Source organism: Monodelphis domestica, chromosome 4, assembly GCF_027887165.1.
Source record: "Monodelphis domestica isolate mMonDom1 chromosome 4, mMonDom1.pri, whole genome shotgun sequence".
Classification (NCBI taxonomy): domain Eukaryota; kingdom Metazoa; phylum Chordata; class Mammalia; order Didelphimorphia; family Didelphidae; genus Monodelphis; species Monodelphis domestica.
This window is the reverse complement of record NC_077230.1, coordinates 46,680,477-46,968,834: the sequence shown is the minus strand read 5'-3', so window position 1 is coordinate 46,968,834 and position 288,358 is coordinate 46,680,477. Positions and strand designations below refer to the sequence as shown.

The 288,358-nt window shown below is 37.0% G+C and overlaps 2 protein-coding genes across 7 annotated transcripts in view; one reads left to right on the top strand and one right to left on the bottom strand.

Moving 5' to 3' along the window:
* PCYT1B (phosphate cytidylyltransferase 1B, choline) overlaps positions 1-50,839 on the top strand; it is a 130,941-nt gene extending 80,102 nt beyond the window's left edge. For all 4 annotated transcript variants that reach the window (XM_007493401.3, XM_001362246.5, XM_007493405.3 and 1 more), the window contains 5 exons: positions 9,246-9,397; positions 13,502-13,580; positions 25,321-25,463; positions 32,549-32,737; positions 46,228-50,839. In XM_007493401.3, the coding sequence (XP_007493463.1) occupies positions 9,246-9,397; positions 13,502-13,580; positions 25,321-25,463; positions 32,549-32,737; positions 46,228-46,440 (776 nt within the window). In that variant the 3' untranslated portion in view covers positions 46,441-50,839. The remainder of the gene's footprint in view (positions 1-9,245; positions 9,398-13,501; positions 13,581-25,320; positions 25,464-32,548; positions 32,738-46,227) is intronic.
* Positions 50,840-76,226: 25,387 nt separating this feature from the next.
* On the bottom strand, positions 76,227-226,748 carry PDK3 (pyruvate dehydrogenase kinase 3). Of its 3 annotated transcripts, none has more exons than XM_007493406.3 (12): positions 226,602-226,748; positions 176,834-176,975; positions 136,392-136,463; positions 124,696-124,880; positions 121,688-121,777; positions 116,016-116,093; positions 91,898-91,974; positions 88,251-88,352; positions 86,977-87,087; positions 80,742-80,855; positions 78,681-78,820; positions 76,227-76,981 (listed from the first exon to the last, which is right to left on the bottom strand). In XM_007493406.3, exons 1-12 carry the CDS (start codon positions 226,675-226,677, stop codon positions 76,951-76,953), a joined length of 1,218 nt encoding a protein of 405 aa, XP_007493468.2. In that variant the 5' UTR covers positions 226,678-226,748; the 3' UTR covers positions 76,227-76,950. The 3 variants fall into 3 exon arrangements, with proteins under 3 accessions (XP_007493468.2, XP_001362369.2, XP_007493469.2); XM_001362332.5 differs by having other exon boundaries at positions 226,035-226,608; XM_007493407.3 differs by lacking the exon at positions 226,602-226,748 and adding an exon at positions 225,640-226,522.
* Between the last annotated feature and the right edge of the window lie 61,610 nt (positions 226,749-288,358).

Here is a 288,358-nt window from a genome sequence, read left to right as displayed (position 1 = left end):
AGAAAGAAAGAAAGAAAGAAAGAAGAAAGAAAGGAAGGAAGGAAGGAAGGAAGGAAGGAAGGAAGGAAGGAAGGAAGGAAGGAAGGAAGGAAGGAAGGAAGGAAGGAAGGAAGAAAAGGGAGGAAGGAAGGAAGGAAGGAAGGAAGGGAAAGAGAAAAGAAAGAAAAAGGAAGGAAGGAAGGAAGGAAGGAAAGGGGGGAAGGAACGAAGGGAGAGAGAAAGAAGGAGAAAGATAGCTCATAAAATACAAATGTGCATGTACATACACATACGTTCTTTTTTCTTTTTTGAAAATTTTATTTAATTAGTCAATTTAGAACATTTCCCCTTGGTTATTAGAATCATATTCTTTCCCTCCCCTACCCCTTCCTGTAACCGACGCACAATCCCACTGGGTTTTACATGCCTGCACATATTTTCTTACGCAGATCTGTAGTTCTGAGGCAGGGTGGATTCGCCCTGTCCACTTACATCTTAATCTCCCTCTCCCCTCAGGCTTTAGGAAAGAGTTTCAAGAGTCCCTGGGGTTTAAGGGGTGAGTCTCTCTTTTCTAATCATCAAAGGGAAAGCAAAGGGTGAAAGGGAAAGTTCTGATAAGAACGAAATGGGGAACAATGGGGAGTAGAGGGATCTCCTCCTCCAGGGATGAAAGTGTACAATAAGGAGGCTAAAGGAGCCTCGCGCCTCTTGAACTTCTCTTTGAACTGATACGGAATGGCAGGAGAACAATTTATACTCTAACAACAACTTTGTGAAAATGGACAATTTGGGAAGACTCGAGAACTGGGAGCCACAGTGAATAAGCACATTCTGCTTCACGTCCTGCTGCCCAGGCTGCCTCCCTGTCTCTACAGCAGGTCCAGCCGCTGACTGCCGGGGTATCTCCTGAGCGTGGTTACACCGAAAAGGCCTCGGAGGTCCCTTCCAGCTTTAGAGCCAAGATGCTCCCGGTGCCAGGCTGGGCTCTGGGAGGATCCAAAGGCAGAAGCGAAACTGTCCCTGCCTTACATTCTGCCAGGCTCATCCTTCTTCCTCTCAGCAAGGGATGAAATGTAATCTTCAGGAAGGAAACGGGCTTCCGCTAAGATAATGATCTGAAGGAAGGGGGCCTCTGGTGGGGGCTCGAGCAGTCCTTTCTGGGGCTTCTCCTCTGTCCTTGGTGCCCCCGATCTCCCAGCCCTCTCACCTGTGGCTCAAGGAAGCAAGGGCAATGGATGCACCCCAATAGAAGCTTCTCAGCAGGCAGGCTCAACCCGGTAAGGGATGAGCCTCAAACCCACTGCCGGCATGCGAAGACTTCCACGTGTGCCACGTGTCCGGGAGAACAAGCGTCCAAGGCCAGGAAGCTGCTGGCGCTCTGGAGGTGGAAGATGCCAACGTCATCCACAGCATCCTTGTTCTGACTCTGGTCTTGCACTGACAGGGCTTGGATGACTCTGCAAGAGAGAGTGAGCCTGATGACTTCCTGCAACTCTGCCTCCCTGCAAGCCAGTTAAATTAAATCCAATTCAAGTGCAAGCCACGATGTCCCCAGCAATGGCGCTGGGCCCCTTAAAAAATGAAGGATAAACAACACACAGGCACATATATGCGGTTTGGGTAGCCTTTTCTAGCATTTGTGTCACATGTATGTACCTATACTTATGGAGAGAAAAGGGCACACAGAGTAAGAAAGACAAAAAGAGAGATAAAAACAAAGACAGAACAATCATGGCCAACTGGATAGTTTCTGAGGTCCCTTCCAACTCTTAAAGTATAATCTTGATACAGCTTGTATCAAGGTTTTTCGATGGATAAGATTCAAAGGGCCCCCCTTCCTCTTCCCAGATCCTGTATAGGCATTCAAGGTAATGATGAATATATTATGGTCAGTCAATAAAATTTTATTAACAAGGCACTCTGCTAAGTACTGGGGATACACAGAAAGGCAAAAGATAGTCCTTGCCCCCAAGAAGTTACAAATTAGTGGAGGAAGACAACCTACTAAAGGAAGAAGAAAAGGGGTGGTGGTGAAGAAGGTGCTTACTGGCAAGGGATGATGGAGAAGTCCAGAGGAATACATGCAGCAAGTTGAGAAATGAAAAATGATCTTTATTTTACTTTGTCGATTATGCAGAAGAAGCAAACACCGTTCACAGAAGCCCGTAAACAATGCTGGGAAAACAAAATAAAACAAAAAAGCAAACCAACATCATATACCTCATTTTTATTGAAGAAAATATTCACTATATAAAGGAATGCTTTCTTTCATTTCTTGGTCCTTAACTATATTTTAAGCAACATTTTGGCCATTTTAACCAGTATCTATTTTTTCACTCAAGCCATCAAATGTCAAATTATCTAGCACAATACATATTGACTTCGTTTAGGGACTCCTATCAAATTCTTAATAAAAGTTCTCTACTCCTTCAGCACTGCGCAGAAGAAAAGGTGGTCTGCCAGATTTGGAGTCAGCAAAGACTGAGAAGGCTAGCAATTTCTTTCCAGACAGTCTGACTGTAGACAAGACACTTGTTTTTTCTGAACCCCAGTTTCCTGATCTGTAAAATGGGAATAGCCCATCTCCCAGCGCTTTGGTGAAGGTCATATGAGATAATGCATGTAAATTGTTTTGCAAACACTTGCTGTGTGTCATCTGCTATTATCTTCTGAAACAGATGTTGTTAGGCAAGTTGTAATTATCTTCATGACTATCTCCACTTCTGCTCATTATGAGTGCTGCAAAGTTGATGACTAACTATGCCAGAAAATTATATTTCTCATTCCCTTTGGGACTATGATGAAACCAATTCTCCCAACTCCACTGGTGACCTCTCTGAGAAGAGCCTCAGACTTCTTTCTCCATTTGGCTGTGCATCCTTTACTTGGGCCAGTGACCTGATCAAGATTGTAGGTCATTCGGCAGTTAGCAACAACAACAAAAGTTTACCTGGTCACAATTTAGAAAGGACAGTCACCAAAGGCATCCTGGTGGTCAGCTTGGGCAGATCTACCCTTTTGTTATTCTCAATGAGAATTTCTATGTGAGCAGAGCTCTAAAAGACTTTATCAACAACATGAAGGACAAAGTCAAGGTGAACTAGAAGAGGAGATGGCCTGGCCATGCCACAATAACTAATATTTAAGTAGTGCCTTTTAAAAAATAAAATAGGTATGTATACATATAGTAGTAGTAGTCTCTCAATAACTGAGGATGACGATTGTCTTTGTGCGTTTTCATCTATGGAGGATAGATGAGTGTACACACAGACACTTGTGCGTGAAGGAGATTTAAGTGGAAAAGTCGATGCACAGACAGTCCCACTCTCTCGGCATTGGAAGCCTGGGTCCATTGGCACGAAAACTCGTTATACCTGGAGACTTCCTCAGCTGCATTGGATGGCTGTGTTGTCTTTTGTGCTCCAACACGCCCTAAGCACTCCACAGTGCCTTGCTGCGTCGCCATCTCAGCCGTTGAACCTTCTTATTGGCTTCTTCCACCTGTTCCGCCGAAGCAGTCTTCACATGCTGGGTGAGCAAAGCCCTGGTTCATATACATATAAGTGTGTGCACAAATGCACATGCACTGCACATATCTAGATAAACGGACACACAGATTTTCCCAACCAAGACTTTGGGGATTTTGAAGACCTGAATATGTAAGTGGCTCTTCAACAAAACTAAATGACAGAGACATTGAAATAGAAATGGGAAAGTCTTCAAATAGCAAACAGGTATTTCCTTCACCAGAGAAAGAATGGAAGGATTGAAGAGCTCAGTGGCTCTTATATAAAGGAGACAATGGACTTGCCTTCCCACTTTGGTCCTTACTCGCTCATCTGGGGTTTGGACAAGACTGAATTGAGACAAATCATCTTAGATGAAGGGTTCTTAACTTGCGTTCCTGGACCCCATGGATATATCTTAAGGGATCTGGGACCATTGAAGGGAAAAAATTACATCTTGATTTGACTATGAAAATATGTATTTAATTTTTAATCATTTAAAAAATAGTATTTGGGGTCCATGACCCCCCTCCCTGCCATGTTAAGAACCAATGCCCCAAGGCAAGGTAAAGTGATTTATGGAGGGAAAGGGTTTTTGAACCAGGAAAGGTTTAGCAAAGTACCTCAGTTTCCTCATCTGTAAAATAAATGAAGTATACTGGGTGACCTTTGAAATCCTTTCCAACTCTAAGTCTATGGTCCTTTAAATGTTCACTTGCACTTTCTAGTCCCTCTTTAGAATGACACACTTTAGACATAGATGCCTTTTGGCTTCTATATACATTTCCACTCTATTTTGTCCATCCTTCAAATAAAAGACTAGCCTAATAACTTCTGCCTCAACTTATCAGGTAACCCTTAAATAGTTTCTTCTGTTGATTCAGTTTTGTCCGTAGTGTTTTGTGATGTAGGGTCATTTTCTATTGTCTAAGTACACTATAAAATCCATTTTTGTTATTCAGACCATAGAGGTGATTCCACCATTTTGAATTTCTGCTTTTAAAAAATCCATATTGCAATTAGTAGGATCATATGACACTCTATTACTGCCACCTAGTGGTCTCATTACCCCAATTGTAAATAACAACATTTTTACCAACATTTGGTCTTATCCACATTCAAACTGTGCTTCATTTGAAGACTACACACCTTCTGCCCTGTGAGTATGTCTATTCCCTTTTAGGTCTCTACTAGAGCTGAATTTTTGTTCTGCCTGTGCAGAATGCTTTCAAGGCTTGAGTATCTGAGGACATTCCATCCTGTTCCCTAACCCTTTTATTTTTTAATATAATTTTTATTTTATTAAAAAAAATTTCCTTGGTTGCATGATTCATATTCTCTCCCTCCCTTCTTCCCTTCCTCCTCCCAGAGCTAACAAGCAATTCCACTGGATTATACATATATTATCACTCAAAACCTATTTCCATATTATTCATTTTTATAATAGAGTAATCTTTTAAAAATCCAAACCCCAAATCCTTTACCTATTAAACAAGTGATAAATTGATATATTCTGTTCCCCATACCTTTTAGCTATATTCTACTAGCTCAAAATCTTTTATTTTGAAGTTGAACATCAGCATGTATGGCTTAGGCTAGACCACAGAATGTAATATGTTTAAAATCAAAAGGAATTCTAGAGAATTGTTATATGATCAGAATGTGAGCGCCATATTGATCATCAGTATTTGTGTTACTTTTATGCTTTTAGAATGCACCATGGAATCTTTGGAGAAGTAAATGACAAATTATTCCAGTATCTTTGCCAAGAAAATCCCAAATTAGGTCACAAAGAGTTGGACATGACTAATCAATTAAACAAAAACCAGTGACATTTTTAGAAACTATAATTGTTAAGGGCATTTACCTGTGCAACTGTTCCATAAAGCAACCTCTAGTGTGTTGCAAAACTGCCAACTCTTTGCTTAGCCTTGTCTCAGGAGTGGCCAAAATCAAAAGCATAGTGTTTCACTCATCACATCCCAATGAGTGCTGAGGCAAAAATGATTTGTCCAAGAAAACAGGCAAAAGCTATCTAATTTTACCACATTTAAGACTTCTACACCATTTACTTCCAAAAAGGATTTGAGATTCCTTTGAAAAATAAATATAATTGCCCCCCAAAACCAAAACAGAAAAAAAATCAAGCAAAAGGAGCAGAGAAATTGATGTTAAGAGACTCATGGATGAGATAGCTAAACTAGATAAATGACAGCAAAACAGTATGAAAAGAAATATCAAATTAGAATCAAAACATCTTGATTTGAATCCTGGTTCCAATGTTACCCTAGGCTCACTTAACTTCTCTTGAGTCTTACTTTTCTAGTCAGTAAAATGGGAATGGTAAAATTTGTACTTATTACTTCATGGGGCTGTCAGGAAAACACTCTGAACAACAAATTCCATATTATGTGGATTATTGTAACTATCATTTTCTTAAAACCATACAGGGTACAACCATTTCTGGATATACTTTGCAGTTCAGTCCTAAACACACCTTGAGATTTTTACTATCATTAAGATCCATGTGTCAATATTCATCTCTATAGAGCATTAAGGTTTGCAAAAACGCTTTATAGACATTATCTTGATTAGGGCTCAGAATAACTCTGTTGGATCAGTGCCATTATTATCTCCATTTTACATAGGCTCAAGGCCCAAAGACTTCAAGCAATTTTTCCACTGTTAAGAAGAGACCCAATGCTAGCAACACCCTGTTAGTACAGGTACAATTTGGAGATGAAATGAGTCACTTGGAAGCCATAAAAGTTACCAAAAGTTTACTTTTTGCTAATATAGCAAGGATATGCAAGAATAAAATGGAGGGGCAGCTAGGAAGCACAATGGATAAAGCACCAGGCCTGGAGTCAGGAGGACCTGGGTTCAAATCTGGCCTCAGACATTTCCCTACTGTGGGACCCTTAGGCAAGTTATTTAACCCCAACTGCTTAGCTCTTATCACTCATGTCTTATAATTGATACTAAGACAGAATGTAAGGGTTTAAAAAAGAAGAAAATGGAACTTAATTTCTTTTTTAAAAATTTGTTATTTTAAAAATATTTTCCATGTTTCCATGATACATTTTCTTTCCCTTCCTTGATTCTTACCCCCTTCTATAGCCAACAAGGAATTCCAACGGGTTATACAAATTTTATCACTTGATACTTATTTCCATATTATTAATTTTTGCAAGAGAGCAATCTTTTAAAATCAAACCCCCAAATCATATACCCACATAAACAAGTGATGTCATATGTTTTTCTTTTTCATTTCTACTCCCACAGTTCTTTCTCTCATGAGGATAGCATTCTTTCTCATAAGTCCCTTGGGATTTTCCTTGATCATTGTGTTGCTACTAGTAGTAAAGTCCATTACATTGGATCATTCCACAATGTTTCACTTTCTGTGTACAAAGTTCTCTTGGTTCTGCTCATTTCACTCTGCATCATTTCATGGAGGTTCTTCCAGTTCATGTAGAAATCCTCCAGTTCATCATTCCTTTTGGAACAATAGTATTCCATCACCATCACATACCACAATTTGTTCAGTCATTCCCCAATCGAGAGACATCCTCTCATTTTCCAAAAAGCATGTCTATGAATATTTTTGTATGACCTTTTTTGTTATCTCTTTGGGGTCAAACCTAGTAGTGCTATTGCTGGATCAAAGGGCATACATTCTTTTAAAGCCTTTTGGACATAATTCCAAATTGCCCACCAGAATGGTTGGATCAGTTTACAACTCTACCAGCAATGTATTAATGTCCCAATTTTGCCATATCGCTTCCAACATTTATTATTTCCCTTTACTGTTATATTGGCTGATCTGCTGGGTATGGGGTGATACCTCAGAGTTGTTTTGGTTTGCTTTCTCTAATCAAGAGAGACTTAGAACACTTTTTCAAGTGATTATTGAGAGTTTTGATTTCTTCATCTGAAGACACTCTATTCATGTTCTTTGACCATTTGTCAATTGGGGAATGGCTAGATTTCTTGTGCATTTGACTTGGTTTCTTATAAATTTGAGAAATTGGGCCTTTGTCAGAGATTTTTGTTGGAACTTAATTTCTTTCTTTCTTTTTTTTTTTAAAAACCCTTACCTTCCGTCTTGGAGTCAATACTGGGTATTGGCTCCAAGGCAGAAGAGTGGTAAGGGCTAGGCAATGGGGGTCAAGTGACTTGCCCAGGGTCACACAGCTGGGAAGTGGCTGAGGCCAGATTTGAGGAACTTAATTTCTAAGAAGAGTCTGACTCTAATTGGAAACTTGCCAGGACAGCAGAAGGACAGGATATAATGACTAGCATTGTGTTCAGACACCCTCAAGTACAAGGGGTCCATGTGGGTGGAGGTTTTTATTTCCTTAAGTGACCAGAAAGCTGGATCGAGGGAGGTAGGGCTCTGGGGACAACTAGGTTTGGGGGACAGCTTTGTCACCTTCTAGGAAAAGATTTGTGGGAGGATTAAGAACCCTGATTGGCACTGGGTCCTGTCACAGCCATTATCATACAACTAATACAATGCCTGGTGCAGGATATTTACAGGCATGGCCTAGAATCAGCTCTTAACTACTCTTTTACAATTTTCAGTGTGAGTATTTGCAGCTCAGAAATGGGCAAATTTCTACATATCAGGGCTTGATTTAGTGTTCTTTTGATTATCTAGACCTAAGAAACAGATGTAGAAGGTGTTAATAATGCAGATTAAATTTAAAAATTAGTCTTATAGTTCCCCCACTCCCCACCCAGATAGCAGGTTAAAAATTTACCAATACACTGCTGAGTGCCTGCACAATCTCTTTGACTTTTTGACAATCTAGTGCTTTCTATTACCACCTCTAAACTATTTGTTCACATTGATCCTTTCCCCCAATATTTTAGAAAAGTTTTCATTCTTGAATAGAAGTTGGCTTTTGGATAATGTGAATGTATATATAGCATTTTGATAATTTCTTTATTTTTAAGATTAATTCAGCTATATCTTCCCAGTATCTTCTTGAAGATTGTTAGGAGAACAGCATTCTCATTCCCATTCAGAAAACTGAAACCCAGAGACCTAAGAGTCTTGTATCAGAACTATGGTGTGGCATAGGTGTCTTTGTTTCTGCTCTGAAATCTTGTATGAAGTCTTCTTCATTCATTCTGGTGTTCTGGGCCAGCTGCCCAATTTGGACATTTCAAGATCACTCTTTCATACAATCCAGTGAAAAGGATGAAAAAAAGAGATCATGTATGTGATTTCAAGTATATGTATAAAGTATGTGATTTAATACATATGTGTGTATATGTGAACATGAATCACACCTCAGGAGTTAAGTAGCAGGCTTTATTATCCAAGTCATGCATCAGTCAGGTCTCTTCTTTCCTCTCTAGAGATTTCCCTTTGGTTATCTCTCTCTTTTTTTCTTTTTTCTTTTCTGATTAGCAATTTTCCCAGATAGTAGAAAGGGGAAAGAGAAGACTATGAAACTCCAGATTGGGCAGTTTAGATAACAGCTCAGGTAAAAGGTTTGATGTGAAATGAAGTTGAAACTAATAGCTAAAATGAGATGTCTGGTTCATCAGTAGATTGCAGCTGTCTGGGACATTGCTGTAAGTGACTGTTGACTAGCTGCAGCTGATCACTCTAATTTCTCCAGTTCTGGGGTGCTCCCCTTTTTGGGGGGCTAAATTAATGGGACTCCATTCAAGGACATCTAATTAAGTATGGCAATAGCCTGGATATTAATGGATATCTTCAATGATTTTGCTTGTTTGTTTCAGTTTGCAGTGATGATCTCACTCATAAATTCAAAGGCTTCACCGTAATGAATGAAACAGAAAGATATGAGGCTCTCAGACATTGTCGTTACGTAGATGAAGTCATCAGAGATGCTCCATGGACACTCACACCAGAATTCCTAGAAAAACACAAGGTATTTCTCATTCATCTCTATCCTCTACCTAGGAGGTTATGGAATAGCCAGTACTTGGCAGGTGACGTTAAAGCTGAAAGACCTTGGGTCACTGGAAGCTGCTTATACATACATAAGATTTCTTTCCCAAGGAGAAAAAAGGGGGGACATTTGTTTGGTCTTCAGAAAATTATATGGTTTACATCCTCCTACTGGCCCTGTGTGAGGAACTGTGCTCTGCCTTTGTGTATATTAAAAAAAAAAAAAGGTTAAGTTCCATTTGAGTGATTTTTCTATTTTTAAACTCGCCACACCGAAAAGAATGGGAAGCAAGCACTGATGTGTATGTGTGTAATAGCAGGAAAGTCAAACAATTTTCTAGTGAGAAGGGAATAAAAGAGAAAACTACAAAATGATTCATTCCAATCAATCCCAAGTTTTTATTTAGCACAATTATAGGTTCAACCTATGCTTGGCATGATGGGGATATAGAAGAAGTAAAAGATATGGTCCTTGTCCTTGAGTTTACTATATCCTTAGCAAGACAAGATCGACACCCACAAAATAAGAGTGAGAAGGAGAAGGCAGTGTGTGAGCAACTGGAGAGCACAGTTGTGCTGGATCAGTTTAGAGAAAAGGATAATCATTGCTCAAGGAAGAGGGCATGAAGAGACTGGACTGGATCTGGCTACTGACAATGAGCAACAATCTAATAGGGAGGCGGGAGAAAGTGGGGCATGGGAAACAATACCAGCAAAGGCAAGGGAGGCAGGTACAGTCATGACATTCAATTCAAGGGATTAAAGCCTTAATATGGGGTGGTGGTGGGAGGACCCACTCGCTGCACTGGGCTACAAGATAGGCATTGAGATGAGCCCTGGGAGTGCAATTGCTTCAAGTGACTCCCCGCCTCCACCAGTGTGGGTCAGTACATCCTGTATAACTTATAGTCTTAGAGAGTTACCCAGAACATCGAAAGGGAAGTGATCTGCACAGGGTCACCCAGCCAGTGTGAGCTAGAAGTAGGATGTGAGCCCAGCTCTTCCTGGCTTCAAATCTAGCCCTTATCCACTAAGTTGTGCTGCTTCTAAATATACAGATAACTATAATGTAATAATAATATAATATAACATAATGTAGTATAATATAATTAATATAACATACTATATAACATAACATAATATAACATGGCATAATATGACATGATATGATATAATATGATATGATATGATATAATATAACATAACATAATGCAATGTAATGTAATGTAATGCAATGTAATGTAATGTAATATAATAATTAATATAACAAAGCAACATAACATGATATGACATGACATGACACGACACGATATAATATAATATAACTTATATTATATTATATAATATGATATGATACAATATAATAAATATAACATAACATAACATAATAATATAATATAATGTAATGTAATGTAATATATAATATAATTAATATAATTAATATTATAATATAATATAATATAATATAATATAATATAATATAATATAATATAATATAATATAATATAATATAATATAATATAATATAATATAATATAATATAATATAATATAATATAATATAATCAATATAATTAATACAATGTAATGTAATGTAATGTAATGTAATATAATATTATAATATAATATAATATAATATAATATAATATAATATAATATAATATAATATAATATAATATAATATAATATAATATAATATAATATGATATGATATGATATGATATGATATGATATGATATAATATAATATAATATAATATAATATAATATAATATAATATAATATAATATAATATAATATAATATAATATAATATAATATAATATAATATAATATAATATAATATAATATAATATAATATAATATAATATAATATAATATAATATAATATAATATAATATAATATAATATAATATAATATAATATAATATAAGGATGAACTATAGTAAAGATGCAAAATACTGTGGAGTTTTGGAGGAACAAGAGAAAACATTTTCTTGTGTTGATACATTTGGTGGGAGTTGGGTAGGTGGGTGGGGATGGAGAACTTAGCCTTCATGAAGGAGAGAGCACTTGAGATAGACCTCAAAGAATGAATAGGATTTTGGCAGATCACAAAAGTAAAACAAGTCCCAAAATCTTGAGTGTGAGTGTGATGTTGTGGGTAGAAAACTTAGAAGCCCTGGGTTCAGATTCTGTGCTGTGACTTATTCACTGAGTGACCATGAACATGTCATATAACTTCTATGAGCCTCAGTTTCCTCATCTGTAAGTTGGAGATGATGCCTCTCGTACACACCTCACAGGGCTGTTGTGAAGTCTGAGTGTGACTGTGTCTGTAAAGCACTTGACAAAATGTAAAACCCTATGCAAGCATTCACTATTATTAGTCTGGGAAAGAATGGGAAAACCTGAATAAGGAAATTGGAACCAGACTATGGAGGGCCTTGAAATCCAGGTATAAAGTCATCAATGGTTTTTGTTTGTTTCTTTTAACAAACAGTGATTTAAGGAATATTCCTATTCTGCATCAGCTTACAGGATAGATAATAGGGAGTGTAAGAACTTAAGAGAGGCCAATTTGGAGGTCACTGCAGCCATCCAGGAACAAAGAGAAAGGAGTCTGGACTGGGATGGCAGTGATCAGAAAGGAAACAGACAAGAAAAATATTTTGAGGTAAAAAAAGCAGGATTCAGTGATGGACTAAATGAAGCAGATGAAAGAGCGAGATGAGTTGAATACGACCTCAAGATTTTGAGCCTGAATATCTGGAAAAATAGTTGTGTCATTGGCAAGAGGATAAGGGGAGGAGATACAGAGAGATGAGTTCTATTTTTAACACATCGAATGGGAAGGGATAGTGAAGCGGTGCACAACAGAAAAAGAAATCCTAAGACCAAATTCTGGTCTTTGCCCTCACCTCTGCCTGCACCAAAGAGATGTGTAACAAGGTGCAAGTCACCTAATCTCTCTGAGCCTTGGCTTCCTCATTTCCAAATAGGTATGATAAAATCTGTGGACCAAGGTGGTCATGAGGGTCAAATGAGAAAAAGTTATATGAAAGTGATTTTCAAAGCATGATGCATATGAAACATGACTATTATTAGTTATGAGGCTAGAAAGGAGACAGAGCCAGAGATGGAGATTTGGGAGCAACCAGCATAATCAGCCAATAATCAACAAACATTTATTAAGCACGGAGCAGTTGGGTGGCTCAGTGGATCGAGAGCCAGGTCTAGAGATGGGAGATTCTGGGTTTGAATTTGACCTCAGACACTTCCTTCAAGTCCCAGCTAAAGTCTAAATTTCTGCTTACCTGATCTACTTTATTACTAATGCCTTCTTTCTCTTCGTTATTTCTTATTTAATCTTGTAGATATAGCTTATTTGTATTTTGTTGCATATTGTCTCCCCCATTAGACTGGGAATTCTTTGAGAACAAAGACCATTATTTATCTTTTTCATATCTCCAGCACTTAGTGCTTGGCACATAGTAGGTGCTTAATAAGTGTTTATTTTTATAAACCCTTGCCTCCTTTTTTTTTTTAGAATCAATATGGTGTACTGGTTCCAAGGCAGAACAGTGATAATGGCTAGGCAATGGGAATTAAGTGACTTGCCTAGGATCATACAATAGGGATTAGTAATAAAGTAGATCAGGAAAGCAGAAATTTAGATTTTTAGCTGGGACTTGAAGGAAGTCAAGGGAAGCTAGGAAGTGAAGAAGATGGAGAGCCTTCCAGGCCAGGGGACAGAGGTTATAATATCCAGGAAACTGGATGGATTCTTTGAGGGAGAGAAGAATAGAGGCCCAAGAACTGACCTCTTGGCCATGCCCAGAGTTACAATGTGGAAGAAGAAAGAAGAACCAGTAGAAAAAAATAAACTCAAATTTTTGAGTCTAGATCCCACTGATTTTGATGGACTTTGAAATACAACTGACTTTGACAAGAAGATTCTGACCAGAAATAGGATTTTCAAATTCAGGTGCTAAGAACCAGCTTCTCTCTCCCCCCAAGCCTTTGGGTACCACTTTCGGTACCCTCCAACTCAGCAGAAATATTTGCCTTTCTCTTTCCTGGACAGATTGACTTTGTGGCCCATGATGACATTCCTTATTCCTCTGCTGGCTCTGATGATGTTTACAAGCACATAAAGGAAGCAGGTGAGGATTCTTCTCTGTACAGCAGTTTCAGCCTTGTTCCCTCCAAGGTGCCAGTCATATTTGTACACATAAAGGCCACACATGAAAACAGGACATTCATGGGCAGGTTGGTTTGTCTGAAGATGACCAGATAAAAATCATTTAGAGCAGTGGTCACCCCAGGCAAAGGCTGCTCGTGACATAAAAAGAGTCAATCGCATCCCACTCCCTCCTGAAATAGTCCTGTCTTGAGCTTGTCTCCAACACAACCATTCCACCCCCTTCTCCCATTATGGTTCAACACTTCTTCAGTCTCTCCCTCCCCCAAATCCCCTACTTCTGGCCTCCTGTGTCTGCACCTGAGAATTGGTCCATGAGGGCAGTTATAACAGTGCCACCCCGCCAGGAACCTGAAGTAGCTGTGCCAGTCTAATCCCCTGCCCCTAGCCCCTGGCAAACCCATATCCTGTTCCTCAGATCAATTTGTGTCTTTATTTTTTAGTTGAAAATCTTTATTTAATTAATTAATTTAGAATATTTTTCCATGGTTCCATGATTCATGTTCTTTCCCTCCCTTCCTCCCCCCTCCCCATAGCCGACGCACAATTCCATTGGGTTTTACAAGATCCATTTCCATATCATTGATAATTGCACTAGGGTGATCGTTCAACTTGTGTCTTTAGCAGATGCTGGACTCTGGGCTCTAATTTAGAGGCTGGTGAAAAAGATTGGCCTCTCCCCATCTCAATACACATAGGCATGAATAAGATGTGATCTGCATTACTGATCTCACTATAGTATCTCCCCCTACCCTAATCCACTCTTCTCCCAAATCTCCCTGTTCCTGTTGAGGATACCACCATCTTCAGAGTCACTCATGTTCATCACTTCAGTGTCAACTTGATTCCTCAATCAGTCGCCAAATCTGGGCCCTTTACCCAATCAAATGATCAAATGAGATCCTCTCTGTCAAGTGGCTGGCACCCAGGAAGGGATCTACAAATGCTTATCTCCTCCTCCTCCCCTCTTCTTCCTTCCCTTCCCTCCACAATATCCCTCGCATCTCTCCCTTCTCTCTACTCACACACTCTCAGCAACTCTGGATTGGCCATTGCAGTCTGGACCACATTGGTGTCCCTTCCTCAAAGGAAAGTCATTCTGACAGCTGTGTAGTGGAAGGATGGGAGAGGAGAGAGACTTAAAGTGGAGGAACCAATGAAGAGGCTATTTCAATAATCTAGCTAAGAGGTGATGAGTCTGCACTAGGGTAGCGCCACACACGCACACACACACACATATGTAAGAAATATTGTGGGAGTATAAAGGGCCAGATATGGCAACTGATTAGATATGGGGGTGGGGGGAGGGAGAATGAGAAATAATGAATGACATGAAAAGGATGGGAGGAAATAAGAAGATAGTCTTATTGGGGCATGATAGAGGAAGTCTAGATAGTTGGGATTGGAACCTGGAGAGGAATTTATTAAGATATTCCTGGCACGGCCATTTCCTTAAAATGGAAGTTCTAGGGAGAGGGGACAATCAGAGAGGACAGTCCCATGGGCAGAGTATTATTCCAGTGTGAGAAATTTAGGGAGAGAATGAACTTCCAGGTGAAAAATTCCTCATAGCATGGCAAAAAAAGTCCAAAGAGTCAACAATGGTCACTAGAGAGGAATGGAATGACCAGAGATCAGAGTGAGGATGAAAATTGTGTTTAGGAGGAGTGCAGCAGGAAGAAAGATGGAAGTCAGAGTCTGAGAAAGGCATTTCTGAATCTTGAAGGATGACTGGTAAAGGGCGATGGTGAGGTCAAATGGATGGGGAAGTCAAAGGTAAGGTCATTCCCAGGAGTGTCTGAGGTGAAATCATGGAGCACAGGAGTGGAAGAGGATAACGAATTGGAAGGTCCAAGTGTTTGCTGTTGGGATCCACAGATTCTCTTCTGATCTGAATTTGCCTTTTGCTTCAGTCTCCTTGGTTCTATTCCATGATCACTGGTAATACTGGCTGGCCATAGTGACCACATAGCTTCTGGTCTCCATCATTTTGGAACCTTTTCTTTTCTTTTTTTTTTAACCCTTACTTTCTGTCTTGGAATCAATACTATGTATGGGTTCCAAGGCAGAAGAGCGGTAAGGACTAGGCAATGGGGGTCAAGTGAAATTTTTACTAAAACATTGCAAAAAAAAAAAATAAAGTATTGTGCAAAGATATGTAAGTTTTTTTTGAAACTTGAAATGCATTAATAAATAGACTTGATGAAATAAAAAAAAAACTCTAGTTGCTTCTAGGGTAAAAGCGCTCATGGGAGGTCAAGCCCAGGGTCACACAGCTGGGAAGTGTCTGAGGCCAGATTTGAACCCAGGACCTCCCATCTCTAGGCCTGGCTCTCAATCCACTGAGCAACCCAGAAGCCCCCTTCTTTTTTTAATTTTATTTTTATTGTCATACAAAACATACTTTCATATTGGTCATTATGGTAAGGACACACTCATACATAACAAAATTCCCAACATAAAACCATAAATATACTAATGTGAAAGACAACTCCAACAGTTCTTTCTCTGGAGGTGGATAGCATTCCCCATCATAAGTCTTTCAGAATTGTCTCAGATCAGTGCATTGTTAGGAGTAGCCAAGTTTCACAGATAATCATTGTCCAGTATTGCTGTTATTGTGTACAATGTTCTGCCAGTTCTGCTTATTTTGCTCTGAATCAGTTTCTGAAGATCGTTCCAGCTTTTTCTGAATCATCTTCCTTCTCATTTCTTATAGCAAATACTATTCCATCACCAACATATGCCACGGTTTGTTCAGTCATTCCCCAACTGATGGACATCCCCTCAATATTTTCAAACCCTTTCAAATGAGAGAATATTTGTAAAAAGTGCTTAGCATGGTACCCGACACAAAATAGGGGCTCTATAAATATTTATTCCCCTCCTTTCTCTGTTTTGGATTATGCCTTCCTGGGTTCTCTGTCAATAGAAACCAACAGTCTGTGCCATGGTAAATCCTCAGTCCCTCCTGAGGGCAAGTCTCCTCTGGACCCACTTTGGAAGGGACAATTCTTCCCTGTGGCTCTTTTGTCTTCCCAGAGATCTAGAATCTGAAGAAATCACTTTGTGGCTTCATGAAAAGGTTCAATTCTTACCCAGAAATGGTAAAAGCCATACATACTAATTACTCAGGAAAGATCCATCTTATTATAGCTGCATCTTCCTATCCTGTGATGCTAAGTTCCTCAAGATGTGCAACTGGAAGCAATAAATGTCTGCCTAATGGGGAAGTACTGGTGCTATCAGATACAATATTCTCTTCCTGAAGCTAAGTGATGACCTGGAAGAACAGAAATGATCAGAAAAACCATTGATTTAAAGCCAGAAGAAACCTTAGTCTCTAAAAGGTCATATGAGTTTGAGGAAAACCAGTTCATAGACCCAGAGCTGGAAGGCACCACATTTTATAGACAAGAAACCTGAGCCCAAAATGACTTGCCAAAGGTCACACAGGTAATAGGTGGCAGAAGCTCTTCTTCAGAAAAGTAGCCCTGTGGTCAAACAACTCTCTCGTCAGAGTACAAAGTAAGCACTGACCAGCTCAGAGATTGTGGGATCTGAGATCACAAGATACCAGATTCAGAGCTGGAAAGGACCTCAGAAACCTCCAGTTTTTTCATTTTATAGATTAGCAAACTGAGGCACAGGGAGGTTAAATGACTTGCCCAAGGCCATGTGGGTAGCAAGTACCAAAGATGGGGCTTACTCTTTCCACTAGATCATCCTGCCTGCATGAAAGAGACAGAATGATTCCATTCAGTGCAACAATCCCTCTGAACGGTCTCCAGGGTCTTTCATGGCTGATGGTATTAATATGTTTTGCTTCTATGGAGATCACATTTTCTTTTAATGTTATTGATTTTTGCTTCTCTTCTTCCAGATTGTTCTTCACTTTTGTGTATTTACATTCCTATTCATTTCTCCTCTCTTTTGTTTCTTGGGTGTAACTTGCCTCCATGGATTCACATCCTTCTCTTCTGCCAATTATTTCAGAGTACAGACCATACATTCTTCTTTCCCAATTTAGGCAAAGCACCTGCTTCTTCCTGGTTTTGCATATTATTTACATAAATTGCATATAGGTGAAAGTGAGTTCTTTTGGCCAGAATTATGTGGGTAATTACAGCAAGTGCTTTCATTTTTTTTCCAATATGTCCCTTGATACCTTTTAACCTCTTTTTACTGCAATCAGACCAAATGATACATTGAAATTAATGTAAACTTTTCCAATTCTTATAGCAAAAGGACCAGGGAGTAAGTTAAGAGTCAATAGTTGACCTCTTTTGGAGCTGTTTTTTTTTAGGGGGGGAAACCCTCTACCTGATATCTATCCAGTTGGGTTTTTACTTAGTCTTCCCTCAAGCAACCAAGAGAATAAAAATAACCAACAATAGCATCTCTTTTTGTGAATCTTATGAAAAGCAGCCTCTACTACATATCCCTCTCCAACATTGTTCTTTTAACTATATCGATTTCTGCCATATAATGGGTCTAGCCAATCAACTATGTATTATAATAATTACTGCTAGAATAGTTTTCCAAACTCCAGGTTGCATTAACTTTAATTTGCCTTAAAAGAGTTACTGGGAAGATAATTGAAATGACAATATTGTTACTTGATTCTGTGCTGGAACATTGACTCGTGAGACTATTAAATTTCCAGTGTGCACATGTATATCTCAGAAATCAGAAAATGCTATTAGTTGGGGCAAATTTATTATTTTGTTGATTATCCTGACTTAAGGAAGTGATAGAGAAAATGTTAGTAATGCATAATAAATTAAAATATGTGCTCTCTATAAATTTTTATTTTTAGAGAGCTGGTTGTTAAACATTTACAAGCATACCTCTCCCCAAATCCAATTGAGAATAATCTTCCTATAACCAGATCTTTAAAACACAGACTTTAGATTAGATGATAGTCTAAATTTCATTTCAGGTCTAAGACTCTAAATAGGATTATTTATAAGGCCATCTGACCATTCTGTCCCTGAGCAAAAGGCTTTCAGGCAGTGACTCATTTGCTTTCTCTACTTTTCCATCTATTCTCTGTTCTCTATTTCCTGTAAGTTGAGAGTCTTGAATTACTGGGAAGCTTATCTGGAAAAGCTTTGGGGAAGTGGTTGGAGCTAAAGCTTTAAAAGAACAAGAGTCAGAGAAAGGGAATTATTAGTGGTTGATGGTTTGGGATTTTTAATTTTAATATATCTTTAAAATTAACTCAGGCTTTTATATGTGCATGGTAGAAATTGTACTAGACTCAGAGTTAAGAGAGTCTTGGATTCAAATCCTCACTTTCATTCTATTATATGAACTCAGGCAAATCACTTAATTTCTTTGAGCCTCTTTCCTCACTTGCACAGGGATCACACTTACAATCTCATGGGTTTGTTCTGTGGAAACATTGCATAAATGTGAATTACCATTAATATCAATAGTAGTAGTCATACAAATCAATCAACAAGGATTTATTAAGTAGCTACTATATACCTGGCACTGGGGATACAGAGACAAAAATAAAATAGTACCTACCCTCAAGGAGCTTATTTACTTTTGGGAGAGACACGATAGGCACAGATAAATAGAAGGATAGGGACAGGAGCTAATCTATAGTTTTGTTAACATAGGAAATCTCCACTTGAGGAATAATGTAGGTCAGTACCTTTTCTGAAACATATAATAATCATAGAGAATTGCTTGGTCACTGAGAAGTTAAGTGACTTGTCTAAGGTCAATATATGTCAGAGGCAGGATTTGAATATAGGTCTTTCTGGGTCCAAAGTCATCCCATTATCCTCTATGTTTGCTGCATTTAGGAGGTAGGATTTAGATGAAGATTCAGCAAAGGATATTGAGGAGTAGTCAGATTGGTTAAAGATAAACTAAGAGAGAGAAATGTTGTGAAAAAGGAAGAGAGCATCAAAAGAGGATGGTTAACAATATCACAATCTACAGGAAGATCAAGAAGGCTGAAGACTGAAAATAAAAGCACTAGTAATAGTATATATATATATATGTAAATAAATCCTTCTCTGTGCAAGACACACCCATAAAACATGCATATCTTGCATAAAAGTTATAAAATAAGTTTCTGTGGATATTCAGTTCATCTGTTGAACAGAAAGTTACCACATATCAATGTGCTAATAACAAATATCACTGATTTTATTTTCCAAACAAAAATTGATTATTAATTTTCTTTTTAAAAATAATATGTTGAACATCTGAGGGAAGAGAGGCTAAAGGAGGGGTTACCAGAAGCTTCAGAAAGGCACTCCTGGGCTGAAGGAGACCCAAAGCTCCAGGAAGATTCTGCTGGGGCAGAGCAAAGAGAAGGAAACCTTTCCAGAGGGAAATGTGGAGGGAGAAAAGCAGCTGCTACCAGACAGAGTCAGGAAGGGCAAAGACTGGTAGAGCAGGAATCTGTGACACGGAGCAAACAATCAGAACCCATCTCTAGGCTATAAATCAGGCTTACTGGGCAGAACTGGAGGTTAAATAGGACTCACCAGAAAGAAAAATGGCCTGTTTTACTCCCTAGAAATTCTGAATTCTTTTCTCCATGAGGACAGTCCCACATAAGGCTTCACTGGTTCCTCCTGCAGAAGTGGAAGCCCATATGAAGAAGAAAGGACATTTTAAACAATCATTTATGGGGTCAGGTATACGATCTCTGTGTTTCTTGTTGTATTAAGTAAACCCTATTCTAGAGTCAATATTTGATTGGTGAGAGTATTTGCATGGTTATTGAAGACACTCTTAGGCATGAGTCATTTGCATTGTTCTGGGGGGAACGTTGGAGGGGAGCCTACACCATTGAATTATTATTGTGAAGCCTTCATGATTTAACCACAACTTTTGGTGACTACCATTTTAAACCTTGCTTAAATGAGATCTAGTGCATTCTGCATGCCAAATAATGAGCATTGGGTCATAACTCCCTTGTGCACTGGGGTAAAATACAATTAGCACTAAAGCCATTCTCTGACTCATCTTTGTAGATCAGCTCTTGTTACCTTCTCATTGACAGATGATGTCCTTCGCATGCATTGCAGATTCTCTCTTTTACACTCTCTAATGACACAATCCTTTTGTGCCTTCTTATCTTTGTCATTCTTATCTGCATCTTCCTATAAATTGTTCCTAAGAGGTCCACTTAGATTCCTCTTAATCTCTTTGCATTGCATGGACATCAGTGGAACATCTATCAGTCCTCCCCTCCTCTCACCATAGGTAGGCATAGATGAAGAGCCTAGTGTGCCTAGGTGTGCCAGCATACCCTGGGGCGAGTGTTGCTATTGGCCTTCCTCTAAGTGGAAAGAGTACAGGTTTGTTGTTGAGGGGTCAAGCAATTATCTCTCTAAGGTTAGTTTCACCTTCCTATTGTGATGGATGATGCTGGTCCAGGATGTGCCTGTTGGATCATCCTCTAATTCTCACCCCTTAACTGTGAATTTTACTAAGGATCTGTACTGGATCATATTCTCTTCCTCTTCTTCAGGGTTCAAATATCTCTTTGCAAATAATTTTTTTTTTTGCCTTTGTGAGAGGAAATTTTATTGTCATTCACCTCAATGGAGTTCAGAAAGAACAGGTTAGCTCAGACCAATGAGATTGGCAGCTGGAATAATCCAATGAGGCAAGTTTTTATCCCTGGATTCTCTCCTGAATTCTAGTCCTATATCACCAACTAGGTATCCTATAGGCACTTCAAACTCAACATGTCCAAAATGGAACCCAAAATGGACCCCCCATCTAACACCTCCTTTTTCCTAATTTCCCTATTTTTGTCATTTGTCACACCACCATTCTTCTAGTTAGATTAAATTGCATATGGCTCTAATATAATTCCTCCCAAGGGGAAGGGGAAGGGGAAGGACTCTTGGCAACTCTTGCACCAGGGTGTATCCTGGGTCATCTGGACACTCTAGACACACTCTATGCATACCTATATTCCTCATTATATGATTGCCTTTTTTTCCTGCTCTTACATCCTTCAGACAGTATCCTTTATGATGCTTCTGCATAGTTCTTCTTTGGGAATACATTGCAACCTAATTAGCCCCATCATGAATCTCTTATGCTTTGGGTAATTCAATTCTTCAGAGACAATATATTCCATGATTTAATGATTTATGCCATCATGTGCATACTGGAGTTTAAAAAAAAGATTGGCTTTTTTTTGTGTAAGGCAGAAGATTAGAATCACTAGAATGAAATTATTGGTTTGCAAAGGCACTCCAGCCCACTATCCTCCTTCTGTTCAATACTAGGTCCTGTTGCATATCCATAGTGTCTTTCCCAAATAGACCTATATTCCAGAAGTCTTAGTGGACTTTTAATATTCAATAAAAAACTTTAATAGTTCAAAACTGCTCAAAACAAGACATTTGGAACACCTTACGTATATTCCACGGACAAGCTTTATTGACTGCCTATTCAACAACATGTCATAATATAGACAATAGACATTCTTCATTTGTTTTTTTTTCTTTTCCTGAATAAAGATCTTTTGAAAGACTCTGAGTCTTATTTAGGAAGTTCTGTAATATTCCAGGAATTGACACAATCAATATAATACAATCCACAAACAGGAGTAACTGGAATACCTCAATGTTTATAATCCATATCCCTTCCATTAGAGAATCCAAACACCTTTGGAGAGCATACTTTTTGCTCTTTTATGCCTTGTTTGATGATAATGATAACTAAATTGCTATTGTACAAAGGTATTTTCATCGTTATATCTTTTGAAGAATCTTTTATGATTTTGTTATTTGCAAGAGTGAAACCTTGTTGGTTGAAGAACCTTTAAGGTTTTCCTCCACCAAATCAAGTATCTTTTTTTATTGTCAACAAATAAACAAAATGGGATCTTTAGTTTCTGTACCATTACATAAAGACTGTCTGTCTCACTTATGTATTATTCCCTCCCCACAACATGATAAACCTGGTAATTTACTTAAATTCAGAATTCTCTATTAACCAATACTTCCATCAAACCCACTATTTTATGGTAGCATTTCCATTGCTGGACAAAAATGTTATTTTCTCACTTTGGGGGAATATACTTAAGGTTCCAGTTGGCTTGGGCTGGGCCTCCTCTTTCATTAACATTACTATTTAATAATAGAAATGATAGCTATTGCCTAATTTGTAGCAAGCATTGTGCTGTATGCAAATACAATGTCATTTGATCCTCACAGCAGCCCTGAAAAGGAAGTGCTATTAATACCCCCATTTTACAGTTGAGGAAACTGAGGCAGACAGTGGTTATGTGCCTTGCCCAAGATCACACAACTAGTAAGTGTCTAAGGTGAGATTTTAGCTTTATTTTCCTGACTCCAGGTCTAGCTCCCTATCCACTGAACCAGAACTCTGCCATTTCCATTTTAAAAAGGCAAGAAATATATTGCTTATCAATATGCATAATATGATCATATTTAAGTCTTCATAAACATAGGTATTTCTATTAGATAAAAACCAACTGCAGAGATTTTCTGTTCTGCTCTGTTGATGACTACCAAAGAGTCTCTGCTGAAATCAGTGAGGGGAGAAGCTGCTGGAGAACACAATAGAACCCGTGAGAGGAAAGTCAGGAACTTTTCAGCCAATCACACTTGTTTTTTGTTGTTTTTTTCCCCCACTGATAATGGCTTAATTTAAGAGCCTGAAATCACTCCAAATGGAGCAAAAGATACTGAAATGTGGATTAAACCTAAGCATACTTGGCTCTGCTTGTCACAATGACATGTCAGAATCTCTTTGCAAAGCATGCTAAAAAAAGAGGTAACTTAAATTAAATAGACTGTAAGGTCCAGGTTCCTTATCATCCTTCTATTATCCCCTACTACCATTGAAAGTTTCCCTTCATTAACATGTGCTCTGCTACTTCCCAAAATAGCTACCTAGCCAAAGAGTGCAATCCTGAAAAGCATGATAAGAAAGGTTCTGGGATCGGGCTCATTACAGAATATTTTTAGCAGAGCAATAATTAGGATTTGCAAAAAAGATGGGTGCTTCATTATTTCACCAGAGCATTCTCTGCCTCTCTCACAGTCCCGCCTCTCACCCAGCCAAAGCAAATCTTTTCCCCTGCCCAAATCTGCAGCAGCAGCAGCAGCAGTGCACTCAGTTTTTCTACGATTTGGACCTTGACCTCCCAACTTCATAGGAAGGGAGGAAAAAAGCTCAAGTCTTTAGGATCTGAGAGACTTCCTGAGATCTCTTGCCAGCTATAGAAAAGAGCTAGACACGTCTCTGTCCTGTTGCACTAAGAAAGGGGGCTGGGGGCAGTTTGGATCATGGGCCTCCGACAGAAGTTGTTCCCATCAGTGTGTTGCTACAACACTTTTTCATGCAAAAATGCGATGTAAGACGTCTAATTCTGTCATCTTTGACCGGCTTCTTTCACGGGCTCCCATTCTTACTCTACTCGCCACTTCACAACAGTGTCAAATTAAGGGACTTAATTTCAGGTCTTTGATTGGGCACTTTATCTTTTTATTTCAGATGACTCTTTGTGCCACGTGTCTTCCCACAAGCTCAGTCCCACTACTAAGAGTATACAGAAGCTTTGCCCGGTTGTGTGCCAGTTCCCCCTCCTTCCTAGTGGTCCTCTGCTCCTGTGGGCTCACCATATTGGTATTGGACTTAGGACATCTGATTGGCTTAGCCCACTGACACTCAAACCTTTGAGCTCCAGAGATCCACCATCACCAAGACATCTCACCACCTCCTCTCTAGTAGCAGAGATTACAGACATGCACCACCACACCCAACCCATCAATGTCTTATTCATTAATTTGATAATATGCATTTCTCCTGTTGATAGCTGTGTGTAAATACAAATATAGACAGTATAATTTTTTTTTTAAGTTTTGGAATTTTTATTTAATTAATTAATTTAGAATATTTTCTATGGTTACAAGATTCATGTTCTTTTCCTCCCCTCCCTCAGCCCCCTCCCATAGCCGATGTGCAATTCCACTGGGTTTTACATGTGTCATTGATCAAGATCTATTTCCATATTATTGATAATTGCACTAGGGGGATCATTTAGAGTCTACATTCCCAGTCATATCCCCATCAACCCTTGTGATCTTCTGTGTTTCTATTCCCACAGTTCTTCCTCTGAATGTTCTTTCTCATAAGTCCCTCAGAATTAGTTTAATTTTTGATAATTTTATCTTTCTCATAAGTCCCTCAGAATTAGTTTAATTTTTGATAATTTTATCTTTCTCATAAGTCCCTCAGAATTAGTTTAATTTTTGATAATTTTATCTTTCTCATAAGTCCCTCAGAATTAGTTTAATTTTTGATAATTTTATCTTTCTCATAAGTCCCTCAGAATTAGTTTAATTTTTGATAATTTTATAGAACGTCTATTAGAATTTGTTACTTTCTGTTCTTGTCTGGTTTTATTCAGTCCCAAGGGCAATTGAATCAAAAGGCACCAGTGGGAGGTATAACTGCAGCATTAAAAAACCTCTTTATATGGAGGGGGAGTAATCTAGCACCCCACTGTTACATCCTCTTATTTCAGACTCTGAGTGAAAAGCACTAGATTCCTTCTCCCCATTTGGTAAAATGTGATGCCCAGTTCTGTGAGGAAGAAATAACAAAACCAACAAATAAATAGATCTAAGTGGTAAAACCTAGGCGACTCTGATTTCTTTTTTCTTTTCCACCTTGACTAGGAATGTTTGTCCCAACTCAGAGAACAGAAGGCATCTCAACATCAGACATCATCACCAGAATTGTCCGTGACTATGATGTTTATGCCAGACGTAACCTCCAAAGAGGGTACACAGCTAAAGAGCTGAATGTTAGTTTTATAAATGTAAGTACATTTACCTTTTCCCTCTTTGAACAAAATTTGATGACAAATATCACTTCCTAGGAGAGCCATTTTCTATTTCCTGCCTCTCTTCTATTTATAGTCCCCATATTGACTGCTTAAAACAAAAGATTTCTTTTAGATATCCTATTGCTGCTGGGAAAGGATTGACTTTTTTTAATGGCAGGTATTTCTGACTTTAATGAAGTTAGAATATTCTTCCTTGATTTTATTTTTCAAGGTCAGTAATTTTCATTAGACGTCTCAGATGCCTCTTCCGTACTAAAGTGAAACAAAAACAACTGGTTCAATAGAATATAAAACCCTAGACTTCTTCCATATTTCTGCTCTGTTGCTCCCATCCCACAGAACTGCTTCTGTTAGCTTAAAATAACATAGCAGCTATTCAAACAAGCTATAAAATGAGAAAAATAAGGGGCAAGAAGCAAAGATTGCCATCCTACAATCTTAGAATCCTACCAGAGGCTGAAGAGCTATATTTGCCTAGGAATAGAGGAACATTAAAACAAGAAATCCACACCCAGTTTCAATCCTTTTTTTTTTTAGTTTTTAAAACATTATTTTATTTGGTCATTTTCATACATTATTCATTGGAAACAAATCATTTCAATTTCAATCTTTTAAAAGAAAAAATCTAGAGATCAATATTTTTAGGAGTGGGAAGGAAATTTTTGTCTAAAAAATCTACAATTATTTGCAGTCATAATTACAACATACGTAATTGGTCACTGGTCCCTTCAAAACTTGAGTGATGGTTAATGGGAGTGATGGTGATTACTGCTTGCCTTCATGATCTGGGAAAGAAAGCTGACTACTGTGGAAGTGGAGGCCTCCTCATGGTGTTGGCCTTGATCATGCCACTGAGGTGTGTGTTTCAGCCAAGAAATTAACTGAAAATCATTTTTTTTTAGTGTCAGGCTGATAAAAAAATCCACATTTTTATGAAAAAACATAATTTATTAAAAAAATCATAGTTATGGGTAGAGATAGTCTCATTTCCAAAGTCTGCTGTCTTCAGTGATAACAAGCCTCAAAAGAGGCAGATGAAAATATAGCCCAAGCCTAGTATTTATAGGGTTATACAATATAAAATGAACCAGGATAAGCAAGATTCCTCTATCTCAAGCAATACCTGAGTGTTGTCTGAATATGAGATCCTTCATTCTGTTTCTATTATATCCCATTGTGCTTTCAGTGAAGCATGGGTAGAATAATACTTGGGAGTCAGGAAGACTTGGGTTGAAATCTTATTTCAAGACTCTCCCTATATGAGTACTTGGGAAAGACATTTGAGCTCTTTGTGCCTCAGTTTCATCAATTGTAAAATGAGGGAATTGGACTCAATCAATGAGCTCAGAAAAATACATCACCAGAAGGCGTATAGTATTTTTTGAATTTTTAAATAATTTTAGTAACAAATTTCCACATGAGTGGAATAATAGATAAATGTGTAACTAAATGAATACAACCAACAGTAACATACAACTTATCTGGATATGAGGTGGCTGTGGTTGGGGAAATTTCCTTAGTATATCTCTATTCATGACTCAGGGAATAAGTCAATGCTTTGGAGTTCTCCTCGATATAGACATACTTACAAAAAGAAAATAGAAATAAACTGTCTTCTCACATGTTTCACTAGACCAGGAATCTTCAGCGTTTTCCCCACACATACTATTTTACCAAAATCACCACGTGGTCATGTAGAGTCAAGTCAGTAAGCATTTATTAAGCCTCTACTATGTGCCAATCACTGTGCTAAGTATCAGGGATACAGAGAAATGCAAAAACACAAAACACAAAACAAGTTCTTGCTCTCAAGAAGATAAAAATCTAATGGGGAAAACATAAAACATAAAAAGAATTATGCACCAACAAATTATATATAGCATTAATTGGGTATTGTAGAGAGTGAAGTTATAAAGTGCAAGAAGATTGGCAGACCTCAAGACTCGGAATTCTCCAAGAGCTGGCAGAGGGAAAGTTCCAAGCTGTTGAAGGTAAACGATCTGTCTGGAGCTGATGGTGAAGCCTGAAGGGTTTGTGTACCTGGACCAGACAAGATCATCTCGGAAACTGACTGCCTCTGAATAAAACAACAAGGCTATCTGCCAAGGATTCTGTTTGTGAGATTTTTGGGTTCCTTGTTGGATTTACTCTTTAGTAATCTGCAGTTAAATTATTTAGACAGGTTAGCTTAGGAAAATAATTATAGTGGGTAAATATATGGGGCTTATAATCAGATGAAAACTTCTCCCTCATTTCTTTCTCATCCTTCCTTTCATTGTTAATAAATTCAATTTATTTATATGTGATTTTACCCTTTTAATATAACCTTCCTTCCTCCCTTCCAAAATTTATTATAACAGTTATGATGAACCAGGTAGGATAGAATTTAGAAAAATAGGATTTATATAGGGAAAACAGTTACGAGTCATTTACAGACTGGGAAGATTCCATTCTGCTCTCAGCAGGTAGAACATTTCACAGGTGGGGGAAACGGAATCCTGAGAGCACTGAGAAACATTTAATTCTTTAAATCCCCTGCTACATGGACTAGGTGGCTATATTGGAATTTTTTTGGAAAATATTTTGAATTTTTTTCTTTCTTTAATTGTATATATATATATACACATATATATATATACAATTAAAGAAAGAAATATATATATATATATAAGTTAATCAAAGTGGATTATAATACTACTAATTCAATTTTATATAATAGATTGTTAATGAATATAAACATGTCTGGAAACATGTTAATGGATTTTTTTTCTATGTAATGTGGGAGTGTGTTCTACATATCCCATACATTGTTTTTACCCTGTTCCCTAAACTGTGTTATATGTTATTGGACTATCAGTGGATGAAATCATGCATGGAAATAACTGTACAAACTGTCTTGTCCCATGTCCCCATATTGTGTATTTGTATCTGTATTGGGTATAAGTGTGGAGTCGTGTTATTTATTCTTGGAAATGGATTGAAGAAAACAATGGTATGGGTAACAAAGGATTCTGAACTTAAGCAAATGGTCATACTGATGAAGCTGCAACTGGAAATGTATATAAAAGACAAAAGGTATATAAATAATGAATATGGGTTTGAGGTAAAGGAAAAGGATGGTACATCTAAACATTTGAATAGACTGCAGAAGGAAGAGGCTGAAGGGATGGTTACCTTATTCCCACTAAGAGATCTTCCAGTAGTTTCTAGGGATGAGATATTCCAGGTGAAAACCCATAAGAGATTTACACCTGAAGACTTAGAATCCATAAAAAAGAGAACACCTGCCTTTGTAGATGAACCTAATAAAGTAATCAAAGAAATGAGGAGGGCCATTGATTTGTTTGATCCTGATGACAATGATTTTGCCCTACTAATAAAAGAACTTTTGACAAAAAGGGAAAGGAACAAATTCATAGATGAAACTAGGCAGGATTCCTTATTAACACCATAGCCAGAACATTATAATGACACAGACATGAATGACAAAGCCCAATATGACATGATGAAAGAATCCAGACAAGCAATATTAGAGGTTATAGGTAGATATACTAAGAGACCAAATGCATGGTTTAAGTTTGGAGGTATAAAGCTAAAAGCAACTGAAACACCAACTTCATTCCTTGATCACATCACTGAAGCAGCTGAGACATACCTGAACATGGATGTTCTGGAAGAGGGAACAATAGCACATATAAAAAGAATCTTTGTGGAAAATGCTATCCCTAAAATAAAACTATTTTTCAAAAATATTTACCCTGATTGGGAGGAGATGGAACTAGAGGATGTTAGAAGGAAGGCAACATACTTTATGCACAGATACTGAGGATAAATATGAGGAAAGGGATACAGTTATAGAAGATCATAAAAGAAAATTAAAGGAAGAAGAAGGAAAAGCTAGGGCAAGTGAGATTAAAGAGGTTAAGAGTGGCAGCATTAAGATCTATGAAACTTAATAACAACTATTACAAGCCTTAAGATAGAAGTCTCCAACAGTGTTTCCTTTGCAATAGGATTGGGCATTTTGTCAGGGAATGCGGATACAGAGGTCAGTTTTCCAGACAATTGAACAGTTATGGAGGATTTAGTAGGCAGAATAATTGGAATAACAACAATAATAACTGGAACAACAATAATAATAACAATAATATCTGGATTAACTACTCAAGAAGGAATAATGGAAATATATGCCAGAATGCCTGCTGTCAGGAAGCACAAGCACCATATCTGAGCAACATGCAGGACTAGGTTAAGTCTGGAATAAGGCCTAAATATAGTCAGGTTGTTAAGCGTGATCAAAGCAAAGGGGCTTGTTCCTTATGAAGGTTTACTCAGTGTTCTTCTGTACTTGAATCAAGGGGAAATGGATTGATATTAAATGAAAGTGAGTGTCATGGTAATAAGGTTAATGAAGATATAGATGATGTGATTAAACCAAAGGATAATGTAATTAGTGTTAATAATTGTAAGGAAAAAGAATATTATAATGTAAAAGTAGTAGAAATTTCCAATTATTTTAAAATAATGGAAAATAGTGGAGAATGTAAACTGGATAATGATAAAGTGATTATAAATGAGAACAATGATACCAAGGTAGAGAGTATAAGGATCAAAGGGAGGAGTGATAAAGCTGATGATGGTGTTAAAGATGCAAAATCCTGGGAATATTATGTAGTTCAAGGAGATGTAAACTTGGATGGACAGGAAATGACTGAGTTTTGTGCTTATGTTACTATGCTTGCACCAGTATTGGAAACATTTCAACCTCCAAAAAGTACAGAATCATATGTCTGTTACTATAGGAGACCAGATATATTATCTTTTGGTTGATTCTGGAGCCAGTAAATCAGTTTTGCAATCTTCCTAAGAATTGTAGAATGGTTGGTACAATGCAAGTTATATGGAGCATGCATTTCTTTGTATGCCAGACTGTCCCATGAATCTTTCAGGTAGGGATTTATTATGTAAATTATGGGCAAGAATCCAAGCTGTTGAAGGTAAATGGCCTGTCTGGAGCTGATGGTGAAGCCTGAAGGGTGTGTGTACCTGGACTCTACCTAGACATGATCATCTTGGAAGCTGACTGCCTCTGAATAAAACAAGGCTGAGAGGAAGATTTCCCATACATTCTGGTGGACAGAGTGTGTTAGAGGAGCCTTTTCTCTATTCCCTGGGACATCTGAGGACTCAACAGCTGGATTCCTGCTAACTACCTGCCAAGGGCTCTGTGAGATTTTGGGTTCCCTATTGGACTTACCCCTTAGTAATCTGTAGTTAAGTTATTTAGACAGGTTAGCTTAGGAAAATAATTATAGTGGGCAAATATCTTGGACCTCTCCCTTGTTCATTTCCCATCCTTTCTTTCATTGTTAATAAATTCAATTTATTTATATGTGATTTTACCTTTGTATATAACCTTCCTTCCCCCCTTCCAAAATTTATTATAACAGTATGATCTCAGAGGAATTAATTAAGGTTTTTTTTAATCCTTACCTTCTGAAATAGTTTCAATTCTAAGATAGAAGAGCAGCAAGGGCTAGGCTACTGAGTTAAGTGACTTGCCCAGGGTCACTCAGCTGGGAAGTGTCTGAAGTCAGATTTGAACTTAGTTCCTCCCAATACCATGCTTGGCACTTTATCCATATTGCTATCTAGCTGTAGACATTATGACTTTAGCTGAGACTTAAAGGTAGCTAGGGGAGCTAGGAAGTGAGGAAGAGGAGGGAGAAACTCTCAGGAGCAGGGCAAAGTCAATGAAAATGCTTGGAGTTGAGAAATGAACTGTTGTATGCAGGGAACAGCAAGGAGGTCAATTTTCCTTGATCACAGAGCAGGTGGAGAAGAATAAGGTATAAGAAGACAGGAAAGGGAGGGAGGAAGGGAGGGACCTGGTTATAAAGAGCTTTAAAAGTCAATAACTTTATAATAACTTTATAACTGATCTTGGAGGAAGTAGGAATCCACTAGATATTGTTGAATGAAATGAAATATGTGTGTGTGTGTGTGATGATCAACAGATCTGATCATATCATATCCTAAAACTAGCATGTTAGGAAGATCAATTTAACAAATGAATAAATCTTTTTAAGGCCAGGAATACATGAGAGCTAAAAAAATAATGCCTACACACATTATTTATCTTTCCCCTAAAGACCAGTTCGAAAACCTCATCTTAGCATGGAAGTATCTCTATCCTCCAGGTCCTTGAAAGTACTAAAAAGGCATGATTATGGTACTGGTGGTGTTTGTTTTCTGTTATCTCAAGATACAGAAAGTTCATCACCAGAAAACTGGCCAACAAAGGATGCATTTTTTCAGCCCCAGAAACTCTCCAAAGAGGGCCTTCTCAATGGGGATATGTTTGGGGATGTAGACTCTAAACGATCACTCTAGTGCAAATATCAATAATATATCTTGATCAATGACACACATAAAACCCAGTGGAATTGCTCATTGGCTATGGGAGATGGGGGGGGGAAGGGGAGAAAAAGAACATGAATCATGTAACCATGGAAAAAATTATAAATTAAATAAATAAACTTAAAAGAAAAAGAAGGCCTGCTAAGTTATAGAGATATTTCTTAATTTTTTTTTGTTTGTTTCATAGACTCCTTTGGCAGTCAGACAAACTCTATGGGCCCCTCCTCAGAATATTGTTTTTAAAGGCTTAAAAGAAAATGCCTAGCATTCTGAAAGAAACCAATTATATTGAGACAGTTATCAAAATGATTTTTTAAATTTTAAAAACAAGTTTGTGAACTCCAGGTTAAAGACTCCTTTTATAGAGCCAAGAAGAAGGATCCATACCTATGAAATCATTGTGATCCTTGAAACATAAGCAGCATATTTCTCATGACAACCCTATGGAGTAGATAGCACTAGCATTAATGTGTTTATTTTTCAGATGGGGAAACTGAAGCTTAATGAGTTTCAGTGACTTGTCCATCTTGTACAAGCCAATAAAAGTTAGAGCTATTATCTGTCTCTGTGAAATCCTACCACACCCAGGATCAGATGAACAGTGTATTAATTTGATAAATTTTTATACTTTTCACCAGGAGAAGAAATACCGTTTCCAGAACCAAGTGGACAAAATGAAAGAAAAAGTCAAGAATGTAGAAGAAAAATCAAAGGAGTTTGTTTATAAGGTGGAAGAAAAGAGCCATGATTTAATTCAGAAGTGGGAAGAGAAGTCTCGAGAGTTTATTGGCAACTTTCTAGAACTCTTTGGACCTGATGGAGCATGGGTATGTAATCTCTTCTCTGGAGACATGAGTGAGAACTATTTCTTTCTATTCAATCCTATATCTAATGTGTGGTAGGAGCCATATCTGCCATGTAGGCTAGGTAGGCTAGGTCAGTGGGATTTTTTTCCCCCCTTAAAAGGCAAGGAGACTGTCTCTGAGACTTGGTTGGCTTGGGAGGCTAACGCTATAGCCATTGAGACAGCTTTTCGGTTGTTTAAGGAATAAACATTCAGCCCACAAGGAGTTAGTGGCCTCCAGACTCAGTGACTATTCCATAGCCATGCAAGTCACCACCTCCAACCTGCCTCTCTGACCAGACACGTTTCTATAGGGAGACAAGGTGAGTGAGCAGGGTTAGGTACTCCTACCTGAAGCAGGGTAGCACACTTGCTGAGCATCCTTTCCACCCGGTGGTTTAGTAAGTCTTCTTTTGTTTACTGTTGTCCCAACAAGGACCTTATCTCATTCTAAATCTTGACCTGCTTAACCCAAGCCATGCCAAACCTACAACATGGCCTCTATGATGGAAATCAGGGTGGTTGACCTCATTTCTGTGTCATTCATGTCACCCAGAATGGTGCCCTGAGTTTCCCTTCTCCTCTAGGGGAGGAACTTGCAGGTACAGTTTTGCAGAAATAGCCTATGTGGAAACAAAGTGGTTTGTGGGTTTAAGATACTGTCTACAGTTTTCCTGCTTCATTCGCTAAAAAAATTTCTATTAAACATGGTCACTTTGGGTATGGATAACACTTCCTTCCAGGATAGGGAAATTTCCTTGACTATTGGGGTATTTCTTTTAAGAGGATGACTTTAGGAAATCTCTCAATCTATACTGAGGAGTTTGGGATTATTTTATTATTATATTACATTACATTATATCATATCATATCATATCATATCATATCATATCATATCATATCACATCACATTATATTACATTACATTATTGTATTGTATTATATTATATTATATTATATTATATTATATTATATTATATTATATTATATTATATTATATTATATTATATTATATTATATTATATTACATTACATTATATTACATTACATTACATTACATTACATTACATTACATTATATTATGTTATGTTATGTTATGTTATGTTATGTTATGTTATGTTATGTTATGTTATATTATATTATATTATATTATATTATATTATATTATATTATATTATATTATATTATATTATATTATAATGGTTTTCAAATCAGTAAGAAACCATTTGATTTAATTTCATTTTCTTTCTTTCTTTTTTTTTTAACCCATACCTTCTGTCTTAGAAGCAATACCAAGGATCAGTTCCAAGGCAAAAGATTGGTAAGGGTTAAGTGACTTGCCCAGGGTGACATAAATCGGAAGTGTCTGAGGTCATATTTGAACCCAGAACCTTTCATCTCCACACCTGGTTCTCTATCCCGTTGAGCCACCTAGCTGCCCCTGATTTCATTTTCAACTCACTAAGAAAAAGGAATCTAAATATATAAAAAGTCAATCCAGCAAGGGAAATTTGGCCTGATCATTCAGGTGGAGAGGCCATGGGATAGCTGATTTGATGCTTTATCAAAATAGTTGATTGGGGCTAAAATTCTGTCCTTCCACTATCCTCCTCTGATGCCTCATTTTGGCAGGGAAGTAAGCCTGAACTCAAGACTGAGCCAAAGGAACAAAATCTATGGCTGGTCCCAGGACAGGCTGACAACAGGTTGTATTATCTTTCATCTGAGTACAAGCCTAGTTAAGTAGAGAGATGGGCTCACTGTCACAGGGTTGCTCAACAATAAATGATGGATCTCTTCAGCCACACACTCCCAAGGATGATCAGGCATGGGAAAGCTGTTACTGTGAAGGGATCAAGCTCAGCAAAGAAATCAATGGCTCCTGAAGTATTGAGGCAACCTTAGGTCAGGCAGCAATTTAAGATGCTTTTTGATTTGTTTTTGAACAACAGAACAAAGCTCAGGATTCATTCTTGGAGAGAACATGAACCCTGTTGGCTGCAGGTACAATTGTGCCCTCCCTGAGGCTGCCATTTTGTTCATATCTGTGAGAAAGAGGCAGATACACAGGAAGCAGAGGAAGGGACCCCATGTTGTGTAGATATCTATTTATATGTGTATGTGTGGGGACCTATACTGCTAGAACAGGGATTCTTTTTTTTTAACTTAAAAAAATTTTTTAATTACATGGACAAACAGTTTTTAACAATTGCTTCCTGACATGTTGCAATTCATATTCTTCTCCTCCCTCCTTCTCCTTTCCCCTCCCCAAGATAGTAAATAGTCTGATATAGGGTTATCCAAATGCTTTCATGTAATATCTTTATGTTTTTCATGCTGTAACAGAAGATACATATCAAGGAAAATAAAGTGAAAAGGAAATATATGCTTTGATCTGCAATAGGGTCTCAAGAAGAAGGAACTCTTCTTTGGCTAAATACCATTTTTTATTCTGAGTTCCTTGGGGTTATCTTGAAACTTTACTGATAATAGTTTAGTCTTTCCCAAATGATCATCATATAAACACCCTTCTCTTGGTTCTATTCACTTCACTTTGTGTCAGTTCATATCAATCTTATAACAGAGATTTTTTAATTGAAAACCTTAATTTAATTTAATTTTTGTTTATTTAATTTAAAATTTTTATTTAATTAATTTAGAATATTTTTCCATGTGCTTTCCCCCCCTCCTCCCCATCTCCCCCCCCCCCAGCCAATGAACAATTCCACTGGGTTTTACATGTTTTAGAACAGAGATTTTTAACCTGGGGTTCATAAGCTTATTTGTTTGTTTTTAGACCCCTGCCTTCCAGCTTAGAATCAATCCTGTGCATTGGTTCCAAGACAGAAGAGTGGTAACGGTTGGGAAATGAATGTGAAGTGACATGCCCAGCATCACATAGCTAGGAAGTGTCTGAGGCCAGGACTTCCTGTCTCTAGCCCCAGCTCTCAATCCACTGAGCCACCTAGCTGCCCTTTGAACTCATTTTTAAAGTATTTTAAAAACTATTTCAATATAGTTTCCTTTATAGTCCTACTTATTTTATATATATAACATTATATATATATGTATATATATTACGTAAGAGGTCCATAGGCTTCACCAAACTGTCAAAGGTGTCCACGACACAGAAAAAACTAATAACGCTTGTGCTAACATGGCTTGAATACACACGTAGCTTCTGGATCTAGGCAGCCTGCCAAGCATAGGACAAGTGTAAACAGGTGCACCCTCTATGTGCTCCCTTGTGAAAGCTCCCTAAGGACCAAGGGCTCCTGTCTCCCTTTTGGTGGCAGCAGTAAAAGAAATGACTGTAGGAAGAAGTGGCTGGTGGAGAACAGAAAATGTTAAGGTTTAAAATTAAGGGTTTGACTAAAATATATGATTCAAAGTATTTTTGCTCAAGGTTGAAGTGACCTTTAATAGCTTTTATTTACAAAAAGAGGTGGAAAGAGTGAAAGTAGAGAAATACAAATGGGTAGAGAAGACATTAACATATTTAACTAAATATTGTTCCAGTGCTTGGCTCAGTCAGGACTTATTAACCTTCAACTGGAATTAAGCTCTTTCCAGAAGACCGGAAGGGAAAGCCAGCTATCCACTCATCCAAGTTCCCTCCAAGAGGCAGGTCAAGACAATGACTCGAGCTGAAGATGACTCCTGAGGCTGATTATTTCCCTTCAGTCAACCTTCCTTAATCTGCCTTCCTTCTTGAAGTCCAACTCATTCTTTTTTTTTTTTAACCCTTACCTTCCATCTTAGAATCAATACTGCGTCTTGGCTCCAAGGCAGAAGAGTGGTAAGGGCTAGGCAATGTGGGTCAAGTGACTTGCCCAGGATCACACAGCTGGGATGTGTCTGAGGTCAGATTTGAACCCAGGACCTCCCATCTCTAGGCCTGACTCTCAATTCACTGAGCCACCCAGCTGACCCCTCCAACTCATTCTTGAAGCCCACTTCCTTCTTGGAATCAACTTCCTTAGCCCCAGAAATTCAGGACCTTTTATAGTGGCTCCTTGTCTCCTCCCCTCTTCACAGGGGACAATCACAGCTTTCAAATTGTCTAGCATTGCTCAGGCAGCAATGTTTGTGGGAAGCAGTTCACACCTTCTGGAGGGATGAATACTCATCAAAAGGGTTCACAGTTTCTGCGGGTATGAACTCAAAAGAATTCCCAAGTTTCTGACTGTTTGAGTTAGTGTCTTACTGGCTTCTCACCTAGCACTAAGTAGGGTGTGAATTCACTAAGTGGTTTGTGAGTTCCTCCACCTAGTTCAAACTTGTGCTGATTCAATCAGAAGGTAGACAAAGGAGAATTAATCCTGTCTTCACCATCTAGTGAGGTACTTAAGTTAGTATTAACTCAGGATAGGCAATAGAGTAAAGAATTCTCTTTCACAGAAGGCTCTTGGGGTACTCATTTTAGAGCCCCCTCAGTCCTGGTATAACAAGTGGGATGGTTTTTTAGGCAAACTTTGGCCCATGCCCAACGCTTTGACCTGTTTTTATTGTCAGTCAGTCAGTCAGTCAACAATAGTTATTAGGTCCCTACAATGTATGAAGCATGGGGTAAGCATTTGGGAGTATAAATAAGGGTCATAATCAGCCCCTCCCTCTCAAAGAGCTCACAGTCTAAAAGGAGAAAGAAACAACATACAGAGAAGACATACACACAGGATAGGTTCAAGATAACGCCTGAGGGAAGGGTCTAAGATTGAAGAGGAATGAGAAAAGCTTCTTAAATAGGACTTTTGTTGAGACTTGAGGGAAGCCAGGGAAGTTAGGAGATGGAGAAAAGGAGGGAGACAGTTCCAGGCATGGGAGACCACCAGGAAAAATGGAAATAGGAAATCTAACTGCAAGGGGCCAGTTTCACTGGAGTACAGAGTACCTGAAGGGGAAAAATAAGAAGACAGGAAAGGTAGGCAGGGAACTGGGTTATGGTGGGCTTTAAAAGCTGAACAGAGGATTTTTTATTGGATCAGAGGTAATAGGGAGCCACTGGAGTTTTAGACCTATTCTTTTTTTCCTGTCTTTTTTTTTTAATTACATGTAGAAACAATTTTTTGAACAATTGTTTTCTGACCTTTTGCAATCCAAAATCTCTCTGTCCCCCCTATCCCTCCCTGCTCCTCAGACAGTAAACAATCTGGCATATTTGAGACCTATTATTAAGGATGGTCAATTCGACAGCTGAGTAGAGGATGGACTGGAGTGGTGAGACACTTGGGGCAGGGAGATGGGCCAAAGGCACAAAGGGATGAGGACTTGAACCCTGCTGGTGGCAGTGTCAGAGGAAAGAAGGGTACATATACCAAAGATGTTGCAAAGGGGGAAAAGACATACCTGACAACTGGTTGGATAGGAGAGGTGAAGGAAAGTTGAGGATAATATCTAGGTAAGAACCTGAGTGATTAGGGGAAGGGCCATACCCTCTACCGGAATGGGGAAGTTAGGAAAAAGAGGGGTTTAGGAGATTTCAGTTGTGCTAATGTTGAGTTTACAATATCTACAGGACAATCAGTTTGAGATATCCAGTGAACAAGTGGAGATGTGAGACTGGAGGTCAGGAGAAAAGTTAAGGCTAGACAAATAGATCTGAGAATCATCTGTATAATCCATGTATGGATCCATGGGAATCCATGATGAGTTTCTATAAATCTACTAGTACAATAGAAGAATGATGGAGAGATGGGATGCTGTCCTGGGTTTATAATACCTAGCCCCTGATTTTTCCAGCTTCACATTGGGCATCACAGAACAGAATTGGGCTCAAAAGCACTGAAAGTTTGAACCTGGTACCAAACCACAAGAAAAAAAAAAATTAAGCAGGAGATCCCTTACGTGAATCTTCCTTCCTAGCTACTTTGGATAATGACCAACAAAAAGAAAAAGGACATGATTAAACATCATTTTGCATTCCCCCTTTTGTCCTCACAGACCTAAAATAATACTTCCATCCCTGTAGAAGATAACAGATATTAGCAGCAGAATTGACGTGAACTCTTTGCAAAGGGACTTTTTGTGCAACATGAGTTTCCTTTTAAAAGAAAAGTGGAAATCTTGTTTGATTTCCAGCCTCTTAGTCATTTTACATTTACTAACTGTGACACATGATGCTTCTTAACAACATTTATTTGGGCTTCATTATTTTATTGATGGATTGTCACTGCTATCCCCTGGCTGATTTAGAGCTTTTGTTATGTGATTATTCAGTGTTGCTCTGTCCTCTTCAGACAAGAGTTTGCCTAGTTCCTAGAGGTCAAATGACTTACACGTTCAATCCAATTCCATTCCCTAAACATTTATTAAGTGCCTACTATGTGCCAGGCACTGTGCTAGGAGCTGTGGATACAAAAAGACACTCCCAGCCCTCCAGGAGTCTAATGGAGGAGACAACATTTAAGCAAATATATACCAAATATGCTATATCCAAGATAGGAAATAATTAGAAGAGAGAAAGCCCTGGAGGGAATTGGGACTAGAGTCTAGTTCCAGGTGGGATGTTCCATTAGTGTCAGAGGTGGAAGTGGAATCCCAGTCTTCCTCCCTTTGAAGCCTATTCTCTGTCCACTATGCCACAGCTATATCACAAAACAAGTCCTAAAATGTTTCTGTAATTGAATCAGGAAAAGCACCTGACTGAGTGGATTCAAACATCACTTCAACTGGAGGACTGGGAGCAAGTCATGGCTCTGAGCCTCAGTCTCCTCATCTGTAAAATGCGAGTAATACTATCCATTATTCAATTCAAATGGTTGTATTAAGGAAATCACTTTGTAAGCCTTAAAGTGATAGAAATGAGCAGCAGTTAAGTAGGGAGGACTCTAGAGGCTTCCTAAGGGACTGGTTCAGCCCCCAGTGGAGCCTGGCAGACCTGAACATCCCCCTTTATCCAAGAGTGCATAATATAAACGTGTGCTTTTCTACCTAATTTTAAAACACCGAAGAGACAGCAATTCATTTTTAGTTGTGTCATAGGCATTGGGCTGACTGTCAGGGGCACTGAAATGTATTTCTGGTGAGAAGCCTTCTCTGTGGAAACTTAAAGGGGGTGGATTCCTTCTTCCCACCTCCATCCCTCCATTCGCAGGCTGCAGACAAGAAAGGGAATGCAGGATTTCACCGACCACGCTCATATTATTCACCCTGGGAAGGATGAAATCATACCAAGCATTGTTCTAGGAAAACCTTCATTGACTGTGAGATGAGGGGATTTTAAAAAAAAGGAAGAAAGGAAGAAAGAAAGAAAGAAACCCAGCTTGGAGATAAGAGGCTTTTCTTTCTTTCTTTTTTTTTTTAAATAACGTGCTATTCATGTCAAAACTGTTATTAACATTAATTTGCCATATCAACCAGAGTTCGACATTGCCTTTTCTGTTGACATTAAAAGCACAGGAATAGTTACAAGGATGTTAAACTCCAAGATAAGTAATTTGCTTTTCATGAATATGCTATTATTATAATAATTCTTTATTTGTCGATTTGGGGGCTGGGACTCATTTCCTAAAATAGAGGGTCTGCATTCCCTGCAAATAAAGTACCAGCAAAAATGAGCTGCTCTCAGACAGGGTCAAAACACAATTTTAGAGACTGAGAAGAATCTCTGAGGGGTGGGTTGGTTGGTTAGTTTGTAGAATAGAGATAACTTCCAGGTTATCCTCTTCAGGTCAACACATCGTCACTGAGCACCCATCAGGTGTAGGACGCCCATCCTAAATCCACAAACAGTTATTGGATTCCATAACTGCACAGAAGAGAACCACAGATGGGCTCGACCTTCTGGGGGGCTTCCCAGGACCTTAACCTTTCTCGGAGGCACCTTCCGCACAAAGTTAGATAGAATTAGATCTGAACCCCAAGAACTCCGTCCACCTCTTGGTGCTTAGACAGTGACACAAGAAAAACTCACATTTATACGGCGTTTGTGGTTACAAAGGACTATCGTATATGCCAGATCATCTGACCTTTCTGAGGGAGGGAGGACCAATGTTATCATCCCCATCGATGGGGATGAGGATGAGGAAATGGAGGTGCAGAGAGGATAAGTCAGGAATTCTTAGCTCGGTGCCCTTATATTTCTAAAGAATGCATAATGATATTTCAAAGGAAGTGGTTGATTTCTTTTGTAATCCAATGTAGTTTGGTTTATGCATGTAAAAATATGATTCTGAGAATTGTGCCATAGGCTGCACTAGACAGCAAAGGGGTCCGTGATACAAAAAAGGTTAAGGTTCTTTTGGCTAGATGGATAGGGTGGGATAAGTGATTTCCCCTCCATGGTCACACAATTAATAGTAGGTATTAAAAATGGTATCTGGACTTGGATCTCCTGTCTTCCTATCCAGAACTTTTCCATTACCTTAAAAAACAAACAAACAAAAGAAAAAAAAAACTCTCAAGACTCTTTCCTGAAGCTTTTTCATGTCTACTATCTTATATTCAAGGAATATTCAAATAACTATAAAACAGGAAGGCGGAAGCAATGCATCTGTTTTACAGATGAAGAAATCAAGACATAAAAAATTACTTTTTAATATTTATTTATTGATTGCTTTTTTACCCGGGAAGCTCATTGAAAACCATTCAATTCGTCTGCTTTTCATGGGTCCCGTAGCACAAAAATAAATGAAGAGGAAATCAGTTACAAGAGCCTGAAAACCTATTTAGAGAAATATCTGGCACCAATACAACAGCAAATGCAAGCCCCATGCTGCTGTTTTCTTAATGATTCAAACTCTTTCATTCTCTTAAACAGAACAGCCTCACTGAGAGTCTTGAGTCAAACTGCCAGGAACAAGTTATATGTAGTTCTCTTTTTTAAAAAAAAAGAATGTTGCTAATGGAAATGCTGAGAAATCCATTCGCAGTGGAAGGCTAATGACTGACATGAAAAAATATACACAAAGATTATAGTAATAAAATACATATTTTAAGTGCCTTCCAAAAGTTCAAGGCTTCTGAAAGCTCATATTAATCACAGGCTACCCCGCCTTTCTGGCATTTGATTTTGTCTCCTAAATGGACTTAATATGAGGGAATATCATTGCGCTTTACTTTTTCTACTCTCACTGGTTTTTTTCCCATTTGGTTTTATTAGATGAGTTTGACATCTTTTAGCAGAAATGACCCGTCGTCTTGCTATGGGGTGGTCAGTTGTTATTTATTGTACCAGTTACTGAAAATTGGGTGCCATTTAAGTAGTAAGAGGCTAAGGCATAATCAAGAGGGTTGCTTATGTACCAAAGAACAGTTACTAATTCTGAAGCTGAGCTTTGGATAAAAAAAATAGTAGTTCTGTTCCATTAGAAAGAAGAATGATACACAGCGGTCTACTTGGCCATTTCAGGCTAATGACCGGACTGTCTTGCAGAACAACAGCAAAATTTACGTCTCCATAGAGATTTGCACTGTACAAAAAACCTTTCCTCTCAGCAACATACTACATTGCCCTAAAGAGGTAAATAATGCCTCTATTATTATCCCCAGAGGTAGATGAGGAAACTGAGGCTCAGAGGTGTAAAGAGACTTTCCCAAAGTCACCGAGGCTAACAATAGGGCTCCTGACGGAAAATTCTCTGCACATATTCCATATCACCATCCTGTCCTTCGATCTGAGGTGAGAGGATAAGAATAGGAGGAGGAAGAACTCTGAACAGATCCCAGGATGTGAAATGGGATCACTGGCTTCCCTTTTTGGTGGCATTTTCCCATTGAGGAAGAGTTCTGCTTTGTCACTGCGTGGCTTGGGCAAATCACACAAACTCTGTGGCTCTCAGTTTCTTGCCCTGACCTAAGTCTAGTTCTGACATTGTATGATTCGATAGAAACGTGGGAGCCCTTGAACATGGGGCATTTGGGGAGGAAAACAAAGCACCCCAATTGGGAAGGAGTTTTCAACTACTGCTTCAAAGGAGAACCCTTTATTGGGTTCTGTCAACTCAAAGTAGGCAGATTTTATATTTTTTTTTTCCCTTACCTTCTGTCTTAGACAATTCTAAAACAGAAGAGAGGTAAGGGCTAGGCAATGGGGGTTAAGTGACTTGCCCAGGGTCACACAGCTAGCAAGTATCTGGGGTCAGATTTGAACCCAGGAACTCCTGTCTCCAGGCCTGGCACTCTACCCACTGCACTCCCTAGCTGCCCCTCAGATGATATATATCTTTTTAAATATTGTAATGATAATTTTTGTTTTCTCTAGCATCATTGTGCCTTTCCAGGAACACTACCCACATCATAGGTACCCACTTCAGGTATTCACCCTCTTTTCCCTTTTGTGCTTGTCTACCCCCATTAGACTGTAAGTTCCTTGAGGGGAAGGACTTTTTTTTTTTTGGATATTTGTCTCTTCAGTTCTTAACATGGTGCCTGGGATAAAGGAGGTGCTTAATAAATAAATATTTATCGACTATCAACTTGTAGAACCCTTCTTAGGAAGAAAGGGAGAAAAATTAAGTTAAACTGACACGCCAACCATGGGTGACAATGTATGTGGCATTCTGTATTTGCAGTCTGCCTCCTTTTGGAGGAAGTATGTTTCATTCGAAATGACATTTTTTATTGGCATGTGTACATATAATTTTCTTTTGTATCACCTTCACTACTTCCTATTTTGGAATTTATCATAATTTTATTAATGTGAAATCCAATCTCAAATAAAATATAGATATTTGTAACTTAAAAATAGCCATAATAATAATATTTAGATGTTGAAAAGGCTAGAATTTTGATTTAAAATTTCTCAAGATATGGTATCTTTGATGATATGATTACTCATAAGTCTTTTTCACCTACTTGTGTTTTTTCCTTTTATTTCTCTGTCCCTCCCATTGTTCCCTTTCTCCCCCAAAATAAACCTGGATACAAACCAAAAGAGTCAACAAAACCAATTTAGCCATGTCTGAATATGTCTGTCTCCCTTTGCTTTAAGTTTAGCACTTCTCTAGCAAGAGGTGGGTGCCAGGTTTCACAAAGGTTTTATGTGTGTGTGTGTGTGTGTGTGTTTGTAATATATACACACTTAATTATTTATTTGAACCCAGTTCCACCTGACTCCAGGATTGACACTCTACCTAGCTGCCCTTCAGATGATATATATTTTTAATATATATTATTTTAATATAATACAATGTCATATAATATAATAAATCTAATATATTATTTTAATGTTTTATTTATTTATTAAATTAAATTTATTTATTTATTAAATGAAATTTATTTATTAAATTAAATTAAAAATAAATATTATATTTATTAAGTTTTATTTAATATATTTATATTATTATATGTATATATATTATGTATATGTATTATATGTATACATTTCAAATATATAGATACCTATTTCAGATGCTTACTTTCTGCCTTCATAAAAATTCTCAGGCCAGGGCTAGGCAAAAGGGGTTAAGCGATTTGCTCAGGGTCATCTAGCTAGGAAGTGTCTAAGGTCACATTTGAACCCAGGACCTCACAATTCTGGCCTGGCACTCTATCTGCTGTGCTACCTAGCTGCCCCCAAAGGTAATATTTTCAAGTTACATTTTTTTTTTGTTTTAGAACCATAACACATTACCCCAAATCAGCAAATTCCCATGCCCCATACATTGGAAGAGATGCACAGTCTGAACCCGTAACTTAGCCAGGGAGAATGAGAAATATTTGCTCATGTCTTATTTTTTCTCACATCATTGACGAAGAAAGGGAAGAAAATAAACATTTATGGAGCACCAACTATGTGCCAGGAACTGTGCACATTATCTCATTTGATCCTTATGACAACTCTGTGTTATCATTATTATTATTATATCTATTTTACAGTTGAGGAAACTGAGGCAAATGGGTTAAGTGACTTGTTCAGGATCATACAGTCAACAAGTGTCTTGGGCTTTGTTTAAACTTAGGTCTTCCTGTCTTTGGACTTAGCACTCTCTTCATCCACCAGCTACTCAGTTACCACGAGGGAGTGACTTAATTTCCTCATCTGAAAAATGAGAATAACAATATTTGTAGAATACCTCTTAAAGAACTAAATAGATGCTCTGGTGTTTGGCACCATGGCTATAGGATAAAGATATATTTAACAGAGTTTTGTGGCATTTTCAGGGAACAGAGTGTCCTGGTTAGTCAAACATCTGGCTAATAATATATTCATAAGATACCATTACTTTTCAAGAAATTAGAACATCATAAATTATAACCTCAGTGCAGTGAGGTGGAACATTGGAAAGTGTTGGGCCTGGAGTCAGGAAGAGTCATCTCCCTGAGTTCAGATTCAACCACAGACACTTACTAGATGTGTGACTCTGAGCAAGTCCCTTCATCCTGTTTGCCTCAGTTTCCTCATCTGGAAAATGAGCTGGAGAAGGAAACTGCCAACTGCTCCAGTATCTCTGCCAAGAAAGCCCCTGATGGGGTCACAAAGAACTGGACGAGACTGAAAAATGACTGAACAACAAGAAGGGATTCTATCAGGCAGCTTGGCAGGGAGGTGGGGGATGTTAAGTTGGTGGGGGCAGTTTGTGGAAAGGCACAGAAGGCAGAAGATAAACGTTACAAACAGGAAGTAGCAATCAAGTTTTGAGCCCCACTGTGGATCCTGGGTTTGAGATACTGGTACCCTGCGTGGTTTTATTTTTTATTTTTTGAATTGAAAATTTTTATTTAATTAATTTAGAATATTTTTCCATGGTTACATGATTCATGTTCTTTCCCTCCCCCTCCCCCCCCCCCCAGCCTACAAGCAATGCCATTGGGTTTAATTTTGTCATTGATCTAGACCTGTTTCCATATTATTGATATTTGCACCAGGGTGATCATTTAATCTACATCCCCAATCATATCCCCAACAACCCAGGTGATCAAGCAATTGTTTTTCTTCTGTGTTTCTGCTCCCACAGTTCTTCTGGATGTGAATGGTGTTCTTTCTCATAGATCCCTCAGAATTGTCCTGGATCATTGCATTGCTGCTAGTAGAGAAGTCAGTTACATTAGATTGTGCCACAGTGTATCAGTCTCTCTGTATAATGTTCTCCTGGTTCTGCTCCTTTCGCTCTGCATCAATTCCTGGAGGTCGGTCCAGTTCACATGGAATTCCTCCACTTTATTATTCCTTTGAGCACAATAGTATTCCGTCACCAACAGATAACTAATTTGTCAGCCATTCCCCAATCCAAAGGCATCCCTGGGTGACTTTTATCACATTGAATATCGCATCATCTTCCTGTAGATATCAATATTCCACTCCATCTAAGTCTGACTTTATCAATGGCCATAAATAAATTGATGGAATATCATTAACTTAATAATGCAAGAGTGCATAGATCTGCAAATGTGAGCACTCGCACACAAGCTCTTGGAATTCTCTCCACAAGGGAAGACATCCCTTCCGGGGTTCTCTAGGAGCCCTTGAAGCTCTATTTCCGTGTTACCTTCCATTATTCCATAATAAGCGCCTTCTCTCAAATTTCCTTTCAGAAACAGATGTTTCAAGAACGCAGCGGACGGATGCTCCAGGCATTATCTCCGAGGCAGAGCCCAACGAGCAGCCCGACGAGGGGCCGGTCTCCTTCCCGGTCCCCCTCTCCCACTTTCCCCTGGCTCCCAAACAAGACCTCTCCCCCTTCTTCCCCCAAAGCCGCCTCAGCCTCCATCAGCAGCATGAGCGAGGGGGACGAGGATGAGAAGTAAATCGGCGCTCGTTGGCAAAGCAGCTACGAGGTCCCGAGGGAGGGATGCCTGGACCTTACACACAGAAGGAGAGGGAGGGTGGGGGGGCAGAGCGACTGCTGGCAGGGTGTGCAGCGAGCACCTCTGAGGTGGACCGACCGAGGTGAGACCTGGAACTCTGCTGGGGGCAGTCTCTGCGGCGATGGGTCGCCCCCTCACGTTTCTACGCCATCCTCAGGCACGTGCTCAGCGTGGAATTTGCCAGTCGCAACTCAGGACTGATGGAACTGTACGAAGTCATCATCGCTATTTTAATGACTATTGTGGGAGAGAACCAGGAGAATTTGCACTCAATCGAGCTATTTTCTGCTTCTGGGTTTTTGTTTTTGTTGTTGTTGTGTATGTGTATGCGTGCTAACCCAAACTTAATGAGCAGCCTTTCTCCTCACCGCTTTAGAGGAAAGAGCTATCCCACCATGGCGGCAAGACATGGAAAAAGGCAAAGGCGGGATGGCTCAGCTCCACTCTCTGCTCTCTGCGTGGGAACCTGGCCTTGTACACGTGTCAGCTCTCCAGTTTCAAGAATATGGCCCATTGCAGAGTCCTCGCTCTCCAAGTCAAACAGCGAGGGTCATCTAGCACGAGCCATCTTTCTCTCTTCCCTCTACACCCCAAGCCACAGTTTTGTTAAGAAACGTTCCTAAAAGAATGGAAAGCCTCCTGTTGTGGATTTTTTTTCTTTCCATGGGCAGGCATGGAATACTCTTCCAGAGGTTGCTTTCCTTATAGATCTGATTTGGAAAATAAAAAAGGGAAGTAAAACTATTGAGAAAAAAAAACAACAACCCAAAATTGATTTTGATCTGATCCAGTCTGAGTTTCTCAGATATTGAAAATCTCCTGGAGCAACTCCTTAAAGAAAGTCATTAGCTTGTTCAGTGAGGCTGCCTTGCTCCCCTTATAAAGGATCAGGCATCCTGATCGACCTCAGGAGGAAGTATGCTCTCTTTGGGCACGGGAGCTTCCTATGGCTTGTATGCACCATGCACACCATCCAGGTGTATCCCAAATGCAACATGAATATCGTGCTCTACACAAGCTCTTCTCCTGCTTTCTACCTTCCTTTATTAGACCCAGCTTGAATCCTCGGGATAAAGTGCTACTTGGTTCCCTCCTGATTCCCGGTCTTCACAGGCAAAGCTGGAAGGTCCTCTGCAGTTTCAAGTCAGAGAAAATGGTTCTGTCTTTCAAAGAAGTGGGATGAATTGCTAATATTTCTGAATGGATCAAAGGAAGTGGTTTCCCATGACCCCTTTCTTGGGAGCTCCATTGCAATGTTAACTTTTTGGGTAATTCTGGTGCTGGGGGGTTCAAATAGGAAGGCCATCTTTGCACTCCTGCTTTTTCTTCTTCTTGGTGATGGGTACCTATGGACGGATACCCTCTGAAACAGTTCTCGGGGTTCTTTTTCATATATAGCATTAACATCAAGGAAATGATTACTTCCTAAAGACTATGGTTGGGAAAGCATTTTAGAGTCCCAGCTCTTGGGAAGAAATAGATTTACTCTACTGGTTGCCTGTAGAAAACCAGAAACTGATTTGGCACGCACAGAGCTATGGTCTACACCAGCAGTTTTGCAGAGGAAGTCCAGGAACTCTTGTGATGCAGCTCTTTGCCACAGCTCTCGAGTATCAGCCTTCAAGACAAGGGGGAGAGCTTGTCCCTGAAAGAATGACATGATGCCCTTCCTGCTACAATGGGGTTAAACCACCTCTCTGCCCATGCAATGATAAAGGAGATTAGAAAGCAAAATTATAAGCCCCCTAAGTGGGGTAGTTAAACCCCCAAAGGCCTGCCTGCTCAGCACAGTTCAGACCCTCCTCATCCCCAGTGCTGTGCCAGGTCAGTGGGTACCATGCACTCAGCACCCATGTGGGATGGCTGTTTCAAAGAGCCGAAGGAATGAGCTCAGTGTGAAATCACTTGTAGACCAGGGAAAGGAACGACTTGCCACACGCATAGAAAAAAATCAGAGCCACCAAGGACTCACAGGTACTCCTTCTCCATCCCATGACTTGGAGGCTTTCCTTCTGCCCTGCAACCATTGCAAACTGACCAGTCATGCCTGCTGGCTCAGCTGTTTAAAGTCTTGGTCAAAGCAAAGGAATAAGGAGGAAGGTTGGATCAATGGCAAAAATAAAGGGAAAATAAAAGCAGGGAAAGGAAGGAAAACAGGGAAAGGGAAGCAGAGAAGAAAAACTGAGCATGAGTATGGCTGAAAGCCTTGTTTATCTTGGCTTCTGGGTCTCTGGGGTGGCTACATTTTCTAGATATGCTGCCTTACAATGAGTTCTTTTTCCTACTTTAGTACTAAAATTTTGGCTTTAGTTACTAAAAAGTTTTAATATCTAACAACACCCTGGGAAGGGTTCAAGAGAGCCCAGCTTATTTCTTGGTTCTGTTTTGGAGAAAATAATATGATAACCAGATGGACATCCTAAGGGGCAGGGACCATGAGAATGTTTTGGCAGGTCTGGTGCCAAGATATGTTTTCCAGTTGTGGAAAATGGTAGTTCTGTGGCATATCCTGGGGATAGCTATGGGGTATTGGGGAGAAAAACTGAATTTGGAGTCAGAGGGTCTGGGATTAAATTCCAGCTCTGTTACTCCCCGAATGAGCTTGGGTAAATCATTTACCCTCTCTGGGCCTCAGTTTCCCCAGTGATAAAATGAGCAGATAATTTCTAATGACCCTTCCAAGCCTAAAACTACGATGCTCCTATGATTCCCTGCATGGCAACTTCCTTATTCCAACCCCACCAGGTGGAGGGGCACAAGTTCAGGAAGGAAGATCCTACAGATCTAATCCTTTGAACTTGGCTTAGCTGTCCCCCAACTAACTCAAACTCTCAGGGGTTGTTTGCACAGGACCACTGTTTCCCCAAATCAGTGTTTGCTGAGAGTGCCTGATATATTATCCTGCCTTAGCCAGAGAGAGAAGAAAGAACAAAGAATGGGTGGCATGGGAGGGGAGAAGAAATTTGCTAGAAAACAGGCTGGGAAAAGTCATAGGGCAGTGGGAGGTCAGAAAAACCAAGGAGAAGGAAGAGATGAAGTGCTTCTCGGGCAGGAAATGAGAGCATGCGGTCTGAGGGAGGCAGAGGAAGTGGAGGAGCACTATGGAACATCAGGGAGTCTAGCAGGGAGAGGCGCAGAGGGATGGGTGATGAAAACAAGAGATGGGGATGGGGAAAGGAAGTAGAAAACATTCTAAAAAGTTCAATGTGTCCTGGGGCAATGTGGAGGACTTGCTTGAGAAAAAAAATAAAGCAGGGAAGAATATAATGTTTCTTTTAAAATGTAGAGTATTTGGGAGTGTGTGTGCGCGTGCATGTTCGTGCCAGTCAACTGACCTCGAGGTTTTCCTCGTCAAAGAGCTGTTAGTTTAGTTGCTCTTTGGAAGAAGATACAGGAACCTGAAGGGCAATCATTACCATTAGGTCTTGACACAGAGCCAGCATTTGCTAGTCCACCAGCGAAGGAGCCTCATCCTTTTACTTAGCTTTTCGTGGTTCCAATGGCTGCCCCCTTCCTTGTCAGCTGGGGTAGCCCCGGGAGGGAGCCTCGCCTGCCGTCATCTTTCCCTCACTTAGAGCAGGACTATCAGAAGGACTCGGGCTTCAGAGGCAAGCTCATCTCTTCAGTGACAAGAATAAGAAAGCTGTGCTTGTGTGGCTGATGACTGCTGTCTAAAACAGAGGCGCAGTCATTACTGTTGCATCTTTCTCTATGCCTCAGGTGACTAGTTACGGTCGCTCCATCCTTTGGGGGAGGGATGGCACGAGCACCTGGACAACTCCTCGATGCTTCTAAGATTCTTTTCAGCTGAATGTCACGAGTCTGGAAATAGCCAGCCGGGCATGGCCACGTTTCCGTAGCATCGATTCAATATTGGTTTGGGTTCAAGAAACAATGACATTGGGTCCTTCAGAGAAAAAAACAACTCGGGTCATTTGCTACTCACGCCATTCTCTAGACTTGAGGTTTGCATCAAGTCACTGTGATCTATCCATGGACAAAGCCATAGGGAGTACAAACATACACACACATGCACACACATGCATACATACATGCACACACACAGGTATTTAAATAAAAAAACATGCCATACTTGAGATCTTGTCTGGGTTAACAAGTTATACTAAAGCCCAAGCATCTGTCCTGGTGCTGTATGCTCTACATCACTGGAATGGAATCCCCTCTGTACTCCTGCTCCCTAATAGAACACGAAATCTCCAGACAGTTTATAAACAAATGAATGCAGAATTGCACATTGGGGGCTGTCAAAGTGTGCTTCTGTGTGTTCAGGCTAAGGAGCCCCAGTTCAAAACAATAAACTAAATGAGTTTAAAAAGTGGGTGTAGCCTACTGTCTTTATTCTTCTGTGGCACCAAGGATGTACTCTCCTCTCTTGCTTCAAAGGGAATTTCTTTGGTTTTACTCTCACCAGAGGCAAAGTCTCTAAAAGCCTCCTGCAAGAGAAAAGGCTGGTGATCATCTTGAGGAGATTACCTCACCTTCTCCTAACTGTGATGTTTTTTTAAATCCTCACCTTCCATCTTGGAATCAATACTGTGTATTGGTTTCAAGGCAGAAGAGTGGTAAGAGCTAGGTAATGGGGGTGAAGTGACTTGCCCAGGGTCACACAGCTAGAAAGTATCTGAGTTCAAATTTGAACCCAGGACCTCCTGTCTCTAGGTCTGGCTCTCAATTCACTGAGACATCCAGCTTCCCCCCTCCACACACACACACTATGATTTTTTTAAAAATTTAGTCAATTTAGAACATTATTCCTTGCTTACAAAAATCATATTCTATCCCTCTCTCCCCTAACCCTACCCTTCCTGTAGCTGATGTGCAATTCCACTGGGTTTTACACGTATCCTTGTTCAGAACCTATTTCCATGCTGTTGATGCTTGCACTGGGATGTTCATTTAGGGTCCACATCCCCAACCATATCCTCTCGACCCATATAATCAAGCAGCTGTTTTTCTTCAGTGTTTCTACTCCCACACTATGATTTTTAAAAATCAATTTTATTCTTATTTTAAATTGCAAATTCTCTTCCTCTCTGACCCATTGAGGAGGCAAGAAATACAAGAGCCATTATACATATCATTTAAAATATTTTTCTGTGTTAGCCATGTTCTGGAAAAATAAAAGTAAAAATAGGAAAGAAAATAAAGAAAACGTATGCTTAAATCTGCACTTACATTCCATAATTTCTTTGGAGGCAAATTGTATGTTTACTCATGAGTCCTTTGGAACTATAGCGGGTTTTTTTAATTGATCAGATTCACTGAGTCTTTCACAGTTGATCATCTTTACAATATTGTTGCTTCTTTGTATATTGTTCTAGTTCTGCCCACTTTACTTTGCATCAGTTCATATGTCTTCGCATGCTTTTTCTGAAACCCTGCCCCTCACTTTTTTTTTTCCTTTTTAAAAATTTTTTACCTTCTCTATTGATTCCAAGGCAGGAGAGTGGTAAGGGCTAGGCAACTGGGGTTAAGTGACTTGCCAAAGTCATCCAGTTAGGAAGTGTCAGTGGAGAGATTTGAACCTGAGTCTAGTGCCAGGCCTGGTGCTCTATTCACATGCTCCCTCGCTGCACCCCCCCCTTCATCATTTCTCATAGTACAATAGCATTGCATTCCATACACACCATAACTTGTTTAGCCATTCATTCCCTAATTAATGGACATACTCTCAATTTCTCTTTTTTTGCCACCATAAAAAGAGGTGTTATAAATATATTTGTATACATGGATCCTGCTATGGTTTCTCCGAAGCTTGGGAAACCACCTTAGCAAGACTCTTGGGAGAAAATACTTGAAAATTCCCAAACTTGAGGGCAGAATGATGATTCAATGAGTAAATCACATCAAACTGCTGAACTATTGTCCGCTCTCTCATAGTGAACACCACCCATCCTCTACAACTTGGGATTTTGGGGGCCACTCGGGTACCATCGAGACAGGATCACTTGAACAAATTAGGTATGTTTGACCCAGAAAAGAAAAAAAACCCAGTTCCTTCAGTCAGTCCTTATGGGATATCAATTCACAGCCATTGACCATCCTGATTCCTCTATTGTGGACACATTCAAGCTCATCAGTGTAATGCCTCCCCTCATCCTGCCAGTGCAAAGCTGCTGTTTTGAATCCAAGTATAAAGCTTTACACTGATCTCTAGTCAATTCCATCTCATTAGATCCTGTCTGATGCTCATCTAGCTCATCAAAGTATTCAGACTATCATCCAATTTGTTATTTATTTTTTTCAGTTCTATGTCATACACAAATTTTATGGATTAAACAAGTCATTGATAAAAGACCAAATACAGATCCCTGAGGCATTCTATAGGGGTACCCCTGCCACACTGGTATCAATCCATTAATGACTATTCTTTGAGTCCAGGAATTAATATTTAATTATTATTTATATTTAATCATATATAATATATAATAAACTAATTAATTTCGAATCCATCTAATTATATGATCATGTAGTCTGTGTGTCTCTGTCTTCTCAAGGAGGGCTTGAGATACTTTATCGAATGCTTTGTTATAATCTAGGTAAGTGATATCCAAGGCATTCTCCTGACTTAGTAACCCTGGCCAAAAAGGAAATAGGGTGTTTAATATGTCTTATGGTATAGTGGATAAAAACATGACTTTCTTTTCTAGGGGTCCACTACTCATCTTTTTTATCATCCCTTGTAGAATGTTCACAGGAATCAAAATCAAGCTAACTGGTCAATAGTTTACAGATTCTATTCTCTTACTTTTTTTTTGAAAATAAAAACATTTGCCCTTCTTCAGCCCTAACGTACCCCATTCTATAATTCACAGCATTTTAAATATTGTTTAGAAATCATGACATCAATGGTATTTTGGTTTTTCTTCTTCAATACCTAAGGATGTAGTTCATTTAGGTCAGGTTTACCAAGGGCAACTAGGCATGCTATTACCATCTCCTTACATACTTTGGTTATTAATCACCCAACTTTTTTATTCTGTGCAAATGTTATTCTCCCTGGCAGAGGAAATAGAAGCAAAATAAAAACTGAATAATTCTGCCTTTTCTCTGTGATCTATTATCATCATCTGATTAATCCCAAGGAGAGGTCTTATCCCTCTTTAATATTTTTAACTTCTCTGATTTAAAAAAAAAAAAGCCCGTACCTTTCCCCCCTTATAGTTCTATGATAGTCTGAGGTCATTCTGGGATTTAGCCTTTGTAACTATTTTAATAGCACTCTAATTCATATATTTTTCTACTGTTATCTTCCTTTAGCTTTCATTTTTTGTACATATCTTTTTAAAATCTCAAAAAAAAAAAGGTTTGTTGGTGAGCTTTCTGTATAATTACTTTGCTCTTACCAGGAAACTCTCTTTTTAACTCTTCACTGGAAGAGTTTCTCTGTGCCTTCAGAATCATATTCTTGTGGATACAAATCCACCCCCCCCCAACACCAATATTTGATCTCTCAAAATCTAGGCTTTCCTCTCAACACAAATTCGAATCAGTCTCTTGGGCGCCTTTCCTCTCTACCAAAAAAGATCCCATTATTTCAGTTCTACCAATCAGTTTCTCCTTGTTAGTAAGAACCATATCAAACAGAGAATTTTCCATCGATTATTCTCTTTTTTAAAGGATACAATTATCATTAAACTAAGTCAAGAGAATTCCAACAAATATCTAAATAGCTGGAAGATACCATCACTGCTCAATTGTGCTTCTGTGCCAGGCTTATGATGCTTCCTGAACCATATGTGCATCTATTTCTTCTTTCTGTTCAAGTGGTCTGTATGTAGCCAATTACCAAGTCACTTCTGCTTCTCTCTCCATTAATCTTTTCCCAAATGCTCACCATCATACATACATTTCCTCTCTGGTTCCTGGATTTCTCACATGAATATACCCTTTTCAACACAATGCAATCTCCCTTTCCCCTCCCCTGGTATCTTTTAACCATCTTTCTTTTGAATAGACCTATGTATTTATTGAAAAGACAAGCACATACATTTTTGCTGGAGCTGTGAATTGGTCTGACCATTCTAGAAAGCAATTTGAAAATCTGTTTAAAAACAATTTTAAGGGATTAAAATAGACACACCTGTTGTTCCAAAGATCCCAAGATTAGAAGCATATCCCACTGGCAGAAATAAAGGTCTCAAATACACTTTAAATTGAATATTCCTAGCAATACTTTTCATAGCAGTCAAGCACTGGGCACAAAGTAGATAGCTCTCATTTGGGTAACTGAGAAATAAATTGTGGTATGTGACTGTAATAGAATACTATGTGTTGTAAAAAACTATAAATATGATGGGGATGGAGTATGAGAAGACTTACATGAATTGATGCAAAATAAAGCGAGCAGAACCAGGAAAAGAATATGCTTAATGACTAGAACAATGTCGTTTTGAAAGAAGGAAGAGGAGGAGGAGAACAATAACCACAAAAGCAACCTAAACACTGTGTAATAATAATGGTTGAGTTTAGCTGGAAAAAACAGAGATGAAAAAATATATCTCTTTTCCTTCTTTGGAGAGGTGGAAAACAGTGAGTGTAGAACTCTGAATTTATTGTTAGGCTCATCTGATGGAGTGATTAGTTTTGCTGACTTGATTTTTTTTCTCTTTCCTTTTTATAGTTTATTATAAAACGTATCTCTCTAGGAAGGGAGGGAGAAAAATATTAAAAAACGTATGTGATGTTATGACTTTTAAAACTTTGTTAGGTGAAGAAAGACATTTTCATTCACTTTAATATCACAGTTGTGAATTTCATCCCATCAACTCATGGTGGGCAAGAGTTCTGAGGTCAGATTCATCTCACTGAGAGGATCTCTAATTCCTCTTGTTTATTACTAAGCTCTAAGGTTTCTGGTGTGGACATTTAAAGTCAAGTATTACCTGGAATTTGCCTCCTGTGACTTTCTCTGTGTCGCAACTGCTATTATGGCATCTAGTTTGGTAGATAGAAAAGGATAGCTTTCTTCCTCCATCCTGCTCTCCCTCCCCCATTCTTTTTATTTCAAGGTTATTTCGTTAATTGAAAAAACCTGAGATGATAGACTTAAAAAAAATTATTTTTTAAAATTTTTAACTAAAAATTTTAAATTATATATATAATAAATTTTAATTAAAATTTTAAATTATTTATTTATAAACTATATTAAAACATGGAAATGTGTTGTTTCAGTCTCCTAAAAATTATGTCTAAATAAATGAGAGGCAGTGGAATAGAATAGAATAGAATAGAATAGAATAGAATAGAATAGAATAGAATAGAATAGAATAGAATAGAATAGAATAGAATAGAATAGAGCTAGACTCAGAGCCAGGAGGATCTGGGTTCAAGTCTCTTCTCTGATATATATTGGTTGTGTGACCCTTGGCAAGATTTTAGGAAACTCTAAGACCATAAATTTTGGAGAAGCATCTATTAGTATTGATAGAGAAAGCTTTCCAACCGAAGGATTTTCTATGCCAATGAAATCACAGGCCAAGTCCCAATCCCCTGAAGTATGGGAATGGCTGCTCTTAATCCATTAGACAGAATACAGAGACTCTATTCAAAACCTAGAAGGTGAGAATAAATAAATAAAATTATTATTTATAAAAATAATAAAATAAAATTGAATTTTCTTTTCTTTTCAGGCCCATGATTTATCTTTCTCCTCCTCCTATTGCCATAAAGAAAACAAGAAAAACACTGATCACTGTCAATATTAGGAATTGACATTTCCCCCTCAGTGTCCTAGGACTCATGCAGGCATTTGCAAAGTACTTAACTCTGCAAGTCCTTTCATGCCCATTATTAATCTACGACTGGACAATGTAGCAAGGCACGTTTCCATGTTCTAAATACATGGGACTAATTTAAAGTGCTCAATAAAAGTGAGACTTGTTTTCTGGATGATCTATTTTGTGTGTGTGTGTGTGTGTGTGTGGCACTGACAAATAAGCTTGAGTTCTGGACCAGGAGAAAATTGGAAGCAGTTTAAAATGCAAGTCCTTTTTTTTTTTTTAACACTATTAACACATTCTGAAAAAATATAAAATTTGTGTCAAATCATATATTTACAGTGAAATTTTCTCACTCTACTAGGTTTTATGTATGACACAATTTTATAAATCACACAAGTTTGGCTTGAAGTCCCAGAAATGTCCTTAGTAGATGAATAAAGTACCTGTACAGGGCAGAATTTTACATTAACATTTTGTTTAAGTGGTCGAAATACTTTGGAGTTTTTGCTAAGGAGACTAGACAGACAATTATGCCTACAGTTCCTTTAGGAAACAGAATAACGTTTAGTCCATTTCACAAAACCAATTTTATTTTTAGCTCAGTTTTCCTACGAATCCTCCTAAGATTTTAAAATATCTCTTTTGTCTGATCATCCGCAAGTTTCCTGATTTCATTTTTTAAAACAATGAATTGTTTCACAACTTGCTTTTAAACTCTAGTTCAGCAATTTCCAAGCTTCTTTTTTTTTCTTGGCAGCTTCTAATTTTTCCTTTGTTTTCACTTCAACGTGCAGCAAAGTCCATTTCATGCTTAGAGGTTCCTAACAGTAGCTGGCAAGATGTCAAGACATCTTCCATAATTGTTGTATCATTGCAGTTGGATTTTGAAATAACATTTTATCATAGAATTCTGATCCCCGCTTAGCTGTTGATCCTTAAGTCTTCAATTAAAGACATCATTTCCTCCTCTTTTCTAACATATGGCATTTATTTATTTGAGTTATACCTTCTGGTGGCCTGCTCTTCAATTCTCTCTCATCCACTGAGAATGTAAGAAATAGAATACCCATCTCTCTCTCTCTCTCTCTCTCTCTCTCTCTCTCTCTCTCTCTCTCTCTCTCTCTCTCTCTCTCTCCCTCCCTCCCTCCCTCCCTCTCTCTCTCTCTCTCTCTCTCTCTCTCTCTCTCTCTCTCTCTCTCTCTCTCTCTCTCTTCTCCTCTCTTTCTCTCTTGTCTTGCTTCCTTTTTCTCCCCCTCCATATATAGTCATAAAGAACTTATTTCTGTTTTAGATTCTTTTTTTAATACTAATCTTCTGTCTTAGAACCAATGTTGGTTCTAAGGCAGAAGAGCAGTAAGGACAAGGCATGAAAGTTAAAATAACTTGCCCAGGGTCACACAGCTAGGAAGTATCTGAGGTCACATTTGAACTCAGGACTTCCCATCTCTAGACCTATCTCTTGATCCACCGAGCCACCAATCTGCCCCCATGTATTAAGATCTTTCAATTAAACATTACCTATAAAGATGTGTTTAGAAAGTATTAAGTCAACATAAATAGCCATTAAAAAACCCAAACATCTAGAGATCTGAAAATCTATTGAACTGACTATTTCTTACTATTAGTTTAGCCTCAAATGAGGCTCCAGAACCCCGTAGTTCCTGCTAGCAGCCCCAAAGTCCCCTCTGCTATTTCCTCCCAAAGCAGAGGTGACAGCAGAAAGTAACAAGTCCTTATAAAAAGCTTCTCCTTTCTCCAGCTCTAGGCAGTATGGTAAAGGACAATCATTGTCCCTGGCACTCTTGACCAATGAAGCCAATTCTAACTGATTAGGAATCACTGGGCTGAAGCCCGTGGAAGCTCCCTGTTTCCACTGCCACAGCACTAGAGAAGTCATGCTTCATCTCCTCTGCGGTGTCCTCTGTTCCTCTCTCAGGTTCCTTTCCTCCTCTCTTGCCTTGATGGAGTTTATGGCTAGCACGAGAGTGCTGGAATCACCTTTTACTTAAAGCCTGGGACTCTGGGGTGTGCAGGGAAGACTACCTTGGGTATCTACTTGTCACCCAGCTCTCCCCTGTGGCTCCAAGAATCTGGAGCACGTGCAGAGGCCACTCTCCAGGAAAACTGTCCTGGAAGACAGGCTAAGTAAAGGGTGACCACCAATTAGACCACTATTTTCCCCACCTTTTCATCAACTTGCACCTTATGAAAAGGGACTAAAGAGATAGTGTACTATTGGTTACCAGGACAACCTGTAAAATTGTGGGATGTCTGATGTCTCAATGGCTCCCAGGACACATTCCAACCCTTTTCTACCTGAACCCATCAGGATGAGGTCAAGACAGTGAGTGGATAGCCAGCATCTGTCCAGTAGGCTGCCATGCCAATGACGCAAACTTACTTCTTTATTGGAACAGTCTTCCATCAAGACATTTCCCTTTTCCAGCTAGGTATCACCTCTTCCATTTTCCCTAATTTTTAAAAGTAGCTCCAATGATGTTTGAGCAATGTGGATTCTTTAGATGTCTTGAAACAGTTTTATCCAGTCAAATGATGACCTCAGTGAGGGTAACCAGAGGTTCTCCTATAATCTTTTTATTTCTTTTAGGTTTCAAATGCCAGTTACTATTCCATCCTTCCCAAGCTGAAGTCCGTCTTCCTGATTTGTTGCAAGCAAGTCCACAAGAGCAATTCCCCTCATTATATCCCTCTTTAAAGGAGATGTTACCATTAAGGCGAAATAAGAATTTATCAGCTACTTTTTACCATAGAGAACAAGAAAAGAAGTCCAATTAGCACAAGTCCCCTATTACCATAATGCCTCCATTTGAAGCTCATGACATTTCCCAAATTACAAAATGGAAAATGGGAGGAAGAGTTAATGATAAATAATGAAGGGAAAAGAACTCCCTTAGCTTTCAGAGAGGAATGGGTGAGGAGGCAAAGTAATTGATGGAAGTAATTTAAAAGAGGGGGAAAGAAATGGAGATTTCTCATTTCAGTAGGAAGAGGGATCCCCACTACAAAACCTTGGTGAATTCCCATGGGAGAAAGAGATATTCTCTAATGGGAAATGGAGCCCTTCAATGGGTATAACCTGTAGGGACTTGGTGCTCAGCTCTCCCATCATACCTCAGGAGAAGGGGAATCAGGTCTCCTCAGGGCAACTGGAACCCAGAAAAATGGGAGGGCATGTCCTCAGGAGATTTCATAGTAAATTGAAGGGGATGATTATGGGGAGGGCAAAAGGTAATAAAGAACTATACAATTAGGAAAACCAGATTTCTATCATGAGGCAGTAATTCTATTCTTCCTATCACCTAAAGAAACTATTTCTAAGGGTGAGGCATATTAGAAAATGAGGGTCAATGGACAAGATTTACGGGGTTGGAGATGCCCATTTTTATGCTCACTTCACCCACCCTCTGTTCATTTTCACCCCTTTTGCAGCTTTACTTATTTCCCTTTCCTCTTCTCATTTCAACCTCCCCTCTATGTGCTTTCTTTCTCCATTAGAATATGCACCTTTTAAAGGTAGTGTAATATAAGGCCAGGGAGAGAATGGAGTACAGTAGGAACTAGCTTGTTTGCTTATATTTCTATCCCCAGTGCCTAGCATAGTTCTTTGCACAAAGAGGGTATTTAATAAAAATTTCCGTCTATCCAACAATTTTCCTTCCTTCCTTTCTTTCTTTCTTTCTTTCTTTCTTTCTTTCTTTCTTTCTTTCTTTCTTTCTTTCTTTCTTTCTTTCTTTCTTCCTTCCTTCCTTCCTTCCTTCCTTCCTTCCTTCCTTCCTTCCTTCCTTCCTTCCTTCCTTCCTTCCTTCCTTCCTTCCTTCCTTCCTTCCTTCCTTCCTTCCTTCCTTCCTTCCTTCCTTCCTTCCTTCCCTCCCTCCCTCCCTCCCTCCCTCCTTCCTTCCTTCCTTCCTTCCATCAATCTAATCTCTTCTTGTTGGAGATGTTCATTTTTGGGATAGCCAGGTAGCAGAGTAGATAGTGTCTCAGGTTGGGTGTCAGGAAGACGTGAGTTCAAATCTGACCTCAGACACTTGCTAGCTGTGTGACCTGGGTAAGTCCCTTAACCCAGCTTGCCTCAGTTTCCTCATCTGTAAAATGAGAAATGGAAAACTACTCCAGTATCTTTGCTGAGAAAACTCTAATTAGTGTCATGAAGATTCAGACAAAACTGAAAAAGATTGCATAGTTATCTATTATGAAGTCTACTTGGTATCCTTCTACCTATAAAATTAGAGAAATCCATCAGATGTACTTGAATGAAATTCCAACTTTTCCTACAAAAACTTTGGTCCTATTCCACATCTTTGTGTTTCCCTGATGCATGAGAGGAATGAATGAAAGCCTCCCATAGCCTGGGTGTCAAGGTTGCCTCTCATAAATCTCTTTTCTCCTCCTAACAAGTTTAAAGATTATTGCACCAGAAATTTCTTGTCCTCTCCAGAGATCTGCCTAATATCTTTGTTTCTCCAGATGACAGCAATCCCAAGGTATGCTTGTCCTGTCTTTCCTGGTTTACCATCTTATGTTGTCTCTTAAATGAAACATCTTCCTTTTTATTAAGTTAAATGAAGCCCATTTAAAAAATAATAATACATTACAGGCTGGATCATTCCTTCTGTTCCCTCTGAATCTGCAAAAACTTGAAACATCCTTTTGGAATATCGTCTCCTGTGAATGATAAGGACTATGCCAATGTATTGAAACACTATAGTTATCTGGCAGGACAGCTTATGCACCCATTTTCTCTTTCATTTTTATTTTAAACCCTTACCTTCCATCTTGGAGTCAATACTGTGTATTGACACCAAGACAGAAGAGTGGTAAAGGCTAGGCAATGGGGGTTAAGTGACTTGCCCAGGGTCACACAGCTGGGAAGTGTCTGAGGCCAGATTTGAACCCAGGCTTCCCATCTCTAGGCCTGGCACTCAATCCACTGAGCCACCCAGCTGCTCCCTACTCCTTCATTTTTAGATTAAAGTCCTGTTGACCAGATTTTAATTCATTAGTCATCACTCTTTGGGGCTGGTCAGCCAGACAATCAAGTCAGAATCTACGTAACTATACTATCATCTGGCTCACATCTCTTCATCGTGTCCACAAGGAGATATAGAGGGATTCTTTATAATTCCCTGCCTTAACCAGACAAAGGACCCCAAATCTAGACAGTGTGACGCTTCCTCAAGGACCTGTACAAATAGACTAGCCATCCATGGACAGAGTTTAATCTACTCCTACAGTGTTAGAGCTGGAAGGCAGGGGGAGTCCCACCCTCTCATTCTGCAGATCCCTTGGGAGTGCCATTTGTAGGCAAGGGAATAGGTCAAATGACACCTCAAGGTGTCTTCTATCTCTTGATTCAATGATGATAACATGGCTAATTGGCCTCCATCACCCACTGAATACTAAAGCATTTATTTGCCCTTATAAGTCACTAATTCACCTTTACAAACTATTAGCTTTCAGGTCTAAGAAGACAAGAGTAGTTCTTATACAGTAAGTGCTGTTCAAATTATTTTGCTAAGGTGACAATAATTATCTCTAATATTAGGAATAATTACACTTTTACATTAAACCATAGACTTGGAAAAAACGATCTTAAGAGTCTGCCAAAAGCTTCTAGATCCATCCCTGTGGTGGAAAATACTAACACCTCTAACGGGGTCTGAGAGCTCAAAATTCTGTTTGGATGAGGGGGCCAGGGAATAATCAGCCTGGCACTATCTTAGCTAGATTTTTCTCACAAAGAAGAGAGCACACAAGGGCAGGATCATTGATTTTTCTAAGATCTACAAATTAATTTATCCCCCAAGGAGGTTCAAGTTATCTTTTAAATAAACTCTATGACGCTAGCCAAACTCTATTCTAGGACATGTGTTTGGTTGCCTTGTTGGCTCTCCCATTAATCCTGTAAGACCAAACTAGAACTTGAACACTAGAGGATTGGATTGTAAGCTCAAATCAATATATGCTTAGACATGCAAGGCATAGACATTAAAGGTGAGCTATCAGATCGCTCTGAGTAGTAATCATACCAGTAGTGCCGTGAATGGAACAAAGGGCTTAATGAAATGATTTTATGCCCTATTTATTGGAAAACTTTATCACAGAGTCAATTCAGTAGGCAAAAGGAATGAACATTAGAAATAAAATGGATTTGTAAATATATTAAATTAATATGTCATAATTTAATTATGACATAAATATGTCATAAATTAATAAAATGTCATAAATAAAACAATAATGTAATAAAGTACAAATCTGTTTATAAATATAGAGATAAGGGGAGAACCAACGAGATTAAAGCTTACATAGGTAAGAATTGAATAGAATTGAATAATATTTCTACCCTGATATATATTTTATAAAGTTTATTAGGAAGGGTAGACAATCATTCCTATAATAACCTGACCATGTGGTGCCTAGCCTGCCAGTCTCTTTCCTCCTTTACCCCCTCACCTGCTTGCTGTTCCCAACTTCTTCCTTCTCTTCTCGATTCTCTCCAAGAAGCTCAAAACCTTGACTTTTATTGACATACCACACGTATACAGACGCAAACATGGCGCAACTGTATTAACTCAGGAATGTTTGATGGACAGGCCAAGAGGGGGAGGGGATAATCTTCTTTGACACACATATAATGATCAAATATAGGATTAATCATTTAAGGAAAGCCTTCCTAGAATAACCCATTTTATGCTATAATTCATATGACTTGATGGAGAGGCAGTCATTGGAGAGTGAACAGAAAACCACTATCCGTTCACTGTACAAACATTTACTGAATGCCTGTTATATGTAAGGCAGGGCATTAGTGCTGGTGGAAACCATAAAGGCAAGTCAGTAGAGTTGGAGCTCACAAGGAGTTGACAATTAGCTAGTCTAGAATTCTACAATTCTAGAAGGAACCACCATTGGCCCACCCAACTCATGCGACTGACAGGTCATAAAGCTAGTGAGCAATTTTTCTCAGAACACATCTCCTGGCTCCCATTTCTAATGATCTAATGCCAAACAACCTGCCTAAAGCCATTATGTGACCTTTGTCACCAAAGATTCAAACATTGGTGACTTTAGATTCACTCTGCTTCCCAAACTACCCATACAAACATGGGTAAGGCTTCAGACGTTGGTCTTGGAATGACAGGTTTCTTTGGTGATGGCGGCAGGGAGAAGCATGAGGAGGGAAAGAAGCTGGTCAGGACTCGAGGATGTCGTGTATAGTCCCTCTTTCCCTTCCACCTCCCATAGAGGAGTGAGTCTATGGTGAAAGAATGCCATGAAGCACTGACTGGTAAATGGTGGTAAAAAGGGCTCCTTGTGAAAGTTTGCTTAGGTTTGACCCAGAACCAAGTCTACAGAGACAGTGCAAAAGAGCTCAGGTGAGTCATGATTTGGGCTCCCTGCCAGAATGTTTCACACTGACCTAGGGTTAAACTAAGGGGTTAAGTTGTCCAGCATTCCTGGGATAGGCTGATTGTGATACTGGCTAATTTCTGTGGAAACATCCTTATGCTGACATTGTGGTAAACCATTCTCACTTGTAATTATGGTGCAAATATGGAGAATGAAAAGGAAATGGAGTCATTGAAAATAAAGTTTTCTTGAAAGTTTGACCCACGAAAGTAGAGACACAGGACGTTAGCTACATGGAGTGAGAGTGTAAACAAGGCATTTTCAAGAGAAGTCTCCCTAAAGTTTATTAATAGATTTATGAATATGAATATTTTCCTTGCCAAAAGCAAGGAAAAGATGACAGTTGTATTTGAGGGGTGAGAGTGACCATGGCCCAAGTTATACACTAAAATTAATTTCATTTTCCTTCGTGATTCAGAAAGCACTTTGGAATTGTAAAATAACTCCGAAACATAGTTGTTCAGTCGTTTCAGTCAAGTCCAACTCTTTGGGGTTTTCTAGGTGAAGATACTAGAGTGGTTTGCCATTTCCTTCTTCAACTTATTTAATAGATGACTGTCTAGCTGCATGATATTATCATTGCAGTGCTGCAGTAACTACAGAGATTTCCAGCTGATGGAACCCTATTATTCTCGTCCAGAGTGGTGCACTCAAAGATGTGAAATGTAAATTGTGGAAAACAGGACCGTTTTATAAATATGTACCTCCCAAATGGCTGTAATCCTTCTTAACCCACCTTTCCCCTAAGGACCTAAAGAAATTGGAACTTGAATTATCCATGCTAAAGAAGATGAAGAATTAACTTCTTGACTCAATTCTGGGCTACAAGGACCCAGGGAACTCCATGATAACTTCCCATGATGTTTGAAAACGCATCCTAAAGAAAGGCAGAGACCTTTCCTACTGGTTAATCAGTGCAAGAACTTAAGATTCCATGAGAGAGCAACATGAAAAATCCTTTCCCTAGCCTGTCCAGGAGTCTTCCAATTAATTCAGTAGTCAATTTATGGCAAAACATGGGTTTCAATTTGCTGCAGTAATGAAATTGTTAGATTTAGGCTAAAACTTGATTGCATCGTGGCTTATAAGAAGTGTGCTTTATCATTTTGTTTAAGGTTTAGAATTCCGCCTAGACACACCAAAGCCAGTAGTTCAATTTAATGTTTCCTGGTTTGTTTAAATGGGACCATACCTGAAACACGCTAAAAGCACTCCATTCTAGTCATTCTTGAAACAGAAAGAAAACTGCTAACCTAATCATAAAAAAGGGGGGGGGGGGAATCTCAAGCGTCTTGATTTTCATAAAGTTTTCAGCAGCTTCCTATCATACTCTAAACATACTGATGTTTAGAAAAAAACAATAAATATAATCTAACGTTAATAATCACATGAAAATCAGTTAATTCTTGGGGTTTTTTTTGGACCTGATCCATGGTTTCAATTATGCTTACTGTGGAAATTCTCTCCCTTAGTAGAGAGAAGCAATTTGCCTATACTGTACAGTTTTTGAGTTGCTTGTACACTGAGAGAATCAGTCAGTCACTCATGGTCACTAATCCGTGTCAGAAGCATAACTTGAACCCAGTCCTACTCTGAGATCAGTCAGTTCTCTTTCAAATATATGCCATGACCACTTTTAGTTGTTTTTTTTCCCCTACCACCAAAAGCTTCCAGAACATAATTTTCTTATGATAGACATAGAGTGGCTGCAACATCTCGCCCTCTGACTTATTTTTAACGTGTATGGTTTACAAGGCAGCTAGATAGATATGACAGTAGATAGAGCACCAGGTGTGGAGTTAGGAGGACCTGGGTTCAAATTAGCCCTTGGCCACTTCCTAGCTGTGTGACCCTGGGTAAGTCACTTAACCCCAATTGCCCAGCCCTTGTTCTTCTATCTTAGAAATGAAAGTAAGACAAAAGTTAAGGGTTTAAAAAACAAATGAAAAACCATGTATGGTTTGCTCCAGGTAAAATGTGGAAAGGATGCTAAATAAAGGAGCAAATCATTATATGAAGATTGACAAGACATCAGTTTTTATAAGAAGTGAAAAGGAAAGAAATTAATGTTATTTCCAAAATTCTTTCAAGAAGCTTATTGAGATGCAAAACAGAATCAAAAGCCCAGCGTCCAGCCTCGTCTGCATGGAGTGATCGAGGGTTCTCACACCAACTACTCCAGCAAGGGAGAAGGGAAAGAGGGGCTGTTTGGGGAGGGGGAGACGGCAGAATAAGTCCCGAGGCTAAACAAACTCCCAAGGCGCTCACACCACTCTGCACAGTGAATCACAACTATCCCTTTATTATCGTAGTATGATCACACAGGTGTTGCCATTGGATCCAGAAGGCGTTGGGCTACAGTAGACATTACAGGCTATTCAGTAACTTGTGGCACGTCTTTGTTTAAATGAGGAATTTCAATAAACAAAACTTATTTTCCTATGAAGAATCAAAGCAACAAATTTACTCAACATATTCACTGTCCAATAATAAGGCAGGCTGCCAGCTGGCAACAATAACTTTTACAGAGACAGGGATTGGACACTTTGAACCAACAAATGCCGAGAACGAACACCAATTTGTACTGCTACGGGGTTGAAATGGCGTAAAGAAGTCTTCTTTCACGTACAGTTCCCGTTCCCGACCAGACCATCGGCACGCTCGGCTCGACCACTGTTCTTTTAGATCGGGGAATCAGCCGTCTAGAGGAAAATCTGCAAAATCTTAACTTCACATTTAACAAGCTGATCAGAACCCGCCCTGACAACTGCATATGTTACGCTGAACTGGCTTTTCTTATTTGGTTCAAGCATTTCCTAGGTATTTGTGATCCACATTAAAAAAAGAAATGATCGCACTCCGGCGCGAGAGCAGCCATTAGAACCTCAGTCACTTTAAGGCCAACCACGGAAAGATCAGGGCTGCTTCGGTCGTCTGGGCAGCGTGTTGCGTCGCTTCCCAAACTGTTGAATCTCAACACGTGTCAAGTTTCCCACCGAGCTGACCGGCATCCATACAAACCTGCCTCCTGCTGGCAGCGACGGGAACGCCGAGGTCACTTAGTCACGTGGTCTGTGCTACTCAGTAAGGCAACGTCTAGATGTGCACTTTAAAGGAACGAGGGTGCTGTTGTAAAGCTCGGGATGGCGGGCCTCCTGGAAAAAAGGCGTCTCTTCAAAGCGCCTCTCGGGCTCCGAGCTTTACGCCCGCTGAATCAAACCAAAGAAATACCGGCCGACTGAATTTAGAAATGACAAAGAGCGAGAACCCCAAACAATTCATCTCGACACGTCTAACAGGAGCTCGGAAAGGTCAGCGTGAGGGGTCAGCGCTCCCTCTAGAACCTTCTCTACCACGAAGGGCACCCAGTACCATTTGGGCCCAGCAGCTTTCCACCTTTGGCAGCCGCGGTCCCGTTTTCTGAAAAAGGCAATCCGGTCTTTCGCTAGGCAGGCCCAGTGTGGACAGCGCCTCCGGAACAGCCACCCGAGGCCTTTTCTCACGGACTGGATCACACGGGGGTTCCGTTACCTTGTGGTCGGTAGCCCGAGTGCTCGTGCCTTTAGTGTGCAAGTTTTCAAGCATCAAAGAACACAGTTCAATTTCATGAAGCTCTACACATGCGCGGACTACAGAGCGGCCACGTAAAAAGTTTAATAACAAATGACATTTACTAAAAGCGGCATCTTTGTCGCCAACGCCAGCAATGGCAGCCTGGACGCTCTGGGTATCCTTCCACATCAGGACGATCTGGAAAGTCCACCTGAGATTTTATGGCCTTCCGTTCGTCCCAGAGAAGCCTGAAGTTTTTCTTTTATGGGGTGCTTATGAAAAATTTGGCTGATGTAGGTCACAGGCTACGTAGTTTCTAAACCTTTTCTGCTGTCTGCTAGCTTTCAGGTGTCATCTGCAGCTTCCGCAAACTCCCCCTGAAATCCTACTTAATTTCTCAGGCAGACCTGCCACGTAAGGAAATGGCAATGGGGGACAAGCCATGATGGGAAGGGATCCCTGTATTTCCCTTCAGTCACAAATTATCTTGTTCAGCTTACAGAACAGAGGGCATCATGCCCTTTGCTCTTTACCGGATATAAGTTTCTGCTGAAGCTGCCTCTATGTACCCAACACCGATAAAACCCGAGACAAGTTGCCACAGACAGATTTTGCTAGAAAAGTAGAGCGAGATAAAATATTTTTAACTATTTAAAAAATTCTGCTGTTGAAATGAACTCCATTCTAGGTCTTCAAATCTCAATTGATTTGAAATAACTGTTTTTATTATTCAGCTAAGAATAGAAACCTGTGATAAACTTTAGCTTATCAATTCACTAGGGATGGAACAGATGTTTTGTAGACTGCAGTTTGTATCTGTAGGGTGTATTCACTTTTAAAATATATTGCTTTAGGAAATGTTGCTGGCATGAGCTCCTATCTTTGGGATCTGTGTGCTCCTCTTAATAAGAAGTTATTTGAACTGAAGGTCAGAAAAGGACCATCTTTTGGCCTCAGCGATAAGAATTAGTGCATAGAGTATTATTTTAAATGGTAGTATATTAGCCGTAATGGAGTTTATATAGCTCCAGGCCTCAATGGAAAACTGATGCCTCATTTCAAAAAAGAAACAAAATTAGAATGTGGTGCAAACATAATTAAATTTCATGCCTTTTTCCTATTAGAAAGGAGACAATTGACACAAATCAAACATCAAGCATTGATTGACTTATTTAGCCAATTGGACAAAGGTAACATGTCCCATTCATGGTTTTTAAAAATACCTAATGAATAGTGAATGAGTAGAGTGAGGAATATAAATCACATTTCCTAGGTTCCTGCGATTTACAAGCATTTCCAATGTAGGCATAAATCCAACTATCTACCAAATCTGAACATATTCTAAAGCACTTATCTTCTTTGTTGTAAAAATAAAAATGAGACTGTGAGAGAAAGTTAATGTGGAATGCATGTGGGGAAAACCTACATGGAGGAAAATGGATCAAAGCTTTCGTCTCCTCTTAGTGACTTAAAAAAAAAACTATAGGAAAAGAAATTATAATTCATCAAAAATCTAGTAATTTAGGGGAATACTAAAATGTTATTAAAATTATGCATTAGAATATTAAAGAATGAAACTGTTTATTCTATACTTTTTGAAAGTGTAGCAAGAAAAATCAATCCAAAATACTCTATGTAAATTAAAAACTTAAGCTAGTATTCAAAATTAAAATAATTTAGGCATGGAAGATAATCTACTATGCTTTGTAGGATTTTTTTAGTAATTAACCTTCCTGAGGTTGATTTTGTTCTCTGCAGTGTTGCTTAACTGAAGTGCTTAATAAAATTTCTGCAGAATATATTACCCTCTCCATAGATGAATATTATTTTGAACCACAGTATCTGACAAAAATTTAACTACACTTAATTATGCTTGATTAATCCAAATGTCACTGAAGGATTTATAGAACAGAGAAAATATTTTTAAATTTAAGTTTCACATTCATTTCACTGTTCTTTGATCTAGCATCTCAAACCTTCCAAATGTAAGAAACAAATCAAATCGGACTATTCCCAAGCCAAAGCTGGGTCATTTTAACACTTTCATCTCCAAGAACCCTTCTGTCACTCTACGGTTTCATGTAAAACGCAGATATTGCTAATCGCTTGCAACTGGACTGTCTGGCAGTTTTTGTAGTTCAGACATGGTGATTGGGCAGAGACTGGACTTGCCGTGTAACCAGTCGCCAGATTGGGTGACCTCTAGAATCCTTTCTAACTCTCAAGATTTGACACCACATTTGACAGGCAGGGACGGGCAAGAGAAAAAAAGGTGAAGGGAGATGGAGAGAAATGCTTAAAGAGGACACGTTCTCCAATTTGCTTTTCTATCCATAAAGAAGTGTGGGAAAGCAGGGAACCAATACAGAAAGAAACAAGAACAATGCTAATTCCACTCATTCAAATCTGCAACTATAAAAAAACACAAAACAAACCTAAGAACTACAGAGAAGAGTGCTTGCAAGGCAAATACACAGTAAAAAATTAAAATGTTCTCTATTGCGATTTTCAACAATTCTACATTCATTTAAATGCAAAAAAAAAAGTCCATTTAAAAATGTTTTAAAATTAGTCACGAAACAGGATTGGCGGAAATAATGAACAAATTCCAACTACACTGTCGCCCGAGACTGTTACGGCTAGTACCAGTCCACTGGGCTTCCCTGCAAACAAGGACTAGGGTTGAAGCGGGGGACAGAGGAGGTATATGGGCCTGATAATGCACCGCCATCACTGGGAGAAACCCGGCATTGGGAGGGAAAGAAAAGTTCCTGTCACACGAAGGCAAGAGGACCTTTCTATAACTCATTAAACGTGTTGATCCACTCTAGTTCAGGACACTGTTTGCAGATGGAGGACTCTCAATCCCAGGAGCAGGTTCGAGTTCTCCGTTAGGTAGAAAATTGTACTAGGTGAAGGACATTCTGAATTTTAAGATGCCCATAACTCAAGAATTCACATTCCTCAACTAACATAGTACCAAAATCTTACCACTGTGGGTACAAATGGAGAAGAGTGCCAGGCTCTGTGGCCAATCTGATCCCCTGACTTGTGGCATAGGTCAGGGCATCCTCGAACTCTATTCCGATATTCACTTATAGGTCATAAGTCAGCCTGATATACTATCCCTTGGTTGATAATTACTTTTAGAATTTAGAAAAACAGTTACTAGAGCATGTTTTTATAACCGAATTTCAACCCCTTTCAGTTAAGTATATATTTCCCTCCCGTCACTGTGAGCCTCGGTTCTCTTTACTTACAAGTACTGTGCCGCGCTGCATGCTCTTCAAATCCAAGCATCTTTACTTTGAATCCCTAGTGCCCAGCGTAGGAACTGACTACGTGCTAGTATAATGATCCGCCTACCTACAAGCTACCAGAGTGGGCACAACTGTGCTTCTTTACTATGCAAACTGTAACGAAACAAAAAATGTTACCGAGTGACAGTATCTTAGGAAATCTGAAAGCTTCCGACCCTGCCAGAATACTCTCTACTCTCCTTAGAAATGCTACAAAAGGATAATGCCATTCAGATGACCTAGATGAAGGCTTTATGATCCAGGGTGGATTTTAAAACAAAGGTACTAGTTGTGGGACACTGGGCAAGTCACTGACCCCAAATGCCTAGCCTTTACTGCTCATTTGTCTTCGAATCACTATTTAGTATCAATTCTACGACAGAAGAATTAAAAAAAAAAATAAAAATAAAAACTTATGTAGACCTCGGAAAATCAATTAGTCCCCTTGGGCCTCTGTGTTTTTAGTTGCAAAACGGGGATAACTTTCCATTCATGCCCTATCTTACATGTAAAAATGGAATGAGACAAAACATGGGAAAACACTTGGAACAGTAGCAGGTGCTAATGAAAAGGAAGGTGGTCATGGTTCCGCTCCTCCTCTAGCTGAAAGGGCCTCGATAGAATAATGCCCCGAAACAATCCTACACAGCAGTTCCTGTGAGGATGGCAATTGCTCAGTCTAGGGCCCCCATCACCAAGAGGTCATTTTTCCAAATGTTGGTAGTCATGAAAGAGTCCGAATGAAACCCGTAAGAATCCAAAGGCCCCGTTCCTTCATTCCTATCTCCGCAATGGAGCTCTATGTCTTCCAAGTCTAACTAGCACTGCTATAGTTCATCCAACTTATTTCCAAAATGGAAAAAAAAACCCAGAAATGGACATCTGAAGTGCCTGAAAAAGAATACACCCCCCAAAGGATGCTGGGAAGCATGTAATAAGAAAATCTGATCATTAGGAATACCTGGCAAGTAAATGATAAAACCCTGGCCAAGTTAGAAAAAAAACACATTGTTTCTCCCCTTTTTAAGTAATCAGTGATAAAATTCTCTGAGCTATCAAGTACTGCCTAATGGGTTTATTATCTACTGACTTAATGTGTCTTCTTCAAAGTACATTGCCATATGGCAGGTGTATCCAGGTCTATCTGCGCATGTGTGTATGTATGTATACATATATACCTTCCCATGTATGTCAAGTATTTTAGAAAGATTTAATCAGGACAGCACGGATTTCTTTTGAAGTACAAAAATAAAATAAGAAAATGCTAGTACTGGAGAGGTTCTGTAATTAGTATGATTGTTTGGGGCATTTTTACTTCACTGATATTTTACTTCTTACATTGAATTAATTGCTTGAGAAACTGAAAAGGAGTTTTATGTCTTACTTTTAAAGTATTTTAGTGGAATAGGAAGGATATAAACATCTAAGTAATTGACTAATGAACTATATTTCCATTTTCACATACTTAAAACATCCATGTACTATGTATACTTGAGCTATGAGTTAGATGAACCTACTGAGTTAATTTCATTGGATAAAATTATAAATATATAAACCATAATTTTTAACTTATGTAATGCATTTCCCCCTCCCCCCTCCTCTCCCACCCCATACTAAGGCATCATTTGACAAAGACTATATATGTAAAACCTTGTCACGCATACTTCTGTTTCTCAGTTCTTTCTCTGAAGGTGGATACTGGACATTCACAGTTACTCTTCAAACAATATTGCTGTTGCTGTATACAGTATTCTCTTGGTTCTGTTCATTTCACTCTTCTTTATTTCATGTGAAACTTTCTATGCTTTTCTAATCAACTTGCTCACCGTTTCTGATAGCAGGGTAGTAGACTATCACAATCACAAATCACATACCATAACTTATTCAGTCATTTCCCAATTGATGGTTATCCCTTCAATTTCTAGTTCTTTCCTGCCACAGAGAACGACTATAAATCTTTTAGAACACACATTATTTTCCTTTTCCCCTGATCACTTTGGGAAATAGATTTAATGGTGGTATTGCTTGATCAAAGGATATACAGTTGTATAACTTTCAGTACAATTTCAAATTGCTCTCCAAAATGATTGGATCAGTTCACAGTTCCACCAACAATATATTAGTGCCCTTCCAAAATCTGTCATCCCCCCCTTCTATCATTTTAGCCAATTTTACAGGCATGAGATATAGTAGTTGCTTTAATTTGCATTTCTCTAACAATGATTTAGAACATTTTATATGACTATAAAGCTTTAATTTCATCCCCAAACTACCTGTTCCTTTCCTTTAACCATTTATCAACTGAGGAATGATTCATATTCTTATTAATTTTATAAAGTTCTCCATATATTTGAGATGAAACCTTTATTCTGAGAAATAATCTCTAATACCCCCTCCACCACCAATTTTGTTTTCCTTCTAATCTTTGCTACATTGGTTCTATTTGTACAAAACTTTTTTAATTTAATATAATCAAAATTATCCATTTTATGTCTCACAATGTTCTCTATTTCTTGTTTATTCATCTATTATGTTTCATATTCTAATTTGCTTATATATCCCTTTATGTCTAAATCATATATTCATTTTGACTAAATCCTGGTAAATAGTATAAGGATCTATACCTAGTTTCTGCCAGATTGCTTCCCAGTTTTCCCAACAATTTTTACCAAAAAAAGTGAAATAAGTTTTAGAAAATGAATTGACAAATAAATCTAAGGATTATAAACATGCTAATTGATAAAACATTCTTAAGTGTGGTTAGTTTTCTAAAGCAAAGTCATTTCTAGGCTGAGGATTAAATTTCAAATTCTTTTGTTTGACTTTTAAAGAATACAATATTTGTAAGAATGGATAAGTTGGGTTTTTCCCCCTAAAATAACTTTATTTTTAAAGATAAAAAAAGCTAGAGTTTAAAAAACATTTGGTAAGCCTTTTCTTTTAAAAGCAAATTAGGGGGGCAGCTGGGTGGCTCAGTGGATTCAGAGCTGGGCCAGAGACAGGAGGTCCTGGGTTCAAATCTGCCCTCAGACACTTCCCAACTGTGAGACCCTGGGCAAGTCACTTAACCCCCATTGCCTAGCCCTTACCACTATTGTGCCTTAGAACCAATACACAGTATTGATTCTAAAATGGAAGGTAAGGTTTAAAAAAAAAAGGCAAATTAGATAACTGCTTATAAATATAAACAGATCTCACAGCTAGATTTTGTCAGATTCTAACTTTAAATTCCAGCCTTAAAGTCACATGAATTAAACAGTCACAAGTCCCAAAAGAAATCTGGCTGTATTTAAACTAAATGAGTTTTTAGCAAAGTAACAACGGTGAAGATGACAACCCAGTCAGTCAGATAAAGTCAACTCTTGACTATCTGGGAGAGGATATCAAGCAATCTTCTTTCCCACTCACCATCAACACCAAGAAAGTTCGGAACTAGGGCTGGAGAAGTGGGGTCAGATTTGATGGAGACTATATGTATGTGCAGTAACAGCAATATTGTAATGAGGAGCAACTAGTCTAATCAATATAATGATCCAAGCCAACTTCAAGATGAAAAATGCTACACACCTCCCACAAGAGACCCGATAAACCCTGACTATAGATGGAAGCATTTTTTATCACTTTCATGTTTCTTACTTTTTGTTGCCCCCCTCCCACACAGCACAGCCAACATGGAAATGTTTTGCATGACTTCACATGTATAATTGATGTATTGCTTGCCTTCTCCATAGGTGAGGGAGGGGGCAGGAAGAAGGGACAGAATGTGGAACTATAAATTAAAAAAATGAATGTTAAAAATAAAAATAAAAATAAAATTAATAGAGTATGTATATGTCTGATCATGAATGTAAGTTTACATGTATCTTTCTCCGTTTCAAAGGGATCAATCATTTGCATAGGAAATCAGAAGTTGGCTACAGAATATAATAATGTCTTTGGTCACTCACTGACTGGCATCAATAATAGTATGACATAAGTCAGAATGCAAAGCTAGTGAAAAACTCTCCTGGTTCTTACAAGGAGCAAAATTTTGGTGGTGCATGGGGTGGTCTGAATCTATATTTGTATATAACTTGATAGAAAAACAATTCTTACCTCAGAAAATGAGGAATAATCGAAGGGAGAAAGGGAGTTTTATTACTCAGTATCACATAAATAAGAACAATCCTAGGCCAAAATGATCAAAAGATAGCTAAACAAATAAAAAAATTAACTTTGGGGAAAAAAAAACTTATTGTAAAAGATTTCTGTTTTCCGTTGCATTCAGTCCCCCAACTATGCTTTTAAAAACTGATAGAGAACTGATAGAATAAAGGAGTTACTACCTGGGAGACCTACTTTCAATCTAGCAATGGAAATTAATATGCATATATTATTGAAGAAAATGAAAACCTTAAAGCCAAAAAATCTAATGAAGATATATACTTAATGTCCAATGTTCATAATATAGTCGGTCATTGAAAGTTCAAGGATCATCTCTGGTTTCCACCTCAACCTACTTTTCCATTATTGCCTCTTCCCCCTAAAACCATGGAATTGAAAACTAACACTGATGGCGTGACTTGGTGGTCATGTCTCTGGAGTTGTATTATTCCTTCTTTATAAGAAATGGCATGATCAAATCATTCCCAGTCTTATAAACACTAATTTCATCAATAATCATTCACTGTATGAAATGAAGGAACAAAGTGCAATATATATATATAGAACATGTGAACTCATATGGTACAGTGACATAAAAGAAAATAAGTTTCCATGGGAAGTAATAAAATGCAAAGAAATAATTAACAAATAGGCACATATTCTTGTGAAATATAGGCTCTTTGGAAGAAAAACACTAAAACTTTGTACAATACAACAGTAAAAGCAACTTCACTGACAATGTCCTGTATAAAAAGGACAAAGAGAAAATTAAATTGTGTTATATATTTTTAAAAGTTTTTAAAAACAAAAATCTACCTATATAAGGACATGATCCTTAAAAAAAAAAAAGGAACCAAATGACTAGAAAGAGTTAGGGAGATCTGGGAAAGGTAGCTTAGTGAAGGAGGAAATTAGTTCCATCATCTCAAACTAGTTCCCAATAAGTGGATTATCCAAATAGTGGATTATTGCAACAAACATCACAGCATTTTTGCCCTTAATCTTTACCAAAACCAAATATAAAATAAGGAACAGAGCCTAAACTGCCCCCTTGGCCTCTCTGAGGAGGCTAGGCACACAGTTGCCCAAACTATGCAAATGAATATATAGGATTTCAAGTCCAGCTGTGGATCCTAAGTAATTTCCATTTTAAAAACTGTCAGAGTAACAGATAAAGTTCCTCATGCTTCCTTTCTCTTCCATCTGTCTCCCCACCTGCCCCTCACAAAAAAATTTTTAAGGAGAAAAAAAGAAAAAGGAAATAAAGGCTATCAAAATAAGATGACTGAAATTGACACTACATTCTAAATTGGGATATAATAGTGGAGGTTAGGATTTCAAAGGCTGATTCTCTCTCAGTGTACCAACTTCTCAAAAATCTCCAGAAACAGCTGTACTATTTTGCAACTGGTTAAGTGCCTCAGAAGAGCCTTCCATGTAGGGGGGGTTAAAAACCCCTTTCCACAGTACACTAAATCTCCTTTTACAAAACTGACCAAGGGCATTACTTCATCAATGGTCTCTGAAACCCCCAAAAGGCTCAGTGAAAGTCCCAGGACAATTTTTGGAATACTTTTAATCAACAGAATGGCAGTGTACAAATTAAATAGAAAACCAACTGCATGTATGAGTGAGATTTCTTTCTAACATGAAAGTCCCAGAACCTGACCAGGTGATGGAGAACAGAGGGAGGGAGGGAGGGAGGAGTCTGAGCCACTTGGGGGGCAGGTGGCTGTGGAGGGAGAGAGGGATGGTCAGAGCTTTGGGACAGGAATTCCCCACTGATGAGGCCTCAGCAGATGACTTTGATCCTCAGAACCTTTGGGAACAAGTCAGAGGTTTGAGAAGAGCCTGGAATCGAGCTGCAAACACAAAACACCACAGCACTGTGGGATTTGGGCAGAAGCGGAAGCTCCCGCAGGTGGGAGTGTAGCCAGGGGTCTCTATAGTAATGAGAGCGGAGGGCAGAAAGACAGGGGAGCGAAGCATCAATCAGGCTCCCTTGTGCCAGGCTCTCATTGACTTTCTCATCCCCACAACAGCTAACCACACCAAGGTGTCGTAAAAAGCACTCGGGTTATTGTTTTAGTGGAAGAGCTGGAGTAGCTACAGGACAGGGTCCATGGAAAAGCTCCTGCTGGTTCAGGGAAAATACATGTTTAAACCCTGGAACAGCTAGAGTGTCACCCGCCCAAGACGTGCTGATAAGGAGCGCTCTTTGGCCAGCTTGCAGAAGACACAATCTTTCTTCACAGAACTAGGACAAATATGCAGTCATTTCTTTAGAAAGTTCTATTTGTCTTGATCTTGTCACTGCAAGGAAAGTAAATGATTCTAGGTTAGGCAGAGTATAAGTTTACATACTTAAAAAGGTTGTTGTTTGACAAAAAATTTTCCTATAACTAGGACTTTAAAATAGTTTGTTCAACAAATGTTTTTTTCTTTCAGTTATGATCCATAGCTATCAGAGAAGAATTATTACTTATTTGGATTTTTTTAGCTCCTTGCTTCTCAATATTAAAACTGGAGGTTCCAACTGGCTCCTCTTGTTTCCAAAACATGTTAGATGATATATAAAAATGTAATGCATATATAAGACATTAAGAGAATGTTGAAATCTACTATTTATAATACTTGTATAATTATTTCACAGTTGCAATTTAAAATAAATTGTGAGGCTTAATTTATCATCTTAAAACAATTTGTTAGTCTGCTAAAATGAAAAATTAGAACATATTTGTATTAGAAATGGTCAGATTTTAGAGACAGTAGTTACATGCTATAGTTCTCAGAGATATTTGTTTTAGTTTTTTGAACTTTGTCATTTAAAAAATTTTCAATGACAGAAAAGTACTTTCTTAATGAAAAAATGAAACTTAAATTTGATAGTTAGATAATTTTTGCATGAATAAAATTATCTAGGTATTCCAATACCCATTTTCACTATTTGGTCATGTATTTTATTTAATTGCTAGTTGAAAGTAAAATAATGAAAACTTACTGGATCTGAAAGGAAGGAAAAATCCAAATCTGATCATTTTGAATTCAAAGATGGAACAGTACACTTGAAGATATAAATCTATTTGAGGTGTAGAATTTACTTTTTGGAAATCAAGTAACTCACCTTCATTATTTCTGGGGGGCTAATGCCCCAAAATAGCAGTTAGGACCAAATTGAAATTAGATAGCACAAAGCCCTTATAATAAATACGCAGAATCACGCATAAAAATCTCCTCATTGGCTAGGCCATCAAATTGGTTTTATTCTGCATTATGTCTATCACCTCTTTGACAAGGAGGTAAGAAACATACATTTTAACTCTCTTCTCTAGACTTTATTGTTGTTCTCCATTCATGAAATTATTCAATTTTAAAATCTCCTATACTAATAAAAATGGAAAGTGAGTAGTTAAAATTTCTTTGGAAAGAAGACTGTCACATGACAATGACTTACTTGCCAGTCTTCAATCTATAGAGATAACTTCAATCTCTTGAGACAGGAATAAGACCTGTGATTTCATTTGTATAAAGAACTTCCAGATGAGAAAACTCCCTTGCCTGATGCAGGCCAGAACTTTTTCTACAACACAGAGCCTTACAGTTACCTCAAGCAAGGAACAGTAAGTGATTTGCTGAGGGTCACATGACCTATGTTAGAAGTGAAGACTTTGAACCAAGGTCTTCCTGACTGAAATTATCTGTACCATGTGCTGGGGTGCCTCTTAACCTTAATCTACATGCAAACTTTTATAGTTACGAGGGACTTTCATTTGTATACCTAAAAAGGAAACATCTCCCTTTTAGCCACACTATTGTTCCTTTTTCCACTTATGATTAAAAAAATTGTTCTCAGCTTCTTTTTTCCCTCTGAGGATCATTTCAGCCTTATTTCAGTGACCTAGCTACAAAGAAGATTGGGCTGATAAAGGAACTTTAGATTAAATCAAGCTGGGCAAATTCTATAAGTGATACACACAATTTATGGAGAGCTAGAGTTTATATAAAGACTTACAGTTTGGCCCTGTATTTTGAAGCATCCTTGGGTTCACTGCTAGGATTGCTCCAGTCATCAGCTTCAGGGGTAGTCTTGTAATGCCTCCATGCTGACTTATTAAACACTGGAAGCCTTTCAAATGATTCACTTGAAAGAGCCTATAGGGATATAAAAAGAGGTCTATGAAATATCCATAATTTGGAATATGAAACACTGAACCTGAAATGTAGCTAACATATTGAAATTACATTTCAATAATTCCATATAGTCAGAATGGACACATAAAACTACATTTTATGGAAATATTAGAAAGTACTCTTCTATAAAAAAATAATCTCACTCGGAAACAATTATGGTAAAAAACCAGGAAAGAATTATATGCCAATGAATTTCAGATAAAACTAAGAAGCCTAATGAACTACATAACATAAATCAATAGACAAAATGTTTATTCAACTGAGGGATGCTTAGCCAAACTATAATCATATGGTTTGGGAGGAAACAATCTTATGTATACCAATCATGCAAACAAAGATCTCTTAAGTGTTAACAATATTGTGATTTAAAGAATTAGGCCCTTGTATCATCAGACTGTAAAAGGGAATTCTTAATCACTTGCTCTAACTTAACTGGAGAAAACCAGGCCCAAAGAGAAGAGGTTCTGTTACCATGGAGACCAGCCCACAGTTAAAGGAAATAGAAACTACTCTCAGAGAGGAAGTGAGGTAAGAATGACAGTTGGACAGTGAGAGATAAAGGAAGCAGGAAGTGTGCAAGGGGCTTTTTACTCTAAGGTTTCCTGAGGGCATGGTGCTGCTGGAAATTCTGATTGAAGGAGAGTGTGTGGGTTGTCCATTGTTTAGTTAGAATATATATGTAAGGTTTGGTCTGGTTAGCTAGGCTAGAAGAGTTATTCATGAGATTCTCACAAATGATAGTTTTTAGGTAATGTATAGGTTGATATAAGAATATTTAGGTAGTTTTTAGGTAGTACTAGGATAGATAGTTAAATAGCTCTCTCTTTCCTATCTTTCCGTCTTTACTATTTTTTTCTCAACTAAAACAAAAATTCGTTAAACTGCTCTCCTATCTTTGTCAAACTCCTAATTTTAACCCCTACAAGATTTACCTTATTTGTTAAAATACCTCATATAATACCCAACTTAAGAAAATTTAAAAATAGTTGCAAAAGAGAATTAATATTTAAACTAAGTTGTGAAAAGTATTTTTAATTAAATTTAAAATTTTTAAATACTGTGAATATTTATTTTATCTCTAAGAGTTTCAAATCTATATGTACATCAATCAATAAACATTTATTAAGCACTCATTATTTACTAAATGCTGAGAATATAAAGAAAAAGCAAATTAGTCCCTTCTCCCAGGGAGCTTACATTCTAATGGGAGCTAATATGTACATATAGATATATACAGGACACATCAGAGTAGATACCAATTAATCTTAGTGGAAAAGCAGGAGCAGTTAGAGGAAACTGGAAAGGTCTCCCACGGAACATAGGTTTTGATCTGAATTAAAGGAAGCTAGGGACTTGAAAGGGAGGAGAGAATGGACAGCATTTGTGTAAATGCACAGAAACAGAAGATGCATGTCTGAACCAGAATGTGGGAAGAAAGTAATGTGCAAAACTAGAAATCTATGCAAGGTTAGGTTTGAAGAGCTTTAAATGCTTAATAAAAGCATTTTTATTTGAAACTGATAATATGGAGCCAGTGAGGTGAGAGGTGGGGATGGGACTAGAGAGATATGATGTGACATGTACTTTAGGACAGAAGCTGTGTATGGAGGTAACTTGAGGCAGGAAATCCATATAATATCGAAGAGTTTTCACATGAAGTGGAAATATACTCAAGTCAAAATGAGGAATACTGCCATGTTATTCCTGATACTAAGGTACAAATAAGCATTTTTGAGCACAGACCATGTGCCAGTGATCCAACCACTGTACTATCTAGCTATTAATATCAAAACTTTCATAGTTCAAAATAAATTACAATGTAAAAACATAAATGTCAAAACACTTAAATATTAAAATATTTCAAAAAATCTAAATGAAATACCTTCAAATAAATTACAGCATCAGTGCCCACTCCTTCCATTGAATAGAGTTTTAGGTCACCTTGAAAGTATCTAGCATAAAGGCGGGAAATGGGCAACCCATAGCCAAATCCAGCCTAGAAAAAGAAAGCCCAGCATAGTAAGAGGAAAAAAAACCACAGACAGTACAAAGAAAAGATGTACATTTTAAAAATGCATTTCAGATGAAAGTTAAGCATCATTTTAATAAACATTACATATAAAACATATTTATTTATTTACTATTTCCCACAAATTTTTCTTATGTTCAACTTTTATAATGTATTTCAGAAATATCTGTAAAATGGAAGTCAAAAATGGTCCCTCCCAGCATTGGCTGGTTCTTTCTTGATTATCTAACAAGGTTTGAAGTGGTAACAAAACCAAATCATATTGCTCAAGGTTTTATCCACAGATATCAGATCTCTTTGTTCTTCGTAGCTTTGGAAGCTATAGTTTAAGTAAAATATTTTCCATCTACTAGTAACAAGGTCTTAGTGATGAATAGAGAACAGTTTGTAAAAAAAGGTTACTTCCTTGGGTTTTGAGAGTGCTCCCACACCCAGATTTCTCAGTTGTAGTGTCCTTACAAAGTTTATTATCTGCACAACTGTCTCTTCACTTAAGAGATACAGGTAAGAAAATTCCATTTACCTCAAAAAGTTTTGCTCAATTGTAAGTTGATTGCCAACAAAACTGCCATCCAACAAATATTCATAAGTGCTTGGTATGTGCCCAGATATTGTACTATCAGGTTAAAATATTTCCTAACAGAGAGTTGCTAGACTCAAAGCGATATACATGAGATATACATTTTAAGACAAGACCAATGTGAGAATATTTTGCTTAACCAGGCACTTACATGTAACCAAGGTCTTCTTTCTGCCTCTATTATAACAGATGCATTAACAATCTTTTGACAAAACATAACATTCTTTTGTTTAAAAAACACATAAAGCCAAAGTATAAAATGAACCCTTTAACATAGTAAATATCAACTATCAAAAATTAAAGAGTACTTATAAAACACTAAGAAATAGAATAATCTCTGATAAGGAAATAAATATTATTTGGCATAATTCTAGAAAGGCTAGCTTTGCAGAGACATGCAAAAAGGTCAAAGAATAACCACAGGTAAAAACCAAAAAATAATTATAGTTTTTGGCAGATGATATTATGGTTTACATAGAGAATAATAAATTCAGGAAATAAAACAAACACACAAATCATTGGTATTCTGAACATTACCATAAAAACATGAAAGAAAAAATTATATTCAAAATTACTATAGACTATGTCTGGGAGCTTATTTACTAAGACACATGCAGGAATTATATGAATATAACTAAAACAATCTTTAAGAAATAAATGTAAAAATCAGAAAAGAGTTAATGGTTCACACTGAGGCCATGGTAATGTAACAGAAATGAAAAAGAACAAACACCTAATTAATTTCAAGATTCACTGCCATAATAATTCACACCAAAGACTATTTTTAGAACTAGACAAAATTAACTCAATATTCATCTCAAAAGAAATAAGTTGAGAAATAAGGGTGTCCAGCAGTACTAGATCTCTAATTCTCCTGCAAAACAGTAATTATTAAAAAAACAACAACTTGGTACTGGTTAAAAAATTGAAAGGTTGATCAATGTAATAGTTTTGGTAAACAAGATGTAGAAGTAAATGAACATAATACTGTAGTGTTAAATAAACCGAAGGACATGAACTATTAGAGTAAGGGCTTATTATCTGACAAAATCTTCTGGGAAAATTAGAATAAAGATTAAGAAAAATGATATGTAAGTCAGTAACTCACATCAAATACCAACTATAAACTCAAAAGAATATAAGATCTATATACAAAAGATCATGTAAACAAATGAGAGGACAATAAAAGGTGCTAGAACAAGTTCTTGACCAAACAAGAGACAGAAAGTAAATGAAATGGACATCTTTTATTCATAAAATGGAAGTTTTTACCTGAACAGAAACAATGTAATAGAATTTGAAGGGAAAAAGTTAAGTTGGGAAAAAAAAATCTTAACTGCAAATATGAAATATCTAAGAGGAAATTATTATATATGTGCACATGTCTGTGTGTGTGTGAGTGATATGACCAAAATGGTCAAAGAATATGGACAGGAAGTTATCAAAAGAAGAAATTGAAGTTATCAACAATTATATGAAGAATACTCCAAATCACTAATAAGAAAAATGCAAATTTTAAAAAATAGTGAAGATTTTTATCACTTTAAAGTTTGCAAAGCACTTTATATCTGCTTTCTCCTTGGATCCTCTTAACATATCCTGTGAAGTTAAGTACTATTATTATCCCCCTATTATAGATGAGAAAATAGAGGTACAGAATAGTTAAATGACTTGCCTAAGATCACACAGCTAGAAAGTGGTTGAGGCATAATCTGAACTCAGGTGTTCAACTCCAAATCCAGCACTTTTCCCAATGTGCCACCTAGCTGGATTACACTTCACACTATCAGGGTGGCAAAAATGACAAAAAAGAAAAAAATAATTGTTGGAGGGTCAGTGGGTTAATGGGCACATTAATATACATTAATGGTAAAGCTCTGAAATGTGCCAACTATTCTCAAAATTATTTTGGAATTATATTCCAAAAAGTCATTAAATTGTACATTCTCTTTGACTTGTTGATACCACTACTAATCATACACACCAAAGGAAGCAAAGACAGAGGGAAAGGACACTCATATATATAAAAATAGCACTTTTTTGTTGCAGCAAAGAACTGGAAACAAATAGGAAATGGATAAGCAAATGATGTATGTGAATATGATGGAATGTTATTATGCCAAAAGAAATGTCAAAGGGGATGGATTCAGAGAAATCTGGGAAAACTTGGGTAGAAATGATAGAGTAAAGTGAGCAGAACCAGCACTATTTGTAGATAATTCTCCAGGGGAAAAAACCTCTGAAAACTTTAAGAGCACTGAATATTTAGATGACTAAATAATGATGAAGCACACCTCTTAGATAAAAGGGGCAGATCAAGGCATACCTTTTTAGACATGGCCACTCAGTCATTTCACTTGAATATATATTAGAGGGTAGAAAGAGTGTGTGTGTGCTCGTATGTGTGTGTGTATGTGTCAGGTAGGTATCACAGTGGATAGAGTGCAGGCCTGTAAGTTGGGAGGACCTGGATTCAAATATGACCTCAGACACTTCCCAGCTGTGCGACCTGAGCAAGTCACTTAACTTTACCTACTCATTGCTGCTCGCTCTTCTGTCTTAGAAATGATACTAAGACAGAAGGGTTTTAAAAAAAAGTTATGAGATAAGAGAGGCAGGCATGGTAAAACAACAAAAAAAAGGAATGAAAGAACATCTAAAAATACAGAGGAGAAAAGAAAATTCAAAAGGGCACAAAGACAAGCCTAGCAATATTGACAATATCAACTTAAATTTATATTTATTAAAAACCACATGGTAGGTAATATATTTAATGTCATATACACAACCCTATTTTTCTGGCCTCCTTTGAATATGAAAATGTGTTTATTGACTTCAAATTCTTAAAACACTTTAAAAATTGAACATGTTCATAAAAGTGTCACTTTTCAGATGCCAATTTTGCTGTACATATAATTTAAATACAATTTCCTGCATTAGAAAATTTCTAAAATAATGCAATGACATCAGTACTGTTTCATTTTAAAAGGTGCATCATGCTTTTAAAAAATGGGTGGTATAAAATGAATGATTTCTCACCTGCCTCTTTCTTTACATAGTTGCTGGTAGCCATCAAGAGGTTCCCATGCTGGCAAAACAGCAATGCTAGGAACAGGGAGGGACAGGGGCTCTAAGACACCCATATAGACATCATGACCCAAGTTTGAGGATACTAAGTATTACTTCTGCTGCACTTACAAAACCCACAAGTAGTGCCCTTACTTCTACTGTTATTTGTGGCTAGTTATAATGCCCTAGATGATTCAAATAGGATTAAAAACAATGCCTTTCAATTTTAACATGTCTTATTTCCAACCTTTTGGGACTCAAATCTCTTTAATACACTAACATATCTCACTTTAATTATGGGATGCAGATAGTTGTCAGAACAATGAGCTACCTTCTACAAAATAAAAAAAGCCAATAATAATCTTTTATTTAATTACTTCTATTAAAATATTACTTTCTCCCCAAATTCTATCTACTGTTAAAAGAGTCACTGATATCCCTTGACAGTAGACATCTAAAGAAATGCACATCTACTTTTGTTTTGATATAGTATTGAAGGAAAGAAATCCTCACAATAGTCATGAGGAAGATATTTACCTGCTTGTATTGAACATATGTCACAACCACAATGTGGAAAAATAAGTTCTATATGTTGAAGAACTTTAAAACTCTATGGATAATTATCTTAAGGATAAAAAGAACCTTGAAATTTCATGTAGTTTAGCCTATCATATCTAAATCAACCCCCAGAATCAATTTATTGGGACTCCTTTGGAAGAAGGAATGTACTCCTAAACTTAGTATTTCAATACCTACCTCTCTAGGTCTCTGTATATGATAAAAATTTCTTGGGAATCACCAATGAAAAAAAGTGTCTTTCAATCAATTAATTAAAGCATTTAGTAAGTGCCTATTACATACCAGACACTGTGGTAAGCACTAGAGATACGAAGAAAAAGGAGAATGAAACTAATTCTATTCTCAAGAAGATTTACATTTTATTAGAGAAGACAACATGTATACATATGAAAAGTATAAACAAAATAAATGAGGCAGTTTAGGACAGTAAAGCATGTTGAAAACAAATGGGAGATGGAGTGCCAGTGAAGGACATCAATAAGGCCATCTCAGCTAGGCTGCAGAGTATTTTTAGGGGAGTAAATTCTAATGAATGGGAAAGGGTAAAGTGAGGCCAAGCTGGTAAAGGGATTTGAAAGACAAACAGTAGAGTTTATTTTATCCTACCTTCTCAGCAGAGGACCTTGCCTCACAGAAAAAAAGAAAAAAAATAAAAAAGTTTCATGGAAAAAATTGAGACCATTTGCTGAAAGCTTTCTTCATCTTGCAAAAACTCAGATGCCTTTTTCTATTCTCTTCTCCTTTACCTCATCTCATATGAAGAGGGGAAGCTTCTTGCCAAGGCAAATTCATTTACATGCAGAAGTGATTCCATTACATCCTATTTTCTGTTTTCCCCCACTCTAACAGATCTCTAGTCTTTCCCTATCTGTCTGTCTCCTGATACCTACAAACATGCCCATGTCTCCCCAGACTCTAACACTCTTACTTGATCCAACTATTCCATCCTAGCTGCTAGCTCTCATACTATAACCCATTCTTCCCTTCTTGGTGAAATCATCTATGTAACTAGCACTTCTACGTCCTCTTTACCCATTCAATTCTAAACTTTCTGCAATATGGTTTCTGACTTCGTTATTTAACTGAAACTGTCATTTCAAAAGTTATCAACAATCTTAATTGCCAGATTTAGTAATATTTTTTCAATCTTCATCCTTCTTGACCTTGCTACAGCTGCTGACACTACTGAGCACTATTTTTCTGCTTTCTAGGTTTTCATGACACTTCTCTCCGGGTTGTTTTCTCACCTAAATGCTCCTTCATGCTTGCTTTCAGGGTTTCTGCTACTCACTCAAAGGAGAGGTGGTGGCCTCTTTTCTTATTCCTACATAATTTCTTGCTTAGAGGGTCTCATTAGCTCCCACAGATTTATTTATCTCTAGGCAGACGATTATCAGGTCTCAGTGACCAGTAATCTTTCTCCTGAGCTCTACCTCTTAGACATTCTAAACTGGATGGCTTATAAACAATAAACTCAGTGAAATCTAAAACAAAATTTATTATGTTTTTCTTAAACTCTCCTTCATTCTTCTATTGCTGCCTAGAGGGCACCAGGATCCTTCCCAGGTATCTAAGCTCCCAACCTCAGTATCATCCTTCATTCTTTACTTGCACTCACCCTACACACCCAATCTTTTGTCAAATCTTGTCATTTATCCCTTCAAAATATCTTTTGTACATCCACTTCTTTCCAGTCACATAGTCATTTGGACTAATGACTAATGTCTTCTGATTGTCTCAAGGCAGACAGATTTTTTAAAGTGAAAACAAAAGTTTTTTTTGGTTTGTTTGTTTTAAAGACAGAATTAGGTCAATGATTTACATTAAGAATCTCATTTAGTTAAATTTGTGTATTCTTACCAAAGGTGCTGCTCTTGATGGTTCCAGGCTAGGTCTGGGAGCAGTTGAATACATATAGTTAAATAGACGATCTATTTTTCGCAGTGGAACACCACCACCATGGTCACTTATCTACAACACACAAAAATTACAATCTTCTAGAAAGTGGTATAAGATAAATATTAAGTTAACTATAGAAAATACATATCAGAAATATTCTAAAAGTATTCAAAGGTGTTGAGTACTATAAATTCACCAACAAAATGCTAATTTAATCAACATCGTAAAATTTCTACCTTAGAGTTACCACATGTGATTCTGTTATGAAGCTTAGAATAACATAAAAAAACTGGAGCTTAGTCTGGCAGAAATTGTATATGGACGAATATTTCATACTACACCTCAAAGTTAAGCTCCAAATGGACAAATATAAACGGTCACATCACAGGTAAATTAGAGGAACTGGGAAGATATAAGATTGAAATCGCTAAGTAATGAGAAAAATGCAAATTAAAGCAACGTGGAGGTTCTACCTCATACTCATCAAAAAAAGAAAATGACAAATAATAGAGAAGCTGTATAAAAATAGGTATATTGTTAAAACTACTGAAGAAATTATGAACGGGTCCAGCCATTCTGGAAAGTAATTAGGAATTTATAAATAGAATTTACTAAAATATGTACCTCAGTGATACTACTATTTATACCTCAAAAAGAACAAGAAAAAAGTCCCATATGTCTTAAGATTTGTGTATTTCTTTTTTGTGTTGAAGCAAAAAGAAACCTCTAGAAGCTGGGGGGGGGGGAGGGTGCCCATCAATTAGAAAATGGCTTAACAAATTATGATATGTGGGTGTAATGATGCTATAAGAAATGATGGAAACAGTTTCAGAAAAGCTTGAGAAGACTTACATTGAACTAATGCATAATGAAAGAAGATGCACCATGATCATGAGATAAACAATAACAACATTGTAAAAACAAATAATTTTGAAAGACAACTCTCATCAGTCATGACTAGAAAGGATCAATAGATCAATAATGAAGAATACTCTCTACCTCTTGTCAGACGACTTATTCCACATGACAAGAGGTCGTATATATAGAGTTGAGACATAGCCAAAAGGGGAATTTTTTTTTCTGCATGACTATTCATATCTATTACAAGGGTTTTCTTTGGGGGGGGGGGCAGAGGATGGAAGAGAGATAATGAATGCTTATTAATTTGAAAGTCACTAAAACAATTTTAAAAATTCTTAATGACATCAAAGTAAAAACATTAATAAAACAATTACCTTAATGGATAAATCTTCTTTGCCCAATGTTACTAGAGTTTTAATAGATGGGTAACCTTCTTTTCTGTTTTCATAAAGTTCTACTGTTGCTCTCATTGAGTTCTAAAGTTTAAGAAAAAGAGATTTTTGGTGCCTTTTTCCTCTCATACTTATAAATACTTAATATAAGTATTTATATACCTACCTCTCCTTCTTGAGATACAAACAACCAAATAGATTTTTGAAAAAGGAACTATAAGGAGTAAAATGTATTTTATTCCCTTGGATAACATATTTTGTACATATTTCCTAGATGAGTATTTGTTCTCTTCTCCTCTCCCTCTACATTAAACACACACAATTATATTTTCTAAAAGAAATAATTTGAATTTGTCTTAGTAACAAAGATTTTCATTCCGTTCAAATTAGCTTTTACTTTGTTCACCAGCCAAGCCTCCTTCCAGTAAGTCCTGCTATCCAGAAGGCTCAGGGTGGTATGAAAGTGCTACTAGATTTTCAAAGATTATTCTAATGGAATGCAAATTCTGGCAGGTCTTCCAACCTCATTTTGAATGTGGGTTTAGAGACAGGAGGCATTTCAGTGTCTTGGGACCTAGCTAATTTCCATGTTGGCCAGCAGATGATGAAAGACTTCAGCTATAGCAACTCATGCATTAGATAATCTCCTTTCTTTAATCCTATCTAGGCTCCTTCTCTTAGGCCTAAAAATATATCTATGTCTCTTAAATCATGAAAAAGAAATATAAAAAAACTCTTACTGGACCCTACTATTGCACAATTCTATCTTCCTATATTTCTCTTCTTTATAGTCAATCTCTAAGGAAAACATTTATTAGCTATCCTTACTCTTTGCCTCCATTTACCAAAATCCTGCCATTTGACTTCCAACTTCACCACTCAATTGAAACTTCTCTACAAAGCTAACATATTCTCCTCATTCCACAATGTTCCTTCCATTTCTGTATCTTTGCAATGGGAGTTCCTTTGTGACTGGAATAAATTCCCTTCTCACCTTTACCTTAGTATCCTTACTTTCTTCAAGGCTCAGCTGAAGCTCAACTTTCTACATTATATTTTTGCTGATCCCTCACCCAGCCTCCTAGGTGTTACTGCTTTCTTCCCCAGAGTATCTTTTTATATAACTCCCTCATTATATGGTCTTTGTGTTCCCATTACATAGGCTAGTCATCTACTAAAAGGCAAAAGGGGATATAGTTTCTACTATTGGAGATAAAATAGTTTCCAAACTTATAAAATCAGGTACTTCTCAGGTTCTGAAATATATTCCCAAGGCCCCATGGAAAAGCAGTGGATTTGTCTGAATGACTTTGAATAAGTCACTTTAACTTTTCTGAGTTTCTCTATATATAAAATGAGGGCTTGGACAAGAGCAGTTGTGTCAAACTCAAAAAGAAATCAGAGCAAACTAAATTGTGCCTTGTGGGCCAACACTGACTTAGATAAACACATATTTACATGTGTTTATTAGATTTTTATTTGTTAAATATTTCCCAATTACATTTTAATCTGATCTACCCACTAGGGAGCATTGTGGGACATGTCACTGATATTAAAAGATTGCCTTAAAATTCCTTCTGTATCAATATGATTTTATGATCATAGTTATTATTATTATTATTATTAGTTATTCGTGACACTTTTCTTAGTAAAATCAAGTAGGTTGTGGATTGGCCCTCAAACCTGTGTGATTGGCCAATGGGAGGATAAGAAGATAGGTCACCTCCCACTCCATGACATAGACTAGGACTTCACAACACTGCCATACCAATCTTCAACTTCCAACTCTACCTTGCATTCTTCTAACTTCCTCTTTTGAGCAAATTCCTAAACTCTCCCCTTCTAATCTTAGGGCAGGGACTTGAGGGGCTTTGAGGTACTCACAACTGCAGCTGAGCAAACGCCATTGGACATTCTGAATTCTGCCCCACACCCTATTTCCTGAGTAGGGCATGTGTCCTTGGAAAGTGGGTTCTATACCTAGGGACAGTGACCAATGAGAACTGCCTTCCCTCTCTTCATTATGGGTGGAACAAAGTCATGAAGGATGAAGAGGCAAAGAAAGATTATGGTCTTTCCCCCTAAACCACCCCTTTTCCAAACTTATCTCTTACTGCTGAAGGACTACCATCCATCTAGTCATCTACATTATCACAATCTTATGTCAACTGCCCCCTCGCTCCCTATATTCAATCAGTTCCTAAATCTTTTTATTCTCCTACCTCCACATCTCTCAAACCCATTCCCTTTCTCCATTCACAGTCATCACAAAATTTCAGGCCTTTCTCACCTTTTACCTGAACTATTGTTAATAGCCTTCTCTCAAGTTCCTCCCCTCTTCAATTTGCACAGTCTAGTGGCTCCCCATTGACTCAAGTATCAGATATTATTTAATATTTGCCTCATCTTTATAATTTCTGTGTAAGTTTTATAATGTAAATAATTTACAAATAATATTCAGATATTGGGGTGCATGCTTACAATTTGTTTTTCCTGATAGGAATACAAGATAAAAAGTGTTTGGGGATTGTTATACTAGAGGGATTTTTTATATGTTGAAATGGTCATGTGAACAGAGCCTACTGAAGCCAATTCTTTGATGTAAAATCACATTTATAGAACATCTTTTCTCTAGAGAATTCAATAGGGATGAAAAGATTTCTGTTTTCTGTAAAAATTAATTGTCCTGCTGTGAAAAGGTAGAAGAATTATAAGGTAAAAAAAGCAATCCTGAGAATGCCACAATTATTAATGAAAAAGTTCATAACTGAATGCCCCCATATCTACCTTAAAATATTGTATCAGCAGCATTTTTGGGAAGCTGATCAGTACAACTGTGATCTCTCAGGGCATAAAAAATTTCATAAAGGCAACAAACTATGAAAATTTGGATGTCTCTTTTTTAAACCCATACAATACTGTGTATTGGTTCTAAGGCAGAAGAATTGTAAGGGCTAGGCAATGGGGGTTAAGTGACTTGCCGAAGATCACACAGCTGGGAAGTGTCTGAGGCCAGATTTGAACCTAGAGCCTCCCATCTCTAGGCCTGGATCTCAAACCACTGAACCACATTGCTGTCCCCCAAAAATGTCTTTTTTAAATCCAATGAGAACATTTTTTCATTGAAAACTTACTCATGTTTATTACTAGAAGTAAAACCAAAAGAGACTGGTCATAACTTAAGTCAACAAGAATAGCAACTTAATGGAAGTACTAAAGATTCTTCTCCTTTCTTTTCTATCTCCAATATATTTTCTTCTTGTGTGACTGAAATACAAGATACTAACAAATTTCTTGTGGTCTGTATATCATCCCAGGGATTTTTATGTCTGAAGTACACATCATTTTGCATAGTTAACATCACTCAGAATGGACAAGACTTAAAATTCATCATTGTGAAATTGTTTCCAGGACAATATACACCAATATTCAAACACAAAAAAAATATACCATACAACACAACTCTGAATTGGGCAGTATAAAATGCATGACAGAGGACCTCAAATTAGGAATTTTCAAATGGTTGTGCAAAATCTTGTTCTTATGCTAATCTGATGAATATGATACAGACAATTCAAATCAAAGTGATTTAAAATGAAGATATTTCAATATTCTTAGATTTCACTTACCTTAAACAACTCAAACAGCATGTGAAACAGATGTGAGGGCACATAAACTACCTGAATTGGTTTGTCTGGAGCTTTCGCTGAAAACAAACAAAAACAAAACCTTTGTTGAAGAATAATGATTCAAATTATAAAAAGACACAAGAACCTTATATGTATGATATAAGATGTAAAGAGAAAGCAGAAAGTGGATAAAGAGCTGATTTCGGAGTTAAGAAGACTCCTAGTCAAAGTTCACATATTAAACAACTATATGAACCTGGCTAAGTCATTTAATCTCACAGTCAACTATCCTTGCTCAGGTCTTACTTTCTTTTGTTATCTTGACCAGTTCTACTTTTATATAGTCCTTTAACAACTTGAATTCCTTGGGCCCTTGTCCTATCAGCTCTTTAGCCTTGCCAAACCTTAAAACTGGGTCATCCCTACTATCTGACTTCTATAAGAATGCCACTGAAGAAAAATATGCAGCCCACTAATTAGGTACATGACAATTAATCTCAACTAGGTCTTCACTGCCACTACCATTCTTTTATTCTTATCCCTGTCTGGCTTTCTCTTGTATACCTCACAGTCTGTTCCAAACTTTTCCTTCTACCTTCAAGCCTCATAATTTCCCACAGGAATCTCATTTTAGACTATATAGAGGAAAGAACCCATTGGTTATGGACTATTTCTTTCTAATTTAACTTCTCAAATTGATTCAACATCATTCTCCCTTTTCCCTGCTTTGTCCTAGTCTAAAGATGGTGTTTTTCTCCTTAATAAGGCCACCATCTTTTCTTATTCCCTTGTTTCCATTTTTGCCAGAAGCCTGCCTCTTTAATCATCTCTTCTCTCTAATTTTCAATCTCTCAGCATCTATTTCCTCTTTCTCTGCTGTCTATAAACATGCTTAGGTTTTATGCATCCATGCAAAGAAAACCTCTTCCCAATGACCTTATTATCCTACTGTATCTCTAACCTCTCTTGGCAAAATCCTACAAAAAGTCATTTATACTCATTGCCTCAACTTTTCACTTCTTGATTTCTTAAAAATGGTATCTAACCATACCACTTCACTGAAACTTTCTCCAAATGATCCCTTAATCATATTTGCCTATAATACCTTAACTGTTTAATCCAATGGTGTTTCTTAAATACTCATACTTCTTGATCTCTCTATACCTTTTAATAATCCTGAATATATTGCCTCTTAAAAAAAGTAATGTTACAAATGTACATGTCATCATTGAACAGAGGCCATCTTTCTATCATTCCAATCTTTTTTTTTTAAACCCTTACCTTCCTTCTTGGAATCAATAGTGACTTGCCCAGAGTCACACAGCTGGGACATGTCTGAGGCCAGATCTGAACCCAGGGCCTCCTGTCTCTAGGCCTGGCTCTCCATCAACTGAGCTATCCAGCTGCCCCCATTCCAATTTTGCTATATTTGCTAACATTGAAGCAAATAATGAGCACTACTTTCTTTCTTCCCTTTATACAAACCACCACCATCCTTCTAGTCATTTCAGCTTACAGCCTCAGTCATCCTAGACCTTTGTTGGCAAACCTATGGCATGCGTGGCAGAGAGGCTGCTCTTCTCCCCCCTCTCCACCACACCTGAGAACATTTCTCACATGCCTCTTCCTCTGCTCAGCAGCCCAATGGGAGTGCTTTCTCCTTTCTCTCTCTGGGGTAAGGCAGGGGGCTAACATGTGGTATGAGAATTGCAGTTTGGGCACTGGGTCTCTAAAAGGTTCGCCATCACTGAGCAAGACTCTTTACACAAATTCTGTTGACTCTGCCTCCACATTATTTCTCATATCTATACCCTTATCTGACTTCACATAATCAGCCCTCTACTTCAAGCCCTTAATGCCTCTAACTTGGACTATTATAATAGCTTTTTAATTATCTGCCCTGTTTCTAGTCTCTCTTTTCACCAAACCATCCACACATCATAACAAAAACTAGTTAAGTATATATTTACTATGTGTAAGGCACAGCGTTAATGGAATATAATAGCGACACTGATCAGCAAATACAGAAGCAAAGTTAAGAGATGGAGAATACTAACAACTGGAGGGATCAGGAAAGGCCTCTTGTTGTAAATGGGCCTTTGAAGAGTGCAGAGATTCTTTAAAAAAATTTTTTTTTTGGATACCCTTTATTTTTGCATCACAATTATTTCTGGATAGTCTCATTCTGACTCCTGAAATGAATCCTCAAGATGTAGAGGTAAAGCAGGGTGGTAATGCAGACTTGGTAGATCATTTGTACAAAGGCAAAGAGACAAGAAATGGCAAACTTAGGAGGAGGTCAGAAAAGAAGAGGAAATGTATGAAGGTACAGAAGGAGATAATTGTAAATAAAACTGGAAAAGTAAATGGGAGCCAGAATGTGAAGGAGTATACATTTCAGATTGATGATTCTGCACACTGAATTACTCTACATTTTTGAGTAGGAAAGTAACTTAACCAAATCTGTCAAGGATAAGTTTAATATTCCCTCTCCCACTCAACAACACTAGAAGAAACCTAACCTCAACAGAAAAGAATTGAGGAAAATACGAATTTTATTTTAGAGATAATGAAATCGAGATGCTATCTGACAACGATCTCCTTAGGCATCTCACATTCAACTGAAGGTGTGGAGGTATCTAGCAAACAATTATTAATATGGGTTTGGAGTTCGGTAATAAAGTTTAAAGGTGGATATAACTGGAAGACAGCTATATAATTAAGCAACAAATAACACAACAAAAATGATTATATTTTAGTGGAAGAAAATAAAATTTTGTTAAAGGAGTCATTTGTCAATCAGCTAATTAGTTAGAACAAAGGTTAAAAAATACTTAACTAGAAGGAGGAATAAAAACAAGACATAATTGAAGCAACCTCAATATGAGTGATAACAAATTGCTGATAAAAAAATGAGAGGCAAAGGTGCAGATCAGTTGTCATAAAGAAGACGTCAAATAAGCCTAGGAACTGTCTCAGCTGGAAGACACTTGGTCTCCTTGTTGAGCAGGAAAACACACCAGTGGGCAAGAGTAGTTTAAGAAAAGTGGTCATCAAATTTTTTTGGTTGTTCATAAAACGTCTCAGCATGAATCCGGAATATGCATAGTAACACAATTTTTACAAAAAAACAAAACAAAACAAAACTATAGCATGATACAAAACAAAATATTATTTTAGGCTAGTATCATTAAGGAACTACTAGAGTTTATTGAGTGGGGCAGTAATATGGTCAGATCTGAGCTTTAAAAAAATTACTTTGGCCCCTCAATTGGGGAATGGCTGAACAAATTGTGGTATATGTTGGTGATGGAATACTATTGTGCTAAAAGGAATAATAAAGTGGAGGAATTCCATGTGAACTGGAACAACCTCCAGGAAGTGATGCAGAGCGAAAGGAGCAGAACGAGGAAAACATTATACACAGAGACTGATACATTGTGGTACAATCGAAGGTGATGGACTTCTCCATAAGTATCAATGCAATTTCCCTGAACAATCTGCAGGGATCTAAAAAAAAATACTACCCACAAGCAGAGGATAAACTGTGGGAGTAAAAACACCGCTGAAAAGCAACTGCTTGACCACAGGGTTGGAGGAGATAAGACTGAGGAGAGACTCTAAATGAACACTATAATGCAAACTCCAACAACAGGGAAATGGGTTCGAGTCAAGAACACATGTGATAACCAGTGGAATCATGCGTCGGCTATGGGAGAGGGAAAGGCGGGGGGGGGGGGGAGGGGAGGAAAAGAAAACGATCTTTGTTTCCATTGAATAATGTATGAAAACGACCAAATAAAATAATATTAAAATTAAAAAAAAAATTACTTTGGGAGCTCTGTGGTAGGTGGACTGGAAGAGAGAACTGAAGCATGGACCCCAATTAGAAGGAGATTGGAAATAGTGTAGGTGAGAGATGAAGAGGGCTTGAAACTGGGGCAGTGGTTGTGTGGGTAGAGAAAAGAGCCAGGGAAGCAAAAGAGGAGATAGAAATGACAAGACTAGGTAAGTGAGGATATACATTACAAAATGAAGAACTGTACAGGAGAAGCAGAAAAAACAGTTCATCAAATAAATATATAACCAGAAAAAAGATGGGGCAGATAATGGAGAAAAGGTGAGAGATGATATAATACACAATATAGAAATGTATATGTAAATAATACCAATATAATAGATAGTACCAATCTAAGGTTCCACTAGATCCTACAACACTGTCAGAGTTGTACAGAATAGGTTGTAAAGTGCACCATGGAAGAGAACATAGAATGATGAGATCATAAATTCATCAAAGTGTTTCAAAACTTTGGAGGTCTACTCTATTATATTTCATCATGGCCTGGAGGAAGAGGCTGATTTCTTAGAAACTATCAAATAGACCTCATACTCTGGCAAATCCACTGTTAAATTGGAAATTATTTAAGTACCCGTCTAGCAACAGATTGTATGTCTACAGTCTAAGAGTCAACAATGTTGGATTCAGATAGATTTAATACTTTGAAGGGTGACCACATGGTAATTATTTTACTTATTTATTTTTGCCAAAGCAAATCATGAATACTATTTATTTACTAAAGTAGGGAGAATTCCAATGTACATTAAATGGAGGGTATACACACACGCACCAGTGAATAAAAAAAATCCTTTTTTTTTTTATCAAATAGAGAAATAAATTCAGGATTTCTAGAGAGCTGTCATAAGGGAGACATGGCATATGCTTCACTAACACAGTCTCAAAGTTGCAAGAGACTTCAGAGGAGATCTAATTTAATCCATACCTGAACAAAACTCTCCTCTATAACAAAACTGATAAATGGTTGTCTTGGGTTAGGGCCTAGTCTATCAAGTGTGAACCTATTAAGTAATCAAGGTGGCCCATTGTACTTTTGAGTATCTCAACTGTTACAAAGTTTTTCCTTATATCCAACCTAAGACCTGACTCTACAATTTCTACTCATGGTGGCTACTTTTACATTCTGAGGCAAAACAGAGCAAGTTTAATTTCTCTTTTATGTTAGAGCCCTATAAATATTTGAAAACAGCTAACATGTTCTCCTTTAATCCTTACCAAATCTTCCTTTCTTGAAACTAAATATTTCTGGTTCCTTACATAGCCTGGAGATTCTTCACCCTCCTGGTGTGTGTGATGACATTCAGTATGTAATTTTCAGAGTAGTATTTTCCTTGTAACACCAATTTTCAAGACCCCTTTGGTCTATTCCTTAGAATAAAACTCCCCCCGTCCCCCAATAAAATTTTTAGCTTTCCTGACTTATTTTCAAAAAGCTTGAGAAGAGTTTATCTGTAGCCTAGGAAATATTCCAGCTCTAGGAAGAGGGACAAGATAAGCTAAAGGAAGAAGGAACAGGGAGTTTAGAATGTATCTTTACTGTCCCAGGTTGAAAATTGCATGATAGCAATAGGTTTTTTGATTAGGGGGATTTTTAGGGATATGTAGTGACGAAAATCATGCACTCAAGATTTGAAACATACCCTTTTTTTGAAACATTTGAAACATTCCCTACCCTGTGGGTTTGGAAAGAGGGGAGGAGAGGAATCTTGTATCAATATTATCAATAAAATCAATATTATATTATCAATATTATCAATAATATATCAATATCAATAATCAATATTATAAAAGTCTGTGCTTACACATAGAGAGAGGACATTTTTGTCCCAAATAAGCAGATTATGTGGGCAGAATCCCTTTTCCTTCCCACCCCTTCCCTGCTATTTTCTTTAAATAAAGCTACAGCCTCCAGCATTTTATCAAGTATTGTCTATCCATTAGAGACAGTGAGTGTGTCCATTTTTTATTTGGTGTAAGCTTCCCCAAAATCCCACTCCACACATTAGTGACCTTCTAGAAGCTCTCCAATTTTAAAAATGTCTTTTTTTAATTGACAAATTTTATTTAATTTAGGATTTTTCCAAGGTTACATGATTTATGTTCTTTCCCTCCCCTCCCCCCATAGCCAACAAACAATTCCACTGGGTTTTACTTGTGTCACTAATCTAGACCTATTTCCATATTATTGATAATTGCACTAGGGTGATCATTAAGAGTCTACATCCCCAGTCATATCCTCATCAACCCATGTGATCAAGCAGTTGTTTTTCTTCTGTGTTTCTGTTCCCACAATTCTTCCTCTGAATGCAGATAGCATTCTTTCTAGTAAGTCCCTCAGAATTGTCCTGGATCATTGCATACTTGCTAGTAGAGAAGTCTATTACACTTGATTGTACCACAGTGTATAAGTTTCTGTGTATAATGTTCTCCTGGTTCTGCTCCTTTCACTCTGTATTGGAGGTTGTTCCAGTTCACATGGAATTTCTCCAGTTCATTATTCCTTTTACCATCACCAACAGAAGAACAATTTGTTCAGCCATTCCCCAATTGAAGGGTATCCCCTCATTTTCCAATTTTTTTGCTACCACAAAGAGGACTGCGGCTAAAAATATTGTTGTACAAGTCTTTTTCCTTATGATCTCTTTGGGGTAGAAACCCAGTAGTGTTATGGCTGGATCAAAGGGCAGACAATCTTTTAGCATCCTTTGGGCATAGTTCCAAATTACCATCCAGAATGGTTGGATCAATTCACAACTCCACCAGCAATGCATTAATGTCCCAATTTTGTCACATCCCCTCCAACATTCATTACTTTCCTTTGCTGTCATGTTAGCCAATCTGCAAGGATGAGAGTAGTACCTCAGAGTTGTTCTGATGTGCATTTCTCTAATCATAAGAGATTTAGAACACTTTTTCATGTGCTTATCGATAGTTTTGGTTTCCTTATTTGAAAAATTGCCTATTCATGTCCTTTGCACATTTATCAATTAGGCAATGGCTTCATTTTTTTTTGTACAATTGATTTAGCTCCTTATATTTTTGAGATATTAGACCTTTGGCAGAGGTTTTTGTTATAAAAATTTTCCCCCAATTTGTTGCTTCCCTATTAATTTTGGTTGCATTGTTTTGTTTGTACAAAACCTTTTTAATTTAATGTAATCAAAATTATTTATTTTACATTTTATAATTTTTTCTAATTCTTGCTTAGTCTTAAAATCTTTCCTTTCCCCAAGATCTGACAAGTATATTATTCTGTGTTCACCTAATTTACTTATAGTTTCCTTCTTTATATTCAAGTAATTCACCTATTCTGAATTTATCTTGGTGTAGGGTGTGAGATGTTGATCCAAACCTAATCCCTCCCATACTGTTTTCCAATTTTCTCAGCAGTTGTTGTCAAATACTGGATTTTTGTTCCCAAAAGCTGGGAATGTTGGGTTTATTTCTTAGTCAGTACCATATTTTTTGACGATCACTGTTTTATAGCCTCCTTCCTTAACATTTTTTTTCATTATTTCCTACGATATCCTTGATCTTTTGTTCTTCCAAATGAACTTTGTTACATTTTTTTCTATTTCAGTAAAAGAGTTTCTTGGTATTTTGATAGATATGGCACTAAATAATTAATTTGGGTAGGATGGTCATTTTTATTAAGTTATCTCATTTTTCCAATTGTTTAGATCTAGTTTTGTATGGAAAGTGTTCTGTAGTTGTGTTCGTATAATTCCTGTGTTTGTCTTGATAAATAAGATTCCCAAGTATTTTATATTGCCTAGGGTGATTTTAAATGGAATTTCTCTTTTTAACTCCTGCTGCCTGGATATGTTGAAAATATACAGAAATGCTGATGATTTGTGTGGGTTTATTTTGTATCCTGCAACTTTGCTAAAGTTGTTGATTATTTCCACTAGCTTTTAAGTTGATTCTTAGATCATCATATCATACGTAAAGAGTGATAGCCTGGTCTCCTCATTACTTATTTTGATACCTTCAATTTCTTTTTCTTCTCTAATTGCTATTGCTAGTGTTTCTAGTACAGTGCATCCTTGTTTCACTCCTGATCTTATTGGGAAGGCTTCTAATTTATTCTCATTGCAGATGATGCTTGCTGATGGTTTTTGATATATACTATTTATTATTTTTAGGAAAAGCCCTTCTATTCCTATACTTTCCCATGTTTTCAATTGGAATGGGTATTGTATTTTGTCAAAGGCTTTTTCAGCATCTAGTGAGATAATTATGTGATTTTTGTTGGTTTCCTTGCTGATAGTCAATTATGTAAATGGTTTTCCTAATATTGAACCATCCTTACATTCCTGGTATAAATCCCACCTGATCATAATGAATAACTCTCATGATGACTTGCTGGAGTCTTTTTGCTAGTATTCAATCTAAGAGTGTTGTATCTATGGTCATAAAGGAGAGTGGTTTGTAGTTTTTTTTTCTCTGGACAAGGAATTTGGTATAACTCCTTTCCTTATTATGTCAAATACCTTCTATAGTACAGGACTAATTGTTCTTTGAATGTTTGATAGAATTCACTTGTGAATTCATCTAGTTCTGGTGATTTTTTCTTAGGGAGTTCTTTGATGGTTTGTTCAAATTCTTTTTCTGATATGGGATTATTTAAGTAATCTATTTCTTCTTCTGTTAACATAGGCAATTTATATTTTTGTAAATGTTCATCCATATCACTTAGATTGTCATATTTATTGACATATAATTGGGCAAAATAGTTTATAATGATTGACTTAATTTCCTCTTCATTACAGGTGAGGTCTCCCTTTTCATCTTTGATACTGTTAATTTGGTTTTCTTCTTTCTTTTTTTAGAAATTGGATTGACCCAGTATTTAGTCTATTTTTTTCAAAGTATTAGCATCTAATCTTATTTATTAATTCAATAGTCCTTTTACTTTCAATTTGAGTAATTTCTCCTTTAATTTTTAGGATCTCTCATTTAGGTTTCATCTAGGGATTTTTAATTTGTTCTCTTTCTAGTTTTTTAATTTGCATGTCCAATTCATTGATCTTTGCCCTCCCTGATTTGTTAATATATGCACTCAAGGATATAAAATTTCCCCTGAGTACTGCTTTAGTTGCCTCTCATAGATTTTGAAAGGATGTCTCATCACTGTCCTTTTCTTCAATGGAATTATTGTTTCTATAATTTGTTCTTTAACTAATTGATTTTGGAGAATTATATTATTTAACTTCCAATTAATTTCTGATTTGCCTCTCCATGTACCCTTACTAATTATTGTTTTTATTGCATTATGATCTAAAAAGGTTGCATTTATTATTTCTGCTCTTTTGCACTTGTTTGCCATGTTTCTATGCCCTAGTACATGGCCAATCTTTGTGAATGTACAATGTGCTGCTGAAAAGAAGGTGTATTCCTTTTTGTCCCTATTTATTTTTCTCCACATATCTACTAACTCCAATTTTTTAAGATTTCATTCATATCTCTTACCTCTTTATTATTTATTTTTTGGTTTGATTTATCTAGACCTGATAGAGGAAGGTTCAGGTCTCCCACTAGTATAGTTTTACTATTTATTTCCTCCTTCAACTCCACTAGTTTCTCCTTTAGAAATTTGGATGCTATACGATTTGGTGCATACATGTTGATTACTGATATTTCCTCATAGTCTTTACTGACTTTTATAAGGATGTAATCACCTTCCCTATATCTTTTAATCAGATCTATTTTTACTTTGTCTTTGGCAGATATCATGATTGCAACTCCTGTTTTCTTTTTCAGTTGAAGTCCAATAGATTTTGCTCCAGCCTTTCACCTTTACCCTGTGTGTGTCTACCTGCCTCATGTGTTTCTTGGAGACAACATATGGTAGAATTGGTGTCTAATCCACTCCACTATTTGCTTTCATTTTATAGTTCATCCTATTCACATCCAGAGTTATGATTACCACCTGTATATTCACCAACATTTTAATCCTCTCCTAGTTCTGTCTTTTCTTCTTTTGCTATTTCCTTTTAACACAGTGGTTTGCTTTTAATCAGTCCCCCTAAACTCCACATTTATTTTACTTCCCTTTCCAACCTCTTCCTTTTTGTTCTCTTATTATATATTTTTAGGGTCTATTAACCCTCCTCCCCCTTTTCCCTTCCTTTTTGTACACCCTGCCTCAATCCCCCCTTGGTTTTTCCCTTCTCACTTTCCCTGTTGGACAAGATAGAATTTGATACCCCAATGGATCTAGCTGCTCTTCCCTCTCAGAAATGATTCCACTGATTCCAATTACCCATTAACACTATCTTCCTCTCTCCTTCTTATAACAGTATTTCCCCCCCTTCCCTTTCCCATGTGCCTCTTTGTGTGGTACAGATTATTCTATTTATCTTATTCCTTCAAGTTTCTCTTGGTGCCATCTTCTATTAACCTCCCCCCACCCTTTTCTTTTTCTGTATATCCTCTTTTTTTTTGGGAGGGGGGTATATTGTCTTAGACCACTTACTACCTCAACCTCTACCTATGAAAAATGTCTTTTCTGAAACATGGCACACAGAATCTAACAGAAAATTTCAAGTGTGAGCTGACCAACTAGAGAGTCAAATGCAACATCACATCCCAGGTCTTGAACATTATGCTGCTCAATGTAGGCTAATACAATGTTGGCTTTTCTGGTTGCTACATCATACTGTGGACTTATCTTGGGTTTGCAATTCCCATCTCCATCACTCTTTCAACATTTTTAGATGAATTATTCTCTGGCCATGATCTCTCTATCTTATACTTACAAAATTTTAAACTAAAGCATACTTTAGCCCAAATTTCTAAACTGTCAAGTTCATAGTTCTGTCATCTAGCATGTTAGCTATTCCTCTCAGTTTTGTGCTTCCAAAAATTAGCTAAACATGCCATCTATGCCTTTAAGTAACTAATAAAAATGTTAGAGGACCAAGTACAGATACCTGGGCCCCTCTATCAAAGGTCTCTATCTAAGTAGAAAAAGGGATCTATTCTGGGGATATCTAGGTGGCTCAGGTAATAGAGTCAGGCCTGGAGATAGAAGGTCCTTCATTCAAATCTGACCTCAGACTCTCAGTTCTGTGATCTTGGGGGAAATCACTTAACCCCCATTGCCTAGCCCATACTGCTCTTCTGTCTTGGAATCAATACACAGTATTGATTCTAGGAGAGAGGGTAAGGACTTAAAAAAAAAGGGGGTCTATTCTAATAATGACTACTCTAGGGCTCTTGCTATAATTTACCTAATTATATTACTGTCTTTTGGCCATGTTTCTTTTTCTTGCCCACAAGAATAGCTCAAGAGACTGTAAAGAAAATCTACAGAATACTTTCTGACATTAATTTGATTACATTATAGATGTGAATCCATTTGGAATGGAAGCATTTAGATAGATAGAACTCTAAATGTGACTCTTCCCTTTAAGGTTTAATAAAGAGTAGTAGTAATAGGATATTAATTTATAAAAATGATAACATCAGTATTAAATATGAAAATTTTTAGGAGATATCCAGCACCGATTTCCTATTTCCATTATATAAGGAAAATTTTACTTGTCACAAAACTGAGGAATACGCTTAAAACATATTTCCACGGCAACACATGTCTATACTATATTAGACAAAAGCAAACTAATATTATCTTATGCTAATTTACTTAATTATAAGAAAAGACAGCTCTAAATGGCACAACTGAAGTACCACCAGAAATAATTTTTGAAAAAAAATCATTTTACATTGGTGCCCAATTTGCCCAGTATGACCATCTTGCCTAGTACTGAATGTGCTGACACAGCTGGTTGGCATCTTGGAATCAATATGAACAGACATGCTGCTGTGGATTTCAGAGGAAGTAATGTTGCCATTAACTCAGAAGAGCAATTTGCTACTACCTGGGAATTTAAGTTCCATTAGCTAAAAAAAAAAAATCTGGACAGTTAAATTAAATCACACCCAACCCATATGAAGAGACACAGAGGGACTACTAAAATGTTTCTAATCAGGGATATATAAGCCAAGTCCACTTAATTAGTGTAGCAAGTTTATGTAGAAATGGGATGCAACTCTAACCAAAGTATTTATTCCATTCCTGACAACACACTCTGAAAACAAAGAAATGCATTCACATCTTTGTTTCTCTAATATTAAGCTGCTTTACAAATTTAGCAGTGAATTAGCTGTTTCTTTACAATAATCCAGAGAGCTCAGGGGAGGAGCCAGCCTCTCAAGGACTGGAAATCTATTATATTGTAGAAAGACAGTATGGCATGCTAGGTAAAACAAAAACAAAAACAAAACAGACCCAGAATCAGGAAGACTTGGCTTCCATTCCCACTTCTGACACTCTAGTTGTGTTACTTTAGGCAAATAACTTAGACCTTTCATTGCCCCAAAGCAATTCTTTGAAGATGAGAAGTGGCAAAGCAGTGGTACATCTGTATTTGTGGAGATTTCCTTTATTAGGAGTTCTCTACTGTAGGAAAGGATTTCTAGCAGGGCATAGCAATGCAGGCTAGCAGCTTGCAAGATCAAGATTCCACAGACTTGGCTGGGTCAGGATTCTAAGGCAGTTGGAAACCTCTCTCTCTCTGAAGCTAGTCAGACTTGAAGGTGTGCCTAGTGGTCTCTCTGAAGAACCAATTGAGGAGCTGTTAAGGACTTTTGGATTATCAAATGGTTGAGTGAGTGTTCCCCTTCACAGTGGTGGGCATTGTGAATGGTGAGAACTTACTCCCTTTTTGGACCTTGTGAGGACACTACAAATTGATCCTGCTGTCTGACCCTACCGTCTGGAGTTTGTGAGAATCTGGCCCTGTGGGCACTGATAACCCCCCTCAGTAATTTGTAGTTTGGTTTAGTTTAGTTAAGTTGTTTATATTTATTACTCGGGTGGGTTATTATTAGTAGACTCTCCTAATTCCCTTTTAAATTAAATATACCCAGTTATATATGTATATATGTATATATATTTATTATTGTTATCATCTGTTACCCATTCTTAAAACCATTCCCCAAATCCCTTATTTTTAACATTCTGACTGAGCCAGGTAGGTTAGAGAGCAAAGGGGTAGTTAGGATGTCTGGAAGACTCCATTTTCACCCCTAGCAGTTGGTATTTTCCAGGGGGGTGGTCATGGAATTCTCTGACTCTGGCTGAAGTCTGAGGGGTCTTTAGACTTTAAAAGGCCCAAAGACACATGTGCTAGGTGGCCATTTTGATTTTTTTTTGTTGATTTTTTTAATTGAATTTTTCATTGTTCTGTTTTCGAGTTTCACTAAATATAATCAAGTGGATAATATTACATATTCTGGGATATATAGAAACATATATAATATTAACATAATGTATGCAGATATGGCTAATGCAGTTTTGCTATTTATATGGAAGGGTATACTGTGTATATCTTATACAATTTTTACTCTTTTTTTCCCCAATGTTGTTTTATGTTGCTGGAATATGAGTGGATGGCACCATTTATGAAAATTACTATACAATCTATTGTAGCTCATGTACCTTTGGTTTGTTTATGCTTATTTGTATTATATGAGTGTAAATTTAAGGTTTTTGGTGTTGGATATAAAGTAAAAGCTATTATACTGTGGTTTAAAAAGGATTCTGAAGTGAAATTAATGATGATGATTATGAAGGAAAAGACAGATCCTATGGAGATATGCATGAAAGAATGATTTTAAGAAGTGATTTCGAGAATGATGTAAAGGATAATGATAAAAATAAGAATTTATCTAGATTACAATGGGAAGAGGCAGAATGCAATAAAAATCAGGCTTCATTGTTCCCATTAAGGGATATACCGGTTATAACTGATGAGAACTAAGTTTATTGGGGAGGAGAAATGATACCTTATTGACTCCATGTCCAGAAAATTTTCATAATTTTGATATGAATAATGCAGATGATTATGAACATATGAAAGAGGCCAAAAAGTCAATCATGGATGTCATGAAGAGGCACACAAAAAGACTAAATCCTGGGTCTAAATATGAAAACATCAAACAAAAAAAAATTAATGAAACACCTATTAACTTTTTAGAACGAATCACGGATGTAGCTGATATCTTTTCAGGCCTAGATGTTTTAGAAGAAGGAGCTATTTATTAATCATATTAAGAGAATTTTTGTGAAAAAATGCAATTCCTAAGATCAAATTGTTTTGCAGAAATAACTGTCTTGATTGGGAGATGGAATTAGAGGAATTGGGAAAAAAAGCAACATATTTACATATTGATAATGATGACAAATATGATGAAAGAGATAATGTAATAGAGGATTTGAAAAGAAAATTGAGAGAAGTTGAATTAAAAGCAAAGGAAAGTGAGATTAAGGAGGTAAAAGCAGATCTGTGCAGTCTAGAAATAACAACAATAATTACAGACCTAGTGAAAGAAGATCAGGACCTAGGAGGTGTTTCCTTTGTGATAGGATTGGACATCTGTACAGGGATTGCAGGTTTAGAAACCAATTCAGAAGGTAATTAAATAGAAATGGAGACTACAGTAGACAATACAATAATAACAACTGGAACAATAACAGAGGTTATAACAATAATAACAACCAGAATAGAGGTTTTAATCAGTGTCAAAATGCCTGCTGCGAAGGCCAACAAGCACCAGATCTTGCAACCATGCAATCTTGGGTAAATTCAGGAGCTAGACCAAAATATAGCGAGGTAGTAAAAGGTAACCAGAGTAAGGGAGCTTGTAGCTTATGAAGGTTTATCTTAAGTTCATATAAAAATGAATCAGGAAATAATGAGTGTGGAATAAATGAAAATGAGTTGAGGATAAATGAAAATAAGTGTAATGAATATAGGTAGATGGTTATGCAAATGAATCAATTCAAAAGATAATATAATTAGTCTAAATAATTGTACAAAGAACTTTATAATATAAATTTAACAGAAAATCCTAATGAAGGTAAAATAATGGAAATTACTGAGGAATATAAACTGAATAATAATAATGAAACTATAAATGAGAACAATGATACCAAGGTAGAGAATATAAGGACCAATGAGAGTAATATAAAAGCTGATGATGCAAAATCCTGAGAAAGTAATGTAATTCAAGTAGATGTAAGCTTGGATGGACAGAAAACGACTGAGCTTTATACTGATGTTACTGTGTTTGCATCAGTTCTTGAAACCTTCCAACTTCCAAACAGTACTGAACCCTATGTTTTTGTAACTATAGGGGATCAGATATATGATCTTTTGGTAGATACTGGAGCCAGTAAATCAATTTTCAAAGTCTTCCTAAAGACTGCAAAGCTGTTGGTACTATGGAAGCAATTGGAGCTACTGGAAAACCAAAGAGTAGCAAAATTACAACCTAAAATGATAACTTTAGGTCCTTTATCTGTGGAGCATGCATTTCTTTGTATGCCAGACTTCCCCATGAATCTTCTTGGTAAATATTTACTGTGTAAATTGCAAGCAATGATTCAATGTACTGACACTGGGGATATATCATTACAATTCCCAGAAGAATCTCTGAAAGCTTTTCCATTTCTGTTCTTAGATTCAATCAGTACAGAGAATGAGTTGGATACCATCTATCTCTATTCCTGAGGATATCCCTGAAGATTTGTGGTCAAAGACTTCCACAGATGTAGGTCTATTGAAATCAGCTACTTCAGTAAGAGAGAGAACCAAGAAATGACCAGTTCCTTGTGTACCTCAATATCCCTTGAATAAAGAAGCAATAGACGGTATCAGACCTATCATTGAGTCCCTAATTACAACAAGGAATCATAATATTGTGCTTCTCGGAATATAATACACCCATACTTCTGATAAAAAAGCCAAAGCTAAATCAAAATGGCAAAATAGTCTACAGATTCATGGAAGATCTGAGAGCTGTAAACGATCATGTGATAAAAAGACTCATCCTATAGTACCAAGCCCAGCTGCTACTCCATTCCATGCCAAGCAAGATATTTCGCCATGGTAGATTTATGCTCAATGTTATTCTCGATACCAATCCACAAGGATTCTCAAAAGATCTTTGCTTTGGGACTTCCAGGTAATCATGGCTGCAATCTAGACGCCACACGCTTCCTCTCCCTGGCACCGAACGAAACAGACTACATCAAAGGAGCATAAAAATCACCTTTGGAGGAACAGAAGGACTCCCCAGTACTTCCCAGTATACCACAGAGGCGAAGGTACATGGGGTTTGAACATTTCCACACTATAATAAGGAGGAGGAAAAGCTTGCACAAAACCATGAACTGAGCTGCCCTTCCCCTCCCTCCCCCACCAAACCAGAGTGAGCTACCGGAGCGCTCACTGGGACAGTGAGTGGGTGGGGAACGTCTCTGGGGGGGCACTCCAGGGTCCTTGGGATCTGGGGATGCCAGGAAAAAACGTCTCAGGGCGGTTTCACGGGAGAATACTGCGCTGAGCACAGGGGGCCCAGGGAGCCATACTCTGGGCGGAGCTAAATACCAGGGGTGGACCACGTGCTGATTATCTGGGCGGAGCTGAACACCTGGGCAGTTTGGCTGTGATCAGGGACCCAGTGCTCTAAGAAACCTTGAAGGCTGGGAAGAACTAATCTGAGGCAACCTAAATTCACAGAAAACCCGCCCATATCACCCTGACCCCAGATCAAAAAGGAAAGGGGAATAAAACCACCAAAGGGATGGCTCACATGGCCCAAAAATCAAGCCTCCAGGAAGAAAGGGAAAAAGGTGACTATTGAAAACTTTTATGGTGGAAGTACCCAAGGAAAAGAAGAGAATGAGGAGGAAATCCAAAAAAAATCAGAACATGCCTCCCAAAATGGAAACTATCAACAAGCTCTAGAAGATCTCAAACTGGAACTTATCCAAAAGATGGAAATCTGGAAAGAAAAATGGGAGAAAGAGATCAGCAGTCTGACAGATAAGACTGCTCAATTGGAAAAAGAGCTCGAAGCATCCAATAGAAGGGCAGACAAAGCTGAAAAGCAAAACCAGTCCCCAACGACCAGAATTAAGCAACTCGAAGAAAGTGAGATCATAAAACAGCAAGAATCAATAAAGCAAACCCCAAAAATTAATGAATTAGAAGAAAACATAAAATATCTCACTGAAAAGGTCACAGACTTGGAAAACATAGGGAGAAGAGACAACCTCCGAATTAGCGGTCTCCCAGAGATAAACAATAAACTTGATATTATTCTACAGGAGATTATAAAAGAAAATTGCCCACACGTTCTGGAGCAAGGGGGCAAAATAGAAATGGTTCATAGAACAACCTCTATACTAAATCCCCAAAAGACAACCCCTAGGAATGTAATTGCCAAATTCAAGAGCTTCCAAGAAAAGGAGAAAATCCTACAAGAAACCAAGAAGAGGAGCTTCAGATATAAGGGGGCTCCCATAAGGATCACACAGGACTTAGTGGCTAACACACTAAGAGACCGCAAAGCATGGAACACGATATTTAGAAAGGCAAGAGAGTTGGGTCTCCAACCAAGAATCAACTACCCAGCAAAACTGACTATATACTTCCAGGGGAAAGTATGGGCATTCAACAAAATAGAAGATTTCCAAGCATTTGCTAAGAAAAGACCAGAACTTAGTGGAAAATTTGATATCCAAGCACAGAAAGCAAGAGAAACATAAAAAGGTAAATATGAAAGAAAGGGAAAAGGAGAAAATTCTTATCTTTTTCTTTAAGTCAAACTCTTTTCTATAAGGACTATGTTTACATAAAATTATATATATTACTATGTGGGGAAAATGTTATGTGTAACTCTCAAAAATTGTATGCATCATAAGAGTAGTTAGAAGAAACATGCATAGGGAAAGATTGGGGCATCAAGAAGATTTGGGGAAAGTGGAGGCAAAGAAAGGAAAAGGGAGGGGGGAACCGTCGATAACACTAAGATTTACTTCAAGAAATAGGGGGGGACTTAATAGAATAATCTTTCCCATATAAAGATACACATGGGAAGGGGAGGGGAAGAACTCTCATATGAGAAGGAGAGGAAGAGAGCGTGAAGTGGAATTACTTATACCTTACTCTTAGTGAAATCAAATCTGAGAGGGAAGAGGGAAGAGAGGGAAGAACATCTAGATCCAGTGGGATCCTGAATTCCATCTTATCCATTAGGGCAAGAAAGAAAGGAAAATTAAGGAGGGGGAGAGGGGAGGGAGTATAAAAAGGGAGGGAACGAGAGGGGGGAGGGGAAGGGAGCATAAAAAGGGAGGGGCTAGAAAGGGAAGCATATCAAGGGAGGGGACTAGGGGGAAAAATAGACCTGATCAAAAGGGATAGGGAAGGTAAATATATTCTGTTAAAAGGGAGTATAGACAATGAGGAAATATCATTAATCAACATGTATGCAACAAATGGTATAGCATCCAAATTTTTAATAGAGAAACTAGGAGAACTGAAGGAGGAAATAGACAGTAAAAGATCTTTGCTTTTACATGGGAGAAAACATGATGGACGTGGACTCATCTTCCACAAGGTTTCACCGATTCCCTGAGTCAGTTCTCACAAATTTTAAACAGAGACCTTAAAACAATAACATTCAAAGAGAGTAAAATAGTACATTTTGTTGATGATATCCTCCTAGCATCTCCATCTACTAAAGTATGTTTAAGGGATAGCAAGATTCTTTTGATTGAATTATACAAACCTGGGCATAAAATCTCTAAGGCAAAAGTACAGTGGGTATTGCCTTGTATTGAATATCTTGGCTTTGTGCTGTCAGAGGGTTCCAGATGTATCACTCAGAAAAGAATAGCTGATATCCAGAAATTAAGTGCACCTAAGACCAAGAAGCAACTCAGAGCTATTCTTGGAACAACTGTTTTCTGTAGACAATGGATACCTGGGTATAGTGAAATTACTAAATGGTTAACAGATCTAACCAGGAACACAGAATCAGAACCTCTGAAACTCAAACCTGTACATCTGTAAGCCTTAGACAAAGTTATTGTCTAATTGGATACTACAGTTGTCAACTAGAACCAATTGCTGCTCGTACAGTTTCTTGTCTAAGGGGTGTAGCAGCTGCAGCTGTGTTAGTCCAGAAGTCATCAGATTTAGTTTTGAGAAGTGCATTGACTATATATTGTTCACATCAAATAGAAGCACTAATGAGGAAATTTCGTACTCAAGCATATTCGGACCAGCAAATATCTAAGCATGAAATTATACTTCTAGGTAGTGAAAACATCATGTTGAAGAGGTGTAGTGTATTAAATTCAGATACACTTCTTCCTGATTTGCCAAAGAACGGTGAACCATTACATTAATGTATAGAAGTAGTAGTAGATCTAGTGGATATGCCTAGGATGGATTTAAAAGACACTAAAATCAAAAATCCAGACTTGGTTTTATTCACATATGGTTCTTCATATTTGTGTAATGGAATTTGATGTACAGGTGCTGCAGTTGTGACAGAATCTGAGACACTGTGGTATGGATCATTACCTAGTAATCTTAGTGTTCAAGGCACAGAATTGGTCGCTTTAAAGCAAGCAGGTCTTCTGGCTGATGGTAAAAGTGCAAATGTTTATATAGACTCTCAATATGCTTTTTCTGTGTATCATGCTACAGGAAAGATCTGGAAAGAACAATGTTTTATTACTGCATCGGGAAAAACCAATTGCTCATGCAGAAATAATATATGAGTTGTTGGATGCTATCCAGAAGCCAAAACAACTAGCAGTAATCCAATGTAGAAGTCATACTTATGGCAGGGATTCAGTCTCTAAAGGAAATCATAGAGCTGATGTAACTGAAATTTGCTGCTAAAAATACTCCGGTGTATATCATTAACTTATTAACTATAGCATCTGGTGATCTAGAAAAAGCTTAGACTCAGAAATACAAAAATGGAAGGAGAAGTTTGGAGCTAGGAGAGAACATGACATATGGGGTTGCAGATACTGGAAAGCTGCCATTACCTAAAGACCTGTATACCTATTTATGTCAAGCCACCCATACAAAAAGTCATTTTGGTATTCAAGCTGTTACACCATAAAGATGCAATGGGTAGTGCCTGGAATAACTACTGTAGTGAATAAGATCATCTCAAGCTGCTCTGTTTGCCAAAAATTCAATCAAGGGGCATTCAGACAGAAAGGTTTAGATGGCAGACCATTAGAATACTGTCCATTTGAGAGCCTTCAAATTGATTACATCAACATGCCAAAGAAGATACAAGTTTTGTCTGGTCATTTTTGACAGATTGTCCAATGGCCTGAAGCTTTTTCATCAAATACAAATACAGCTAGCTTTGTGGTGAAAGTGTTGATTAAGGAAATTATACCTAGATTTGGAGTACCACTAACCATGGACTCTGATAAGGGATCTCATGTCACCCAAGACATCCTGAAAAGAGTCTATGAGAATCTAGGAATAACACCAAAATATCATGTTCCTTATCACCCTCAAAGTTCAGGTCAGCTGGAGTGCATAAATAGGGAACTCAAGACTATGGTGGGGAATATCTGTGCTGAAACTCATCTCAAATGGCCAGAGATTCTTCCCATAGCTTTGTTTTACCTACATACAAGATCAAGAGAAGATTTACATATATCATCCTACGAAATGCTCTTTGGACATGCTCCACTACAGGCAAAAACTTGTAAGACAGTCTATATATCTCTCTTAGGCAGTTGGAAATCTCTCTCTCCCTCTCTGAAGCTAGTCAGACTTGAAGGTGTGCCTAGTGGTCTCTCTGAAGAACCAATTGAGGAGCTGTTAAGGACTTTTGGATTATTAAGTGGTTGAGTGAGTGTTCCCTTTCACAGTGGTGGACATTGTGAATGGTGAGAACTTTCTCCCTTTTTGGACCTTGTGAGGATACTACAACTTGATCCTGCTGTCTGACTCTACCATCTGGAGTTTATGAGAATCTGGCCCTGTGGCATAGCTAACCCTTTAGTAATTTGTAGTTTAGTCTGGACCTGGGTGGGTTATTATTAGTAGACTCTCCTAATCTCCTCCTAATTCCTGTTTAAATTAAATATACCCTGTTAGATATTTATTGTTGTTAGTTACCCTTCCCTAAAACCATTCCCCAAATCCCTTACTTTAAGACTACACAAATGAAATCACATTTCTTATTGGACAACAAAATAAAAACTAATTTTCACCGGAGAATAAGATGTTCCTCCAAACAATTAATAGTTCTTATAGAGTGACCCATAAAAGTCTAAAGCTAACTCCCAACTGAGCTTATCAACATTTTAGTTCAGCATGATGAAAAATTATTATAGAATGGAAATCAGGAGGACTCCAAAACATGCTTAACTCCAGGTAGGACTTCTTATTTCTAATGCTAAAGGATGTTTCAATTAAATGAATTCTTAATAAATGCCTATTTGTTCTTTCATCCCAAAACACATGCATTAAGGAGCTACTACTTGCAGAAGATTAAACTAGAGCTAAGGGAGATTTTTAAAAAATTAGTTAAGACAGACCACAAGCTCACACACATTTAGCACAAATAATATGAAAGTGGCTTCACCTCTAGGGGCCTCAGTTATCTCATGTGTAAGTGAGGAAGTTGCATTAGATGTAGATGTTCTCAAGGTCTCTTGGCTAGAAATCCCTCTTACTCTGTGTGCTTGATGCCATGAGGAATGCAAGCCCTCAAATAAGAGTTAAAAATTTTAAAACAGTTTATAACCAAGTCGCAGAGATAAAAATCACATACAGAGAAAATGCTTGTCAAAATAAAGAAGAGTTATAGGAACTCGGAAAAAAATAGAGAAATGTAGGCCTAGATACTATTAGGTCAAGCAGATATCATAGGAGAAGCGGAACCTAAGTTAGGCCTTGAAAGATGTGAAAAGAAGGAATAGTATGAGTAAGAATGAGCCATATATAAACATGCTGGGTTCATATAAGAGCCAGAGCAGGCAGCTTAAAGACCTCAGAGAGGAATGTTTTCGAGTTGTAGGAAATAGCATTTGTTTCCCTAGTGCCTGACAGACTACCTGGGCACACTGAAGGCACTTAACAAAGTCTGGTGGAATAGATGAATAAGTCAATTTCTGAGAGGTCTGAAAGTCAGGCAAAAGAATTCATACTTGATACAGTAGAGAAAAGGGAGCTATTTGATATATTTGAACTGGAGAGTGACATGATAAAATATTTAAGAAAGATTAGTCTTTTTTTTTTTTTAGACATGGCTGATGTGATAATTTGTTGTTTGATCATGTAGTTATGATAACTGTCCTGACTTTCTCCCCTCTTCTCCCCCCCCCCCCCCCCGTGAGGGCAGGCAGCAGGGAAAATAGGGCTACTAAGAGTTGCTATAAAAACAAAAAAGGGGATTTCTCAACTATTTTTTTTAATGAACAGAAAAAGAAAACTAGAAGGGAACACATAAGCAGGGTAGTGTAAACCTTAAAATTTCTTAGACTTATGAATGTTGGAAATTTCCCCATTGGGAGATCTCATACTGGAAAAAATTTCCTACTGATAGTAAGAACTCTATTGGAATGTGAAACCCCTTGGCATGGGAGGATCCTTCTCCTCCCTACCTAAGACTACTTTAGGACAGAAACCTTTTGCTAAACAATGGAAAGGGCTTTGACCTATGCTTAAGCATAGAACAGGAAGTTCTTTGAGTCATGATTGATTTTAGAATTGATACAATAGAGATACTTGGAATGACAGAACCAGGTCTTGAAACTACAATCTCCACCCTACTCAGAGTAAAAGGATTTAGGAAGGGCTGCAGCAAGGATCAAGATTTAATTATTTGAGAATATGACCTTCAACAGACATGTGCAAAGGGGCAGACCTCTGGGCGGACCTGGGTTAAGCTAGAGCCACCATTGGCACAGGGAAGACATGGACAGTGATTGGTAGATGTGAGAACTGAGGGGAGGGAACTTAAGATGGTTTCCCTAAAGATAGCGGGGTCTGAGGACTGGGGGTTTTTTCGAGAGGTTTTGCTCTGAGAGGTTGTGCTCTGAGAAGTTTTGCTCTGAAGGAGTCTGAGAGGAGAGAGGTCCTGGAGGGAGAGCTCCTGGAGAGGTCTGAGAGGAGGGCTTGCTCTCAAGGAGGCTGGAGGTGGAGGCCCCTGAGACTGTTTCCCCATTTTGGTCATGTGAGTGATAGGGACTGGTCTCTTTTCTTTGCCTCAGCTATCTAAGGGCTTGGGCCTTTAGGCCCAGCCTAAACAGAGGGGGTATTTAAGCCCTATTCCCTTCTCCCCCCCCCCCCCCCCCCGCTCTCTCTCTCTCTCTCTCTCTCTCTCTTTCTCTCTCTCTCTCTCATACCTTTCTTCCTCCTGTTTGTAATTAAAAACTCCATAAAAGGTTGACTGGTGACTTGAGTTTTCATTTAGGAATTACATAGCTGAATTCCTTGGCGACCTTAAATTAATATATATCAGTCTTTTAAAGTGATTTCCTTGTCATAGTAGCTTAGAAAGTTACATGTTGAATTTGTTACACTTAAAAGGAAAAATCAAGTAATCTCGATTAGAAGTTTATAGTTTCATATACGTACATATTGCATATATCCTTTGGGGGAGGGGTTATACTTTTATACAGAATAAACATTAAGTGTTTAGCTTCAGAATTTAAAAAATAAGTTTTTTTTTAAACTAGTCTGGCAGAAGCAAGAAAAGCACAAAGAAGGCTTTTAAAGTAATACAAGGAAAGGGTGATGATGATGATGATATTGATGATAAATCATAACAATACCTCATTGCTTTTGTTCAATCAAGATGTGCCATCTCCTGGCTAGGTATTTTCACTGGCAGTCCCCCATGTTTCCTGGTTTCCCTGAATTTCCTTCAAGTCCCCACTAAGATCTCACCTTCTACAAGAAGCTTTTCCTGATTTCCCTAAATTCTAGTGCCTTTTCCTCTCTTATTTCCAATCTGTCTGGCACACAGCATGTTTGTATGTAGTTGTTTACATGTTGTCTCCTACATTAGACTGTGTGGCCTCCTCTAGAGCAAGGACTGTCTTGTCTCTGTATCTCCAAAGCTTAGCAATGCCTGGTACATACATTAATGAATGTTTATTGACTAATAATAAAGGCCTAAATTGATATACCAGTGATTTTACATATATATATATATATATTCTTACTTGATTCATCACAATTAGTTATTGACATATTCCAACCAAAACTCAAGTACTAGTGTTCCTGTTATAAGGAAACAGAGGCTAAGAAATGTTCAAGGGACTTACCCAAAGTCACACAAGTAGTCATTTATATAGTATAGCTCATGCTAGCAGCAACTAAATAATTTGCATTAAATGAATTTTATTTTTACCATTGAATTCTTCAACTTCCAATTCTGGGGCTACCATATAATATTGTTCACAAAGCATCTTAGCTGTTTCATATGCATCTGCAAAAGGAATTAAAAAAAAACCCAGTTGTATTACTTTTCTGTAAGAACAGATGACAACGTGTAAATATTTTAATAATCCAATTTTTATGAATTCTTCCTTATATCCTAAAACAAAAAGGATAAAAAGGAGACTTTACATTTTAAGAACTACCTTACATTATTTATTCAACAAATACTCATATACACTGTATACAATTCCTCCAAAAGTAGGTATTCTTTTCAGATGATGGGAAATAGAGTTTAGTTGCAAAGAATTAGAAAACATGACTTTTAAGTCTAATTTGCATGACATCTCGTAATTACTCAGAACTATTCTGTGATACACTTTGTATTCTGTTGATAACAGCACTGTATCTGACCAGGGATCACAAGGAGATTCCTAACATCACTCTGCCAAGGGTTAAGAGATAAAGAAACATGAAACAAATGAAAAAGAACCCCGGGGGGGGGGGGAGGACACAATCCACCACAGGCAATCCTCTGAAAACTCCCCATGGCTTTATCAAGCTGGGAGTTTTCACATTCTGCTTCATGATACTAAAAAAATGATGAGATATTGTGACAACTGTAAGCCATCATTAACTGAACCATGAGCATAATTGTTCTTATAGCTTAAATTGCCTCTCTTCTGATACCCAGGGGTATATGGAACCTCTGAAACTCATATCCAATGTGTGATCTGGCTGTGTTATTGTGGATCTGCGTCTAATGCCAACACGGTATAAGCATAAGAGGTATTCACTTTCTTTAGCTTGCAGCAAGGGAACTTGGTATAGGCTTCAACAGCAGTGAAAGCTATGTCTAGGGTACTAGGAGTTATAGGCTTTTCCTGGGCTTTATAACAAGCCAGATTCTGCTGGGTGGGGATGGCGGTGACAGGGGAAAATGTACAGCCTAAATCTGGTACATTGCATTATATTTTAGTTTAACTTAGAACTCTAACAGTGCTCTAACAAAACCTTAAAATACTAAATGTTAAGTTTTTTTTTTAATTGACAACAGTTTAGCAAGAATATATAAAAAGTTGAAATGCAAAACCTCAAAGGAAAAACACAAATTCAAGATTCACTTACTTTTTATGTTAACAAAGAGCACCATGCTATGCTGCATCTCCATCTAGTGACAGATGCTAATACAAAGTAGGTCCAGACCCAAGGTGTTCAAAACGTAATCCCTTTTCTTCCAAATCAACAATTTTTAGTGTTAACAAGTATACTTCACTACCGATATACATTTTACAAAGTCAATTAACAATCACTGTGATTAATGACATAGATGTTATCATTAAAAAGTAGAATCCTATCCTATGGAAGACCCACTATATTATGAGCTATGCACTAAGAAATAACTAAAAACTATTCTGATAGCAATAACAGTACAATCTTCAACAGTGGACTTGATAAACCACGGAATTTGGAATATCATCTTTGCATTTTCCCCAGGATATAGCACAATATTTTTACCTAGAATTAATGGATGAATTTGGAAAATTTAGTCATAAGACTTGAAGCTCTTTTCAGTGACTGTGTAATCTATGTTTGCAGGCTAAAGAGTATCAAATGAAGTTTTGAGAAGCTTGAAAAGTAATTAGCATAATACACTGTTAAAAGGACTTCAAAGTGTGCTTTGAGATGTGGCTGATGGAAAACAAAAGTAAATTCAACAAGGGAACTTTCAGCTGTACTGAGGGGTCTTCAGTGTCTATTGCTGTTGAATATTTTCCTTTTATGGCAAAGTAAATCTTCTGTCAGATATTAAAAAATATTGTTAATGATACTGGTAACATTTGAGTCCTTCTTGGTTCTCTTTTGAAAAAGAATCTATAGCAGAGGGCTTTATATAATAAAGCCTTCTTTATTAAAAAGCAGTCCAACTAATACACCAAGTGTTTGTTTATAGATCATTGTATCTGACCTAACAGGGAAGCAGAGAAACTTAAAAGGTTAAATATTAGCTACTGTCACCAAAAGAACAAACAGGGGCTCCTAGATGCTTATAATAGGATAAATGCCAACACCTTTGTGGGACTTTCCCACCATTTTGGCTCCTTTCTACCCCCCCTTACCAGTCTTACTCTATGTTTTCTTACTCCAGGAACTCTAGACACTCTACTTCCCATCTCTGTGCCACTCCATCCTCATCTCCATCATATATAATCCTTGTCTTCCTTTAAATAACTACATGGCAAAGAAGCTTGGACTCAGGAAGTTCTGCATTCAAATCTGAACCCAGACATTAGCTGTATAACTCTAGACAAGTTACTTAACCTGTGTGGCTCAGTCCTTTCAGCTGTAAAATGGGATAATGATAGCATTTCCCTCCCAGGGTTGTCAAGATCAAGCTAGTTAGTAATTGCAAAGTGTTTAGCACAGGGCCTTGAATAAAGTAAGTGCTACTATAAATGCTATGATGAGGATGATGACAATGATTGAGCTTAGGCGCCATCTCCTCCAGGAAACCTTTCCTAATCTTTTTCTGCCCCCCTACCCCCACCCCCCGGCCATGCTTCCAGTTGTGCTTTCTTTCTTCTCAAATTACTTAGTGATATTTATATGTATGTATGTATTCACTAGTAGAATGTAAACTCTTCAAAGGCAAGGAATATTTTTGTATAGTTTGTGCCTAACACTGTACCTTGCATATAGCAGGTACTTAATATGTGTACTAACTGAATTAAGTTAAATCCATAGCTCCCAATCTGTAAACTGTGGCTTCTGGGACTGACCCCTCAAGATATTTGTGAGAACTTAAACTTTAATTTTCAGTCATAGAGTTGGAAGGGTCTGAAGCATAGATTCCCCTCTGATACCTCTGCCAAAGGCATTTTTCCCTACCAGAAGATCTTTGACAGATCATCTACTGTCCGGATTCTGCTTGAAGAACTCATGAGAGAGAGCCCTGAGATAACTCATTTAATTTTTGGATTGCTCCTAATTATTAGAAAGTTATTCTTTATGCTGAGACAAAAATCTGTCTCATAAGATCATCAGATTCATTGATTCTCCTCATATGGTAATGTTTCAAGTCCTCTTTCCATTCTGAGCAGCCTCTTCTGGATCTCTTCCAGTTTGTTCAACTAAAATGTTGCTCCAGATGTAGATTCACTAGGGTAGCTTTTGTGTCCTGATTAAAGTCAGAAACCTGGAGGACTTGTAATGAAAGGGCAGCTACTATTCATTCCACTCATTCCCACATATGATTTTCAGAATTATGCCCCTTTCAGCTTATTAGGTAAGGACCAGCACCCCCACTATTGCATATGATCTAAGATCTCCTATACTTATATTCCTTCTTCAAACTCTCAAGGATGGGATCTGGATATCTCAGTAAAAACCATATGATTATAAAAGGCACGAATTAGGGCACAGAAGATTCCTAGAGGGCCTTTATAAATATTGTAAGTACAAATGATCTAGCAAGATCTGGTCATCTGACCACACCAGAGGAATGTCTACTCTGCCAGTTCAACTGTTGTCAAACCTATTCTGATATGCTTGCTACCCAGAACTGTATAATGCTGGTCCCATATGACCAAGGGAATATCTACAAGGTGGTTATACAATGGACTCACATAAAATGCAGAAAGAATGCTCAAGTGCTGAGCATATTTTGTTGCTGCAGGCAATGGACTATTACTGTGACCAACACTGTAATTGTGAAATACTGAAAAACAGACACTGCTTTATTTCCTATTTAGTCCTCTCCACATTAATAAATCACCTGTGGGCAGTATGCAGTTTATTGCGAAGAACAATTCAATTCTTGTTTTTCTGGAAGACCTTATAAGTTTCTGCTTTAAACTGTGCTCCTATCCCCACCTGGCATAACTGTACTAAAACTGGCTTGGCTAATCAGATTATATTATTTAAAAATTACCTGGCCATTTTAACACAGTAAATGAAAATTTAGCTATAGTATTCCTGGGAGATATCCTTTTGGGATCACTTTCAGGAGGTGATCGCTAGGTTCTTTCTGTTTCTATTTGCCCCCTGGTTCTAGAATATCAGGGCGATTTTCCTTGATAATTTCGTGTAAACTATTTTTTTCATCATGGCTTTCAGTATTTCTTAGATTATTTCTCCAGGATTTATTTTCCAGGTTAGTCATTTTTCCCATGAGATATTTTGCATTTTCTTCTTTTGACTTTGATTGTTTCTTGAAGTCTCATGGAGTCATTAGCTTCCACTTGGCCAATTCTACTTTGTAATGAGATTTTTTTCCCTTAGTGAAATTTTGTATCTATTTTTCCCTAGGACCAAATTTTTGCCTTTCAAGAACTTCACCACAGTACATTTCTGTGCCTTTTACCAATTGTCCTAGTGCCTCCTTTACTAAAGTGTTGACTTTTTTTCATGATTTTCCTATACATTCCTTTATATAATATTCCTATATTATTCTCATTTCTTTTCCCAACTCTTCTTCTATCTTTCTTATTTTATTTGGACTTAAGAGCAATTCACATTTTTCTTGGAGGTTTTGAATGCAGCAGTATTGATTTTTTTAATTTTATAGTATTTTATTTGATCATTTCCAGAAAACAGAAAGAACCTATTCATTAAAGACAAAGATCATTTTCTTTTCCTCCCCCTCACCCCCGGAGCAGACGCGTGATTCCACTGGGTATCACATGTGTTCTTGATTCGAACCCATTGCCATGTTGTTAATATTTGCATTAGAGTGTTCATTTAGAGTCTCTCCTCTGTCATGTCACCTCAACCGCTGTAGTCAGGCAGTTTCGGTGTTTCTACTCCCATAGTTTGTCCTCTGCTTATGGATAGTGTTTTTTCTCCTAGATCCCTGCAGATTGTTCAGGGACATTACACTGCCACTAATGGAGAAATCCATTACGTTCCGTTATATCACAGTGTATTAGTCTCTGTGTACAATGTTCTCCTGGTTCTGCTCCTCTCGCTCTGCATCACTTCCTGGAGGTCGTTCCAGTCTCCATGGAATTCCTCCACTTTATTATTCCTTTGAGCACAATAGTATTCCATCACCAACATATACCACAGTTTGTTCAGCCATTCCCCAATTGAAGGGAATCCCCTCATTTTCCAATTTTTTGCCACCACAAAGAGTGCAGCTATGAAGATTCTTGTACATGTCTTTTCCCTTATTATCTCTTTGGGGTACAAACCCAGCAGTGCTATGGCTGGATCAAAGGACAGACAGTCTTTTATCGCCCTTTGGGAATAGTTCCAAATTGCCCTCCAGAATGGTTGGATCAATTCACAACTCCACCAGCAATGAATTAATGTCCTGACTTTGCCACATCCCCTCCAGCATTCATTACTTTCATTTGCTGACATGTTAGCCATAAATACATAATTATTGAGCACCTGTGTTGAGCATCTTTTTGTGGGATCACCAACCCCTATCCCCTCACCTTTACATAGCTAGACTAAGTTATAATCAATCTCATTTTCTAGAAGGGAAAATAATCAGGGATTAAATAGTGTGTTCCCTAGGAGTTGTGATAAGTAGGTGGAACTTGCATTCAACTATATCTGGAATGAAGGCCATGATATCTCAAATTAAAGAATAAACTCCATTCTACCTTTTAGACAAGAATATTTATTTGATTTCCTTACCTTTCACTACTTCAGCCACGTTACAGTTGGGATCAATACTTCCAATGTGTTTAGGATGACTAGGATTAGTGTCATCACCAAAAAGGAGTGCTTAAAGGTAAAGAAGAAAAAGATGAGTAAATATACCTTTAGTGAATAGCAAAACAGAGAAGCATGAGTGAATTTCTTAAAGGATTCTCCTTTTTGTAAAATAGAGTTAAAGAGTCTGCATATATGAGCAAAATAACAGCTACCAACAAATTCACATAAAGAGTTTAATAAAGTAGACCAAAGCTAAGAGAGAGTGTCACTACTGGCAAGGCACTTAAAATGAGAGAAATTTGCTTTAAACAAATGTTTTGTCTAAAAGAACAAATCAAGAACTTCTTTTCCACCAAAATGAATTAAAAAGGTGAACCTTAAAAATTTTTTTTCTTGTTTGCATACAGAATCCTACTCTAGAGCTTCAGTTAAATATTTATAATATGCTGGCTAGAATTTTCAAAACTCAATACATAGAATGGCAGATGCAGAGTACAGACTGAAATGTCTTTCTATCCTTTATTTTGGCATGGCCAATGTGGGAATTTGTTTTGCTTGATTAGACACCTTTGTAACAGGCATTTTCTCTTTCTCAATGTACTCCCCCCAACTGATTCTTGTTGTCTAAAAAAAGTGAAGTTAAGTTTTAAAAAAAATTATTTCACAGGGCTAAATAGTTTTCAGTATTAATGGATGCAACATTGACTGAAGTGTTTCATAAATAAGACACGAAAATCATATGCCAATACATGACAAAAAATCTCAAAACTAGTCATCTCATCTAGCCCATTAATTTCTCTTCAACCAATATTTTCTCAGAAAATACTTCACGTGAAGGAAAAAGCTATGAAAAAAGCCATCCAAGGGGGCAGCTGGGTGGCTCAGTAGATAGAAAGCCAGGCCTGGAGATGGAAGGTCCTAGGTTCAAATGTGGCCTCAGACACTTCCTAGCTGTGTGACCCTGGGCAAGTCACTTAACCCCCATTGCCTAGCCCTACCACTCTTCTGCCTTGGAGCCAATATACAGTAGTGACTCCAAGACAGAAGGTAAGAGTTTAAAAAAAAAAAGGAGAAAGAACCATACTTTCCTGTTTATGATAGATAAAAAGTAGTTACAATGAAGGATCAACAAATGAACTAACATATTATCAGCAAAGAATATTACAAAGCAAGTTAAAATGACTTAATTAGAATTAACAAATTTTATGACTAATTTTTTTAAACCTGTACCTTCCATTTTAGAATCAATACTGTGTATTGGTTTTAAGGCAGAAAAGCAGTAAGGGCTGGGCAATGAGGAATAAGTGACATGAGCAAGGTTATGCAGCTTTGGTCTGAGACCAGATTTGAACCCAGGACTTCCTCTTTCTAGGCCTGGTTTTCATTCCACTGAGCTAACTAGCTGCCCCTGATGATCAAGTTTTATGAAGATTCTGAGGAAGATGTCTTGGCCAAAGTCTACATTTTTTTAGAACCATATTAAACAAACAGGATGAACTAAAAGCTGTAAATATCCTCTCTGTTCCTTCTTCTAAAAAAGATATTTTTTCCCTAGAAATATAGTTGTTTTTCCTTTTGCCTATCTACAGTGTGAAAAACATTACCCTCAATTATACAATTCCCATTAACCATAAAGTAAAATAAATTAGGTATGCTCATAACCAAAATGTCCCAGTTATAACAAAGTATGCAAACACCATATAATCATAATGACCAAGTCTGGTACTGAAAAATATACGGAAATGCCTCTCTCTCTTCTTCTCGGAGATGGGGGGAGGAGCGGAACTATGCACAGAGATAGTATACAGTATATACTGTCTGATAAATTGTGTGTTGGTTAGTTTTGTTGAATTGCTTTTTTCCTCCCTTTTTTAAAAATTCTTTGTTACACAAGATAGTTCTCATGGTAGGAAATAGGAGAGGGATAAAATGAGAAATGAAGACTTGTGTTTGAAAGTTGTCTATGATAATTGCTAACTCTGTGTCCCTTGACTAGGGTCACACAATTTAGGCTCTGTAGGCCTCAGTTTTCTCATCTGCAAAATGTATGGTTGTACTAAATGGTCTCTGAAGTTCCTTTCACCTCTAAATCTATAATCTATATAAAATAAAAATACTTTTTTATTTTATATAAGATTATATAGCAACCTATATTATATATGACCTATATAACCTATATAGTGTGTGTGTGTGTGTGTATATATATACATATATATATGTATATATAGTAACCTAGCAGGAGTGAATTCTATCTCTGAATATGTACATAATGAAGTATATTTTGCATATTATCTTGAGATATAATAAACAGTAGTAGGCTTTCAGTTCTCTAACACATTGTACTGCAAGAGAATTATTTTTAACTGAGTAAATGTTAGACAATCTTGATTTTGTAATGCTAGAGGTGGCTAAAGCATTGAAAATGGCCAGTCTTATATTAGGAATGCTGTTTCTATCAACAAAAATTCAAGTTGGTAAAGGTAAAGTCAGAAAATGTTTAAACACACACACACAAAAGGCAAAACCAGAAAGGGAGACACATTTGTTCTGATAATAGGTTTTAAAAATTTCAAATCCTAAAACAAAAACCAAAGATTGGTAGGCAGAGATAATGTAATTGAGGGTTTATTAATGCCTTAAAATTTGTTTCTGATCCCATCTTTCATGTGTTAAAAAGGAAAAAATTACTTAGCCTTCGTCTTACAGTCTGAGGCACCAATAAGAGCTCCAATTTAGATTTTAACATTTTTAAATGGACAACTTCTATTTTCTGTCAAGTGGCTCAGATTAATAATTACTAGTCATATCAAATTTTATTCTATCTAGCTACAACCTGTCACAATATGCCATATGACTTCTTTTCATCCTGGAATGTTAGTCAGTCATCAGTGAGGAAAGGAAACTTCAAATCAATGCAGCATCCTGGCATTTAGGAACAACAATTCTAATTGTCTTTTCAAGGGTAGGAAAACAAAACCCCAACTTACTGTGCTGGTTAATAAGCATGCGAAAAGAGATGCGGTTGGTATAAAACCGATCCAGAAAATACTGGATGTTACTGCTAATGAAAGGATCAAAACCATACTTCTCCTTGTATTCAATCACCCCTTGTGCCATGGTAGGAACCACATCATTGTGTCTATTTCTGACTTTAATGAGGTCTTGTAAAAAGCTGTGGAGGAGGAAAAGAGACAGAGAAACTGATTAGTGTATGAAAATGCTTTAAGTCTTCATTTCTTAATAGGGCTGAAGTCTGGAGACTTCCCATTACTTAAAGTGGTACACATTTGCTTACCTATTCCAAAGTTAAAGGAATGACTAGTATTTAGTACAATATACAAGATAGTCTTGCTTGCTAAGATAAATTACAGTCCTCAATTGAAGCTCAGAGCTTTTTTTAGTCAAATATTTCTCCCATCAGACACACTTTCTCCAAATATATACAGAGAAAAGTGAAAAATTTAAGTATATCAGCATCTATTGTGTATTTATCATGCATGGTCTGATTTATAGAAGTGTTCTTCCAACCCCACCCCCCATTAGAATGTAAATATTTCGGGGACAGGGATTTTTTTTTCTTTTTCTCTGTATCCTTGACATTTAACACACTTGCTAGTACATAGTAAGTACTTAATATATGCTTGTTCATTAACTTAAAATAAATTTCAACAACTCATTGCTACTTTTTGGCATATATCATATCATATATTATGAAATTGTATGACTATTATGCTAAAATAAAGACTTATTAATAGGCTCTTAAAAGTAAAAAAATCTTTTAGGTATTTCTTTAATATTAATAAAACTAAAAATATCTTACTCTAAATCTTTAAATTCCTCAGAAACAACATATAAAGAGAAGGGAGGAGGTGAACCAAAATACACTAATAATTTAATAATTCTGTATTTTTATCCTTCTCCAGATAGTTGAAGATTTATCTTCTTATTCTCCCACCCCTTACAAATATAATTTAAAAATATACAACAACCAGGATAAGAATAAAGATAAAAAGTAAAATGATCATTGGTGATTGGCTAGGGATAAGACAGAATGTCCAAGAAGGAAGAGCTCTGAAAATGTTGTGAAGGACACAGATTGAGCATTGCTATTAATGTGAATTCAAATTATGTCTCAGATAAATAGTAGCTGTGTGTCCCCTGGGCAAGAAACTTAATCTGTTTGCTTCGGTTTCCTCATTGGTAAAAATGGGGAAATTAAAAGAACCTACTTCACAGAGTTATAAGGATCAAATAATACTTGTGTAATGCTTGGTGTTTTTGCTTGTTCCCCTATCTTTCTTTCAAGAGCAAACTGTTCTATAACAACAGTATAATGAGACAGAATTTAATAAATAAACAAAAGCAAAGAAGCAAGAGTTCTCCCAGTTTCTATATGCTAACTATAAGCAGCTTTGGAGTAGAAAAAAGCTTGGAACTTCCCTCAAAGCCAATGCCTTCCCAATTCTACATATACTTCACTGCTCTCATTTCCTCATTATGGTGAGTATAGTGTTACCCAACAAAAAAATTAACAAAATCTAACAGAACTTTTATTAGTAACACCCATGAATACATTAAGAAATAGAAGTCAATTATCAGTATAAATCAATGGGCTCTTTATAAATGGCCCAACATATTGTAAACTTTTCAAAATTTCCAAGTTAAATTGACAAATAATTATAATAAAGAGGTTTCTCATCTTATTGGGTCATGTCATTCCTCAGGACAGGAAATTTATTCCAAAATAGTCTTCCACTATTACCAATCCAGAATGCATTTGTGTTTCTATAAAGAAGACAGGGAACACAGCCCATTCCTTTTGCAAGGTATAAACCTACTTTTCAGCAGTATCTCAAATAACTCCTATTTTTTCAAATTTGCCTCCAAAGTACAAGGGAAAAAAAATCTACAAATGCCAAAGCTAGATGTAACAGTGGAAAACTTCTTGTAATCTCCATTTTTAAATGAAATTGATCTGGAACATTCATCTATCAGGTCCCATCTAACAAGCCAGTGGAATGAATACAGGACAGAGTTGTTTACACAACCAATAAAATATCAAATGCTGGTACTCCCATGACGTTTGTTTGTATTTACTTTTTCCTTTCATATTCAGGATGGTTTGTTCACTCTATCAAAATCATGTATATCTATTTCTTAAGATTAGTTTTATGCTGAAACATACATTTAAGAAGGTAGAATAACAATAATCTAAGCTCTATAGCTTACCAAAGCTATTTTCATATGCATATACCCTGTAATTCTTTAGGTTGCTTGAATTTCAGTCACATTACTTCAGTACTAACTTAACTTCTAAGAAAAGTCTCCCTAAAACTCTCTTTCACAGAGTCATGTCAACAGTCTTCTATATCATTACTTGTCAACCTCTTACTGTCCTTTGCCAAAAACATCAGGCTAATTGTCTATATTTTCCAGTCTGGCTGCTAAGTAAATTTTCTAATCTATCTACAACTTGGAATAGGATCATTGAAAAAGAAAAAAAAAGGCATTAAAATTTTCTAAATACTTTGTTCTGATAATAGAAACCCACATCCTAAAAATATGTAACTACTTAATTCATTTTTTTAAACATTATTTTATTTGGTCATTTTCATACATTATTCATTGGAAACATAGATCATTTTCTTTTCCTCCCCCCTTCCTCCTGCCACCCCTCCCCTAGTCAACATGCGATTCCACTGGATATCACATGTGTCCTTGCTAAGAATCCATTTCCTTGTTCTTGGTATTTGCATTAGGGTGCTCATTTAGAGTCTCTCCTCAATCATATCCCCTCCGCCCCTGTAGTCAAACAGTTGCTTTTCCTCAGTGTTTTTACTCCCACAGTTTGTCCTCTGTTTGAGGATAGTTTTTTTTTCTTTCTCATAGATCCCTGCAGATTGTTCAGGGACATTGTAAAGCTGTCCATTATGTTCGATTGAACCACAGTGTATCAGTCTCAGTGCATAATGTTCTCCTGGTTCTGCTCCTTTCACTCTGCATCACTTCCTGGAGGTTGTTCCAGTCTCCATGGAATTCCTCCACTTGATTATTCCTTTGAGCACAATAGTATTTAGATCACCAACATATACCATAGTTTGTTCAGCCATTCCCCAATTAAGGGGCATCCCCTCATTTTCCAATTTTTTGCCAACACAAAGAGAGCAGCTATGAATATTCTTGTACAAGTCTTTTTCCTTATTATTTCCTTGGGGTACAAACCCAGCAGTGCTATGGCTGGATCAAAGGGCAGACAGTCTTTTATTGCCCTTTGGGCATAGTTCAAAATTGCCCTCCAGAATGGTTGGATCAATTCACAACTCTACCAGCAACGAATTAGTGTTCCCACTTTGCCACATCCCCTCCAGCATTCATTACTTTTCTTTGCTGTCATGTTGGCCAATCTGCTAGGTGTGAGGTGATACCTCAGAGTTGTTTTGATTTGCATTTCTCTGATTATAAGAGATTTAGAACATTTTTTCATGTGCTTATTAATAGTTTTGATTTCTTTAACTGAAAACTGCCTATTCATGTCCCTTGCCCATTTTTCAAATGGAGAATGGCTTGATTTTTTGTACAACTGGTTTAACTCCTTATAAATTTGAGTAATTAGACCTTTGTCAGAGGTTTTTGTTTGAAGATTGTTTCCCAATTTGTTGCCTCCTTTCTAACTGTAGTTACATTGGTTTTATTTGTAGAGAAACTTTTTAATTTGATGTAGTCAAAATTATTTATTTTACATTTTGTGACTCTTTCTAAGTCTTGCTTGGTTTTAAAATCTTTCCCTTCCCAAAGGTCTGACATGTATACTATTCTGTGTTCACCTAATTTACTTATAGTTTCCTTCTTTATGTTCAGGTCATTCACCCATTCTGAGTTTATCTTGGTGTAGGGTGTGAGGTGTTGATCCAAACCTAATCTCTCCCACATTGTCTTCCAATTTTCCCAACAGTTTTTATCAAATAGTGGATTTTTGTCCCAAAAGCTGGGGTCTTTGGGTTTGTCACAGACTGTCTTGCTGAGATCATTTACCCCAAGTCTATTCCACTGATCCTCCCGTCTTTCTCTTAGCCAGTACCAAATTGTTTTGATTACCACTGCTTTGTAATATAGTTTGAGATCTGGGACTGCAAGGCCACCTTCCTTTGTATATTTTTCATTATTTCCCTGGATGTCCTTGATCCTTTGTTCTTCCAAATGAACTTTGTTATGGTTTTCTCTAATTCAGTAAAAAAGTTTTTTGGAAGTTCAATGGGTATGGCACTAAATAGATAGATAAGTTTGCAAACTTATGTTAGCTCATCCCACCCATAAGCAATTATTGTTTTTCCAACTGTTTAGATCTAGTTTCAATTGTGTGGAGAGTGTTTTGTAGTTGTGTTCATATAGTTCCTGTGTTTGTCTTGGCAGATTGATTCCTAAGTATTTATATTGTCTCGAGTGACTTTAATCTTTCTAATTCTTGTTGCTGAACTAGGTTGGAGATATATAGAAATACTGATGACTTATGCGGGTTTATTTTCATTCCTGAAACTTTGCTAAAGTTGTTGATTATTTCAACTAGCTTTTTGGTTGATTCTCTAGGATTCCTAAGGTAAATCATCATATCATCCACAAAGAGTGACAGCTTGGTCTCCTCATTGTCAATTTTAATACCTTCAATTTCTTTTTCTTCTCTAATTGCTACTGCTAGTGTTTCTAGTACAATGTTAAAAATAGAGGTGATAATGGGCTTCCTTGTTTCACTCCTGATCTTATTGGGAAGGCTTCTAGTTTATCCCCATTGCAGATGATGTTTGCTGATAGTTTTAGATATATACTGTTTATTATTTTTAGGAAAGGCCCTTCTATTCCTATATTTTCTAGTGTTTTCAATAGGAATGGGTGTTGTATTTTATCAAAGGCTTTTTCTACATCTATTGAGATAATCATGTGATTTTTGTCAGTTTGCTTGTTAATATGGTCAATTATGTAGATGGTTTTCCTAATATTGAACCATCCTTGCATTCCTGGTATGAACCCTAACTGATCATAATGGATAACTCTTGGGATGACTTGCTGGAGTCTTTTTGCTAGTATCCTATTTAAGATTTCTGCATCTATATTTATTAGGGATATTGGCCTATAGTTTTCTTTCTCTGTTTTTAATCTGCCTGGCTTTGGGATCAGTACCACATTTGTGTCATAAAAAGAATTTGGTAGAACCCCTTCTTGGCTTATTCTGTCAAATAGTTTGTATAATATTGGGATTAGTTGTTCTTTGAATGTTTGATAGAATTCATTTGTGAATCCATCTGGACCTGGGGATTTTTTTCTTAGGGAGTTCTTTGATGGCTTGTTTAATTTCTTTTTCTGATATGGAGTTGTTTAGGTAATTTATTTCTTCTTCTTTTAGTCTAGGCAATTTATATTTTTGTGTATTCATTGATATCACCTAGATTGCCATATTTGTTGCCATATAATTGGGCATAGTAGTTTTTAATGATTGCCTTAATTTTGACTTCATTAGAGGTGGGGTCTCCCTTTTCATCTTGGATACTGTCAATTTGGTTTTTTTCTTTCCTTTTTTAAATTAGACTACTAGTACTTTGGGTGCATGGGGTGCTCAGGGAGGAGTAATATCTCTGGTATGGAAAGCTTGTCGTGCCCTCCTAGGGCAGCTCTCCAGCCTCTGACCTCCACCTGACACCCAGCTCTCACTTGTGGCTCCTAGTAGCTGCATGTGGAAGTGGCCACACCCCGGGCAATGGCTTTGACAGGCCGGCTAAACCTTGTGAGGGTAGCCTTCGGGTTATAGACCCCTGGTGGACCAGGGCCTTGCTCACCCAGCATGTGAAGACTGCTTTGGCTGAACCGACGGAAGAAACCAATAAGAAGGTTCAATGGCTGAGATGGCGACGCAGCAAAGCACTGTGGAGTGCTTAGGACGTGTTGGAGCACAAAAGACAACACTGCCATCCAGTGCAGCTGAGGAAGTCTCCAGGTGTAACGACTTTTCGTGCCACTGGACCCAGGCTTCCAATGCCGAGAGAGTGGGGCTGTCTCTGTGCACCGCCTTTTCCACTTAAATCTCCTTCACACACAAGTGTTTTTGTGCACACTCATCTATCATAGATGAAAACGCACAAAGACAATCGTCATCCTCGGTTACTGAGAGACTACTACTATACTAGTACTTTGTCTATTTTATTTGTTTTTTCAAAGTACCAGCTTCTAGTCTTATTTATTAGTTCAATAGTTCTTTGACTTTCAATTTTGTTAATTTCTCCTTTGATTTTTATGATTTCCAATTTAGTTTTTATTTTGACATTTTAAATTTGTCCTCTTTCTAGTTTTTAAGTTGCATGCTCAATTCATTTACCTCTTCTCTCTCTGATTTGTTGATAAATACACTCAGGGGCATAAATCCCTCCCCCCCCCCCCCCCCGAGTACTGATTTGACTGCATCCAATATTTTTTTTATAAGTTGTTTCCTCATTAACATTCTCTTCAATGAAATCAGTAATTGTTTCTTTGATTTGTTCTTTGACCAACCAATTTTGAAGAATTAGATTAGTTTCCAATTACTTTTAAATCTGCCTTTTCACAAGCCCTTATTCATTATGATTTTTATTGCATTATGGTCTTTCCTACATTTGCTTGCAATGTTTTTATGACCTAGTACATGGTCAATGTTTGTGTATGTGCCATGTGCTGCTGAAAAGGAGATATACTCCTTTTTATCCCTATTTATTTTTCTCCAGATGATCTATTAGCTCTAATTTTTCTAACATTTCATTCACTTCCCTTACTTCTTTCTTATTTGTTTTTTGGTTTGATTTATCTAGTTCTAATAGAGGAAGGTTAAAATCCCACACTAGTATGGTTATACTATTTATTTCCTCCTTAAGTTCCTATAGTTTCTCCTTTAGAAATCTGAATGCTGTACCATTTATATGTTGAGTATTGATATCTTTGTTATTTATACTGTGTTTAATCAAGATGTAATTACCTTCCTTATCTCTCTTAATCAAATCTACTTTTGCTTTAGCTTTGTCTGAGATAATTGCTACTCCTGCCTTCTTTGTCTCAGTTACAGCCCAGTAAATTCTGTTCCACCCTCTTTCCTTTACCCTGTGTATGTCTACCTGCCTCAAGTGTGTTTCTTGTAGACAACATATGGTAGGATTCTGGTTTTTAATCCATTCTGGTATCTGCTTCCTTTTTATTGGTGAGTTCATCCTATTCACATTCATAGGTATGATTACTTCTGTCTATTTCCCTCCATTTTGATTTTCTCCTGTGAAGATGGGATTAACTCTCTCCTCTTCCACTTTTAGATTTATTCACCAGAAGCATATACAACCCCACTTATCCTTAAATATGGGGAGGTCTGTGACCCACATGTGCAAAAGGGGGTGATGAATCAAAACCCATTGACTGCCCCCTGGGAATTCCTAAGCAAAGCTAAAGCTGTAATTGGTTCATGTAAAGCAGAAGGAATGCACAGGAAGTGACTCAAAGAAGCATCTTTAAAAGCAACAGCAATTTCCTGTGGAGTCAGTTCTTCTGAGTTGGGAGTTGAAGGCTGGTGAAGGATCTGCTTCCTGGACCTGAGACTATGAAATTTGGTTTGACTGTTCTTGAAACTCTCCCTTTGAACTACCACATGGGTGAGTGAAAAGGTTGACTCCTTTTCCTGGCTTTTTTGGAGGTACTAGTCTCTGGAGAGGCCCCTCATCTTAGAGGAGGTCTTGTGGCTAGAACCCTTGTTTGATTTGCCTCTGGGTCCCTCTTTGATGGGGCCTCTGAAGCCCTGCCTGGTTTTGACCGGGCCAGAGTAATTATCTACTCTCTCTCAGATTTCCTTACTTTCACTTTCTCCTTTTGTAAATACACTACCATAAAGTCATCCTGACTTGAGCAATATATTTTTGGCAACTACAATTTTGATACATTTAGTACAACCTTTAATTTTTAACCCTTAACACTCTTAGATTCTGCCTTTTCTCTTATCCCTCTTATCCTCCCCCTCCAACATTTTGCTTTTAGTCAGTCTCCCTCTTTCCCTTCCCTAATGTTACTCCCCTTCCCAGCATCTCCTCTCTTATGATTCCCCCCTTACTACAGTGCCCTTTAAATGACCCTCCATCTTATCTCTCCCTTGTATTGCTCCCCCTCACCAGCTTATTTATTACCCTTCTACTTTTCTATAGGTCATGATACAGTTCTCTGCTCCAATAAATCTGATTGTTCTTCCCTCTCTGAGTCAATTTCAATTCACATAAGATTTAAGTATTACCTGTCTCCAACCTCTTTCACCCTTGATTGTATTGGTCTTCTCCCCTATTCCTTACCATGTGCTTCTTTAATATATTCACCCCATTTTATCTCTTTTCCCATTTCTCTTGGTATTATCCTCTTTTTTTACCTAGTTTTTTAAATATATTTTTTGACATATTCCATAGTTTGTCACTGAACCTTCTAAGTATACTTCTAGATACCCTAATGATAATAACAATTTTTAAGAGTTACCAATATCATCTTTTCTTATAGGAATACAAATCATTTGAACTTATTGGATCCCTAAAAAAAAGTCTTTTCCCCCTTTCTTAATGACCTTTTTGTGATTCTCTTGAGTTCTGTGTTTGGGCATCAAATTTTCTGTTTGTCAGGTCTTTTCTTTAGGAAAGCTTGGAAGTCTTCTATATTAAGTGACCACTGTTTCCCCTTCAAGAATATAATCAATTTTGCTGGATAGTTGATTCTTGGTTGTAGGCCCAATTCCCTTGCTTTTCAGAGTATCATATTCCCTGCCTTCTGGTCCTTAAGTGTGGATGCAGCCAGGTCCTGTGTTATCCTAACTGTGGCTCCATGATATCTGAATGGTTTCCTTTTAGTATCTTGTAGTATCTTTTCCTTTGTCTGATAGTTCTTGAACTTGGCTATAACATTCCTGGGCATTGTCAGTTGGAGATTTAATGCATGAAGTGATCTGTGGATTCTTTCAATCTCTACTTTACCCTCTTGTTCAAGAATGTCAGGGCAGTTTTCTTGGATAATTTACTATAGAATGTTGTCTAGGTTTTTTCTTTTGTCATGATTTTCCAGTAGTCCAATAATTCTTAAATTGTCTTTTCTGAATCTATTCTTTAGGTCTATTGTTTTATCAATGAGGTGTTTCATATTTTCCTCAAGTTTTTCATTCTTTTGATTTTGTTTTATAGACTCTTGATGTCTTGTGAAGTCATTTACTTCTAGTTGTTGGATTCTAATTTTTAAAGACTGAATTTCATCACTGGCATTTTGGTCATCCATTTCCTTTTTTTTTATCTTTCACTTTCATCACTGGCATTTTGGTCATCCATTTCCTTTTTTTTTAATCTTTCACTTTCTTTGTCTCCTTTTCAAGCTGGTCAATTCTGGCTTTCAAGACAGTATTTTCTTGTTTTAGTTCATGTGCCTCTTTTTCCAGATGACTTATTTTGCTTTTTAAGTTCTTCTCCCAATTGTCTTCAGCCTCTCTTAATTGTTTTTTGAATTATATTTTGAGTTCTTCCAAGGTCTGTATCCAATTTACTGGAGTTCTTGCATTTTGCTTGGTGTTCCTTGGTCCTCCTCTGTTCCATTCGTTCTTTGTTCATTACCTGGATAGGAGCTGTTGATTGCAATTTTTTTTCTTTTTTGTTGTTTACTCATATTTTTTCCTTCTTCCCCCCAGTTATTAGCTGTAATCTTGCTCCTTTGTTTATTTACTAGATATGTAGGTTTGGGTGATTTTGTCCTGAAGGGGATTCTTCTCTCCTCTGTTGACTGACTAGATTCAGTTGATGGAGTATTAATGAGCCCTGAAATCAGATCTTCCTCAGCTGTCAGCAGAAGCTGAAGGGTTTAGTGAAGGTGTAGTTACTCTCATGCTCTTCTCTTTTCCTTTCTGCCAGCTTCCAAGTCTGAGTCCCAAGCTTACAGGGGCTCTCAGTGCAATCGGTGCAGGAGGAGTGTTGGAGACTGAGCTTCCTTGCCCTCTGAAAGCTTCTTATCCTCCCTACTGATAGATGGGATTAAGATGGGAGGAGCTGATCTGCAGAGGTAGATGCGCAATGGAAGCAAAACCTCAAGGCGGGTAGGGGCCCAAGATGGAGAGGAGTGGCAGATGGCTGCTACCTGTTTGCTCTCCTTTCTGCACCTCTCCTCCAGCTACCTCCCTGCCAGCTAGGTCACAGCCCTGAGCTTTGCACAGCTGTGGCAAAAAGGAACTCCCTCTGGGCTGGAGCCCTCTCCCAGAGATCCTGGTGACTGCTAGAGACTCAGCACAGTAGGTGGGGAAGGGGTCCTGAGACTTTTCTTCTTTTTTTCCCCTTAAACCCGAGAATTCATCCTTTGCTTCATACCTTTTAAGTTGAATGGAGTAGAAGGGTTTCCTGGATCTGTCCTGTTGTTAAGATTTGGTTTTCTGTCCCCTCGAAGCACTTCGTTTTTGATTGGCGTGGAAGTGTTTTCAGAGAGGATTTGACTTTTCCTACTTCTAAGTGACCATCTTGACTCCACCACCGAAAAGGCAGTTCTATAGATGGTACTCTGGCCTAAGTCTTATCTTCAACTAAGCATAATTGTATTATACTATCATTAAAAACAAAACCAAAAAAAGCTTTTAGAATAGTTGTAATGAACCTCAACATAATGTTATACTATAATCTGTAATTGTGTCTAAGCAAGTTCCTTCCAAAGTCAACTGTATTTAACTCACAGAGTCAGAAAACCAAACAAACTCAGTAGGGGACTACAATCTGAGAATAAGCTAAAGATCAGGTTCAAGGTTACTTAAGAATTGTGAGGACATATATAAATATACTGTCCAATATTTTATGAGAGCATTATGTAAAAAGGTCCTTAAATTTGTTGCATTTGAATGAAGAGCAAGGTAAAAGGTCACAGCAAAAATTAATGTTAGAAAATAATTAACAATCAGTTCTCTAAAAAAATTTGATATTTTTTAAGCCACTGTTGTTACTGGAAAGAACAATACACTTGATCTGAATTTAGACCCAACATCTTTCATTAACTAACTCATTATAATGAAAAGAATCTGGAGTTTGAAGATCCCAGTTTTATGTCTTAACTCTGCCACTTAATATGTAATGTCAGGTGAGTCACTCAACTGCTCTGAGTTTCGATTTCTTTTATTTTTCTTTTTATTGTTTATAGTTCTTTTCATTGTCCCTAACCACAATAGAGGAAAGTACCAGAGGAAATAGGCATACCTTTTCCTTTAAAAAGTCCAACTTAAGGAACAAAGACCAGTACTGAGGAATTTCTGCTACTCACATGCAAACATACTAGTAGAAAACAGGCTTTCTAAAGGCATACATTTAAATTAAATTCTGTGAAATACTCCACTCAGGACGCTATTTTTACAGCCACCACTGGGTGGCACCATTTTTTTAAATTGACAAATATTTCAGGGAAATTTTTTAAATTACATATCAAATAATAACTATACTATGATGTATAAGATGCATTGCTATAATTCTTTTAGTACTAGCTTAAATTCAAGTGAAGAAATCTAAATGCTGAATATGAATGAAAAAAAATCTAGTCTCCCTTTCAGTTACATTTGACTTAAAATGTCCTAATGACAAATTCAATTCACCCATTCTTTTGCTTCCATATCATTGCTTTCAGGTAAATAAAATGCTATACTTACTCATCCAACACTTGTTGGTCTTCAGGACTCTTATTTTCATACTCTAAAAATTCAAGAAAGCTTTGCATGTACCTAGAAAATTAAATGGAAATGACAGTAAGAACTAAAATTATAGGCTGATTACAAAAAAACATTCTTACATATAAGGAAAATCTTCAATAAAGCATTTCATCTTTTACCAGGATGGTCCTTTCTTTCTATGGGGTAATGATCATTTGTTGGACATACTGTAAAGGGGAATTTTTGTTCAGGTACAGGTTGTCTAAGATGGCCTCTTGAGGTTCTTTTTTTCCCTTTTTTTTAAAATAATATTTTATTTGATCATTACCAAGCATTATTCATTAAAGACAAAGATCATTTTCTTTACCTCCCCCCCTCTAGCCGACGCGTGATTCCACTGGGTGTCACATGTGTTCTTGATTCAAACCCATTTCTATGTTGTCAATATTTGCATTAGAGTTTCGTTTAGAGTCTCTCCTGTGTCATGTCTCCTCAACCACTGTAGTCAGGCAGTTGCTTTTCCTCGGTGTTTCCACTCCCATAGTTTATCCTTTGCTTATGAATAGTGTTTTTTCTCCTAGATCCCTGCAGATTGTTCAGGGACATTACACTGCCACTAATGGAGAAGTCCATTACATTCGATTATACCACAGTGTATTAGTCTCTGTGTACAATGTTCTCCTGGTTCTGCTCCTCTCGCTCTGCATCACTTCCTGGAGGTTGTTCCAGTCTCCATGGAATTCCTCCACTTTATTATTCCTTTGAGCACAATAGTATTCCATCACCAACATATACCACAATTTGCTCAGCCATTCCCCAATTGATGGGCATCCCCCAGTTTTTGGCCATCACAAGAGCGCAGCTATGAATATTATTGTACAAGTCTTTTTGTCCATTATCTCTTTGGGGTACAGACCCAGCAGTGCTATGGCTGGATCAAAAGATAGGCATTCTTTTGTCGCCCTTTGGGCATATTTCCAAATTGCCTTCCAGAATGGTTGGATCAGTTCACAACTCCACCAGCAATGAATTAATGTCCCTACTTTGCCACATCCCCTCCAGCATTCATTACTTTCCTTTGCTGTCATGTTGAACAGTCTGCTAGGTGTGAGGTGATACCTCAGAGTTGTTTTGATTTGCATCTCTCTGATTATAAGAGATTTACAACACTTCTTATGTGCTTATTAATAGTTTTGATTTCTTTATCTGAGAACTGCCTATCCATGTCCCTTGCCCATTTATCAATTGGTTTGATTTTTTGTACAATTGATTTAGCTCTTTATAAATTTGAGTAATTAAACCTTTGTCAGAGGTTTCTATGAAGATTTTTTCCCAATTTGTTGTTTCCCTTCTGATTTTATTTACATTGGTTTTGTCTGTACAAAAGCTTTTTAATTTGATTTAGTCAAAATTATTTATGTTACATTTTGTGATTCTTTCTATGTCTTGCTTGGTTTTAAAGTCTTTCCCCTACCAAAGGTCTGACATGTATACTATTCTGTGTTTACCCAATTTACTTAGGGTTTCCTTCTTTATGTTTAAGTCATTCACCCATTTTGAATTTATCTTGGTGTAGGGTGTCAGGTGTTGATCTATTCCTAATCTCTCCCATACTGTCTTCCAATTTTCCCAGCAGTTTTTATCGAATAGTGGATTTTTGTCCCAAAACCTGGGATCTTTGGGTTTATCATATACTGTCTTGCTGAGGTCGCTTTCCCCCAGTCTATTCCACTGATCTTCCTTTCCGTTTCTTAGCCAGTACCAAATTGTTTTGATGACTGCTGCTTTGTAATATAGTTTAAGGTCAGGGACTGCAAGGACCCCATCATATGTGTTTTTTTTTTCATTATTTCCCTGGATATCCTTGATCTTTTGTTATTCCAAATGAATTTTGTTATGGATTTTTCTAAATCAGTAAAAAAATATTTTCGGAGTTCAATGGGTATGGCACTAAATAGATAAATAAGTTTGGGTAGGATGGTCATTTTTATTGTATTGGCTTGTCCTATCCATGAACAGTTAATGTTTTTCCAATTGTTCAAGTCTAGTTTTAGTTGTGTGGAGAGTGTTTTGTAGTTGTGTTCATATAGTTCCTGTGTTTGTCTCAGGAGATAGATTCCTAGGTATTTTATTTTGTCTAAGGTGATTTGGAATGGGATTTCTCTTTCTAGTTCTTGCTGCTGAGCTGTGTTGGAGATATATAGAAATGTTGATGACTTATGTGGGTTTATTTTGTATCCTGCAACTTTGCTAAAGTTGTTGATTATTTCAATTAGCTTTTTTGTTGAATCTCTAGGATTCTTTAAGTAGACCATCATGTCATCTGCAAAGAGTGATAACTTGGTCTCCTCCTTGCCTATTTTGATGCCTTCAATTTCTTTTTCTTCTCTAATTGCTACTGCTAGTGTTTCTAGTACAATGTCAAATAGTAGAGGTGATAATGGGCATCCTTGTTTCACTCCTGATCTTATTGGGAATGCATCTAGTTTATCCCCATTGCAGATGATATTAGCTGATGGTTTTAGATATATACTGTTTATTATTTTTAGGAACGACCCTTCTATTCCTATGCTTTCTAGTGTTTTTAATAGGAATGGGTGTTGTATTTTATCAAAGGCTTTTTCTGCGTCTATTGAGATAATCATGTGGTTCTTGTTGGTTTGCTTGTTGATGTGGTCAATTATGTGGATGGTTTTCCTAATATTGAACCAGCCCTGCATCCCTGGTATAAATCCTACTTGATCATGGTGGATGACCCTTCTGATCACTTGCTGGAGTCTTTTTGCTAGTATCCTATTTAAGATTTTTGCATCTATATTCATTAGGGAGATTGGTCTATAGTTTTCTTTCTCTGTTTTTGACCTGCCTGGTTTTGGAATCAGTACCATGTTTGTGTCATAAAAGGAGTTTGGTAGAACTCCCTCTTTGCTTATCATGTCAAATAGTTTGTATAGTATTGGGATTAACTGTTCTCTGAATGTTTGATAGAATTCACTGGTGAATCCATCAGGCCCTGGGGATTTTTTCTTAGGAAGTTCTTTGATGGCTTGTTGGATTTCATTTTCTGATATGGGATTATTTAAGAATTCTGTTTCCTCTTCTGTTAGTCTAGGTAGTTTATATTTTTGTATATATTCATCCATATCACCTTAATTGGTGTATTTATTGCCATATAATTGGGCAAAGTAATTTCTAATGATTGCCTTAATTTCCTCTTCATCGGAGGTGCTGTCCCCCTTTTCATCTTTGATGCTGTTAATTTGCTTTTCTTCCTTCCTTTTTTAAATAAGATTGACCAGTACTTTGTCTATTTTGTTTGTTTTTTCAAAGTATCAGCTTCTTGTCTTATTTATTAAATCAAGAGTTCTATCACTTTCGATTTTATTAATTTCTCCCTTAATTTTTAGGATTTCTAGTTTGGTTTTCTGCTGGGGGTTTTTTAATTTGATCGCTTTCGAGTTTTTTTATTTGCATTTCCAATTGATTGATCTCTGCTCTCCCTAGTTTGTTGATATATGCACTCAGGGATATGAATTTACCTCTGATTACCGCTTTGGCTGTATCCCAAATGGTTTGAAAGGATGTCTCGCCATTGTCATTTTCCTCGATAAAATTATTGATTGTTTCTATGATTTCTTCTCTAATTAAACGATTTTGGAGTATCATATTGTTTAATTTCCAATTAGTTTTTGATTTGGTTTTCCATTTACTGATCATTATTTTTATTGCCTTGTGATCTGAGAAGGCTGCATTTATTATTTCTGCTTTTCTGCATTTGTGTGCTATGTTTCTGTGACCTAATGTATGGTCAATTTTTGTGAATGTGCCATGTGGTGCTGAGAAGGTGTATTCCTTTTTATCCCTATTTTTCTCCATATGTCTATTAATTCTAATTTTTCTAAGATTTCATTCACTTCTTTCACCTCTTATTTATTTTTTGGTTTGATTTATCTAAATTTGATAATGGTTGGTTTAAGTCTCCCACTAATATAGTTTTACTGTCTATCTCTTCCTTCAATTCTCCTAGTTTCTCCATTAGAAATTTGGGTGCTATATTATTTGGTGCATACATGTTGATTAGTGATATTTCCTCATTACCTAAAGTCCCTTTTAACAAAATATAATTACCTTCCCTATCCCTTTTGATCAGGTCTATTTTTGCTTTGGCTTTATCAGATATCATGATTACAGCTCCTGCCTTCTTTCTGTCAGTTGAGGCCCAGAAGGTCTTACTCCATCCTTTAATTCTGACCTTGTGGGTGTCAACCCGCCTCATGTGTGTTTCTTTTTTTTTTTTTAAACCCTTACCTTCCGTCTTGGAGTCAATACTGTGTATTGGCTCCAAGGCAGAAGAGTGGTAAGGGCTAGGCAATGGGGGTCAAGTGACTTGCCCAGGGTCACACAGCTAGGAAGTGGCTAAGGCCAGATTTGAACCTAGGACCTCCCGTCTCTAGGCCTGGTTCTCAATCCACTGAGCTACCCAGCTGCCCCCCTCATGTGTGTTTCTTGAAGACAACATATGGTAAGGTTTTGGATTCTAATCCATTCTGCTATTCGTCTACATTTTATGGGTGAGTTCATCCCATTCACGTTCAAAGTTATGACTGTCATTTGTGGACTCCCTGGCATTTTGATATCCTCCCCTGGTTCTAACCTTTTCTTCTTTGGCTCTACCTTTTAGTCCAGTGATTTACTTTAAATTGGTCCCCCTTATCCCCTCCCTTTATATGTTTCCCTTTTTAGTCCCTCCCTTTTTTTCCCTCCCCTTCCCCCCTCTTTCCCTCCCCTTTTGTTTTCCCTCTCTCCCTCCCCCCCCTTGGTTTTCCCTTCTCCCTACCCTTGTTGGGGAAGATAGAATTCAAGATCCCAATGGATCTGGATGTTTTTCCCTCTCAGAGTTGATTTCCCTGAGCGTAAGGTTTAAGTAAAAACTCTCGTCCTCTCATGCTTATAGGAGTTTTCTTCCCCTCCCCTTCCCATGTGAATCTTTGTGTGAGAACGATTATTCTATTTGTTCTTTCTTTTCCCCCTGTTTACACATTACATTTTCCCCACATGTTAGTATACATAGATTGATATAAATGTAGTCCTTATAGAAGATAGTTTGAGTAAAAGAAGAAGATAACATTTTTCTCCTTTTCCCTTTCCTTCATATTTACCTTTTCAGGTATTCCTTGCTCTTTGATTTTCAATATCGAACTTTCCACAGAGCTCTGGTCTTTTCATTGCAAAAAGTTGGAAATCTTCTATTTTGTTGAATGCCCATACTTTCCCTTGGAAGTATATAGTCAGTTTTGCTGGATAGCTGATTTTTGGTTGAAGACCCAGCTCTCTTACCTTTCTGAAGATCATGTTCCATGCCTTACGATCATTCAGGGTAGAACTTGCAAGGTCTTGTGTGACCCTGATTGGCATTCCTTTATATCTAAATTGTCTTTTTCTGGCTTCTTGTAGGATTTTTTCTTTTGTTTGAGAGTTTTGGAATTTGGCAATTACATTCCTGGGAGTTGTCTTTTGGGGGTTTAGTGTAGAGGGTGTTCTGTGAGCTCTGTCAGTGGCTGTATTGCCCCCTTGTTCTAGAATCTCTGGGCAATTTTCTTTGATTATCTCTTGTATTACAATGTCGATTTTGCTGTTTATTTCTGGCTTTTCTGGAAGTCCAATTATTCTTAAATTATCTCTTCTCCCTCTATTTTCCAAATCTGTCCCTTTGTCAGTGAGATATTTTATGTTCTCTTCTAATTTCTTGGTCTTTTGGCTTTGCTTTATTAGTTCTTGGTTTAAAGCCTGGTTTTCTTTTACAGTTTGGTCAAACTGGTTTTGTAGATGCGTGAATTTCTTTTGCATTATTTCCCACTTTTCCTCCTGGAAGGTTTCCATCTTTTTGATCATTTCAGATTCAGATTCTTCATGGGTTTGTGGAGAGTTTCCATTTCCTTTGGAAGGTTTCAGAGCATTTGCTTGTGTTTCCTCTTCTATTTCCTCTGTGTTTTGTATTTTTGCTCCATAAAATGTGTCCAAAGTCGCCCCCTTCTTGTTTTTTTTTTTTGAATTTTTGGGCTTTTGTGCTTCTGTGGAGTTTGCCATCTCTATCTGAGTGGGGGGGGGGGGGACTAGCTTTTCTTATCTCTGTCTGGCGTTCAGAGGTTTTAGCCCTAGGCAGATTGTCCATTCTATGCAGTTGTTGTTCTGTCTTCCCGGGAAGCCAGGAGTTGTTGGTGTGTCCCTGTTACTGCCCTCCTCTCCTCGGCACCCTCCTGATGCTTCTCCGTTGCCTTACTTCCATGCTCTAAGCCTAGCTTGGCCCTTGTTCCTGTGTCTTAGCCGGCCCGATGAGCCTGCTCTCTGAGTGGGGAGGGGCTGCGGCTTCCCGGAGCTCTGTGGGCTCCTAATGAGATTAGCTTTCCCTGGGTTGAATTTAGTATGCCTTGAGGCAGGGACTTTTTTCATGAGACTCCAATGGAAGGATCCAGCCAGGGGGTTACGAGCTCCCCCGTCCCTCTCTGTTTCCCTGCTGTCCGGGTGCCCCCTCGACTGGGTCAGGTTGTTTTCAGGAAGCGGCCTTCAGAATAGCTGGCTCCCGAGGCCCTTTTGCCAGCCCTGAGGGTTGCTGTTGTTTCAGAAGACCCTGCTCTCTGAGGGGGAGGGGCCGCGGCTTCCCGGAGCTCTGAGGGCTCCTCCCAGGGGGTTACGAGCTCCCCCCGTCCCTCTGTTTCCCTGCTGTCTGGGTGCCCCATTGCCTGGGTCAGGTTGTTTTCAGAATGTGGCCTTCAGAGGTTGCCTCTGCCGCCTCGGACTAGGACTTGGTGCTCTAGGTTGGGGGGGATGGGTCCTAGGACCTTCCTTCTGCCTACTCCTTAGGTCCAAGTGGTCTCGGGTTCTGGCTTTTGGGGGGGGGGCGTACCTTTTGATCCAGGTCCAGGTCCAGGAAGAGGACTCCTGGGGTCTATGCCGTTGATTGTTTTGAATTTCGGTGCCCTAGGAGCATTCGGTTTGAGATCGGTAAGGAAGGGTTTCAGAAGATCTGAACTTTAGCTTTCTCTAAGCCGCCATCTTGACCGGAAGTGCACCTACTGATGTTCTTAAACTACGATATCCAGAACTGTACCGAGTATTCTAAATGAGCTCTTACCAGGCCAAAAGATATTTGTTCTGGACACACCTCTTCTGTTAGTATATAATCTATGACTTTTAATTCTTCTGGCAACAGTAGTGCACTATTATCATACACTGAACTTATAGTAAACTAATAACAAAAAACAAACAAACAAAAAACCTCTTCCTCTACAGTCTGTGTTGAATGCCTGGAGACTGGCCCCGGTTACTTTCAAGGTAAGCTCTTCGGAGTAACCCCTTTGCCAGCCCTGAGTTTTCTGTCCTTTCAGTAGCTCTGAGGGCTCCTGTTGGGATTGGGTTCAGCTGGTGCCCTAAAGCTGGGACCTCCCTTGAGACTCAGATGGAAGGACCCAGCCAGGGGGCTACAGGCTTCACCCTTCTCTCTATGTTTCCCTGCCGTCTGTGTTGGGTGCCCCGGAGACTGGCTCAGGTTGCTTTCCAGGTGAGTCCTCAGAGCCCTGCGGTTCCCGCTGCTGCCGTGGGCTCGGCGCTCTGGGTTGCGGGGGATGGGTCCTAGGACTTTCCTTCTGCCTACCCCTTAGGTCCGAGTGGTCTCAGGTTCTGGCTTTTGGGGGGAGCCGTATCTTTTGATCCAGGTCCAGGTCCAGGAGGAGGACTCCTGGGGTCTATGCTGTTGATCGTTTTGGATTTTGATGCCCTAGGAGCATTTGGTTTGAGATAGGTAAGGAAGGGTTTCAGGAGATCTGAACTTTAGCTGGTTCTTTTTAATGCAGAAATTCTGTGGGAGTCAAATTGACTTAAGAGCTCAACTTAATTTGCCATCTTTAATACCTGTAATTTTTCTGATCTCAAACCAGCAAGCTATATTGGTAATAAATGCAAATATTTTTGCATAAAAAGAGATAAAGACAACCCCCCGAAACACCTGGAGATATTCTATAATTTAGTCTGCTGTGCTGACCTTATTGAGTTTTTGTTTTAATTAATTCTAGTTTCCTCCATAAATGATGAATAAGGAAGTAAAGCAAAACAGGCTAGGGGAAAGACTAATCCCATCCCTTCAATGTAAGATCAAATTTTTAGAGGCAAATGTTTTAGTTGGTATTTTTGAAATCTCCATAATGTATAGTAAAAACTTTCTGAAGATTAAAATCAGGCCCTGGCTACTGAGTATGAATGTTGAGAATATTATTTACTTCCAATCTAAAGAAAGCATTAGTTGAAGAAGGAAAGAGGAGAAAGGACAAAGACAAGGTAACTAAGTCCTAAAGGACTATAATAAAGGCTATTTCACTAGAGTATTTAAGGTAAAGGAAGTGCTGGAACAGTGACAGTAGGAAATAAGGTTAGAGGAGAAACTGGGATTCTCACTCCTCCCCCCCACCCCCTTCTTCCGTCTTTCTGTTGATTTTAACAGCTCTTCAGAGATGGTATGTTAACAGCAGCTTTCAATAGACTAATTTCACAATATAATACTGTCAAAGGGGGATTTATTTTTAAAGGAAGAAAGGAAGGTTGATTTGTCTCTGAGGGGATGTTACTAATAACTTGAAAAGGATCTTCAGAGCTATGCCCCAATCTTTTCCAATGTTAGGTTATTAGTCAGGAATCCAGAGAAGTGGTCCGCTGGCTCCTTTCTCCCAGTTCAAGAGAGCAGAAGTGAAGTTTCATATCTTGACTTTCTTAACTGTCTCCCTGACCAAATTCTTCTCTGGAACCTTCCCTTCTCTCCTTGATTGACAGTCCTTCAAGCGTCCATTCCTTGCATCTGCTTGCAAGTCTCTCTGTTGAGGTAATCAGTTTCTCACAGGAAAGGGTCAAAGCCAAATAAACTCCTGTCAAACAAGGAGCAGGAAGGTCTGAGCACAAAAAGGAGAATGAGGCAGTCAAGCTAGTGATTGACTCTAAAATCAAAAGCCATCAAACCAGCTTTAAGTTCTACAGTATGAAAGAAATTAAAATTAAAACAAAATTAAGTTATTACCAAAAACCTATTAAATTAGAAGATATGACAAAGTGGAAATAGCCAAAGTTGAAGAGGGTTTATACAAAGCTGCTCTACTACTACCTTGTTATTGGTAGAGATATAAATTAATTCAATCATTGTGGGAAACTATTTGGAACTGCACAAAAAAACAGGGGGAACTGTTATGTAACTATGAATCCTGCTACTTAGTGTATAACCTAAGGAGGTCAACAACAAAAATAAAGGTCCCATTGTGTGCACTAAAACATTCATAGCAGCATTATTTGAATGAACACAAAGCTGGAAACAAAGTAAGTACTCTTCAATTGGGAAATGGCTGACCAAATAGTGGTTAATCTGGGTAATGGAATAGCACTATGCAGAGGCACTAAGAATTTAAAAGAAGTAGGAGAAGACACATTGTACTAATTGAGGTAGGACTGGAAAACAGAAGCAGAAATAAGAGAACAACATACACGGTGATTTCTGTTGTTGTTCAGTCATTTTTAGTTAGTCCCCAGATAGTCCACACTGGAATAAGAACAGAATTTATAGCCAGATATACCAAAGATCACTGCTAACAGAAGGTCATGCTGGCCAGGCAGCCCACTCAAGGGGCAAAGCAGGAAGTGGCTCAGTGAATAGAGCCAGGCCTAGAGACAGGAGGTCCTAGGTTCAACTCTGGCCTCAGACACTTCCCAGCTGTGTGACCCTGGGCAAGTCACTTGATCCCCATTTCTTAGCCCTTACCACTCTTCTGCCTTGGAGCCAATACACAGAGTTGATTCTATGACAGAAGGTATGAGTTTAAAAAAATCAATAAATTCAAAAGAGAACAAACATGTAGAGACAGGAAGTGAGAAGGGAAGACTTATTAATAAGAAAGTTATTACCCAAAATGGAGAAACAGAAGGAAAAATATAAAGTTTAAGATAAGGATCTAGACTAGGTGAAGAGAGGTGGGTAGAAGAAGCCTAGTTAGAAAACTTTGATTATAGATGTCTAGTCTTGATCGCTTTTCATTAACTACTTTCTATGTAAATGCTAGAGAGATAAAAAGATAAAAAATATAAGAGGACATGATGGAGGGAAATACATGATTGATAATAACAATGAATGTGAATGGAATGAACTCACCTATAAAACAAAGGAATGTTAAGAGACGGGATTAAAAAGCAGAATCCAACAATTGTGGAAAGGAAACAAGACTGACAGTTGGTGGGAGAAGGGGCAACTGGGAGTGGTAGTTGGATCTTATGACTAGCACTTCCTTCCTGCCAGGAGTGGCAGTTGGGTCTGATGACTAGCATTTCCTTCCTGCCCTGTGGGAGTTCCTTCCTGGTGTTGGAGGAGAGAGGGGCTTGTTCAGCCCAGTCTGGTTTGGTGTGCGGCCTCTTCTTGGTTCAGCCTGAAGATTCAGGCCCAATCACTTCTGAAGGTTAGACCTGTTCTTGTTTGCTTTCTATCTACTGCTAAGATTCTGAATTAGGCAAAGCAGGACTGATATAGAGTGACGGGAGTGGGAGAATCCCTACACCAGCCTCTGAGCCTGACCTCAACTCTGAAGCTAAGGAAAAACTCCAATTCCAACTGGTTATTAAACTTTATATTATTTGAATTCACAGCCAGATAAGTGGACTATCTTTTCTGGTCATAAAGGGAGCTGAACTTCAGTTTAGTAATTCCACGACAAACAGTCCTTATTGGGCCCCTGCTGCTTCCTCTCAGTAGGGGGCATCTCCCTCCCTTGCCTCACCAAGCGATATTTCCACTCTCCCCTCAACTCCTCCATACTCCATACAAACCTCACATTTATCCCTTTTTTCCAATCCTCCCATTTCCTTTCCCAATAAATATTACACAATATAGCATTTACATGAAGCATATTTGAAACATATTCATCTAAGAGTTTCAAATGAAAGGCTGGATAAAATTTTATTATGCTTCAAGCAAATGTTTAAAAAACATGGATAAGCAATCAGTCTCAGACAAGGCCTTATTAAAAACAAATAAAGTTAAAAGATATAAAAAGGGGGAATTGAGGTAGCTTGGTGGATTGAGAGCAGGCCTAGAGGTGGGAGGTCCTGGGTTAAAATCTGACCCCAGCTGTGTGACCCTGTGCAAGTCACTTAACCCCCAATGCCTACCCCTTACCACTCTTCTGCCTTGGAATCGATACACAGTATTGAATCTAAGATGGAAGGTAAAGGTTTAAATATATATATATATATATAAAAGAAAGTTATATTATGCTTAAAGGTTCATTAATTAAAATAATATCAAATTACTTAAAGTTAATTGTATTACAGGAAGGAATAAATAGCAAAACTAATGGTTAGGACCTTAATATGCCCACAATTCAGAACTAGACAAATGCAGTGAAAAGATAAATAAAAAAGAAGTTAAGGACCTTAATCAAATTTCAGAAATATGTTATGATAGCTCTCTGGCAGTTACTGAATGGGAAGTATCATACATATTTGTAAGCTATGCAGGGCACTTTTATAAAAACTGATCATCTATTAAGGCACAAACCAGATTACTAAAAGCATCCTTTACTGATGTTGTAGCACAATGAAAATTATAATCAACAAAGAGTCACTGAAGAAAAGATTCAAACATTAAATGGGGACTAAATAATTAAGCACTAAAATTTTATTATGGCAAAGAATATCTGACATGATAGATGTAGCCAAATCACTACTCAAGGGAAAAATTTGTATCTCTCAACACTTAAATCAACAAATAAAAGGAGAGATCAAGGAATTTTGCATGTAGCTAAAAAACAAAAAGGAAAAGAAACAAGAAAGAAAAAGGAAAAAAGAAAACCAACTAGTTAAGCCAAAACCCCTAAAAACTAAAATAAATTCTGAAAATCAAAGGAGATAAACATAATGGAAAAGAAACCCGAAACTTATTAAATTACTAAATGAAACTAGGAGTTGGCTTTTTTATTTTTAAACTAAGAACAAAGCTGTTGGTAATCTAAACAAGAGAGAAGACACCAAATTGTTGATATAAAAATTAAAAAAAGAAATTCACAACAAATGAAATTTAAAAATTATTAAAATCTCTGTGCCCTTATTATTAGAAATTATAGGTCAACAAAAGAAATTATTTAAATGAAGTAGATGAATTAAAATATTAATATTTATAGAACAAGAAATAGAATTTAAATAACCTAACCTCAGAAAAAAGAAATTGAAAATGCCATAAAATATCAAAGGAAAATGAAAACTATAGATCCAGATTAATTCAAAATTAATGCTGTCAAAACAGTCAAATAGCAATGCCAATTTCAAATAAGTTATTTCCAAAATTAGAATGCCATCTTAACAAACTATTTCTATGGGACAAATATGGTCCTGATATCTAAAGCAGGAATAGAAGAGTTGGAGAAAAGTAAAACTATAAACCAATACCAAGTAGTATGCTGAAAAATGGTGGAGAAAAGGAAGAGGTTCATCTAAGCTCTACTAAATAAATTTAAACTAATTCTGAAGTGGAAGAAGCGACAAAAAGGCAGGGTAAAATAATTTTCCAGTCCAAGACCCAGCATGAAAGGTCTGTCACAATGGGCTCAGAGTGGCATGCAATCTAGACAGATCCTACAATGGTAGACCCTGCCCTATCAAGTTAGCCTTAGGGGCAAATGAATTGCCATCAGCAGCTTCCAGAGCTCTAAGGCCACAGATGGTTAGGGGATCTGACAACTGGTCAGAAGATTATAGGAGTTTCTTTGCTGGCACCAAGGCCCAGGGTGAGGAGGAGCACAAATACACCAGTGCTTGCAGCCATAGGGAAGTGAGGACACTAGTCACAGTTCTTGGAGGGAAAGAGTGCTTGATTTGGCTCACAGACCAGAGCACAGGCCTCTCTTTAGATCATACCATCTTGGAAGAAGTGAAAAATTACAGAAACCCAGAACTGGCAACAAGAACAACTGTGGGAAAAAACCCGTAAGCTCAGAGCAATGATCCCACTAACTCTGGTGCAGAACCCAGTTTTTCCAAGTTTAAAAGTCAAGAAATGGACTGGAAAATTTAGCAAACAACAAAAAAGAACCTGATTACTGAAAATTATCACGGCAACAGAGAAGATAAAAACAAACTTGGAAGATAACAAGGTCAAAACTTGTAAATGGAAGTTCTCAAAGAAAAATATGAATTGGTCTCAGGCCCCAAAAATAATTTTTAAGAGCTCAAAAAGGATATGAAAAAATAAAATAAGGGAAGTTAGAAGGAAAATTGGAATAAGAAATGAGTGATAATAGAAAATTATTTTTTAAAAAGACAATGGGTTGGAAAAGGAGTACAAAAAATATAGAAGAAAATAACAAGAATTGACCAAACAGTAAAAGAAGCACAAAAAAAAGTCAAAAGCAGAATTAGCCAAATGGAATGAGTCAAAATAATTTCTTAAAAATTAGAATTGGGAAAATGAAAGTTAATGATTCCATCAGACATTCAAGTAACAAAAACAAATCAAAAGGATGAAAATATAGAAAAAAAAAATCTGAACTATCTCATTGAAAAAACAATGACCTGGAAAATCAATCCAAAAGAGATAATTTTAAGATTTCTGGGCCTCTTGAAAGCCACGATGAAAAAGGGACCAGACATCATATTTCAAGAAATTATCAAGGAAAACTGCCTTGATAGTCAAGAACCAAAGAGTAAAATAGAAATTAAAAGAATCTACCAATCATCTCCTAAAAGAGATCTCAAAATGAAAACTTTGCAGGAGAATTATAACCAAATTACACAATTTTCAAATCAAGGAGAAAATGCTGTAAATGGTTGGGAAGAAACAAATACAAATACAAATACACTGTGGAAGCACAGTCAAAATGACAAAAGATTTAGCAGTTTCTACATTAAGCGGTCAGAGTTAAGAATGATATTCCAGAAAGTATATGATATCACCACCAAGAACCATCTAACCAGCAAAACTGAGTATAATATTTCAAGAGAAAAAAATTAATATATTTAATGCATTAAAAGAATTTCAAGCATTTTTTTATAAAGAAAAAAAAAAGACCAGAATTGAATAGAAAATCTTACTTCCAAATACATGACTCAAGAGAAGTATAAAAAGGTAAACAGCAAAGAGAAATCATAAGACATTCATTGAGGGGAAGAGTATGAGTAGACTATGATGAGATGATATCTAAAAAAAATCAAATTAAGGGGTAAGAAAGTGTAATGCACTGGGAAAAGAGAGAAGGGAGAAATAGAATGAAATAAGTTTTCTCACATAAAAGAAGCATGAAAGAGATTTCATGGTTATGGGGAAGAAAAGAAGGTAGGAAAGCACTTGAAACTTACTCTCATAAAATTGGCTGAGACAGAGAATAACACACACTTGGTTGGGGATAGAAATCTATCTTCCCCTATAGCAGTGGTTCTCAACCTTTCTAATGCCATGACCCCCACAAACCAAAAAATTATTTTGGTGGCTACTTCAAAACTGTAATTTTGCTACAGTTATGATTTGGAATGTAAATACCTCACATGCATTATGTATTCTCATTGCTACAAATTGAGAAGTTGAGAACCGCTGCCCTACAGGAAAGCTGGAGAGGAAGGGGATAAGAGAAAGGGGAGGAGTCTAATAGAAAGGAGGGTGGACAGGGAAAGTGGTAGTCAGAAGTAAAACACTTTTGAGGATGGCCAGGGTTAAAGGAGAGGGTTGGATAAATAGAGGGACATTTAGGTTGAAGGAAAATACACAATAATCAAAACTGAAAAAATTATTTTATAGAAAATATCTCTGATAAAGTTCTCATTTCTCAATTATGTAGAAAACTGATTCAAATGTATAAAAAATACAAGTCATTCCCCAACTGATTCAAACATTCTGAAGAGCAATTTGGAGCTATAAAATTGGTTCTAAAAATAGTACCATAAATACTCTGTATGTGTGTGTGTACACAACAAAATATTTATAGCATCTGTCGTGGAGGTAGCAAAGAATGGGAAACTGATGGTATGCCCATCAACTGGAAACTGCCATACCAAGTTATGATATCTGACTGTGATGGAATACTATTGTAATATAAGAATTGAAGAGCAGGATGCTTTCAGGAATACATAAAAAGACAGATGAATTGAATAAAATGAGCAGAACCAGGAGAATAACGTATACAGTAACAGCATTATTTTGCAAAGATCAACTATCTGTAAAATGACTTCTCAAAAATTCAATGATCCAAGACCATTCTGAAAGATTTATAAAAAATGCTATTCAGCTACAGACGAAATAATGGAGTCTGAATGCAAGTCAAAGCATATTTTTAAAAACTATTCTTTGTTTTCTGGACTGTGTTCTTTTTAACAAAAATGACTAACATGGATATATGTTTTGCATGACAGCACATGTATAACCTATATTAAATTGTTTGTCATCTTGTGAGAAGGGTGAGGGAATTTGAAACCAAAAATTTTTTTAAAGGAATGTTATTTTTACATGTAATTGGAAAAATTAAATATTTGGACATTTTTTCAAGTGTGTATATAACACATTTTTAAGTTTAATCTTCATTATTAATATTTTCTCCATTACTTTCGTAAGACTAGACAATCAACAAAACAATATATCAAAAGTCAAGATCTTCAGTGTTTGCCAGTTTCTATGCTGTAAATGCTCACAATGAAAATTTTATAATCACACAAACAAAATCTAAGCAACCCAGATTAGAAGGGAAACAAAAAACTGGGGGGCGGGGGGAATTTTATAGCAAGTGCCACTGACATAAACCTCATTTCTCAACTATATGGAAAAGTGAATCAAATTTATACAAATAAAAGTCATCCCCACTAGATAAATGGTCAAAAGATATGAATAATCGGTTCTCAGATGAAGAAATTAAAGCTATCTTTAATCATATGAAAAAATATTCCGAATCACTACTGATTAGAGAAATGAAAATTAAAACAACTGTGAGGTTACCACCTGAAACCTAACTGGCTAATATGACAAAGAAGAAAAATGATATATGTTGGTGGGGATGTGAGAAAATTGGGACACCATTACACTGTTGGTAGAGCTATGAACTGAAAGAACCATTTTGGAGAGCAATCTGGAACCACACCCAAACGGTCATAAAATTGTGTATAACCTTTGATCCTGCAATACTGCTAACTAGGTCTGTATCCCAAAGAGATCAAAGATAGAAGAAAAAGACCTATTAGTTAAAAAATATTTAGAACACCACTTTCTGTGGTAGCAAAGAATTGGAAACTAAAGAAATGTCCATCAACTGGGGAATGCCTTAACAAGCTGTGGCATATGATTGTAATGTAATACTATTTTGCTATTAAAAATGAGGAATAGGTTGATAACAAAATCTGGAAAGATTAATATAAAGTGATGCAAAAGGAAGTGAGCAAAACCAGGAGATTATTGTACACAATAATAGCAATAATGTAAAATGATCAACTGTGAATGATCCAAGGGACTCTTACTAAAAAAAGGCTATCCACTGCCATAAAATGAATTGATGGAAGCTGAATACAGATTGAAGCATACCATTTTTCATTTACTTCCTTTGTGGGTTTTTTCTTGTATACTTATACAAGATAAATATATATGTATCTTCTTTTACAACATGATAATCATGGAAATATATATTACATGATAGCACATAAACAACCTATGCCATAACACTTGTTTCAGAGAAGGGAAGAATAGAACATGGTTTGCAAAATGTCAAAAAACAATTACTAAAAACTGTACCTACATGTGATTGGGAAAAAGAAAAGAAAAATAATCAGTTATAGTAAGGTGGATTGAGCTGGCTCCAGCCTACACTTGCCAAAATTTCTAAGGAATGTTGCTAGTGTTAAGAACAAAAATCGAGATGGTCTTCAGGGTAAAGCAGCAAAACAGATGAGGAATCAACTTTTATGCCATCGCCATTCATAAAACAATCTATTTTTAGCTCTTTTATATGTTTTCTTCCCTTATTAGAATAGAAAATCCTTTGAGGGCAGGGACACCTTTCTTTTTTGCCTTTATCTGAACTCCCATGCTTAACATAGCATCTAATACATAGTAATAATAAAATGTTTCACGTATCTATTTCTATTATAACTTTTTTTTTAATAGTGCCAAAGACATGGCAGCCAAGATTTTTTTCTTTTATATTTTCAGTATTATGGCTCCTTAAAAAGGAAGAGGCTACATGCAGTCTCTACAGAGGTAGCTAATAGGTCAAATATCTAAAAGATTTGAAACCTTAGGCCAGGGGTCCCCAAACTACATCCCATGGGCAACATGTAACCCCCTGACGCCATTTATCTGGCCTCCACCACACCACCTCTTTCATTGGTGGTCAGTGAGAGGAGCACTGTATGTGGCGGCACTGCAAAGCACGGAATCACTCACGTACAGTACTACTTCCAGTGACATAATCCTTTGTGTGGCTCCTTGCTCCAAGAGTAACTGAACGAGAACGAGGCACCACGCAAAGGATTATGTGGCTGCACAATGGAAGACATCAGCATGGTGAGCGGCGATCTGGGGGAGGGGATTCCACACTGTGTATTCTGCTGCCCGGTATAGTGGTGGTGGTTATGGGCCTGTGCAAGGTATGACAGGCCCATCATAACCAGTGCTGCTGCCTCCGCTATCCCAGTAGCAGGATACAGATTTGTTCATAATTTTTTATAATATGGCTCTCCAATGGTCTGAGGGACAGTGAACTGGCCCCCTGTGTAAAAAGTTTGGGGACCCCTGCCTTAGGCAATGGTTGTCTGGAGCCAACCAGCCAGGAGCCAGGCTAGACGAGACTATATAACTATTGCCAGGGCTTACCTGCCTATCAGTGGCAACTGGTTGGCAGTTAGTTATGGTGGGAATAAATGACCCCTTTTCAACAAAAATTGTTCACTTCAATGATGGTTGTAGGGGCAGACTAGCAGGAGTTGTGGTCATCTACAGGCTGTTCCCAGAGCTCTTGGGTTCCAGGGTCTTGTGCTGTCTCCATGATGATGTGAGATAAGATAGTAGGTCTCTGATCCACCTGACGTAAGCTATTTCTGGTCTTTCTAAGCTAAAAATAAAGTGTCACTTCTGGGCAGGAAAGATGAAGAATGAACCCTCGAAGACAAAATAAAATGACTAAAGATAAGACATCTCTCAATAGTGCTAGAGATGTCAGGAACTTAGCACTATAGTTAAAGGACTGCACCTCTCTGCAGCAATTCACATAAAGGACAAAATGTACATGGTTTATTGATTCAATAATCATTAAACTACTCCCAATAACAGTGTGATTCAAAAGTAGAACATGTTTGGTCTCAGAGATCATTATACACAAATATATAAAAACATTTTTTTAAATTTAGAGTATTTTTCCATGATTACATAATTCACGATTTTCACCCCCTTTTCCCTCCCGTAGCTGACAAGCAGTTCCACTGGGTTATACAGGTATCATTGTTCAAAACATATTTTCCATATTATTTCTATCTGCAGTAGAATGATCTTTTGTTTAGGGTTTTAGCCTAGTCATATCTCTATCGAACCATGTGATTGGTCATGTTTTTCTTCTGCATTTCTGTTCCCACAGTTCTTTATGGATAGCATTCTTTCTCATAATTCCCCTGGATTGTCCTGGATCATTGTATTGCTGCTAGTAGAAAAGTCCATTACATTTCAATGATTATTCCTTTTAGCACAACAGTATTCCATCACCAACAGATACCACAATTGTCCAGCCATTCCCCAATTTATGGACATCCCCTCATTTTCCAGTTTTTTTGCCACCACAAAGAGCACGGCTATAAATATTTTTATACACGTATTATTCCTTATTATCTCTTTGGGATAAAAATACAACAGTGATATAGCTGGGTCGAAGGGCAGGCAGTTTTTTTAAAGCCCTTTGTGCACAGTTCCAAATTGCCTTCCGGAATGGTTGGATCAATTCACAGCTCCACCAGTAGTGTATTACTGTCCCAATTTTGCCACATCCCCTCCAACATTCATCACTTTCCTTTGCTGCCACATTGGCCAGTCTGCTGGGTGTAAAGTCTTACCTCAGCATTGTTTTAATTTGCCTTTTTCTAACCAGGAGGGATTTAGAAAACTTTTTCATGCACTTATTGACAGTCTTGATTTCATCATGTGAGAACTGCCTATTCATGTCCCTTGACCATTTGTCAATGGGGGAATGGTTTTATTTTTTGTAAATTTGACTTAGTTCCTTATATATCTGGGAAATTAAACCTTTGTCAGAGAGTTTTGTTATAAAAATATTCTCCCAGTTTGTGGCTTTCCTTCTCATTTTGGCTGCATTGATTTTGTCTGTACAAAAACTTTTTAATGTAATATAATGTCATTAATTTTACATTTTGTAATTTTTTCTAACTCTTGCTTAGTCTTAAAATCTTTCTTCTCACAGATATGACAGGTATACTATTCTATGTTCACCTAATTTACTTATAGTTTCCTTCTTTATATTTAAGCCATTTACCCATTCTAAATTTATCTTGGTTTAGGGTGTAAAATGTTGATCTAAACCTATTTTTTCCCATACTGTTTTCCAACTTTCCCAGAAGTTTTTGTTAAATGTTGGGTTCTTGTCCCCAAAGCTGGGGTCTTTGGGTTTATCTAACATTAGTTTGCTGAGGTCATTTAATCCTAGTCTATTCCACTGATTGACCACTCTGTCTCTTAGCCAGTACCATATTGTTTTGATGACCACTGCTTTGTAGTAGTATAGCTTAAGATCTGATACTGCAAGCCACCTTCCTTCACTTTTTTCCCCATTATTTCTCTTAATATTCTTGCTCTCTTGTTCTCCCAGATAAACTTTGTTATAATTCTATAATAAAAGTTTTTGGTAGTTCAGATAAGGCATTGAATAAGTAGATTAATTTGGTTAAGATTGTCATTTTTATTGTTTTAGATCATCCTACCCATGAGCAATGCATGTTTTTCCAGTTATTTAGATCTATTTTTAATTGTGTGAGAAGTGTTTTGTGGTTGTATTCATATAATTCCTGCGTTTGTGTCGGTAGATAAATTTTTATCTTATTTTTTATATTTTATTTGTCTAGAGTGATTTTATTTATTCAAAACCCTTACAATTCCATCTGAGAATCAATACTGTGTATTGGTTCTAAGGCAGAAGAGTGGTAAGGGCTAGGCAATGGGGGTCAAGTGACTTGCCCAGGGTCAAACAGCAAGGAAGTGTCTGAGGCTAGATTTGAACCCAGTTGCCTCTTCTAGATTGATTATAAATGGAGTTTCTCTTTCTAATTCCTGCTACTGAATTTGTTGGAAATATATAGAAATGCTTTATGTGGGTTTATCTTGTACCCTGCAATTGCACTATAGTTGTTGATTATTTCCACTACTATTTTAGTTGATTTTCTAGGATTCTTTAAGTATATACTGTAAGGATTAAAATTGGGATTTTGGGGGGGTAGCTGCGTAGCTCAGTGGAATGAGTGTCAGTCCCAGAGATGGGAGGTCCTGGGTACAAATCTGACTCAGACACTTCCTATCTGTGTGACCCTGGGCAAGTCACTTAACCCCCACTGCCTAGCCCTTACTGCTATTCTGCCTTGGAAACAATATACAGTACTGATTCCAAGATGGAAGGCAAGGGTTTAAAAAGAAAATGGGATTTTGACTCAATATGAGAGTTATAAAAGTGGTCTCCATTTATAAAATATTAGCCCCCAAGTCAAAATGACTGTTAGCAGTTTTTATTTACAAATAGGTGAAAACATTGAAAATGGGAAATGTAGAAAAGAAACAGAGCCTTAACAAGCCTACTAGACCTTCTCCGGTGAAGTCTGGCTCAGCCCCTGGCAGGGATTCCCCAAGTCCCAATCTCCACATGGATTTACCAGTAATCCTCAGACAGAAGTCCAGGTGGTGTCTTCAGTCAGAGTTCCACCAATGCAGAATGACTCCAAGGAAAGGAAATTAGCTCCACTCACCAACGCAGAATCCAGGGAAAGAGTCTCCTCCAAAGCCAAAGCAGGATCTCCAGAAATAATCTCCTCAAATGCCAGGAAAGGAATGGTAGAAGGCCATGCTTGTCTCTTCTTTTATGCTCCTTTTCCACGTCATTTCCTGTCTCACCCCACTTCTTTACAGAAACAATTAGTCTTTCTATTTATTTAAGTCTTACTCAGGGCTGGGCAGTCCCCTTTGGAAGTGAGAGTTTTTGACTTTGTGAACTCTCTTACTTAAGTGTTAGGTAGGGGTACTTTGAGTTCTTGATTGATTGAGTTAAAAGGTTGCAGATTTATTTCATTAAAATAGACAAAGAGAGACAATATCATCATATCATCCTGCAAAGAATGATAGTTTAGTTTTCTCATTGGCTATTTTAATCCCTTCAATTTTTTACTTCTCTAATTGTTACTATTAGTGTTTCTAGTACAATATTAAACAATAGAGGTGATAATGGGCATCCTTGCTTCACTCCTGATCTTATTGGGGCAGCTTCTAACTTGTTCCCATTGTAGATGATGCTTGTTGATGGTTTTAAATATATAGTTTATTATTTTCAGGAATAGCCCTTCTATTTCTATCCCTTGTAGAGTTTTCAGTAGGAATGGGTGTTGTATTTTGTCAAAAGCTTTTTCCGCATCTATTGAGATCATCATGTTAGTTTGATTACTGATATGGTCAATCAGTTTTCCTAATATTAAACCACCCTTGCATTCCTTGTACAAATCCCACCGATCATAGTGGATAATCCTTGTGATAACTTGCTGTAGTCTTTTTGCTAGTATTTTAAAGATTTTTGCATCTATATTCATTAAGGAGATTGGTTTGTAGTTTTCTTTCTCTGTTTTTGGTCTGCCTGCTTTTGGAATCAATACCATATTTGCATCATAAAAATAATTTGATAAGGCTCCTTCTTTGCTTATTTTATCAAATAATTTGTATAGCATTGGGATTCGTTGTTCTTTAACTGTTTGATAGAAATAAGTTGTGAATCCATCTGGCCCTGGGAATTTTTTCTTGGGAAGTTCCTTGATGGCTTGTTCAATTTCTTTTTCTGAGATGGGATTATTTAAGTAGTCTATTTCCTTTTTTGTTAATCTAGGAAATTTATATTTTTTAAAATATTCACCCATTTCCCATAGATTGCCATATTTATTGCCATATAATTGGGTAAAATAGCTCTTAATAATTATCTTAATTTCCTTTCATTAGAGGTAAGATCACTCTTTTCATCTTTGATACTGTTAATTTGATTCTCCTCTTTCTTTTTTTCTATTAGGTTAACCAGTACTTTATTTTATTTGTTTTTTCAAAGTACCAGCTCTAAGTCTCATTTATTAATTTAATAGTTTTTTTTTACTTTTAATTTTTAATTTCTCCTTTAATTTTTAGGAGTTCCAATTTTGTTTTTATTTGGGGATTTTAAATTTGTTCTTTTGCAATTTTTTTAAGTTGCAAGTCCAATTCATTCATCTCCTCTCTCTCAATTTTGTTGCTATAGGCATTCAGAAACATAAATTTTCTTAAGTACTACTTTGGTTGAATCCCATAGGTTTTGATATGATGCCTCTTCATTGTCATTCTCTTTAATGAAGTCTGTAACTCTTTCTATGATTTCTTTTTTGACCCACTAGTTTTATAAAATTAGATTATTTATTTTCCAATTAATTTTAAATTTGCCTTTCCATGGACTCTTATTAAGTATAATTTTTATTGTATTATGATCTGAAAAAGTCGTGTTGTATTTATTATATCTGCTTTTCTGCATTTATTTGTAATATTTCTATGTCTTAGTACATAGTTGATCTTGTACCATGTACGACTGAGAAGAAATTTTCCTTTTTATTCCTATTCAGTTTTCTCCAGATATCAATTAGCTCTAATTTTTCTAGCATTTCATTCACTTACCTTACTTCTTTCTTTCTTTTTTTTTAAAACCCTTACCTTCTGTCTTGGAGTCAATACTGTGTATTGGTTCCAAGGCAGAAGAGTGGTAAGGGCTAGGCAATGGGGGTTAAGTGACTTGCCCAGGGTCACACAGCTAGGAAGTGTCTGAGGCCAGAGTTGAATCTAGGACCTCCCGTCTCTAGGCCTGGTTCTCAATCCACTGAGCCACCCAGCTGCCCCCCCCCCCTTACTTTTTTCTTATTTATTTTTTTGGCTCAATTTATCTAGTTCTGAAAGGGGAAGGTTGTGATCCCCCCTTAATATGGTCTTACTATCGATTTCCTCTTTGAGCTCCTTTAATTTTTCCTTTAGAAATCTAGATGCTCTGCCATTTTGTGCATAAATGTTTAGTAATTATATTATTTTATTGTTAATAATACCCTTTAACAGAATGTAATTTCCTTCCATACCTCTTTTAATCAGATCAATTTCTACTTTAGCTTTTTCTGGCATCATGATTGCTACTCCTGTTTTTTTTTTTAGTTTATAATAATAATAATAAATAAACAAATAAGTAAATGCTAATAATGAATTCAGCTTCAGTCTTTTACTTTGAATCTGTGTGTTACTCTGTTTCAAATGTTTTTCTTGTAAACAACATATAGTAGGATTCTAGTTTAATCCACTCTATCTGTTTCCATTAAATGAGTGAGTTCATCCCATTCACATTCAGTGTTATGATTACTGTGTATTACCCTCCATCATTTTATCCCCTTTAAATACTGCTCTCTTCCCATTTTCTCTGTTCCTCCTCACCATTGTTTTGCTTTTTGTCACCCCCCCACTTCCCCTTCCCTCCAATTACCTCCCTCTTCCCTTGTCTTATTCCCCTTCTATTTCTCAGTGGGGCAAGATAGAATTCTATACCCTACTGAGTATACTTGTTTTACCTTCTCTGAGCCCTTTATGATGAGAGTAAAATTTAAGTATTGCCCATAACCACCCTTACCCTCCCCTCTCTATGATTTTTCACACCTCTTTAAAGTTATATAATTTACCCATTCTATCTCTCCCTTCTCCTTTCTCTCAGTGCAACACTTTCAGCCCTTGATTGATTTTTAACATATCTTTCATGTGCATACATAGAACATCATATATATTTATCATTCCATAGCATCACATTTACATATACATCATATCATCATAATCAGCTCACCATTCCACCCTCTTCTGAGTAAATTCCCTCCATCTTCTCTTCTACTAAGAATAATTTTTGAGAATTATAGGAATCTTCTTTCCATGTAGACACATAAACATTTTTACCTTACTGCATCCTTTAAATGTGTTCTCTTTCTTATTTACCTTTTTGGACTTGTCTTGTGTCTGGACTTCAAATTTTTTGTTTAGGTCTGGAATTCTCAGGAATGCTTGAAAAATCTTCTATATTCTTGAATGTCCATTTTCCCCCTGAAAGAATATAGTCAGTTTTGCTGAATAGGTGACTCTGGGTTGTAAACCCAAATCTTTTGCCTTTCTGAATATCATATTACGTGACTTTTGACCCTTTAAAATATAAGTCACTAGGTCCTGAGTGATTCTGATTGTAGCTCCATGGTATTTGAATGGTTTCTTTCTGGCGGCTTTAAGTATTTTTCCTTGGCTTGGTGACCCTTGAGCTTAGCTATTATATATAATTCTTTTCATTTTAATTTTATTTTCTTATTCGAGGATCTTTGATCATTTCTTCTAATATGATATCCAGGGTTTTTTTTCTTGATCACGACTTTCAGGTAGTCCAATAATTCTCAAATTGTCTCTCTTAAATCATTGTCTTTCTTGGTCAGTTATTTTTTCAATGAGATGTTTCATGTTTTCTCTATTTTTTCATTTCTTTGATTTTGTTTTATTGATTCTTAATTTCTCATGAAATCATTTGTTTCTAGATGGTCAAGTTTGATTTTTTAAAAGCTGATTATCCTCTGTCAGTATTTGGCTCTCTTTTTTCAACTGGCCCATTTCTTCTTGTATCACTTTCCTTTCTCTTTCCTACTTTTCCTCTCCTTTTCTTAATTGATTTTTGAAGTCCTTTTTGTGTTCTTCCAGAACCTTTTTTTGGGGGACTTTGGGTGTGTTTCCTTTGCTTTCACTGCCCCCTTCTGTATCTGTACCTTGCTCTTTGTCTCCATAAAAATTCTTTTGTTGTTGTTTTTTTTTTTCATTTTTCCTATCTAGTTATAGGTAGGCTTGGGGGGATGATGTGATGGTCTGGGGGCTGAGAGCTCCCTCCCCCTGCTGATTCAGTTGTTCCTTGTGATGCTGATAGCTTAAAGACTTGCCTCAGATTTAGGTATAAGCTTTTGATCTCACTTTGATCTTGATCAGGTCAGGGGCTGATCAAATTCTAGTCCCAGGTTTAGGATCAAGTTTTTGGTCTCGCTGTGTACTTGGTCCAATCAGGCACACCCTTGATTGCCCTCTCCTGGAGCTCTGCCCTTAGTTTTGGGCAAAAATATTGGGGGGCCCTGTATCCTCACCCCAAACTACAAGTTATATCCTCATCCCAAAACCAGACTAGGATTCCTGGCTTTGCTCTGGGCTCACATGCTCAGCCCAGATTGCCCTGGGCTGGGACTCCGGACTTCTTCACAGGTTTGAAATATTGGCTTGTACCACTTTTTCCTCAGGTCAGATTTCAGATTCTGAATGTCAGTTTGAGTTTAGGTTCCAAACCTGTGACAGCAGATGTGAGGTAGTGGTGTTTGGCTTGCTCTTCCCTCTTTGCTACAGTCTCTTAGCTGGCTCTGCTCTCCTCTCATCCCAGTGCCCCAGATATTTTCTGCCTACCTTTTGGCTTTTTCTTTTTCTTGAAAGTTGTTTAACTCTGTCTCCTTATTGGTTCATTCATTCCTGTAATTGTTTTATGGTGATATTTTAATCTTGGTTGGAGAGGATTCTCATGGTGGCATAGAGCTGCTGAGGATTACTCCACCATCTTGGCTCAATTCTAGTCTTTAAAGACTGATTTTCAGCTATGAGCTTTTGATTTTTCTTTTCAGTTCGGTCTAACCTGCTTTTCATGACTTCCAGCAGGTCAATTCTGGTCTCCAATTGCTTATTTCTTCATTTGATTTCTGTGTCTCTTTTTGCATATGGGAAATTTTGTCTTTTAAGCAATTATTTTCTTTTTGTATTATTTTCATTTCTTTTCCCCACTTTTCTTCTATCTTTCTTACTTGGTTCTTGACCTCCTTTTTGAGTTCCTTGAGAGGTTGTGACCAATTTCCATCCTGGGGAAAAAGTTTGAATGTGTTTGCTTGTTTGTCACTTTCTGCTGTTGCTTCTGTATTTTGGTCTTTTCCTTCATAGAAATTATCCAGGGTCCAGAGCTTGTTCTGCTGCTGCTTATTCTTTTTGCCAATAATTGATTAGAGTTCCTGAATGTTGATAGCTTTCTTAGCTTCTGTCTCACAGGGTTTTGCCTTGGTAGTATTTTCCCTTTCCTGTCAGAAGTCTGAGTGAGGTAATGTAATGTTCACTGTGTAAAAAGCTTTAAAGCATTTTGCCTTAAAGCTATCTTTCCAGCCCCTTCTTTCTAGGCCATGTCCAGCCTTGTTTCTGCACCTGCTCCATGCTCTGCTCTCTAGACTCTGAACTCTTCAGCCTTGGATCTCAAGTCTCTCTGCAAAGGCCTTGCATTGCCCTCAGGGGTAAATCTGTGGTGCTTTCAGTCAGCCCCTGAGAATTTAGAGATTGCCCTGGCCCTATCTCTGACTTTGGTGTGGTAGGTGGTATAGCGGAGGGATGACCAGCTTGTGCTTTGATAAGTATAGTTTTTCCCCCTTATGGCAAGGAAATCCACAAACGCTACCTACCTTTAAGGCTGCATCCTGTGGAAGAGACCCTTTTGCTAGACTGATTTTGATTTCTGTCCTTTTGAGATGCTTTATAACGATCAGTTGGAAGGAGATTGAGAAGGTTCCTGCTGTTATACCACCATCTTAGCTCCACCCCCCCCCATATTTGGAATTAGAATGTGATGCCTGAATCCTAATTCTCTTGGAATATCATATGGAATTCAGTATGACTTTCTACAATTTACACACACACACACACACACACACACCCCTCTCTTGGTGCTTCTGTTTCCAAATATAGGTGGAAGGATAATACTGTTATCTCAAAAGAATGCAGTAAGCAACAAGATTGCCAAGTGCTGCTCCTTAAGAAAAAAATCCAGATAATGATATATATATATATATTATTTGGCATCTGTATCTATGATCCTACAAAGCTTATTTCACAAGTACAGTCCAAAGGTGGCAAACTTCCACAATCAGTGTTGATAACATCAGTATTTTATAACTATGAATGCTATGCTTTTCAGAGATTATTTATACCAGAACTGTGGCTATGCCTCTTGAGTTAGGTACTTTATATTTCTGATTACTATTGGGTTTGGATTTAAATTTCATAATCTGAAAAACCAACCAGGAAGGACAGGGTAAGATGAGGGGAACCAAATGACTTTATACATAGTTTAATATGTTTTTTTTAAATTTACCTAGCAATAAGAAATAATTTTTAGATCCATAAGATGAGACCTGTTCATGTCATTCTAGTCTTAATTGTTTAGTGTACTTATGACATGTATAAAAACAATCTTAGATTGAAGTGGCAATACAAAAACTACACAGTGTTGTGTCTAGGATACGGACACTGGGCAAGTGACTCTTGTATTGTTTGAGGTAAGAGTTGAGAGGTTGTGGGATGAAGAGAGAGAAGTAGTATTCAATTAACTCTTAAGTATGTTATTTGTAAAATGAGAACTATATGATCTGACTAGACGTTTTCCTAGTTCTTTCTCAAGTGAACATTTTTATTCTTCCTTCATTTCAAATTAACAACAACAATAATAATAGCTAACATGTATACAGCACTTTCTATGTTCTAAGAACTGTGCTAAGAACTTTACAATTATTTTCTCATTTGTGTCTCACAGCTGTCCTAGGAGATAAGTGCTATTGCTATTCCCATTTTAAAACTGGGAAAACTGAAGCAAACAGATTAAGGTAAATGCTCAGAGTCACACAGGATAAATATCTGAGGCTAGATTTGAATTCCTGTTGGATAAAGCATTATTCAAAGGTATTATTTTGAAGAGAATAATAAAAATTAACCTACCCTCTATTCCTAAAGTTACTTCCAGTTTTGGGATGTATTAGTCCAAGGAAGTAAGTACCTACAGAAGAAGCTAATGCCAACAAAAAGTTGCATAATTATTTCAATAATGCAATTAGTCCAATAAATAACACTTCAAAATCAGGACAAAGAATATGAAATAATTGAGGTAATTGAGGGGATTAGGACAGCAAGTGATTAATTTTGGGAATGAAGTGAACCACACTGAATCTGTCTTGTGACTCAATTCTGGAACTAGCTTAGTTCCCTTTGTATTCAATTATGGGCCTAGTATAAATTTTGTCCTGTGAGAAAAGTTTACTCAGTTGTGGGAATTGGGAGAAAACCTTATGGCGCTGTTTGAATCTAGCCTTGTGTGTCTGGGAAACTGGACCACCTGTACCTATCAAGGACCTAGGTTTTGTTCTCACCAGAATTGGCTCAAAAAGGAAACACCACCCAAATTCAGTTGGGTATAGAAATCTATCTTACCCTATGAGGAACAAGGAGTGAAGGGAAGAAAGAGAAGAGAATGATAGAAAGGAGGACAAATTAAGGGAGGTGATGGTCACAGGCAAAACATTTGTGAACATGAGAAGGCTGAATGGAGAGAGAGATAAACAGCTAAAAATTAAGATGGAAAGAAACACACAGTTGGTAATTATGATTGTGAATACAAATAGGATGAAGTCACCCATAAAATAGAAGATGAAAGCAAAGTGGATTACAAACCAAAATTCCACAATCTGCTGTTTACAAGAAGCACATTTAAAGCAAGGAGACATACAGAGAGTAAAGGTAAAAGACTAGGGCAAATGCACTCCAGCTAAAGCAAAAAAGCAAGAGTAACAATCATAATAATCTTGGATAAAACAAAAGCAAAACCAGAGCAAAATAAGAGATAAGGAAGGAAACGACATCTTGATAGAAGGTACAATAGACAATGATGTAATATCAAAATTAAACAATATAAAAATAGATAGGATCAGAAGATCAAATCTTTGTTTTCTCAGACATTTCATTTTTTGCTCATTACAAAAGTGATTTCTACCAGTTCACTGGCATGGCTTTCTTTACAATCTAAAAATCAAGCATGTAATTTGATGAATGGTTCACTCTACATCAGCTCTATTTGTAGCAATGAGAATACAGAATGCATATCAGGTATTTATATTCCAAATCATAACTGTAGCAAAATTACAGTTTTGAAGTAGCCACCAAAATAATTTTTTGGTTTGGGGTCACTGCAACATGAGGAACTGTATATTTCAGGGTCATGGTATTAGAAAGGTTGAGAACCACTGCTCTAGATCCTAAGAATTTATAACTGAAGTATGACTATTGATTGTATAGATGTCAAAGTCTTTCACTAACAGCATTCTATTCTTCACTAACTTCTCCTAGCATAAGTTAAAGCAATTGCCTGCTTCTCTTTTTACCTGAAAATATTGCATTCTTAATGATCTTGTCCATATGCAATCTCATGTCTCATATGCATACTTTTTTTCACCCTGTTATCAACACTATCTAAGGTTAGGAACGGACAGACAAGTCAGATGGCTTGGCTTGCAATTTCAAAATACTTTGTAATCCTAATAGGGATTTTAAGAAATAGCTGGCATCATAGGATTTGTAATTGAGAGGGACAAGCTTGTCAGTTCTTATACCTCTATTTGCATTTCTTTCTTTCTTTTTTTTTGGGGGGGGGGTTGGGAGACTTAAAAGTGTCCTCACTGAGCAGTAGAAGAAAGAAATGGGTTGGCAAATGTTTAATAATTGGCTCAGAAGGAGTAGGGGATAGAAGGTATCCACAACACACTTTTAAGCTTAATTTGAATTATTAATATTTTCTCCACCACTTTCTCAAATCTGGGCATTCAACAAAACAACAAATCAAGCCTTGATACGTGGCTTTTTGAGTTATAAATATTAACACTGAAAATTTAACAATCAGCGCTCAACAGGAGCTTGCTCCAACATACCACTGGACACCAGATAAATACACATGAAAAATTAAGTATATAAAGCAAACAAATAACTGGGAAAAATCTGCAGCAACTTACAGTAACAAAAGCCTGGTATTCAAGATACATATATTTTGTTGTTGTCTTTTCAGTCATTTCCAACTCTTTGTGACCCCATTTGGGGTTTCCCTGGCAAAGATACTAGAGTGGTTTGCCATTTCCTTCTCAAGCTCACTTGATGAGGAAACTGAGGCAAACTGAGTTAAATTTACCTAGGTTACATAGCTGGTGTCTTAGGCCAGATTTAAATGTGGGAATATGAGTCCTACTAATTCCAAGCCTAGCACTCTATCCACTACGCCACTAAGCTGCCCATTCAAGATATACAGGGAACAGATTATTTTTTTTCCTGTTAGTAGTGACTTGGAACGTTTTTAATATTATTGTTTTATTCTTTTAAAAGATCAAGTCTCCTTATTTTTCCTAGTATGGAAGTGCAAAGACCATTTAGGATTCCACTCCTGAACACAGAAGAGTTTTGACCTACTTCATTTTTGACATGGATTGGTTTATGCCTTTTTCAGCAGCCCGGGGGACTCTTGCTCCAGGAGACTCATCATACTGGTGCCAAATTTAGTGTAGACACCTTACTGGCTTACCTTTCCTGATGCTCAGAATTCCCAAGTTCAAGGAATTCACTAGCTTCAGTCTCCTCAGTTACAAAGCCAATATACCTAGCTATTACACACATTTAAAATAAAATTATAGTGGGATTTTGCTTTTTTTTAAATAGATTTTTCATTATTTTTGTATTACAATTATCCTAACCTCACCTTACCAAACTTCATGAATGCTTCTCTCCCTATCACACAGTGATAACAATTAAATAAAAACATTTACACAATGATTACATCCAGCATTATTGAGTTCCTATTCTCCTCTACTTTCCATAAAAAAGTTCCCTGACTTTATCCCCCATTCTCTCCACCTTTTCTAGGTCATTAACAAACATTTATTATGTACTTAATATGAGCTACATTGTGCTAAGTCCTAGAGATACAAAGACAGGCAAAAGTCAGTCCTTCCTCTCAAGGAGCTCACAGTGTATGGAGGGAAACAAATGCATAACAACTCCATACAAAAGAACAAAGTGGAAATAATCAACAGAGGGAAGGCACTAAAATCAAGAGAAAATAAGGAAGGGCTTCTTGTAGAAGATAGGATTTTAGATGGGACTTGAAGGAAGCCAGGAAACAGAAACAAGAGGGTACTCCAGGGAGAGGATAGCTCGAAAATGTCCGGAAATTGGAATAAGGTAATTTTTGGTTCAAGGACCAGTAAAGGAAAATGTTGTAACTGGATTCCAGAGTACATGGCTGGAGAAAAGGGGATATGAGGTATAAGAAGACTAAAAAAGGATGGGGGGGAGGGGCAGATTATGAAGGGCTCTCACCAGCAAACAAATTTTATACTTGTTCCTGGAAGTGATAGGCAGCCACTGGGGTTTAATGGCCTGACACGATCAGACCTGTACTTTAGGGAGATTACTATGACAGCTGAATGAAGGATGAACCACTGAGAAATTTGAGATTGAAGAACGAACCAAAAGGTACAGCAATAATTGCACGGTGAGGCAATGAGGGTCTTCACCAAGATGGTGGCAGTAAGGTGATCCTTCTCATTAAGGCCAATGTCTTCCACAGGTACCTTTTATTCCATTTTTTGCCACCTTCCCCTGTGGCCTTTTCCCATAATCATCATCCTCCCCACAATCTTCAATCTCTAGCCAATCTACTGGCTCACTTGAACTTTCCATACTCTAGAATTACTGACATCCTCTCTTATACAATACAAATCCTAGAAAAAGCTGACTACATTCATTGTATTCACTTCTTCTCAACCTCTTTCAATCATACTTCAAACCTGGTCTTCAACCAAAACATCTTCAGAGCTACTATCAACCTCTTTATTGCCAAATACTGTGGCTTCATCTTAGTTCTCAACCTTCTTGACCTCTCTTCAGCATTTAACAATGTTGACCAACACACTCCCCTTTCCTTTAAAACATTAAAATGTTATAAGTAAATCTAAGTAACAGTTAAAATGAATTTAAGAATAAGAATGAATGTTTAGAGAATCTTTTGATTATACATAATTGCCATTAGTAGAGGATTAAAGTGATGAAGTTGATACAGGGAATTCCAAAGCAACTGATAAGCAGCTTTGAAATTCATATTTAATAGCTCTATTCCATTAAAAATTCATTTTAACTCTTATAATCCTTACTATATAAGTTACAGACTCAATTTCCCAATCAACCATCAGCTTTACTCAGTTACTCAATCAGCTACTCAACTGTAGCTAGGATGATAATTTTATTTGTTTCAAATTTGGTAAGTGCCTATGAGGAATTTTTACTTAAAAAAAATTAAAATATAATATCATGGATGACATTTTCCTAACCAAACATTATCCTAAGTCAGGAAAGTTCTTAACTATTTTTGTTCCTTTGACCCTTTTGGCAATCTGGTGAAGCCTATGGATCCTTCCTCAGAATAATGTTTTTAAATTTATAAAACAAAATATATAGAATGACAAAGGAAACCAATTATGTTGAACTAAAGTTATAAAAGTTTTTTTTAAGGAAATTGTATTTAGTTAATTTAGAAAATTATTCCTTGGTTACAAGAATCATATTCTTTCCCTCCTTCCCCCCACCCTTTCCCATAGCTGACACACAATTCCACTGGGAAAATGACAAAAGTTTTTTATGACAAATTCACAGACATTAGCATAAAAACCCTGGATTTAAAATATTCAAATATTTTTCTTTGGAAGAAATAATCTTGAGAATTCTTTAAAAGGGCAATGAAGGAATAAGATAATAAGGGGAAAAAAGGAAAGAATAGATCCTTTCAATTTCACATTCCCAAATAATAACTAATTCTTGGACCTCTACAACAAGAGACTGGTGATAATTTGTATTTCTTTAAGTTTAGATCCTTAAGGGAAAAACAAATGATCAAGCAAAAAACTCACATCTTATTATTCCTATAGTGGCAACTATTATGACGTCTCCTTTCCACAGGATTTTGATTTACTAAGTAACTTTCTACTAAGGTAATGACATACAGTTGGTCCAACAATTCCTGGGTTGTCTGGCCACAAAATCCTTTATTTTTAAATTTTTTACTTTCCAAATTCTCTCCCTCCCTTGTTGCCCAGTCCCACTCCCTGCCCTTCCCCCATACTGAGAAGGTAAGCAATTTGATATGTTAAACATGTGCAATCATGGATAACATATTTCCATATTAGTCATGTTGTGAAAGAAAAGACAGACAAAAAAAGAAGAAAAATAAAGAAAGTAAAAAAGCATGCTGCATTCTGTATTCAGACTCAGTTCTTTCTCTGGAGGTAGACAGTATTTTTCATCATAAATCCTTTGTAACTGTCTTAGATGTATTGCTGAGAATATATTGCCAAGTCATTCACAGTTGATCATCATAAAATATTATTGTTACTCTGTGCAATGTTCTCTTGGTTCTACTTATTTTGCTTTGCATCAGTTCATGTAAGCCCAGGTTTTTCTGAAAGCATCTTGCTAATTTTTAAGCTTTAAAAATAAGTTTAAAAATAAAAATAAACAAGAAGAACATTGTACAGCAACTGATACACTGTGGCACAATCAAATGTAATAGACTTTTCTACTAGCAGCAATGCAATGACCCAGGGCAATACAGAGGAACTTGTGAAAAAGAATGCTGTCCACATCCAGAGAAAGAACTGTGGAAATGGAAATGCATTAGAAAAATATGTGATCAATCACATAGTATGATAGGGATATGATTGGGATTTTGATGTTAAAGGACCGCTTTACTGCAGATATGAATAACATGGAAATAGGTTTTGAACAATGATACATGTATAACCCAGTGGAACTGCTTGTTGGATTTAGGAGGGGGGAAGGAGAATCATGAATCATGTAGCAATATTGTAAATAAAAAAAATAAAAATAAGATCAGCCTCTCTGGGTAAGGAACAGAGAATAAAAGACCGGGGGGTGGGATGGGGGGGTGGGTGGGGTTAGCACAGCAACAATAACCAACAATGTAATAATAGCAGAGTATGGCAAGATATTCAGTGTTCCATATCCACATTCTCTACACCTCTGCAAAGAAGGGAAGGAGGTGCCTTTTCTCTCAACTTTAAGGCCCAGCTTAATTATTTTAATTACACAGATTTCAGATTTCTTCTGTTTTGTTGTTTATGATATTATTTCAATTATACTGCTATGACCATTGAATGTATGATTTTCCTGTTTCTGCTCATTTCACTTTGTATTAGTTTCTCTATTACATGTTTCTCTAAAATCTTCATCTTCATTGTATTTTATGGCATAGTGATATTTGCAGTCATGTACCCCATTTTGTTTAGCCATTCCTTCATAATAGAAACCTTTGTTTTGTTTTCAGTTCTTTAATACTACAGTGTTGCTTTAAAATTTTTTGATGATATGAGATTTATCTTTTCATCTTGACATAACTGATCATATATACCTAGCAGGGGCATATCTGGGTCAAAAGGTATGACTATTTTAGTCCTTTTTTAATCATAATTCCAAATTGTTTTCCAGAATGAATGGACCAATTCACAGCTCTACCAATAATGTATTCATATTCCTGTCTTTCCACACAATTCATACATTCCATTCTTTTTTTATCTCAGCCAGTATGTTAGATATAAAGTGAAACCTCAGGAGTTGTTTTGATTTGGACTATTCTTACTGTGATTTAAAACAATATTCCAGGTGTTTGAAATTCTCTTTATAACTGTTCATATCTTTTGACTTATTTATTGGGGAATTGTTATTAGATTTTTATGTTTGCTTTAGGATATATATTTATATGTTTCTTATACATCAGGCTCTTATATGAGATGTTTGGCATAAATTCTTTTTTCCTAATCAGTAGCTTCCCTTTTCATCTTAGTTGAACTCATTTTATCTATTCAAAAGCTCTTCAGTTTCATGCAAAAGGTAATATGGACTGAAGTACATATAATGTGGATGCAATACTATCAACAAAGAAATATCATTATATGAAACTCCACTAAATAATGGGGTTCTACAAATGTAAACTTTAAATAGTACTTTCAAATATCTATAGTAGTTAGACTAACCCAATTGGCCTACATTCTGCTATATGCCAGTCTCTTTCTCATTGTTTGCCATTTCATGACTCATTCCCTTCTTTTTCTTCCCTCCGGGTAAAGAATCAAGCCCCAAATATAAAAAAACAGTTACACTACTGCCAGTGCTTCCTCATTCCTCTCCACCTTTAAATTATGAGATCCAGGTTCCTCATAAAAATATTTTATCACTAAGCCACCCTTCAAAGAATTTTGTAATTATACATCAGTTATAAGGCATTAATAGGCATACTAAGCAGAGAGTTGGAGAGTCAGGAATACCTATATGTGAATCTTGCTATTGGTACTTACTCATTTTATGACCCTGAGTAAGTCACTTAACCTTAGTCTCATTTTTCTCATCAGCAAAATAAGGTTCATGTCAAGCAACCTTCATGGCTTTTAGAACAAATTATCCTCATCTGCCCATTCCATGAGGGAAAATCTTATGCCAGAGGCAGACTTCCCCCTAAGCCACTGATGGGTTTGAGGCCTGTCTGTTATCCTCAACCTGACTTAGTTCATCTGCCAAGATGGTTTTACTGTGCAGTAGTTGTGCATGCTAAAGCTTCTTGGAGACATAGATGAGAGTTGAATGACAGGTAGACAGCAAAGGCGAATGAGCAGCAGCTTGTGAAAAGGGTTTGCCCTCACAGCAGAAGGGCTAGTCCTCCTTGCCTACCCCAACTAGAAGATACAAATATCCATTCTCCAAAATACTTGGCACTATTTCTCAGTGGACACTGTATAATTGAAAATTTGTTACCCTAAAAAAGAACTACATTTCCTGGGAGCCCACTGACTTCCTGTCATTATGAACTTCCTGTAGACAGAGGATATTAGTGAGTGGGCAGTCCTCTTGGGGCTTCTTTAGCATCTTGGCTGGATGGTGGTGAGATTTTCAACAGGCTGAATAGTCATGGGCACATGGTCTTTTTATTTTGTATCTCTTTTATTCCTTTATTAATCTAATGATCATGAATAAATCTCCTAAAATATAATATTTTTATTAGATTTAATTTTAATTTTTACATTGATGGTAACCACTAGTCAGAGAAGAACTTCTCAATTTTTTTAAGATAGCCTAGGTAATTTTTTTAAGCCACGTTTCTCCTGTCAAGGCTTTTTGCCTCCCCATCCCACCCCCCTTGTGAACTCTGAGAGAACTCCAAACTCTCTACCCAAGCTGCTGTCCTGCTCCTACTGGTTTGTTTGTTGGTTTGCTTTCATTTTTGTTTTTCTCTTTCCCTACTTTTTGCCTGGTCACCCTCTCTACTGCCCAGCTGCTTTAGTTTGAGGGACTTAGCATGTCATCAGTATTGAGATTTTCTTTAATTTTTTTTAATTTTGCAGTAATATAAGTTTAAAATACATTTGCCCTAATGTCAATACATACCTCCCAAGCCTTAGACTATAAAAATTATGCCATTGATTGTTAAAAAAAATTATGGGAATTTGCTTAAATTTTGCTTAATGATTTTGTCTGATTCCAGGAGAAGGGAACAAAAGAGCCATTATACAGTGCCAAGAAGGACAAGGTCAAAAAGGACCAAATCAATCCAGTTGTATTGATGGACTTCTAAGCCAATACAAAAGGACTTGTACCTAGTGTGAGACTCAAGGTTGCAGTGCTTGATATATCTTAAGATGCAAGACACCTTGTATCCACACTCTTTGTGAAATACTCACAGACAAGTACCAAAGTTTGGCTCTCATCCTGGCTCCCCCTATCCCTGAGAGTGAAGCTAAAATCAGACCAGGGGATGACACTTCCCTATCACACAAAAATCTAATCCCTTTTTCTCTCTTATAGTATGGCAACTTACTGTAGTCTTGGCTGCAAATGGGTAAGTGAAATATTACTGCATTTGTCCTAAAGACTCAAAGGATAGAAATTATTTTAATTGGGCTCCAATTCAAGGACCTGTTATAGGTTTATTTTCCTTTACTTAGAATTTTTTCACTTTGATAGTCTATGTTACATCCAGAAGTTACCTTTTCTCTTTTCTTTGGATTTTTTTGATGTTTTTGATTTCTCTTGCCAATTGATTCATATACCTCATAACTCAATCACGCATCCCTAAGTGATCCCTGTGTTTTTCAACACTCTCTTCTGGGGGGTATGTATTATTATTCTAAAATGCAAAGTTTAAATTTTTTTAGAGTAATTTTAGGTTAAGAAATATGCTACCTCTCTGAATCTAGGAAGTAAACTGTTTGGAGAAGGCACTATGAAGATGGCTTCACAGACCATACACTGCACCAGAAGATCCAGAGTGAACTTTGGGATGTGGTGATCTGAACTGTGTAGAGTTGAATGCATTTATTGTGTATGTATACTCTTATGCTGAAGGGGACTGCCCCTTAACAGGCTTTTTGTCAATAAGCCTAGCAATCATGGGTTTGTTCTTTCCCCTTTTATTCCCAAAATTATTGTAATTTAAAAGTTGGTTATGTTTACAAGATTCATTGCAGAGACCAGTCTTCCACTGGATCTCAAGGGAATGCAAAATTAAAAATCTATTACCCTAAAAAAAGAACTACATTTCCTGGGAGCCCACTGACTTCCTGTTATTAAGTACTTCCTGTAGACAGAGGATATTAGTGAGTGGGCAACCCTCTTGGGACTTCTTTGGCGTCTTGGCTCAATGGTGGTGAGTGGGATTTTCAACAGGCTGAATAGTTATGGGCATGTGGTCTTTTTATTTTGTATCTTTTATTCCTTTATTTCTAATGATCATGAATAAATCTCTTAAAATCTAATATTTTATTATTGAGATTTAATTTTAATTTTTACAACACTAAAAAATTTATCTAGAAGAAAAATAGCAAATGTAAGCTTTGTATTTGAATAATTTTCTATAACTAAAGAACCAAAATTACCCAATTCTGATAATATTTCATTTTGTCTGTAATATCTCAATCACAAGAATGTCTTCTATCTCAAAAGCCGAAATTCACTTTTCCTCTGAAGTCATTTTCCTAATCTTTAAGTAACTGTGAAAATAAATACCTGGTCTATTCTCCATACATATTCCAAGTCAGAACTTGACCACATTTCACTCCTCCCTGTCCTTCATTTCTTATATCAATATGGGACCAAATTCTATACTTGCTTTATATATTTACTTTCTGTTCCCTTTTCTCCATTCCCACAGTAAAATCCACAGTTCATTTTCTAGATCTCTCTAGTCAACTAATACCTTCCCTTTATTAGGTACAATGTTGGCTGCTCTACAACCCACTGAAAGTTTCCATTAACAAAAGCCACCCATTTCCCTAAGGTCATTCATGTTTTAAAGAGCATGTCTTCTTCACATTGAGGACTAAGACCAAATTTCTCCCACTGAATAAAAGACAATTCCTTAAAATGGCCAGAGTTAAATCAAATCTGTCACTTCTCTTTAATCCTAGGCTAGAGGGACAATGTTCTGCACATAATCTGTCACTTTACTTTTATACTATTTCACTCCTGCCTTTGTACATGTAGTCCTCAAGTCTCCATAAAGCTTCTGGATGCCTATAATATGATATTGACAACTTAAAGAATTGCAGAGTTTATACAATATAACTACATGCAACCCCAATTGTCTAGCTCTTAATTCTTCTGCCTTGGAACTGATAGTATCAATTCTTCTAAAACAAAAAGGGTTTTTAAAAAACAATAACAACGTAACTACATATATGGACATGGAGACAGAAAAAAGTAGAGAAAGCAGGTTATCAATATATGGCCATGAGATGGATCTTTCCCCAACCTCAAAGACATAACAATTTCACCAACCAACATGTTGCCCCAACCTCCCAACACTGGCACAAGGGACATAATAAAGCCTACCATTCCTATAGGGGGTTCATGGTCTTACATATTCACTAAATATTCCAAGTACCTTTTAATTTTCAAAAATCTCTTATGCTTAATGCATATATAACAACTGGTAATGATTCATCACCTCCTCTGTGAAGCCTGTTCTAACAAACCAGTCTTAAAATAATAATCTAATAATTCTTTTCCAACTAATGACCTAATTACACCTTTCAGTTAAAAAGAAAGTATCATCTCCTGTCCCATTCAAGCCTTTTTCCAACTACCTAGAAACAAGTTATTCTCTCATACTTTCAGCTGATACATTTCACACTTCTCACTCCCCAACACATATTTCTTCATTTGGAAATAGCACAAACAAACACCTTAAAAGAAATACAAACACACACACACATGCACCCACCCACACACATACAGATGTGTGCACACATTTTGAGCTGGTAAAGCTACATGTACATCTACACTGATAATGTATAATTTAAAATATATGATCCATTTAATAACAAATAAGAATTCAGAGTCAAAACTGAACTAATGTAAAGTAAAAAAAAGCAGAGCCAAAAAAATAATTGACATCAGTAAAACTATGTAAATAAAAATAACACTAAAAGGGAAAACTCAGATCAAACATAATAAAGTTGATTCCATATTATTAAACATTCTATCATTTTGTTAATAACTACAAAATAGAAATAACACATGATGTAGTTATAATCATTACACTCAAGGAGCTATGCCTATCTTTTTATAGAAAAATATTAAGAGGAGTTCCTTTTTTTTTCTTGAGAAGTAAAATGTCAAAATAGCAATAACCAAGAAGAAAAAAACAAAATATGTTGTCCTACTTAATGGGCATCATGTCTGCTTAACTTACTTGTGATAGAGGCTTATGTGCTTTATAATTGCTGTATGAATATGAAAAAAAGAAAGACAGTAGAAGATATTCTGATTACTCAATTTGACATACACTACAACTTTAAGTGAGTTAACTAAAAATTATTATAGTTTCTTAGATGAAACAACAGTTATGATTCGTTAATAGGAATGTCAAAAAAGAAAATTATATTCATCAAAAATATATGATAAAATGCTAACTCACTAAGGATCAGCTTTCTAGCTAAAGTGTCACACACACACACACACACACAAGAATGAACTTTATTGGAGGGGAAAAAGGGGTTGGGGGACAGTCCCTAAGCACCCAGAAACAAAGGGAAGAACTGAAGACTTAAAAGATTTCATCCTCATTTCTCAAGAAAGCCAAAGTTTAACTCTACATGTATGTTTAAGAAAAAAAGTAATATCTAAATAGTCAAAGAACCAGAATTGTATCTTTAAAATTTCCAAGGTAATTTTGCCTTTGAAAAAAATATTTACTTACCAACTCTGCACCAGCCCTACCGATGGACGGCTCAGCAAGTTATCAGGCAATAGATTGACTTCTCTCATCGTGTTAGCCAGTCGCACTGGAAGCTCTTTTCGTAAGAACATATATGATGTCTTCTCACATGCATTGTCACGTCCTATTAAGAAAAGAGAAAATTATTCTTTTTATGAACCTTGCAAATTAACATTGGCACAGGATTATATAAGGAAGCAATGAAAGCTATGGTAAAAAAAAAAACAAACAACACCCAATCTAGATTTTAAAACTAACAAACTAGTAAAAATAAGAAAAGAGTATAATAGCCCTTCCTTCATGCTAGGAGGCAGGCCTAGCAGAGCAAGTTAACAGATCCTAAACAGATGCATTTATCCAGTGTCGTCAGCACAAAAATGAAAACTGCCCAGGGATATGTTCTGAAATTATTTTAAAATAATTAGCAATAACAATATGAAAATCTTTTTGTATAATATAATACTTAAATACCAGAGAACCACTGCATTACCATATAATGGAAAGACAGTTGGATTCAGACAGTTGAGATAATCTAGATTCAAATTCCAGTTCATACTTATTACTTGTCTTCCTTGGGTAAGTCACTTAATCTTTCTCTAACTTAGTTTCTTCATCTATAAAATGAGAGATGAGACAAGTTAACCTCAGGTTCCTTGAAGGTCTAAATCTCTGATCCTATGGTTGCACATTAATACACTTCTGTCTTAGCAGGGTTTTTAGAGGGAAATGTCAGTAAACACATAAATGTTTTCTAAATGTTACTACAAAAAGTACTTCTCTAGATACCCTATAGTTTAGTGGACTGAGGAGGAGTCACCAACAGAAATAAATATCAGTTATACCAGAGAAGCAATTTCGGGCTTGGCCTTTGGGGTACAACCAGGTCCTCTAACAAATTTCAAAATACAGGTTATGATTACATGTGATTCTGAGGTTTTAGAGCCTTAAGGATGTTTCTAATATGATGTGGACATTTGAATAAGTGGCCAAAGAGAAATTAGAGGAAAAAGAAATATTGTTTATATAGAAGTATGGAATGTCTTTTCTCCCAATATTCACTAACCATCAGTCACCTTAGCACACATACAATGACAAGGCTTAGCCTGCCCCTCTATGCCTTCTCCCTGATGCACTTATACTGAATCATAGTACACACAAAGCACACACCAAGTACTAGGGGCTTATTATCCCCATGGTCTCCTTCCTGCCTCACTTTTACTCACTGATTTTCCCAAGTGTATTTAGTGTTCTACATTTTCATGAAGCTTTTCGTGCTGAATCAATGAGAACAACAAGATAGGTATAAGACACAGAAATAAGTGCCATGTAAACTAGGTAGCATTCAAAGTGCTTTGCAAAACTGTGAAGTGCCATATAACTGTCAATTATTACTATTATTATCATTATATGTGCTCTATATTTGTGAATTTCATTTAACAGTTAAACCTATACTATAAATATAGCATCACTTTAGTTTATACATTAGAAATGTTATATATAACTGTAACTTTTGTATATTAAAACACACAAATCAATTAAGGATTAACAATGCTCCAGGTAAAGGCAGCCTTTAAAAAGAGGCCTAGTAGAAGGTTTAGTCTTGTCAAGTTTAATAAGGCCCATTTTTTCATAAGAGACTAGAACAAAGGAAGAGAGAATGAAGATAAAAGAGGGGTGTGAAGTGATAGAGAACAGGGAGCATTTTCAGCAAAATGCAGGTGACATTCTCTGCTAAATAAAAATACACTTCATATATTTTTAAGGAGAGGAAACTAAAGGAGTTGATCAAAGCAGCAAAAAATGTGTGCCACTTAACTCATTAGTGCAATATCCATATTATATATTTGCAAAAAAAACCTATCATGAAACAATCCAGTTTATGAAATGTATTGTAGAGGATAAGGCAAAGACATTCTATAAAGTAATCAGTAAAACACTCAAAATCAATAAACATATACTTCATATGTTCAGTCATTTCCTCCAAGAGAAAAAGGGTAAAATGTGGTAGAGGATTAAGAGAGATTAAAAAAAGATAAAAAACTATATACCTATATATTTATTACTTTTTTCTAGAGAAAAAAATCAGAAAGTACAGAACAAGGCATACAATACAATAAATCATATTTTAACAACCAAAAAATGACTATGTTTACTAAGATGAAAATCATTTCCAAATCAGATGCCTATGTATATCAGACAATTGATTTGTTAGTGCAAAGCTCAAATTATTATTAAACTAAGAATAAAAATGACTAAAAATGTGGCATACAAGTAAGATAAGTCCCACTTAGCCTATTTAAACAAGATGCCGATTCTAAAATAAAATGAGGCAAAAGGATAAAAGAACAGATTCTTTCCTTAGGAAATCTAAGTTAAGTAAGCTACTAAATCAACAAATACTTTTTATCTCTGCAACATACTGTACGCTGGCAACAAAGAGCAACATCTGCTTATAGTCTACTTCAATTAGTTCATAAAACTTTAGAGGATGATGGTTGAAAAATATGAGCCATCATGCTTCATACCAAACTGAGAAGCAACTAAAGAAAAAAACATTTAAATAAAGCTTTTCATGTCAACCAAAAAAATTCATCTGAAGGACATTTTGAGATGAAACTGGACAATATAGTAAAAGACAAATCACTTTGACTTGGGAATTCCGATCAATGAAATGACCAATCACAATTGCACAGGATTCAAGAGACCTACCTTCTGAGAGAAGCGATGGACTCAGGATGCATACTATGACATTTAGATGTTAACAACTTAGGAATTTTTTCTCCTTGACTATATGCTTGTAATGAGGGTTTTGTTTTTCTTTCTTTCTCAAGGGGGAGGAGTGACATAAGAGGAAGAGAAGGAAGATTTTTGTTGACTGAAAACTATTTATTTAAAATAAATGAAAACTCACTATTTGATAAAAATCGTTGGAAAAATTGGAAAAGAGTATAGCAGAAACTGGGGATAGACCAACATCTTACACCATATACCAAGTTATGGTCAACATTTAGACCTAAAAGGTGATACAATACTATAAGCAAATTTAAAGCATAGAAGAGTTTACCTATCTGACCTGTGGATAAGGAAAGAATTTGTGACCAAGCAAGATATAGAAAGCATTATAGAATGTAAAATGGATAATTTAGATTATAATAAATAAAAAAAGGTTTTGTACAAACAAAACCAATACAACCAAAATTAGAAAGGAAATAACTGGGAAATTTTTTCTACAGCAAATATATCTGACAAAAGTCTCATTTCTCAAATATATAGACAACTGAGTCAATTTTATGAAAATATAAAGCATTGTCCCAATTATAAATGGCTTAAGGATATGAATATGCAGTTTTTATACAAAGAAATCGAAGTTATCTACGGGCATATGAAAAATGCTCTAAATCACTATTGATTAAATAAATTCGAATTAAAAGAACTCTGAGGTATACACTTAATCAGATCTTCCAATATTACAGAAAAATAAAATTATAAATGTTGGAAGGGACATGGGAAATCAGGACATAGTTTATGGAGCTGTGAGTTCATCTAATCAATATGGTGAACAATTTAGATTCTGTCCCCTGACACTCTAATATCACAGGGTAGAGATTCCACTGACTTTGGGCTCTAGCACACCATGGCGCAAGGTGCTAAAATATCCTTCTCTATTTTGTCTCTACTCAGAATACCCAAAAATTTCTCACAGTGGTCCTGGATAAACTTATTCCTGTTTGTTTTTAGTTACTAACATTACTTACACACACACACACACACACACACACACACACACACACACACACAATAGAGAGCAGACCTTAGACTGAAGAAGCCCAAGGTTCTAGTCTTACTTCTGATATACGTTGATTCTACAACCTGGGCAATTTATTTTTTTTCTTTTTTTTACAAAACTCTTACCTTGCACCTTATAATCAATACTATATATTGTTATTTATATATTATGCATTGGTATTACATTTATATATTAGTGGTAAAGGCTAGGCAATGAGGGTTAAATGACTTGCCCAGGGTCACATATCTAGGAAGTGTCTGAGGCCAGATTTGAACCTAGGACCTCCTAGGCTCTAGGTCTCTTAGGTCTCTAGGCCTGGCTCTCAGTCCACTAAGCTACCCCAGCTGCCCCCTGGACAAGTTATTTAAATTCTTGGTGCTCCAGAACAGAGGGGTCAAACAGACAGACTTACCAGCAAAACTCCAGAATGCAACCAAACCAGATTAAAATGTAATTGGGAAAAATTTAACAAAAATAAAAATATAATAGAACACTGATAATAGTAATACATGGTTTTCTAATCCTAAAGGGATCCTTATATATGATTTATTATTGTTGTTGCTGTTCAGTCATATCCAAGTCTACATGATCCCATGGACTTTTCATGGCAACTATGTCTACATTTCATAGACAAGGAATTGAAGCAAATAGGGGTTAAGTGATGTGCCCAGAGTCACACAGCTAGGAAGTGTGAAGTCACATTTTAACTTAGATCTTCCTGACTCCAGGTCAGATGCTCCACTGACTGTACCACCTAGCTGCCTCTATGTATAACATAATGGTTCTCAATTCTATTACATAACTGCTTCAGATAATCCTCTAAGATCATACTTGAAGACAAAGCATCACCCTGAATTCATTAAGGAAATTCCTCTTCAGAAGCTTCCTACACCAATCAAATCAAAGATTCAGTCACTAACTTTTCATTATAATCTTCCTTTTGGAGCATTTTTAGAACCCTGCTGAAGTGCCTTTCTTTGGCATAGTGGGACTCCTCTAGAATTTTCCATGTCCCTACCCTAACTGAAATTCTATAGGACTTTAAAAAGCTTATAATCTTTTATTATTTTATTTCTCATTATCCAATACTACCCTTAAGCCTATTTCCTTATCACTGTAACCTCCAATCCATCCAACCCTTAGTATTCTACCAGACAATTATTAACTGATCTGGCTAATCTTTTTTTCCCCTTCTCAAATCTGGCAGTAACCGATTCAATTCTACCTTATCAAAGAGCATTCCCCAATTGCTAAATGGCCCAAGGATATGAACAGGAAGATTTCAGAAGAAATTAAAGCTATCTAGTCATGAAAACATGCTTTAAGTCACACCGGAATTGAGAAATGCAAATTAAAACAGCTCTAATGTACCATCTCACACCTATTATAAAGGTTAATGTGGCAGAAAATAAAAATGGGAAATGCTGGAGGGACTGTGAAAAAGTATGGACAAATGCACTGTTGGTAGAGTTTTTTTTTTTTTGTGGTCTGTATCCCAAAGAGCGTCTCTTTCTAAAAAGGATTAAAATTTTTATAATAATTCTTTTTTGTGATAGCAAATGATTGGAAATTGAAGGGACACTTATCTATTAGTGAATGGCAAAACAAGTTGTGGTATATGATTGTGATGGAATATTATGGTGCTACAAGAAATGAAGAGCAGGAAAACTTCAGAAAAATTTAGAAAGAATTATATGAACTGATGCAAAGTGATGTGAGCAGAACCAGAACATTATACATAGTAACAACAACATGGCACTATGATTAACTGTGAATGGCTTATTTTCAACAATACAATGATCCAAGACAATTCTGAAAGATTCTTGATGAAAAATGCTATTTATCTGCAAAGAAAGAGAACTGATGAATTGAGAGTGCAAATTGCAGTATAATCGTTTCATTTCTTCTTGCTTTTTTTGTGACATGGTTAATATGGAGCTATGTTTTATATGATGTCACATGTATAATTGATGGCATATTATCTACCTTCTCAATGAATGAGGGAAAGGCTGAAAAGAAGATAATTATTTTTAAACTTAAATATATATATATATATGAACTTAAATATAAAAAAATAAATAACAAATTAAAGATGCTCCCACCCCCATATCTACTTCATCCTCTACTTTTGAATACTGTTTCCTCATATTATGGTCATAACTTGTCAAATCAAAAATTTTCATCAGTTATAGTCATTACTTATCAAATCCCAGCTTTAGATTATTCCCACCATCTGTCTCCTCTCCTACTCACAGGCTGACGAATAGAAATGATGTTATAAACTCCATTGACTGGGAACACTAAAAATTCATGTTATCTAAGCTCCACTGGGCTCTTACTGCAACAAATTATCTTTCCACTTCTTGATAACTGATTCTATATCCCTCTTACAACAGTGGCTACTCTAAACCTTTTCTTTAATCAAGCATCCCACAACACTCCTTATTCCCATTCTTTAAGCTGAATTCCTGGTCTTGACTACACTTTCCCCTATATTCCTCCAACCTCACCCCACTTAAAGCTGTTAGCCTACAGTTCCCCCTTTTCCCCCCATCCTCATTTGATATCATCTGGAAATGATCACCCACTATTAGTGTCTGATGGAGAAGTAGCTCTTCTCCTTGCCAAGGTCAAACTTTCTTTGTGTGTCCTTAATCCTATCCCACCTTGCCTTCCTCAGATTGTCTATCCCCAATGTTATCTGTTTTCTCACTGTTTGGATCTTTTCCCCACACCAATTTGCCTAATTTTCTTATACTTTCCTTCTTTATGTTCAAGTCATTCACCCATTTTGAATTTATCTTGGTGTAGGGTGTGAAGTGTTGATCTAAACCTAATCTTTCCCACACTGAATTCCAATTTTCCCAGCAGTTTTTATCAAATACTGGATTTTTGACCCAAAAGCTGGGTTCTTTGGGTTTGTCATATACTGTCTTGCTGAGGTCACTTACCCCGAGTCTATTGCACTGATCCTCCTTTCTGTCTCTTAGCCAGTACCAAATTGTTTTGATGACTGCTACTTTATAATATAGTCTAACATCTGGGACTGCAAGGCTCCCTTCCTTTGTATTTTTTTTTTCATTATTTCACTGGATATCCTTGATTCTTTGTTCTTCCAAATGAACTTTGTTATGATCTTTTCTAAATCGGTAAAAAAATCTTTTGGAAGTTCAATGGGTATGGCACTAAATAGATAAATAAGTTTGGGTAGGATGGTCATTTTTATTATATTGGCTCATCCTACCCATGAGCAGTTAATGTTTTTCCAATTGTTCAAGTCAAGTTTTAGTTGTGTGAAGTGTGTTTTGTAGTTGTGTTCATAAAGTTCCTGTGTTTGTCTCGGGAGATAGATTCCCAAGTATTTTATTTTGTCTAAGGTGATTTTGAATTGGATTTCTCTTTCTAGTTCTTGCTGCTTAAAATGGGTTGGAGATATATAGAAATGCTGATGACTTATGTGGGTTTATTTTGTATCCTGCAACTTTGCTAAAGTTGTTGATTATTTCAATTAGCTTTTTGGTTGAATCTCTAGGACTCTTTAAGTAGACCATCATATCATCCGCAAAGAGTGATAGCTTGGTCTCCTCATTGCCTATTTTAATGCCTTCAATTTCTTTTTCTTCTCTAATTGCTACTGCTAGTGTTTCTAATACAATGTCAAATACTAGAGGTGATAATGGGCATCCTTGTTTCACTCCTGATCTTAATGGGAATGCATCTAGTTTATTCCCATTGCAGATGATATTAGCTGATGGTTTTGGATATATACTGTTTATTAATTTTAGGAATGACCCTTCTATTCCTATGCTTTCTAGTGTTTTTAATAGGAATGGGTGTTGCATTTTATCAAAGGCTTTTTCTGCATCTATTGAGATAATCATGTGGTTCTTGTTGGTTTGCTTGTTGATGTGGTCAATTATGTGGATGGTTTTCCTAATATTGAACCAGCCCTGCATCCCTGGCATAAATCCTACTTGATCATGGTGAATGACCCACCTGATCACTTGCTGGAGTCTTTTCATTAGGGAGATTGGTCTATTATTTTCTTTCTCTGTTTTTGGCCTGCCTTGCTTTGGAATCAGTACCATGTTTGTGTCATAAAAGGAATTTGGTAGAACTCCCTCTTTGCTTATTATGTCAAATAGTTTGCATAGTATTGGGATTAGCTGTTTTTTGAATGTTTGATAGAATTCACTTGTGAATCCATTAGGTCCTGGGGATTTTTTCTTAGGGAGTTCTTTGATGGCCTGTTGGATTTCTTTTTCTGATATAGGATTATTTAAGAAATCTATTTCTTCTTCTGTTAGTCTAGGCAATTTATATTTTTGTAAATATTCATCCATATTACCTAAGTTGGTATATTTATTGCCATATAGTTGGACAAAAGTAGTTTTTAATGATTGCCTTAATTTCCTCTTCACTGGAAATGAGGTCCCCCTTTTCATCCTTGATGCTGTTAATTTGCCTTTCTTCTTTCCTTTTTTTAAATTAGATTGAACAGTACTTTGTCTATTTTGTCTGTTTTTTTCAAAGTACCAGCTTCTAGTCTTGTTTATTAGTTCAATAGTTCTATCACTTTCGATTTTATTAACTTCTCCCTTAATTTTTAGGATCTCTAGTTTGGTTTTCTGCTGGGGTTTTTTAATTTGTTTGCTTTCAAGTTTTTTGATTTGCATGTCCAATTCATTGATCTCTGCCCTCCCTAATTTGTTAATATATGCACTCAAGGACATGAATTTTCCTGAGTACTGCTTTACTGCATCACATTAGGTTTGAAAGGATGCCTCACCATTGTCATTTTCCTCAATGAAATTGTTTCTATGATTTCTTCTCTAACTAACCGATTTTGGAGTATCATACTATTTAATTTCCAATTAATTTTTGATTTGGCTCTCCATGTACACCCTTACTGATCAATATTTTTATTGCCTTATGATCTGAAAAGGTTGCATTTATTATTTCTGCTTTTCTGCATTTGAATGCCATGTTTCTGTGACCTAGTGTATGATCTATTTTAGTGACTGTGCCATGTGGTGCTGAGAAGGTGTATTCCTTTTTGTCCCTATTTATTTTTCTCCATATGTCTATTAACTCTAATTTTTCTAAGATTTCATTCACCTCTTTTACCTCTTTCTTGTTTATTTTTTGGTTTGATTTATCTACATTTGATAGTGGTTGGTTCAAGTCTCCCACTAATATGGTTTTATTGTCTATTTCCTCCTTCAATTCTCCTAGTTTCTCCATTAGAAATTTGGATGCTATACCATTTGGTGCATACATGTTGATTAGTGATAATTCCTCATTGTCTATACTCCCTTTTAACAGAATATATTTACCTTCCCTATCCCTTTTAATCAGGTCTATTTTGCTTTGGCTTTGTCAGATATCATGATTGCAACTCCTGCCTTCTTTCTATCAGTTGAGGCCCAAAAGGTCTTACTCCATGTGAGTATCAACCCGCCTCATATGTGTTTATTGAAGACAACATATGGTAGGGTTTTGGGTTCTAATCCAATCTATTTGTCTACGTTTTATGGGTAAGTTCATCCCATTCATGTTCAAAGTTATGATTGTCACTTGTGGAGTTCCTGGCATTTTGATATCTTCCCCTAATTCTGACCTTTCTTCTTTAGCTATAACCTTTTAAACCAGTGATTTACTTTAGGTCAGTTCCTCTAGTCCCCTCCCTTGATATGCTTCACTTTCTGGCCCCTCCCTTTTTATGTTCCCTTCCCCTCCCCCCATCCTTCCCTCCCCTTTTATACTCCCCTCCCCCTCCTTAATTTTCCTTTCTCTCTTACCCTGTTGGATAAGATAGAATTCAGGATCCCAATGGATCTAGATCTTCTTCCCTCTCAGTTGATTTCACTGAGAGCAAGGTTTAAGTAATACCACTTCGTGCTCTCTTCCTCTCCTCATATGAGAGTTCTTCCGCTCCCCTTCCCGAGTGTATCTTTGTGTAGGAAAGATTATTCTATTTAGTCCCCCCCGCATATCTAGAAGTAAATCTTAGTATCATCAATGATTCTCCCCTCCCTTTTTCTTTCTTTGCCCCTCCCTTTCACCAAATCTTCTTGATGCCCCAATCTTTCCCTCTGCATGATTCTTCTAACTACTCTTATGGTGCATACAATTTTTGAGAGTTACACAATAAATTTCCCCCACATATTAATATATATATATATATATATATAATTTGATATAAATGTAGTCCTTATAGAAGAGAGTTTGACTTAAAGAAAAAGATAAGAATTTTCTCCTTTTCCCTTTCTTTCATATTTACCTTTTCATGTTTCTCTTGCTTTCTGTGCTTGGATATCAAATTTTCCACTAATTTCTGTTTTTTTCTTAGCAAATACTTGGAAATCTTCTATTTTGTTGAATGCCCATACTTCCCCCTGGAAGTATATAGTCAGTTTTGATGGGTAGTTGATTCTTGGTTGGAGACCCAGCTCTCTTGCCTTTCTAAATATCGTGTTCCATGCTTTGCGGTCTCTTAGTGTGTTAGCTGCTAAGTCATGTGTAATCCTTGTGGGGCCCCTCTATATCTGAAGATTCTCTTCTTGGCTTCTTGTAGGATTTTCTCCTTAGCTTGGAAGCTCTTGTATTTGGCGATTACATTCCTGTGGGTTCTTTTGGGAATTTAGTATAGAGGGTATTCTATGAACCCTTTCTATTTCTATTTTGCCCCCTTGCTCCAGAACATGTGGGCAATTTTCTTCTATAATCTCCTGTAGTATAGCATCGAGGATTTTGTATCTCTGGTTTTTCAGGCAGACCAATGTTTCTCAGGTTGTCTCTCCTTCCTCTGTTTTCCTGGTCTGTCACCTTGTCAGTGAGGTATTTTATGTTTTCTTCTAATTCATTAATTTTTTGGCTTTGCTTTATTCTTGCTGTTTTGCAAGCTCACTGTCTTCCAGTTGCTTATTTCTGATCTTTAGGGACTTGATTTGTTTTTCAGCTTGTTCTACCCTTTTGTTAGAGACTTCCAGCTCTTTCTCCAATTGTGAAGTCTTCTGTATCAGACTGCTGACCTCTTTCTCCCATTTTTCTTTCCAGAAGGTTTCCATCTTTTGGATAAGCTCCAATTTGAGTTCTTCCAGAGCTTGTGGACAATTTCCATTTTGGGGGGGCATGTTTTGATTTTGTTTGGATTTCATCCTCTTTCTCTTCTTTTCCTTGGGTACTCCCGCCATAAAAGTTTTCAATAGTCACTTTTTTCCCTTTCTTCTTGGAGGCTTGATTTTGGGCCATGTGAGCCATTCCTTTGGTGGTTATTTTCCCCTTTCCTTTTTGGTCCGAGTTCTGGGTGATATGGGCGGGTTTTCTGTGGATTAGGTTGGATTTAGTTCTTCCCAGCCTCCGTAGTTGGTTCGTGTGCCCGCCCCTGTGCTCAGCGCACTCCCGTGCTCTGTGATCTCTTCTCACTGGTGTGCAGGAATCTCCTGTAAAACCGCTGAGGAGTGGAACTCTGGTATTCCCTGTCAGTTTCCAGGGAGCCTGGCTTCCCCCCCCCACCCCCGTCACTACAGCGAGGCGCAACGTTTTGGCCTTAGGCAGTTTTTACAGACTCTCAAGACTCCTCACTGTTCCCAGTTTGCAGGGGATCTGCTGTCTGTGTGCTCTCCAGTGCACAGGGTTCTCCCATGAAACCGCCCTGAGAAGTCATTTCCTAGCAGTCTTTAGATCCCAAGGATCCTGGTGCGCCCCCCCCCCCCCCGACAGAGACGTTCCTCACTCACTCGCTGTCCCATTGAGCACTCTGATCCCCTACTCTGGTTCAGTGGGGGAGGTGGGGGGGCCAAAAGGTGGCTCAGTTCACATTTTTGTACAAGCTTTTCCTCCTTCTTATAGTGTGGCAATGTTCAAACCCCAAGTACCTTCATTTCTGTGAGGTACTGGAGAGTCCCTCCGTTCTTCCAAAGATGATTTTTATGCTCTTTTAAGGTAGTCTACTTCGTTCGGTGCTGGGGAGAGGAAGTGATTCACATCTAGATTTCAGCCATGTTTACCTGGAAGTCCAGTTCCCATTTTTATAAAGATGATTAACAGATTTATATATCCAGGTCTTTTCTTTCTCTTGATTTCCCATTCTATATCACTTTCTGCATATTGGGCATTTTTTCAAACTGGATGTCATAAAAACATCTCATACTTAATATGTTCCAAAGAGAACTCATTATCTTCCTTCCCAAACTTATCACTCTTTCAGACCTCCCAATTTATATTAAGAGTAACACCAACCTCCCAGGTATCCAAATTCAAAGTTATATATTATTCTAAACTCACTCTCAACCCACATATTCAACCAGTTGCCAAATCTTTTTCATTTCTGCCTCCAATCTCTCACATGTGTTCCCCTATCCTCCATTTGCTCAGCCACCACTCTTGCTGGGCCCTGTTTCCTATCTTGCCTGGACTATTAGAATAGTTTTCTTATTGATCTTATTGATCTCCCAGGTTCAAGGGTCTTTCTGTCTTTCTCCTTCAATCACACCCCACATAAGGATTCTTAGTGGCTTAAATAAAAAGGAACTATTGACCATATTTCCTACTCAATTAACTCTCATGGATTCCATCGCTTCTAGTAGAAAATATGAGTCACTTTGTTTTGTATTTGAAGATTTTCATAACGTGTGCCTTCTAGATTTCTAAGTCTTCTTATACCTACTCCCCTCAAGGCACTCTATCATTGATGTTACATCTATTGTCTCTATATCTTAATATTGGCTAACTCCCATGCCTGAAATTCTTAATTACCTCTGCCTCTAAGAATCCTCTGGCTTCCTTTAAGACTTAATTTAAGCTTGACCTTGACCTTCTAACAGATAACCTTTCCAATTCTCCTTCCAATCAGTCCAAGATGGTAGTACCTTCCTCTGTTACCTTGTATCTTCTTGGTATATATAAAACAGGTAGGTTATTGTAAAATTGAAAATGTTACGATAAAAAAAGAACTACATTTTCTGGGAGCCCACTCACTTCCTGTCATTATGTACTTCCTGTAGACAGGGGATATCAGGTGGGGACGTGGAGGGTCCTACATCCTTGGCCCTGTTGGCAAGCATGTGAGGATTTTGAAATGGACTAATAAGCCATGGGCATGTGGTCTTTATTTTATATTCCTTTTGTTTATTTATAATCATCATTAATAAATCCCTTAAAATATGACATTTTTATTATTTGAGATTTAATTTTAACTTTTACATTGATAGTAACCACAAAGAAAGAAGAAACTCTCAATTTTTTAAGATGGCTTAGATAATTTGTTTTAAGCCACATTTCTCCTGCCAAGGCTTTTTGCCACCCCCCCCCCCCTTGAACACCAAGAGAACTCCAAACTCTCTATCTGAGCTGCTGCTTTGCTCCTGCCAGTTTGTTTGTTGTTTTTGTTTTTTTCCTTACCCAATTTTTTGCTGGTTGCCCTCCCTACTGGCTACTACTAGTTTGAGGTACTTAGCCAGGGTCTCTTGGCTGAGAAGAGATAAGCTTATTCTCTCACCCATCTGCTTAAGCCTGCGTTCCTCATTCTCTGCTTCTGCTTTTGATTGCTGCTGCCTATCCTGTTTGCTCCTAGTCCTTCTGCTCCTGCTATGGCTTCAATCCCGACTTTGTTCCTGCTGGTAGCTGCTGCTGTGTCTTCAGAATCACAAGCTAGCTGGTAAAATCTGGGATGTATTTTGGCGTCTAATTTATTTATCATTTCATTTGATTTCTTGGCTTCTTTCTCCAATTGGGAGTTCTGATCTTTTAAACTGTTATTTTCTTTTTGAACTATGTCCCACTTTTCTTGCAAATATTCTTCAATCTTTTTGATAAGCTCTGATTTAAATTCTTTAAGAGCTTGTGGCCAATTTCCATGGGGGCGGGGGGGGGGGGAGGTTTGGATGCATTTATTTGTATGTCCTCTTCTGCTATTTCCTCTGTAGTCTGGATTTTTCCTCCATAAAAATTACTCAGCGTCAATCCCTTCTTCTTGTTTTTCTTGGTGTTGGGAAGTTCTTTTTCCTGGGTATTTTTGCCATCACTATGGTGGTTTTTCCTTCTCTTTCCAGTTAGAATTCTGAGTAAGGAGGGAAGGCTCTCTGTGTATGGAGCTAAGGAGCAAGGTTTTTGCCTGAGGCCACCTCTCGAGTCTCTGGAGCTTCTACTGTTTGCAACCCTTCTCTGGGCTATATCCACGCCCAAGGTCTGTGCTCTTCTGCCTTTTGGGCTCTCAAGTCTAGCTGTTCTCAGAGGTATCTTTGGTGGTCTTAGTCAGCTGCCGTGGTCTTAGTCAGCTGCCAAGGACCTAGAAATGCCCCTCACTCACTGATTCTAGCACTCACTGGCTCTGAGTCTAGCGCACTGCCTCTGTAGGTCGGGTGGGGGAGGGTAGGTCAGCTCGCATTTTGGTGGAAGCTGTTTCACCCCTTATAGTGTGGAAATGCCCAAATCCCATGTACCACCTTTAATGCTGTGCCCCACTGTGGAGTCCCTTTGTTCATATGAATTCTTTTTTTTTTTTGGCCTTTTGAGGTAATCTATATCTGTAGGTGCTGAGGAGAGGTAGATTCCTGCATCTAAACTACAGCCATATTTACCTGGAAGTCTGTATTTTCCTTAGGTAATGATGAGCCTCCTAACTCCCTCTCCACATGGCTGGGTAGACAAACTTCTCCCTAGCATTTTACCTCTGGGGGGAAGGGAAGGGAAGAAGGACATTACTCTTCCAAACAGGAAGTAAATTACAAGCATGGTGCACTCTTTGAAAGAGCAGTGCATTGCCTATTTCAAACAGCTTCCAGCTTTAGGATGTTTTTTCATGAGTGCACTGATCATTTCACTAATGTTGCCTGAGATTCAGGGGAGAAATTCCTCTCCCATTACAACCCTTTGCCATTTGGGTCTGCTCAGTCTCTTAAGATTCATCCAATTTTGGATTCCTTCACACTATGATCAGCAAGGAGTTCTCCCCTTGTTACAGGAGATTGAAGAGCTCTGACAAAAGGAATCTGAATGGAGAGAGAAAGGAATTTTAAAGTGTTTGGAGGTGAAAGGAGGAGCCTTTTAGACTCCATTTTTTAAATGAAAGTATCTTATTGCATTTTGCCAATTGTCTGCTTTAAGATTAATTTTGTGCTTTTAAATTCATATATTAATGTATTCAATACTATTCTGTTACACTGAATCAGTTTAATCTACTGTTTTAACTATTAGTTATATTCTATTACCTTTCCCCTATAATTATACTGAACAAATATTATTGAATAACCCCACCACCACCACCACCACCACCAAAAGCTTTTCCTTCCATTTTTGCTTTAATTGCCATATAGATGATGGATGGACTTCATCACAAATGGTTACAATTGTATAACAACCTTTGGAAAATTGAATGAGCTAAATATCTTAAGTTGATTTTATGGGGTCTTTAGACAGGATTTTTAGATTTTTTTCAATAACTCTGACTGAACATTTTACTTACCTCCGAGATATTTGTAACAAGAGGTAAAGGGTCCATTTTAGTAGTGGAAGTGAAGTGTAATTATAATCCCCACCTCCCGCATTTGTAAAAAGATGAATGGATGGGACATAATAGTCTCATACCAAAGGAGCTAGGAAGTTGATCCCAGGGCATGGTACCCCTGGATGGCTCCCAAGAGAGAGCATCTCTCATTTGTAACTCTTCTGTTTATTCTATCCATCTACCAGAATGATCTAGACCACTGGTGACATTTTTAGACACAACATCAACAGTATAGAGGTTTGGTTTATTCTAGACACCTCTGCCACATTTTGTAAAATGATGGCAGTAATAGATTTTTAAAAAATATCTCAGCCAAGGTTGAAACATTGCTTTATCCGAAAAACTTGTGACAAGTATCCATTAGTTTTACATGTCATACAAGAGACTCATGTGAATCCTGATGATAGAGAGTTTGTTTGTTCTTGTCATTAAATGTGCTATTATAATTTTGGGGATTTTGATACTGCTTGAATGCGCATTACATGCTTTATTATTGTTCTTTACCAAAAACTTTGTGAAAATCATTTGCACTCACAGAGTGGATCATGGCTAAATTTGAAGAGGAAGTGGATCTCATTTTTGGGTGAGAAACCTTTGTATTCTACCTTTCTTTAGTTGACAGTGTGTCAAAGATTGTAAGCTATATATATGTTTGATTTTTAAAACTTATTGTTTTTTATTGCATGTGCAAGATACTATTTCAGTTTTATTTTTTCCTCTCCTTTTTTTGTATCTGAAGCATATGTCACAAGTATTGAGAAGATTTTCTTTAACTTTTTTGATTTTGCAGTAATATAAGTTTATAATACATTTTCCCCGATGTCAATGCATACCCAAAAAGCTTTAGAGTAAAAAATGCCATTGATTGTTTGAAAAAAAAAATGATGGGACTTTACTTAATGATTTTGTCTGATTCCAGGAGAAGGGAATACAAAAACTGCATGTTCCAAAGAAGCACAAAGTTACTTGCATAGTGCCAATTGAGCACAAGGTCAAAGAGACCAAACCAATTCTATGTAAATTGATGACATTCTGCACAAAGAGCACAAGTACTTAATCATGTGAAAGACTCATGGTTGTGGCTGTTTAACATGTGTTAAATGCAGGACTTCCTTGTAACACACGCTGTATATGAAGTACATGACATTGATTTATTCTGACTCCATCCTGGTTCCCATTTGCTCCTATAATCTAGTCCCTTTTCTGTCTTTCATAATGGGGCAACTTTCTGTAGTCCTGGCTACTGATTGGGTAAGTGCATAATTACATAAATCACTTTAATTGGGCCCTGATTCAAGGACCTGTTATGAACTTATTTTTCTTTTACATAGAATTTTACACATAAGACTTTGACAATCTATATCTCAACCAGAAGTTATTTTTTTTTCTTTTTTCTTTGGATTTTTTTGATGTTTTTGATTTCTCTTGTCAATTGATTCATATACCTCATAACTCAGCCATGTACCCCTAAGTGATCCCTGTGTTTTTCAACACCCTCTTCAGGGGGTATGTATTATTCTAAAAGTTTATTAAATGTTTATTAGTTTATTAAATTAAGTTAAATGAAAAGTTTAAATTCCTTTTGAGAGTAATTTTAGGTTAAGAAACATGCTACCTCACCGAATCCAGAAAGTGAACTGTTTGAAGAAGGCACAATGAAGATGCCTCCGCAGACAACAGAATGCACCAGAAGATCCAGAGTGAACTTTGTGATGAATATGAATATGAATAATTAATCCAAAAGACCAGACACAAAGATTCTTATAAGTCAAGTAAAGTATATTCATTATTTTTTTCACAACAGGGCTTCCACAACTCTTTGGCCTGTCATTTTTTATACAGAGATAAATATTTTCATATATATCTCTATATATAAACAAAAAATTCAGAATCCAGATACTAAAAGATTATTATTATTATTGTTTCTATAAGTTCAGTCACTAAAAATAAAAACATTATAATCATCATCAAGTTACACAGCTTACCTAGCATCATCTTTATCTTACAAGATAAAAGAGTCAATCCCTTCCAGATCTAGATTTCTCTTTCCAATCTACTTTTCCAATTTAATACACAGACAAAATAAATACCTTTCTGTTTGATTTCCACTAGCTTTTATCACTATTCCACCAAGAAAAACACTAGAAACTTTTTCAGCAACTATGAAAACACTCTTCTACCTTAGAACCAAAACACAGTAGTGATTCCAAGATGGAAGGTAAGGGTTTTAAATGAACAAATAAATAAATAACTGGAGATTTCCTTAAAATAATGTATAGTATTTATTTAAAACCATCAACAAGCATTATCTGTAATTTGGAAAAGCTAAAAGCCTTCCCAATTAAAATCAGGAGTGGAGTAAGAGTGCTCATTATCACCACTATTATTCAATATTGTACTAGAAATACTAGCTATAGCAAGAAGATAAAGACATGGAAATAATTATTATAGGCAATGAAATCATTACAAATGAAATGATGGTACTTTAGAGAATCCAAGAGAATCAACTAAAACTCTAATTGAAATAATTAACAATGTTAACAAAGTTTCAGGATATAAAATAAATCCACAGAAATCATCAGCATTTCTATATATTCCCATAAAGTCCAGCTGCAAAGGTTAGAGTTATTCCATTTAAATTGAAGATAATAAAAACTATTTGGAGGGAGGGGAAAGTGGTTATCTGCTAAGTGTAGGGATGATATTAGAAAATAAGTATTGCTTTATTAGAGATAAATTAAGTGACATTCCTACAACTAATCTCTTATGTCCTTGTGCTACTATTGTTTATCCTGTGCTTTTACATGATGATCAAATATTTGGCAGTTGTGTTTAAACATTTAAAAGAAAGTATCAAGCAAGCTACTTCAAAGAGTGATCTAATGTTAAAAGTGAACTATCTAGAGACTAAACTAGATAGAATGCAAACTCAATATGAATGCAAACTCAAGGCTAAAGGAACAATGGCAGAAACTAAAGAACGTGACAATTAAATTAGAGGGTGCAACTAAATCAGATAATCCAACTAAATCATAAATGGAAACTGAAGCATTAGAAAGAAAACCAGCTCATATGTTCCCTCTCAGGGAGATACCTATAGTGTCTCCAGAGCATGGTATAGCCACAAAAAGTTTAGACAATTTTAAGAAAAATACTCCATCATATGAAGAAGAACCCATGGCAGTTGTAAACCAGTTTTAAGTGTTTAGTTAAGCTTTACAAACACAGAGTTACAAAACAGGGTTAGAGAATTACAAGAAATGGGAATTTTAACTCAAGGGATCTGTTAGATTATGCACTCCATTTGATAAAACCTGGGGATTCCATTTACATAAAAAACTTTAATAGAACTAGTGCAACACAACCCTCATGGATAGGACCTTTCCATGTTATTTTGACAACACTATCAGTTATTTGTGTATTGGATAAAGAAACATGACAGCATTGCTCGCATGTGAAAAAAGCAACAGCAGAAGAACAGATTACATCAGACAACATGGCTGCAGTAAAAAAGATATCAGAAGAAATTATTCAAGATGAAGAACAACGAAATGAAGACAGATATCAAGATTAAGACAAAGGAGAAGACAACATAGAAGAAACATAGATGACAGCAAAAAGGAGGATTGAACTGTAACAAAGACATTGGAAAACAAATCAACATAGAGAAGAGGAACATAGACTGATTAAGGACATGCTAACTGTAAAATTTTTTTGCACCATTCAAACATTACACACTTTTATTAAAGTTGCAAACAAACACTACATAGTAACAACATGAAGACAAGAAGACAGTAACAGAAGAGGTGACTTAAAGATCTGGTAAGTATTCACTACAAAATAATATACACATATAGGACACATTTCTCACAAAACCTACAACATCATAACCAGGTAATGTGTATCTATAGAAATAAATACAGATAAATCAGCTTGGGAAAATAATAATAACTGTATACATTTAAATAATAAGATCTCACAGGAAGAATTTAGGTGTTCCTAAGAGATAAAATTAAGAAAACATACATATATTTCTATAGAAAATCTTTTAAGTTTTTCTTAGACTATCTTAAGGGGGGGGGAGTTTATTTTCCTCCTGCAACATGTAAATAGTTCATACATATCACATGCATAAGTGTAGAAATTGTACAGATCTGTATATTTATATAGGTGTATATAGTTAAATTATTAGTTTAGATTTTATTATTATAGTAAGTTGATTTTGGTTTTAATGTTGTTACTTTTTATTTTCTGTATTAATGATAGGATAAGCTCTTAGTAAAGTAAAAAGTTTTGTTTGAATTGTTGAAATAGGATTTGTAAAATGAAGTTTGCATAGTTATTATTTTAGTTAGTTTGTAACTATTTTGTTTCAAAAGTTTGCATTTTGAATTTCTGTAACTATGTTTTGCACTTGAATTTCTGCAAATGTTTTCCTTGATTATTTGTTTTCATTGAAATTTTCTTTTCTTTCATTTATATCCCTAGTATAGGTTAGCATAGATAAAGTATAGCAATAAGAACAGGATAAGTGTAAGAATAAGATGATTTTTAGGAAATATAATAATAATAATTCGATTAGGTATAGCTTGAGAATTACATAGAATTACAAGCATACAGGAGAGATTTTTCATATCTCCATATACTTGAAGGGGGGAAATTGTAAGGATGATATTAGAAAATAAGTATTGTTTTATTAGTTTAGAGATAATAAGTAAAGTGGTTGGCTTGAGAAAGAACTGGAGAGTTTGAAGCAGAGCTGAGAGAGCATATTGATTTCAGATGTTGACAGTTATAACTTTTTCTGTGTCAATTACTCTCTCTGGCAGTTGGGAGTTGGTCTCTGGCAGATGGCAGAGACACACACTCAGAGACTCTCTCTCAGGGCTGGAGGGAAAGATCTGAAGGAGATCAGTGTTTTCCTTTCCCAACTTGGGAAACACTACTGAATATTTATTTTGTTTTTTTATAGTTTGCTTACCTCTGAGAAGACCAAAGAAAAGTAGGCCTTTGGTTAGGACTCTGAGTCTGTTAGGACTCAAAGTCCTAACTTGATTCTTGTTGAGACTCAACCAGCTAGCCTTTGCTATTTGAAGGTGAAGTTAAGATTTATAAAAGATAATAGTGGTAGTTTTTATTTAGATAGTATATAAATTTGGGTTAGTCAGATCAGGGAGAATTAGCCTGTGAAACACAGGAGAAGCAATTCCTTGTGAAACCAAGGAGTTTATTTGGGTAGATTTAGAATCCTTTAGAATTAGAAATCCTTCTTTATCCTTATATACTTCGATAAATATTTTGTTTTTATAATAAGAATCTCTTTAGTGCCCTTGAACCTGGGTCCTGAAGGGAAGTTCACATTTGCGCTTCACTTCATCATTGAGGATATTTTCATTACATATATGAAAAGTATCTGAACAGTTTTGAACCTATATTGACCAGTTTTTGGATCTAAATATTTAATTTTTACAACCTGCCAATTTATTTTTACATAAGACAAACCCAAATATGAATTACAAAACACTTTTCACACAAATAAAGTCAGATCTAAACAACTAGAAAAATATTAATTGATCATGGGTTGGCTGAGGCAATATAATGAAAATTACCATTCTAGTTAAATTAATCTACTTATTCAGTATCATACCAAACTACTAAAAAAATTTTTTTTACAGAACTAGAAAAAGTAGGAGTCAAGATGGCAGCATAGAGGCAGCAAACTTTCAGACCTCGGAAAACCCTTTCTTTTTTTTTAAATTATATTTTATTTGATCATTTCCAAGCATTATTCATTAAAGACATAGATCATTTTCTTTTCCTCCCCCCAACCCCCCAACCCCCACCCCCCATAGCCGACGCGCAAATCCACTGGGCATTACATGTTTTCTTGATTTGAACCCATTGCCATGTTGATAATATTTGCATTAGAGTGTTCATTTAGAGTCTCTCCTTTGTCATGTCCCCTCAACTGCTGTAGTCAGGCAGTTGCTTTTCCTCGGTGTTTCCACTCCCATAGTTTGTCCTTTGCTTGTGAATAGTGTTTTTTTCTCCTAGATCCCTGCAAATTGTTCAGGGACATTACACCACCATTAATGGAGAAGTCTATTACGTTCGATTATACCACAGTGTATTATGTTCTCCTGTGTACAATGTTCTCCTGGTTCTGCTCCTCTCGCTCTGCATCACTTCCTGGAGGTTGTTCCAGTCTCCATGGAACTCCTCCACTTTATTATTCCTTTTAGCACAATAGTATTCCATCACCAACATATACCACAATTTGCTCAGCCATTCCCCAATTGATGGGCATCCCCTCGTGAAAACCCTTTCTTATCAATTGCAAACTAAAGGCTCCTAGGGGACTGAAAATCAAACCTAACAACAAGACAGGCAAGGAACCCTCTTGCTGAACTCAACTTAAAAGGTACACCCCCAAAAGTCGGAATTTGAGAACACTCTGGTTTAATGGGAAGGAAGAAGGAAGGTCCCAGAACCGCTTCCCCACCTAGGGCACTAAGCCTCAAACGGAAGCTGGAACCTCTGGACAGGCAAAGGCACTGGTCTGGAGGGAGTACCTTATGGGCAAAGCTGTGCCAAGCTCAGAGGATCCAACACAGGCAGTGGGGAAGCAGATAGAGGAGAAGCACAGAGCAGGAGGCATAGTTGCAGTAGTGAAGACACTCCATACTGGCCTGCCCTCTTCCAAAGTTTTGGCTCCAGGACACATCCAGCAACTCAGAGAGACTTAATCCCATTAAATCCCTGAGGACAGGGAAGCTCAAGCTCCAACACCCCTCCCCCACAAACTGCACTGAGAGATTTACTGACAAAACTCCAAGGGTGAAGGTGGAAAAAAAAAGCCCCCCCCCCCCCAAATGAGAGGAGCAATAGCTCAGGCAACAGCAGACAGTAAAGAAGGGGTAAATATGAGCAAACAACAGAAAAAGAAAAAAGAAATTATAATCGACAGCTTCTATACAGTCAATGAACAAAGAGCAAATGGAACAGAGAAGGATGAGGGAACTCCAATCAAAAAAAGAGAAAACCCAGTGAATTGGATACAGGCTCTGGAAGAACTCAAAACACAATTAAGAGAAGCTGAAAACAACTTTAAAAGCAAGATAAGTCATCTGGAAACAGAAAACAGTGTTTTGAAAGCCAAAATTAATCAGCTTGAAAATGAGGAAAAGGAGATGAAAGATGACCTCCAAAGAACATCAGAACAGAAGGAAAAGGATAACCAAAAAGCCAGGGATCAAATCCAATCTTTAAGAACTAGAATACAATTAGAAGCAAGTGACATCACAAGGCAGCAGAACACTATAAAACAAAATCAAAAGAATGAAAAAAACTGAGGAAAATATAATGCATCTCATTCACGAAACAAAAGATTTAGAAAATCATTGCAGGAAAGACAACTGAAGAATCATTGGTCTACCAGAAGACCATGACAAAAGAAAAAGCCTGGACATCACACAATAGGAAATTATCCAAGAAAACTGGCCTGATATTGTAGAACAAGAGAGAAAAGTGAAGATTGAAAGAATCCACAGATCAGATCCTCCTGTACTTAATCCCAAACTGATAAACACCCAGGAATGTTACAGCCAAATTCAAGAACTATCAGACCAAGGAAAAAATATTACAAGCTGCTAAGAAGAAGTCATTCACATACCATGGAACCACAATGAGGATAACACAGGATCTGGCTACATCTACACTGAAGGACCAAAAGGCATGGAATATGATATTCCCAAAAGCAAGGGAACTAGGTCTACAACCAAGAATCAACTACCCAGCAAAACTGTCTATATTCTTACAGGGGAAAGTATGGTCATTTAACAAAATAGAAGAATTCCAAGCATTTGTAAAGACCAGACCTGAACAGAAAATTTGATGCCCAAGCACAGAACTCAAGAGAATCATCAAAAGGTAATTAAAAAAGAGGAAAAAAAGAAAAAAAAACAAACAAACTCTTTTTTAAAAGAGACCCAATAAGTTAAATTGAAATATGTATACCTATAAGAAAAGAGGTCACTGGTAACTCTTAAAAATTGTTATTATCACCTGGGCAGCTAGAAGAGTTACACTTAGAGGGAAGAGTAACAAACTATGGGATGAAATGCCAAGATATAAATATGTAAATAGATATATGTATGCATAAATACATATATATGTGTGTGTACATATACATATACACAAACAGAGCTAAAAAAAGAGGTTAATACTAAAAGACATAGGAAGAGAAACAAAAAGGGGTAAATTTATATGTCACAAAGAGGCTCATGGCGGGAGGGTGGAGAACATCAATACACTGGAAGGGTAAAAAGGTTGGAGTAAGGAAATACTCAACTCTTACGAGCATTGAAATTGACTAAGAGGGTAGAACAATCCAATCCATTGGAACAGAGAATTGATTTGTGCCCTATAGGGAAATAGAAGGGTAACAAATAGACTGGTGGGGAAGGAAGCAATACAAGGGAGGGAGAAGGGGAGGTAGTTTAAAAAGATAGTAAAGAAAATAAGGGGGGAATAAGAAGGGAGGGAGTAGAAAGTGAAGTAAAATAACGGTTGGAATTAGGGGGACTGATTAAAAACAAAACATTGGTGTAGAAGAAAATAGTGAAAGAAGAAAAGGCTGGACTAGGAGTAGAAATCAAAATGCTGGGAAATACATAGCTGGTAATCATAACTCTGAATGTGAATGGAATGAATTTGCCCATAAAATGCAAGCAAATAGCAGAGTGGATTAGAATCCAAAACCCTACCATATGCGGTCCACAAGAAACACACATAAAGAAGGTAGATGCACACAGGGTAAAAGTAAGAGGATGGAGCCAAATCTATTGGGCATCAAGTGATAAAAAGAAGACAGGAGTCACAATCATGATATCTGACAAAGCCAAAGTAAAAATAGATCTAGTTAAAAGAGATTGGGATGGTAATTACATCCTGATAAAAGGCAGTAAAGACAATGAGCAAATATCAGTACTCAAAATGTATACACTAAATGGCATAGCATCCAAATTTCTAAAGGAGAAATTAGTGGAGCTCAAGGATGAAATAGATAGAAAAACTATACTAGTGGGAGACCTGAACCTTCCTCTATAAGAACTAGATAAATCAAACCAAAAAATAAATAAGAAAGAGGTAAGAGAAGTGAATGAAATCTTAGAAAAATTAGTTAGTAGATATGTGGGGAAAAAATAAATAGGGACAAAAAGGAATACAACTTCTCAGCAGCACATGGTACATTCTGTAAAAATGGAGATTTGAACCCTAGACTTCAATCCCCAGAAGTCCTTGCTATTTCCCAGAATTCCCTATAATCTCACCTGAGTCACCACCTGGGTGAGATCACAATTAGTATTTTAACTGGCAGTAATGCCTAACTCTTCTATGTTCTTCTTTCTCTTCAATGCTCTGCTCACCCATTGCAATGATGTAGTAAGTAACTTTTAAATGGGCTAATCAGCCCTGGGCACAAATGTGGTTATTATTTTGTAACCTTGAGTTCTAATAATCCTAATAAAACCTCATAAAATATATAATTTTTATTACTAGAGACTATTTAATTTTTACAATTCACAAAGATTGACCATGTATTAGGGCATTAAAACATTGCAAACAAGTGCAAATGACCAGAAATAATAAATGCAACCTTCTCAGATCACAATGCAGTGAAAATAATAATAATTAGTAAGGGTACATGGAGAGGCAAATCAAAAATTAATTGGAAATTAAACAATGCAATTCTCCAAAATCAGTTAAAGAACAAATCATAGAAAAAATACTTTCATTGAAGAAAATGACAATGATGAGACATCCTTTCAAAACCTATGGGATGCAGCCAAAGCAGTACTCAGGGGAAAATTTATATCCTAGAGTTCATATATTAAAATATTAGGGAGGATAGAGGTCAATGAATTGGGCATGCAAATTAAAAAACTAGACAGTGAACAAATTAAAAATCCTCAGATGAAGACTAAATTAGAGATCCTAAAACTCAAAGGAGAAATTAATAAAATTGAAAGTCAAAGAACTATTGATTTAATGAATAAGACTAGAAGTTGGTACTTTGAAAAAACAAATAAAATAGACAAAGTACTGGTCAATCTAATTTAAAAAAGGAAAGAAGAAAACTAAATTGATAGTATCCAAGATAAAAAGAGAAACCCCACCTCTAATGAAGAGGCAATTAAGGGAATCATTAAAAATTATTATGCCCAATTATATGGCAATAAATATGGCAATCTAGGTGATATGGATAAATATTTACAAAAATATAAATTGCCTAAACTAACAGAGGAAGAAATAGATTACCTAAACAACCCCATATCAGAAATAGAAATTGAACAAGCAATCAAAGAACTCCCTAAGAAAAAATCCTCAGGTCCAGGTGGATTCACCAGTGAATGCTATCAAACATTCAGAGAACAGTTAATCCCAATATTATACAAACTATTTGACAGAATAAGCAAAGAAGTTCTACCAAAGTTCTTTTACGACACAAATATGGTACTGATTCCATATCCAGGCAGGTCAAAAACAGAGAAAGAAAACTATACAGCAATCTCCTTAATGAATATAGATGCAAACATCTCAAATAGGTTACTAGCAAAAAGATTCCAGCAAGTGATCATGAGGGTTATTCATTATGACAAGGTAGGATTCATACCAGGAATTCAAGGATGGTTCAATATTAGGAAAACCATCCACATAATTGACCATATTAACCAGCAAACCGAAAAAAATCACATGATTATTTCAATAGATGCAGAAAAAGCCTTTGACAAAATACAACACTTACTCCTATTGAAAACACTGGATAGTATAGGAATACAAGAGCCTTTCCTAAAAACAATAAACAATATGTATCTAAAACCATCAGCAAGGGAGCAGCTAGATAGCTCAGTGGATAGAGAGCCAGGCCTAGAGATGGGAGGTCCTAGGTTCAAAACTGGTCTCAGACACTTCCCAGCTGTATGACCCTGGGCAAGTCACTTGACCCCGATTCCCTAGCCCTTACCACTCTTCTGCCTTGGAGCCAATATACAATATTGGCTCCAAGACAGAAGGTAAGGACTTAAAAAAAATGTAAAAAAAATAAAACCATCAGCAAGTATCATCTGCAATAGGGATAAACTATAAACCTTCCCAATAAGATCAGGAGTGAAACAAGGATGTCCATTATCACCTCTACTATTTAATATTGTACTAGAAACACTAGCAGTAGCAATTAGAGAAGAAAAAGAAATTGAAGGTATTAAAACGGGCAAAAATAAGCAACAAGGTATCACTCTTTGCATATGATATGATGGTCTAATTAAAGAGTCCTAGAGAATCAATCAAAAAGCTAGTCGAAATAATCAACAACTTTAGCAAAGTTGCAGGTTACAAAATAAACCTACATAAATCATCAGCATTTCTATATATTTCCAACACATCTCAGCAGCAAGAATTAGAAAGAAAAATTCCATTTAAAATCACCCTAGACAATATAAAATACTTAGGAATCTATCTGCTGAGACAAACACAGGAACTATATGAACACAACTACAAAACACTCTACACACAATTAAAACTAGATTTAAACAATTGGAAAAACATCGATTGCTCATGAGTAGGATGAGATAACATAATAAAAATGACCATCCTAACCAAATTAATTAATTTACTTATTTAGTGCCATACCCATTGAACTACCAAAAAACTTTTTTTACTGAATTAGAAAAAAACCATAACAAAGTTCATTTGGAAGAACAAAAGATCAAGGATGTCCAGGGAAATTGTGAAAAAAAAATGTAAAGAAAGGAGGCCTTGCAGTCCCAGATCTCAAACTATACTATAAAGCAGTGGTCATCAAAACAATTTGTTACTGGCTAAGAGACAGAAAGGAGGATCAATGGAACAGACTTGGAGTAACTGACCTCAGCAAAACAGTCTATGACAAGCCCAAAGATCACAGCTTTTGCGACCAAAACTTATTATATGATAAAAACTGCTGGGAAAATTGGAAGACAGTGTGGGAGAGATTAGGTTTGGATCAACATCTCACACCCTACACCAAGATAAATTCAGAATGGGTGAATGGCTTGAACATAACGAAGGAAACTGTAAGCAAATTAGGTGAACACAGAATAGTATACCTGTCAGATCTTTGGGGAAGGAAAGACTTTAAAACCAAGCAAGAGCTAGAAAAAAATCACAAAATGTAAAATCAATAATTTTGATTACATTAAAAAGTTTTTGTACAAACAAAATTAATGCAGCCAAAATTAGAAGGGAAGCAATAAATTGGGAAACAATCTTCATTACAAAAACCTCTGACAAAGGTCTAATTATGCAAATTTATAAAGAGCTAAACCATTTGTACAAAAAAACAAGCCATTCTCTAATTGATAAATGGCCAAGGGACATGAATAGGTAATTTTCAGTTAAAGAAATCAAAACCATTAATAAGCACATGAAAAAGTGCTCTAAATCTAATAATCAGAGAAATGCAAATCAAAACAACTCTGAGGTATCACCTCACACCTAGCAGATTGGCTAACATGATAGTAAAGGAAAGTAATGAATGCTGGAGGGGGTGTGGCAAAGCTGGGACATTAATGCATTGCTGGTGGAGTTGTGAATTCATCCAACCATTCTGGAGGGCAATTTGGAACTATGCCCAAAGGGTGATAAAAGACTGTCTGCCCTTTGATCCAGCCATAGCACTCCTGGGTTTGTACCCCAAGGAGATAATAAGGAAAAAGACATGTATAAAATATTCATAGCTGTGCTCCTTGTGGTGGCAAAAAATTGGAAAATGAGGGGATGCCCTGCAATTGGGGAATGGCTGAACAAATTATGGTATATGTTGGTGATGGAATACTATGGTGCTCAAAGGAATAATAAAGTAGAGGAATTCCATGGGGACTGGAACAACCTCTAGGAACTGCTGCAGAGAGGAGCAGAACCAGGAAAACATTGTACACAGAGATTGATACACTGTGGTACAATCGAATGTAATGGACTTCTCCATTAGTGGCAATGCAGTGATCCTGAACAACTTGGAGGAATCTACGAGAAAAAACACCATCCACGTTCAGAGGAAAAACTGTGGAAGTAGAAACACAGAAGAAAAACAATTGCTTGAATACATGTGTTGAGGGGATATTGCTGGGGATGTAGTAGACTCTAAATGAACATTCTAATGCAAACACCAACAATATGGAAATAGGTTTTGATCAAGGAGAAATGTAATACCCAATGAAATTACGTGTAGGGTGCAGGGAGGGTAGAGGGAGGGGAAGGAGGGAAATAATGTCATTTCTAAATTGACTAAATAAATTAAATTTTTAAAAAAGAACTAGAAAAATTACCAAAATTGATCTGGAAGAACAAAAGGTCAAGAATATCAAGGAATCAAATGAAAAAAATGTGAAAGAAGATCACCTAGCCATACTAGAGCTCAAAGTGTCTCACAAGGTGGTAATCATCAAAACAGCCTGGTACTTGTTAAGAAAGAGTGATTGGGGAAAAGAGTAGCTGGGTGCCTCAGGCTTTGAAGCCAGGCCTAGAGACAGGAGGTCCTAGCTTCAAATCTGACCTCAGACAGTTCCCAGTTGTATGACCCTGGGCAAGTCACTTAACCCCCATTGACTAGCCCTAACCATTCTTCCACCTTGGAACCAATACCCAGTATTGATTCTAGGGTTTTAAAAAACAGAAAAAAAAGAGTTAGATCAGTGAGATATTAAATACATGATACAAAGAAAGTAATAACCAAAATAAAATCTAGTGTTTGATAAATGCAAAGATTACCGCTTTTAGAACAAAAACTGTCTGAAGAAAAATTGTTGGGGAAACAGGAAAAAATATTTGACATAAGAAGTACAGATTAACACATAACAGTGTATACTAAAATAAGATCCAAATGGGTAACTAAAATGTGAAAACATAAGCTAGTTAGGGAGCATGAAATTGTTTACTTCTCAAATTTATGGATAAAGGAAGAATTTGACCAGAGACTGATCATTTATAATATATTAAATTTTAAGTTTTGTACAAATAAAACTAATGTAACCAAGCCAGATAGAAAATTTAAAAATGGAGGAAATTTTTTTCCTTTTATTTTTACATTTTATTTTTCCCTCAACTATATATAAAAACTGTATCCAATATTTTAAAGAGAATTTTGAGTCTTGAATTCTCTCCCTTTCTTCCTTCCTCTTGTTCAGACAGTATGCAATCTAATATAGACTCAACATATGTAATCATTTAAAAGATTTCTCCATAATAATCCTTTTGTTTTGAGGATTTTTTCTTAGGAAGTTCAATTTCTTTTTCTAAGATAGGATTATTAAAGTATTCTATTTCTTCTTTTATTAATCTAGAAAATGTATACTGTTGTTAATACCCATTCATTTTATTTAGATTGCCAGATTTATTGGCATATAATTGAGCAAAATAGTTCCTAATTATTAATTTCTTCATTGGTGGCAAATTCACCCTTTTCGTGTTTAATACTAGTTAATCTTCTTTCCTTTAAAAAAAAAAGCTAACCAATGCTCTATCATAAAACCAACTCCTAATCTTGCTTAAGTTCAATGGCTCTTTTACTTTAAATTTTATTAACTTCTCCTTTGGTTTTTGGATTGCCAAATTAGTCTTTAACTAGAGATTTTTAATTTGTCCTTTTTCTAGTTTTTTTGATTGCACAACCAATTCACAGATCTGCTTTTACTCTTATTTTTCTGATGCAAGCATTTAGAGATATATATTTCCCCCTAACTACTGCTTTGGCTGTATCCCATAAATTTTGATATGCTGTCCCCTCACTGTCATTTTCCTTAATGAAAATATTGATGGTTTCTATAATTTATTTGACCTACCCATTTTTTAGAAGTAGATTTAGTTTCCAATTAATTTTTATTTGTCATTCTATGGATCCTTGTTGATTTTAATTTTTATTGCATTCTGATCTGAAAAGGATGCATTTATTATTTCTGCTTTGATTGTGAAGTTTTTATTGCCTAAAAAATGATTAATTTTTGTAGAGATACCATATACTGCTGAAAAGAAGGTATATTCCTTTCTATTCCCATTCAGGTTTTCCAAAGATCTATTAGTTTTAACTTTTCTAAATTTTCATTCACTTCCTTCACTTCTTTCTTGTTTATTTTTTTGTTTCGATTTATCTAGATTTGAGAGGGGACGGTGAGGTTTCCCACTAGTATAGCTTTGCTGTCTATTCTTCTTAAAGCTTATTTACTTTCTCCTTTAAAAATCTGGAGGATATACCATTTGGTGCATGCTTAGTATTGATATTATTTCATTGACTATGGTATTTTTTATCAAGATTATTATCTCATATATCCTTATCTCTTTTAATCAGATCTATTTTTGCTTTAGCTTTGTCTGAGATCATGATTGCTACTCGTTTTTTACTTTAGATGAAACATCTAAACATCTTTGTGCCTCCCTGCCTCAAATGTGTTTCTTGTAAACATATAGTATTCTAGTTTTAATCCACTCTGCTCTCCACTTCAATTTTATGGCTGAGCCCATCCCATTTACATTACAGCTATGATTATCAGCACATTTCCCCCTCCATCTTATTTTCTCCTTTTGATCCTATTCTTTCTCCTTTCACTCTGCCCTTTCTCATGTGTTTTGCTTTTAATCAATACTCCCCTTTTCCCCTCTCTCTCCTATTATCCACCCTTGCCTTATTCCCCTCCTATATAGTGCAATCGTTTTTTTTTACATATCATATCATATCATCTTAACCAGCTTACTCCCATCTCCCATACCTTCTCTCTATATCTATATCTAGTATATATAGTATCTATATATATAGTATGTATGTATGTATATATATTCCATCTAACTGCTCTAATACTGATAAAAATTTTAAGAGTTGAAAATATCTTTCCTTATTGGAATATAAACAATTTGACCTTATTGAATTCCTTAATTTTTCCTTTTTCTTATTTACCTTTTTATACTTCTCTTAAGTCTTGTATTTGAACATCAGACTTTAGGTTTAGGTCTGGTCTTTTCATCAAGAATGTTTTCTTCTGTTTTACTATATGACCATTCCCCCCAATCTAAAAGAATATACTCAAGTGTTGGTTGATGATTATGGGTTGTAAACCTAGTTCTTTTGCCTTCCAGAATGTCATATTCCAAGCCTTCCAAACCTTTAATGTGGAGGCTGCTAAATCCTGTTTAATCCTGATTGTAGCTTCATGGTATTTATTTCTGACTGCTAGCAGTATTTTCTCCTTGACCTGGGTGAGAGCTCTTGAACTTAGCTCTAATATTCCTGCAGTTGTTATTTGGGGATTTATTTCAGGAGGTGACCTGTGGAGTCTTTCACCTTCTATTTTACCCTTTTGTTCAAGAACATCAGGGCAGTTTTCTTGGCAATTTTCTGTGATAGGCTGTCTAGGTTATTTTTTTTTTTTAAATCATGGCTTTCAGGAAGTCCAATAATTCTTAAATTGTCTCTCCTAGGTCTATTTTCTGAGTCAGCTGTTTTTTCAATGAGATATTTCACATTTTCTTCTCCTGTTTTCATTCTTTTCATTTTGCTTTATTGTTTCTTAATATTTCATGAAGTCATTAGCTTCTTCTTGTCCAATTCAAATTTTTAAAGTGATTTTCTTCCATGAAACTTTTGAGCCTCTTTTTTCTTTTGGTCAATTCTATTTTGCATTGTTTTTTTATCTCTTTCCCATTTTTCCTCTGCATTTCATTTGATTTTTGAAATCCTTTTTGGCTTTTAAAGACCAATTCATTTTTTTTAAAGTTTTGCATGTTGCTGCTTTAATCTCACTGTCTCCTTCTGAGTCTATACCTTGCTCTTCTTTGTCTACATAAAAATTTTCTATGGTTTTGTGGGTTTTTTTAATGTTTGCTCATTTTCCCAGCCTTTATCTTTACTTTTATCTTAAAGGTGGATTCTATTCTCAGACTAGAGGGGGAGAACACACTTTTTTTTTTTTTAACCTTCACCTTCAGTCTTGGAATCAATATTGTGTATTGGTTCCAAGGCAGAAGAGTGGTAAGAGCTAGGCAATAGAGGTTAAGTGACTTGCCCAGGGTAACACAGCTGGGAAGTGTCTGAGACCAGATTTGTTTAGGACCTCCCATCTCTAGGCCTGGCTCTCAATTCACTAAGCTACCCAGCTGGCCCTGAGAGGACACTCTCTTAAACTTTAGTTCTTCCTTGCTGCTAACCTTAGTTCTATTTCTAGGTTTCTGCAAGTTTCAGTTCTTCCAAGGTAATACATGGCTGGGAGCTCTGAAAGCTATCTCCCACTGATGATTCAATCACTCCCTGGGACTGCTGATGACTTATAGACCTCAGAGCACAGTGAGCTACCTTGTGCTGGGGCTCAAGGACTAGTCTCAGTGTTTGGTAGGGGCTTCTGGCCTTACACAGGTCAGGAGCACTATAGTTTGCCTTCTACTGGGGTTTAGGTCCTCAATGCAAGCTTGGGCAAAGGTTCTAGGCCTCCCCTTTGGCTTGCACCTGCTAGTGCCCTGCCAACTGCCTTGCGCTAGGGCTTAAAGCTTCAGTTTGGGCTTGGGCGGGGTCTCAGAGCCTCCCTCTGGGTCTACATGCACCAGGTATATCACAGACCGCCCTGTACTAGGGCTTGGAGACCTCACTGCAGGCTTGTGTTGGTGCTTGGAAATTTAAGGGGTGTCAGGTGCTCTACTGTTGACTGAGGCAGGGTCACCCAGTCTTGACATTTGCTTAAACCCAGGTTCAGGACCTGTAACAGCAGATGTGGGGTGGTGACAGCTTGCTGTTGGCTTGTGCAGGTTCTCCTTGTTGTCATCTTGCTATGGGCTATACTCTGTAGTTCACCCCAGGGAACCAGATCTTCTCTGTCTACCTTTCAAGTTATTTTCTGCAGGAAAGTTGCTTCACTCTGTCCCCTTGTTGGTTCTTTCACTCCAGTACTCATTTTGAAGTGTTACTTTAAGGTTGTTTGGAGAAGATTCTCAGTGGTTTGACCTTCCCCTGCTTCTACTTCATCATCTTGGCGAGTAAAGTCTTTTTGATATTCTTGATTTTTTAATTTTCCAAATGAATTCTGTCATTTTTTATAGTTCAATACAATAAGTTTTGGTGATTTAATGGGGAATAGCACTAAATAAGTAGATTAATTTAGTTGGTTTTTATTTTAATTATATTGGCTCTCTCCATCCATGAACAATTAAATATTTCTCCAAATATTTAGATATGACTTTATTTGTATAAAAATGTTTTATAATTATGCTCATGTTGTTCCTGGGCTTGTTTTGGCAAGTATATATCCAGGTTATTTTATTCTACTGTTTGTTATTTCAAATGAAGAAGCTCTATCTTTTCTTGTAGGATACAGTTAGTAATACCTAAAAATATTGATGATTTATGCAAGTTTATTTACTAAAATTATTGAGAGTTTCAACTAACTTTGTAGTTGAATTTCTCGGATTTTCCACAAAAAAGTAAAAATAAAATAAAAATTAAAAAACATATCACCTGCAGAGTTTTATTACCTCTTTGCCCATTCTCATTCCTTCAATTTCTTTTCTTCTCATTGCTATTGCTAGCATCTTTAACACTATGTTAAATAATATTGGTGATTGTGGACATCCTTGTTTCACTCATGATCTTACTGGGAAGATTTCTAGCTTATATCTATTACAAATAACACTTGCTGATTTTAGATGGACACTTTATATCATTTTAAAAAAAGATCTATTTATTCCTTTGCTTTTCAGAGTTTTTAATACAAATGAGTGTTATATTTTCTCAAAAGCTTTTTCAGCATCTATTAATAAAATCATATTATTTTATTACTTTTGTTTTTAATACAATTGATTATGTTTAGAGTCTTCCTTATGTCAAACCATTCTTGCATTTCTGGTATAAATCCTATTTGATCATAATGTATAATCATCACCTGACACCCAGCTCTCACTTGTGGCTCCTAGTAGCTGCTAGCATGTGGCAGCGGCCACACCCTGGGCAACGGCTTCGACAAGCTGGCTAAACTTTGTGAGGGTAGCCATTGGGTCGTTATCGACCCCTGGTGAACTAGGGCTTTGCTCACCCAGCACGTGAAGACTGCTTCGGCTGAACAGGCGAAAGAAACCAATAAGAAGGTTCAACGGCTGAGATGGTGACGCAGCAAAGCACTGTGGAGTGCTTAGGGCATGTTGGAGCACAAAGGACAACACAGCCATCCAATGCAGCTGAGGAAGTCTCCAGGTGTAAGGACTTTTTGTGCCAATGGACCCAGGCTTCCAACGCCGAGAGGGTGGGACTGTCTCTGTGCATCGACTTTTCCACTTAAATCTTTATGCACAAGTGTCTTTATGCACAAAAACGCACAAAGACAATTGTCATCCTCAGTTACCGAGAAGACTACTACTATAATCGTTATGATATATTGTAAATCTCCTAGTATTTTATTTAGGATTTTTGCAACCATATTCATTAATGAAATTGGTTTCTAATTTTCTTTCTCTGTTTTTACTCTTCTAGTTTAGGTATTGGCACCATATTTGTTTCATAAAAGGAGTTTGGTAAAATTTCTTCTTTACCTGTTATTTCAAATAATTTACTTAATATTAGGATTCACTGACCTTTAAAAATGTTTGGTAGAATTCACTTGTAAGTCAATCTGGTCCTAAAGTTTTTTCTTAGTTCATTCATGGCCTGCCCAATTTCTTTTTCTAGAAGGTTTATTTAAATATTCTATTTCCTCTCTGAGCACATAGGCAGTTTATTATTTTTCAATAGTCTTCGATTTCACTTACATTGTTAAATTTGTTAGCATGTAATTGAGCAAAATAACTCATAGTTACTTTAATTTCAACTTTATTGGTGGTATATTCACCTTATTTAATGCTAGAAAACTAAATCTTAGATTTATTAATTCAATAGTCTTCTTACATTAAATTTTATTGATGTCACCTTTAATTTTTAGGATTTTCCAATTTGGTGTTCAATTGGGGATTTTTATTTTGTTCTTTTTCCAGTCTTTTAAACTGCATTCCCAATTTATTTATCTTTTATTTTTTCTATTTTATTCATATAAGCATTCAAAGATATCAATTTTCCTCTAATTACTGCCTTATTGTATTACATGGGTTTTGGTATGTTGTCTCCTCACTCTCTTCAATGAAATTATTTATTGTTTCTATGATTTGTCCTGTAAGATACTCATTCTTTAAGATTAAACTAGTTAGTCTCCACTTAGTTTTTATTTTGTGTTTCCACGGTCTCTTAAATACAATTTTTATTGCATTATAGCCTGAAAAGGATACATTTAATATCTATGCTGTTTTACATTTAATTATAATGTTTTTGTGCCCTAATATCTGGTCAATTTTTGTAAAAATGCCATATACTCCTTTCTGTTCCCACTCTCTAGACATCTCATATTTAATTAATCCAAGATTCTATTCATTTCCTTGATTTCTTTCTTATTTATTTTCTAGTTAGATTTATCTAATTCTGAGAGGGGAGAACTGAAGTTCCTCCACTATTAATGTTTTGTCTATTTCCTTCTATAACTCTTAAGTTTTTTCTTTTAAAATTTGAATGCTATAACATTTGGTGCATACAGGTTTAATACTGATAATGCTTTATTACCTATGCCTGTTTATCTCTTTTGATTACATCTATTTTAGTTTTAATTTTGTTAAAGGTAAAATATATATACATATATATATATATTTTTTAAACCCTTACCTTCCGTCTTGGAGTCAATACTGTGTATTGGCTCCAAGGCAGAAGAGTGGTAAGGGCTAGGCAATGGGGGTTAAGTGACTTGCCCAGGGTCACACAGCTGGGAAGTGTCTGAGGCCACATTTGAACCTAGGACCTCCCATCTCTAGGCCTGACTCTCAATCGACTAAGTCATCCAGCTGCCTCCAAGGTAAAATGGCCCTACTTCATAGCACTATTGCTACTAAAGCATAGATCATTAAATTCATTATGTAAAAAAATTTTTAGGTTTTTCTAAATGATCATCCTTTCAAGTCATGACTATAACATGATACACACCAAAACTTTTCAAGTCTTCCATAAATCAAAGTTGTAGAACTGCATTTCACTATCAAAGGGTTAAAAAATAGTGCATATTTTGATGATACTAATCACTCTTCAGATGATGGGACATCAGAATGACAAACTGACAAGATTTCTGGGGTCCAACACCAGAATTAAGGCTACTTTCATAATTTCTATCACTTAATGATTTTCAGAGTCAAAAGCCAAGAAGAGGTTTTCTGACTAATCCTTGTACTTAGGAAGAGAACAAATTAGAGTTTATCATGAATAAGACATTTTTGAAACTTCAGTGCTGCTTTTCAAAAGATCTATCAACAAGCCAATTTTCTTAAAAAAAAAAAAAAACACACAACAGCTGGTCAGATTAGAAAGTCCTTTTACTTTATTATTCCAATTATGCAAAATTCATCTTTGCAAACTTTAAGGTACAAAACAAAAATTAGAATGTTAAGTATAGCCATTTTCCTCAATATTACTAACAATTCAGTATCCCATTCTCTACATTATCAATATTAGTATTGCCCCATTGGAATGTGTCTTTTACATTTCAATGGTCACTGAAATTCATGCACAGTTTCAGTATATCAATCAAAAGAACAATAAGGGTAATTTGTTTTACAAATAACAAATTGAAAAAGGCACCCAAAAATCCAATTTAAGGCTCCAACTGCTATCCACTTTTTCACCAGCTATATACGTTTATGAGAGAAGTGTGTGTGTGTATATATATATATATATATATATATATATATATATATATATATAGTTCTAGCCACCTTCATCTCCATTACTAGGGAAGAAATAGTTTCATCCAGTTCTTGGGTTTGAATCCTCTATCACATCCCATCTCTAACCTAATGATATTTGATGTTAACTAGGCAATTACATGGCATGGTTAAGGAAATTCTAGGGCTTCCATTTTATACAACCAGCATAAAAGCTACCATAAGCACCTAGAGGTATTCCTCTCCTATAAACAGTACTGTCTCCTTCCCTTCCTCCAACTGCTTCTCCTGGTCAAATTCCAATAAGAATGCTCTCATTTGAATGACAGTCGGTCATCAGTCCCAGCTACTACTGCCTTGTTGCAAGTTTTTCCAATTTCTCTCTTCCACTGTACCCAAGTCCATGATTCACTCTTCATGCACCTCTACCTAAGAACGCTTTCCCTCAGTGGTCTTCCTACTAAAGGAAATTGAACTCTCCTTATGGATGTTGCAGGCCCCCTGGCTGCCAGTATTAGGTAGTTGCCAGTGTGTTTGGCACTCTCTCCTTTGACTCAAGCAATATGCCTCTAGGTTCCATGCAGTGCCATACAGTGAGACAGTTCCAAGCTTCACAGTAATGTTGACCTTTAATTATCCCAACAATCCCTCAAATGCTGATTCTTGAAGATGTCCTAAATTTAGATAGAGCAAAAGGACTCTTGATGCCCCAGTAGTGAAACACAGAGAACAATTATACTAACACCCCAAGAGACAGACCAATAATCACCTTCTTGCTTCAAAAGCCACACCTAAAGTTGCTATATTCACCTAACCTCCTATGATACCTACTCCCACCCTACCTTGAGCACTTATTTGTATGGACAGACCTATTTACCCAGACAATTTTGGGGGGCTATCCTAATGCCCAACTCAAATTCTACTAGTTCATCTGCACGTATCAGTAAGGAGTGCAACAGGGAAGGGCCATGGTTAATACCCAACAGCATTATGGTGGGACTCCAAAAGGCAGGAGCTATGTGTACAAGCTGGGGAAAGGGGAGAGTGTAGGCAAGATGAGAGGGCATAATCCATTCCAAAGGGAATGATCTCTATAGGATCAAATATGTAGAGCTACCAATTTTTAGTCACCTAAAAAGAAAAAAAGGAGACCTCACCTGGCACTTGCCTGCTTCAGCTGATCCTGCAAAAAAAATTCCTCTGTAAGCACTTCAAGCAGATGGACCTCAGCAGCTATCAAAAAATCTGAGGTACCCAATCAAACCACATTCTCATTAATACTGTGCTATCAATTCCTCTAGCTTACCATTTAAATTTCTCCTGCAACCTCTCAAATTCCTTGGGAATGAAAGTCAGACCAACCTAACTTCTATGGCAAAAATCACCCTTGCTCACTGTTTTCTCAAATAAGGATTGCCTCAATATCATTCTTCTTCCTACTGGCTCTTCTCTAAAAGCCCTTATCACCATAAAATTTAATGTTCTCCATCTGTAGCCTATCAGTCCCAGGTCCTATTAACAACAATCTTTTAACCAGTACTATTACTTAAAATCCACAAGCCACTCATTCTTCTGCCTAAAAGGTATAGTCCTTAAAGATTACTCACTTCTGCCTTTAATTGTTTACCTCTACAAGGACAATTTATTTTGCATTGGTAATCAGTTTTTCTTAAACTGCCAATAAGAGGCAAGACAAATGACTGTCATTTTTCTACTTTCCCCGACAAGCTTAAGTTCAATAAGTTGAACCCTACAGCTACACCAGAATGCTCTTGAAAGTTTTTTTTTTAATAGTATTATCATCCTTGACATTTACTCACATTATCCAAGAGTAACACTTCTTTAGTTTGCTATTTATTATTGCTTAGAAACCAGATAATCTGGCTTAACACAGTATATAAAATATGAATTAGGATTTGAAGAGCTCTCTGAAAAGTAAAGCACATGAGTTTTTGTTAAGGATTTTCCTTTCTGCCATCTCTTTTGGCTGTTTACAGGCCATTTTTGCTTATTCTACTCAGCAAAGGTAAATTAAAAGATCACAAAATTTAAGTGTTAAAAGTGAATGAAGAACATCTAGTTCAATTTCCTTATTTTAACAGTTAGCAAACTGTTATAGGTCACATCACTAGACCAGTGTCAAAAAAAAGATGCAAGTAGTACAACAGAAAATCAAACCCTCGTCCTAACTCAAAATATTGTACTTTTCATTAAATCACACTGCCTTAAATAAGGTGATGTTTTTTAAAAACAGGATAATAATTAGATCCAAACTTGGGAATTTTTGCCAAATATCAGGAAAAAGGCATATAAAATGTTTTGCAAAATTTTGTACTTTCAGTTGCCAGCTTTCAAAATTATATATAAAACCTTTACTTTCTGCCTTATAATCAATACTATATATTGGTTCTAAGGGAAGAGTGGTAAGGGCTAAGCAATGGGGGTTTAAGTGACTTGCCCAGGGTCACACAACTAGGAAGTGTCAGGAGGCCACATTTGAACCCCAAACCTCCGGTCTCTAGGCCTGGCTCTCAACCCACTGAGCTACCTAGCTGCCCCCATCAAAAAACTTGCAAAGACCTACATGAACTGATGCATAGCAACAGCAATTATGTACAGTGAACAACTGTGAAAAATTTACTCTCAGCAATACAATGATTCAAGATAATCCTGGAGGGCTTATGATGAAAAATTCTATTTACCTTCAAAGAAATTGATAGGGTCTGAATATAGATCAAAGTTGACATTCTTCATTTTATTTTCATGGTTTTTTAAACAGGCCTTCTTCTATAACAGAACAAACGTGGAAATATTTTATATGACAGCACATGTATAACCAAGAGCAAATTGCCTTCTCAGGAAAGGGTACATTGTAGAGGGAAAGCAAGGAAGACTGGGGAACTCAAAATATCAGAAAAAGGAATGTCAAATATTGTTTTTACACATAAGTAGGAGAAAAAAACAACAACAAAGGAAGAAAAAAAGACCATCCAGGCATACTCTGATATAAACAACAGCATACTCAAATAATCTTTGGGTGCTCTTAAGTTATAATCTATGTTAAATAAAAACAAAAATTTTGGGAAAATCTAAAATGTAAGTTATATTGTACATAAATCTCTTCTTGGGATTGCTATAGATGTACTTTCTAAAAAGTTGTAAAACATGGTATAAATATGAATTAGACTTTAAAAATAACAAATTTTCCATTTTTAAAAAGTTAGATATCTTTTGAAGTTTTTTAAAATATCATAATAATTTATGTACTCTTTGTCCACTGAATCTTCCCTTATAACAAAGAAATACAGTTAACCAAAACCAATTATCATGAGAACTTTGTCTTCTTGACAGTTTACACAATATTTCACACCAGTACTCCTTTATCTCTCTACAGAGAGTAGAGAAATATGCATCTGTTTTGCTGGAACTACATTAGTACATTTTAATTTACATTTTTACAAATTTACAAATCCCCATGTGCTAGAGGCCTTCTAATCTCTTGATATAAATAACATGGCACCAACATATGAGCTATATTCATTTGTTATTCCTAGACCTTGCTACATGACCAGATCACTACCTTTTCTACTCACATTTTTTTTGCTCATAAATTTTTCACTGCTTCTGTTAATATACCATCTATTTACATCACTATTATGCATTTCTCCAAAGGCCTTGGAAAAACGTCACTATTTGGCTTTAGTTTCTAAAGAACTGACATCTGAAAAATCTGATTTCAGGTAGAAGCTTGGGGGTCATCAAAAGCATGGTGGTCCAGTCTTTGTATTTCATGCTAATTCAAATCTGTTCATTGTCCATCTGCAATTACCAAGGCATTCTGCTGACATTTAGATAGCATTTGAAGGGTTGCAAAGTGCTTTACAGAAATTAGTTTATTCAATTCTCACAAATCAATCAATAAGCACTTATTAAGCACCTGTGCCATGCTAGACACCATCATAAGGTACTAGGGATACAAAGACAAAATTAAATAGTCTTTGTTCTCAGGGAGCTTACTTTCCATAGAGAGACCATATGTATTATTAATAGCTATATACATGAGGCAGCTAGGTGGCTCTGTGAATTGAGAGCCAAGACTAGAGACAGGAGGTACTAATTTCAAATCTGGGCTCAGACACTTCCTAGCTATAAGACCCTGGGCAAATCACTTAATCCTCATTGCCTGATCCTTGCCACTCATATGCCTTAGAACCAATACACAGTATTAATTCTAAAACAAAAGGTAAGAGTTTAAGATATAAATAAACTAATCTATACAGTATACAAAAAAATACTAGGCAATTTTGGGAGGACACTGGGAACTGGGTGATAGGGAAAGGTCTCATAAAGAAAGTGAAGCTTAAACTGAGTCTTTAAAATAAACCAGAGGGGGCAGCTGGGTAGTAGCTCAGTAGATTGAGAGCCAGGCCTAGAGATAGAAGGTCCTAGGTTCAAATGTGGCCTCAGACACTTCCCAGCTGTGTGACTCTGGACAAGTCACTTAACACCCATTGACTAGCCCTTACCAATCAATTGATTCCAAGACTGAAGGTAAGGGTTTTTAAAAAATAAATAAATAAAATAAAATAAACCAGACATTTTTAGGAGGTGGCTGTATCACACAAAAAGGTGATAGGGAAAATATCAGTAACTACTAATCCATATTTCTACTTTCTCTATGAAATTATTGTAGGAATTACATATTGTAAAAAAAAATATGTTCTACACAAGATCTATTTATAGTCAATCACACTAATCTCTGGAAAGTTTCAGAGTATAGATCTTACCCAAGTATTTGATATACTCCCTTCTTTCAGAGATCTTTTTTTGGAACCAGACCCATGAGCTCCTCAGTATAAAAAACTCCCTGTGGGGGACTCCCTCTATCAAAGTAGACTGGCATTTATTCTCTAACATAGTATTTAAAGTTGCCTGGAAGGTTAAAAGGTTAAGTAACTTGACCAGGATTACATTATCAATTTGTATCAGAAATGAAACTTGAACTTGTTTCTTCTTAATTCAGCTCTATCTACTACAACATGCTGACCTTTTTTCAAATCTGTAAAGATTCAATTCCACAATACAATCAAAACCGTATTGTTTCTAGCATGGACATTGTCCAAATATATTTGTGCTTGGTATAATCCAGCTATCATTCTCATTTTTTTCATAATTTGGACACATCCTCCTTTCTAAAATTTTACTAATTTGTGTTCATATTCTAAACTGGTATAGCTCTCTGCTTGGCATGAAGATCAAATATTTGTTAGATGAGGCATTTTCAGGGACTTTTTATATTCTTCTTTATGTTAGGTGATACACATATTGAAACTTCCAATAAAATGAAGCTCCATGTTGATATTTATTCTATACATATTCTACTTTTTTATCAATAGCTTATTTAAGTAGAGCTATCTTACCTCTTCCAATGAAATTAAAGGAGCCCATGTCTTCTTGCTAGGTGCTGATTATCATTTTTTGGTACTGAATATCATTTAGTCTATTTTTATACCTATTTAAACTGAAGAGCTTAATTTTTTTTTTACAAAACATCTCCATTGTATGCTGAAAGAGTTCCTCAGACTTCCAAGACAAAATGCTATTCCTGCTTTCCAAAGTAAGCTTTACAAATAAATAGTCTCTCAAAACCTATCACTGAAGATATCCAACTATTTTAAATTTATAGAAGGCAGGACCAATAAGGTGGGTGGAAAGATCACATGTTGCACAGAAAAAGCTGAATTAGGGAATAGAGGTCAAAGTCTAACTCCAAAGTTAGATCAATATCAATAGAGTCTCCACAAAAAATCTATTCCTTAAAACCTATTTCTTTCACTCCTAGGTAAAGCTGAGTCACAGGTCACAAGAATTAGAGGGTGGGATTATTCTTGTGATTCTTGTGATAATTTATCTCCCTGAAAGCCAATAATTATAAATCCTGACTATTAGACATTCACCTGAAAGGTTTTTGATCTGTACTTTGTAGAAAAACCCCTGGATTTAAACCCAACTTCTGCTACTTACTACTTGTATGGCCTTACATAAGTCACAACATCTTTGGCTTTAGTTTCTTCACTTACAATAGAAAAGACTGACATATATGACTCCTAATGCTATGATTACATCCAAAAGGCAGTTTTGTCATGATAACTAACACTTAAGATAAAGAACTCAATGCCAGAGCTGCTTCTCCTCTCCCAGCATAAAGTATATTTTACATTGTTTCATGGAGATAACAGAATTTGCCTCAGAGAAGGAGTAAGAGAAGGTCCTTAAAAAATCAAAGAATAAAAAAATCTTGAGTTTTCATTTAAGCTTATTTGAGGAGTTTCATAAATACCACCCCCCATTTCTGTTCTGGATCAGGCCTCACTCAGGTCTGTCCAGTTAACAGATTGGGAATTGTTTTGAAGGTGAGACATTCTTATTTAGTAACAATATTTAATAAGAAAAATGCTCATTTAACTATATAATATATAATATAAAATATATCATAAACTTAGATAAACAACTAATAAAAATAAATAAATTAAAAATTAAAAATAAATAAATATAAAATAGTGACTCAATAAGAATGCAATATTGATTCAGGAAAATTCAGAGGTTCTGCTCTGCTTTCACGTCTATCATAGTAAACAGCACAGATCAAAAAGGGATAAGATAGCAGTAGGAATTCTGTCAAACCTTTGGCCACTTGACTCCTCGAGGACTGACAAGACACCACACCAGTCACTCAAGTCACAGTACTTCCACCAACCAAATCCTGAGGTGTGGATCTTTGCCATTCAAAAATGAAACCAGCTCAGCCTCATAAGCAACTTTAACAAACTCCTATACAACACAACTTTAATGAGAAGGACAGAAGCAAGTAGCCATTTGATTCTTATAAATGTAAGGGACTAGATCCATATTGGACAAAACATTTTCTTGTTCCTATCAGTAATTAAGTAATTGAGTGAACCTTGATTACTGTTACTAACAAAAACTGATTATGGTTGTTCCTCAGAAATTGTCTAAGAACATTTATCTAATTCTAATCCATGCGGTGGAAAAAGTCTCTAATTGTCTTTCCCGTTATTCCAAATTATTTTTGACAAAAATTTTGTTAGGATTTCAGAGTAAGACTACTCTGATAAACTCTCATTTTCTGTTTTGTTTTGTTTTTAACCTTTACCGTCTCAGAATCAATACTAAGTATCAGTTCCAGGGAGAGTGGTAAGAGCTAAGCAATTGAGATTAAGTGACCTGCCCAGGGTCACACAGCTAGAAGTCTAAGGCCAAATTTGAACCCAGAACTTCCCCTTTCCAGGCCTGGATTTCTATCTACTGAGCTACCCAGTTATCTAATAAACTTTTGTTAATATAACAGACTGCCTACGCACAGAAAATATCACTTAACTTTTCTGGAATCTCAATATTTTCTTCTGTAACACTGGAATAGTAATGCCTATCAGACTAAATTCAAAAAGGTGTTACAAAATCATGTATGATAACATATATGATGTACTTTGCAAATCTTAAAACCCTACAGAATCTTATTTACTAGTATTAAACCAAATGAGAGGAGTTGTGGGACTAAATTTGAATAGAATCTAATTGGTGAAATTGTATCACTTCCTCTAACAAAGTTCAGCAGCTTGGAAGCAGGAAAAGAAGGCAGATGGTCAAGGAGACTTAGCATTTGCATCTGGACAGGAATGGCAGAAGGACAAGCAAAAAAAGGTAGGCAGTAGACAGATGAACTGATTAACTACAGAGTCAAGATTAGGGTCCTGAGTTTAGATTTTAAAGGGACCTTAGAGACCAAGAGTCAAACTATCTCTTTGGGCAGATGAACTGAGCAGAGATGACCTGCTGAGTATCTGAAGCAGGACCTGAGTTTAGGTCTCTCAGTCTGACTAAGTCAAATGCCCTGAGGAAAGTTTGGTCACAGCAGGAATGATGAACTGAGAGAACAAGGAAGGAAGGTCATGATCTGAATGAAGAATAAATGTAGAAGGAAAAAGGCAGATGGGAAATAAATGAAGAGATTATTATCAGATAAAACTTCAAGGTTCAAAGTCATGAAGTTTTTGTGGTGATAATATAGTTGTAGTCACAATATTAGGTAATAAATGGTTAATGAACTGAGAGACAAGTGGGTTTGAGATATAGCTGGCATAGCAAATGGCAAGTTAGGCCCTAAAAAGATACTGGTATGTCAGGCCTAGAGATGGGAGGCCTTAGGTTCAAATGTGACCTCAGACACTTCATAGTTGTGTGACCCTGAACAAGTCACTTAACCCTTCTGGAAAAGTGACAGGATTATTGTTTCTCCAGAGTTCTGGAACCTGCCTGCTTCTGCCTTTTCAGCAGCTCTTGTTCCTGCTAATTTTCCTATAAAGCCCTTACTGCCCTTCTGCCTTGGAACCAATACATAGTAATGATTCTAAGATGGAAGGTAAGGGTTTTAGAAAAAAAAGATTAGCTAAGTCCAATAAGAACAAATTTAATATAAAGGTGAAGTTTAACATTTGAGGGTTTTTTAAATTTGATTTTTAAAAATCAATTCCAAAAATAGAGGAGAGGGCTACTATAGATAGATGGTCAATAGTTCTTGTGGAAAAAAAAAAATCTTAGGTCTTCAATGGACTTCAAGCTAAAAATGAGTCAATGGTGTGACAAGATAACCAATATGTCAAATGCTATACTGAGCTGAATGAGAGCTACAAGTGTCTAAAATAAGGGAAGTGATAGCTTCCTCTTCTCTGCCTTAGTCAGCATTTGAAATAATGGATACAGGTTGTGGGTGCCACTTAAGGAGGACACTAAAAGCTGAAGCACATTCAGAGGACAATAGAAAGGCTGGTTTGGGGAGCAGAGGCCATGACACAGAAGAATCAATTGAAAGAACCTGAAGAAGCTAAAGAGGAAACATAAGAGCCATCTTAAAATATTTGAAGGGCAACCATGTGGATGTAGTAAGAGGGATTAGACTTATACTGCTTAGCCCCAGAGGGAAGAGTTAGCAGCAATGATAGTAACTTGAAGAAGATGACTTTGGCTGATTATTAAATTTCCTAGCTATAACAGCTATAGCAAAAGCTGAATGGGCTGTCTGCAGAGGTAGCTTAAGCTCCATTTCAATCACTTAAGTGTTGGTTGGATGACTATTTATGAGAAACATAGAAGGAATATTTTTTGGTCAGGAGAATCTCCAAGGTCTCTTCTGAATATGAAATCCTACGATTCTACCTGATGAAGTCCTTCAACTTTCCCACATCTGACCTAATATTTGACAATTTACATATATGTCTGTCTTGTGGTTTTTGTGCTCAAATAAAAGAGCTATCATGACATCTAAAAACTAGTTTTCTATAGACATGATTAAGTGATGAATCTTCAAAATTTTTAATGCTGTTATTTCCACTTTGAGAGAAAAAGAAACAAAGTTAGGCCTTTCTCAGTTCCTTTTGCTCTTTTATGTTGTTAAATAACCTGTCTCTGCTTGCCATAATGAAAGGTTGGTATTCTCAAAATCTCCTCCCAAACCACAAATTAAAGATGGGAAAATGTTTATTTATAGTAACAGTGACATTTTATCTCTAGTGTGAAACAAAGATCTTCCTCAGAACTCTAAAATTCCAACAGGTCGTCGCTAAGGAAGACACTGAAAAAAATACTGTAAGCCACTGGGGAGTAAAGTTGTGAAGAACAATTGACTACAGGTCAAGCTGATCAAACTTATAACTTCCTCTCACAATTTAATTTCTTTTGAAATATTTGATCTACACCCTGAGGTTATTTTTTTTAAACCCTAACCTTCTGTCTTGGAATCAAAACTATGTATTGGTTCCAAGGTAGAAGAGCAATAAGGATTAGCCAGTGGAGGGTAAATGACTTGCCCAAGTTCATTCAGGTAGGAAGTGCCTGAGGTCAAATTTAAACCCAGGCCTAGCTTTTCCACTGAGCCACCTAGCTGCCTCACTCCCCCCCCCCCTTTTTTAACAAATTCTCTCCTTACTCTAACCTTGCTTTATAAACAGATCTGTTTTACCTCTCAGTCATTATCGTAGTGATGATAAACTAACATTGCCAATGAGAGACTTATTTAAATAAGTCATACATCCAATGGTAAAACTCACTTAACAGATTTTGTCTTTTTTCTGTAAAGCTTAGTTTCATTTTGCTACCTTGCTCAATGCTTTAGTTTCACTTTCTTAGGAGTATAAGCGGCATTGGATTAATTAAGTCAAAGGCTTACATAATAACACATTTTAAAATTTTGAAGCTGGATCAAAAACTTTCCTACCAAACTGAAAACAGCACTGACTTGGAAAAATATAGTACTTTCCCCATCAGATGCAAGTATTGCAATCTATTCCTAGATTTGTTAGTAAATACTTCAAGCCCTTAGTTATAAGTTTTTTCAAGCTTTGGGGTTTGTTTTGGTTTTGTTTTGTCTGTAAAAGGTAGGTGGGGTGGAAGTAGCCGGGCCACCAGTCTCAAGGAAATCCTTTAAAGATGGATATAAAGAAAGTAGTCAGAACTATAAAAAATTAAAGGCTCAACAAATAGGTTTTTGTGAGAACTTAAGTTTTTCACTGATGTCCAAATCTTCCTGTTAAACATATGACTTCTCTATAGTATTTATTCCAGGTTTTAATATTTTTTTTTAATTTGGAGGATCCATTGTTAAACTAGAATACAAGTTTGAGAAGACACACTTCCCCATTACAGACATTTAACTAGCTAAAAAGCAGTCCTCAAAACCTAGAAAAGCACTATTACATGATTCATTAAATCTGTGCCTGGAAATTTGAAGAAATTTCTATGCAAAAATGAAGTCACCTTTCGCATAAAGGAGGGAGCAGCTAGGTTTCTCAGAGGTAGGAAGTCTGGAGTTCAAATCTAGCCTCAAACACTTCCCAGCTCTGTGACTTTAGACAAGTCACTTAACCCCCACTGCCTAGCTCTTCCATTCTTCCGCCTTGGAACCAATACCCAGATAAAAACTGAGGGTTAAAAAAAAAAATTTAAAGGAAGCAATCATTTCATTTATAGCACATCAATTCATTCAAAGCAATAATTTTTTGGTCATGACCAATATGAAAGGCAAGCTAGTCTGGAAGACCTCATGTCAAATCCAGCTTCGGACACTTACTGGCTGTATGACTCTGGGCAAGTCACTCTTTCCTCATCTGTAAACTGAGCAAAGGAAATGGCAAACCACTCCAGTATCTAGCTTTGTCAAAAAACAAAACAAAACAAACAAACAAAAAAAAAAAACCCAATTGGGATCACAAGTCGGCAGGAATGAAACCAATGAACAGCGGAATGTGGGAAATTGTTTTGTTTGATCCATATCTGTTGCAAGACTTTTATTTCTGTCTCTCTCCAATCCAATTTTTTTAATCGGGCGGATGTAAGAAAAAATAAACACTTAAAAAAGTAAAGGACAGGCCCAGGTGGCCCTTAGTAGACCAACTTTGAAAAGTCTTTTTTTAAAGCGCGGAGCCACAGACTGCACTTTCCACTCCTTCAGCTAGGGTTTCCCAAGGCTTCAGATTCTCCAATCCTTTCCCCTGCATCACCAAATCACCCCTCCCCTCCCCCTCCCACCAAACTCCAATTCCCCACACCCACCTCCAGGAAATACTAGAAGACAGGTGAGTAACTCGGGGGGGGGGGGGGGGGGGGAGAACAAAAAAACAAACAAACCTGTGGCTACCCTGTTTCTCCAGGTGCCCATGGCCGTAATAGCCTGGGATCATAGGAGAAGCTTCCAAGGAGGGTCCTGGAGAGATCTGGTTTTCCGCGGTATTATTTGGAAGGGAAGGCCTCAGGTGAGCCGGGTAGCAAGCAAAGGAAAGAGAGGGAAGGATGCTACCGGCTGCGAGCTGGTGTATCGGGAAGATGGGGGTGGGGGAGACCGCAGGAAGAAGCACAATTCCCCTCACCGCGCGCACACACGCGCACCATCAGCAGAGAAAACAAAATACGCCATCCCAAGCCCAAGCTCAGGCCGTGAAGCCTCGCCCGGAGGGACATGTTCTGGGGCTGCCAGGACTAAGACCCGGGGCCCTGCCACCCCACCACGACCGGCACTCACTCACCAAAGTCCAAGAACTGTTTAATAGAGAGCGGCGATGGGGAGAAGCGGGAGTATTGCTCGATCTGCTTTGGGACGGGCTGCTTCAGCAGCCACCGGTAAAGCCGCATCTTCCTCGAACCCCGGACGGAGCCCGCCGCGGGACGCAACAGGGGAAAGAAAGAGGAAGCTCCGCAACCCGAGACCCGACAACTGCTGCGACGCCGCCGGGGCGGGGGCAGCGGCAGAAGCGGAGGCGGGATGAAGAGGGGAGAAGGGCGGCGGCGGCGCCTGCGGCACGGTGACCGACCGGTGCAGAGCCCTCAGGTCGCGCTGAGCCCTCAGCGGGCGGGAGGACAGCAGCCGCCGTTCCAGCAGCGACTCCTCGCGCCCTTTGCGCGCGCGCCCTGGCTCCCTTCCCCGCCTCCCCTGGATCCGGGGAACGTTCGCCTAGCGCGCGCTCTGCCCCCGCCTGAGCCAGTGGTGGCTGCAACTGCAGCAGCAGCAACGGCTTAACCCCAGTGCATCTCACTCGCTTATTAGCTCTCCTTCTCCACCCCCTCCTACTTTTCTCCTCCTGCTGCCAACCCACCGGGAGGGCTGGCTGTCAGTCGGCTTCCCACTCCCCGCCCTGCGAGGCGGAGTTCGGCCACAGGCTGCCCCTTCATCCGCACGTACACACCCGTACACACCCGTACACACCCCAGGAGAAAGAGGGAGCCTGAACCACCGCCCAGATCTGGTTCCTCATTGGCTCCGGGCTTTGGCCTCGTTTTCGTTTCCCCCGCGATTTGACCGACTGGGAGGCGCGTGCTCCCCTGAGCCAGACCCAGGAGGCTTTGGAGCTAAAGCTGCGTGAGGGGCGCGCGCCCCACCTAAGGTACGCAACCCCCGGATCCTCTGGATCTCCAGAGTTCTGTGCTGATCGCTGTATTGGGACCTCCAGCCCTTCCCCAGAGAGTGCAACTCCAGAAGGTTTCGGTCTCACCTCCATTTGTGCCTGCTGTAATACTTGAACTGAGGAGCCAGGGACTTCTCTGGTATGGGTTGAACAATCTAGCCAATCTCCCGGTGTTTCTGCCATTATCTGAGTTATTTTCCCAATGCTCTACAATTAAAAAAATAATAATAAACACTTGTGCTCTATACTCTTTGCCTTCTAATTGGCATTCATGACCTTGTACAATCTAGCTTCTATCTTACTAAAGTGTGACTGGGCACACAAAGTCATTTTCATCTGTAAAACCAGTGCAATAGACTTGACCTCCAAGATCTTGGTTCTAGATTTTCTTATACTACTCCTTTTTTTCACACGATCTACCTATAAGCCACACTGAACAATTCTTCCTGTAATTCTCTCACCTTGTCTCCCTCCTATTTGTTCAAGGTACTTTGTTCCCCAGTGACACCCTGCCATACACCATTCCAAACTTCCACTTCTATCAATTTAAATCCCTTTCTTTGATGTTCTATTCATATTTTTTCCTCCATTAAAATGCCCCTGCCCCTTTCAATATATATATATATATCAGAAAAGAGGATTTTATATAAAACAACATATATTGGCTACTGTTTTGAATTTTAAAATATTAAATATCAATGTTATAAATTTAACATGAAAATAACAAAACTGCCCTCCTTTTCTATATCCCCTTTCAAACCTCATCACTTCTGTGTATGTAATGTTTCATTGGCCTAAAAATACATCATTATTACTACCTATCAACTTCACCCTTCCACCACCAAATAGAAACACTTCCTTATAACAGGTAAGAATAATCTAACAAAGCAAATCAATAATACCTTTGTCATATCTGAAAATATAGGTTTCATTCTACACCTCTGTGTATATATATATATATACCTCTGCACCTCAATGGATGTTGTGTACTTCGTTCTGCAAAGAAGTAAGAAGTGTGCTTTATCATCAGTTCTTCTGGGATTGTAATTTGTCATTGAATTCATCACTGTAATCATTGTGTAACTTGGTCTAGTTTTACTTCCCAAATTGCTAGAGTATTTTGACTATCTAAATCTCACCAGTTGCTCTTATTTTACTCCCCCATGCATTCAAATTTGTTTTAATATTTTAAGCTTTAAAAACTGGGGCCACTTGTATCCCAAATACCACTTTGTTTATCCCAAGCACTAGTATATCTATAAATTACGGTGAATTTATACAATCTTAGGCACATACCATGATAAGTACTTAAAAGTTCATTGAGTTATATTGAAAAATTTTTCCTTTGGCATTTCAGTTCATCAAGTGTTTCTTGAACAGTTCCTGTGTGCTAATCACACTAAGCACTCAGGATGCAAAGACAAAAATCAAATGGCCCCTTATTGTCAAGAAGATCTCTCACTAGGGACATATAGCCTAGACAAGATGTCCTGTAATTACAAACTAATTTTATGAAAGAAAGAACAATAATGGTGTCATGGGAGAAATCTGAAATAATCTAGATATGGGTTTACATGTCCCTTTTTTGTTGTAGCTGAGAAGACCAACTGCTGAAAATTAATTACTCTACTTCCAGATAGATCTTAGGAGAAGCTACATAAGATGCCTGAGCCAACACTTCCAGAGGCTTCCTACCTAGCTCTTCTCTAAAAGATCAGAGTGGACCCAAGGACTGATGGATTCACAATGGATTCTATCAAACAGTCAAAGAACAACTAATCCCAATACTATACAAACTATTTGACATAATTTGCAAAGAAGGAGTTCTACCAAATTCCTTTTATGACACAAATATGATACTGATTCCAAAGCCAAGGCAGGTCAAAAACAGAGAAAGAAAACTATAGACCAATCTCCTTAATGAACATAGATACAAAAAAGTAAAATACAATGCTAGCAAAAAGACTCCAGCAAGTGATCATGAGAGTCATTCATTATGATCAGGTGGGATTTATACCAAGAATGCAAGGATGGTTTAATATTAGGAAAACCATCCACATAATTGACCATATCAAACAAATTGACCATAGCAAACCAACAAAAATCACATGATTATCTCAATAGATGCAGAAAAAGCCTTTGACAAAATACAACAGTCATTCCTATTGAAAACACTAGAAAGTATAGGAATAGAAGGGCCTTTCCTAAGAATAATAAACAGTCTATATCCAAAACCATCAGCCAGTATCATCTACAATGGGGATAAATTAAAAGCATTCCCAATAAGATCAGGAGTGAAACAAGGATGCCCATTATCACCTCTTTAACATTGTACTAGAAACACTAGCAGTAGCAATTAGAGAAGAAAAAGAAATTGAAGGTATTAAAATAGGTAATGAGGAGAACAAGCTATCACTCTTTGCAGATGATATGATGGTCTACTTAAAGAACCCTAGAGAATCCACCAAAAAGCTAGTGGAGATAATCAACAACTTTATCAAAGTTGCAAGTTACAAAATAAACCTACATAAATCATCAGCATTCCGATATATTTCCAACACATCTCAGCAGCAAGAGTTAGAGAAATTCCATTTAAAAACACCCTAGACAACAAAATTCTTAGGAATCTATCTGCCGAGACAAACACAGGAACTATTTGAACACAACTACAAAACACAATCCTCACAATTAAAACTAGATCTAAATAATTGGAAAAACATTAATTGCTCATGGGTAGGATGAGCTAACATAATAAAAATGACAATCCTACCCAAATTAATTTACTTATTTAGTGCCATACCCATTGAACTACCAAAAAACTTTTTTAATGAATTAGAAAAAACCATAACAAAGTTCATTTGGAAGAACAAAAGATCAAGGATGTCCAGGGAAATCATGAAAAAAAATGCAAAGAAAGGAGGCCTTGCAGTCCCAGATCTCAAACTATACTATAAAGCAGTGGTCATCAAAACAATTTGTTACTGGCTAAGAGACAGAAAGGAGGATCAGTGGAACAGACTTGGGGTAACTGACCTCAGCAAAACAGTCTATGACAAGCCCAAAGATCCCAGCTTTTGGGACCAAAACTCACTATATGATAAAAACTGCTGGGAAAAATGGAAGACAGTGTGGGAGAGATTAGGTTTGGATCAACATCTCACACCCTACACCAAGATAAATTCAGAATGGGTGAATGACTTGAACATAACGAAGGAAACTGTAAGCAAATTAGGTGAACACAGAATAGAATACCTGTCAGATCTTTGGGGAAGGAAATACTTTAAAACCAAGCAAGAGCTAGAAAAAAATCACAAAATGTAAAATCAATAATTTTGATTACATTAAATTAAAAAGTTTTTGTACAAACAAAATTAATGCAGCCAAAATTAGAAGGGAAGCAATAAATTGGGAAACAATCTTCATTACAAAAACCTCTGACAAAGGTCTAATTACTCAAATTTATAAAGAGCTAAACCATTTGTACAAAAAAACAAGCCATTCTCTAATTGATAAATGGCCAAGGGACATGAATAGGCAATTTTCAGTTAAAGAAATCAAAACCATTAATAAGCACATGAAAAAGTGCTCTAAATCTAATAATCAGAGAAATGCAAATCAAAACAACTCTGAGGTATCACCTCACACCTAGCAAATTGGCTAACATGACAATAAAGGAAAGTAATGAATGCTGGAGGGGGTGTGGCAAAGCTGGGACATTAATGCATTGCTGGTGGAGTTGTGAATTGATCCAACCATTCTGGAGGGCAATTTGGAACTCTGCCCAAAGGGTGCTAAAAGACTGTCTGCCCTTTGATCCAGCCATAGCACTCCTGGGTTTGTACCCCAAAGAGATAATAAGAAAAAAAGACATGCACTCTTTGTGGTGACAAAAAAATTGGAAAATGAGGGGATGCCCTGCAATTGGAGAATGGCTGAACAACTTGTGGTATATGTTGGTGATGGAATACTATTGTGCTCAAAGGAATAATAAAGTGGAGGAATTTCATGGGGACTGGAACAACCTCCAGGAACTGATGCAGAATGAGAGAAGCAGAACCAGGAAAACATTGTACACAGAGACTAATACACTGTGGTACAATTGAATGTAAAGGACTTCTCCATTAGTGGCAATGCAGTGATCCTGAACAACTTGGAGGAATCTATGAGAAAAACCACTATCCACATTCAGAGGAAACACTGTGGGAGTAAAAGCAGCAAAGAAAAACAACTGCTTGAATACACGGGTCAAAGGGATATGGTTGGGGATGTAGACTCTAAATGAACATCCTAGTGCAAACAACAACATGGAAATAGGTTCTGATCAAGGACACAAGTAATACCCAATGAAATTGTGCATCAACTGCGGGGTGGGTGGAGGGGAGGGGAGGCAGGGGGAATAAAGTGAGAATTGTAACAAAAAAAATTTAATTTAATTTTAAAAAAAGAAAAAATGTGTATAAACAAAACCAATGCAACTAAAATTAGAAGGGAAGCAACAAATTGGGAGGGGAATCTTCATAACTAATAAATAAATCACTCTGGTTTCTATTGATTACTACTAGATGACTAATGAATCAATATTTTGCCAATCCTCCTCCCTCAAATGCCATCCGTTTTTCTACCCTCTCCCTCCTGCCTCCCTTCCCTTCCCCCTTCTTAGTCAGTCACCTTCTATGTAATTCAAGGTGAAACTATGAGGTTTAGAGAAGATACTCTTCTTTCTTTTTTCTCAAGTAAGGAGGTTTATTTGGGAAGACAGGACAGGATGGAGGATAAGGTAAGAGGGATGGGGGTTTCCCTAATCTATACAGGGAGTTAGAATGGTATTGGGAAATTGACAGTTCTGTCACAACTGTGACACAGTGACAGTCAGAGAGTTTGGAGGACAAATATTTTTTCTTCTTCCTTCTTTTAACCAGACAGCCAGATAATTTCAGCTTGATTCATCCAAGTCCAGAGTCACAATTAGCTCTTCAGGTTCAGCCACTACCCTCAGCCACACAAAATCTTCTTCTTCTCTCCATTCTCCAAAGCCAAGAGAGTCCAATTCAGTTCAGCTGTGGGGTTAGCTTCCAACTGCTTCTCCTGGGAACATTCCAATTGGAATTGTCACCTTGATTGACAGATGATGTCCTTTGAACCTTTGCATTGTAGATTCTCTCTTTTAAATAACAGAAACCTCTGACAAAAGACTAATTACTCAAATTTATAAAAAGCTAAATCAATTGTACAAAAAATCAAGCCATTTTCCAATTGATAAATGGGCAAGGGACATGAACAGGCAGTTCTCAGCCAAAGAAATCAAAACTATTAATAAGCACATGAAGAAGTGTTCTACATCTCTTATAATCGGAGAGATGCAAATCAAAACAACTCTGAGGTATCACCTCACACCTAGAAGATTGGCTAACATGACAGTAAAGGAAAGTAATGAATCTTGGAGGAGATGTGACAAAATTGGGACATTAATGCATTGCTGGTGGAGTTGTGAATTGATCCAGCCATAGCACTGCTGGGTTTGTACCCCAAAGAGATAATAAGGAGTTATAAACCCTAAATGATCACCCTAGTCAAATATCAATAATATGGAAATAGTTCTTGAACCAGTGGAATTGTGTGTCAGCTATGGGAGGGATTTTGGAGGAGGGGAGGAAAATAACATGATTTTTGTAATCCTGGAAAAATACTCTAAATTAATCAATTAAATAAAATTTAATAAAAAATTTTAAAAAAAAATAAAAGATCAGACTGGAATATTAGTAGAGTATACTCAGGGTTCTTCTGTTGCCTATTGTAGATATGAAGCATGAAAGGCAGCTACTCTATTGTGAATGGGAAAAAGAAGATTTCGAGACATCACTTTTACATAGTGCATTTACATTTACATTTACAACCAGTCTTTACAACAACCTGGATGGTAAGTAGTATTCTCCCAATACTGCAAAGGAAACTAAGTCATTGGTAAAATGCCTTGTCCATGGCTGCATAGCTAGTTAAGTGGCAGAGACAAGATTTGAACTCAGGTGTTCTTATCCAAGGACCAGTAGTTTTGCTATTAGGGATTTTTTCCCCCTATAATCTTTGAAGAGAAAGCTTTTTTTTCCCTAACCTAATCAAGAGTAATAATACCTTTTTTTGAACATGTTAGTTTTTACCTTTTCATTTTCCTTTCAAAGGAAAATAATCTTCAAAGTTATCCTATTGTACAATATTTGAGGGTTTATATATCTTGATTATTATAAACAATAAACTCTCGGTTAAGAATCACACAGGATCACATCCTGCCCTGGGCAAGGAATTAGGTGTTCTGAATTGTAGATATAAAGGTCACCAAGGAGTTGATTAATCTTAGCCCCAATCCTTTGTATCCTCTGGGTGATGAAGTGGAAAAAACACCAGACTGGAAGTCAGGAGATGAGTTTGAAACCTTCAACTGACTAGCTGTGTAACCTATGACAAGTTTACTGAACAGAACAAGTTTCACAGTTCCAAAGAGCCCATGATGAAAAATGCTATCCACCTCCAAAGAGGTAGTGATGAACTCTGAGTACAGACTAAAGCATACTTTTTTTCACTTTCTTCACTTTTCTTGTCCCTCCCCATATGGCTAACATGTAAATATGATTTGCATGATTTCACATGTGTATTTTACAAGATTTATTAATAATCACCTGAAGTAGAGGAAATAAAAAGAACAAAAGTAAAAGCCTGAGTAAAGAGAAGTTTTCCCAACTGCCTCAGCAGGAGAAGAGAACAGTAGGGCAGGGTTATAGAAACTTTATCTCTAAAACGTAAGGATATAATTTGAGGACAAAAGTAGGATTCTGGGAAATGAAGTCCTGGGATACAAAATTTTAATTACACAATTCCCTCTGTGATTCATTGGAAAATGAGCATGTAGATATCTCCCAGATTTACATGCCTAGTTTCCCCATGGAATCAGAACACATAACCAACTTATATCTCTAAAGATCTTTAACTAGAGGTACATACAATATTGCAGTTTCTAAGGAGAAATTACAATAATTTGAGTATAAAAGGGAAATAACAGAGATTAAAAAACCCAATGTTAGGTGCATTGACAAAAAAACAATCAGGGGGCATTCTCCTTTGGCATAAGAGTATACATTCAAAACAAATGTGTTTAAACCTCCCACCCCCAGTTCAAATCACCACTTCCCAAAGTTCACTCTGGATCTTTTGGTGCAGTGTGTGGTTTCTGCAGGCATCTTCATGGTGCTTTCTTTAAACAGTTCACTTTTTTGATTTGGGGAGGTAACAAGTTTTTTATCCTAAAATTACTCTGAAAAGAATCTAAACTTTGCATTATAAGATAATAATACAATCCCCCCTGAGGAGGATGTTGACAAACACATGGATCACCCAGGGATACATGGCTGAATTATGAGGTATATGAATCAATTATCAAAAGAAATCAACAGCATCAAAAAATCCAAATAAAAGAGAAAAATAACTTCTGGATGAAATATACAATATTAAAATCTTATGTGTAAAAATTCTAAGTAAGGAAAAAGAAACATACCTTGAATCAGGACCTGATTAAAGTGATTTATGACTCAGAAGCCTATAGTAGCAATTATGCACTTACCCAATCAGCTGTCAGGACTACAGAAAATTGCCTCATGATGAAAGAAAGAGAAAACAGAACAGATTGTGAAGCAGACAGGAAATAGCATTCCTTGGTCTGATTTTACTTTTGCTCTTAGGGATAGGGAAGCCAGAATGGCTGCCAAAGTGAGGTACTTGGTAGAAGTATGGATCTGGCATGAGGGAATCCTACATCTGACTTTGCAAACAGCCACTTCCATAAACCCCAAAATAAGTTCAAGTCCCCCGTCTTAGCACAGAATCTCATCAATTCCACCAGGATTGGTTGGTCTCCTTGACCTTGTGCTCCTTGGCACGGTATAATGGCTCTTTTGTTGTCCCTTCTCCTGGAATCAGACACAATCAGTAATAAAAGTTCCATAATATTAAACAGTCAATGGCAGGTTTCCATAGTCTAAAGCTTTTGGATATGCACTGAAATTAGGGCTAATGGACATTTTAAACTTATCCTAGTGCAAAATCAAAACATTATTAATACTGGTAGCGTGCTTTAAGTGCAAAAAATAAGAGAAAAAAGAAAACTCAAATACTCTATTGCACACACAAGGAAAAAGAATAATAAAATTTTAAAAAATCAGAACTATATAGTTCACAATCATTGAAGAAGTATCTGCCAAATAGAGACAGAATACAAATATATGAAATCCCTACAGACAATCCTAAAGGACTATGGGCTATGTCATCTACATACGTAGGCCTGTTGAAGTCAACAGTTCCAGTCTAGATCCAAACCAAAGATGGCCCACCTCCATGTATCCCACAGTACTACCCACTGTCAAAGGAAGCTGTGGAAGGCATAACACCTATCATCAAGTCATTAATTAAACCGAAGATCATAGTACCCTGTATGTCTGAGTATAACACCCCCAATCCTGCCAATCAAAAAGCCAAAATTAGATGAAAATGGCAAACCAATATATTGATTCATGCAAGATCTGAGGGCCATAAATAATCATGGGGTAAAGTGTCATGCCATAGTCCCAAGTCTAGCCACAATCATATCATCAATCCCCAGCAGTACAAAATTTTTCACCATTATAGATCTCTGTACTGCATTTTTTCCATCCTAATTCATGATGATTTCCAGAAAATCTTTGCTTTCATCTGGAACAGTATTCAATACTCCTGGAGGCATTTGCCCTAGGGGTACTGTGAAAGTTCTTCATTGTTCTTCCAAATTTTAACTGAGGACTTGGCCAATACAGATTTTAAAGAAAGCAAGTTGATTCATTTTTCTGATGATCTCCTACTAGCCTAACTGTCAGCCAAGGCATGCCAAAGAGACAGCAAGCACCTTCAAGTTAAATTATATAAAAGAGGATATAAGATCTGTAGGTCCAAGGTACAATGGTGCTTTCCAAGAGTGGAATATTTAGGTTTTATTCTAACTGAAGGGGGCAGGCATATCTGGGAGAAAAGAGTAGCATGCATTCAAAAACTTTCTGCACCAAAGACCAAAGAACAGCTTAGAGGTATTCTGGGAGCCACAGGGTTTTGCAGACAAGGGATACCAGGTTTTGGGGAACTGGTGAAGCCATTGACAGAACTAACAAAAGACTATTTAACAGAGCAATTACAATTAACATTGGAACACTCAGATGCCATTTCAAAATTGAAGCATGCAATTTTATCAGCACCAGCTCTGGGCATACCAGATTACAAGAAGCCATCCATTCTGTATGTTCGTGAGAGGAAAGGTGTGGCCTCTGGGATGCTAGTGCAGTTTTTTAGTACAGTGCAAAAGCCTATTGCATATCATCCTGCACAACTGGATCCAATTGCTGTGGGAGGGCCACCATGTCTCAGAGGCATAGTGGCAACAGCTCTGTTAGTGTCAAAGGTGGCAGTCTTAGTTCTGGGGAATCCGCTTACCATCATGTGTCTGCATGAGGTTGAAGCTCTTCTTTTAAGGAATAAGACTCAAGCCTTTTCAGACCAGAGGCTGGCTAGATACAAGCTAATGCTTTTAGCAAGTGAGAACATTACCCTAAAGAGATGTGGAAATTTGAACCCTGCAATGTGGTTAACAGACCTACCTACATCCAGTGAACAGCTGCGTGAGTGTCTAAAGTAGTCCAAATCACTAAAAGACCAAGGGACAATCTCTCTGATATACCCCTGGAGAATCCAAACTTTATTCTTTTCATGGAAGGATCCTCCTTTATGAGAAATGGGATACAGTACACTGCAGGAGCAGTGAGACAGTGTCGGTAGCAGTTTTGCCATCACATCTCAGCGCTCAGTCTGCAGAGCTATTAGCCTTAAAGCAAGCTTGTGTTATAGCCAAGGAGAGGAATGTGACAATTTACACCGATTCCAAATATGCATTTGGGATCTATCATGAAGTGAGAAGCTTGTGGTTGCAGAGAGACTTCTTAGTATCCTTTGGGAAATCAGTTGCCAATGCACAAATCATATGTGAACTGCTAGCTGATTTACAGCTCCCAAAGCAAATACTGATGTGTACTGCAGTGTACTTATGAAAAACACAAATTCTGTTGCCCACAGTAATGATAGAATGGATGCCACTGCAAAATTTGCAGCAATGAGCACCTGAGCTTTGTTTATATCTTGCCCTGATGAGTCCACAAGATCTGGCTATGGCATACAATGACAAAGAAATGCTGAAATGGAAACAAAACTGCCAGTCAGAAAACAAAAATGGTATTTGGGTACCTTCATATGGAAAACCAATACTGTCAAGAGCCTTTTATAGCTAGATCTGCCAGAACATCCATAAACAGGGTCATTGTGGTATATAGGGACTGGTGGACACCATAAAAAAGGCCTGGATTGCACCTGGCATAACAATGGCAAAATCTACGATTTGTTCTTCTTGGCAGACTTGTCAGAAGTTTAATCAAACCATGTTAAAACAAAAAGCTTTTGGATCCAGGCCTATAGCTTTCTTTCCTTTTGAGCATAAACAAATCAATTATATCATGATTCCAAAAGCTGGGAACTGTAGGTACCATTTAGTGCTTGTGGATCAGCTGACAAGATGGTATGAGGCATTTCCAAGTTATAAGAATACAGCTAATTTTGTTATCAAGGTGTTAAAAGAGATACTGCCACAATTTGGAGTTCCATCTCAAATTAATTCAGACTGTGGATCACACTTTACAGACCTGGTTTTGCAGCAGATATATGAAAATTTGGGTATAATACCAAAATTCCATTTCCTGTACCATCTCCAAAGCTCTGGGCAAGTGGAACATGTGAATTGAGAATTTTTTAAATGGTGGGGAAGCTCTGTGCAAAGACCAATTTAATATGGCCAGAAATTCTACCTTTGGTGCTTTTTTACATAAGAACATGGCCCAGAAGTGATTTGCATGTTTCCCCATATGAGATGTTATTTGGCCATGCCTCACAACAAACAAAAGATTTTAACCCTCTCTATGCCTCCTTTCTAGGTAGATATTTATCTATTGCACAATGCATCTCACAACTGCAGAATAGAATCAGAGAATTGCAAGAGCTAGGAATACTTGTTCAGGCTGGACCTATAGATTCTACATTATCCAGGTGACACCATTTACATAAAAAATTTTACTAGGACTAATGCCACAGAACCAGTGTGACTAGGAGCTTTCGATATTCTGCTCATGACACCTAAGGCTGTAAAGGTTGCTGGTAAAGATTTGTGGCTGCATTGCTCACACGTGAAGAGGATGTCATAGGAAGAAGAGATTACATCAGTTGAAGAAGCAGGTGAAGTTGGTAAGAAGAGGAAAAAAACAATAACACAACATGACAAAAGATGAACAACACAATAGAGACAACTGCGACAACAGACAATGGACAAGGGACTTACTATGGACAAGATTTCTTAAGGACAAGGGATTGTTTGAAAAAACATATAACAACATTGTTACAATCACAAACACACTTGGGAGGATAAAAGTGACAGCATTATAAGAGCAACAATCAACAAAAGACACTGGCAGCATAAAATTTCCTGTCAGGTTGCCTCCAGTATAAAGTGGACCAACTGCGACCGACATTCCGAGGATAGAACTCTGTTTTTCACTTGGTTTCCCTCAGCACAGGTTTGTATTTTAGGATAATTATGGTAACAGGTGAGTATGCACACTTCAGATAGGCATAGTTTATCAGTATCACACACACACGATAGCACATAGCAATATTAAGGATTCTAGATAGATACATATTATATAGACATATACTAGTAACAATAGATAGCTTACTTAACTTATGAGGATTTTATATCCACTCTATAGATCCATTTTACTCAGAACAGGGGATAATTTTAAATTCTTCAAATAGTGTGACTTCTCTTCTGTACATATATATATTTGTATTTACATGTGTTAATATGTATTTATGTTTAAATATGTATATATGGACTTTTGTATAATTTTTCAATAGAAGTTATTTCTTTTCTGTAAATATATTTCTGTATATAGGTACATATATAAATATGAATATATACGAAATTGTGTATAATTCTGTAAAATAGGTTGTGTATATAGTTTTGTTTGCATGCTGTTGTGTTGAGTCTAGTTTGCATTAAGGTAGGAATAGATTTTCTTTTCTATAAATATAATAGGAAAAGTTAGCAGTTTCTGTGTGGTTTGCAGTTTTTCTTTATCCATAGGTAAGAATTGTTTTGTATTAGAATAGTAAAGTTTAATTCTGTTTCTGTTTTCATAGTATTGGTAAGGCAAATTTCGGAGTTTTTCTTTAGATGGGATTTTCCTTTCTGTACTAGTACAGGAAAAATTGTGTTTTACTTGTTTTTTTTTGTTATGGCATTGTTTTGAATTTTGCATTTGGACTTTGTAACTGTATTTGATTTGCATTTTACAGAGTTTCCTTTCTTTCTCTTTTCTTTACATTCTCTTTTCTTTTCTGTCACAGAATAGGCAAGTTTAGTTAGGTATAGAAATGGTTTAGAAACATTTTACAATAAGTGATTTGGGTACATTGGATTCACTTGAGAAAGCATGATGTGTTTCTCAATGAATCCCAGGAGGGATTGTAGAGAATTATTTATTAATTAAGAGTTCATTAGGAAATAGACCGAGTAGCATAAGTTATTGATAAATGCAGAAGAGATTATAAACTTTAAAATTTGAATGGAATCTCATCAGATGGACTTATGGGTAAGAGAGAATTTTCCCAGAGTGCTTTGGGAGACAGTTACCCAACTGATTTTGCACTCTGTGGGCTAATCCTGTCCTGATCTCAGTGTTTTCACATCAAATATTTATCTACAAAATCTGCAAGTGAAGGAGGTTATTGGTGAAACAGTGCAAGCCAAACAGGTTTGCTGGGCAAGTGGAAAAGGCTGTGGAGATTTAAGTTGTTTGTTCATCTATACAGCAAAGAGAGAGAGAGAGAGACCGAATTTATTTCTCTTGTGTATAATTTACATAGGATAGACAAATTAAGGGTTTTTTGGAGATTTAGATAGAATAGGAAGAGAGTGTAGCCCCAACTTTGTTGGGGACAGAAGACTCTCTAGTGAGTCAGATTTATTTGGTTAGTTAGATAAGATTTATTAGCTTAAGATAAATATATTATAGGAATTCTTATCTGCTTAGTTCCTTTTCCTGTCCCCTTTCTTTAGTCCTTTTTAAAAATCATAATAAATATTTTTATACTCCTAGCTAAGCCAGAATTCTTGCGACTGCTCTGAGAACCATCTTGTCTCAACAGTCATAACTTAACAGCCTATCCATATAGGATAAATTATTGGTAAAAACACACTATACCAATAATCTAGTAAGAGTTAATGAACTCTTACAACAAAAGATTGCTACAAACAGCAATTCAGTGATCCAGAACAATTCTGAGGGACTTGTGAAAAAAATACTGTCCACCTCTACAGAAAGAACTGTTAGAGTAGAAATACAGATGAAAACATATGATTTATCACTTGGGGTTTTGGTTTTGTAAGATTATTTTACAAAAATGAATAATATGGAAATATGTTTTGAGAGAAGATAATGTATGTATCATGCAATGGAATTGCTTGTCAGCTCTGGGAGGGGGAAGGATAAAGGGGAAGGAGACAACATGAATCATTTAATTTTGGAAAACATATGTAAACTTGTTATGGGAATAAAATAAAGATAAAAAAATTAAATTAAGTTTAAAAAAAGAACCTTCATGTGGAATAACTTTCCAAAGTATTTATTGTTCATATTTAAAATAACTTGTTCCTTTTATCACTTTTCTAGGTTTTGAAAATGTAAGTAGGAGTAGGAATAAATATGCCAAAAGGACAAGGAGAGGCTTATTTTTTTTTTAAACCCTTATCTTCCATCTTGGAGTCAATACTGTGTATTGGCTCCAAGGCAGAAAAGTGATAAGGGCTAGGCAATGGGGATCAAGTGGCTTGCCCAGGGTCACACAACTGGGAAGTGTTTGAGGTCAGATTTGAACCTAGGACCTCCCATCTCTAGGCCTGACTCTCAATCCACTGAGCCACCCAGCTGCCCCCAAGAGGCTTATTTTCTAAACACTGAACACTACATAAGTTGCCCTGCACATACAAGTAGTATTAAAAAAATTAAGATTAAACCCTTTTTTCATTATGTATTATACCTCTTTCCCAGAAAAGATAATTAGTGAACTTCTACCCTGGGGCTCTCTTGTCTCGATTATTGAATGTGACACACTTCCAACAACATAAAGCAGACTCTAGCTATGGTTCCCTTTAATATTGGGCCATCTTTAGTCCACTATCCTGCTGTGCCCAGCTCACCCCCACTGCCAAGGCCTTTCCAGTTGTGCAACCATAACCTAATTGGACAAGGGGATTAATGGCAAGTATAGCTCTTTTCAACTGGAAGGAGGGACTGAAGGATCATAGAAAGTGGAAGTCAAATGGAATGGGGCAAGCCCAAGGTCTTTTGAGACCAGATGAGGACAAGGAAACTTTTGTGCACCGATGAGCAATAGTTGCCTGCTAATTGCAAAGGAAGGTTACTGTTACCCAGAAGTGAATATGATCATGAGTTGAAGCCTTGTCTGACTAACTAATCCACTTAAAAGGGGGCCTTCCTACGCAGAATTTGCTACCTCACAGGGACCTGGTGAATTTATCCACAGTTCAGTTCCCCCTTCTGGGTCTGTTGAACTGGCTTGGCTTATCCTTAAATCTTATTTATTTGCCTTCTGAACTTTATAATGGATTTTGTTTACAAATAAAAGTAAACTGCTTTTTATTGATTCTGATTGCATGCTACCAATGAGTGGACTACAGGATGGACAAAACAATGGAAGACATGGTGTAAAAATCCCTGGATTTAATTGGATTCCTTTGTTAAAAAGCTCTCTTTTACTCTCTTAATACACAAAGGACATCAAAATCAACACTGTCATTGCTATTTGAAAGAGTGTGTTAATCTTGTAGCTTTCCAAATTATATCTTCCAACACAGCTTCCACTTCCTTATTTATGTCTTCCCTTCCAATTAAAATATAAACTCAGGTACCTGAACTGTCTTTGCTTTTGTATTTGTTTCCCCAGAACTTGGCACATAATTGCTTAACACATGCTTTTTTCCCCATTCATTCATTGCATTTTATTTTTCTCACCAAAACATTGGAAAATTTTTGGTTTGTTTAGTATCTAAAACTTCTCTAAATTAAAATTTAGAAATAAAAGTTATAGTGGAAAGATAAAGGGATTAGGAACCAGGATGATTGGGTTCTGGTCCAACTCTATCATTGGCTAATTATGTGTGTGAAACCTTGGATCTCTTCCAGCTCTGATATTCTGTGATTTGGATTATCTATATGTGACGAAGGCAGCTGTGAGTAATGGAAATCTTTGTTTGCTGTGTGAATTCAATTTACAAATTAAACACAAATTAAACTCCTAGCATAATGCTAACTAACTAAAAAACTCTTAGCTAAGCATAATCCTTTGACCAAAATCACTTAATAAATGCTGGCTAAACTGAATATTATGTTCCAATGCTTCATAGGTATAACAAATATTTTCCAAACCTAAAATTAGGATGTTACCCAACAAAGGATATTGCTTTTGCAAAACCTTGTTAGAAGTATGCTTTTCCCCCCACCTTTTAAATTCAAACTGTCCCAGGAAATCTGACATATATGGTCAGTGTTATTAAGAGGAATTATAGAAATTCTACCCATCCTTCAAAGCTCACCTCAAACCTCACCTCCAGGAAAACTTCCTGACTCCTCTAACCTCTTTTCCTCTCCTCTGAAATCCCTTTGTACTTTCTTTGTATCTCTAAGACACATTGAGACAACTAGATGGTGCTGTGGATAGAGTGACAGGCCTGAAGAATGGAAGTCTCTTCTTCCTGAGTTCAAATTTGGCCTCAGACACTTACTAGCTGTGTGACCTTGGGCAAATCTATTACCCTGCTTTGCCTCAATTTGCCACCTGTAAAACAAGCTGGAGAAGGAAATGGCAAATCTTTGCCAAGAAAACCCTAAATAGGGTTACAGTTGGATAGTATCAAAACAACTGAACATATGACTCATCACAAGCTATTTTGTAGTATTGTTATTTGTATATTTGTCTTAGTCCTGCTCCATTCTATGAACCCCACCTCTCCTTCAGGTCAGTGACTATTTTATTCCTCTTTATATTCCTTCCTGGTCCTAGCACAAGGAATCATAAGACCCCACTGTTGCTGAGCAATCAGGGCTTGAAGATACCCTAGCATATGTGTGTGCCTTTGTATTATTATTATTATTATATTAATAAATATTATATATACACATATATAATAAGTATTCTATATACATGTGGGTATAACAAATATATACACGTGTATATAACTATTCTATGCACATATATGTATAAGTATGTGTATAGTATGTATATGTATATATGTATACATGTGTATAGTAAATGTTATATACATATATATAAACACACATCCCACCTTCCTTTCTTGTATATTCTCTTTCCTTTCTATCAATGACACTGATTTCTCTTGGTTTTCCTCTTCCTTGTCTAACCTTTCTTTGTTGCTGAATCTTTACCACCCCCTTAAGGCTCAGGCCCCAGTACTATTTGTTCACCTTTCTATCTATTTCTGCCTTCTATCATCATAGATCCAGAGAGATATGGGCTAAAACCTTGGTGCCCCTTGGGCAGCTGTTCCTCAGTCACCTGGCTGCCCATGCAGCTAATTTACCCTCCAACCCATCTAATATCTAAGAGTACACAGGAAAATTGTCTGCATATTACCAATAAGAGCCAGGAGTTGAAGGTTGGGGTGCTGCTGACACAGAAAAGTAAGGCAACCATAGTAGTAGTACCATCCAAAGTCACTATCTTAGGCTCTGTTGCAGGAGGGACATGATTCACCCAATTGCCTTTACCTTCAATCCTCTGGTCCCTGTACCAACCCATCTTCACAAATTGAGATAAAGAGGAATATATGGCTTCCCCACTTGTACACTGCCAATCAGTGATTTCCTTTATTATCTGTGGTTCCCACGAAGTATTTACCATAAATGCTATCAACCTTAAAAAACACAGACTCACCAAAACAGTTATAAAAGAATACTTAACCAGGATAAGGGAGACAATGCTCTTATGGCCATTGTAAAGAGTCATGTACACATCACACAAAGCAATGCTCTGGGAGTCACCAAGAATGTGAATTTCCATAGAACTAAAGAACTTGAGGGTCTTGTATATACTTTAGGGAAGTATAGGAAGGAAGGACAACTGATTGGTTTACAAAGTGGCTAGGGAAAGCCTGGAAATAGCCTAGATATAATAAAAAAAAATACAAAAAAGAGTACTTAAGATTTGATTATATCTGCTAATCCTATCTAGGGTGATCCAGGAGTGTCAGAAGGTTTCATAAAACAAGGCTGTCAATGGTTAGGTCCCCTTTGTAATAAATGGAATTCTCCAATCAACTGATATTTTCCCTCTCCTAAAGACAGCAAATTCCATCTGGGCTCCTTTAATCTATGTGATTCAGAATTGACCTATCAAGAGGCAAAAAATATCCCTTTTTTTTGGTCATCTTTTGCCTGACTCATCCCTTTCTAACTAAGCCCTGCCCCTGACTGGACTTAAACTACTTTGTTCTTTCCTTCCATTGTGTCCTCTGGAACATTTCTCTGTTGTTAACATACCCTTATCTTCAACCTGCATCTCATTCTGTCACACACTTCCTGTCTTCTTGTGCTCATAGAACCTTGCTTTTCTCTGGAATAAATCTAATCTCTAAGAAGAAAAAAGAAGCCCTCTTCTCTAAGGCCGATTAGTTCCTCTTTTTGCAACATCTCCAAACAGTGGACAGGAGGAATAGTTAGCAGACTCCTAATTCCCTACTGCCACTTCCAGATCAACCCTTAGGCACTTCATTTAACAACTTCTCCTTTGAGATTCATTCCATCCATCTGTGTCACTTTCTCCAGTTCCTCATTTTACTGTTATCTATAAACCTACAAGTCATTCAACCTTCTCTTCCAAAGAGAAATCTGACTCCAGTTTTTCCCCATTCCAATCCCTGCCCTCATACTTGAAGGATTCTGTGTTACATGAATATGTCCTGGCTTCCCATTTCATCAGCCTCCTCATTTCCTCTGACCTATATCTCTACCCTATCTACTCAAAGGGATAATCAAACTTTAGCCATCATGTTAACCCCCAATAATGTCATCACCAAGATCTTAAACTCTGAAATTCTTTCTGATAATTGTCTGTCCTTCCATCTCTCCCACTATTTTACTTTTTCCAAAACCTTTTCCACCCGTACCTCCCTATTCAGTCTTATCAACTGACTAATAGTGCTTTCTTCAAAATTACCAGCAGTCTCTTGACTATTGAATCTTCTGATCTTTTTCAGTCTTCATCCTAGCCTCTCTACAGCTTTTGACAATGGTGACTACCTTCCTTTCTTTGTTTCTGTAATATTTATTTCCCTTGGTTCTTCTCTTTCTCATCTGATCAGTTTCCCTTACTATATCATTTACCACTGCTGCCCTTAAAGCTCAGTCCTGAGTACTATATAGATATATAAATATAAATAGGTATATAGATATTTGTGTACCTATAAATATACATATATAGGAAAGAGAGAGAGACAGAGAGGGACAGAGAGAGAACATTACTCAGGTCTGAGCCTTAAGGGGTGGCAAATATTCCAGCAAGGGAGAGGAAAGGTTAGACAAGGAAGACAAAAACCAAGAAAAATTGGTGTCACTGATGCAAAGAAAAGAGAGAATATACAAGAAAGGAAGGTGGCATATGTGTTTATAGGTGTACATATAATATTTATTATATACATATGATATTTATTATATACATCTGTATACCCACACACATATTTTGTTTTCTTGATCTCATTAGCTCCCATGGGTTCACTTATCTATGGTTTTGAGATCTATATATCCAGTTCTAGTGTTTCTCTTCATCAGCAATTGCTACTAGACCTCTCCACTGGGTGTCCTTTAACATTTAAAATTCAGTATCTCAGCAAGTCCAAAATGGAACTGAATTTCTTGACTCCTAAATTTATCCCTCCTTCAAACTTCCCTATTTCTGTACCACTATTCTTCTAGGTTCCTAAATATGTAGCCTGAGAGTCATTCTTAATTATCCCCCTTCCTGTGTTATAGTGGTATAAGCAACAGATTTAAAGTCAGAGGATGTAGGTTCTAATCCCATCTTTACCATCTACTACTTGTGTCACCTGGGCAAGCAACTTACCTTTCTTGGTCTCATTTTCCTCATCTATAAAATGAAATTTTGCATGGCTGCAAAGGTCCCTATGGGCTCTAAATCAATAATCCTATGGCCAATCAATTGCCAAGAGTATACTGTGCCTTCCTTTTTCTAACTCCTACCATTCTGAGAAAAGCTCAAATTGCTTCTGCTTATGGACTCCTGTCTTCAGTCTTTTCTTTCTCAAATCTATCCTTTACACAACTGTCAAAACAAGTCTCATTATATTACTTTTTCTAAAAAAAAAAAAAAAACCAAAAAACTTTGTAGACTCCTTATTATTCTCTTAATGAATTATAAACTCCTCAGGCTCATTTTTACCAAAGCCTTCCACAGTCTGATTCCAATTACTTTTCCAGATTTATTTAAAATTACTTGTCTTCACATAGTTAGCAAATCAACAAGCATTTATTAAGGGCCTAGAAAGTGCCATGCACTGTGCTAAGTACTAAGAATAGAAAGAAAGGCAAAAAATAGACTGTACTCTGAAGAAGCCGAAAATTTCACCCAATTGTAACCCCTTGTTATTCCCCTGTCACAGGAGTAATGTCTACTCTCATAAAGAACCAGCTAGTATGTAAGTCATTCTCCAACTGATGAATGGTCAAAGAATATGAACATTATGAACAAAGAATATGAACAACATGAAGTTTCTGAATGAAGAAATCAAAGCTACATAGAAACCATCTGAAAAATGTTCTAAATCATTATTGCTTAGGGAACTATAAATGAAAACACCTCTGACATATTCTCACATCTATCAGATTGGCTAAATTGATAAAAGAGCAAAATGATGGAGGGGACATGGAAAAATGATACATTCACACAGTTGGTGGAACTGTGAACTGATCCAACCATTTTGGAGATCAATCTGGAATTATGCACAAAAGGCCATAAAACTTTAACCTAGAAATAGCCCTCTTAGATTTATTTCCTAAGTTTTTCAGGGAAAAAGGAAAAGAATCTCTATGTTCTAAAATATTTAGTTACTTATTTATGGAAACTGAGGGGATACCCATCAATTGGGGAACAACTATAAATAAGTTGTGGCATATTATTGTGATTGAATATTCATGTGCCATAAAAATGATGAGCAGATTAATTTTTTTAAAAAGGTGGAAAGGCCTACATTAAATTATGAAGAGTAAAATAAGCAGAACCAAGGGAACATTATATTCAGAAACAGAAATATTGTTTGAAGAATCACTTGTATATATTCATCTCCAGAGAAAGAATAAGTAGAAAAAAGCAGGACATCGTTTTATATATACATATATCTTTTTGTCAAAAGATGTCTTCTTTAGTGTGGGGAGGGGAGAGAGGGTGAGAGATAGATACCTGGGAATTTTAATGTAACAAATAACCCCTTAGCTTCTCTGAAATTCTTTAAGCCTCAGCTCAAATCCTATCCTATCAGGAGGTCTACCTCAAGTTCCCCCAGCTACTAGTGTCTTTCTGTCTAGACTACCTTCTACCCACTTGCATTTGTTCGTCTATGCCTAGCCATTTATATGTATCTTCTCATTAGGACATGAGGTCCTTAATGGAAAGGGTGGCTTTTTGCTTTTCTTTGTATCCTCATGGCTTAGCAGAGTGCCTGATAAGTAAGTGTTTTATAAATGCTTGCAGACTGGTAGGGCAAACTATTTGAGAACCACTTTTCTGGAAGTTCCTGGGTGTCCTTTTAGGAGAAGCATGCCCTACTTTTTTCTGTGCTGAGTTGGAAGGCTAATAGAGTTGGAATTAGGCATGTCACCTTAGGTGAAAGGTCAGAATTTGTGATTCCTTACCCAACCAGTCAGCAGTAGGACCAAAGAAACTAAGGTGCAATACTCACCTTGAAAGGTCACCACTTCCCTGGGATCTTCTATATCTGGATATGGTAGATTTCTCTGGTAATGAGATGATTATCAAGCAAAGGTGGCTATCTATAAATAATAAAAAATGGTGATGATCCATAAATATAACCAACAGATCATGTGAGATATCCATGGCTATGGTGACAATGGTGGATTGCCTCATAAGAACTCCCAAAGCAAGAAGCAGACCATGTTTACAAAAGAGCAGTGAAGCATTGAGCTGTGACCTGAAGGAGCAAACCTGAGGTATTTGTCCTTAAATAATACTGAGTTATGCCAACTCTATGTTTCTAAGGAAAGTAGGTATTATAAGAGAGATTTGCTTGAAATTTTTCTATGAAAGAAAAGGAAAGTTTTCAAGATTTTAATAAATTCCTACCTGCATTTTTTTAGGTGAAATAAAACATGCTTTGCACATGATATCTTGTTAACCTGCTTACTTGCAGGGTAGTTGATTGCTTTAAGAGTCAACAAAATTATCCAGAGAGATACCGATGTTCCCAGAGTTTCCCAGGTTGGAATAACAAGAAAGAGATTTTTTGTTAAAGAAGCAATCCTAAAATCATCATTGCAGAAATAATGTTCTGACACCATGTCTACATTTCACAAAGTCTGACAACATAGAGCAAGATTTCTCATAGTTAATCCTAGTTTCTGTTATTAGTGGTATTGGGAGACCCTCCTTCCATGAGCAAAAGAAACATGCCTAAGTAGACTATCAGTAAGGCTATGATAGAGCTGGTAAGCTCCTCCAATAAACTGCACCCTTGAGGGCAAGGATTGTCTTTTGCCTCTTTATGTATCGCAAACACTTAACACAGTGTCTGGCACATAGCAAGTGCTTAATACATGTTTACTTATTAATTGAGGAAGGGTAGTCGGCTTCCTAGGCTGCCATAACACAAAGTGGCCAAATTCAGGACTTCTTTTTTAAAAATCACTTCATAAATGCACATATTTTTACTGCCAGAAAGTTCTTCTCTCTGTGACATGGTTCCCAGTTTCTTCACCTACAAAATAAGAGTGATGGGGAGAGGGTGGTAGACAGCTTTAAAGTTCTCTTTCAGCTCTAGATCTATATCTATCTGTCAAAAATAAAGTCACATGTGTTATCAACAAAAATTTAAAGCTTCCACTTATGGAATGCTACTTGTAAAAATACAAGGACGACCTGGCAGCCAAGTGAAATATAATTCCATATCTCATAGATTTTGCAAATACTACCCCCATCTTACAAATGAAAACACTAAGACTAATTGAGATTAAGTAACTTGTCCAACTCAGATAATAACAAGGCCTGGAGATGATAAGTCCTGGGTTCAAATCTGGCCTCAGACACTTTCTAGCTGTGTGATCCTGGGCAAGTCACTTGACCCCCATTGCCTAGCCCTTACCACTCTTCTGCCTTGGAGCCAATACATAGTATTGATTCCAAAACAGAAGGTAAGGGTTTAAAAATAAATGAATTAATAAAATAACCATTCAGGGACTCCCAAGTTTAGCCCTCTCTCCACTACCTCACTCTACCAGTTTCCATTCTTTTATATTTGCCAGTTTTTAATCAAAATTAGAAATCAGCTCTTAGATTCTATAATATAGTCTCTACAGAGGCTCTGATAATAATAATGGCTATACCACAAATCTGTTTTCCTTTCATTAATCATTTCATTTTTTCTTGTGGTTGAAGTAAATCAATAATGGATTTAAATTCATCTGGCTGATAATCCACTTAAGCAAATGCTACCTAATTTTGCTCTTTATCCTTTTCTGGTACGTCTCTTTCACCTCTCTATATCCCATCTGTTACCAAGTCCTTTCAAGTCTATCTTTATAATGCCTCTCATCTATGCCTTCTTCTCTTCTTTGACACTAACCATCTTTTGTAGGCCATCATCATCATTGCTGGATTATTGAGATAGCTTCCTTGTTGATTTCCCTGTTTTCTTTTTTCATAGATTATTCCAAAGTTCTTTCACCTTTCCCATAAAAATCATTATACACTAATCAGAGACAGATTCTGTTTGTCCTGTGTTATTTTTCCTTTTCCCCTTACCCTTAACCCATTGTTAAACTCTTTCCCTCCTAGATACAGAGCTACGAGGACTTTAAAAGATCATCCAGTCCAACACTACTTTCCTTTTACAAATGGGGAAATACCCAGAGAAGTGAGGTAATTTGTTCAAGGTCACCTAGATAGTAAGTGGCAGAGCTAGAATTAGAATGCAGGTCCCTGAACTCTAAATTTAGCCTTTCTTCCAGAACAGCTAAGTGGTACAGTAATAGAACCTCAGATATCTTTGCCAAGAAAACCCTCCATGGGATTATGAAGAGCCAGACAGGATTGAATGATGACAATGACCAAAACATTCCTTTTCTTCCATAATCACCTTTTATCTTTGGGTATTTTTTCTTTTTTTGCACTGATTTCAAATCACATCAATAAGAATGCCATAAGCATTTACCAGGATGGTACTGAGAGATAAAATTTAAATTGGATACTACTGGTGTCTTGGCACTGGTAGATATTTAGGGTATTAAAGCATCAATCCGGAGAGGAAAATAACTAGTAAATCCCTGAAAGTTCTGACTCTGGAGATCTTTGCCATTTTCTTACTTTTAGTATAGGCTGTTTTGTTTCGTAGTATAGTATATACTACATATGTATACAGTATAGGCTGTTTTATAATCAAAGTCTTAGTCCTACCAGTGCAATGCCATTTACAAATCTTATGTCATAAATCTCACTTTTTTAAACAATTAAAAACATTTAAAACAATCTTTATTTTTCAGTTTCAAATTTTCTCACTCCCCTTACCCTCTTCCTCACTCAATAAGAAGGCCAGAAAAACAAAATCTATTACAAATATATACAGTCATGCAAAATAAATGTTCATATTAGCCATGATAAATCCGGTCTAAAAAAAAAGCTTGAAACACTGAATTAAGACATACAAGCAAGGTGAACAAGAGGATATGGAGTAGCAGAATCATTTTCTGTCCCTATAAACAAGTTTATTTGGACTCATCTCTGCACTTGCAGCCTCCCTCTATCATGGACGTAACCCTGACTATACTGTCTATGTTGGCAGAGCACGGGTTTTGATAGCTCCTCCCAAATTAGATCTAGCTTCTCTCTAGACCTAGTGACAAACTGTGCTTATTGTTTGAGATAATGGAAAGTAGCTACTCCCGTCTTATGGGCATGAGACACAGAATGTCTCAGACTTAGGTCTCTGATGTGTCCCAGGGATCGCCTGTATTTAGGGTGATCTGTCTGGATAAATGCAAAGTAAAGCCCCAGTTATATATACATCTCCAACAGGCTTATTTTATTTATTTGTTTATGCATTTATTTATTTATTTATTCATCCATTCATTTATTTATTTGTTTATTTTAACCTTTACCAACCATCTTAGGATCAATACTGTGTATTGGCTCCAAGGCAGAAGAGTGGTAAGGGCTAGGCAATGGGGGTCAAGTGACTTGCCCAGGGTCACACAGCTGGGAAGTGCCTGAGGCCAGATTTGAACCTATGACCTCTGGTCTCTAGACCTGGCTTTCAATTCACTGCACCATTCAGCTGCCTCCAACAGGCTTATTTTTAAAAGAAAGTAACTGGATTTGTGTGTGTGTGTGTGTGGGGAGGTAACAGGGGATAGGGAGGTGAAGTAAGAAGCAAGAAGCATGGAATAGAAAACAAATTAAACCATAACTATTTTGCTAGTTGTTTTATAACTACAATAAACCAGTATGTAGGACTCTTATACAACAATAAAGGGCTGAAATATGGAAGTATTTTTGTGCAGGGTCAAGGCTTTCTGTCTCTAATGCTTGAAATGTAAACTTCTGTTATTTGAATTGGGTCACTTGGTAGGTAGCACAGCCCAGAGGTATCAAATTGGGGTCTGTAAAACTCCCTTGTACAGCCTGAACCAGGTTAAAAATGTAAGTGGGAAATTTTTAGTAAAATAAATAAAAAATATAATATAAAATGGATGTTAATTTGAGGTGATCTCAGTCAATATTCAGGCTGCAGCAAAACTGTTTCTATTGGAGTTTGACCCCATCGGTACAGTTCATACTCTTCCAAGATTTGAACAAAGGAACTGAAACTTGACCCAAGTAGGAGAGAAGTGTTTGTTTAGTTTGGGCTTTCAGCTAATTGCTGAAGTTTCTCTCCACAATGCAATGCCAGATGGGGTTGTCAAACTCCTTCTTGCCATGTCTTACTCTCTTCTAATTCTCTTGAGCCCGAATAGAACCCTCCACAGAGTCTTCTTGCATGTCTTATGTGACCATATTTTAAATTATGGCCATTAGGAAAGTGTCACCAAGGAGTAAAATTAGGTAAACATTGGTTTTTTTTAAACTGGTGGAATTTGATATCTTTCTCTAGACTAAGAGGTTTTTTTGATCCATACCTCATTTTTGTATAATAGGTGAATCTTTGCCCCAGGCTTCCACTTTTTAGAAACCTGAATTTATTCAGCTTCCTAGTCTAGGGAAACTCCACCACTTCAATCTACTTGGATCTCTTTTTCTGCTGTTTCATAGTGTTTATAAATGCAGTTGATTAATTTTTAAAAACCTCTTACCTTCTGTCTTTGAATCAATGCTGTGTATTGGTAAGGGCTAGGCAATGAAGGTTAAGTTACACATAGCTAGGAAGAGTCTGAAGCCAGATTTGAACCCAGGATCTCCCATCTCTAGGCCTGGCACTTTTCCACTGAGCCACCTAGCTATCCCCCAGATTATTAATTTTTAAAAAGCATCACCATAAAATGCTCTTGCATATAGCTCTGGAACTCCCAGGTCAAGATAAAATTCTGACTCCCATGACTGGTGTTATTTTGGGGGACTCACACTCCTTAGATGGAGAAATGAGGGTTGAAGGCAGTGAGGAAAGGGTTGATAAAAATGACTTCCCTCACTACTCCCTCCCAGAGTCCCTGAATAGTAATAATGAAGATCTCCCCTCAGTGAAGGCTTGCCCCTTGGTGACTGTGCTGGCCCTCAAGGGTGGCGGGAGTCTTTTTTACAGGGAGAGGTATGAGGGATCTCAATCTGATTGTGTGCTTCTTTGGGGTGCTCACAAGCCTCCCCCTCGTGTCTTCTTGAAAACTGGCAACAAGATGGAGTCTGTCAATGGGCTTACTCTCTTGATGTAAATAAAGGAGACTGAATTTGCTGTCTGACTGCTTATTTGATTTAATCGTTGATTGGGGTAAAGGGGAAGATGTTAGAGGGATTGTAGGTCACCCTAAATCTTTTTTCTAAATAGTATAATTACTGAAGTAAAAAGTTTTCTCATAGGCAGGGGAGAGGTAGAAAAGGGGAGAGCACTGCTCACCAATTTGAGTCCAGTATCTCTCACGGAATGAAAGTCTTTGAAGAAATTAGGTTTTTTGACAGAACCAATGATGTTTTAAACAGGAACCCTCCCTGTTAAGATTTGTCAGTGTCAGAAATCTCCACCGGTGTCTTGAAAATTATCCAGAGAAACAGCTACTCCTTCTACTCCCTTCTGTGTCTCAGCACCCAAGACCCTCTCCTCAGGAGAATTTCCCAGAAGTCCTTAATCAGTTTCCAACTGTTGTTCCTACATTCCAATTTCCTCAATTTTTTTTGTCCTACTCCCCATCATTACACTGGCAAGGTTAATAATTGACCTCTTAACTAAACGGTTCACATTTTCAAAAACCAAGAAAAAAATATGTTGTGAACCTTCAGGGTAATTTAATATATTACTTATCCCACTTTCTTGAACTTATTCATTAGGTACTTCTAATAATTACAATGTCTAAAAAGCTCCAGATTAAAATTATGAAAATTCTATATAAATATGATATAAATATAAATTGTTAAATAAACACTTGTAACATTTTTATTGTATCGATTATAAGCTATTAGGATGTGGCTACAAGATAACAAATGGGAACACAATAGCTGTTCTGGCTCAGTGTAGAGAACATAAATGAAGAGATACACATTCATCATACTATCCCCTGGGAATTAATTGTGCTGTAATATGGAAAACTTATGGTGGTTTGGAAATAATTCTATGACTGGTATGGAAACTATAGGAACATTTAGTCAAAAGCATTCTGAATTTAATGTAATTATTCATTGTCTAAGGAAGTAGACATTAGAAGGCATCTTGTGTAGAATGCTGGACCTGGTATCAGGAATGCCAGATTTCAATGCAGCCTCTAACTTATTAACTGTGTAACCCAGGGCAAGTTCAAGTTACTTAACCTTTGCCTATAAAATGAGAATAACAATAGCAACTACCTCTCCAGGTTGTTGTGAAGATCAGATGAGATAATAATTGTACCACAGTGCCAAACGAAAGAGATATGTGTTTGTGTGTGTGTGTGTGAACTAAAGTACCATTAAAGAATTTTTAGCTTGAACCTCTTGGATCATCATCATGTGAACCATTAAATGGGAACCACTCCCCTAACCAATATTTCAGTTCTGTATATATCTCAGCTTGGGTAATAGTTAAAGGAATTGTTGAGGATTGAAGAAGTACAGGGGATGAGGAAGGTTTTGTAACAGAGAATGGAGGAGTTGAAGAGACAGAGGGAATATGGATGCTGGTGAGGTAAAAGGAGAGAGGTACCCCCTCCTAAGAGACTGTCTTTAAAAAATGGGGTTCCCAAGAAATAGGCCAACTATGATAGCATGGAGGGATGTCTTCTCTATTGATTGATGTTGAAGATACCCCAGGGCAGGTAAGCTCAACCCTCCTGAGGGATATGCCCCCCCACCCCCAAGGTCACCCAGCAGGGATCTGATAAGGACCGTTTATGGTTGAATGATTGTCCTTAGGTTCTGCTCCCTCTATGTCCCCCTGAAATGATAGTTTTCCTCTTATATGACTTCAGTTATTTAAATAAATATGAATTTAATAACAAGTTTGGATCAGGAAGACATCAGGGTAGAGGGAAGAGGGGTTCTCTATACTTTTTCCTGGATTGGGTTTGAGTCTCTCTCAGCTTTTGAGCTGAGGCCAGGCCTCCCAGGCTGGTGGAGGGATTCTTTTATTCCTGTCTAAGCTAATCTATGCTAGTTTTCTTAAGTTCAAAGTCTTTATCAGTAGACAGCAAGAGTAAGAAAAGGGTCTGACCTTCAGAGCTAGTTGGGTCTGTCTCTTCAGGCCCTAAGGACTGGCCTGTAAAAGTTAAAATTAAATCTCAATAATAATATTATATTTTAAGAGATTTATTAATGATCATTAGAAATCAAGGAATAAAGAAGATACAAAATAAAGACCATGTGCCTATGGCTGGTTAGACATTTTTTAGTCAACCCCACTCACCACCATCAATGCTGATTCTACATCAGAGAGTAGGAGCCTCCAAAGCCCATGCCCTTTATCTTCTGTTTACAGGAAGTACATAATGTCAGGAAATCAATGGGCTCTTGGGATATGTAGTTCTTTTTTAGGGTAACAGATTTGCAATCATACATACCCTCCTGAGACCCATGAAAGACTAGTCTCTCCAGGGGGTCTTATAAAGATACCAACTTTGAAATTGCAATAAATTGAGGATAAGAGGAAAAGAACAAAACCAATAATTGCTATGCACATTGACAAAAAGCCAGTTAGGGGGCACTCCCCTTTTGGCATAAGAGTATACATTCAAATTAAATGTTCAATCAACCCTCAGTTCAATCAACCACACCCAAATATCATTCTGGATCTTCTTGATGTAGATTGTGGTCTGTGGAGGCATCTTCATGGTGCCTTATAAGAATTCATTTTCTGGATTTGGAGATGTCGCATGTTTCTTAACCTAAAATTACTTTCAAAAAAGTATTTTTTAAAAAAATAATAATATTACACCCCCCCCCCCCGAAGAGGGTGTTGAAAAACACAGGGATCACTTAGGAATACATGGCTGAGTTATGAAGTATATGAATCAATTGGCAAGAGAAATAAAAAATATTTTTAAAAATCCAAATAAAAAAATAAGTTCTGGATGAAATGTAGATTATCAAAGTCTTATGTGTAAAAATATAAGTAAAGGAAAAATAAATCCATAACAGGTCCTTGAATAAGGGCCCAATTAAAATGATTTAAGCAATTATGCATTTACCCAATCAGTAGCCAGTACTATAGAAAGTTTGCCAGACCATGAAAGACAGAAAAGGGACTAGATTATAGGAGCTAGGTAGGAGCCAAATTTGAGATACTTGGTAGAATGTGGGACAAGGAAGACCTACCTTTAACACATGTTAAATAGCTGCAACCTCAAACTCCAAACAAGTTCAAGCCCTCTTGTTTTGGCTCAAAATTTTCATGAATCCCATTGGGATTGGTTGGTCTCTTTGACCTTGTGCTTGATAGGCACTATGCAGTTTAGCTTTGTGCTTCTTTAGCACTGTGCAATGGCTCTTTTTGTATTCTCTTGTCCTGGAATCAGACAGAATCGTTAAGTAAAGTCCCATAATTCTTTTTTGAATAATCAGTGGCATCATTTTTATAGACTCAAGTTTTGGGGACATGCATTGACATTATAGCAAATATTTTTTAAACTTATATTACTGCAAAACAAAAAAAAGTTAAAGAAAATCTTCTCAATGTTGGTAACATGCTTCAAATACAAAAAGGAAAGAAAAAATAAAACTGAAATAGCATATTGCACATGCAAACAAAAGAAATAATAAAAAAGTTTTAAAAATCAAAAATATATATAGCTTGCAATTATTGACATTCTGTCAGCTAAGGAAATGTAGTATACAAAGGTTTCTCACCAAAAATAAGATCCATCTCCTCTTCAAACCTGACCATGATCCACTGTGAGTACAAGCAAATGATTTTCACAAAGTAACAGTTTTTTATAAAGAACAATAGTAAAACATGTAATGCACACTCAAAAAGTATCAAAATCCCCAAAATTATAATAGCCCATTTAAATGCAATAGCAAACAAACCAACTATCATATTTCATATAAGTTGCTGTATGACAAAAAAAAATCTTATGAACTGATTGACATTTGTCACAATTTATACAGATGTAGCAAATCTTTCAATCTTGGCAAATATATTTTTGAACAAAGTAAAACTTATTTGGGTCTAGAACATCACTAAGAAATCTAGATTGTTCTGGTGGAAGTAAATTAAACTGAAGAATTTTTCAGGAGCTCTTTTTGACTTCCTGCTTCATAGAAACACCTTGGTAGGAATATTTCTTTGTTTCTCTACCTTTAATACAACATTCTTTAAAATATAAATATTAAAAAACTCATCCATTCAGAAACCACTAGTTAATTAAAGTTATTTCTGAAGATCCCTTAACATTACAATTAAATTCTCTAAAGGTTGTTAGCCAGGTTGAGTCCATCCATCATCTATGTGACAAATGCAAGATGGGGGAAAAAAGGCTTCATGGGCTTTTACAATATTTTACAATATTTTGTTCAGTTGTCATAAGGGAAAGGTAACAGAATATATTTAATAGTTAAAACAGAGTAGATTAAAATGATTCAGTGTAACAGAACAGTATCAAATACATTTAATATATGAACTTAAAACAACAAAATTAAATCTTAAACAAAACAATCAGCAAAATACAATAAGATAGAGACTTTCATTTTTAAAAAAAATGGAGTCTGAAAAGACTTAAAATTTCATCCCCAGATCCCTTAACGTTCCTTTTATAAAATTCAGATCCCTATTGTCAGCACTATGGTATCTAGAGGGAGAACATGGGTTTTAGGAATCTCAAACTGGGCAGGCCCAAATGGCAAACAGTTGTAGAGGGATAAATTTCTCCCCTGAATCTCAGGCAAAATAATTGAAAGGATCAGTGGTAGAAAGAAAAAAACATCCTAAAGCTGGAAGCTGTTTGAAATAGATAATGCAGTGCTCTTTCATAGAATATGCCATAATTGTAATCAATTTCCTGTTTGGAAGAGTTTCTTCCTTATCCCTGTCCCCCCTGAGGTAAAATGCTAGTTTCTCCAGAGGGAGTTAGGAGGCTAATTGTTGCCCAAGTGAAAAAAACCGAACATTTTTTTGTTTTCTTTTGTTTTGTTTTTACCATCTGCCCTGAGAAGTGACTCCAAGGACTCCTAGCTTCTTGATGGCAGCAATCAGCTCAGCAGAGGCAGCAACAGTGATCAGGGTGGGGTGGAGGCTGATTTAGGATCAGAGCTGGAGATCAGGAGGAGGATTTCTGGAGGCCAGGGACTGGGGTAGGGTGAGCAATCTGGGTCCAGAAGATCAGGAGGAAGCAGTATGAGCAACGCCAGAGTCAGCAGTGAGGAGGAACAAGGAGCAAAGGAGAGAAGCAGTTTATTTCTTCTTCACCCAAAGTCCTCCCAATAAAAAAACAAAAATTGGGTCCAATGGCAAGCACCTCTATAGATTCGTACAGGATTTGAAGACTGTGAACAATCATGTTATAAAGAGACACTGTAGTTCCCAACACACATACGATCATTTCTTCTATTCCAGCACAGCTACATACTTTACAGTAGTGGGCTTATGCTCAGCCTTCTTTTCCACACCCATTCATGAGGATTCCAGGCATATCTTTGCTTTTACCTGGAAGGGCTCCCAATACATGGAGTCGTCTGCCCCAGGGTTATGTGAGTTTATTTGCACAAATTTTGATGGCCTCCCTACAATGGTATTGTTGTAAATAATCCTCAGAGTTATTATAGTCCCATTTGGGATCCTGAGATGGCCAGTGCTGCATTGCTGCCCTGGGCTTTATTGACATGAGAAATTATTTTATTTTTCTCATGTTCAGTTAAAAAAGCCTGGAGCAAGTTTTAAACGTCTTTGTAAGATGGATTATACTGAAAAAATATGTTTGTCATATTTTTTGTTACCAGAAAGGGATCTTGTTCATATGTGGGAACATTCTATGTGAATTTGTTTATTTCTTGGAGAGTAAAAGGTATATTGTTCTTTAGAGTCATCACATCCCCATTAGGTCCTGTTTCAGGTACTTCTCTTAGAGGAAAAATGCCTCTTGTTGAATTTGATACCTGTGAGTCAATTTGATTAGAAAGAGTTTCTTTAGAAGTATGAGATTTCCTTGTGGCTGGAATTGGTTTTTGGATAGGAGAAGGAACAGGAGAAACTGGGATTTCAGAAATTGGAATTTCAGGAGAAGGGTCTTGGGAAGTGTAAGTTCAGTTAACATTTGCAGACCATGAGAGCAGTTTGGTAGCTGAGCTATAGGAGAAGTGTTTTCCATCTCTATTTTGGGGGAAGGAATTTCCTCATTTAGAGGTTCAGAAGCAGGTTTGTAAAAGTCAGACATGTTTTGTGTGGGGTCAGGATTTGAGAAGTCTTTAAAATTAACCAATTGGTTTTGCATGTTCCTGAATTTTAGCTTCAAAGTTTTTCAAGGTAGCATTTCTTGCCACAGTATTTAGGAGTATGAAAATGAAATGTCCTAAGAACATAAGAAATGGGAGGTATTCTGAAATCTTTAATGTCTCTAGTTCTTCAAATGCCACACAAATTTCGTAGAATATAGTATTAATATATATATATATATATATTTTTTTTTTTTTCAAATTATTTACAATTTTGGTTTTAGTCAGTAGATGTCACTAGGGGTTAAAGTCAGGGAGTGAAAACAAAAGATTTGGGTGTAGTGTGCTTTGTTTTAAGAGCTTTTTAATCCAATCAAGTGCCCTAGGTCAAAAGGAGACAGAAAACAAAGCCTTTTGCCTGAGTCTAAGGCTGAGTTTTTGTTTGATTTGGGAGGGGTCACAAGTCTTCTCTACTTCTCCTTAAGGGTAAAAACATTTCTTTCTTTGAACAAAGCCTTTGGTGGGTGTCCTCTGGTTTACACACCTTTTGAGCACCTACAAATAGATTTCATAGCAATGCCAAAGGCTGGACATTATAAATTTTGTCTAGTCATAGTAGATCTACTGACCAGATGGCCAGAAACATTTCCTGCAGCCCAAGCCACAGTGGCTTTTGTTGCTAAGGTGCTTTTAAAAGAGATTATTCCTCATTTTGGTCTGCTAGCACATATTGATTCAGATAGAGGAAGTCATTTTACTGATTCTTTCCTAAATCAGATATATTCTTTCTTGGGGATACTCCCAAATTCCATGTTCCATATCATCCCCAGAGCTCAGGCCAAATTGAAAGAATGAACAGAGAACTTAAAACAATGATTGTCAAATTATGCACTGAGACACATTTAAAAGGGCCTGAAATTCTCCCTCTGGCCCTATTTTATCTTAGAAGCAGGCCCAGAGGAGACCTACACATCTCACCATTTGAGATGCTCTTTGGACATCCACCTATACAGGGTAAGCCTTTCTCCCCTGCATATACATCAGTATTAGGGGGAGATATTACTATTGCTTCCTATATATAGGAATTGCAGCATAAACTGCATGAACTTCATGAATCCGGAGCTGCAGTACAAGCCGGACCACTAGACTTTGCACTTCATGACCTGAACCCAGGCGACAAAGTATATATAAAGAATTTCTAGCATAATGGAGCAACTCAGCCTTCTTGGGAAGGACCATTCCAAATATTGTTAACTACTCCAACATCTATAAAGATTGGAGAGAAGGACTCTTGGATTCATTGCTCACATGTAAAGAGAGCATCTTCTGTTGAGACTGATTGACTGTATCCTATCACATGCATTAGAGATAATAATCCATAGACAAGTGGATACTGGAGGGGGGGGAGACACATTGAATTCCTGAATTTTTCCCTTATTTTTATTATTGCTTTTCTTTTATTTTGATTAGAATATTTTATTTTTTCTCTTTTTTTCATTTCTTGTACTTAAAGTACATACAATCAATATTAATTTTTTATTCAGCAGTAATATAAGTTTAATATATAATATATATGTGTATATATATATACATTTGCTATAATATTAATACATACCCCAAAGCTTTAAACTGTGGGAACCTGCCATTTATTGATAAATGTTATGGGACTGTGATTAATGTTTATGTCTGATTCTAGGAAATTGGATAAAAAAAAAAAGGAGCACAGATTTAACCTGAATAGTGCCAAAAAGAGCACACAGGCCAAAAAGAAAGAAACCAATCCAGGTAGAATTGATACACTTCTAAGCCATTACAAAAGGACTTGAACCTAGTGTGAGACTTGAGGTTGCAACACTTGACATATGTTAAGTCGTAGGACTTCCTTGTATCCACACTCTTTGTGAAATACTCACAGACAAATACCATAGTTTGGCTATCATCCTGGCTCCCTATCCCTGAGAATGACAAAAAATCAGACCCAGGAATGACACTTCCCTATCAAAATAAAAATCTAGTGCTTTTTCTCTTTTATAGTATGGCAACTTCCTATAGTCTTGGCTGCAAATGGGTAAGTGAAATATTACTACATTCTGTCCTACAGAGTTGTGGAATAGAAATTATTTTAATTGGACCCTAATACAAGGGCCTGTTAGAAATTTATTGGACCTAATACAAGGACCTATTATGAATTTGTTCTTGTTTACTCAAAATTTTATATACATAGATTTTGATATTTTGATTCTGATTTTGAATTTTTTTCTTTCTCCCAAAAGTTTAACTTTCTTCCATTTTTTTCTTTATGTTTTTTTCCTCTTCTTTTGATAATTGAATCATACACCCCCATAACTCAATCATGCATCCTGAGCTGACCTGGGTGTTTCTTAACACCCACTTTGGGGGGGGCAGGATTGTATTTTAATTAAAATTCAAGATTTTGAAATTTTGTTCGAGAAAGATCTTCAAGGAAAGAAGCTTGATAACTCCTAAAATCCAGAGAATGAACTGTTTCAGAAAGATGCCAGAAAACCTACACTACATCAAAAAGATCCAGAATGAACTTTGGGTGTGGTTGATTGAACTGAGGTTTGATTGAACATTATTTTGAATGTATACTCTTATGCCAAAGGGGACTTCCCTCTAACTGGTTTTTCTCAATGTGCCCAGCAAACATTGGTTTTGCTGTTTTTCTCTTTTCTATTCCCCTCTTCTATCAAACTATTGTAGTTTCCTCTTAGAAGGTGAAATTTTGTATGCACCTGCAGTTAGAAGAATTTAGAGGTGCAAGATGATTATGTTTAGTGATCAACTGGGAGACTAGTCCCCCAATTATCATCAGGGGTAATTGTGAATTTTAGACTTACTCCACCCTGCTTAGTCTAGCAATCAGGATCTTAATCTAGCAAAACACCCTACTTAAGGATTAAGTGTTGAGGAGGATGGCCTATGACAGATATGTGCTAGCAAGTGACAAATAAGAAACAACTGACAGACCCTCTGGGCTGTCCTAAGTCAAGCTTAAGCTACCATTGGTACATGTGAGACACAGGAAGTGATGTTAAAAAAGTATATATTTCACATCACTTCCTCTTGCCTCTCTCTTTGGTGGCAGAAGCGTTGAGATCTGGGTGTCTCTCTCTCTCTTTCAGAGACATTGGGTTCAGCAGTGATGTGGCTGGTGGCAGCCTGCTGGGCGTCTTGGCGTGCTTGCAGTTCTTGTCTGGGTCTGGCAGTGAGCATCCTTGGTGTGGTGACTGAGAGAAGCTCAATAGCATGGGTCAGGTGAGGCATCTTCCCTGAGCTCTCTCAGAGTTTAGGCTTATTCCTTTTTTTCCTTTACCTTTCCTAAAGGCACTATCCTCTTAGGAGGCTGTTCATCTCAGAGTAGACCTCATGGCTGAAAGCTGAGCTAGTTTTAATATTGGAGGAGGCCTTGTGGCTGAGGTCTCTGAACTTCTCTTAGTTTAGGCTAGGCCGGAGAAATCTTATACCCCTTTCTCTCTTTCTTCTTTTTCATTCCTTCCTTATATATTAATTAAACCGCCATAAAATTCCCAAACTGACTTGAGTATTTTTATTGGTATTTGAATTAATCCCTGGCAACCATTAGTTTAATATATTAATAATAATAAATATTTAATACATTTAATATAGTCAAAAACAAATAAATTTACCCCTTATAGGCCTTACAGTTCAAACCACTCTCCTTAAATCCTTTTGTTCAATGACCCGATCACAGGTATCCAGGTAGAGCACACAGTTCATAAAATCAGGAATGTAGGTACTTCTATACAGAGACAGGGAGAGAGTGCTCCTTCCAGTCTGAGGAACAGGAAAAAGAAAGACCTTGAGAGCAATTGTCACTCTCCCAGTCACCCCTCCACTATCAACTGTCATCATTGTCAATATCTTCACTCTAACACTCCAACTGCTGTCAATTCCACCTCAGTGGCAGAAAGGCCAAAAGCTTGATTCAATTTTCCTTTCCATACTTGTCATCCAGCTCCTCATTTTCTAGTGCATTTTTTCCTTTGGAAATACTTGCCTTCAATGGGTTTTGTTGTTCAGTTGTGTCCAACTATTCACAACCCCTTTGAGGAGGTTTTCTTAGTAAAGATAGTGGAGTAGTTTTGCTATTTCCTTCTCCTGCTCAGGACTACTCTTCCTGACTCCAAGTCTAGTATTCTATCCATTGCTCAGTTTAGTTGTCTCACCTTCAGGCCTTTAGTTCCTTGCCTAAGACTTCACAGATTTTGGCAACACTGTAGTTTTCTTGTGGCAGTATCATGTACACCCTTGTGAATCATCAGAATGCTGACTAGTTTCTGATTAGTTTTAATAGTTTCTTTTTGTTTTCAACATATCTCCTGGAAACACAATAGCTATCTTCCTCATTATTAGGATGAAAAAATAACTGCCACAGTATCCCTGAGCAGGGTATCATAATCACCATACCATTACCATTTCCTCCTTCCTCAGGCTATTCCTGGACAACCTCTTATTTCATAATTTCTGTGGTTCTTTCCTTGGAAAACTTGCTTTCTCTTAAGAGCACCCTGCTCAATGTTTATTATTTTAATTCCAAGTTTACATTAATCTTTTCCTCCTCTTCTTCCTCTATGTGGTAATCTTCCACTCTCTGATTTCTTGACAAGGGTCAATTTTTTCTCCTATCTCTTCAAATTCTTTCCCTCTTCCCCTTCCCCAAAATGAAGCCCTGTTTCCATTTTTTAAAGGAACATTAAAGTGTCCTTGATTATCTGGAATGTAGAAGCCATTACTTCTTTTAGGAAAGAAGCCAACCTACACTTAGAGCTTAGATAGCAATCACTTGTCAGAAATACAAACATTGTATGCTTTATACAAAGGATAGGGACAGAGATTGGCCCTGTGATTTCACTGGTGTAAAGAATTGCCTCTACCAAAGCAGATGGCACCTTCTCTGCCATTTACAATCTTAGAGGATTGCCAAGATAATTGAGAGTTTAAGTAACTAATGACTCACCCAAGATCATATAATAAGTATATGTCAAAGGTAGGGCCTCAGATCCAGGATTTTCTCTTTCCAAAGTCTACTCTTCTTCCACCATGTCAAGAGATTTTTTTTAAAAAGGAAAAAGACCTATACATATAAAAATGTTGTATGTGTGTGTGTATGTGTGTGTGTGTGTGTGTGTGTGTGGTGGTGGTGGTGGTGGTGGTAAAGAATTAGACATCGAGAGGATGCCATTAACTAGGGAATAGTTGAACAAGTTTTGCCATATGATTGTGATGAACTACTATTGTGCTATAATAAATGATGAGCAGGATGCTTTCAGAAAATCCTGGAAAAACTTACATGAACTGATGCAAAGTGAAGTGAGCAGAACCAGGAGACCATTTTACATATGATCCCAGTCAATCCTAAAGGAGTCTTTGAAAAATTCTATCTACCTCTAGAGAAAGATCTAATGGAGTCTGAATGCAGATTGAAGCATACTTTTTAAACTTTATTTTCCTTTCTTCTCCCCACACCCCTACCATCCTTTTTTGGTCTATGTATTCTTTCACAATATTACTAGTATGGAAATATGTTTTGCATGACTGTGAATCTATATCAAATTGCTTGCCTTTTCAATGACTGAATAGGGAAGGGAGGGAGAAAATTTAGAACACAGAGTTTAAAAAAATAAATGTTAAAACTTCTTTTGGAAAAATATTAATATTTTTACTTTTACAAAAAAGAAAAAAACAAGTCACTACAAAATTCTTTCTGTTCCCTCTACTGGTTGAAATTCTGTTTTCATTTGAACTATGATACTTTAATCTTTAATAACTATAAAAATCTGGGGCATGTGAAGTGTTTAGGGAGGACTAGCACCTCTGGAATAAGGACTTGCTATTTTCAGAGCTGCTCATTCATCTTTGGTATCCACCTGCCACCCAAATCTCATCTGTGGTTCCAAGGGGCTGTAGCATTCAAAGGGGCCAAAGTCCAGTAAAACCTGTCTTGGCAGATAGGCTAAATCAGGTTCAGAGTAACTGACAGACTTCAAATCCATCAGAGACACAGGGAGCTGTCTACCATAGGGATATGAAGACTTCTCCTAGTGGAAGTGGTGGATGAGAACAATTTGTTCCAATGGACATGAGGGTGGCAGCAGCAGGCACTATGGAGTGCTTGGAGCTGGCTTAGACATCAAAGATGCCAAGGCCACTGCATCCCAGGACATCACCGTGTCCTGACTTTGTTTTGTCACTGGACTTGGATGATTCTGGAATAGAGTGAGACTAATGACTTTGTGCAACTTTGCCTCACTTAAATTCAGTTCAGGTGCAATCAAGATGTTACTGATCCTTTCTGAAAAGAAAGGACCCATAGTAACAGTAACAGATCAATGTACAGTGATCAATTGTGAATGAATTAATTATTAACAGTATGTTGAGAATTCAGGACAACCTCAAGGGACTCATGATGAAAAAGACTAGCTATCCTCTGGCATAAAAGGAACTGATAGGAGTCTGAATGCAGATTAAAACATAGTATGCTTTAGCTTCATTTCCTCCATGAATTTTTCTCTAGTGTCAGTGATATGTCTTCTTTCACAATATGATGAATATGGACATATGTATTGTATGATAACACATGTACAACATATATCATATTATCTTCTGTCTTGGGGAAGAAGGGAGAGGAATGGAAGGGAAGGAGAAAACATGTATTGTAAAGCATCAGAAAATGGTTATCAAAAATCGTATTGACATAAAAAAGATAAAAAAGAAAAGAAATTTGAAGAGAAAAAGGACAAACATCTGTTGATGGTGGGCCTGGGCAATTCACATAATTTCTTTTTTTTCCTCAATTGTAAAATACTCCCTACCTCCCAAAATTATTGTATGGATCAAATGTGATAATTTTTGTAAAGCACTCTAGCAGTGTCTTGCACATAATATGTGCTACATAAATGCTAGCTATTAGTGTTGTCATCATTAACCTTTCGCCTTCAAACTATTCTCACAGAGGACAGAAACTTTTAAAAGTAAAATCTGAACCTCAAGATAATACTTCTCCAGATTTTACTTCATTTCCCCCACATTTCTTCTCCCCAAATTTGACTTTTGTTATTCACAAATTCACAAAGCTAATGTACTTTCACCTTCTTCTGCTCTTTCTCTCCCAGAAACAAGAAATAAAATGTAAATTATTTTGATTGATAAGGCTATTCCTCATGAGTTTGATTAGTATGATTCTGTTTCTCAGACTGTGACCAACTCCTGGTTGAACTGATAAAATTGAACTTTTGAACCTGAGAACTAGTCTCTGGAGTCCACAAAAATAAAAATGTGCCCTCCATATTTGAGAAACCCACCAAACCACTAGTTTTCATGGTGGTTGTGAGGACCAAATGAGATAACATATACTTTATTTCTTTGTGCACCCTAAAGGGCTCAATAAATTCTGACCAATAGTAGTCGTAGTAGCAGTAGTGACAGCAAGCTAGGAGAAAGAGCCAGCAAACTAAATGGAATCGCTGAGATTTAAAGATACTTCAATAAGTGGAATAAGCTGAATTGGATGTTTGATAAAGGGCATAAAGGGCTGAATGGATGACTCCTGTAAGATCAGATTTAATAGCAATAAAAGATAAAGTCCTACCCTTAGATGCCACCATTAGATTGTAGGCTCCTTGAGGGCAAGGGTTATCTTTTACCTCTTTGTATCCCCAGCATTTAGCACTCTGCCTGGCACAAAGTAGGTTCTTAATAAATGATCATTGAATTGAGCTAGAATGCTTCAATGGACCTCATTCATTTCACTGTCCCTGATGTGGATCATAGGTATTTCTGCCTTCTCATCCTGGGAGGTTCTTGTCCATATCTTTAAAATTTTCAAATAAGATCTGTCAAATGCTATGGAGGCCTGCCTCTGGTTCTTGTAATTTTATGTGAATGCCAGTTTAAGTCTTGGGCTTTCTGTCATGATTTACTTTTGCTCCTTTATTGGACCACCTTTTTTTTTGGTCATACGACCCTCAATATGTCATTTATGCCATTTCTTCATTTCTCACACATAAATAATCTTTGGTAATATACTCAAATGGATCTGTGATCTCAACTTGCATATTTCCTACAATGATGGAGATTGCAACTCATGTTTGCATCTCATGCATATTCTCCTATAAATTTGTCACAGGGAGTCTACTCAGTATACTGAAGGTTTTCCTTGCTTTTCACTTACATTTCATGGATACCAATGGAGTGCATGGGTTGTACAGCAGTTATTGCTTGCTCTCCCTCTGTGACCAACCAATATTATTTTTTGATCATACATTTATATATTTGCATCCTTAACTATTTTGTCTTCATATTTATCATATATCTCTCCATTGCCTTCTGAGTGAAACTCTTTTTAAAAATTTACACAGGGGGCAGCTGGGTAGTTCAGTGGATTGAGAACCAGGCCTAGAGACGGGAGGTCCTAGGTTCAAATCCGACCTCAGCCACTTCCTAGCTGTGTGACCCTGGGCAAGTCACTTGACCCCCATTGCCTAGCCCTTACCACTCTTCTGCCTTGGAGTCAATACACAGTATTGACTCTAAGACAGAAGGTAAGGGTTTAAAAATAAATAAAAATAAATAAAAATTTACACAAATGGTACTTTTCCATGATTTACAGTCATGTATATATGTAGCTATGTGTCTTGGTAATACCCCAATTATATCTACCATGATTTTTTTCCATTGACCTTTGAATCTCTGAAATGTTAATTATTGTGAAGATAGAATTAACTCTCCCCTTGCCTATTTTTAAATTAATCAACAAAAATTGAAAAACATCCCTACTTAACACTAAGTAGGAGAGGTCCACAAGCCACTTACTAAAGAGGGTGACAACTCCAGAAGCGACTGACTACCCGTTGGCCAGTGCTAAGCAAATTTGAAGATTGCAATTGGCTCCCGTAAAGTGGAGGAAGGGATGGGAAGTGAAGTAGAAAACAGACTACAAAAGACCTGAACTTCCTGTTCAAAGGTCTTTTGCCTGAATCTTGGGCTTGGAGCATCTTGGACTGGGACTGCAGCTTGGAGCTATGATTTGGGACTTTGACCTGAGACTCTGGCTCTTGGACTGCTTCTGGTAAGACAGCTCCTGGATATTCTCCTTTGAAACTTCGACCTGGGTGAGTGAGAAGCTGATGCTCCTTTCCTGACTTCTAGAGAGACTAGTTCTAGAGCAGCATTCCCTTCTTGGAGGAGGCCACATGGGTTGAATCCTTGTTTAATTCACCACTGAGTCCTCTAGCTTAGAGGTTAAGGAACCCTGCATGGTTGAGCCAGGATGGAGCAACATTTAGTGTGATAGGCTAAACTTCTTAATCTACCCTCTTTTACATTTCTCTACTTTCACTCTTTCCACCTCTTTGTAAATAGAGCTACTGAAAGTCAATTTGACTTGAGTTATAATATTTTTAGATCAGTGACCATAGTATTATCTTAGAATCCTCATATATTTAGTCACACCCTTAATTTTAATTCCTTACAATATTGTGATTTCATGGTACTCTATGATTTGTAAACATATAACATTACTAGGAGAATATAAGAATACCTCAAAGATCTATGATTTTGTCATTTCAGCTCTCCCTCTATAGACCACAACCCTGTCTCAAATTGTTCCATATATTTTTTCCCTCTTCTTACCCCCCCAAACACTGTACTATAAAAGCTTTGTGCCTTTGTTTTGACTGATGACTATGTATAAAATACCCTCTTATCCTCTTTGCTCACTAAATTCCCACCCATTCTATCATTTAAAGCTCAATTCATATGCCACTGCTTTCAGGAGAGTTCCATGATCCCGTTATTAGTATAATAGCATTGCCATGGAAATGCCATCCCAAAAGTACCCCTTCCAAAATGCCACTAACTAGTGGACTTCAGAGTAGAATATTAATGACAACATATACTCCCCTAGAATTCATCAGATAATGATCTTTTAATAATAATGATAGATGGCTAGATTTCTATATCACAAAGTCCCTTATAAATATCCAACTTTTTGAATGGGTACTTCTAGGATGGCATCTTCTTAGAAACATGGGTTACATGAGTAATGGCTTTCCTCCACACAATTCACATGGAATTTTTAAAAATGCGTATCTCTGATGCATTTACTATGTAATGTTGTACATAATAGCTCTTTTTTGATTTCCCATCTCCCTTCTATTCTATAAGCTAATTAAGGGCAAGGACCATATCTTTGCTACATCAAATCAAGATTATAAGTATATTACTAGGGAAATGTGGCTAGATAACTATTCCTATGAGGACAGTGGACTATAAGTCTAATATTTCAGTAGAATAAAATGGTAGACAAAAATATTAAAATGATTTGGATTGCATTAGCAGAAGCATACTGTCCTAAAAGGCAAATAGGTGGCTCAGTGCATATAGCTCCAGGCCTGAGTTCAAATCTGATCTGAAATACTATCTGTGTGACCCTGGGCAAGTAACCCTATTTACTTCATTTTCTTTATCTGTAAAAAGACCTGGAAAAGCAAATGGCAATCTACTCCAGTATCTTTGCTAAGAAGACCCCAAATGGAGTCACAACGGTTTGAACACAACTAAGACAACTGAACAAACAACAATATTGTCCTAAAAGCCACTGACAGGCTGGCATGCATTCAAAGCTAAAGGAGAACAGCATAATAGGAAGCCATATAATATGAGGATAAGTCAAAGAGTATAGGCATATTATTCGTATGATTCAGAATTGCCATCTACTGGGTACTGCCATCCCTTCCCTTGCTGCCTTTCCCCATGCCTATCTACCCCAGCCCATGCATCCTCCTCTGCCTTCCTATTTCATTATGTCCCCAGAAACCCACTATTTGTTTTAAACAAATAATCCATTGTCTATCTATTTATCTCACAGTTTCAACTATGTCATCTGAGCCAAATCCTTGATGCAGCCATCTTCTAGACTGTAGGTCATTTATCAAGGATGTTAGTGAACTTAATGCCAAGTAAAATTAGTATTTCTATACACAAATAAGAATAGAAAAAGATGATTATGCATTAAACTGTGAATGTTATGTTCATCTTGCTTTGCTTTTCTTTTTTAACTTTTTTTTTGTTCCTTTTTTTAGCCCCAAGTTCTTTCTACCTTTGATTTTCTTTTTAAGTATATAATAAATATTTGTTGTGGACCAAGATACTACTGAACAAACTCAAGGACTATTAGTTAATTTTGGCACCGTGTAGGTTGACATGAAACTTATCCTTAGACCCTCTAGGCAAGGAGTATATAAGAACTAATCTGGGGTGGTCTGAAGCCTTAGACTGGACCCAAGTAGCTCATTGTCCTAAATGTGGGCCCCAATCTGGCAAAAAAAAAAATTCAAGCTGTAACTTTTAATTCTTCTCTCTGACCTTTCTAATTTCTTCCCTGAATTAAAAAATGTTTTAATAACCTTTTCTTTTTTCTCTCTTCCAATTCTATTAGTAGCCCTTCCTTTCCCACCTCCCTATCCTAAGACATAATTAAGAAAAAAAATCCCATATTGGTCATGTGTGAAAAAGTATCTCTTTCTGCACCTTGAGTTCACCATGAGTCTCTTGTCAGGAGGTTATCCTTAGCCCCTTTGGGCTTGTGATTGGTAAATTCTTAAATCTTTCAAAGTTGTTTTTCTTTACAATATTGTAGTCATTGTATAAATCATTCCCTATCTTTCAATATGATTACTTTGTATAAGTAGTCCTAGGTTTCTTTGAAGTTCTCTTTTTATAATTTTTAATGTATAGTATAATGATATTTTTTTTGCATTCATTTAACTGCTTGTTTGACTATTTCCCAATTGATGGGTAACCACTTAGTTTCCAGTTCTTTGCTACTGTAAAAAGAGCTGACAATAACATTTTTGAACACATGAGTCTTTTTCCTCTTCCTTTGATTTCTTTGGCTTAGTAGTGGTATCACAATCTATTAACTTTTAGAGACATGGTCTCAAATTGTTTTTCAGTGTAACTGGATCTATTTATGGTCCCACAAAGAGCATATCTGCTTTCCCTGTAACCTCTCCAATAATTTTCATTTTCCAACTTTGCCAATCTAATGTGTGAGATGGAACTGCAAAATTCTTTTAATTTGCATTTTTCCAAATAAGCAAATTTTGCTTACAATCTGCCCAAGTTCCTGTCCTTATACTTGGGGGTTTTAATATTCACACAAATATACCCTTGAATGCCCTAGACTCCCAGTTAACCTACCTTAACTCTTATGGTTTCCATATTTACTCCACCTCAGCCACCCATAGAATGGTTATCTCTTAGATCTCATCATTAACCATGACTTTGTCACTTCCAGGATTGAACTCTGAAATTCTCTCAGACTTTTTGTCCTTCTACCTTTCCCTCAGCCCCATTCCTCTTAAATTTATCATTTTTCTTCAAGTTCTTCAACCTCTCCCTATTCTCTCATTCCATTACCCCTGTTCAGGCTCACAGCTGCCTTCATGGTCTTCTTTGGTTGGCCAGTTTAACCATTCACTATCCTCTGCCTTTAAATCCTTTGCCATTTTGTCTTATTTCACAACATTCCTTGCCAGATCTATCTTCTTTGCTTCTATTCTGGTGGTTCTGAAATTTGCTGAAGGGGTTCACCTAAGTTTGCTCTTGGGGTCATAGGTTTACATTATAGAGGTTGTCAATGCTACATGATAATCCTATCTTCTCTGTTTGATTCTTTACCATGTGATAGATGTCCCCAAAGCAGATGTTCTAAATCTTCCATGTCAAAATTCCACTATCATTACCAATGTCCTTCCCTTTAACAGAAGGCCTCACCCCTCTGTTTCACAAAGAATCCATCAATCACTTCTTAAAATGTCTACAATGGACCAGGCATGAGGTCAAAGAATGGAACAGTTCCTACTTGCAAAAAGCTTGTATCTTGAATAAGCACCCTCTTGTACCTTATACTTCAGAATTCCTGTAAACTATTATGTATTTTCTGTTTCTTTGCCTTCAGCTGAGGAAGACATGACTTTTTCCCCTCAAAGTCAGTCTTTTTACTTGTACTCTTTTGGTCATTCCTCCTCTTTCTGTTTTCTTCTGTCTCTTCTTATCTCCTTCCTTCCTGCCTGCCTCTCTGCTATTTATAATTGCATATATTTCCTCATCCTTAAAAATCTATCATTTCTTTTCAAGCTATTATTCTACATATTTTTTCCTTTTACAATACAATTCTTAGGAGAAAAAAGAGACATATATATATAGCCATTTCATCACTTCCCATTCAATTTTTTCTCTCTTTAGTCATAGGTTTTTCATGGTTCTTTCCATCTATATAGTTGCACTCATCAATTATATCATTTTCCTGATCTGCCTACTTTACTTTGGGTCAGTTCATTAAGGCTTCTTATGTTTCTTCATATTTATAATTTCCTACAGTATAATAATTTTCCATTACCTTCACATATTACTTTTTGTTAAGCTATTCACCAGTCAATTGTTACCTACTCTGTTTCCAGTTCTTTGCTTTTTCAAAAAGTGTTGCAATAGTTGGGAATATGGAAACTTTCTGTTTTGACTTCTTCAGGATATATCTATAACTACAAAACAACAACAATAATAAAATAGCTGGCATTTACATAATGCCTACTATGTGCTAAGTACTTTGCAAATATTATTTAATTTGATAATCACAAGAATTCTAGGAGATAAGTGCTATTATTATCCTCATTTTAAAGTTGAGGTAATTGAAGAAAGTAGAGGTTAAGTGATTTACCTAAAGTCATAGAGTGTCAGAGGCCAGATTTGAACTCAGGTTTGTGGGGAGTCCAGGCTCAACATTCTATTCATTGTGCCACTTAATTACCTAGCATAATACAGCAGTCTAGGTGCCTATTCATGCCTAGCAATGGGATGTCTAAATCAAAGGGTATGGAAATTTTTGTCATTTTTTTTCAGCAATTACTTTCCAGAATGACTGAACCAATTCACAGAACCCCTAGCATTACATTAGGGGGCCTGTTTTTTTTCTCTTTCTGCCTCTCCTACCTTAAATAATTTTTGTCAGTTTGCTGGATATGAGATGAAATCTCAGAATTTTTTTTATTTGGCAGTTCTCTTTGGATAGATTTGTAACATTCTTTAATACAGCAGATAATAGTTCATTCTTCTTTTTAGAATTATCCCAATCCTTTGATCAATTATACATGTGGGAATAGCTCTTGGCCTTATGTATTTATGTAAATTCCCTATGTTTCTTGAATATCAGACTCTTCTGAGAGATATTTTATGCATACATTTTCCCCAACTTACCTCTTCCCTTCTTTCACTTCTTATCCCAGTTTCACCAGTTTGTTGAGTGTAACATTTTTTTGTGTGTCCTTTCAATTCCCATCATGCTTGGGGTGTCTAGAGCCTGACTATGTAAGTAATCTAAAGCTTTATTAAGGTCCAAGAAATACCAGAGACAGTAGGGGAAGGGGCAAAAGTTGATAGGGATAATGATGTCAGAAAAATTACAAAAAGACTGTCAATGAAACTTTTTTTTAAAGGAATACAAGGAAACAGAAATATGTTCAGAGGGGAAAAAAGACAAGCAGAACAACTTTGGAACCAATGTGTTGTATTTATTGTGTACTTTTTAAATTGCCTTAAACATTTTTTTTAAATTTTGTTACATTTTAATTCCAAGCTGTTTTCCTCTGTCCATCTTTCCCAATCCTGCACTAGAGGAGGTCAACGTCTGACACAAATATATATATATGTGAAACTATATGAAACATAATTCCATATATAATTTCTTTTTCTGGAAACAGCATCTTCCTTAACAGGTGCTTTACAATTCATTTGAATATGTATGTAACTCAGAAAAGCTTTGTCAATCACAAATTTTTCATCAAATAATATTGTTGTGATAAGTACATGTTTCTGTATGCAGCATTTTCTTGGTTCTGTTCATTCCACTATTCATTATTTCATGCAAGTCTTTCCATATTTTTCTAAAACCAACCTGCTCATTATTTCTTATGACACAATAGTATTCGAACACAATCCCATATAACAAATTCTTTAGCCATTCCCCAATTGATGGATATCCTCTCATTTTCCAGTTCTATGCCACTGTAAATATTTTAAAATATATAGGTTCTTTTTTCTTTTTCCTTGGTAACCTTAGGAAACAGATCTAATAGTATTTCTAGGTCAAAAGGTAAACACAGTTTTATAAGTTTGAGGGCATAATTCCAGATTGCTTTCCAAAATGGTAGAATTAGTTCACAGTGTATTCTGTACCTTAAAAAAACAAAAATCTATATATAATATTTTCAGTTTGATATACAATGCTCTTTACCTGTTCTTTTGACATTTTCATTGAATGAAATGTTTGGTTATTAGTATTTATTTTGTTTTTTTCAGAATGACAATATATATGAATTTATTTTGCTTCACTATATTTGTTATGATGGTGAACTTTTTTGAGGAGAATTGGTGAATTTTGAGAATTTGGAGAAGGATTGGTGGTAGAAAAGGTAATTATAGTGATGACATAAAGAAAAAAAGGGAAGAATAGAGCATTAGCAAAATATTAAAATAAACAAGGTGTTAAACAAGGTATTAAAATAAACAATCCACTGAGGTGGCTCAGTGGATTGAGAGCCAGGTCTATATAAATGGAGGTTGTGGGTTCAAATCTGACCTCATACACTTTAGCTATGTGACCCTAGACAAGTCATTTAACTCCCATTGCTTAGCTCTTCTGCCTTGGAGCCACTATTGATTCTAAGATGGAAGGTAAGGTTTTTTTTTTTTTTAAGACATATAAGAGAGAAGAAGGTAGATATAAGAGAAACTCAGATTAACAGGGCAATGTTATAAATGCCTTATTAAATTTAATATAGATTTTTAAAAATCTGCATGTAAAAGAGATTCACAGCCACATATATAATGGGACTTTGCTGCATGCTCAGATCATCTAAGATGGAGGCACCCAAATGGGAGATTCTAGGATTTGTTTCTTCTGGTAGAAGACATTCCATATACCCTACCTCATGGATGGGAGCTTCCTTTTTCCATTGGCTGGATTTGTCTTGTTTTTAAATCCACCTGATTGAGACACAGCCTTTTCCAGTAGTATCCAGTGGTGAAGGTCTCATTCACTCATAAGCAGGGACTTTGTGCTTTAAGCTGGTTGGGGAAGGGCCATCTTCCCATTCTAGGGTTTTGGAGTTCTGATCTTCTTTTGTTTGTCCTTTCTAGTTCTATTTGTAAGGAGTAGAATCCTAGAACCGAGGTCTTAAGCCAGTAGGAATCTAAGTCAGATGGTGTGACCAGCCCAGAAGGGAAGCTTCAAAAAGTCAGGGTGCCATAGTTATAGTTGTGCTCTTTGTGGTGGCAAAAAATTGGAAAATGAGGGGGTTTCCCTCAATTGGGGAATGACTGAACAAATTGTGGTATCTGTTGGTGATGGAATACTATTGTGCTCAAAGGAATAATAAAGTGGAGGAATTCCATGGAGACTGGAACAACCTCCAGGAAGTGATGCAGAGTGAAAGGAGCAGAACCAGGAGAACACCGTACACAGAAATAGCTACATTGTTGTAAGATTAAAATTAATATACAATAACTCCAAATATATTTTATAAGATTTATTAATAATCACTAGAAATAAAGGAATAACAAAATAAAACCTTGTGTCTAAGCTAATCTACCTGCTCAAAAAGCCCACTCCACCAAAGCCATGTCAGGAAGATAAAAGGAAGAGAGGTGAAAAAAGGGAGAATTTATGTCCCACCTACAGCAGTATGTAAGGACAGGAGGAGAGTCGGGTGTTCAGAAATGGAGTCTTTATGGTACAAGATTTCTAATTACACACTGTGGTACAATTTAATGTAATGGACTTCTCCACTAGCAACAATGCAATGTTCCAGGACAATTCTGAGGGACTTAAGAGAAAGAACACTATTCACATTCCAAGGAAGAACTGTGGGAGTAGAAACACAGGAGAAAACCAACTGCTTGATCACATGGTTCTTTGGGGATATGATTCGGGATGTAGACTCTAAACAATCACCCTAGTGCAAATATTAATAATTTGGCAATAGGTCTTGAACAATAATTCATGTGAAACTCAATAGAATTGCTCATTGCCTATGGGAGTGGGGGTGGGGGGAGGGGAAGGAAGGGAAAGAACGGACATTATGTAACCATGGGAAAATATTCTAAATTAATTAATTAAATAAATAAACTTAATTTTTAAAAAAGCCAGGGTATCAGGAGGCATATCCAGGGGATGCTTTGTACCTCAAACTTTGGTGTGACTGATGCAATAAAGAAACTGAGTTAAGCTGTGAATCTAATCCTCTTTCCTTCCCCTGAGATTGAGGTGGTAGGTGTTGGGGAGAAATGTTTGTGTATTTCTTCTTGCTCTACCTTTGAATTAAATGTTCCTTTGTAAAAGTAAATCTTGTAAAAATCACTTGCTAAGTGATTAAATAGAACTTGTTGCTTTAACTGTCTAAAATTGGATGTAACAATTAGTGGAAGCTTGAGCCAGTGGCAGAAATGAAATATACATCTCTAACCTCATAATGGGACTGAAGAACCTTGGGGGACAGAGGTAAAATATAACACCTCTGGTCCTTAGGCAGCAGGGAGCCAAAACATTCACTATTATATAAAGATACAGGCTGTTTAGTCTACATAGTCAATGGAAAAAGGCTTCTCCAATCTAGTTGTAGACCATCTGCAAATATTTTCTCCAAGAAGCATGTCTCTGATGTTTCCCATGTGGGTATCTCCATCTTAGATGGTCTGGGCCTTTGCCAAAGTTCCTGTTACATGTGGCATTTAAAAAAAAATGTCTTGATCCCTTTATAATGAAATGTTTATGTTTCTTACTATGTAGCAAATCAAATTAATAAAAATTATTTTTAAAAGAAAAGATATCCAAGTCAAAACACTTGTAAATCAAAGCACATTTTCATTATAATAGAGAAATTTGCTATGTAACTTAAGTTCCTTAAGTGAAGGAAAATTTAGCTCCTTGTCTCCATTTCTTAAACCTTTTCATATTTTCCCTGCTCTCTCTCCTAATCACAGAATAAGAAATATCTATATCATTCATTACTAAGACCCATCTCTCTTTTAGGTCTCTAAATCCATTCCTTCCTACCTCCTCTAAGATCTTACTCCAGAAAATTTGTCAAGTATTTACAACCTCTTTTTTCCTACTGATTTATTATGTTTACAAAGATGCTTGGGTCCCAGTCTCAAAAAAGAAAAAATCTTATCTTGATATTTAAAGGTAGCTGGTGGTAGTGAAATGAAAGTGGTGAAAAAAGGAATCAACTTGAAACCTATGATATTTGAGGGTACCCAAGGTAGAATGGCAGGAATTAGAATAGAGATGTCTGTGAACCAAATATTGAATTACTTGAGAAAAGGGAGGAGAATGACCTGAGGCTTATAGATAGTTACAAGGATCTAGTCACTTAGGTCAGATGGAAGAATACTCAAAGTTGAGAAGTTGCTGAGTAATGGATGATGTCTAAGGGATGGCCTAGATGAGTCAGTGAGAAAGAAAAAGATTGAATAAATGAATGAGTGAATAAAAAAATTTATTAAACATTTACTAAGTGCTAAGCACTAGGTTAAGTGCTGGGAATACTAATTAAAAACCTAGAACTCAAGGATTTCGTATTTTAATTGAAAGAGACAACATATTAAAGAAAATTCAGCTGCAGGGCAGATGGAAAATTCCAAAACTCTTAAGGATTCAGTGGCAAGGCAAATAGAAAGACCCAAAGGTCTAGGAGTTACTTTAATAGTTAAGAAGATGGTACTTAAGAAGGTAACAGAAACAGGGCACATATTCCCCACTCCTCCCTCCCACCTTTGAATAACATCATTTATTAATAGGAATATGAGAATATGAGTCTTTGATAAAGAATTGGTCAATCATACATGCCTCTGAGCTAAGAGACACTTTGTGAAGCCTGACACTGTTTTTATGTGGAGATGTCTAATTGGATTGATAGTATTTATTTGGTCCTCCCCTGGCATCCCTGATTGGTGGGGTCTTTTAAAAGAGCAGGTGAATAAAGAGATCTTAACTCTTCTGCCATTACTTCCTCACAGGGTGAGAGGGCTATTCTTCAGGTGGATAGATTCCTTCAGCTTCACTACACTAGGGAAAAAGCCAACCAGCCCTTCTCTTGTATTTTAAGAAATAGAATAGCAAATGTTTATGAACCCTGGCTTCCTCTAGCAGTTTTTGGTTAGAAAGAGATGATTCTTTCCTGTGTTGTAGACCTGGTCACCCCAAATCTAGATAATATGGCTTTAAAAAATTTTTTTAAACCCTTACTTTCCATCTTGGAATTGCTTCCAAGGCAGAAGAGCAGTAAGGGGTTAAGTAACTTGCCCAGGGTCATACACCTGGGAAGTGTCTGAGGTCAAATTTGAACCATGGACCTCCTTTCTTCAGGCATGACTTTCTATCCATTGAACAATCTAAAAGCCACCAGGCTTAGGTATTTTTAACCTGATATTAAAAAAGTGATGGACTGATGCATTGACAAAGAGCCATTTGGAGGCAATCTCCTCTGCTTCCCTGGGAAGTGGGCCTTACAGTCAAATAAAACAATAGCACTTGGGGAAGTAATGAAGGGGATGACTAACTCTCCCCTCCCCCCCTTCAGTCCACTATATTATAGGATTTAGAGTCTCAGGATGCTATCTGATTCCTGAGGATATGTTCTATTGCTGTCATCTTCCCTTTTTTAGGCCTTCTGAAATAGTTTCTCTAGTGCATCTGCTTCCCTGGTTCAGGGGGACCCAGGGTGAAGGAGTTCAGACATAACGAGTCATGGGAACGATAGATTTGTATTCAAAAGCTGATTCCAGTGAGCAAAAGGTTCTTGGGTCACTCTTGGGTCTATATACTTAATAATTCGCATGATAGATTTATACTGAATCCTTCTATTAGAGAAATTGGCTTGGAATTGAAATGATCTGGCTAAGGAAATGAACTTTCCTCCCACAGCATTTGACTTCACGCGGTGAAAACAGTGACACATGGACTGCGAAGTTCCTCCAGATCAGAAAAACTTCTCTCTTATCTGAATACGCAGGAGAGAAATCTGGAGAGTCCAGAAAAGATACCTGAAAGAGATCTGAGTCTGGTCCTGGAGGGAAAAAGTTAAACAAAGGCAGGGTATCTTCCATCACCTTCCTTTTGTCACCTAACTTTGAACCTCATAAACTTATGTCAAAAAAACATTTGTTGTAAGCTTTTGTTTTTTCTTTGATTCATTTACATTTAAATAAACCCTTTAGGCTGGTCTTCCCTTGAATCAGCTTGACCTTTCACTGATTCCAAACACTCTCCCTCGCTCTGTGTCTTAATTTCTCTATGGGTATTTCAGTTTAATCTTTAATTTTTCACCCATTGCTTTCAGTCCTCAGCTTCCCTTCTAGGTCAGGAGAATCCACACGTGTCTTGTTGAGGTGGGCATGCAGCACAGGGCACACATTATAGCTGGTCTAGCCCATTATGTAAAGGAGAATAAAATACCAAGGACTAGAGAAAGTAGCCAAAGATGCCAGCTCAGAAAGGGAGCCACATGAATGCAAGAAGATATAAAAATATATGAAAGAAACAGTTCCAGGATGAAGATTAGTTTGCTATTATAATGGGATTTGAAGAGGGCATAATAGAAGGAAAAGGCAGGAAAAAGAAAAGGCTTATGGGAGCATAGCATTGACATAGATAGGGATGAGAAATGCTCATTATAGTGTGGGGGAAGGATGTTTGTTTTTCTCTCCTCAGCAGATGGTAACTCTGAGCTACATGAATTGGAGGAGGAGATGGGAACTTGCCAGTCATAAGATGGAGGAAGTCCAAATTGACTGGGAATTCTCTAGGATCCTGTGGTAATGGATGGTATTGTAGTCTCTCAAGTACAAGGGAAGAAGAGGTTGAGTCAGTCTGGCAGTTGGGTTGGATATCTGGATTAAAAATGGCCTAGAGGGGGATAGAGTCAAGATGGTAGATTAGGGGCAGCTACCCAGTCAAACTCTTTCAACCTTCCCCACAAAATAATTTAAAATAATGTCTCAAATCAAATATTAAAGTGGCAGAACCAAAAGAAGGTCAGAGGGAAATATTTTACCAGACTAAGAAAATTTAAGAGGTTGATAAGAGAAGTCTATGATACCAGGGCAAAAACCTGGCTAGAACCCACCCATGCAGCAGTAATAAGGGAGTAGGACAACTGGTCAGAAAGAGATTACAGGAGATCCTTTTCTCCACTAGGTACCACTAGTGCTGATTGGCAACTCTATTACCTATATGAAATTCTGGGTCACAGTTTCGTGGTGGAGAGGAACATTGATTACCAGTTACAAGGGATCAGATGCCCTGATCACAGTTCCAATGGAGAGAGGAGAGTGCTTCTGGTTTCAGGGGAAGCAGAGCCCTTCCTGGATAAAGCCTAGAACACAAATCAGGAGAGCAGTGACCATACCTCTCCCAGGATCACACTATCTTGAAAGCACCAAAATTTGCAGACCCCCAGAACTAACCCTATAAAGAGCAGTGCAAATAAAAGAGCTTGAAGCTTGGGAGAGTGCCTTCCCATCGCCAGATGAACAAATCTCAACTGTAACATAAGATTCAAAGTCAATAAATAGGCTGGAAAAATAAGCAGACAAAAAAGAAATTTGACCACAAAAAACTACTATTATGATGGAAGGAAAGACCAAGATATAAATTCAGAAGAAGATAACAATGTGAAAACAGTTACTCAAAAAAATACCTCAAACAAAAATATTAATAGGACCCAATTCCAACAAAAAATCCTAGAAGAGTTATAGAAAGAAATGAGTGGAAGAGGAAAAATTAGGAAAAGAAATGAGAGTGATGCAAAAAAAATGATGAAGAGACTTAATAGTTAGGAAAGAGAGGTACAAAAATCACTGAAGAAAATAAAATCTTCAAAACAAAATTGGCCAATGGTAAAAGAGGCACAAAAATCCACAAAAGAGAAGAACTTTTTAAAAAACATAATTAAGCAAATGGAAAAGGAGATTCAAAATTTCACCAAAGTAAAGAAGTTATTTAAAAGAAGAATTGGCTGACTGGAAAAAGAGGTACAAAATCTCCCTAAAGAAAATAATTTTTTAAAGGTTGAAATTGGGTAAATGGAATCTAATGACCCTGTGAGACATCAATAAACAATAAAGCAAAGTCAAAATAAGATAAAATAGATGAAAAAGTGACATATTTCAGCAGAAAAAACAATTGATCTGGGAAATAGATCAAGGAGAGATAATTTAAGAATTATTGGACTATCTGAAACAGATGATAAAAAAAGAGCCTAGACATCATATTTCAAGAAGTTATAAAGGAAAATTGCCCTCATGTATTAGATTCAGAAGGTAAAATAGAAATGAAAAGATCTACCAATCACCTCCTGAAAGAGATTACCAAATAAAAGGTCTCAGGAATATTATAGTCAAGTTCCTGAGCACCCAGGTGAAAGATAAAATATTGTAAGTGACCAGAAAAAAAAATTCAAATATTATGGAGCCACCATTATGGATCAGACAGGATTAACTGCTTCTATATTAAAAGTGTGGAGAGGGGGAAGCTGCAGCTTGAGAGTCAGGCCTAGAGATGGGAGGTCCTAGGTTCAAATCTGGCCTCAGATACTTCCCACCTGTGTGACCCTGGGCAAGTCACTTGAGCTCCATTGCCTAGCCCTTACTACTCTTCTGCCTTGGAACCAAATATTGGTTTCAAGACAGAAGGAAAGAGTTAAAAAAAAAGAGTGGAGAGCTTGGGATATGATATTCTGGAAGGCAAAGGAGCTAGGAATTATAAACAAGAATCATCTACCTAATGAAACTGGTTAATCCTTTGTGGGGAAAATGGATACTAATATAGAAGACTTTCAAGTATCCTGATGAAAAGACCAGAGCTGAATAGAAAATCTGACATTCAAAAAGAATCAATAGAAGCAAAAAAAAAAATGTAAGCATGAAAGAATAACCATAAGGGAATCAATAAATTAGACTATTTACATTCCTATATGGGAATATGATATTTAAAACTCCTAAGAAATTTTTCATTATTAGGGCAGTTTAAAGGAATCTCCCTAGACAGAGGGCTATCTATGAGTTTGAGTTGATTATGTTGTAATGATCTCCAAAAAAAAAATGAAAGGATGAAAAAAAAATTACTTGGAGAGGGGTAAAAGGAGAGGTAAAATGAGGCGAATTTTGTCACATAAAAGAGGCACACAAGGAAGAGCTTTTTATAGTGGATAGGAAATGAGGTGGGGTGACTGACAGTGCTTGAATCTCACTCTCATCAGGATTGATTCAAAGAGGGGAATGTGTGTGTGTGTGTGTGTGTGTGTGTGTGTGTGTGTGTGTGTAATTTGCTGAATAGGGAAATAAAAGGGGAAGAAGTTAAGAAAAGAGAATTTGATAAAAGAGAGGAAAGACTGAGATGCAATGGTTGGAAACAAAATATACTTTTGATGAGGGACAAGGTAAAAAGAAAGTAATAAACAAGAAAATGAGATGGAGAGAAATTACAAATTAGTAATAATAATCATTGTGAATGAGAATGGGATGAGTTCAACCATAAAATGGAGTGGATAGTAGAATGGATTAGAAACCAGAATCCAACAATATGTTATTTACATGACGCATATGAAACAAAAAGATACACGAGTTAAAAATGCTTTATTTGAAATAATAAAAGTCTTGAGTAGAAATAATCATCTTAGACAAATCAAAAGCAAAAATTGACCTAATTAAAGATGATCAAGGATACTATATTATATTGGAGCAGCTAGATGGCTTAGTGGATGGAAAGCCAAACCTGGAGATAGGAAGCCGCAGATACTTCTGAGTTATGATCCTGGGCAAATCATTTAAATCCAAGTGTAGCCCTTACTAATCTTCTTCCTTAGAACTGATACTTAGTGTTGATTCCAAGACAGAAGTTAAGGGTTTAAAAAACATAAACTACATTATATTAAAAGGTACCATAGACAATGAAATAATACCAACATCAAACAGCAGGTTTCTAATAAGAAGCCTTGCTTCTTAAATATATACTGAGTATAAAATTGAATACATTTCTAAAATAAGAGCCATTCCCCAATTAATTAATGGTCAAAAGATATAAATAAGCCATTTTCAGAAGAGGAAATCAAAGCTATCAGTCTCTAAATCACTATTACTCGAAGTGTTCTAAATCATTATTGATAAGAGAAATGCAAATTCAAACATCTCTGAGGTGCCACCTATCAGAAATGCCAAATGCTGGAAAAGAGGAGAAAATATGTACACTAATATGAACTCCTCTTGGAGCAGGGAATTGGTCAACCATTCTAGAGAACATTTTGGAACTATGCCCAAAGGGTTATAAAACTATGTACTCCCTTTGATCCAGCAATACCACCAGTAGGCCTATATTTCAAAGAGGTTATAGAAACAGAGAAAGGACCTATACGTACACAAATATTTATAGCATTTCTTTTTGTGGTGGTAAATAACTGAAAATCAAGGGGAAGCTCATCAGTTGGAGAATGGCTGAACACCTTGGGGCATATGATTGCGATAGAATACTTTTGTGCTCATTAGAAATGATGAAGGGGGATATTTTCAGAAAAGTATGGCAAGAATCATGTGATCTGATGCAAAATGAAATGAGAACCAGGATATGATTATGCACAGTAGCAGTAATGTGGTAATCATGATCAATTGTAAAAGAGTTGGCTACTTTGATCAATACAATGATCCAAGATAATTCCAAAGGATTCATGATTTAAAAAAAAGGAGAAAACTGATGGAACTCTGAATACAAAATGATATTTAATTTTCTCGCTTTTTAAGAAAACATAGCTAATATAGAGATATATTTTTCATGATTTCACATATATAATTCATATTATGTTGCTTGTCTTCTCAGTGGGTACTGGAGGGGGTGAGAGAGAGAGAGAGAATTTTGAACTTAAAATTAAAAAGAAAAGAATGCTAAATATAAATTGAAATATTTTTAAAAGAAAAGAAAAGAAATTGCCTGGTAATCAGATTTTTTGAAGGGCCTAACTGAATTCACACTCAGTGCTTTCTTTTTTCCCTCACACTCAGAATATAGCCTGCAGTGTGCAGTCTGATTCTAGTGGCTAAAGGTTAGTGTTTGGAAGCTCTGATTCTGGACAATGTCTAGGAGATGAGAAATCTGGAGTCTAAATATTCAATAGACATGAGAGACTGAGATATTGTTGCTGAGTGGGTGAGGGAGACCTTTGCTTTGGCAGCAGGAAATGAAGCTGCCAGTTCTACCCTTCCTGGGGCAGAGTTTCTTGGAGACTTATCAAAGCTTCAGAGCTATTCTTTTGGCCAAGACTGATTGGTAGGAGACATTATGGAAATTGAAAGAATAAAAGGAAAAAGGCTGTGGGAATGTTTATCCTCCACTTCTGAGAGACTCAGCAAGATGGGCTGAACCTTGCTGCTGGAATCTTGAGTTTGGGTAAAGGTGAATGGAATTCAGCCACTCTAACTCAACTTAGAGACCTTCACTGGGAGGGGCAATTTTATGGTTAAATATCCTCTAGCCAGCTGACTGCAAAAGGATTTGTTGCTTAGGCTTCTGTGAAACTTCTGTCAAATAAATTGGATGAAGACTTTAGGGGAAGAATGGGTTTGCCTCATTGTTCTCCTACTCCCCCAGATCCATAACAAGTTGCACTTGTCTTTCTCCCTCAAAATGCTTTTTATATATACCATGTGTATAACAGAGCTCTGGCCAGTGGGTCCTGGGAGCATGCAAATATGGTGATCTTGCTTCTAGAAATAGGAAATGAAGAGGCCCTGCTCTCCACAGGCACAAGGATTTTATGGTTTCTTTCTGGTACACTTATTTTATGAGTTTTGACTAAACATTTGAGCAAGAATTGGGAGCATAAAATAAAGACTTTTACGGAGGTAATTTGGCACTTTTTGTATATATATATGTATCCAGGCTTGAGCAGAAGAGCTGTTGTGGACCTCTGTGGGGAAGAGTCCTCAGGTTTCCTGTCACCTAGAGATGGCATGAAAATGAACCTTTTGCTGAGAGTGGTGGAACCAGTGACAGTAGCCTGTTCTTTCCACCTGGGTCTATGTGGAGTCCTGAACACATGGCCATGCTGTTACTTCCATCCCACTGTGTCTATGTTTTCTTTCTTTAGGTGAAGGAGTGTTAGAGATGGGGCAGGCAGGCTAGGCTGTGACCTCATGAGCTTCAAAGGGTTGGGAGAGCTCTCTGGAATCCGGGAGATGGATTCTATGCCATAGATAGACAAGTCCTGTCTGCTAGAGCACCTCTATGAACAACAAATGAACAAAGGAGCAGTGAGTTGACTCTCTAAGCAAGACTCAGGGTCCTATAAGCAAAGAAGTAATTTGTCCATCAACCCTGCCAAATTCAGAAGTGAATTTGTTTGGAAGGGAAGAAGCCATGTTTTAAAAAATGACTTGAAGTTTGAGCCCACTCTCTCTAAGGACTGAGGTAGTAGAGAGAAGCACTTGGTTTCAAAGAGAAGCATTTATACCTCTATTCTTCTTGTATCTTATCCATAAATATTCTTTTGTAAAAGCTCATTGATGTTAACTGGCTAAATGATGCTGGAATGCTAATAATTACTGATCATTGCTAATCTCCTTAATTAAGGAGTGCACATTGGAATGGGACTAAAGGGATGGATCTCATAACCCCTCAAGTACTTTTCAAGCTCTGGTGGCAGAGATGTAGCCAGCTTCCTCAGGAAAAGTGGGAATTGGGATAAGGATTCCCAGACCATATAAAGGCTATGCAAGTCTGCTATACATTTCACATCTAGCAAGTTTACACATGTATTTAGGGTAATGCACATAAACAAAATAACCCCAAAAGACAAACTGCTGCCAGTATTTTCTTTTTCTGGTCAACTGTGACTGGTTAACAATAATCATGAAAGCCTTCAATAGCCAGATATTCAATAGCTTGTTGCCTATTTTTGGTGAATGTGGTAGAGTCTAGAAAATATTATTTAGCTGAAATTAGGGTAGATCTGGTACCATTAGACAGAAATCTAATTGTGTATTGGGGGACATTTAAAGTTCTTGAGGTGGGGGAGAAGAATGCAGATTAAGCTTGGCTATTTGAATCAAGAGCTGGGCAATTTTTAGTCCTGAGAAGTTTTTTTACTGTGTCCCCCCTTTTTTGAAAGGAACCATCTATCTTAAGCAATTTTCAAAGTCCAAAGACTGATGAGAGCTTATAAAATGTAAATTATAGCATATATAGCTTTTGGCAAGGGGATGTACTAGCCAAGACAAGTATTCCATTGCTCATTCATTCCATGTGGTTATGTAACAATAACAACAACAAAAAAATCCAAATGCTGCATCATGTGGGTGTGTGAGAAAGCCTGGGTGAACAACTCCACACAAACCCTTGCTGTCTTATGATCTGGATGTGGGGAGAGAGGAAGTGTCTTGATGTTTTCACTAATCTTCCTGAGGCCCTACCATCAGATTTAGGACTAGATTTAAAGTTCACCTCCTTAAATCAGTAGCTTTTGGGCAGGCCTCAGTTTGCTAGTTTATAAAATAAGGGTGTTGAACTGGATGGTCTATTCTATGTCTAGGGATGGAGGGAAACACCTGCATGCCCTGTCTGACTGGATGTAAAAGTATCCCAGAGCAGCACACAGGCAGATAGATGACTGTTTCAGAGCATTCTCTGGCTTAGCCAGCCCTTAGAGCTATTGATTCTGGGCACTTGAAATTTCTAACTTGCCACTGAACATCATTCCCTTGGCAGCGATTACTTCAATTTGCCTTGGTGCCAACAGCCTTGGACTTTCACCCTTTGCACCTTTGGATTTATTTACCTAGTCTTAGAGTCTTCCTCTTACTTTATCAGCATCTTTGCCTTCTTCCATCTCCTTCCCATACAGTGACACCCTAGAGAGCAATATTTGACCCAGGTTTTAAGCTATAGCATTAGTGCACTATATGGCAATAATTCAATGTACTTTGAGATTCTTATTATAATACTAGGGCAATATCCTGAAGAATTGTTTACTTTAAAGCCCAAGTCCTCTTCTAGACTGACTGGAACTTCTGGGGTATTTGTGAAGGGTATACACAACCAAGGAATATTGAATGAATGGGCATAGGGCAAATTCTCAACATTGCTTAAACTAGACCTTCAATAATGGAGCCTTCTGGTTAGGTACTAAGAGTTTACTTGGACAGGAATCTAGCTAAATATTTGATTTTGAATACAGAGGCTAAGTTCCTCAAGTAAATAAATAGGTTTTCTCTTTTATTACTTTATTGCTCTTATTATTACTTTATTACCAGTAATAACTTGCATGTGAGAAATGTTGTAAAATATATTGTGTGGACCAGAAAAGGACATTGATTGATCATCTAGCAAGAGTGAAGGATAACAATTTTTTTTAAAAAACATTTTTATTTGGAACCTAACAAACAACAAATAGAATGAGGATTTCTACAAACATAATAAGGCAAATAAAAAAGATGATTTTACACTTAACTGCAGTTGTCTGTTTGGTGAAACTTGCTTTTAAAGTATCTAAGATCAGTCTATAGCTTTAAAAATCGTTTGCTATTTGGCTTTTTTTTTCTCCTTTAAAAAAAGATCCTTTCATTACCTATTCCTTCTCTTCTCTCCATCCTTGCTTTCCTTTTCTCCTTTCCTCCTTCCTTCCTGCCGTCTTTTCTGCCTTTCATCTTACCCTCCCAACCCTATCCATTTTTGACCTTCCAGTCTCCTACACTGAGAAAAAAAAAGGTCATATGATATAAAAGGTCATTATATGTCATGAGGTAGCTAGGATGTTTCATTATGAGACATCTGGAGTTGAATTTGGTGACTAAAACCATTAGAGTTCTTAAGTATGTCA

Coding starts and splice junctions, on each gene's coding strand:
- PDK3 (XM_001362332.5), bottom strand. CDS start 226,140: ATGCGGCTTTACCGGTGGCTGCTGAAGCAGCCCGTCCCAAAGCAGATC. Junction 136,464..176,833: donor GTAGGGCTGGTGCAGAGTTG/GTAAGTAAATAT, acceptor TTAATTTTCTAG/GTACATGCAAAGCTTTCTTG. Junction 87,088..88,250: donor AAGAAGATTTATCCATTAAG/GTAATTGTTTTA, acceptor TGTGTGTTGTAG/ATAAGTGACCATGGTGGTGG.